General features: G+C 40.4%; 2 protein-coding genes, 1 long non-coding RNA gene and 1 pseudogene across 3 annotated transcripts; 2 read left to right on the top strand and 2 right to left on the bottom strand.

Moving 5' to 3' along the window:
* The first annotated feature begins 34,025 nt into the window (after window positions 1–34,025).
* Window positions 34,026–38,028, top strand: LOC146499664 (uncharacterized; annotated as a pseudogene).
* Window positions 38,029–69,984: 31,956 nt separating this feature from the next.
* On the bottom strand, window positions 69,985–209,017 carry dock4b (dedicator of cytokinesis 4b). The gene is given in 55 exon segments (XM_085136831.1): window positions 69,985–72,421; window positions 77,757–77,818; window positions 78,579–78,695; window positions 82,430–82,502; window positions 85,837–85,946; window positions 87,195–87,276; window positions 88,873–88,984; window positions 89,231–89,248; window positions 89,895–90,016; window positions 90,424–90,543; window positions 90,661–90,744; window positions 94,046–94,222; window positions 95,606–95,692; window positions 97,926–98,092; window positions 101,021–101,162; window positions 101,449–101,553; window positions 101,705–101,791; window positions 103,200–103,348; window positions 105,584–105,677; window positions 106,054–106,114; window positions 106,201–106,296; window positions 106,712–106,738; window positions 109,053–109,138; window positions 109,976–110,124; window positions 111,417–111,475; window positions 111,725–111,825; window positions 112,919–112,994; window positions 113,531–113,625; window positions 114,772–114,870; window positions 115,230–115,364; window positions 117,799–117,935; window positions 118,356–118,548; window positions 121,345–121,515; window positions 123,311–123,392; window positions 124,178–124,278; window positions 124,977–125,060; window positions 125,296–125,393; window positions 126,286–126,439; window positions 129,221–129,327; window positions 131,634–131,796; window positions 132,314–132,438; window positions 135,326–135,451; window positions 142,939–143,027; window positions 145,221–145,353; window positions 145,467–145,527; window positions 145,708–145,789; window positions 153,890–154,041; window positions 162,287–162,371; window positions 165,543–165,679; window positions 165,682–165,690; window positions 166,270–166,366; window positions 166,479–166,534; window positions 168,994–169,034; window positions 172,519–172,602; window positions 208,769–209,017. Coding segments are annotated over 55 exon segments (5,952 nt in total). The 5' UTR covers window positions 208,806–209,017; the 3' UTR covers window positions 69,985–71,965.
* LOC146499663 (uncharacterized) lies at window positions 180,515–208,762 on the bottom strand. Its single transcript, XR_014870041.1, has 2 exons — window positions 198,688–208,762; window positions 180,515–197,571 (listed from the first exon to the last, which is right to left on the bottom strand). It is a non-coding gene; the product is annotated as an uncharacterized LOC146499663 (long non-coding RNA).
* Window positions 209,018–256,165: 47,148 nt separating the features above from the next.
* On the top strand, window positions 256,166–262,387 carry ifrd1 (interferon-related developmental regulator 1). Its single transcript, XM_085138533.1, has 12 exons — window positions 256,166–256,391; window positions 258,028–258,132; window positions 258,242–258,323; window positions 259,369–259,493; window positions 259,617–259,774; window positions 259,916–259,966; window positions 260,189–260,367; window positions 260,480–260,588; window positions 261,208–261,342; window positions 261,515–261,643; window positions 261,751–261,846; window positions 261,968–262,387. The coding sequence occupies exons 1-12, from the start codon at window positions 256,361–256,363 to the stop codon at window positions 262,052–262,054; spliced, it is 1,287 nt and encodes a 428-aa protein (XP_084994659.1). The 5' UTR covers window positions 256,166–256,360; the 3' UTR covers window positions 262,055–262,387.
* Window positions 262,388–288,358: the final 25,971 nt, after the last annotated feature.

Below are 288,358 nucleotides of genomic sequence, written 5' to 3'. Positions count from 1 at the left end.
TTTTAAATACGCAAACCTGTAGTTATATTGACATATAACATTTATTGTTGAAATTATTACATTTATGAGTACATTACAAATATATAATCATAGAATATGCATTTCTGTTATCCATTATTCTATTATTACTAATCTAAGATACAGAAATACTGTGATATAGACCATATGTGATCCTTTCATATTTGTAGCTGTCAATGTTGAAAAACTATATTTTGATTATTTTCTTATTTGCTTTGATTTAGATGTTACATACTTTTAAAAAATTACACCATGTTTAACACTTTTGTGATAAAAACTTTTATAATTAAACAACATATGTTTTTAAAAACAAACAAATCAATGTAAAATGATAGAAATTATACTTTTACTGATCAGTTGCACTCACTGCATCAAGCTGTATGTACAGATTTCAACTATGACACTACGTATTATCACTTAATATACTGTTAAATCTGATACAGTACAATGTTGAAATGTGGCTCATCCTGTCTATGTTATAGGAACATTTAATGTAAAGTAAAAAAAAAAAAAAGAGCCCTTGTCTGAATGGCATAATTCACAAAGCAGGAACTCCAGCAACACTTGAGGGAAGATGAACAACTTTAATAATAGACCAACGCGTTTCGGCTTGTGGCCTTCATCAGGGTCATGAATGGCATCATTTAAAAATTAATGAAACCCGGTAGGTAGATTAGGCTTGTCCTGTTTTCTCCTCTACAGTGAGTTCTAAAAAAGTGACTTACTACCTAATATATCACACAGTAGCTGACCTCACAAACACATACACACACCTTCCCTGTTTTGCACACAATGCCATGCGCTAAACCCCATGGAAAATCATGACCTTAGGGGTCTTACCATTTATAGTTGATTCTCTAACCCTTCACTAACCCCCCTGCCATTTTTGGAAAGCACTGCTCCATGTTTGGCCCACTACTCTCCTCTCTCTTCCTCTAACGTTCCTCTCCCTCTATCTGCATGATGGAAACATATTTCTGGCAGTGAGCTCCTGAAACACAATTCCTCCCCTGTCGCTATCCTCCTGCCTCCTTCATACTCCATCCATCTGTCCCTTTGCTTCTCCCTGTCTATCTCCCTGCCTGCATCTTTTACCCATCTCCCCGTGCTACCTCTTGTGTCCTGTCCAACCTCTGTCCTCCTGACTGACTGTTCTGGGGCCAAGGTATTGTGCAGAGTGTAGTCCCTTCCCCATTCCTTTCCCTTAAGACCACTGTCACCACCTTAACCTTCTGCTCCATCTTCATTCTGGGCAATTTCCTTCACCCTCTGCTGGGAATGTCTCCTAATGCCGTTTGTAGTGTGAATTGTTCTCACCTCACACTGCCTTCCCGCCTCCCTCTCCTTGTTACCCATGTCCCAGTATGACCAAGCGTTCTTTCACTGTGCCTCTTGTCTTGTTTTTTGCCTCTGCATTCTGTGAGACAGGGACAATGCCTTCAAATCTCTTACAATGATGTTGTTTCCATTAGGTGTTAACACAGAACTCTAAACACAGTCACTCGTCCACACACATTCACTCACACGCGCCGTAAACTCTTGGGTGACACCACACAACACGCACCCAAAAGCTATTGACTGGTGACAATGACAATAATCACCTACACTAATCCATTTAGAGCCTTTGTCATTGGTGCTAGCATGGAAGGGGGATTGAGTGGGATTGCGCTGGCTCTCCTCAATGTGATAAATTCTCTGCAGAGCAGGCGAGATGTGTTAGAGTCAGCCTCAGAAACCTTGTTAAACAAAGATAATCTGGCTACGGATTGATCTGAAGCAAAGGAACACAAACCAAGATATAAACACAAACACCCTCTAAAACAGTAGCATGGCCTGACGATTTACTGCTAAACCAGCTGGATGTCAAGTATGACCTTCAGTTTTTCAGAAAATAAAACAGCAGTTGCCTAGCTTAACTGTTCAGGCTGATTTGAACAATACTGCAAGCTTCCAGGTAAATATATAGTAAATTGCAACAGTCTGCAAGAACATAATGGGGTTATTATGCAAAATTTGATGAGACCACAGTCGACCTTGTGCAGAAACAACTGTTCAGGAGATACCTGTGAATAACATGAAGCAGATATTCAAGTGTCATTAGTAAATCACTATGTCTCTGTAATACTAACGATAAGACATGCTGTATGGTGACCTTGAGGACCTTAGCAGAGCCAAAACAGTACCAAACAAAAGATGAGTCATTGTGCTTCACAAAGGCTTCATCAAGCTGGAGCTTTTTCACATCTCACAAACTACTGAAATCTCAGCAATCAGAGCCCAAAAAGTCCACTGCAGTGATCATGGAAAGATCTATTAAACTTGACTGTTTCGCCATGCAACTGTTAATCGGGTATAGTCATAATTCACTTGTTTTTGCAATTACTTTCTTTAAGGCTCGATTGAATTTTGAGGAGGGAAAAACTGCACATTCATGTTTCTTATCTATGTGTTTTATTTATGCTAGACACTGGAATCAGTCTGGGCCTTAATACAAGAGTGCTTCTTACAGGAATAGTCGAGTATTTCGGGAAATATGCTTTGTTGGTTTTTTTTGTCAAATTTTAGGTGAAGAGCTCCAAACCAAATTCAGGTCCCGGTAAATACAAAACTAGGGCGATCGTGGCTCAAGAGTTGGGAGTTTGCCTTGTAATCGGAAGGTTGCCTGTTCGAGCCCCGGCTTGGACAGTCTCGGTCGTTGTGTCCTTGTGCAAGACACTTCACAAGTTGCCTACTGGTGGTGGTCAGAGGGCCCGGTGGCGCCAGTGTCCGGCAGCCTCGCCTCTGTCAGTGTGCCCCAGGGTAGCTGTGGCTACATGTAGCTTGCCATCACCAGTGTGTGAATGTGTGCGTGAATGGGTGGATGACTGGATGTGTAAGGCACTTTGGGGTCCTTAGGGACTAGTAAAGCGCTATACAAATACAGGCCATTTACCATTTTAGTTCCAGCACAAGACTCAAATACTACAGGTACAATATAATATATAATATATACAGGTAACCAGATATGTCTGTCAACACCTGTAAAGGTTGGTTAAAACGTCTTGATGCATTCTCAATCATCCAGGAAAGTAAATCTCCAAAAAGTTGATTCTGTTCATCTGGACATAGCACAATTCACGGATCACATTAACTCGGTGGACCGACACATCAAATTCACCAGGGAAGATATGAAAAGTAGCAGGTTAGCCTTCTTAGACTGTGAGATTTCCATCAGTAATGGAGGACATCTAAAAGCTGATGTGTACCATAAACCTACACATACGGATCAGTATCTAAGGTTTGACTCTCATCATCCACTGGAGCACAAACTGGGTGTCATCAGGACGCTACAACACAGAGCGAACACCATCCCCACTGACACAGCGGCCAGGGAGGCAGAAGAACGGCACATCAAGAAGGCCTTGAGAAAATGTGGTTATCCCAGCTGGACTTTTGTCAAAGCTGGAAAAACACCTAAAGAAAGCTCCAGCCGATCCAGGAGAGAAGGACAACCGCTGCCCAAGCGAAAACCTGTAGTGATCCCATATATGTCAGGAGTATTGGAGCAGTTGAAATGCATTTTTCTAAACACCGGGTCTCTGTGGCTTTTAAACCCCAAAAAACGCTGCGCCAAAAACTGATCCACCCCAAAGATCGGGTCCACCGACACAAACAGAGTGACATAGTGTACGCTGTTAAGTGCCAGGAGGATTGCCAGGACTTATACATCGGGGAAACCAAACAACCTCTGGCGAAGTGGATGGCACAACACAGGAGAGCTGCCTCGTCAGGCCAGGACTCTGCAGTCTATTCACACATACAGGCCAGTGGACACTCTTTCAAGGATGAGGATGTACACATCTTGGACAGGGAGGAACGCTGGTTTGAACATGGAGTCAAGGAAGCCATTTACATGAAAAGGGAAAGACCATCTCTGAATCGAGGAGGGGGCCTAAGGGTACATCTTTCGCCATCTTACAATGCTGTGATTGCAGCCATTCCCCAACTCTCTGTGAATGGTACTAATGGCCATTGATCAGTGGTCTTTGATCAGTGGTTGTTGATCAATGGTCATGAGAATTTGCATAATTAAGATTAAGGAACTGACCTCCCAGCCCATTGTCCCTTCAGTGGGCTGGTTTCAGTCATTATGCAAATGTACTGTTGCTACGTCCAGATGAACAGAATCAACTTTTTGGAGACCTGTAAAGATTGTTTTAACTCAATAGTTAAGATGATCTCCAATGTCAAGCACGTTGGTCACTTCCTGTTTTAAAGCACTTTATAAATAAAGATGACTTGGCTTGGCAATCACTGCCATTTGTTGATTAAAGGTCCCACCTAAAACAGGTAAAACATCCCCTAAATCAACTTAATTTCAAAGTTTTACTTATTAAATTTTTTTAAAACAAGGAAGCAGAGGCAGAGCTGTCATTTCTATTTTTGGACAGAACCAGCACTATGTGAAGCTATTCTTTTATGTAGCCAGTCTCTTTTTTTAAAAAACGAAGCAAAAAAACATAACCATCAAATGTGCCCATTGTAAAATATCTCTGCGCTCACAGCGTGCTTTCAGGAAAAAAAAACAACCCACAAACAAACATACTTTTGAACTGACCTAAAATGAGATTCTGCAAAACACAATCCCATTTCACCGCTCTCGACAAGATAATGGTGAATGTTAACATAACCCAGAGCTACAAATATGATTATTATTCACTCACTTTCAGATAAGAAAATAAACAAAATGTATATAAATCACTGACTTCCTTTCATCCCATCACTAACACCTTATGTATTACTAATGTGGATTTGTTGCAGTCTACATTTTGTATACAATAAATGTATTATGTATACAACACAAAGCCAACAGGCTTAAGACTGCATTAATATTGGTCTGCAACTTTAATTTTAGAGATTAATCCCCAACTTTCCTTTTGCCCATCTCTTCGCTATGCTGCCTCTGTAAGCTTGATCAATAGACTGCCACCGGCTTTGTATCCATCATCAAATAACTATGCAAATAAAAATCAATGGTCCAACAGCAGAGAATCACTGGCTCACCAATTAAAGCCTACCATGGCCCACAGGCAGCTTTGAAAGGATGCCATGGACTGCACTGAGAAGGGTGACAAGTCCTGCACAATAGGGGAAATGATAGGTTTTGTCTTTTTGTTAGGCATATAATGACCTTTTTTTTTGTATGTCAGTGTGTTAATCATAAGATCATGTTGGTTTCAAGAGATAACATATACCTGAGTAGCATGCATAAAGAAAAAAAAATCAAGCATGATTGTCCTCTGCAGGTAATTGTGAGGCAGACGGGCATCTTCGCTTCTTTCAGGAAGCTCTTATCTGTCAGCATGATCATTATCCTTATAATCCAAACACACACAGTGATCGACCTTCTTATTCAGTGGGTTTACTGTTTGAACAAATTATACTGCTCGTACCCTTTCAAGAGGTTTTGGGCCATAGGGAAACCCTCAAATAATCATGCAGTTACAGTCGTGAAGACAGACAGTGGACAGCACTCACACACATGCACACACACAGACCGAGCACGTCTTTGATTCAACCAGTTACCCTAGCAACCACATGAAAAATGGCCACCAAGGCCTGTCATTTACAAAGCCCAGTGAAAGGTGTTATGACTGAAAGGCTGTGGTGACAAGCAGTTGCTCAGATCTACAGAAGAATCCCAGAGACAAAATGCTGTGGGAAAATAAAAGTTCATACTCGGCCTCCATTCACGTATTTCAAAAACACAGACTATCTTTCCTCAGGCATGTTAAAATATATTAATATAATATACATGCCAAATGATCCAAGTGACAAAATTAGGTAAATGGAGCACTGAACAAAGCAGTAAGAGAATTTACACCCTGCAAATTATTCACATATCTCATCATGCTTTTATTACCACTGAAAGCGCATCATAAATGAGCGCTTTGCAAGGTGGTATTTCAGTGAAGTTTTCCTGTCAAGGTATCATGGCATGCTTGCAGCTGTAGATTACTGCAACCCAGATGCAAAAAATAACAATAAAAAGACACCGAAATAGGAGATCTTTCCCTCAAGTTGAGCCCCACAGCAGGCTAGAGATTTAAAATGGCTCTCAATATGGGCTGGCAGCAGGGTCTCCTCCTCCCTCCTGCATTAATCACTGGAAGGATCGTCTCAGACAGGAGACCACAGGTTGAGACTGGGGATTGGGGGCTGAAGGTGAGGGCTGAAGGCCAAGATGATGGCAAAGAAGGTAGAATTTAGTCCCAGAAGTACCTGCTGATAAATAATGGGAAACGGGAGGATTTTTTTAAAGGGTTTGATGTGTTACTAAGAGTAGTTTTTGGGCATGATTACAAGAAAAAGGGAATAAAATGTGGATTTTTCTTGAAATACTTTCTCTGTGACCGACACACTGAAATGTTAGAATGTTAAATGCAAGTTTTTAATGGTCATTACTGTGTAAAAAATTAAAGTTTGTAAAATATATATATATATATATATATATATATATATATATATATATATATATATATATATATATTTGGGTAAATAGTGGCTCAGTGTGGGAAATGCATGCACTGGCACTTCATTCAGTACATCTGTTCAACTGCTGATTTGCGTAATATCAAATGAGCCAATTGTGTCATAGCAAGTCCATGCATTTAGACCGTGTCATGGTTGTTGGTGCTAAATGCGTTGGTCTATTTCAGAAACTGCTCATCTCCTGGAATTGGCACCACCCAAGCTTAGAATACACTGAAAACAGAATTAAAAAGAGACAGAATACCAGACTTCCATGTGCTATGTGTACAAGTCAGTAATAATTTTGCTGTATGTCTACATGCTGCAAAAAAGAAATTCAAATGTTTGCCGAGTCCACCTTGATCCACTTTATATGGTGATAACACAGCAATGCTGTGATCACAGCTATGCTTCTGCTGCCGCTATTATTTATAGATAAAACAATTACACAGATGGTAACTTTTATCTGTTGTTTGAAAGTCTTGGTGCCATCAGGCTTAATTTATAACAGCACCATGTGGGATAATGCATATCTAATACAGCATCGTAGTGCGTAGAGCATAGGAAGACCAGGGAGAATCTACAGGGAGAAACATGATGAGCAAAACCCAAATCAAAGCTACAGGCAGTCAGAAGGAAACATATCCTGAAGGTATATATATTTTTTCTTCCATATAACATTATTTAATGCTTCCCCAAGATGATATGTTTGGGAATAGAAGCCTTCAGTTTCTGTTATTCCATTATGACCATTAAAAGTAATGGCATGGAAATTTAACAGTTTTTTGAGCGCTTTCTTTTCATGTGAATTTTAGAAAACAAGCGGCACAGACAAGCAGGAAGAAATGCGCATAAACATGTCCGGCAAGTCTCAAAACTGATTATGAGTTCTCATTACTTCAAAAGCTCCGATGCAGATCTGCTGGGTTAGCCCTGTGGGCAAAACACACACACACAAACGCAAGCTTAGACACATGCCATGGGCCAGGTCGTATTTTATGGCATTAATGAATAGTCGCGACCGCCACTGACAATCCCCTCAGTGCAGGAAGAGAATAATAAGTTCTGCATAATAACTGTCCCTCATCAACGTTCACTCATCACAGCGCTGTATAGCACACTCGCTCCTTTCGCACGAGGTGGTTAGTAAAGCAGAGCGAGCCGAGCACGACGAGGTTCCCATGGGAGCTCGCTACATGGTAGAGCCATTATGAGGAAATAGGCTCACACATTTCAGGGCCAAAAGGGGGCATGGTTAAGTAAAGAACTGCCACTATTCACTTTTAAAGCAGAGGTGCATTCATGAAGAGCCACAAAGCCTTAAACAATGTCTAGCAGCAAAAAAACAAAAACACAAACACACACTCATACGGTGAACCCACTGCTATCATACTCTGCACAAATGTGGAAATTTACATGCACATCCACACGCGAACAGGACAAAATAAGACCGAAGTGCAAGTCTGTGTTTTACGGCTACCTTTATTCAAGGGCACATTTAAATTACCGTTAGGTATTCTACTACCGCCACACATTTCCCTGCTGTTTAAGGAATGAATGCATCTATTTGGTAACGGCATTTTCATCATTTGATGCTGTTGCAGGTTTTGAAAGTGCTCCTGTGAGAATATTATAATGGCATCAGTGCCGCATTCTTGCTCACAAACTGCATCACTCTCAAGGCCTGTTGCCAACATGTAAGGTTTGTTGTATTTCAAAATGAGGATCAAGACTGAATAATTTATACAAATGCCTCAACAGCTCTTTACAACAAGCTCATATGCAAGCCGCTGCAACACAGTCTCTCTATCTGGCTTTACTGTTCCACTCACTGGCTGCAATATGTGACACAAAATGAACCAAATTAATGCTCCTTTACAGTTCACTATGTTATATTGGAACCGCATATATCACGCATTTATTCTGACACGATGATCTGCAATAATAAAGTCATGATCTACTGTGAGTAATGAGGCGGTCTGAGGGTAGCCACAGTTCGCTGAGTTCATTACTAAATAACCTGATGATATGCAAGCTACATTATAGTTGAAAACATGCAGCGTATTTAATGTGATTTTGTGTTGTGAATATTGTACACGGCACACATTACAGATTAGAATTGCCCTGCTCCATATCTGAGCCACTGTAGACCTTTTAATTGGTCCACTATATAAATAATTTGCAGCCTGGTATGGTAGACCGGCAATGCCATAATCACAAATAAGTAAAGAGATAATCTAAATATATATGAAAGATTCCAGCATTGTAACACTCAGTGAAGAATATTGTATAAAAAAGAAATGCATGCATTTACTTTACTATTTCATTTTCCATTTGATTGGTGAATTTTTAAAAGCCTATGCATTGATTTTTGTATTATTTTCTGTCACGGCCCTGGAGCTATGACACAGCATTTTCTAGTTTTGAATTTTCATTTTTGTTATTTAATGTTTGGCTCTTAGTTTCTGGTGTTCAGAAGTTCTCTGACATTATAGCTTTTTAAATATATTTCCTTGTTGGTTTCTTTTATTTTCTCAGACCATGTGTAAAGTTTAGAGTTATTTTGGTTCGATTCACGGGTTATTTCCATTCTATTTCTTGTTTTATTTTATTTTACTTTTTCATGTGTTCTCCGTTTTGAGTCTGCACTTCTGTGTCCACCGTTCAGTTACTTTGTGTTTTATTTTGTTAACCCATAACACTGTGTTTAGTGTTTCATTTTACTTCTGCTATATCTCGTTATCAGATTCAGTTCAGCTGTATGTTTCTCCCCAAGTGTCTCCACTCTGCCCTAATCACCTCTGGTGATTTAAACCCTCAGTTTGCATCTGTTCTTGTGTCCTCTATCATGTGGTGTGCTTCCTCACATTCATTTCTTAATTTATTTTTAATGTGACATTTGGTGCATTCAGTGGGTTTTAATATATTTATTAAGTTGTCTATTTTCTTTAAAAATCGTTTTCAATTACGACAGTAGATGTCCCCCATATTTTGAATCCTTTACAAAAAATTTAATGAACAGCAAACTGTTGATTGCACAAACACCAGAATTAATAGAATTTCGAGCAGTCACAATTGGTACATAATACATTTTATGTTGGACAGCAGCAAAAAGAAAGCCTGTGGCATTCCCCCTCTTTGTAATACAAAAGTTTGTTGTAGTAGCAGCATAAACACCTGTACAGTGATAAGCCTTATCCCCCCTCCAAACCTCTTACATTTACATCCACGTGTATATCAAGCACAGTCTATATACATAACAGTGAGAGTGACATCTCACTGTCACACTCGACAAAATCTAGTACTGATCCGGCTGTAACCTATAGTGGTTTGGGGTGTACATTCGTACACATGGCATTGTGTGACCTAGAGACAGGCTTAGGCCATATTAATGCATGCTAGTATAGAAACAAGTTTTGAAGGACTAAATGCTCCCATCTTCATAGAGTTTCTCATTTTCAGAGAAGGGCTTGTTTATTCTAACATTATCTCGCTGGAATAACCAGGCCCCAAACCACAGTCTGCATCTATTCCAACAACATAATTCTGCAGTAAAAAAGTCTGTGTTAATTTGGCTTCCCTGCAGTCCACAGTTGCCACCTATAAGCAATATTTGATCCTTTATGAAATCAAAAGCTCAATAAATGAAGCCCTGAACTATTGAGCAGCACAAATCCTATATGATTTAATTTATCAACTGTCCTCATTTGTCATGCAGTACTATTAAAAGAAGAGGTGATAGGAAAATGGTGATAAGCATTATTGGTTCAGTTTTATTTTTAACGTTTCAGGCGTTGCGTTCAAAGTAAATGGGACACTCTCGTGAGGTTTCCTTAGTTTTACTTGGAAAAATTACTACTGTATGCTGCAGAGTAGCTGAATGGAGATCATAGCAAGAAAAAATGAGTTTTTATTAGTGTAATCCCAGTAGCTCGGATCATATTGATTTATAAGACAGAATTTTGCTCAGTTTCTCATGAGATTCAGGGTGTATAACAATAAATCCTCTGAGGTGCATATATGTATATAATGCTGCTTAAAATTTCAGTAGTTGGAATGTTTCGTTGAGGGCGTGAATGCAAGTCTGTACACTTCCACACTTGTCCCACAGTACTCAGAAACACCATCATTTTAACTGACCACAAATGGAGGTTGTGGGGTTTTTTTTATGGGGTTTTTTTTTTTTCAACCTGTATGATGGATTGTTTCCTTTATCCTCGAGTGGTTTTGGACCTTTATTTTTGGATCTGCTCTACAAAAGGGAATAGCCACCAGGGACAAAACTGCCTTCTCTAATCCACCAAGTTCTAAATCTCCAGTATGATTCCAGTCTTGAAGAACAATACACCCTGGAGCTTAGGGAAAACCAAGAGAGATATAGTAGGATGGGGATACGAGAAATGGGAATAGAGAACTACTGAAGGGAGTTGAGAAAGTGAACTAAATCCTCTGTGAGTGCAGAATACACTGTTAACAGATGGCATATTAGGGTTCAGTGGATGGGCCCTGCCCAGAAGAAGTATTTGACAATTGCAGTACTTGTACAAAACCCTTTTTATATTCTTGATGATCAGTTGCATCAGTCCTTTTTCTTCCAGCATATCTGGAGGCTATAAGGTCCCTATCAATAAGGATACCAGCCTGGCGTTTGGGGATTTGAAAATATTGCTTAATTCACCAAAGTTAAGTATTCATCAAAAAGAAGACTAAATTGCACCCTTGTGCAAGCAAACCATAGAGGGAGACACGAGAGCTGGAGAACAACAAAAAAGAAAGTAAAAGAGACGGAGCTTGAAGAAATAATTGGACAGAGTAGGGTAAAATGTGAGGGATGAGTATTTAGAGAACACATAGAGTTGGCATTAGGCTCCTCTGGAAAAGTACAGGAATCCCTTTAAACCCACCATCCTGCCTGGATCAGGGAAGAACTGTTAAACTCCCCTTGGGTTCATTGAGCAAGAAGGAAAGATAAAAATAGGCTTCCTTTCTTCTGACATGGAAAAGTGTCCTGGGTTCAGATGAACCTTCACTGAAAAGTCCTCCCTTCCGGGCAAGATTGCTAGTGGGAAACTTGCTGGCTAAAAAATATGTCCTTGATTTTTTTATTTATTTATTTTTTTTGTATCTATTCTTATCTCTGTCTCTGCCTCATTTGGAGAAATATAACCATTACATAGTATCATTTTATTGTTACTATCTGACTTAAACTAGTTATATTAAGCACAATATCACACATATAAATCTGATTTAGTTTATATTTTCCTGCTAAACCATAATTGAGGGTACACGATTTGGATCTCATTTTACCACAGTGTAAAAATATGTGAAAAGTAGTATCTCACAGAGGATTAGCTCCAAAATCTGACATCCATCCTTCTCATCATCCTTGTTTCCAGCCTCATGAAGCAGCTGTTCTAGCTAAAAGTTCTGACAGGCCCACTGTATGCTAAATGGTCAGCATCAAAGAGAGAAAATTAACAGTCCTCTGAACATAATGGAGCATTTAGCAACTAAAGAGCCAGGGGCTATATTCACAAAGTGAGAATACATGGAGCTCTGAATTCAGTCTAAGAATTTGTAACAGGCTTCTGTCTAAGGAGTGATGTAGGAAAAATTCTCAGAGCAACTATGAACAAAGAATGGAAATTTTAACCTTAATAAGGAGGTAAGGTTAAACATATTGCTGGTTGTTGCTTAATTGAGAAATGCACGGTGATAATAGGAATATGATGATAACAGGAGCCATAATAATTAATCTTGTCTCGCAAAGTCTATTCACATGCTGTTATTTTTACATAGTTGTCATATTTCTGTTGGCTTTTATGTTGCTATGCTGGTGATTTTAGTACTTAGTTTGATACTGATAGCAGGCAAATGGCTCAGTTCAGTCTCGAAACTGCCGTACAATGCAAGTCAGTGAAAACACTAATTGTTTGTGTGATCGCTTTGCTAAAGCAAGGTTGTGACAGACCGTGTCATCTGCTCCACTCTTGGATTTGGAGAATATCTTCGCGCTGTGATCACTTTAATTTCTGGCATTATTCTTTTTGGTGGGAGAAGTGAGACCGTCTCCACTGAGAGCGACCACCAACAATATTGCTTTGTGATCTAATCTGAAGCATTTCATTAACTTACTGTAGTGTCATTCAGCCTTTGGAGAATATTTCTATTACGTCTTTGTCTTTGCTAGTGGGCTTAAAAACCTACCCATCGATTTTCTTCCACTTATCCAGTTGCTCCTGTCATAGGATACACCCTGAACACGCCTAGTGACAGTTCAGGACCACCAGTAAATCTAACCCATGCTTGTTTTTGGACTGTGGGAGGAAGCCGGAGTACATGGAGAAATCTCAGGAGAAGAACATGCAGATCTCACACCTCAGAAACCCTTATCCTTCTATAAAGTTATCCTCCTTATTCCAAACAGTTTTGGGGAATTCTCCTAAGGTCCACAGTGCTTTGTGAATATCTTTTATTTTACAAGTATTTCGTCAGTCATATTTCTAGGAATTTTCTTAGAATTTCATCACTAGGAACAACTCTTTATATACCAAGAAGCTTTATGAATTTGGCACTAGCTATTATTCTTAGAGGCAGAGCATCCGGCAGAGCTTAAAAGAATGAAAGCACGTTTAGCAGAATGTTCACAAGTCAACTTTAAACCTAAAGACAGGTCAGAGTTACGTCCATCACCCTTTCTATCTTTGTGTAAACATAATCTATTCCTGGATTGAGTTATATTCAAAGCTTCAACAAGTTTTGCACTCAACAAAAAACAACCACATTTGACAAAAAAAACCCAACTGCTTTAAAGTTGTTGTGTTGTGTTTTGTTTTGGTTTACTGGTACTTTTTAGTATAAATTGTTATAGATATGCTACATATTTGCTAGATTTATATTCAAATAAATGTTGTTTATGTAAATTTGTTTTCTGACAATTTTTAAAATCAGTTTGAAGTGACTTCTCTACTGTGATTCTACTGTAAGAATGGGCTTAGGTAGAAATGAAGGCTACAATGCAACAAGCCTGAGTGCTCATCACTGCTTCAGTTAGCTGCTAAACATCAGGCTCTGGCTGCTGGGCTGGGGTTTGCATACACTTCCTGAGAATCCTTTGTTACAAAGAGTCTACATTTTGTCAGTTATTTCTGGCGCTGGTGCAGTTTGCACTTTACTATTGCACTCTTGTCCTTTAATCCAATCAAAATAAAATGAATATTCACATTACCACTCCTCAGAAGTTGTAGACCCCTCCTTTCGACCATTTCCCTCCTCCCTGAACACCAAGCAAAATCAGCTGATTTTAGTGCACAGAAAGAAGACAGGTTAGATGAGTTTTGTTTTTGTTTTGTTTTTTTGTTTTTTCATTTCTATTCTCTGATCGTGCAGATAACTGGAGTACTTTTATAATTCAAGTAGCAACATAATTGTACATGTAAATATGATTTAAAAACTTGTTACTGTATTACTGACATGCATCACTTACTGTAACACAGTAAGAAGAAAACGCTACGTCCAGATGAACAGAATTGGGTTTTTGGGATTTACAGTAAGAACTTATTTACTGCAGCCCAACCAACCAGTGTCGGCATAACCAACTAAGTTTATAACGAGCTTTTTCTCACTGAGACATCATTTTCAAGTACTCAATCAAGTTTCGATCGGTGAGACTACACACCACTTTCCATCTTAAATGAACTAGAGAGAGAAGCTGTGTTAGAAAATGGGTTATGTATGTTTTTATTGTTGTTTATTTTGTATTTCTTGTGTTACAGTTTCTACATGCATTGTTGGATGTACCAACAGTTTCTTATGACATCCAATAATTTATTATTGGATGTCTGATGTACTGATGTTTGCTAGCAGCGTGTTAGTGTTATTCACTAAAGAACTGTTTAAATTTTGAACACAGGGTGGCCTCAGGTTTTACACAATATCGCTACTTGGGTTATTTTCCTGTGTTTTGTTGCATTTTATTGTTTTAGACTGCGTAAGCAAGGGAATTAAATAAAATAGAAATTTTATGGTTTGTTCTTTTCATAAAGTAATACTCTGCTGCTTGTCTAAGTCACATTAGTTCCAGAGATCGTGAAGACTTTGCAGATATAAAATGCTATTGTAACAATACAGAAAAATATACAGCACAGACAGAGTACAAGGGAGACATAAGGAGTCTGAAAATGGTTGCTAACTAATCAGTCTCTTCATAAAAAGTCTCTTAAGCATCAAATTTATGAATAAATATTTGTCATGACATACCACCATTTTTTTTTCATTCAGCACAACCAACAATCACCTTACATATGATTCATCATCACTTCATTTTTAAGTTTTTTATTTAGGACTTCTGCTAAATACCCCAGGCTCTTTTCAACTCTGCTCAGCTGCAAATATTTAAACAGTTGCACACATCGCACCTCAAGGCTGCTTAGAGAAACCAGAGTGTCCTGTCCTGTCTCCTGCAACTAAGCAGCTTTTCTGTAGCAGTCAGGGATTAAGCACCTTGCTTAAGGCCATTTCGACATATGATTTCTTTGGTTATTACTCAGTGAGCAGGGAGCGCATTAGTCATTTACTTTACTGACTGGTCTGAGAATTTGAACTGGCAACATTCCAGTCTCCTGCTAATTCCTCTAGGCTGTTGCCACTGAACAGCACACACACTGGACAAGGGAGCTATAGTGTAGGGTGTGAAAACTCAATTTTAGCCACGCTTTGGGTAACAGATGTTGGACCAGCACTGTCGGTCTGTCAGTTGATCAGTGAGACTGTCCCAACACTTAAGTCACTATTTGACTAACCTGACATGAGGCAGAATTGTCAGGTCATTACAATTAATTTCATCTCCAACCTAAAATTACTTCCACTGTAACTCGGATTTGATTGTTCTCTAACCAGTGTGGCTTAATGTGTCATTTTAGATGTCTTTACATTCTGATTGGTTGGTGTGCGTGTGTGTGTGTGTGTGTGTGTGTGTGTGTGTGTGTGTGTGTGTGTGTGTGTGTGTGTATAAAAAGCTGATATTCCTCCATTTGCAGTTCAGTAACCATCCCTCGGGAGTGCTAAAATCAAGCCAGTGCTGGCCGTTTAAAAAAAAAAAAAAAAAAAAATCACACTAGTAATACACATTTTGATGTGGTCTGCCGTGATGATTTTCTAATTGTTAGTGCCCCTAATGTGCTCAGTGGATTTTTAAACATGAAACTGCTGTTTCATGTTTAGCCAGATGAATTCATCAACTAATTGGAGCCAAAACAACAGGAGTCATTCGACTGTTGGACTGAACGGAGTCTCAGATGGACTAAAATACATGGACTTTGGTAATTCCCTAATCCTTCTTCTCGTGGCTCCATGGTGTTGATTTAGACTACAGTGAAATATTTTGACAGCACTCAAACAGACTGTAATGACATTTGATACAAGGTGCTCAAAGGATGAGTCTGATTCAGCCTTGGCGCCTGTTTGACAATCACGATACATTTACATGGTGCTATTAGTAGGAGTTTGGGTACATTTTTGAACCTGTCCATTTCATGGTGCCATGACAGTGCTAGTTTTTAGCAGAAATCTATTAAACTATCATGGATCGAAACCACTGTAGTAGCAGAAAAGAGGTATGAAACTTTAATTACAGGTTGCTGTCATCATGTCAAAATATCAATTTCTCCTTTTAATTTATCTTACTGTTTATTTTATTCAAACCTCAGTTACATAGGCCAAGATACCGGTTGCCAAACCCCTGCCAACCTCCAGTCACTAGGAAAAAAATGCTCCATCACCTATAATCATGCAAGCATGAAAGATGGCGACATGTCTGCAAACACTCACCATTGACTCACTGAGCTGTAGTAAAAAAAAGTAAAAACCTTACACTCGTTTGCGACCAGTTTCACGCTATAGACTAACAGCAACCTCCAGCAACCAGTCATAACCGTTTGGGACGCCTAACATCACTTAAGTAAATCAGATGGTAAGAAATTAAAATATTAGAGAAATTGAAATTTTGTTTCCACACATGTAAAACTGTAACCCAACACGTAACCATACCCCTGTTCTACCAGTACACTGCAAGTGATGGATATAAAACCAGATTATTGCATTTCTGCTAAAAGTTTTGTGGCACAAATCCACAAAACTGCAAGGTCCAAAGTTAGAACCACTGACATCAGTGGCTGTGGGAGGTTCTATTATGCTGTGTTATCTGATAGTAATACTACACAAATGTACCAAAAAGGGGCTTGATCCTTAAGCAGGCATCAAGGCCGAACTGGCTCTGCAACCTTTCATTTGAAGAAAGCCACTGGCAACCGTTCAGGGAGCACACATTTTTCCCTCGCTATCGGCGGTTGCCAGATGGTCACCGACAGGTGTCTAGGTCTGTGTGACTATTAGGCCTCAACAAAAGCTGCAGCCTCACATAGCCACAACCTTAGCTGTAGCTTCTTGTTTAGACATATTGCGAGAGAATAATTCTGCTGGGATTATTTGATGTCTAAGCACAAAAAAAAAAAAGGGAAAGGCTGAATGGCCCATTTATGACACTCATTTTTAATGAACGAAGAAACACATGTCTCACACATTAAAATGCATTTTATTTCCTGTTCGCCTCTTTTTATGTGCAGTAAATCCAACCTTTCTCTTAAAGTAAATATTCCAGTAAAACCACACAAACAAACACTTTCAGACATCATCGCACACTGAGAGGAGCGCACAAATATGCAAACAAACACAGGCGAAAACCAACTTGAGGTGGCACGCACCGCACCACAGGAAACGCAAACACCATACGCAGGGGACAGTGTCATTCAAAACGGCATAAAGGAAACACAAATTCAAAGCGAACAAAGCTGCACCTCTGAAGATTCAAGCTACTCCACAGACATCACCACACCCATCATTCTTGCCGATGCACACCCACGAGCACACAAGAAAATAACCAGCGGAAGGCAGCTGACAATTTGGTTTGTAGCAGCATGGGAATGAGTAATGCATGTTGAAGGCTGTCTTTGGAAGCCCTTGGAAGGATGGATATGTGGCATCTGGAGGCCCGGTGATCCGTCTTCCACTGCTGAAATTTATAAATACCTGAAACGTGACAAGGAGGGACAGCTACTGGATGTAGACAGTGGCCATGTATGACAGAACACGCATCTGAGCTCAGCAAGGAATGAATACACCTGTGCTCACACACGCACAAAAGCCCCCCAAAAAACAGCAAAAGAAGTTTAAAAAGCACACAAAAGCACCTGCGCTCAAAGCCAGAGAGAGAAAGACACTGTGCTCGGGAGCTATTTTTATTTTAAGACCACATGCTTTGAGCCAATCTTTCAGAGGAGATAAGGTTCAGTCATTGCAAACTGACTGATCAATCTTCATAACTGCCCTTGGTACAAAAACAAATGTCTCCCCCCCCCCCCCCCTTTCCTCTTCACAAGGCAGCTTTTAAATTAGTTTTTCATTCTCTACACGGCACATTTAGAAAAATAAAACATACAAAAAAAAAAAAAAAAAAACAGCACGTCCTCATTTCTGAATACAAGTTTGGGTCAGAACAGTCAAAGTCACCATAGTCTTTTCTAATGATACAAATGCGAATTTGTCAACCACCTAAACTAATGATAACTAATGATGTGGCACAAATTAAGAGAAATAATTACCCCCCCCCCCCTCCCCCTCGTTCTTGCTCTCAATGTGTCAGAGCAGGGGCCTGGTGGTCTCATCAGTGTCGTTGTCAATGTCAATGTGATGGAAGTTGTCCTTTAGAATTTAAGCGTGTAAGTATGAGGAGGTTAGAGGGTAAGGGTGTAAAAATAAGCCTTGAAAGTTTTCTTTTCTTTTTTCTTTTCTTGTCAGCCCCTGGACAAATTTTTCCTCCCTAATATTCAGGATATGATTGAGCTGCTCTCAGGCTCCAGCTATGCAGAGAGCGATCAACATAATTGGCAGATACACTGGGGATTGACTGGTTTAGTGGTCAGATGAATGCTTTGAAAGCAAGCGAAAAGTGCTACGAAATTTATGGGGATCGACAGAACCCTTGATCATTGTTTGTTTGTTTTTAAATATTGGCAATAAAACACAATAGACAACTAAACCTGGCCAGAATTTACAGAGGTTAATGATGGCACAGAATGCATCATTAACATGCACCTCTGTTTTGTCGCCACACATTTCCACAGGCAAGTGTTTATGGTGCTTCTGCCTCCCTCTTTGTAATATTTCTGCTAAAAGCTCTTTAAATTCAAGTTGCCACGCCGTCTCCGCTTGTACTGTTGTGTACATGTTTGTTCCTGTGTCCCCGAGCTGACCTCTATACTTCTGCTGGGGGAAAAAAGTTGAAAAAATGGAAAGGAAAATAAAGAAAAGGTCTTACCAGGCTGCCTCAACAAATTATCTTTTCATGCAATTAGCTTTGAAATGTGGAATACAGAAAGGTCAAGCTTCGGGTTACGTACCTGGAGGAAAGAAGAGTTGTTTTGTAAGCAGAAGATTAGAATGCATACTGCAAAAGAGGCAAATGTATTATTGGTTTACGCCACCAACCCTCTTCTTCTTCTTTTTTTTGGCTAATTTGTTTACTAAAGCAGCACAGTGACAATTTTTAGTGATGAAAAGTTATTTTTTGCAGCTGGCCCTGTCGCATAGGAGCAATTACTGTAAATGTTTAATATATAATTAATTTTCTAAACATTTGTGGGAGGCAATAAATGTCCAAAAACCTAATTTCCACTTAACTTTGTCATCACAGTTTCTGCTAGGGTAAGAGTTTCAAACAAACTGACAAAAACTAATATTGAGGTACTATTCGATACTAAAATTGCTATTGGATTAGATATTCATTTGCAACAGTATCAATAGCAGAGGTGCTGTCTTTGCCTACTGCCTCATTACCAGCTGAAAACATGAACAGCATTTCATGCTCATGACAATGAACAACATTATTTTAGCAACATGACATAATAATAGGTTGATGGTGTTTCTCCAATCTCTTAAAAAAAAAGTAAAGTTAATTTAAAAATGCACGTATCATCCATTATAAATAGCATTAGCGATATATCATCAAATACCTAACATCAATATATCAATCAGGTCTAGTGCATCATTGATGTTGTTGTTTGTATTATTCTAAGCATTGAAATTAATGAATTTTCTGTCATTATTTTCCCTCTTGATGTCATTCACCTTGTTAAATATCAAGACGTAATTTTTCTAAACGTCTGCATCAAGTTTGAAATTCTTTTTTTTCCATCTCAGGAATAGCTGTTAATGTGACTCTGACTGAGTTTGCTATATTAATGTTTAAAATGTCCAATTAAATCTAACTATTATGCTATTCTTGTGTTATTAAAAGACATTTTGAATTTTTCTGTTTGTTCTCCCTTTCTGCTGTGTCAGATTCTTCTGTCTGATTTTAATAATACCTGCAACAACAAGTAATACGAGAAGAAAACTAATAGAGAAGTCCACTTTTGTGCACATTTGGCACTGCAACAGTAACTTTATTAACAAGACATCTCTGTGGATCTGATAAATAATGTTCCATGGTCTCCTAAACATCCATCAGATCTCGGGATTTGTTTTTAATTAAGCGGCCCTACTCTGTATAAATCCTCAGCTCTCACTCACGGCTCCCACCACCTCCCAGTCCATTTGCAGTACCCGAGTCCCAGTCACATGAAAACAGTTTCATGTGACTGGGATTCATAGCCCACTGAATTACATTACATAAACGATTTCACTCGTTTGTGTTTTTATTAAAACATTTTTTTAAATGCACACTAAGAAAAATGTCTATTTGTCTAGAAATGGTGATGAACTTTTGTTTAGAATTTGCAAACTGATGATTATTCATCTCATAAAAGATGATACACTGATCTCCTCTACATAGTCTGCCTTTATAGGCTATAAGTAATAACTTAATATCAATTCAAAGTATGGGTCCAACACAGCATGCAGTATTGTGTTCAAATATCCAGCCAGAATCACACCACCAGCCTTGCTCAGCCTTTAATATTTTGGAGCTACAACTATAACACTGTGTTATTAGTTTTGTGCTGCAGCATCCTGGAGTTGTAAAGCAAGACAAAGAACAGGGAAAAGTTCAATTTTATTATTTTCTTGCGAGTCTGGGGACATGGTCCAAACTTGTACTTCCACCGCTGATAGAGTAAATGCCTTTTGTCTGCAACAACCTGCCAGAGCTGTGAGTTTTGTGGCAAACCTGTTTAAAAAAACAGTTTGGCTTATTCACCCTGTCCCCTCCACCATTTCGCTGGCTTGTAAGTGATCTTTCTCCTCCCACTCCAAATCTCTCCATATCACACTGTCCCCTGCAGTTTATTTTCCATTCCAGCTTAGTAGGTGGTCTTTCTGTCCATTATCATTTTCTTCAGCTTCTTTATGGACAGACTTGGCTTCCTAAAATGCCTGAGTTGCCCTATTTTCTGTTGAGGAAGCATTAAATGCTCTTTTTTTTTTTTTTTTTCCATCCAGAGTTTAAGAGCATCTAAGGTGCAGAAATAATAATATATCCTAACAGTGCTGGCATCAGTCCATAACCTCAAAGATAGGTTGAAGAACCTCTTCAGGTTCCTTAAACAACACCACTACAACAATCAGGATAATTGGCTTTTTATACACCTCTATCCACCAGAAACAACTGTGGTGTGCAGTAAATTATAGTACTAAAAATGTAAAAGGTGCAGTATTCCAGATTTACAGTACACTATGATAAAATACTAAATGACTATAATTTTGTATATTTGAGGGCAGCGGTCCCCAACCCCTGGGCCTCGGATTGGTACCGGTCCGTGAGTCGTTTGGTACCGGGCCGCGAGAGTTGAGGCTCAGGTGTGAAATGTATAGTTTTCAGGGTTTTTATCGGTTTTCAGCGTTATTTTGTTATCGTTTTTATCGTTTACTCAGTTTTCCTTGGTCTTTTCACGTGTGTTATGAATAAATTTTCTTTTTTTCGGTACCGGTACTAGTTTTATTTTGTTGTATTTATCCACAACACCTTAAAGGCCGGTCCATGAAAATATTGTCGGGCATAAACCGGTCCGTGGCGCAAAAAAGGTTGGGGACCGCTGTTTGAGGGTGTTTACTGAGGTTATTTTGATTGCTTCCGATTCCCTTATTATCCATTTTTCATCTTTCCTATCGTCTACTATTCAGACAGATCTGTGCAGTTATCATTCTGTTTTCTGCATTTTAGGCTTATCTGTCACTTTGGAAAAAAAAATTGTAGTCACTTTGTATAAAAATCATACAATCCATTCTCTATTTTTAGCTCAGGCACACGCACATATAAGTTTGTATCCTCAATTAACCTTTTTATTTTAAGTTTAAAACTCTTGCCTTTGTAACCACTCAGACTGCAGTGCAACAGCACTTTAATTAAACTTGGCTACTAAATTGCTTTCTGTCTCCCTAGCCGTGCGTTCTCGTTACCCCTTGAATACTCTCCAATTTTTAATATGAAGCCTTGGTTACTCCCAAAGTATCAGATGCTGTCTCCTCAATTGAACGCTCATTTTTTCTCTAAGTTATCTAAAGTTCACATAATTCACAAGGGATAGGTGGATATATATGAATGGGTGCACAGACAAACAAACAAAAAATACAATCTGCCATCAGTCTATACACGAACGAACATTTCTAACTTTACTGTGCCATACAAAAAAAAAAATAAAAAATGTGTTGTACAGCTCTCTCCATGCCCTTTAATTAGACATATTACTCTATATGTTGTTGCATTTTTTTCCAAGGTCAACTTTGACCTTGGGTGCTAACAGTGAAAGTGAAGGTCAGACGCTTAGCCAAAGTAGGTTCTCATGTCCCCCAAGGTTTATACTGTTGTGAAGTTTGAAGATCCTTTAACATTTGCGAGTAATAAGTCTTTACTGATTTTCAGATGGTATGGCCTTGACGTGATTTTCAGCAAAATTAAATTCTGGGTTTAACTGATTGTGCAAGATATATTTTTACTGATTTTAAAAAAAAAACTGAACTTGGTGAACATGTTTGAATTTCTTTTGGCGTTTCTCTAATTCATGCAGGGTCAAAAGTATACATACAAGCTGAAATATATACATTCACCCCCATTATCTGGTCAAATATTGCTTTCCAAGTTGCACCTCAATAAGAGGCCATCGATTCCTGCCCTTAAGAACTACGAAAGAGATGCAGCAAAGACCTAAGATTTCAGCCAGTGGTGTTCGGGATTTTGTCAAAATTGATGGAATTATAAACAGAGAAAAAGTATCGTCAGACACCTGCAGGTGTGTTATTTACATGCAGACAGGGAGGAAAAGCGAACCACAGATAAACCTTGAGATGTAAGATGTTAACAGAATCATGGCAATGTCTTGGTTTTCAGCGTCCGTCATCTAAATCAGCATTGGCACACAGACACAACAGGGGCACACATATCATGCATTGTTTCAGGGTAAGAGGAAATCTGCAATCTGTGCACACAGGCCCTCGTGTACTAAATATTTAATTGACAATAAACAATGCTGTGAGTGATGTGAAGCTGGGTCAGCTGAAAAAGATGTGTGGGGGGGTGGGGGTGAATAAAAGTAAAGGGGTAAAGAGGTCAAGGAATAGAAAGACATGTACTGTAAACAAAGAGCAGCTCAAGTCAAGGAGCTGGATTCTCCTCATGTTGCTACAATAATAGAGGATAAGAGGTCAACGCATGCTTGAAGTAAGAACACTTCTTTAATTTTACACATTAGGATCTGGCCTTGTTTGTAATAAGGGTCTATAATTCATAGCGCTTGTAGTGCTAAAGAGGGGGCGGACATGACTGTGCTGAAAGTAAAGCCGGCACTCTCACTCCTCCATAGGGCAATTTAATTTGCACAATCAGTTTAAGAATTACTGAAAATGACTTCAGTTGCTCCAGAACACCACTCCACACATTAAGAAACATGACTCTGCAAAGCTTCAAGGATTCTCCTTCCCCAGTTATCATCTTAAAGCTTTTTTATATATATATATTTTTGTGTCTTCGTCTTCATTTGCTCCAAAAATGCCAAGAGATCACAACTCCTCTGAGACTAAATGGCTCAGAGATGTGGGTTTTATCCCTTTCCTGTCATCATTCTCAATCCGCTCTCACTCAGCAGTACAGTAGGAGTCATGAAAAAAAAAACACAAGGACCAACAAGAATGATAACACAAGAGGCACAGCTTATTAGCAGAACCTTCACATTCATCTGTGGCTCAGAGTTGTCCTCTTAAGATTGGCCCCAATTAAAGTTTAAATGAGTTCTTTCTGGAATAACCTCGTAGAAAACAGCCTCGGGGAAGAAACAAAAACTGGTATTAAAACAAAAAAAAAAAAACAAAAACCACCTAGCATGACAGATTAATATTTACTATATGTCAGAGAGAAGCACAATAAATGGTGCGAGAAAATAACTGGCTAGAGTTTGTACAAATTTGCTATGCCCTGAAGTTACTGGTACACAAAGACAGTCAAATGAATGATGGATTTGGCCACCGTATTTGTGCAGGCCTATTTTGAAACCTTCATCATTACACCTGTTTTAAAGTGCAGCCTTTTCTACTACATTAAGGTTTCTGTTCATGTGCATATGAAGTTTAAAGCAATAACTGTTGATGGTTATAGCAATTGTTAAATCAGTCAATCACTGCCATGTGTAGCTAGCTAACACGTATCAGTGCTTACACTGTTTTGCAGAGTGGTACTGGTTCCTGTGTTTTAGTCCAGTTTTTTTTAATAAGATAACCTCTTGATTGTCAAGATACTTAGTCAGGCAACATCAAGTAACAGGCAACAAGTAATGTAATAGTTTCAATTGCTAAAGTAGTTTCCCAAAACCAAATAAAGAGCATGCGACTAACATGTTACTCTAAACTCTCTACTAGAATCTTTGCACTGATAGCGCATATGTTAAATGTCGCTGCCATAACAGGTAGACCCTCAAAATAATTTAGTTAGCTAATGATAGTCCCCTGGATGTTGGAAACGCTAGCTAATGCTACAGTCACACTACGGAAGATAGTTGACAACCAACTAGCAGTTACACTGATTTTCAAATGGTTGTTTTAAAAATGGGACCGAGTCTGCAACTATCGATTGCTAATAGAATCATGCCAACTATCTGTAGTCAGTCATCCGCCTTATGTAAACTTATTGCATTGAGGGGGAAAAAACGGCAGTAGAACAAAGTGAGTTTGCAGTTGAGTCGGGTAAAGTTGGCCCTTACTCACTGTGATAAACTGGCTCAAACCTGTTGCTGTCCACATACACCGAAATTAATGTCAAACAGAATTTCACATCAACTACCTGCATTCAGAATCCAGCCACAACCTCACAGATTTGGAACAGAAATTCCTTCACAAATAGGCATACAACTACTGCAGGACAGCAGTTTAACTCCATAAAACAACACAACATAGATACAATACAACATAGAATACAACCAATTGGCAACCAGCTGACTTGAGTCTCCTATTGGGGGAAAAAAAAAACATGCTGACCAACTGGGCTTACTAGTGCAGACTGACTCATTTTAATACGTTGAAAATTTTTCTGCATTTCTAAATTAAATGGCAATTGTTTGATGTTGATGATGATGATGCGATTGCTTAGAGACAGGTTGTCAGCAACTAGGTGGCCTGTGCAATTGCCTTGCAATTGGTTGGTATTGTAGAGCAACCACCAATTTTCCCTATTCTTAAGGAACTGAAGACCTTATTTTTATTTTAGTGTAACTGAGACATTACATTCTCAAATAATAAACTATATAGACAGATATTTAAAATTTCTGTTTGGAGCAGATAGTGTCACGAGATGCAGGAGGGACTCAGAGGCAGTCGGGAGCTTCAGGAGGGAAACAAAATGCGCGGCCTTAGAAAAATGGTCAACAATTGTTAATATTACGGAGTTACCTGAGGAGGGTGGTAGACCCTTGTGACACTCGACCCACAGACAGACACTTTGGCGTTGTCAGTTCAAGAGTGCTTTTATTTACAAGTGTGATTTCTCTGCTGTTTCTGGCTCCTGTCCCAGAGGCCACCACTCCGTCACTCCAGTTGTCTCTCTCTCTCGCTCCTTCTCACTATAAGACATAAGAAGTCTCTCCTCATCAAACCAGTTCCATGCACCTGTTCCTCCCTGCCTCTGCGCCACCCTGTGAGCTCACTGCGTCACCCCTCCTCTGCAGCAGGCCCAAGACCACACCTCTACCACAACCTGTAATAAAGTCCAGGGTGATGTGAGACCATGGCCGGCCAGGCATTGGCAGCGTGGCTGACATGGGACATGGTGCAGACAGTTACATACGCCCTAGAGTCCTTCTCCAAAGAGGGCCACCAGAAGTAACGCTGCAAAAAGTAGATGGTGCGATGTAGTCCTCGGTGGCAGGTGAACCGAGCGGTGTGTCCCCACTGAAGAACTTGAGCTCCGACGGACGAAGGAGGAACTGCTGGCCGGGTTGGCCTGTTCCGGGATCGGGATCTGTACAATGCGTCTGGCGGATTAAAGTTTCAATCTCCCAAGTAACTGATCCAACCACACAGGTGGCGGGAGGACAGGTTCGGGGTCAGAGCGCCCCTCAGTGATGGTGAATTGTTGGCAGAGCATGTCGGGTTTGACAATGTGCGATCCTGGCCTGTAGTTAATAGAGAAATGGAATCTGGTGAAAAATAGAGCCCACGTGGCTTGTCGGGAGTTTAGGCGCTTCCCAGACCGGATGTACTCCAGGTTTTTATGGTACGTCCAAACAATGAAGGGATGCTCTGCGCCCTCCAGCCAGTGCCTTCATTCCTCAAGGGCGAGCTTAACGGCCAGCAGCTCCCAATCCCTGATTTCATAATTCCATTCTGTGGGAGAGAGACGGCAGGAAAAGAAGGCACATGGATGAAGTTTACCTTCAAACTGCTGAGACAGGACCACCCCGACCCCAGTTTCTGATGCATCTATTTCCACCACAAATGGCTGGTTGAGGTTTGGTTGGCAGAGAACGGGACCTGAGGCAAATTTCCCCTTCAGCTGGGAAAATGCCTCCTGGGCAAGTGGGTCCCACTGAAAAGAAACTTTAGGAGAGGTGAGTCTCGTGAGCGGTAGTGCAATCCTGCTGAAATCTTTAACAAAGTGTCGGTAAAGGTTAGCAAAACCTAAAAAACACTGTAGTTGTTAATGATGGGGAGGCTGGCGCCTATCCAGGACTGCTTAGACCCTCTCCAGCTCAGGTTCCAAATCCCCTTGAGAAATAATGTAACGCAGAAAAGCCACTGAGTCTACATGGAACTCGCATTTCTACCCCTTTCGCGAACACCTTATTCTCCAGAAGGCGCTGAAGAATCTGTCTCATATGAGTCTCATGCTCTGCTTGGGACTTGGAAAAAATAATCTGAAAGGCATCACCAGATATTTGAAATGCCCGAGGTGGGTATTGAATGCGGTTTTCCACTCGTCCCCCTCCCGAATCCTCACTAAATGATAGGCGTTTCGTAGGTCGAGTTTACTGAACACTGTAGCCCCCTGAAGCTGTTCAAAAGAAGAGGTTAGGAGGGGTAGAGATGTTGGCCGGACAGGGCAGATACTCGGAGCGGGTGAGGAAGAGCCCTAGTAACAATATTTGGCTTAGCAAGTAGCGAAGCGTCAATAAAGTCTTGCTCCGCCCCTGAATATATCAGCACTGAAAGCAAATGAGGCTGGTCTGGATAGTGAGCTTGGCGGCCAACAGGAGGTGTGGAAGAGGGTCTTTGCCAGCCAGGTCGGCCACAAGTACCCTCTCAACTACTGATGGGCGTGTCCTTTTGCTAATGCTGGACAGGTGGAAATAAAGTGGCCCTTACGGCTGCCGTATAGGCACTCACCCGTGGCAATGTGGCGCTAACGCTCTGCGGGTGAGAGTTGTGAGTGTCCCGGCTGAGGGGGTGCCGTAGGGGGTGAGTTCTCTGCCAACGGGGTCCATTGAGCAATGGCCTGGGTCAGAGTAGCCACCTCTCCACTGAGTCACACTTACTGGTGGCTTACTGGGCTTAAGCCCGGGTTGTTGTTTCAGAAGCCTGGGGTCTTTTGGAGTGTAATTAGTTTCATAGTTAGATGCCTGACTGACAACTGTATAAAAAAAAAATTTAAAAAACACACACAATATTCGAAGTATATAGCGCACAGTCGTAAAGTCACCCTAATTTTGGTATGATCCGAGCTTAGGCACTAGGCGACTGAGCACAGCACTTACGCATGTGAGCGAGGGGGGAGAAGCTGCTGCCTGCAAATTTGCTGTAGGAGAAGCGCAGACAGGAAGACAAAGGAGAGCTTAAGTTTGACCAGGTACCAAAGCAAATCATTTGTACTGTACAAATAATGTAAATATGACGGCGTATCACAAAAGATTGATATCAAACTGATCACTTGACCCATATTACGTTACTTGTACTTCGAGTGAATCAACAAATGGCGAAATGAAAAGCCGAACAACAATGCTGGGGGTTTTTTTTGAGAATCTATATGTGTGTTTATTTTGTATTTTCACTTGTTATCCTCCACGGCTAAATAAAGCACTCTAAATCAGTTTCAGTTATGTATCGATGTACACAGCAATGGACATAACGGGCTTCTTTCAAAGAAAAACTCAGGTAAATGTTATTTTATATACTTTAGGGAGAAAACATAAAAACATTTTTTTACTGTTAAACATCAATTTAGAGTAAACCTTTTTGTTTTAGATAAATAAATATTGAAATTCTTTTGAATTAGTTAAATGTCAGAATAAAGAGAGCGAGAGCTGTCTATTTATTATCACTTTGATCAAATTTAGGAGTATATATACACTAAGTTTATTCTGTCTTTAATTAATAAGAGAACTCCAGACGATTCCATTCTGAGCTTAAGAAGCTTCTGATAGGTTAGTAGAGTCCATTTGAGTAAATTGGTGGCACACCTTTGGATGCATATAAGTGTAGCCCTCATTTACTCAATACCATTAAATAAATGGGCTTTGGGTTCTTTTTCTAGTGTACTCTCGTACGATATTTTTAAATTACCTTCTCTTTTGTTTCTGGGATCAATGAAGCTTATTCCTTAACAGTAGCACTACACGCAAAAATGAACACTAGTGTCTATAGTGCAGTAAAACATGTCATACACCATATAAAGTAGAGCATTGCAACCCTCCTTTAATTCACCAAACAATGAAAACAAAATAATAAAGTGGCAGATTTCAGTATTCAGGCAAACCAAAAAAACCACACACAGCAATTTACCCACTGTACACAGAATCTCCACATATACAGTGTAAACCACCAGTGATAAAACAATTATAGTCCCAAACTAAACCTAAAGCCGGCAGAGATAAACCCTACGTTGCAGGCCTGTATTGCTCCAGTATAAATCCGAAACGATCTCCCAACCGGAAGTTCTTCACTCAATGAGCAATAAATAAATAAACTCAGTACCTTGTGAAACGTGCACTGCCCACCAGATTAATCCAGGCAACAAGTTGTCTTCAGCTCCTTCAGAAACACTCCGCTCTGAATGCAGTAGCACAAGGATGGGGAAGGTCTGTGATCTCCATGTGCTCCACAAGCTACCTGTTTTAGCTTCCCACGTTGCCAGAGGTACTCTGAGTGACGCGGGCACTCAGAATGACTATCTGGGGTCTGTCCGTCGTTATCCAGTTCGGTAACGATCCTCTGCAGCTTTTTACGTTCCACAACTTTAGCGAAACGGCAGTCTACAGTAGTCCTTATTAGCAAACGGCTGGGTTAGCCTCACTTTAACTTAATGCGTGCACGGCCGCAGTAAACAAAACACACAGTCCAGCAGCTTCACGCCGAAACTTTACGTGTCATGTCACTAACCTACCGACACTGTGACTTATCTTTCCGAAAAGTCAAAACACACTTACTACTAGTACATAAAAACAAGCTAACTTCTCCGGATGCTCCGTGTAACTCACGCACCACCGCCCTCTCTCCTCGCGCTCTCTTTTTTTTCTTTTTCCTTCTCCACCCTGTGTTACCTTCACAGACCATATCCCCGTAGGAAATTACAGTTCTCACAAGCAATTCACAATAAAAGAAAGATAACTTATTTTAAACAATGCAAACATGTTTTTAATCATTTTACATGAACTTTTGCCTTTTTAATATACAAGAAAATTTAAATAAATGAACTCTTTGATATTTATATTCTTAGACTTTGCTTATCTTTTACTATTTATGCATCTTTTTAACCCGGGTTACATAAGCCTTATGTAAATGCAACAAAATAAAACCAATACCCGTACCCAAAAAAGAAGATTTATTCATAACACAGGGGGAAAGACCCAGGGAAAACGATTAAAAAAAATAACGGAAAAAAAACGATGAAAACCATAAATTTCACACCCGAGCCCCAACTCTTGCGGCCCGGTACCAAACGACTCACGCATCCAGTACCGGTCCGTGGCCGGGGATTGGGGACAGCTGATATAAGGCACCCCCAAAACACAGAGCCTGTTTCTTTGACATGGGGAAAATCAAGAGATATCAACCAAGACACCAGGAAAAGAATTGTGGACCTCCATAAGTGTGGATCAATTTTGAAAAAATTTGGGTGCCATTTGCAATTAAGAAATACATAGAATTTCTCTCTTTACTCTTAAATTTAACAAATATGTTTTTTATATTTATCAATCTAAAAAAAAATAAACATTTAATCTGATGTTTTACAATTAAAAAAGTGTGTGTTTTTATCTGAAGAGTATGTAAATATCTTGTTTCAACTGTATATTTGATGATGTTGGTGTTTGGCTTGATTCGCAGCACAAAGAGGGAGAGAGAGGAACAGAGAGGGTGATGGAGAGGAGAATGAGGACAGAACAGAGATGGAACAAGAGCCTGGTGAGACAGACATGTTAGTCAAATGGTTGTTTGCCAAAACTCATCAGAACATGTATCTAGTACCTAGTGTATCCTTTTAGGTTTGTTAACCCCCCCCCCCCCCCCCCCCCCCAATCCCACATGCATATGCATACTAGCCCCGGGTGTATGTCCGGCTCCACCTCTGATAGACTTCATGAACTTATGCTCTTAAGTTTTGAGGTTTTCCAAGTTACGTTATATGAAAGTGGTTCACAAGAAATACATGAAAATATCTTATTTTTTAATGGCTTTCTTAATGCAATGGCCATGAAATCCATACAAACATAATAATCTGTTTTTACTTGCTGTAACTATTTCTTAACTTGCTTTTATGGAAATGATGCAAGACAAAATCGTCAGTCCTCCGTCTTTGTCAGAATACATTCGTAGGGGTATCTACAGCTAATGAGGCTTCAGCTGCCTGAGGTTTCTCTTCTTTTTTTTTTCTTTTTTTTTTTAAGTTTCTGTGTTTTCGAGACAAAATTTCCTCCTTTTGTTCCTGCACTCATTCTGCAGCTCAGCACATAAACACTGTTTGGGGAAAAGGGGAATTTTGTTTTAAAGTGGTCCTAAAGTTGGTGGAAATCCACTTGATCTGATTAATTCAGACACCTGGAGCCTCATTAAATTCAGATAAATCTGGGAAGTACTTTTACACAGGAGTACTGTGATTTTTCTTTTTCTTTCTGTCTTTCCTTCTTTCTTTCCTTCTTTCTTTCTTTCTTTCTTTCTTTCTTTCTTTCTTTAATGAGTGTAAAGCGAAGGAACGATTACACTAAGGGAAAAAACTGTTGCTTTAATTTAGACTTTAACAAGCACGAATCTAACTAAACAGTGGAAAGCTTCAAAGCTTTTTGCCACCAAGTAATGATGGGCCATTTTATAGTATCTTCAACTATGTTCAAGGTTAGCTGTGTCATCGGATCAAACAGCGTTTTAACCTTTCATTGAGCTAGTGCAGCACAGGAACGTACAAGCGCCTCCAGTTGAAGCATATCGACTGTTCACTGCTCCCTAATGACACCCGGTGTGGAACAGACTCCTCAAACCTTGAGGAGTGGGACTTGAATTTGGTAAAAGCTAGGAGCATCAAGTAAGCATAAAACATATTTAATACTATGACTGCATAATATATATTTGAGAAGGCTTGTCATGAATATTTTATGTTCCGCTTCAGCACAAATAAACAGATAAAACCGACGGGGATTTAACATAGCATTAGTTATTCATAAACTCATTTTGCCCACTTAAATCAAAGCCCTTTTCAAATAAGAACATATACCTGTTTTTATAAGGTTAGGTATGCAGACTTGATTGATGCTAGTCATGGATGAAGGTTAAGCAAATTATTCCAAGTACAGAAAGAAGCTGTGGTAGTGCACAAGAGCCAAGCGTATGATGGAAGATTAGGCTTGAATGTAAAGCCTAATAGTGGATCTTCTGCACCAGCATCCACCTCCATCTGTAGGAAAAATGACAAAACTAGTACAGGAGCAAAACTGGATGCGGCAATGCACTGCAGAGTACACAGATACCTTTGCTAAGCACAGTGTGTCACAGTTTGACGCTTTTTATGTTCGAGTGTATACCAGCGTGTGCAGGCAATCTTGATTTGTCCACAGGTAAGCCTGTGTTTTTCAGTGCGCGGCAAACACACACCTGACAGATGAGAAAGGCTCAGGGCCCACCGGGGACCAATTTCCCCAGTCTGTTCCGAAGGCCTGTTCATTACTGCGAGCAGGGGGGAACAATACTCCGCAGCCCGCCAACTTCATTTGCTGCCATTTTCCCTCATTCTCTCCCTCTCTCCCCTCCCGAAACGCAGCGCGCCGCCCGACTTCCCACAGTGCACCACCGCGCGCCTGTGAAGCCGAGATTGGTTGCAGCGGGCTCTCCAAGGTTTCAAAGCTGTCGCCACTGCCTAGAATGTTTTCTCTCTCCCTCTATTTTTCATCTGTCATGTTTCTGAGAGTGAAAATAAACCAGACATCTTGGTCTTAGTTTTTTTTTTTTTTTTCCTCCTTCTTCCTCGGTATTACATGTGGGCTGTGAGCTGGCACCGGGGGAGGAAAGATGGGGAGAGACAGAAGACAAAAGCCGAGATACAGCCTGCATTTGAAGGATGCTAATACACTAAGATAGCAGCGAATGGGACTTGAATGAAGAATCCTGTCTTAGTCTGGTCCTTTAAAGCTTGTTTGCTTGGTTCTCCGCTGCTCATGCATAGATATCTCCTCATACAACACGATGAATATTTTATTACAAAAGATGACACTAAACAAATAAAAAAAGTATTGAAAATAGGTCTGCGGTTGGAAGTGAGACACCGACGCAATGAAGCAGAAGATGCAATTTGTATTTCGGTAGCGAGACGTAGCTAAAATTAGACAGCTGATGTACAATAACGATACTATATCATGCCAAGGCATGTAGCATATGATGGATCCATGCGGAAAATGAGATCTCATTTCACATTTCTTGCAACACTTATTCTTAGCGTGCAGGAATACAGACAAATAGAACCATCAAAAGGAAATTGATCCTTTGCATGAATCAGTTTTACAGTCAGCTCACAGATGGGTGTGCTCACAGCAGCATGCCGAATAAATCAGGTTTATAATGGCCCCTACTGCAGGCATGACAAAAAGTCTAGGGGAGGTGCTGAATCCCGTAAGAGGCGCACGGAGCAACCAGTGACAGGGTGTTTTTCTGAGTCATGATGCCGCCTCTTGGAATGAAGGGTATTCAGTAAGTAAGCCATTTCTCAGAGGGCCCAAACGTTTCCTTGAACTATTTGCTTTCAAGGGTGAATATCAATGATGTGTGGGAATTGGACTCAAACATGTTTGAGACTGAAACCTGAATAAGACACTTCTGTAGAGAGAAACGGGAAGAAAGAAAGTTTCTCTTGTCTCAAGATTTTTGCATCTGTTTTTGTGACGAGACGATCAAATCCTCGAAGCTGTAGGTGCCGATACTCACTGTAAAACAAGTTGCAGGTTCATTTCATTAACTGCAAGCCGACGTTCAAGTATCTGGCAGCTTAAAACAAAGAGACAAGTTAGAAGCTACAACTAGGCACCAAGTGTTAAAGCTTTCCGATGTTTCTTTCTGTTTCGGTGTCTTGTTCTGATTACATGCATGCTGCTTATGCTGCAGAGGTTTGGTTCTGGTCCCAAATCTCACCTAGCACAGAACCTGAGTTAAATATCAGTTTCTGTGCCGACTTGGTGTCAGCAATCAGGCTCAGACTTGTTTTCACCTTTCTCCCGAATTACTGTCATTGTGTTGAATGGCAGACACGGGGAGCTAATACACATCAGGCGAATTAGTATGCCCCTGAAGCGCTCGGTGCACTTTGTCAGGAGAGGTGATGTAAGAGGGGATAAATATTGCAGTTTCCCCTCCTGACCTGGTGCTCAACTTCCCCCCCGCACAGCGACACACTGCCCCCTCTGGGCTGGTAATGGAGATTATATACTTTCAGCTATTCAAACAACATGTTTCAAAGTGATTTATCTACTTTGCAAAGATGTGGGAGCATCAAAGCTCCTCGGGTCGTTTAATGAAGTGAACGCACCTTCCATACATTATCTTTTGTATGGATTTCTATGCTTGAGGCAAGAAAATGCAAATGAAAGAAATGAGAATTATACTTATAAAAAAAAGACAGTTGTACTTTTAACTGCTGTAAGGATTAGTTAATCAATTAATAAATGACAGAAAAATAAAACAGAAGAATTTGTCTTGAATTTGGGTTTCTGCAGTTTTAAGATTTCATGTTTTAGAGACTCAACGATTTAGCAGAAATAACTGCATCATTAATTGAACTATTTCTAGTTGTTCACTACATATCGGATCAGTGTTTGATGGTGTGCATCAGCAAAGTCTGCTTGGCAGTTAAACACAATTGGATTCTAAATATTTTAAATTAGCTTGGACACGGTAGGGTTTTATCAACATTCAGTACCAGAAATAAAGCTGAGCAGCCTGGTTACAACTGATAAAACTAATATGAAATATTTCACATTATCGGTATGTCAGTGCCGAGGGGTTAGAGGATTTATGCTTTTGTTAGTGGCAAGTACTTTGAAGGATCATTGTGGTCACATCCATTTTTTTTTAAATTAACAGTTTATCGTAAGGTTATACAAATGAAGTTCAGAATAAGTGCCCTAGACTCCATGACTCCCAGACCTTAGACTCCATGAGGGGGAAAAAAACAAGCCTAATATTACTTTCAAATTGTGCTAAATAAAACAAGGCAACATAACAGTTAAAAATGTTGGATGCGCTTCTCACGATCAGAATAAAAGATATTTATCCCCAAAATTCTTCTTCTTTGGCTCTCGGAGGAGGCGGGTGCACTTTTTCTCCTCTCCCTTATCTTCCCTGCTTATGTCCTTGTCTAGTCTCGTGTTTTTTTGTATTACTTTCCCTGGAACACACTCTCAGTCTGTTTCTAAAACCTAAAGAGAATTATGGATTTGATCAACTGGTCTCTGAATGCTATTGACACCCTTTTCTCAACGAGAAGTCTGGGCTCGGGAGAGCCCGAGTGCCCTGGAGGGACTTTCCCTGCCGGATACACGATGGACGGGTGGCAGAAATGGAGGGCCGTGTGCCTGGCGGGACTGTCGATCGAGGACGCTGAAGATATCTACCTATTCGGAACCATGATAACAGGGTTCTTGCTGATCGGAGCTGGCTTGGCCCTGGCTTATCGGAGAATTAAGACTGCAGAACTGGCTGTTCAAACCCCCACAAGGCTGCCCGCTGGGATTGAAACGATGGGATGAGGCGCGACTTCTCAGAACGGGCTCGAAAGCAGAATGGTTAAGACCTTGGAGATGCTTACAGCTGCCTTAAATACTCAGAATAACACCTCTGAACGTATATTGGGATACATCAAGGAGAGGCCTGCTCAAAATAATACCCTTGAGCGAAAGTTGGATTGCATCGCGGAACAGCTAACTGCAGTCGTGAGTTCTCAGAATCGGCTGTTTGGGCAAAAGAAGGAAAACACCAGCAAGTTTGATACCATCATCCGAAGCTCACGGTTCTCCAACGGGAGATTGAGAGACCAGTGTCGGAGTGTTAAAGAACAGCTTTGAAATTCTCATGAGTTGTCGCAAAGAAAAATTACCATCATAATCCGGCTACCCCTTTGGCGCCAGCTGTGGGCTCAAGGCCAGAGCTGAACAAAAACTCCCTGATAACGACTGTGTTGAGTCTGTTCCTTCCCATTCTATGCAAGGCCACCTGGGTTGGCTGGAAGCTGAACTATGGACACACACACACATACATATACTGATACTGATAAGCACTCACTGACGCATCACCCTCCCTACCCCGGATCCAACGCCACCTCCAACACTTACCTCCCCTCTGATGTGGGCATCGGGTCAGTTGGAGGTGCAGTCAAAGATTGCAGCGGTCCCAGATCAGATGTACACACTGGAACACTTTCCCATGTTGCTTGTCTGTTTTTATTGTGTTATGGTGTGTTGATATCTGTGCATTCCTGTATTATCCTTCTGTGTTACACATTTCAATGTTGTTTTTTTCCTCGCTACCTAGCCTGACCTGTCTCCCCAATGTGATGTTTGTGTATTGTATGTACGGTCGGCAAGGTTTGTCGTCTCGGTTGTGGGCAAAAGACCTTCAACTGACAAATAAAGGCTATCTCATCTCATCTCTCTCATCAAAATGCTGACTTTATTTAATTTGACAAGTAAATTTTCCATGAAATTTATATTAAATTTAATGAAATCTGGTCAAATGAAATATACCTGATTGGTACAATTTAATTTACGCCAAACACATTTTCCTTAATGATTTAATCATTTGAATAAATACACATGTGATTTTATATATTTTTGTTATAATGTTTATGAGGGCAAAAAATCAGTTTTTAGGAACAGATGCATTTTTTTAAGCTTTTTTTTTTTTAATAATTCAAAGGGTGTTATAATGGCAAAATGTCCTCCGTGTAGTCCATAAAACAGTGGGTGAAGATTATTCATTTTAACAGTTGGTAGTGTAAAGCCACTCAGGACTGCAACTGGATAATGTGCCAAAAAAATCAAATACCTGTCTAGCTTCAGGACATTTCTTACGCTCCTCACATTATGTGCCAAACACACTCTCCGCATTTGGTGGTCTGTTTAATAAGTTTCACAGTTTCCCACCTGTCCCTGCTGCTGTCCTACATCAGATATTGAGCTTTCATATGTGCAGGGATTCATGAGATCAGCGCCTCTATGCCAAACTCTATTCTTATATTAACTTAAGATAAAGAGATACATTAATAATTTGTGATGTTTGATCAGCTTCGCCTTTTCAGAATTTAAGGGATTTGTAAACCAGTATTAACCTAGTAGTTGCTAGCTAGTAGATCCCTATATATTACTCAGCACAGGTTCTTATAAATTACTGTTGATGTTTACTGATGATGTAATTAAAACATGTGCATGCATTTTGTCTAATAAAGATCAAATACCATCAAGGGTTTTGTGTTCACTCATCAAAAGACTAAAGAAAAACAGGACTCGGTGCTGAAGGATCAGTGTTGAGGGTAACTGATGAGACATCTTCCTTGCATTACTTTTGGATTCTTGCCAAAACCTTTCTAACAGATATTTGCAAGCAGGGAGACCAGAAAAACAGAAGGTTATAAAGACTAGAAGCATGTATTAGCTACACTTAAATGTATTCATAAATTGTTCTTAAGACATGAACTTTTTTTTGCCACTAAGTGCTTCTCAAAGAACAGAGGTCATGAATAAAGATGAACAGAATACTGAAAACAAGAAGAAAAAAACAAGCATTTCACAAATGTGTGCTCCAGTTTCTTAACATAACCTAATGTCAGTACATTTCCTAGTTTCTTTAACTTGCCAGATAATTACAGAAATGGAATAACAATACCCTTTAATCTATATTGTAAACATGAGAATTCGGGGCCATTCAGTGTATCAGCTAAGCTGTTTGCACTTTTATAGGGTTTGACAATAAATGCTACAACTTCTATTACGGGTATATCGTTTGATAGGACCTGCAATGTTCTGAGAGCTGAGAAAACTCCAGCTGCTAATGAAGATTTCATTATTTGCCACATCAACAACTACTGGCTGTTGTGTTGAAACGCAAACTGTTCTAAATTATACAAATGAGTTTGTTCTCACACAACGTAGCAGCACAGTGGTTCGAAAGAAAGTCCCGGGTTCTTCAGTCTCTTGCAATCCACCAGTGAGCTGTGTGGGCTTTCTGTGGAAGTATGGATTCTCTCCGGGTACTCAGGCTTCCTCCCACAGTCCAGACACATGCATGCTAGGTTAATTGGTAGGAGGAGTGGCAAAATCTAGAATCTCATACATTTTGAAAATGAAGTCATGCACTCTCAGCAACACCAAAATGTCTGAAAAGGCCCACAAACATGCACTAACTGAAGGTGCCTGTTGTAAAGGCCTAGGAAAGCATCTCAAGGGTAGAACACACAGTAGTGGTGATGCCAATTAATTCTAGGCTTCAGCCAATCACAAATGATTTTCCTCCAAGAATTAAAAAAAGAAAAATCTTTGTATTTAGAACTGGTAGTTTGCCCAGTCTTGTTTGAGCGTAATTTTTGAAGTGTAATTTTTTTTAAATGACTCTAATCTCTATGAAGTTAATCCAATAGTTTGGTTCAATTAAAGTCACATTTAGATTTTTGTTTTGATCCACTGTTGTAGTGTACAGAGAGAAAATTATGAAAACTTATGTATATGTAAGTTTAGGAACTAAAGTTACCCAACTTTTTATATAATAATGTACATGTGCTTACTTTTTCCAAAACTGTCAAATACTATCACCATCATGTTTCAGTGCTTGGGGCCAGTGGCCCGTTTTCGAACACTTCATTACTGTGAAAAGGCCAGGAATGTTTCAGCTTCAGGCGCATTCTCAGTTTCATACAGAAATAAGTTTTCTTTACCTTTTTTTCCCCTCGAGACTCCAGCACTCTATTCAACACCTAAATAGTTCCCACTGGTTTAAGAGTCAAGATCTGGAAATGTTGTGCCAGGTGAGGTTAGATTAACCATGGACTGCTGGTTTTAGCGAGCTTGGAGGTGAAGCAGGTCTCTGTGGTGCTGCAAAAAAAGGTGAAAACCCAATTTTTCAAGCACCTTAAAGAAATATAAAAAATAAAATCACTTGGCCTGTGCACTGATGCATGATATGGTTTGGACAGTTTGACAGAGAGCGCTTAAGGTAATTCAACACCTTCTTGCATTCTGGCATCCATGGTATGTTAGGAACAGGTATTGGGAGTTTAGAGATGTGCCCTATATAAACATACCCTGGGTTAACCTTATCTATAAATATATGGGAATTCTGAAAGTATCGGGTTGTGTGGACATTTTATGCTTGGAACAAGAAGAAAAAGGCTCATTGGATGGATGCTCCAGGGAGAGATTAAGCCTGTTGGATGCCATTCATTTGAACAGGGAAGAAAGGACAACCACTGGCTCCGTCTTGTCTGGATAGTGAAGTCCACCAGATACCTGGATAGACTGAATATCAACAGCTTTGATACATTATTTAAATCTAGTTGGATTACAATCAGTCTCTTTGTGTTTAGATGAAAGCCAAGTACGCATACGTACTGTACACTTGATGGAATGTTCAGCAGACATATGGAGTATCTCATAACTTAAATGAGAAAATGCATAATTCAAAGACTTCCTCTGTTATATTGAAAAGTGTAAACTCTTAAGCAGTTGAAGCCAGTTGAAATGTATTAATTTATTGGATGAGTGAAAATAGTTTTTAATTTAATAACATACTCTACGCATCGTTGCATGTGAGTCTTTCATAAATACCAATGAATTTACACACCTTAACTTTACTGTTTCTTTTTTTTCCTCCTTCCTAAAAACTTAGTTTGGCAGCCTGCTCTCTCTGCATCTGTCTGTCCTTGTATTTCTTGGAACAGCTCACTCTACACTCATCCCCCATTTGAACTAGTCCTAGCTCCATATATGTATGTCAGCCTAAGGGGGCTGTTTGTGAATATGCATGCAAGTGCACATGCGCAAACTGTGTGCTTGTCCTACCTGGCACGGTGCTTCCAATCCCCGAGGACTATTGTTTGTGTAAGTGTGTGTGTGTGTGTGTGTGCGTGCTTGAATCACTGCAGCTGTCTCATCATATCTATCTGTTCTGATGACTGAACATCAGTGCATCTCTCGGAGCTCCTACCCTTTAGGGCTCCACCCTGACAGACACATGTCAAACAATGCTTGACTGGAGTCTAATAACACAATGAAAAGCCGAACTTGCACACTATTGTGAGAAACACACTGGGGACGCCGTCTTAATAGAAACCAGAACTGGATGGACAGAGTTTATCACATTATCAAGCATAACTATCAAGTATGACTGGGAACTCGTTTTACCATCACGCTCTACGAATGAGGCCTCTGCTATGAGTTTGAAACAGACGACCCTCTCAGTCCTGTTTTTGAATGTTCAGTCTCTGCTAACAACTTAGCCCCATCCCTTCTCTTTTTACGTTTTGATGGGCTTCAGTAACATTCAGCAGCTTCCCCAGAGAGTTTTTCACTTTGTGGTTAGAAAGACAGTAACTCCACCGTGCTTTTTTAATTTTTAAATTTTTATTTTTTAGTCTTTATTTTTCTCTGGAGAGTTAGAACTAACTGGAGGGCCACTCTAAACGAAACCAAGCAAAGCTGCGGAGGAGAATAAAGACTTAAAGTTTATCCAGAGGATGAGAGACTCACTAGACAGTAGGGATGGGGAAAAAATCGATACTGTGTAGTATCGTGATATTTTGTTTGCTAATAATGTATCGATACAGGGACAGCAGAAATCGATTTTTTGTTACAAAAAAGGTTTTTGTGCTCTGACTTCAGAGCATGTTGATCCTTTTTCTGAGCAAGAATCCTGACATTCCTTCACTGTCCAAATGTGACAGTTTACTTATTTTAATTTAAGACATGTTTTATTTTAATTAAGTTTAAAACTTTTTTATTTAATGTAAAATTATATTTTGTTTTAATTTACTTTCAAATTCTTCAGTTGCTGAATGGGCTGCATAGTTTTCATAAACTGCATAGTTCAGAATAGCTATAATTGTACCAGATGGTTGATTCAGTTAAGTTGGACTAGATTGTAATGCAAACCGTTCAGTTTGTCAACAATAAAACTGAAATGAGAGAAAGACTGAGTGTGAGACTTTGATATTAGATAAAATGAATATTGATAAAGTTTACCTTTATGTACAGAATCTGAATATCGCAAAATATTTTAAAAAATTGCAATAATATTGTATCGTGCGTTAAGTATTGTGATAATATCGTATCGTGGGATGTATGGTGATTCCTACCTCTACTAGACAGGCAGATGATCATATTGCTCTTTTTCTTAAAGTATTAAAAACAGATCGTGTATGTGTCTTTGTTCAGGTGTGCATACATATCCATCACAAGTTCAGTCCAAAATCTGTGAGAAGGAGGAAAGACTGCAGTTTACAAACAAGAGACAACAGTTTCTTATGTGCCATTGTTTCTCTTCTGCAGCATTTCTTGGCTTTTTCCAGAAGTGGTAGCTCCTTTTAATATCTGAAATGCTGTTCCCTACAGGTACAGACACCACATATAGGCATAATTTATTTATAGACTTTCAACGGTCACACCGCTCCCACATATAAAAGCTCTTTGGCCATTATTAATTCCACCTTCCCCCACAAAGAACCAACATGCATTCTGGCTTGCACAAACTCAAGACACATGCTTTACTTTGCAAAAACACAACTTAAAAAAATAAATAAAAATAAACTAAATAATTAACTAAAGAGATTAAAGAAAAATAATATTTGCTGTCTATTGCACAATAAACATATTTACATTTAATGATATATATAAGCTGAATCTTCAAAACCTCAATATATTATTGTGAGTATGAGACAGTAATGCTTTTTGTTCCAAAAGAAAAATCTTGGGTGCTTAAAACATTCCCATTCAAGCGGGGATCGATCACAGAGTGAGAAGCAACAGCATGCAGGCTGAAGCAGCTTAAAATGCATGCCGCATAATGACATTCACCCACAGGACAGAAAGGAGCATCAGCTGATCTGTCAGCTGATGTGGGCTGGCATCGAGATCAGCTGATCTGCCAGGACTGCTGAGCCTGATTTTGTGGCCTGTAAGAGCAATCACTGGGATCAGTTTCGGCTATCAAATCCTAATACTGATTTTAAAACTTAGAAATGCAACATTTCTAATGTATCCCCTGAAAGTTCTGGTAGTGGGATTCCAATGCGACATCTTAAAAAGAATGATAACTAAGCCATGAAATACAATCTTGTAGAAGATTGTCCACGTCAGCTACCGTATAAAAAATCTACTAATCGGCTGGTTTGTGTTGCGATCTTGGCTACTCCAGTCTGCAGGGCAAAGTATCGTGGAGCAAGATCCTGAGCTCCAATTTGCTCCTGATGCATTCATTGGAGTGTAAATGTTAGAAAGCACTTAGAAATTAAATGTAAAAGAAGTACAAAAAAACCAAAACTACTGCTCATTTTGAGGATAAAGTTGAAATGTGGAGATTAAAGTTGTCGTTTCAAGCCAAACATTTGCTATGCATGCTATACATTAGCGGCCCCCAACCTTTTTTGCGGCACGGACCGGTTTAATGTTAGACAATATTGTCATGGACCAGCCAAGACAAAAACTGTGGTATTTTGTAAATATAATAATAAACGCAAATTCACTGTGTAATTGTGTAACTTTATTAGCAGAATAAATGCGCCAACAATATTGGGAGTTGGCACATTTCAGGAGGAGCACTTCCTCTCTGCCCCTTAATGCTCTCTGGTCGCTATGGTAACGCATAAATGGTATTCCTATTTATCCCTATTATATATTCTGTATTTATATATGTGTATATATGGTATATTTATGCTTATATCCTTACTCTCATTCCCCTTTATCTGTAACATGCAATGTCTGTCAGTGCTGTGCTACTGGAAACGGAATTTCCCAGGGGAACCCACCCGAGGAATTAATAGTTTTATCTAATCTAATCTAAACATCTTTCAAAATAAGACACAAAACTGCAATACGGGAACAGACCCAGGGAAACAGAGTTAATGATAAAAACCCTGAAAACCATCATTTTCACACCCGAGCCTCAACTCTCGCGGCCTGGTATCAAACAACTCACGGACCGGTACCAGTCCGTGACCCGGGGATTGGGGACCGCTGGTCTACATAATGCGTGTTTAAAAGTTAGTGTTTCCACTTGATCAACTTTATCTTATTGTGTCTAGTTGTATTAGGTGATACAACATCCAGTCTCTTTACTATACGAGGGTGTAACCATGGATGTTCTTGCATTCTCTGCCAGGCATTTCACTTTGGACAAATCCAGCCAACTCTTCCGAGTTTGTGTGATTGTTTTTTTTCTTCTGACCAGATGCACCACCTCTTAAACATCCTAATGCTTGCTTAATACTTAAAATAGTATTTTGTATTTAATCTTGAAATTATTTTTGACTTTATTCTTAATAGAACGCTAATATGCTGTATTATTCTTAATGTAAAGCACTATAAACGCTCATGAAGTGTAGAAAAGACCTATATATGAAGCAGTCCGTTTACCGTTCAGCCACTAGAAGTCAAAGCCAACAGGATGCACACAAACGCCAATCAACTAAAGAATCCAGCGTGATTTGTGATTCTAAAGCAGGACCACAGTCACTTACCCCTCTATCTTGTGCTCATGTAGCTGAGCAGGTGTGTTGGTGAAAAGGCGTTAAGTACAGTTGTTCCACTCACACACAAGTATGCATCTGCTCTACACACGAACACAAACGTGTGAACTCGCGACTTCCCAGACCGTTTAGATTATTCCTGTAAAGGAAGTGTTGACAGGGAGCTACAAGTGGGGGATCAGAAGCGAGTTAATTAGCAGCCACATTTTCAGCTTCCCAAAGGGAGGAAAAAAAAAATCTGCAGAGGGAAGATGGGGTGTGTGAATTTGACCTAACACTTTCCAAACTGGGGAAAGCTAACTGATAATGAGTATGAATCACAGCACAATGCATTGCAAATACCACTGACTGTCAACTAATTCGCACATGTAGAACTTTCTTATGTTAAAAAAAATGCACATCACTTTCACATCATTTTTAATTTTTAACATATCTGGATCAGCGTTTGCCACAAGCATGCGCTAAGGCACTTATTAACACTTAGTGTATTAATTTTGATGCCGTCACTGATTAATTAATTTCCTACAGTTCAACCAATTGTTGCAAAACTAACTTATTACAATGCAAATGACAAGCCCCACAATAAACAGCTGCTTCGGCAGCATCTTCGCCCTTTGACACAACCTATATTTATTTATCAAACAGCACCAGAAAGCAGTTCAAAGTCTGAGGGGTTTTTAACAGATGCAAATAAATCTTTCCAGACATTTTTTCCCCCCATAATTTAACTATTTACACGCTCACTGAAACTGTATTAGTATTAATGAATCTCACGGCGCGTAAGATACTGTGTGTTGTGTCTGATTAGAACAAACAATCTGTTTCTCTGATGGGGTCAGTGTGCTGTGGCCCTGCTAGCCTGATGTCTGAGCCAAGAAAAAAAGACAAGTCTTTGGATGTGTGTTATGAACAAGAACAAGCACCGTTTCTATTTAATTGTGTTTCTCCTCAAGGCGTCAAATAATTTGACACCTAGAGGGGAGATGTGTGTTTGTATGAATATGAATTTTCTTTGACGCTGTTGCATTCTCTGTCTGAATGTGGACAATTTGTTTGAAAGCTTTCCACAGGCTGCATATAAATATATTTATTTAATATATTTATAGCCTTCCAGTCTGTTGAATTCATGTTTTGGAGGAATGGGGCAATACTAGCTCCCTCTGAAATTTGATCAGACCCCCTGGTGCACACCTACCAATGCGACTGGACTGCAGTGATGTTAACCTTACCCAACACCATCACTTATACACCATATGAGAACACTGACAAGACCAGTGGTATATCAACTAAAGTGGTTTAATATTAACATATTTAAGCTGCATATTAATATAAAGTATAAATATGCAGCAATATTATACATTTATACATGTTTGTACATATTTTATATATTTATACCTAATCCATATTTATATACATATAAATACTTTATTATAACATACTTAGACTTAATGTATAAATACAATAAAATATCATTCACGGTGAAGAAGCAGCAACTTTAAAGACTTGAATGTCTGGAGGTCTAGACAGCTGATTAATACTCTACTTTGTTTACCAGATAGTTGCTTTAGCTTGACTCTTACCAAAGCTTTGGTTCGGTGAGTATGTGACGATAACTAAAAACCATTTACATCCCATGCAGACATTGAATCAATCTTTATACTGAAACACAGTGATTAGTACAACTCAAGTCCACAGAACTCTGAGCGCTGATCTTCTTATAGTCTAAACCCTTTCATATATGTCATTTGTACAAGCTGTAAAAATCTTAACTATCTTGCTTGAAACAAGTGAAACAAGATATCTGCATGAAATGGGTGAAACAATCGTACTTGCCTGAGAGCTTTTAGAAAGGCATTTAGGACCCAATTATAGACAAAATCAATTTGATAAGACTGTAATTTTGTGTAGTGAATAGAACAGCGACCAGAGTAGAATGGAGTGACTCACAGACTTGGATTTTACTGCGAGGAATATTGTCTCTGCCTTTGCCAACAAAGAGGGTTTATGAATGGGACGCGGTACAGGATGCTACATTCAAAGCAATCAGGCGCTTTTGATGCAGCCACCATGCTAAATGATTAAGTTCCATTCTTTAAAGATTTCTGCTCTTCTGCCCAGATAACGTGACTGGGGCAATGGCTTAAACAACAAAACCAGCACTGTAATTTATTTTCAATTTCTCTGTTATTTTGTCATTCATTCAAATCAAATAGAACATAACAAAACAAAGTATCACAATTCATCACACATGAGTGGTGTTTAAGCAGGGCGCACGGGTAAGTCTGCAGCTTCGAGAAATTACCCTGCTCCTCGTGAAGTCTGGCATACTGTGAAATCAACATCATTGACGTTAACTGCTCGCTGCATGACCCGGATACAAAGACAGATTTCATCTGATATTACCTCTAGATTGCAGCTCGCAGGTCTTTAAAAGGCACGATGAGAAAGACTGTGAATAAACCAAGGGAAATATTCATTTCTGAACCCCATGTGGAGTGTGGTATGGCTTTCATTTCTCTGCTGCAATCAAATTTGAGAGTGGAAATGGCAACAAGCATCCAAAGGCCTGCTGGTAGCAGTGTGGCTCAAAGACAAAGGCGCCACTGGTGGCCTGCAAACGGCAAGCCGCCTTCAGCGGTGCTATGATGCCTTCGCTGAGTAACAGGCATAATAAATCAACTGCCAGAGGAGAGATGAAGAAACAAAGTGTTGGGAGGAGCGCTGACAGCAGATGTGAGCATTTAGAGCAAGCCTGAAATAGGATTGAGAGGCGGAAGTGTAAAAATAAAAAGATTGAGAAGCTAAAGGTGTTTTTTTTAAACATTCATTTATTCTTTCTTCTAAGGGTTCATGCCCAATTTCAGACCTAAATGTTGCACTCTACAACTCTAAGGGCAGCAACTGAAAAACGGGTAACATGTTTAAAGCCATCCACATCCTGTGGAGAAAACAAATAAATAATCATCTTTTTCAGATTATTTTTGTTACTAGTGAGCATTTCCACCAGTGTCTCTCTGCAACTTTTTTTGTTCAACACAAAGAAATAACAAAAACGAAACACTTGAGCCACCCCTTCATTGTGCCAAAGGCTTCCATTTGCAGTCCTATGGAAGGTCACAAGCAAAAACCAAGACTTGTTTGCTTTGTTGCACACTACACTATCGAGCTCTTCCTGGACAATTTTTACAACATCGCTGCCCTGAAAGTGTGCGTAGCATATTGGTGTTAGGACCCTGTGGGAAGCTGTCTTTCATGTCATCTTTATGCAACATATATTAGCCGTGTTTCACGTGAGGGAGCACGGACAGGAAGCACGGCTATATTTAGGAGTCTGGTTCTCTCCCATGATTAAACATGGAGCACAACAATTAACATTTTAAAGGTTAGCATCTTCGCAGAGAAAAATGCATGTTGTTCCTGCTGCGGTTCATGTGGCACAGTGTTTCTTCCACACTGCTGTCTGATGCCAGTGTTGTTTACTGCATATCATAAGAGTTTGACACAGTTAGGATGGAACCCAAGCTTAAGGTTCAGGCATAATCCGTCAGAGAGAGAGGGAGAGAGTAAGATTATGAGAAAATGATGAAAAACTGAGTAACATGGTGGAGGAAGACAGTGTTTCAACTCTGTTTCAACATAGGTAAAGGAGCTCAGTTCAATCAAGATATGACTAGAGTGGGTCCAATAATGAGGTGGGGGAAAACTGCGCGAGTCGGTGCCTGATCCAGCTCCGATTGTGTGTAATTGCCCTCAAACAACGAAAAATAAAAATGGCTATCCAAACATTTAAAATGATATATTTTTAAAGGCAGAAAAATGTGGGGACCATGGAAATTCCTTGTCTGGATAGATTAACATAATTAGCCACTGTTGCTCACAGAAACGGAATGGAAACGGAGGTGGATTGAAGGGAAGTGAGTGAGAAAGAGACCCGAGGTAGAACTGTTCTTTTGTTCCATTGTAGGCAAAAAGCCAGCTATTCCCACATGACATCACCTCTCCATTGCTGTACACATTGCAGAACCTGCACAGCCCACAGTTTCCCCCGCAGTTTTTCTTTACATCCCAAACATTGTTTTTTATTTGCATGTTCATGTGCCGATATAGACCAAGCTTGTCTAACAGTCAGAACAAATCCTACTTAAATATGCTGTTCACATATGTATATATGTAAGACTTGACATTTAAGTATAGATGATGTGTCTAAAACATAAACATAGATTTAGCTTTGAGAATCCACAAGTGCCTCATGGACAGTGTAATGCTGAACACACACACACGTGCACACAATTTCTATGTGTCACAGAAGTCCCAGCAAATATACACAAATCAGCATGAGAATGCTAGGAATATTTCAATCACATTATGCTGTACCGCATAAGCTCCCACTCAGCCCAGCTCCTGGGATCATGTTGCCTCACTACAGCATGAGCAGTGCCTGAGATGGTGGGCAGGACATTTTCTTTTATAAGCCTGCCAGGAGATGTCATTGTACTATCAGTATAAATTGGACCTCTGATGTTGTCACACATCGTGGTTTATTGTAGCACAACAATCAGCCCTTGAGTGCTTTACCCTAATCCATTGCTGCTGAAAACTGGAGCACAAGAGTAGAACAACAGAGTAGAAATTGAATGAATTCTGGCAGGTATATATATTTTTTTCACTTTAGCACCAAATCCATAGGTACTTGAAGTATCTCCATCTTTGCCAGGTAACTTAAAAAGTAAAATATTACATGTGAAGTAGAAATGACAGTATCCAGCTCACCAGAAGAGTGCATTGCAGTTGCTTTTACGTAAAATTCCTCACGGGATTGCTAACCTTGATGACTTTTAGCACTTGTAATTGCTAACTATTGTGTTAGCACACAGGGCGCCGTTTGTAAAGTGAAACATGCTGAAATTAATGGCAACATTTTTCCAAATTTAGCTCAAAACCTTACAAAAACATGTTTTTTCGAGTCATTTTTTACAACATTTAGTAACATATTTGTAACTTTTCATATAAAAAAAAACACAATTTCAAATGTTAAATCTAAATGTTAAATGTTAAATCTAAATGTTACAGGAAACTAAATATTTAGCTAACATGCAAATTTATTGTACGGCTCAACGGAAATACCAAAATAAAAGCTTTAGCAAGCAAGCAAGCAATTTATTTATATAACACTTTCAGATCAGCCCCCAGCTGAACACAAAGTGCTGTACACTTGACATGCCAGAAATGATACATTGAACATGTTAAAAAATAAGAAATATAATAATAATGATAATAATAATAATAATAATAATAATTATTATTATTATTATTATTATTATTATCATTATTATTATTAGATAAAATAAATAAAAAATATTTAAAAAAATAAAAAACTTAAGATGATTATTAAAATGACATTTAAAATAATAAAATTAGCACAAATAGCAAAAACAATAATAAAATAGTATAAAAATGATGATGAGAATGACATTTAAAACAATAAAAATCAGCATATTAGATTAAAACAATAAAATCAGGGTCAGACTGTGTCATAAGCCAAGGAGTAAAAATGGATTTTAAGACGTGTTTTAAAAGTGGACAGTGAAGGGGCCTCTCTAATGTGCTGGGAATGATTGTTCCACAGATTAGGAGCAGCAACAGAGAAGGCCCTGTCCCCTCTGAGCTTTCTCTTGGACCTGGGTACCTCCAGGAGCAGCTTGTCAGCTGACCTGAGAGACCTGGGAGGCGAGAAAGGATGCAGAAGCTCAGAGAGGTAAGTTGGGGCAAGACCGTTTAAACATTTAAAAACAAACATGAGAATTTTAAAATGAACTCTAAGATATACAGGCAGCCAATGGAGTGAAGGCAGGAAGGGAGTTATGTGCTCTCTTTTACGAGTTCTGATTAAAAGTCGTGCAGCAGCATTTTGGACCAGCTGCAGACGAGAGAGAAGATGCTGACTAACTCCAAAATACAGTGCATTACAGTAATCTAAACGAGATGAAATAAAAGCATGGATTACCGTTTCAAGATGCGGCCTGGATAAAATAGGTCTTATCTTTGCCAAGTGCCTTAAATTTGCAATGCAATGCATTAAAATGTTTCGCTTTTTTTCACTTTGGATTAGAACAGTAGACATGCTGAAGAACAGACCAGCACCGCTAACCCCCAAACCCCTGCTTGTGTAAAACAATTAAAAAAAAAAAAAAGCTACCATGCTTTCAAGAAAGATTATCACTAGATGACACATGGCAATACTGGAGGGTATCTAAATTGGAAAAGGGAGCTTGTATTTAGGTAGAAAGGAAATCAAAGAGTCAGATCAGTACTGTGCTAATCTCGTTGCCATTTAGACCCAAATTGATTTCCATAGGAAGGACCAATGGCCCAGTGTTTCCTTAAAGCAGTCTCCTTGTTCAGAGCCCATGGCCTTATTCAATAGGAGCTAAAGGCCACTCTGGTGTTTATAAACAAGATAATTTGCTTAGTGTCTTACCATGTTTAGTAACAGCCCCATCAAAACATCCTTACAAGGTCACTCACCTCTGAGCTTTGCATTATTTCTATAAGCAAATAGTTATGTGGTTCTTGAAACTATTAGCAGTACTTTTAGTTCATTAATCCTGGCAGGCATTAGGATCTTGTATGGCTAGGTTCTTGAGTTTTTCTGTCTTATTCAGGCAACACTGCCAGAATTACCTTATTAAAACCTCTGAAAAGGGCTAAAAGGGCACATCATCAAATCAAATCAAAATGTATTTATATAGCACATATTAAAAACAACAAAGTTGACCATAGTGTTTCACAGTCAGTAAAAGCATGAGACAATTAAAACAAAACAATAAAAATAGGACAGGAAACAATAGGTGACAACACAACAAGCCAGATTACAGCCAACTAGTTAGAATCAAAAGCCAAAGTAAAAAGACGTGATTTAAAAGACTGGATAGATATGAACGTTTTCTGTTTTCATTTTAGACTGTGGGTGCTGAGAAGTTGTCATCAAAATTCTGCAATTATGTGAACGATCAAGTACTCTTTTAATAATGGAAAGAAAAATCAATTTTATTCCAGGAAAATAGTGCAGTAGACTTTGGAGTCCTACATGTGTAAAAGTGGCATACATTTTTTGTTCTTTTCCTGTAGTAACCTTTATCTATAATAATAATTTAGATGTACCGTTGGGAATGCATTATGGAACCATATAATAGATGCTGCACAAGGCAGACTGACCCAAATAAATTTATATCACAGTAAAGCTATCGCAACGGAGATAATGGCTGGGGTGAGAACTGGAAATGAACATCTGTTAGATATGTTAGATAAAATAAAATACCCAAACTACAGTATCAAAGGTTTGTGTCTTTGTTTAGGACTGACAATAAACTGACTTCCATCCTTTCATATCTACACATATGAGAGATGTGGATAGATGTAAATGGGCATGACAGATGAATTTAAAAGGTAGAGAAAGCACTGGCTGTGGAGACGTGGAAAATCTAAGAGCATAATAGGTAACCAGAATGAAGCCACATGAGAAAAAATAAAAATCCAGGCGTTAAGAGCTGAAAGGTCCTCCAATATTACCAGGCAGCTAGCTGTACTGTAAATATGTCCCACTTGGTGGGAATCAGTGTAAAAGGCAGCTAGCAGCTGGTGCTTAGCGGGGTCCTGCTGGCCCAAGCCCACAGCCGCCCCAGCTCACTGATGAAGACAGATGGATTGGGCCACAGCCCCGATGCAGGAAACACACCCCTGAGTCGGCAGATTAGAGCCAAGCTTCTGATGGAGGCCTGATAGACCACTGAGGGAGAGACAGCAGACTGGGAAGAGGAGAAATGCTAGGTACACAGGCGGTTCTTCACATGAACTTTTGAACCAAGGAATGATGCGGAATAAGGTCGGCTGAATGTTAATGTTTGAGTGAAACGGTGCACCGAGGAACTACAAAGGGTCAAATTTTCAGAAGCACTGCGAATAAATGACCAGAATAAAGTGCATTCAGCTCATTAACAAATGACATCAGTGGCAAGGTAAGTTTAAAAAAGAGCTCCATTAAATTGATCGAGTGGGCCGGTAAGCTTTGTACTATTTTTATACCTGTATGGTAACAAACCCGCCAGGTAGTCCGCTGCTGTACAGCCATAGGTGCCGTGCCTATAAATGCATAACTGGATAACCAGGAAAATGGCAATGCCCTTTATTTTATTTTATTTTTAATCTGAACACCTCTTCTTATTTAGGGATGCTATCCAAAAAATGCTAACTTCATGCTCCTAAAGGTGAGAAGAGGATTACAGTTGGGATAAAGAATGCATCACCTTTGCTTGTTATTTCTTTGCAGATAAGAATGGAAATCCTTAAAGAAGATGCATATATAAAAAGGTGTAAAACAATTAAAAAACTGTTTTTCCTTGTAAGATTTTGTCCCATTTGGGTTGCAGCTCAGAAACAACATGCTCAAAAAATACAGTTTTTTTTGCCTGCAGTCTTATGGATATTAATGTTGAACTAAACCTTCACCTTTCTGAAATAACCTCGGGTTCATCTTTGTATGGCTAGGTTCTTGAGTTTTTCTGTCTTATTCAGGCAACACTGCCAGAATTACCTTATTAAAACCTTTGAAAAGGGCTAAAAGGGCACATCATCAAATCAAATCAAAATGTATTTATATAGCACATATTAAAAACAACAAAGTTGACCATAGTGTTTCACAGTCAGTAAAAGCATGAGACAATTAAACCAAAACAATAAAAACAGGACAGGAAACAATAGGTGACAACAAGCCAGATTACAACCAACTAGTTAGAATCAAAAGCCAAAGTAAAAAGATAGGTTTTAAAACGTGATTTAAAAGACTGGATAGACAAGGCGGGATGAATATGAACGTTTTCTGTTTTCATTTTAGACTGTGGGTGCTGAGAATTTGTCATCAAAATTCTGCAATTATGTGAACGATCAAGTACTCTTTTAATAATGGAAAGAAAAATCAATTTTATTCCACGAAAATAGTGCAGTAGACTTTGGAGTCCTACATGTGTAAAACTGGCAGGATTACAGTTGGGATAAAGAAAGCATCATCTTTGCTTGTTATTTCTTTGCAGATAAAAATGGAAAGATGCATATATAAAAAGGTGTAAAACAATTAAAAAAAACTGTTTTTCCTTGTAAGATTTTGTCCCATTTGGGTTGCAGCTCAGAAACAGCATGCTCAAAAATACAGTTTGTTTTGCCTGCAGTCTTATGGATATTAATGTTGAACTAAACCTTCACCTTTCTGAAATAACCTCGGGTTCATCTTTGTTAAATTTCACAATATAAGTAGCTTATTTTGCTGAAATAGACATCCCACATAGGTCACTGGATTTACTTACTTTTTTATGCCTACTAAGTTCACTCCTACCACTGCTCACTGTCAACATCTGTCTCCTCTGTCTTTCAGCAATGTTCAACATTGCTGTTATCAAACTAAAGGCCTCGGAAATTTCTCAACCACTTATACAAAACTGCACGAGAAGACCAGACTACATAGCACATCGCATTATGAAACTCCTGAACAAGTATTCAAGGAAAAATTGCTTATATATACTGAGGTATATACTCAGGTATACTGAGTAGTGGATCACTGACCACAAACCACTGAACTATCAGACAGCTTTACTGATCTGCATGAAAGGCTTGGAAGTAAGGCGTCAACATGCAGCAACACACAAAGTGCACATTTGGCTTTCAGATACAATGTGTACAAACATGCCTTTTAAAGCACCTCCAGCAAAAACATGGCAAGATTCCCAACCAATCTGCTGAGACTGACTGACTGAGACCCCCTGAGGTGGTGAGAGCTACAGCAGTCCCGCGAGGATAGTTTATTGATTAGTAAAGGCCGTGCTAGGTGTGTTACAGTTGGCTCAGGCACACCTCTGATTGACTTAGTGTGATGAGGGCATAATTAAGACTGCAGCACATTAACAGATGGCTGAACTATCACACAGAGCAAGCGAGAGACTAGAAGCATGCCGTGCATATTATAGTGTGCTGAACTTCTCTATCAACATGTACGGCACCCACAGATGGTAGTTGAAGTGGCTTGAGAAAAAGCAATGTCCACAACTTTTTGAAGATGGAGGTGCTATAATTATTTATGATATTTGACTCAAAGAGGTGTGGATATGGATGACTATGGAAAGTTTTACTTTATACTTCTAAAAACGGATTTGAAATCATATTTCCTTGTGTTTAAGTAATACTGGCTTGTCTATACAAATGTAAGAAAGAGTTTGAGCCATGACATGCTATAATGCAACACAGTAATGGTAAATAAAGTTTATCTCTAGTTTCCAGCATAAAAGTTGCAATTTGCTTGCATTAATGAATATTCATGCTGACTGTATAAAATTTGTGTACAATGGATGTGCATACAAAGGGTAGAGTATAGAAACTGAAGACTGGTCTATTTTTACATTAGGAGACCAGCTCTCCGTGCACATATTTTATATATATATATATATATATATATATATACACACACATACCGCCTACACATTGCTCTCTCGTCTGGAGTAGCCAGTTTCATTGTTTAGAGTGGAGGCGTAGTGTTGAAGCAGCTGCACTGCAAACACCTAGCCCCCTGAGCAACAGTTTTTATTTTACATTGAATTTGGAGGCAATAAAGCAAACTGTGTGGTGTTTTGAACAGAGACCTGACTTTCTGAACACAGGTGAGACTTTCAGTAAGGCTCCTAATGGATAAAAAAAGAAATGCACAATCCATAATAACCAGTTCTTGAAAGCCCACTTGACACTTTCTACATAAGCAAGCAAATCTCCATAAATTCCCTGGTTATACAGCAGAAATTAATCTTTAAAGCCCGATACTTCATGGTCCAGGGGTATTATCTATTGTTATCATTGTGTTCTTAGGGTTTTCTCCTTGAATAAATATATATATAATTTCTTTGGGATTAATAAAGTATTCTGATTTAATGTTTTGTGCTGCAATTTCTGGATTTGTATACCATTGCATGGATTTCGGATCATCTGCAATTATATTGCTCACCTTTAGCATTAGCTGCTGTTAACCAGCATTAATTAAACTTTCTTTGAAATGGATCTAGCCACATACAGAGCCAATGCACATATAAAATTTATAGTTACACCTTGTTAACCAAACTTACCACCCATCCATTTTCTTCCATTTATCCAATTCAGAGTCACAATGGGATTGGAACCTATCTCAGCGGCCGTGAGCTGAGAGGTGCCAGTCTGGCTAACGCACAGACACAATCACTGACACCCGTAGCAATTTTTAGAATCATCAGTTAAGCTAATATGCATCTTGTAGACTGTGGGAGGAAGCCAAAGTACCAAGACCCTACATTGAAACACCACACAAAGGCCCAAATGACCAGTGGAATTGAACCCAGGCCCATTTTGCTATGAGACAATGTTGCTAACCACTGCATCACCAGGTAAACTGGTGATAACTTCCAAAATCAACCTTTATGGTCTGTGATAGAGTAATTTAAGAGGCCTGAAATGGATCTAGAATTTTTTCCCTTGGGTTTAAAAGTAACTAGCTCATAATGACAGACTTTAGCTAATTACAGGTCTGCTCAGACCTTATCAGTAGGTTGGTATTAAATAATATAAAGAACAAAAGTTCTATAGAAAGTCAAAGGCAAAAGATTTTGACATGGAGGAGAGGTTTTCAATTTCTTTATGTGACCAAAACTCAACATTTATCTTTAATTGGCCCGCTACCATCAGGTGGGAGGAGTTTAGAAAGAGGGGAAGATACAAGAGAGGGAGATTTCTGTTCTAACTCTGGAATATTCTCATATTTTCTGCTTACTCTATCTTTAAAGAGTACAAAATAATTTCACTACTATACTTTTCATTTAGCATCCACTCACTTGCACTAACCTGCATGTACATGCAGAAAATTGCATCTCTTAAACAGCTACACTGAAGAGCAAGTGATTTTCTAGTCTAATGTTCACAACAATGGAAAAAAAGAGGTTGAGGATCAACATTCACTGAATTTCCTGAAAGTTCATTTGCCAGTGACTTACACAGCAGGTCTGCTCATTATGTTTACTTCCATTTCCCAGTTTCAGCCCAGTGTTCACTCTGCTTGTCTTTTGTGTAGTTTTCCCCCAACCAAATAGGATAAAAAGTTAATAGAGGAGAAGAACCTCAGGGAGCAGATGAGAAAATGGTAGTCACAATTCAAGCCACACACAATTTGATGACATGACCAGAAAAAATCAATAGGAATTCATTGTGAGAAACCCCTCAGAGCTCCACTGACAGAACAAAAAGAACAACTCAGTGCTGCCGAGCTGACGTGGTAATAGTCCAGTAAAGTCATTCTCCTAGAGGAATCAAACCATGCCTGCTCAAGCAGTGCATTATCCTTTCCATGGTTTACCCCCTGCTGCCAGCCCGTGTTCATCACCAGGGGCACCAGATTTTGACAGTGTCGTTTTCTGAAACACCTCTGACAAGTTCGGGGCAGTTGAAAACAAACAGCAGAATGAATAATTTGCAGAAAGATGCAGAAAAAAAAATCTGTCTGTGCTTTTCTTTGTGGCAGTCAAGTAGCTTTTTTTGTTGAAATTGCAAAGCAGTTGGAGCCACTTTGTAAATTTGAGAGCGCTTTAGCTATTGTTAGCGGATGACGCAAAACTTTGATTCAAGTGCGTGTATGTTGGTGATGCAAGTTCATGTAAAAGTTGAATGTTACTCTGGAAAAGACTGTATTTTAAACTACTGTTCTAATGGTTTATTAACGGCCTAGAGGCTTCTACAAAATGTGACTTGTGCTCTTAGGTCACCTAATACTTTACAACACCTGAAATTACTGTGGCCCTGCTATCTTCCCCTTCCTTTAAAGCTCCACTTTGCTTATACGGACATAGTTTATATTAACACCATTCAAATATTCCTCTAATATGTAGGTTTAAGGGTTCTGTTGGCTTATCCAAATATGACATGCGGTTTAGCTGCCATGGATGTAAAAGATGTTCTGTTTTTTATCCTTATTAGAAACAAATATTTTGTCAGCAACTAAAAACACTTCTCTGAAAGAAAAGTGTCTCCATAACAGACACTTTAAAGAGTTTTACCTCTGTACACCACCCCAGTGGATTTTGCATGAAATAATGAAGATGTGACTGAAGTGCAGGCTTTCAGCATTAATTCAGGGGATGTAACCAAAATATTTCATTGACTATTTAGGAATTATACATTATTTTAATGGTTTCAGCATCAAAATCAATTGCAGTCAATGACTGCCTGAAGTCTAGATAATTATTTCTATGGAAATAATTCTGTCATAATGCATTTTTGTTGTCGTCTTTTGCGGTGTTGCTGAGCCTGTTCACTGGTGGTGTAAGCCAAAAGGCCATTACACAGGGCCATTGGGCTCTTGTTGGAAGAGTTAGGACCACATCTGAGGAAACAGGGAAACAATTTCAGTTAGCCGATGTGTGTTTGTGATAAAATAGTATTATTTTACAATTTTCATATCGTTGTGTATTCAGTACAGGTGCATGTTCGGAGCTAAAAGTGCTCTTGTTGCCAAATGCAGTTATCTGATTGGTCAGATCGGTTTATTGGGATCTAAAAATCGAGCTTTGATTGCCAAAAATGAATGCCAGACATTTGTCCAGTGGAATTATGGTTGGTGTGAATAGCTGGATTAACAAGAGGTGAGTTTGAAATATTTGCACAGATTTTATGCGTCATGTGTGTAAAGGCCTTAACTGTAACGACGGATGGAGCCATCACTAACCGATTCTTGCACGACTGTTTTAATGGCTTAATGAGCATCTGCTGAATTGTTTTTTTTTTTTTTTTTTTAATGAAAAACAAAAACAAACAATTTATCTATTGCTATCTAAAATATAACCGGGCGCTGACGTAAACTCTCGACCATCTCACTCTTCTGTTTAATCAGTTTTCTGTTTGACGTTTATTCAGCTGTGTGAAAACTCCGGAGGAACCGTCCGGATGGATTAATAAAGTCAAATTTAATTTAATCTAATAACTTTAATCTCAGCCAAATCGATTTACTCACGAACAAACAAAACACTGAAAAAGCCAAACAATAACATTTTTAAGTTATCAAAGTGACTTATATATCATGTTTAACCCGAGTAGCGAAAGACCGCGGGGGGTTGAAAACGATGTGTCGATCGGCTCAGATATTTGAAGTTTACACAGCTACATTCTCACCTGAAAATATGTTAAAAGTTTTTTTGCGACGCAGAAAGAGAAATAAGAGCAATATTAAAACTAAGTCGCTGCCGCCATTGTTGGAGACTGGAATTGGCTGGCCGCGCTATGAATTCTACAATATGGTTTTTCAATTTTGTTGTCCGGGTGGAAAATCGGGAAAGATTCGGGAGTATGGTGGCTCCGGGAGATTTTCGGGAGGGGCACTGAAATTCGGGATTCTCCCGGAAAAATCGGGAGGGTTGGCATGTATGGTTGTGGCAACATCACTAACCTTGTCAAACACCTCAGAGTAAATCATATCAGAGAATATGACGAGTTGAGGCGAACTGAAGAGGAGGACAGGAACAGGTGCTGCTAGGGAGAGACAGACATCTCTCGCGGAGTCCTTTAGTGCTGCAGGAGGGCAAGGTATTCAAATAGCGCACAACTTCAGTTTTTTTATTTCGATATGATGAACTCTGCATTATTAAGTGATAAGAACAAGTAATCTGATGTCCTGTAATCATTATGACGCTATAATTTGAGATACAACAAATAAAATACATTTTTGTACAAAGTATGGGTATCGGATCAGTATCGTCGATACCACCCTGAATATTACTTGGTATCGGATCGGAAAGGAAATCAGTGGTATCACACACCACTAGTCTTCAGTATAGCCTGCTCAGTGAACACTGATTTTATTTCCTTATAGCTACAGTGGGGCAAAAAAGTATTTAGTCAGCCACCGATTGTGCAAGTTCCCCCACTTAAAATGATGACAGAGGTCAGTAATTTGCACCAGAGGTACACTTCAACTGTGAGAGACAGAATGTGAAAAAAAAAAAATCCATGAATTCACATGGTAGGATTTGTAAAGAATTTATTCGTAAATCAGGGTGGAAAATAAGTATTTGGTCAATAACAAAAATACAACTCAATACTTTGTAACATAACCTTTGTTGGCAATAACAGAGGTCAAACGTTTACTATAGGTCTTTACCAGGTTTGCACACACAGTAGCTGGTATTTTGGCCCATTCCTCCATGCAGATCTTCTCAAGAGCAGTGATGTTTTGGGGCTGTCGCCGAGCAACACGGACTTTCAACTCCCGCCACAGATTTTCTATGGGGTTGAGGTCTGGAGACTGGCTAGGCCACTCCAGGACTTTCAAATGCTTCTTACGGAGCCACTCCTTTGTTGCCCGGGCGGTGTGTTTTGGATCATTGTCATGTTGGAAGACCCAGCCTCGTTTCATCTTCAAAGTTCTCACTGATGGAAGGAGGTTTTGGCTCAAAATCTCACGATACTTGGCCCCATTCATTCTGTCCTTAACACGGATCAGTCGTCCTGTCCCCTTGGCAGAAAAACAGCCCCATAGCATGATGTTTCCACCCCCATGCTTCACAGTAGGTATGGTGTTCTTGGGATGCAACTCAGTATTCTTCTTCCTCCAAACACGACGAGTTGAGTTTATACCAAAAAGTTCTACTTTGGTTTCATCTGACCACATGACATTCTCCCAATCCTCTGCTGTAACATCCATGTGCTCTCTGGCAAACTTCAGACGGGCCTGGACATGTACTGGCTTCAGCAGCGGAACACGTCTGGCACTGCGGGATTTGATTCCCTGCCGTTGTAGTGTGTTACTGATGGTGACCTTTGTTACTTTGGTCCCAGCTCTCTGCAGGTCATTCACCAGGTCCCCCCGTGTGGTTCTGGGATCTTTGCTCACCGTTCTCATGATCATTTTGACCCCACGGGATGAGATCTTGCGTGGAGCCCCAGATCGAGGGAGATTATCAGTGGTCTTGTATGTCTTCCATTTTCTGATGATTGCTCCCACAGTTGATTTTTTCACACCAAGCTGCTTGCCTATTGTAGATTCACTCTTCCCAGTCTGGTGCAGGTCTACAATTCTTTTCCTGGTGTCCTTCGAAAGCTCTTTGGTCTTGGCCATGGCGGAGTTTGGAGTCTGACTGGTTGAGGCTGTGGACAGGTGTCTTTTATACAGATGATGAGGTCAAACAGGTGCCATTCATACAGGTAACGAGTGGGGGACAGAAAAGCTTCTTACAGAAGACGTTACAGGTCTGTGAGAGCCAGGGATTTTCCTTGTTTGAGGTGACCAAATACTTATTTTCCACCCTGATTTACGAATAAATTCTTTACAAATCCTACCATGTGAATTCATGGATTTTTTTTTCACATTCTGTCTCTCACAGTTGAAGTGTACCTCTGGTGCAAATTACTGACCTCTGTCATCATTTTAAGTGGGGGAACTTGCACAATCGGTGGCTGACTAAATACTTTTTTGCCCCACTGTACGTAAAGAAGTGTGAGTTTGTGATAAACAAAGCAGTGAAAGTAACTGAATACTGTTAAAAATGATTTTGACATAAATATAGGCAAAATGATTTGCCATTAAAGGAGTAGTTAGGTAGCTGTACAACAGGCAGCAGTAGTGGTGTGTGAGTTCTTTAGAGGCTTCAGCTTTGTTAGGGCCTGAAGCCTTGTTCCTATTACAAAACTTGTTCAATTAAGTACCTCTTCACTTGATTAACACAAGCAATCTTAATTAAGACATAATAAACCAATATGAAGAATCATCACCGGCAGGTATTTATTGTGCAATAAATCATGTAGATATTTTCATGATTAGGTCAACCTCAAGTCATGTTTCAAAATTGCATCCTAGACTTGAGCAGGGAGACTTACTTCTCACCTGTGTGCCATCCTTCCTGCCCTGATGTTAACCCCTGCGCTGGTTTTCAACTCCACAGCAAACCCTTGAGGAGTTGATGCTTCAAAATCTCACCTGACCTCATGTTTATTCATGTTTGTCGGAGAAACAAGAAAGGCCGCTTCACGGCCAAACTAGCCAGGCAGAACTAAGGCGATCACCCAAGAGATGGGAGAAGGAAAGAGCCTAACATTTAATTTAATATACGCCCCATGGAGAATGAGTGCAGGTGACAGTGAGAGGTTGGATAAGGGCAAAAGACTACCTTTTAAACATGGCTGGCCTGATGCTAGCTTTGATGCACCTGCCCTCTGGCCCTGACAGGCAGAATACTGAACCGCGTGGGCTGGAGTGGAAGCAAGGATCGAGAACCCTTGGCAGACACAAAAGCTCAGTAAACAGGGTCGCTATTTGCTCACCTTTGGAGGATGACTCATTGGAAAGGATTCAGCCGTATGCTAAGGAGAAGAGTGGAGTTGTCTGGATAAAAGAGTCTCTAGAACTAGCAAGCATAGGGGTAAGGCGAGTTAAAAAAGCTGAATAATTTCAAATATTTTGGGATTAAATACTTTCACATCTCTCTCCCTTTAAACTTGAAATTTAAGGATTGCAGCTCTGCTTCTTTGTAAGGAGCAAAGACTTCTGCTGGATCAAATACTTTCTTTTAGTGATTCATGTTTTCAAGTAGGTTTTAACCTCCAAACTTGGAAGGCCCTGCACTCTCGTTTTTCAAGCATCCGGAAGATTCCTGTGTTCATTCAACAGGAGCTGTTTCAACACACAACACAAATGCTGATTTAAGGCTTAAATAAACCACAGATACAATAAGCTTGCTGCATCAGATAGGGTAGTCACTTAAAAAATAAAATATGATGATGGCAGTGGGGGGCTAGATCACCATGGAAACTTATGCTGAAGACACAACCTGATATAAAGCACGTGTTCTGGGAGTGCCACTTTTTCACAAATTCTTCCATTTATAGTGTCCCGTAAGTATGATATAAATTTGCACCATAACATAAATATACTTATTTTAATGCTCAGTGTGCTTGTACTGACCAAATTAATTATTTTCTTCAGCATCTGGCCTACTTATTTGCAGCACACTGTTACACTTTTATGTTCTTTATAGATCTGTATCACCTGTTCCTCTGAAAAGTTCTCTGGATGAAGAAAGCAATGCTCAATTGATTCATTTTGTGCAGAAGAAGACTTGTCAGATGCCCCTTTTTATGTGAGCATGCACAGACCCTGAAGCACAAAGCCCACGCTAACAAAGAAAGTTGTCACCAGCTGCTGTGATACCAGTTCCAGTACTGTGCAATGGTCTCGAGCCTCCCCTTGTTTCTCCATGTTTTACTGAGATAAAGATGCAGAGGTTTCTTGAAACATGTGCAAACATACATGGAAAACATTATATCAGGTAAAACTTTTTATAATCTCTTTAAACAGTCTGCAGGAATTGTTCTCCTTCTTCAATGATATTCAAATATGATATTCCTTCATCAAAATTACACACAAAAATGTATAGAATATACAAAATTAAATCATGTAATGTGACCACATATTATGATGTGATAAGTAATTTCAGCTTAAACCCATTTTAGCAAAGGCACCACACCACAGAGTTTGCCATGTTAGTTGCCAGATAATGATAAAATGCACCAAAAGGCAACCCTTATACATCCAGTATGTGTTTTATACCTGTGAGTTGCAGGCCAAAACCAAGCGTAACATTTTACCAGGGTGACAAATCGTTAGTATATTACGCTTTCGGCCACCCAACACATCCTTATATTACGAGTTTGGAAAAATAAGGAAACATAAGAACCGTTTGGAATGAATGTACATGTACGTTTATTTTACTTAAATCGCTTTGGAAAACACTATCTTACACGATTAAGGTGATGATTAAGGTGGTGGTTAATGTTAGGGATAAGGTTATGTTAGGGGTAAGGTTAGGGTTAGGGCTGGAATACACAGCTGGAACGTCTGTTAACACGAGAGTGTCATTCTGTTCAATTTCGTCCATAATCCGGCAGGTAGCATAGGAATGTGGAAGGTCACCTTTTGCGTTCCCGTGGAACGGCTTGGAATGTGACAAATTGTTGGTATATTACGCATCGGGAGTGAGAACAGGCTCGCCAAAACATTTTTAGTGCTTTAAACAGGGTTCTCAGTGTTGATTTATGGGGTAATGACTCACCATTAGAGCCAGCCCCAAGTGGCTGCGAGAGGAACTGCAGTTTATGGCATTTGCACATTAGCTTAAGTTTTCAATCCTGGAATCCTGGACTTCTTTTTCCGACCACAGGTAATGCCCCATTCTGTCCGTTAGGAATAATGCACATCTCTTTTCAGACCACTTTCTTTATACAGTCTGTGGTCTTTTTCTTTTTCTTCATTTTCCCATCCTTTTATTTATTCAGTAGTGATTTCTTTTAGATGTCACTGTGGCGGGGCGTGGCCTGCGGTCCCGTGCAGAGGAGGTGGACGCACCAATCACGCCCCGCCGAATTAAATATTATTTAACCAAATAACCGGTGGTTGGGTTGTTGTTGTGATAATGTTGAGCGGGCAGCGGGAGAGCTGCAGCTCTGTGAGTATTGTGGACAGCAACCGTCAAAGCATTAATAAAAAGTATCAAAAGGCCACTGGGTCTGCCGTGTATATTTACAGTCACCTTCAGATGTTAATCCATTGCTACTCACTAGAACTACTCATATAAAGGTTTATGGAGTGGAATACTTTGGATTCAAGCTAAGTCATCTATTAAGTATCATAACTGAAGAGTATTTTGGCCATGTCCCTCTTTTATCACACATTTGAAACTCTGCACCAAACCTTCCTGCAGTAGTTTCAGAAAACCAATGCACAAATCTACTGAATATACTGTATACAGTGTGTCTTTTACAATAATACACAATCTCTCTTTCACATACACACACCTGCATTTCCCTGATCTCTTTTTTTTTGTCTCGCGCTACACTATAGTATTCAAAGCATTTGAAACTACCAGTCAACTCCCCCTTCAACTGAGGCAATAGTCTTCCGAGGAGGACAGCACAAGTTAAAAAAAAATTAACTTCACTCATCTTGCCATTAAAAACAACCTGGAGTATTTGAATCTGTCAGGTGAAAATCCCCCGTAAGCTGCCGAACACAACAGAGCAGATATAGGAGTGGAGCTGAAAGATAAAACACCCCATCTTTTCTTGCGAGCTTCTCTTTGAAACTTCCCTTCAGTGTTGCCTCTGAGATGGAGGTTCTTTGCTCCCTGCAGAGCTCCTCCAGCTTCCCCCCCTCTCCCTGGAGAGATTTGCAGAGCGAGACAAATACCTTGGCTTTCTCTGCGGCTGTGTGTTCTCCAAAACTCGCTCCAGGCAATTTTAAATTAATACCTAGCACTGCCTTTCCCCTGATAATTATGTATCATCACCCATGAATGCTATAAACGGAGGATGCTTAGTGCTTGTATAATAGGGCTAAACTGCAGCAAAAACCTCATTCTGGATATAATGAACGCTGCATCTCTTAGAAAGGTGTTGAACATCTTTACAATTACAAGGAGCTCTGCGAGTTCACAATATTTACATGCTATTACAGCCCCGTGCCTTCCAGCTATGCTTCCTTTTGTTGTAAGGAAGATATCTATGCCCATGCAAAATGTCAGTGTCTTGGATCAGCAGAAATTTGTCGCCTACTTAACTCTCTCCTGTCCTTTAAGCCGGTATAGGCTTTGTTTGCCTCTTCTACAAGCAAAAGGCAGCTCTTTTCTCAATAATGAGCAGACCGACAAGCCTGCTGAGGTTTCTAACCGACTACAATTGTCCCAGGCTCGCTGAATGGCGAAGGCACATCTCTTCCAGTTTCCGTAATACTACCCGTGCTGCGATGAGACTCCGCGATTAGCTGGAAATTCACTCCTGACATAATTGTCAAATTAGAGCGAACCACCAACAATTATGATGAGTGTTGACAAGGTGAAACTGTGAACATTTCCCAGTCACCACGCTGCACGCACAGTATCTTTATAGGCAAAAGAGAGAGGGGGTTTGCAAGTGTTCAAGGCCCCTCAGTCGGTTCTGTCAAGCAGCAACTGCTGTGCTGATTATTGGGTGAGAGCATTCCTCAACACCCTCTGAATGTGTCCCATGGCGGTGGGGCTCATGTGGGGGGTCTCTATGTCAGTCTGAACCTCACATTTTAGAGGTCTAAAACTAGGAATTTGTTCATCTCATGTCTGTGAAGGTTCTCAGTCATCCAGGTCATCGTAGTCAAAGGAGCTTGCAAAGAAAAGCGTCTGGACTTCTTTAAGTTACTTGAAGACGTTTCACCTCTCATCCGAGAGGCTTCTTCAGTTCTAAGGTCAAATGGTGGAGAGTCCCAGATATAAACCTGGTGGGAGTGTCCCCCCACAGAGGGACAAAAGGACCCCCTGATGATCCTCTAATCGCCTGAGCCAAGGTGTGGAACTGGGTGTGGGTCCCAATCAGCCAGAGTTTCTGGTGAGTTCATTGTGAAACCTGGCCCCACCTTATCATGCGAATTCCTGAGGTCAGATGGCCCAGGGTGTGAGTGGGCGTTAAGGCGTCTGGGAAGGGATCTCAAAACTGGATTATAGATGGCATATAGATTGTTCATCTCATCAAACCACAATTCTTAATCCAGTAATATTGGCTAATGTGGCACTGGTGCAAGAAACACCATATCTATGCAGACATCAGCAGTGTGCAGGAACTTTTCCATTCCATTCCATGGTCACAGATTCACACCTTCAACTAATTTAGAATCACCAATTAAACTAACATACATGTGTTTGGACTGTGGGAAAAGGGCAGACTGCCCCAGAAACAACCCTCCTCCACATAGAGGAAGCAGATTCGTGCCCAGAACCTTTTTGCTATGAGGCAATTATGCTAACCATGTTAAGACCACGTAAGAAGCAGACAAGTGTTAAGAATCTCTTGCACCCAACGGAAGGTAACATAGGTACATCTGATACCTCCTGGCTGTCATTGAAATCTTTCAGTCAGTCCATTTGTATACATAGGATGGTTTACTGACTGTGTGGTAGGGATGCAACCATACCAATTTTTTCAAACCGATACGATACCGATACTTGGATCTGAGTACTTGCCGATACAGAGTACAAAAAACGACACTTCTACCACACACACACACACACACACACACACACACACACACACACAAAAATACAATTAATTGGAAGACAGGTTTTATTATATTCCCTGCCGATAAAAAATAAAATCTTAATAAAAATGACCACAAAAAAATTTCAAGTGAAAAATAAGCACTTCTGTTAAATTATTGCAGAGTCTCCACATTGTAATTTAACAAAATATCACTGAACTATTGGCACTGTCTCGAGCTTTCAGAATAATAAATAAACACTTCTGTTTGGAATAAAATAAATACAAATTAGGTTTGCGAATAAAATAAACTTTTAAATTATTGCAGAGTGTCCATATTGTAAACAAACAAAATAATAATTATTATATAAATAATAAAATAGAAAAAATTATAAAATAAATAATAAATAAAATAATAATTGGCCCCCTAGTGGCCAATCTAACAAACTACAACAGAAATGACAAGCCACCCTCTGATTAATGAAATAAGCTGGTATCGGTTAACTTTTACGAGTATGAGTACACGCACATTTTACAGTATCGGCCACGATACCCGATACCAGTATCGGTATCGGTGCATCCCTACTGTGTGGTCTGCTAGACTGCAGATAGAGTCTTCTGCCTTCTGCTTTCTTCTTGAAAAGTGAGCCAGAGTGTGGCAGTACAACTCCTTGGGGTATATACGGTTTTTGGACCTGTCATAGTGAATTCCACGCTTTGACTTAAGGGTGATGGTATTGCACATGCTGAGCAACACCTGTGCTGTTCAATGATGAGCCAAAGGGTTTGCTGAAAAAAAGGCCTTTTATGTAATCATCAGGAACCTGCTTGTAACAACTAGTGAATTCCTTGTTCAAATAAAGCCTCATCATTTTGCGTTGAGCAACCCTAATCTGCTTTACTTTGTCCGCTTTGTCCTTTCATTTTAAATACCTCAAAATTCCATGCTACATGTTGCTGTAGTAAGGTTATTGAAAATAAGAGGCAAAGATACAAAATATTACTTCACAGCAGACTTACTCCTGTAGCATTATATAACGTGGAACTGACTCTAACCTCTTTTGGCAGCTGTCTTTCCTCATGGTTTCCCCTTTTGGGTTGCTATCCACTTCTTCTATTTACAGTTTGCGATTTCACACAAAAAGTGCACTGATGTGAACTGTTTACACTATCTGCCCAAAACCAAAGCTGTGTCCAGCGAATAGACTCTCCTAACCAGAAGCAACAACATGCTCCTAGGCTTGCCTCCCATCCACAACCACTGAAGAGGCAGATTAATCACTCACGGTAAATCAACTCAGTTCTTTGCAGAAGCAGAAGTGTTCTGCCTTGTGAATGCCCTGCACCCAACAAAATGAAACAGGCTTATAATACTGTGACTCAAGTCAAACCTTATTTCTTCATATGTTTCTTCCAAGAAGCCAGACTTTCTTAAAATTTTTAAAGTGGTCTTGAGTATCAATTCTCCTGGCTTTCTGAAGGTCTCTGAAAGTTTCTCTTTGGACATTGGCTGATTTTTCTTTCTTTTTCAGTCTAGTCCTTGTACCGGACCATGTTGTCAGTCTGTTTAACACTGACCTTTGAATCATTCTGGCATTTAAAAGATGGCATCTAACTCAAAAGACGAATCAATTTTGTGTCTACACATGACAGACAGCTTTGCAAAGAACCAATATTAAATGGTATATTTAGACACTTTAATGTTCCCATTTCTTTAGTTAACTATACAAAAAATACTAAAGATAATAGAGTCTGACAGACATAAGATAATATTTTGCAGCGTAAAGTAGCAGGCCTAAAAACCTGAAAAGTATTGAAACTCTGTAATCTAATAAAGACCTTCCACAGGACCTGAGTGATGTGTCCTGACAGTTGATCCATTTGCAGTTTGCCGAAGCGTCATCAGAAAATAGTCTCAGTGGAAGCGTGGCTGTCAAGAAGCTATTGTTAACCCTTTATAGCCAAGTGTATCATATTTGGTACATGAGCTTTTGAGACTTCTACATCATCAGTGTGATTCCCAGATTAGACATTTCTGGTTTAGATAGTTTTGTTAAGTGTGTCAGGAGAGATATACAACAGTATATGTCTACAGCTATCTGTAAAACACAGTGGAGGTTTTGTCATAGTTTGTATTTCAGCCAGTGGTGTGGTTGATCCACCATGAAGCACCATCTGTAAAGCATTTGATTGACAACGGTTTCATTTTTCAGACTAATGATGTCTCCAAACATACTGGCAATGTAATAAAAACATACCTAGATAGTGTTCTGTTGTTCTGTTGTGTTGGCTGGACCTAGAAGGCAGGAGAATAAACCAGCTGTTCTCCACAGAACCAGCAAAGGTATACTCTCAGTGGCAAGGGAACAATAAGAGAACAGCACCACCAAGGCTGGAGACGGAGCAATACTGGAAGAGCATATGGGAGAAGGACGCAACCCATAACGGCAATACTCAGTGGCTAGTGGATCTGAGGGCAGACCATAGCAACCTCCCTGAACAGGGTCCAGTAACCATCATGGTGACAGACATCCAAGCAAGGGTCTCTAGTATGAAGAGTTGGACAGCACCAGGCCCCGACATGGTTCACGCCTACTGGCTGAAGAAGCTGACTGCACTCCACGAGCGCCTGGCAGCACAAATGAACCAGCTGCTAGTTGACGAGAGACACCCGGAATGGCTAACCGAAGGGTGGACGGTCCTGATCCCCAAGGACCCCAAGAAGGGACCGGTCCCATCCAACTACCGACCAATAACCTGCCTCAGTACTACATGGAAGCTCTTGTCAGGCATCATATCGGCTAAGATGAACAGGCACATGGGTCAATACATGAGCGGGGCACAGAAAGGGATTGGCAAGAATACCAGAGGCGCAAAACACCAGCTACTGGTAGACAGAACAGTCAGCAGAGACTGCAAGACCAGGCTGACCAACCTGTGCACTGTCTGGATTGATTACAAGAAGGCATATGACTCAATGCCCCACAGCTGGTTACTGGAATGCCTAGAACTATATAAGATCAACAGGACCCTGAGAGCCTTTATCAGGAACTCAATGGGGATGTGGCGTACAACACTAGAGGCCAACTCCAAGCCCATAGCACAAGTTACCATCAAGTGCGGGATCTACCAAGGAGATGCTCTGTCCCCACTGCTGTTCTGCATAGGCCTGAACCCCCTCAGTGAGATCATTGACAAGACTGACTACGGATACTGACTACGGAACAGAGCAGTTGTCAGCCACCTCCTGTACATGGATGACATCAAGCTGTATGCCAAGAGTGAACGAGAAATCGATTCACCGATCCACACTACCAGGATATACAGCAATGACATCGGGATGTCATTCGGGCTGGAGAAGTGTAGTCGGATGATGACAAAGAGAGGGAAGGTAGTCAGAACTGAGGGGATCGAGCTACCAGAAGGCAATATTGCAGACACAGAGGACAGTTACAAGTACCTGGGGATCCTGCAGGCGAATGGGAACCATGAAGAGGCAGCTAGGAAAGCTGCAACCACCTTACCATGCATGGAGGGTTTCACCCCAAGTCCAGCACCCTGAGGCTGTACGCTAAGCGGAAGGAAGGGGGCCGGGGACTGGTGAGTGTCAGCACCGCAGTCCAGGATGAGACAACGAACATCCAAGAATACATTGGGAAGATGGCCCCAACCGACCAAGTCCTCAGTGAATACCTCAGGCAGCAGAAACCCAAGAAAGAGGAGGGAGACGAGGAACCATCATGGAAGGACAGGCCCCTGCACGGTATGTACCACCAGCAGATAGAGGAGGTGGCTGATATCCAGAAATCCTACCAGTGGCTGGACAAAGCTGGACTGAAAGACAGCACAGAGGCACTAATCATGGCAGCACAAGAACAAGCTCTGAGTACAAGATCCATAGAGGCTGGGGTCTATCACACCAGGCAAGACCCCAGGTGCAGGCTGTGTAAAGATGCCCCTGAGACAATCCAGCACATAACAGCAGGGTGCAAGATGCTAGCAGGCAGGGCACCACCTGCTAGCAACGCCATAACCAAGTGGCCGGCATAGTATAGAGGAAAATCTGTGCCGAGTATGGCTTGGAAGTTCTGAGGTCAAAATGGGAGACGCCCCCAAGGGTGATGGAGAATGACCGACCTAAGATCTTGTGGGACTTCCAGATACAGACGGACAAAATGGTGGTGGCTAACTAACCAGACATAGTGGTGGTAGACAAACAGAAGAAGAAGGCCGTAGTGATCGATGTAGCGGTTCCGAATGACAGCAACATCAGAAAGAAGGAACACGAGAAACTGGAGAAATACCAAGGGCTCAGAGAAGAGCTCGAGAGGATGTGGAGGGTGAAGGTAACGGTGGTCCCCATGGTAATCGGAGCACTAGGTGCAGTGACTCCCAAGCTAGGCGAGTGGCTCCAGCAGATCCCGGGAACAACATTGGAGATCTCTGTCCAGAACAGCTAAGATACCGCGCATGACCCTCAAGCTCCCAGGCCTCTGGTAGAGGACCCGAGCCTGAAGGACAAACCGCCCGCAGGGACGAGCTGGGTGTTATATGCATTTCTATATATGTACATGTTTTAGTAAACCCCTGCACCCATTTCCCATTTTGCTTGCAAAATATACAGAAATGATTGGTAGCTTTTGCACAGTGTTGTACATCCACAAGGTTTCATAATGTAGAAATCACTCAAATATATGACATAGGGCAGTTTATTGAACTTGTAAATGAGTTAGGAGTCATTATGCATGACCTCAGTTTTTCTACACTCACAAAACCATAAAAGTTTGAACATTTATAATAATAATTTGCTGCTTCAACATTACATTCAAAGCTGTAAATTGTTATAGCTACATTTTGTTAAAAACACAATATTTACATTAATTGTAATACACAAATTTTATATTTGGCATACTTACATTAATCTCATTTAATTTACAGGTTCTCAAGTGCTGATTAATGTGAATATTTAATCTCAAATAATTCACAACAAATCAAAAAGTAAATCAACCGTACAAAAAATGAAACATATCCAAACAATACCAAAGCTACCCACTCCCGCCCCCCAGCCAAAAACATTTTGCACAGGATTGAATTTATTAATATATTATGCCAAAAAAAATGTCTCCATTTTACAAAACAGTGTGAGATTTGCCTGCCACAGAACATTTACTTCACTGCAGCAATGCGATGTGGTTGTGCTGAGAAGTCAACTCACGTCCTCTTTTTAATTAAACAGAAAGTAGACGTCAACTGTACAAATATTTGTCAGTGATTAGCTTGGAAATATTTTCCCAACACAACATCATTCCTCATGTGTTTTAAGGTCACTGCTGACTGTGAAAATCTGCTCCAATTACTGCTTTGTCAAATAAAGACTTTAGAATAACAGTACAGGTCATAATGCGGACGACAAGCTATTGTTTGTGCTTTTCGAAAGTTTCGTCTTATCAGTAGGTTAAAGATTAATTTAGATTTTGGGGTAAATTTTATTATTTATTAGGAAAACAGGGAAAAAGAGACCCTTTTGCAGCTGAGCTTCTCCTATTTTCTTGATTCCAGGTCCCAGTTTAAAAAAAAGAAAAAAGAAAAAGGTTCTTGACAGCACATTGTTCAGTTTCCTTTGGCACATTACTCGATCCCCTCCCCCCCTCCCTGTTGTCATATACATCATGCAGGAGGAATAGGATGTGTTCACGTTAACGGCAATAGGCATTGTAAAAATTCCAGTTTGAGTTAGAAACTGCACCTACCTTTACCTATGTGTTTGGTCCAGACTCTTCTTGTCACTATGGGTAATTTTAGCAAGTCGCTGATTTAAAAATGTTCGAATTTCAGAAGAAAGAATGGCAGCAGAGGGGTTTCTTTAGATTTCAAATCACACTAAAAGTCTGCTGAGGTTTCAAATTGAATGTGACCACATGAAGTAAAACTGCTCTCATTATTGTGTCAAAGTTGCATTTGCCAGAGTTTCTGTATTACTGCATATTAATAACGAATATAAGGTCACAACTGCGGTCAAATTTGTAAAATCAACAACACAGGTATTAGATCTTTTAAATTCCATACATTTTTGTTAGTATCAGTTCAAAGTTTGAGGTTTTTGTACCATTGCTTATGTGGATATGAAAATAAGAACACACCGTTGTCTACTACACTTCAATGAAATGCATACTCGAGGTCTCTAGCACCTTTTTTTTTAGCCGTACAGTATACAAATATACTGAGCTGTTAAGGGGAAAAAAAACGTGCAAGACTCACAGATAAAAGACTCTGTTTCCAATACTTAAGGCAAAACAATTCTCATATATACCAATATACATATATTTGAGATTATTACATCTATCAAAACTGTGTTTTTCTAGAGTGTTCGGTAAACGTGTGGTGTTACAACTGACTGTGGTGAGCTATTGTATGTACTAGAGCTAAAAGTGCAGAACGACCAAGTCAAAGTCAATGCAATGTCCTCTAGTAAATACAAAAGAAACTTTATCTGCCAGCTTTTCAGTTTCTAGACTGCCTGTTAATGTGTAGGCTTGTGTATTTTATTGGAGTGTAGGTCAGGAATGCCAAATTGAATGTCTCTAAAAAAAAGTGAGTGCCATGTAGAAAAGTGCAAAATATGCCAGTTTTTTTCTTCCCACCATCTCCTTTCGTGTGCTCTGTAACCAGCACCTATAGCTGAGACACCTTCCTGGGCAGAGGCCTCGGTCTGGGGACTCGAGGGTCGGCGGTTCCATCCAACTTCATGCTGCCTGTGCGGAGCTGGTGAGGTTTGGGCGGCAGGGCCGGGGGGTCCGTCTGTGGGGGAATGGAGAGACTGTGGGGAAGCGGCACGGGCCTGCGGGGGTTGTTCCTCTCATACACGCTGTAGGGTGGCGGTGTCTTGTTCTCTCTGCGGATGGGCTCGTCCGAGCTACTGGAGACAGAGTTTGGCAAGGTGGTAGGTGGAGGCAGTTGGTGGGGCGGATGGTCACCTGTGGGGAGCTCGGTTCCTGAAGCTTCGGACACACTACAGCGACTGAGGGAGGATATGCCGCTGCTGTAGCTGCCGGACAGGACTGGAGAGTTGGAGACCAGACTGGCAGATTGGCACTCAGTGGGCGAAGGGGTGAAAGGTGGCACTGTGGTCTAGATTGAAGAATAGGAGACTTTATTTAAAAATACTGTAGTTCACTGCACAGAGAAAGAGCTTTTCCAGTACGGGACATGGATATCATCAACAACAGTGATACTACTACCAAATCAAATCAATCTTTAGTATCTGTGTTTTTGTACAAAAATAAAAATTGAAGTGGTGTAGAGATTATAGGGAAAATAGTATTACAAAAAATGCAATATGTCATTTGTTGCTATTCATCAAAAGTTTGCATTTGCCTGTCTTGATGCATACTCAATCATCCAAGTCCCAAAAAGTTCATTCTGTTCACCTGAAAACACTACACCCACATGAAAATAATCAACTTTTGGGGATTTGTATGTACCTATTTTTAAGACCTTCTAAGGCCCAGAAGAGTTTTGAATTCTGACCCGACACATAAAACACAACTTCAGTAAGGCATACTTTCTTCTCCACATGACTGTATAAGCCCTATAATGGATCCTTGAGGTACACCATAGGCAATCTGGGGAGCAGATGGGAAGTTCCCATTCCTATAACTCCTAATAAACAGAAAATCATCTTAAATGTTTGCGTACACTAAACCCACAATGACTGACGTCAGAATAGCTACAGACAGAATAAGAGGTGAAGCTGTTGTGAAACTTGTAATCAGAGTGAAAATAAGCATTATTTTACTTTTACTAGACTTTTTTAATAAGGATATCAAAATATTAGCTGTTCGCCAGATTATTAATTGCAAAGACTCGCTCTGTTTCTTTGTCTGGTGTGAAAGAACTTGGCATTTAAGCAGTTTCTAAATTAAAAAACAAAACAAAAAAACAAACAAAAAACATCCCTTTGAAAGGAAAGTCACCTCTGGAAGAAAAAAGTCACGCAAGAAAACTGATAAGATTTTGTGATATTGTGTGAAATTTCTTTTGGTAAACAATTAACTCGGCAACTAAAATATAATAACAGACAAACAGAAGATTTGTTTTCTATAAATCAAAAAAACAAAACAAAACAACAACCCAAAACTGACCACCTTCAAGTTTTTTTCTTTCTTCTTCTTTTTTTTAATTTCATTTGAATTACGGAGCCTGGAAGCAGAGTATTACTGAAGAGGAAATTAAAAAGTATAACAATAAAAAAAAAAAAAACCCTCCATTACGCTGGCTAAAACACGTGTGCTAACACAGCAGTGTGGCAACAATGAATAACCTTAAAAATGTAGTCAGTGAACAGAATGAGAGGACCAGGTTTTCTTCACTCCATCAACTGGGCCTGTGCACCGAGACGAAAAAACACAATATGCTGCACTTCCCTCCAAAAAAAATCCGATCACTCATCAAAATGTTTTTCTAAGCAATTACACCACGCTGCCATTATATCTGCTGAAAATAATTGGATCTAGTGGAGTATACAGTTGATCAGTAAGGTTGCATTGTTCCTGCCACAGGGGCATGCACAAAGAGATGTATTTGACATGCACGACTGCACAAGCCTTTTCACATTTGTCCGAGCATGATAAAATCTGTATATTTAATACAATCCTGACAAGTACTTTAAACTCCTGACCCAGTTTTCCACCTCTGGAGATGAGTAAGTGCAGCCCTGTCAGACTTGCACCATGTGTTTTCTGCAGGTTCACTGCAGTCCTGGGGTTTGTGGTCTGGTAATAAGCCTCTGGCTGCACTGACTGATGTGTGCGTTTGGCATGGGTGCGCTCATGTGCCAGATAATGGGACCTGCTGGAGGTCCACAGAGGATCCATCTCAGGCTGTGCTGTGATGGGCACTCGGTACTTCGCTACAGGCTTCCTCTATCGCCACATCGAGCACGCACGCAAACAAACGTGCCAACACACTTTGCCACACACAAATCTGATTGACAGAGCATGCTGAGCGCCAAGCTGTCACTCACACTTCGGTATCCAGTGTCTCGCTCTCTCTCTTTCTGTTTCATACACAAGTGGTGGGAAACGCACACAAACAGCCACATGCGTGGCAGTTGTCACATGTGAGGAGACATCACACCTGTGACGACGCTGGGAGCTCAGCACTCCCGCTTGTGACAAATAAGATAGCAGCTAGCAGAAGACTAGGCAGCTTTTCAAAACAACTTTTTACCCTCATTAAGAGCTCCCTCACTGCTTAGTTAACCTTCCCCAGATTTCTTCTGCATTTGCAGACTGGTATTAAGATGATCATCCATAAATCCAAGCTTAAAAACAAAGTGAGGTTTATCTTTCTTTCAAAACATTCCAGTCAAGATGTTGAGGGGAACATTCACTGCAGCACAAAGAGGTCTCGTCACTTTAATAGTAAAGGAAAAACAGACACAACAAATAGGGTTCAGGCTTTGAAATTTAAAAGGAATCCCGGCTATTAAGACATGTTTGCGCCGAAATATGTACTGTGCTTTCAATAACAATGTGGTATTAAAATACGCCAAATGTTTTCCTTTTAAGCACATTTTGAAAATAGTCAACCAGTACTTAGTTTAGATTAGGATGAAAACAATCAGTCACACAAGGATGCGAAAGTGGGGGAAAACTACTGGTGTCTATGTGGCAACTGCTTGCCAATAGCAACGGCGACGGTGATTGAGAGCGCTTGTTGTAAAGAGCTCAATTTTATAGCAGCAGCTATCCATGGTATCACATAACCGCATGCTAAAGACATTAATAGAATTTTAATTTTATTATACAGTGAAATTACAATATCGTTATTTTTACATTCTCCATGATTCACAGTGCACCAAAACTTTGAAGCTTTAGGTCTTAATCCAGATGTTCTTTGGTCCCTTGTTAGCCTCCATGAGCAGTATAGTGCGAGTTAATTAATACTATTGCTACACTGCACTAAAAACAAAACAGGTTAGCTGAACGAAAGTGCCAATACTGCTGACAACCAATACTTGTCATCGTCCCAGAATGCATTGTGTGCGCAAAAACATGGCCGCTCCCACAGCTCCAAAATAGTTTTAAACAACAAAGATTTAATGAACAACGAAAAAAATTGTAGTTATTCTCAAATATGTAGTATTTTTTATGTAGTGGAGATAATTTGATAATTTTAGAGTAACCTGTCATAATAGTCGGTGTTCCTTTTAAATTCACTGACAGATCACTCCATCTGGTTTTGCATATTTTTGACGAGCACGCAGAGTGACATCGTCCTAGAGCTTAAATTCTAACTCAGAGTATAACAGTTGGTTTCTATCAGGTGTAGAGTTACTTAATACACTGTCAGTCCCATTTTTTTGGACACTTTGGGACATGTGTGACATGAAAGCTACAAAAACTTACATGAAACTACATGAAAACCATTAACAGTGCTAGAGCTGTTAATGGTTTCACTGAACAGTAATGCAAAGCTCCCCCAGTCTCACGGCTGACACAGAGTAGAATAAAGACCCTGCAGCTGGTTAGCTAGACCAGTACAGGAAAAAGATCCCGAGGCTGCTGCTAAACGTCTGTCAGGCTGATTATGAATAGGATTTCAACTTGCCAACAGATGAAGCTCAGTCGGACCGGGTCTTTCCCAGTTGGGCTCAGTCGGTGTTTACAGTGAGCAGATTAAGGGACAGCTTTACAAACAGTCTGTGCCAGCGGGGAAAAAAATAATTTTTTAAAAAAACCTCTTGGTGTTAAAAAGCTACTGTTGGGATTTACTAAGTGTAAGCCTTGGGACTGAAAGGCATGGACACAGGTATTTTTGCAGCTAATGTTACTGCAATCGTACAGTTATGCCCCAAATGATCCATCCACCTAAAAAAACAAAAAACAAAACTAGTCTTTTTAAATTCTCTTGTACATAAAAACTCAGTTGGTGAGATTTTGCTTATGATAAAAGAATTATAGCTGAGATGGAACAATCCAGATACATTTTTATTTCACATCATTAGCATAACAATAAAAATACCAATACTTTCATTTTTACTTTTTTCTGTCCAAAATTATTCATGCCTCTCATTTCCTCAGTATCAAGGAAATTGTCGTTGACAGCACAGATATTTCCACACACCCAGACTGTGCTCCGGATTTCTCTACAGGCAAAAAAACTAAGCTGTGTCGATTTCTAGCGCATTTCTGGGAGCTATAAACTGAAGGGAGTTGGTAGAAACACTGTCAGTTCATGGTCCCGTGGTTTTTCAACAAATGGGCCTGGAAACCTTGCAAAAGTGAGTAGAATCGTGAAACAGGACCAGTACATAAAGCTTCTCAACAAAAATACGAAGGAGTTTTCAGAAAAACCTGCTCTAGGGCAGCAAGAACGAACAACCATGTTCATGCCAACAAACTCAAAAAAACATTAAAGACCTGGAGAAGGTGGTTAAAGAGAAGCTGGCTAAAACCCCTGTGGTGACAGGAACAATGTGATCATCTACAAGAAGTATTTGGAGGAATAATCGGAACTGTATACTAAGAAAGGGTATGAATAATTCTGGAGTATCAAATACTAAAAGTTATTAAGTACAATGGTTAACAAATTTCTTAGACCTTCCCTGTCATAAAAACTAAACACAAATATTTTCAAAATCTGTCAAAAACATGTTGAAAATTAAAAATGACATTTTAATTTATTGGGCAAATAACAAACTGAATTCCTATTTTTACAAATTTGAGCTATGTTCTCTAAGTTCTCCGAGGAGTCAGATATTAATCAAGCGTAACATTCAACCATTAAACTATTTTTTTTGGTTAAGGAATCTAAGTAAATAACTGCAATTTGGCATTCTAATCAAAAATTAATGCGCTTTCCTATTTTTTCTGCTTTTTTTTTGGTAAAACACTCCATTTAAAATTTGATGGATAAAAAATGTCATATTTTAGCATTCAAAGTATCATTTTGATTAAAAATGTGAATAGTGGTGGATTTAAAAACCATGAACTGGGGGTAGGTCTAATGAATTTGTTAAGCACTGAAAATTGATAATTCATGTGACTGCACTTCCTAAAACCTTATGTCACCTTCTTGTATTATTGTGCAAGAAAACATTTGTCAAAAAAAAAAAAAAAAAAAGGAAGAAATAAAATCTAAAAAAACCCAAAAAAACCCCCAAGATTGGTATTTGCGGAAATTTCCCTTTCAGAGCATTTTTTCTTAAACCCTGGACAGTCGTAAAGTGTTTTCGTCTGAATGGGTTGTTAAGTTTGTTGTATAGCGGACTGCCTCTGTTAGGTTTGTGCTCCTCTCTGACCGTCGAATACTGTAATCCGGTGTTTAGGTGTGTCTTATCCTGCCCTATTGAGTTTCAGCTACGGTAGTTGTTAACACTATGACCAGCTTAAGCAGGGTCAGGCTGTCTCAGCAAAGTAAGTAGAAACATAAAACAGAAAAGGAAAAAAAAGGAACTAACCTTTTGCGGTGATCTGGATGTGGGAACAGGAGACTGTGACCTCATGTTTTTAGCCGAGGAGCCTGGCAGATGAGAGAGAGAGAAAAGACAGGTAAAATAAAAATTAGAGAAGTGTTTTCTTCCATTCACAAGGATGACACAGCATGAGTCACGCAAACATACACACTTGGAGCAAAGAGGGGGCAGTGGCTTAAAGCGTCAATGAGTCAAAATAAGTGCTGATGTGCTGCAGGTCCTTTGGACTGCCTTAAGCTGTTTTTACATCCAACAGCTGTTACTGCACTATGCAGAGAGGGCAGAAAAAGAAAAACACTCCATCTGCTTATTATGCTGCTGGGCAGTGCAATACATCAGGAAACACCAGGGAATAAGTCAACACGGGTGCATCTTTAAATAAGTAAATAACTAAAAGAGAGTTTTAGCTGTTGGTGGGGGGAAAACTGTTGTTGAAATGTAATGACATGCATTTGTCAAGGGGATTGAAAGAAAAAAAACAACAAAAAAAAAAACAAGAAACTCGGAATTGACTGGAATTTTAATTGGCATTAACTTCAGCTATCTAGAAATTCCACAGAGAGTTCCACACTTGTTCACACGTGAACCAAACATCTTACAGAGGCAAATATCAGCAACTGAAGACAGTTAGTGAAGGAAATGCTGCTGCCACTGTAAGAGCAGAAGGACAGGAAACAGTGCCTCAGATGGGAAATGCTTTAGTAAGAAAAAGCGGTGTAAGCACCGGGTGTCAAAAGTCAGACTGGAAAATTAGTACCATTCGTCACTGGAGCACTTTCTTGGATCAGCTTTTTTTTTTCCTTTTACCTGAGTACGGTGGCCTAGGAGGTACAGGAGGGCATAGCATTCTGCCACCAGAGTCAGAGGAGTGTGGCATACCCTCTTTGACACTGTCTAGGCTCCAACTACTGGGAGCGGGCCTCACTTTAGAGTACACAAAAACACGACATATCACATGACAAGGTATGGGTTACACAGGATAACATGAGAACACAGTGAAATGTTGCACATTTTAAATGGATGGTATGATTGTTGACAACATATTGAGTGCGATCTGATGACTACCACAAGTTAAACTGCAAAGTGTTTGCTGAGTTTAGAGCACAGAGACAATTTCAACCATTTAAAGATCCTAAAAGAAGAAATTATCAGCTGCTTGTGATGAGCGATCAGATGCAACATGACTTCCATCTGCCAAAATAGAACAGTTTGGATTATTACACATGACAGAATTCACTCCTCATCATTTCTACGGGGAATGGAAAAATGTGATGCCACATACTTCAGGATTTAGCAAATCCTCCATGAGAGACTCGTGACAATTTTTTTCAGAGTTTTTGATTGGTCTAAAATGATCCAAAAAAGCTGTGTTTTGAGCTCTGATTGTTGTTTTTCTAGTGTTCTGTTTTAAGGAGCTTGTGGCCAACCAGCTTCAAAATGGCATTGTCACTTTTTTTGGGGTCTGGCCTTCTTTTGTTGCCACACTGAATTACCTCCAGCCTTTTGAAAGCTTCACTGTCTTCAATTGACCAAATGCAATCTAGTGATAATTTCTGGTGTGTCCTGTACAATTGTGATTGTGCTGATTGCACAAGTTGGCATCAAAAATGTTTGAAATCTTAGCCTAAAAAGCAAAAACCTTATCAGAATGAAATCTGCTTTAGTCACATCTTGACCGCTTGCAGGGCTCCTGTTATTTTTAGATCCTCTCCTGACCACTTGCACATGTCCATCTGTGATTTCACCATGCACCTCTAACTTGATACTTGCTGTATCAAACTGACTCAAACTTCATGTTGAAAAATCATGTCTTCAACCCAGACACCAAAGATGAAATAGTCCCCATAGCCCTAGTCTGAAAGCAGCTTGGGCAATGTTTAGAAACACAACCAGGAGCATGCTTGCTCAACATTTACTGAGTTGTGCACTCTGAATTTGTTATCTGGGGTCAGAATGCAAACAGACAGTTCTTCTTTAATGTCTGGAGGCATTTGAGTTAGATCATTCACTAACTTTGCATTAAAGGGTAACCCTGGAGCAGATTTACTAAGGCATTTTGCCAGTACAAACTGTGTTTTTGCTGTCGGTATTGACAGAGCGCAGTGAGTGAGTACTTAGGTCACAGTTTCGAAAGTTGTGGAAGGCCTCAACTCAACTCTGGACTCAACTACTGAGCAGCCCTTTAACAAAAAAATAAAGCAAAACAATATTCGTCTATCATGTTTTACAGCGAATGTTATATTATAAACAACACTTTCCAGAGTCAGAAATAAAAGGTTCATCGCAGATAATGCCACTTGTTCACTCGCAGGTTTCGTGTTAATTCTAACACCTTTTGCTAAGTTATGTGCCTGTAGGTGTCTCGACACCATATTGTGCATTTCTCGCTGCCTTATTTACAGATCACAGCTGAATCACATGGAAAGGTGTGCGTTTGTGTGCGAGTCACAAGGAAGCTACCGCATCCACGCTCTTTACTCTTTTTTTAAGGTGTCTTTTCCGCAAATCCTCAATAATTATATAAACTGAGAGTTGTTCTTTTTTGTTTTGCTGCAAGAAACGGCAATAACCGTTTAAGTATTTTGAAATTATAATTGAGGCTGTTAACATTCTGCCTCAAATGGAAGGTATACAAAGAAAATACAAGACATGTGCATCTCCCTTTATCTGTGCTGAGCTAAAACACAACGAGTGGGCCGAACTAATCCACATGCACTCGTACAGGAATGTCACATGTGTCCATCAGTACTGTAGGGATAGTACCTGCTCTTTTTTCCCCACTCTTTCAGAATGATGGATTAGAAAAAGCTATAATCTAGTCTGTGTGTATGTGAGTGTTTATGTGTGTGTTTGTATCCCGAAGCCAGAAGCAGTTGTGTGGAAACAATTAAAATTTGGTTTACATCCACTGAGGTCTCTGAGGTCAATTTAATGGTTAATTGGTTGAAAATTGACAAAAATCTTATCAATTACATCACATTTGACCTCTGCCCTCTCCTTATATTATTATATATGACCTCCCATATTATTGATCTGAAGGTCAAAGTGATAATAATGCTATATAGAGCTATTTAAAGCTATGTTTCATACTGCCATTGTTTGTATTGACAGCATACAGGCGTATAGGGAATGATATATAGGGATTCTAAATATTACATTAGTTTGGAACTCTAACCTCGTCTTCGAGGTTAAATGATAGCGGTATACAGTGTTGGGAAGGTTACTTTTAAAATGTATTCCATTACAGAATACAGAATACATGCCCCAAAATGTATTCTGTAACGTATTCCGTTACATTACTCAATGAGAGTAACGTATTCTGAATACTTTGGATTACTTAATATATTATCATGCTGTTTACAACTACATGAATGTACTATTGCTGTGTGATTTATTACTGTTACTGAAGGTCCGCGGCTCCGAACCTTAGTAAAGGGACCTCTGGCTAATACAGTGGGTTCTGTGTCGGGCTCGTAGCCGAAAACTAGCTTTACTTTGTTGTCTGGGTCAACTTTGCTTGCGAGAGACAGAGAGAGGCGTTGAACGGCTGCTCCAACGGAACTTATTGTTTCGGAGGAAAACACGAACACGGTGTACAGTCGAGTCTTAATAGCTTACTTACAGCTGGGCTCGTCAGACACTAGTCTTGGCTGCAGTGGTTATTATTATATTTACATGCTTCCAGCTCCCGTTTTTGCTCGATGACAGCTCGTACTTTTCCTTTTTCTCCCTCCCTCGCTCACAGACACATAACGTGTATGGCAGTCCATTCTCCCTGCAGCACGGACTACACTGCCTATGATGCTACATTCTTTAGCGCTATACCGGTAGCATTCTGCCTATTAGCTTAGCACAACAACAACAAAAAGGCCTCTCTCACCCAGGAAACACGCAGAGAGAGAGCGTCACCCTGTAACCATGGCAACCGTAACGCTGCCGCCTGGAACAACAGAACGTAGCTGTCAAACTAAACCCAAACAGGCCTGACCCACCACAATATGAAACAGGGAAGTACCGCCGTGTAATCCATTTATTTCAACAAAGTAACTGTATTCTAAATACCACCGTTTTAAACGGTAACTGTAACGGAATACAGTTACTCATATTTTGTATTTTAAATACGTAACGGCGGTACATGTATTCCGTTACTCCCCAACACTGGCGGTATATGAGAATTCTAAATGTCACATTATAGTTTGCATCCAAATATCATGTCACCTTTGACCTCTGACCTCACTTTCATATTTCATATCTGTCTTTCTTTCAAGTTGGCCCTAAAATCTGTCTCTTTAAAGAAGGTTTTGTTAAGAGAAAGAATGAGCTGCCTAGTTAGTTAGTTAATGGGTACATTACCCATTACCTGCTCCTGCATTATAATAAAGCTTAGTTTGAAAGGACAGAATCATAAAGCGAAGAACATTAAGCTCTTTTCAGCTGTCGTTGTGTTTTCTAAAATGCCCTGTTTTAATTTTTGTTGCGTTGCATCTCAGGGCCACCATAGAATCAGAAATAAACCATTTCTGAATCGACAATAAGAAACAGAGCATCAAAAAATGTGTTTAATGCAAAAGAGCGACTACGTGAGATAGCATCGTTTCCCTGGAAGCAGAGGGAACACTTGAAGGACATAAGAAATATGTTAAACAAAGTGATTTTACCTTTATCTGGCGCTGAGAGGTTGGGGTCACTCCTCGGTAAAGTGGTATCACCTATCTGATGAGCAGGGGCTCTCTGCACAAGGAAGAAGTTGTCCAAATTATTGTCTAGCACATACTGCACAGAATTGTATTTGTAACAGAATCACTGACCTGAAAAGCAAAAAGCATTGGGACAAATTTAACAGAACAAGATAAAAGAAGAAGAGTAACGAAGAAAGGCTGCTGTGCGTGACCTTCATAGCAGAGATTTGGATTTTGCAGAAGTGGGTGATGCCTCTCCCCCCCAAAAAAGAAAACGTATAAATAAGGTACCTTATTCTTAGTCTCTTGCTCTAATTACAGTAAATGATACAAGCGATCAATGTCTCTAATAATCAATATTCCATTAGCAGCTAATAGCGAGTCTTTCATTGCTGTCAGGTTGGAAATAATTGTTCGCCTCCCTAACATCAATACCTCCAAACTTCAAATGACTCAACACAAACAGGGGGAAGAAAAACAGGTGAACAGTGACAGGCACTGACCGCAAGAGATGAATGGCCTTGAAAGGCAAACATTATTTTTCTCTTATCGTGGCTTTGTCACTGCAGACGGAGTGTGTGATTGTGTTACAGTCTGTCCTTCATCGAGAAAAGAAGCTGCAATATCATAGCGTTCGTGTCGGCTCTTGTTGTTGTAGCATTAGTTGGCTGGATTTTTATTTATTTCATCTTTCTTGCTAACAGGAAAAAAGTGAGCTGGACTGTTTGACTTTAATAAAACATGAGTAACATCAGCAGCTCTTGAAAAACTGCACTTCTATGCTACGAATAGCCTCACGGCGTGTGCCCTCATCCGGAAGCCTTTTTTTTGACAGTCACTCATTGAAATATATTGTACATTGCAAAGGTGACCTTGTTTTCTGCCCCAGTATGCACCTTACGCGTGGCTGCAGTGCTGGACAAATATAGACCCTGCTTCTGCTTTGCCTTTTTTGTTAAAAATCAGGCAGCCACACACTTGGATGACAGGTTGTGCCATGAGCAGGACTAATAGCAAAAGAACCATCTGTAAGGGCCACAACTGAAAGAAAAATGACTATTCCTCCATTCATTACCCTCCTAAGAAAAAATAAATAAATAGCACACTCCCTTCAGCCAAAACCACCAGTTTTGAGTGCGGAGTCTATTAAGTTAGGTAGCAGTGGTCGACCCTGCAGTGCTTCACAGTGTTCGGGAATGAAAAACAGCACCATAGCTGCTGAATTCAACCAAAAAACTGGCCCAGAATTCAAGAGTGGAGTGATATAAGCTCCAGTAGATTATGTTATCGGTTTTTTCACCGCTGTAATCCTCAGCTTTTGCCCGCTGTTAGTGGCGCATGAAACGGGATTTCAAGCTCGGTGGCTGGATGCCTCTTGCCGAAAAATTCCCCCATCGGCACTGCAGCCTAGTTGTCATGTAAGTACACAGTGGCGCCGTTGACTTTATGAACCTAAACTTATTTTTTCAGATAGTTCATGCTGGATGTTCATGTTTTAAGTTCACACTGTGAGGTTGGGAACCTTCACTTTCAGACCCAAGCCTTAATCACCTCCCCTGTAACTCTGTAGCTATCTCTCGCTTACTTTTATAAATATGCCAACCTCATTACTTGATACCTACTCCAAGTTTAATATAAGTATCTACCACTGTAATAGTATATACAACAATCTGGGGTAACACTGTGATCACCTGCTCAATATTATGTTGGTCCCTGCCTTTGCCCTTACCTATTAAGGCATGGACTCCACTATATCCCTGAAGGTATGCTGTGGTATCTGCGCCGAGATGTTACAAACAGATCTTTTAAGTCAGGAGTAGGCAACTCCAGGCCTCGAGGGCTAGTGTCCTGCAAGTTTTAGATCGCACCCTGGGTTAACACACCTGAATCAAATGATTAGTTCATTACCAGGCCTCTGGAGAACTTCAAGAAATGCTGAGGAGTCATTTAGCCCTTTAAATCAGCTGTGATGGATCATGAACACATCTAAAACCTCCAGGACACCAGCACTCGAGGCCTGGAGTTGCCTACCCCTGTTTTAAGTAGTAAGTTGTGAGGTGGAGCCTCCATGGAACCGAATTGTTTGTCCAGCACATCACACAGATGCTTGATTGGACAACAAACTCATTGTGCTCCTCAAACCAATCCTCAACCATTTTTGCTTTGTGGCAATGTGCCTTATCCTACTGAAAGAGGCCACAGCAATCAGGGAATACTGCTTCCATAAAATGATCTACAGCAGGGGTGGGCAATTCCAGGCCTCGAGGGCCGGTGTCCTGCGGGTTTTAGATCTCACCTTGGGCCAACACACCTGAATCACATGATTAGTTCGTTACCAGGCCTCTGGAGAACTTCAGGATGTGTTGAGGAGCTAAATTAGCCATTTAAATCAGCTGTGTTGGTTCAAGGACACATCTAAAACCTGCAGGGACACCGGCCCTCGAGGCCTGGAGTTGCCCACCCCTGATCTACACGGTCTGTGGCAATGCTTATGGAGGTGGATGGCAGGACCCAAAGTTTCCCAGCAGAACGTTGACCAAAGCATCACACAGCCTCCACCACCTTGTCTTTTTCTCATGTTGCCTGGTGTTCCCAAGATAAGCAACACACATGCAGGCAGCCATCCAACCAGACTACCTTCTTCCATTGTTCCGTGGTCCAGTTCTAATGCTCATGTGCCCACTGTTGTGTATTCTGACACCCTTCTATCAGCTTGTCTTTTAGATCAGACCACACAGGTTATGTGTGCATCAGTGAAACTTGAGCACCCATAACCCTGTCGTGGGTTACCCACTGTTCTTTCCTTTACCATTTTTAATAGACACTCACCACTGCAGATCAGGAAGACCCAACAAGGGCTACAGTTTAGGAGATGCTCTGACCCACTCATCTAACATCACAACATGGCCTCTGTTAAACTCACTCAAACTCCCTTACACTTGCCTATTTTCCTAACAGGTGCCATGATGAGTGTTATTCACTTCACGTGCCAGTGATCAGAACGTTACGCCCTATCAGTTGATACAAAGAAGTATGGAAAAGGATACAAAAGGCACTAAATACAAAACAATGCTTTTACATAACTTTGAAAAACAAAGTTATGTAATGCATCTTCTTGTGTTACCATTTCTTTTTCTCTAAAACAACCTAATACACTGCTTATGAGAGCCAGACCCTTTGCAAAAAGGGATGGGATTAGTCATTTATTATTTTGTGCAAACAGGCTGAACTGACAAGAAGAAACCTTCATGCAATACAAAGCGGAAAACATAACACTTGAAACGCATTCTAACAGGGAACACGAGGTATTAGGACATATGCACTATAGCTATAAAAGGCATATTTGAATGCCGTATTTATAAGTGCAAATAATTGCGTGTGCTGACCTGTGCAGGATCGAGGGGGTTGGGGAAGATGGCACTGACCGGTCTCTCTCGTGGAGACAGACAGGCATTTTCTCTGGAATGCTTGTGTTTCTCTGCCATCTGAGGGGATCCTGGAATGGATGGTATGAGACATTAGAGCGGTAACAGACACACAGACGCACACACACACACAAGTAAATACACAAACGCATAAGGGACCAAACGACAGCAAGGTGTTAGGCTATTACCCGCAAACACTGGCAATCAGGAAAGGCCAATCTCTCTTTCTCCCCCCAAGCCTCTCCACCGTTCTTTCAGCCTCACTACTTCCACAACATGATAAATGGCTTGGCCACTCCTACACACACACACACTAATACACACACACCCTCCTCACTTCCTCACCTCCTCTGTTACACTGGACAATCACAACAGAGACATGTGCTAGAGTTCGACACTATAACATATGTAACACGCCAACGGAGACGAACACAAAAGCCCGCCCCCACACACATGTTGGTACGTTTCTGTTTTTTTTTCCGCAGCACTTCTCCTCAGCTGCTGGACCCATTGTGTGGATGCTGATCCATTAGTGAATGTTACAGCACTTGGAAGGCTATCATATGAGCATGAAATGCCCATCGTTGGCTCTTATTCAGATAACACCACAGCAGCAATAATTCTCAACATGCTTTATGGGTAGACAGAGGGCACTTTTATAAGGGCGTCGGCCGCTGTCAGCACCTTGCCAAAGGGGAGTGTGTACGCTTCCATAAACGTCTTCATATATTCTTACTTTTTATGACGGGGATCAAGCAGGACACATTGAGATGAGAGCAAGGGAAGGCATTAGACATTCAAAATGCACCGCAGAGGAGGCTTGGATGACATCGGCCTGGACAGGAGATTGTGCTGAAGTCCAAGAGGGATACTCAGCTATAATGATCTCTTACTCTCTCTTGCATTTTCACTAGCTCCATGTTTCTTTCAACAGCATTTCTCTCAGCTCTTTTTTTTTCTTTTCTTTCTTTCTTCCTTTCTTTCTCTCTTTCCTTTTTTTTCTGGACTCATTTTGTATTCCTTCTATGTTTCAGTCTCGCACTATCCAATGCTCCCTCCTCATTGTTCTCTTTTCTTCCCCCTGTCAACCTCCTCCGCATTTATCCCTAGCCGTCATCTAACCTCTCAAACCTCACCAGACAGGATGCTGCGGTGGATTGAGAGAACACTGTGTCAGTGAAAGGTCAAAGGTTCAGACTGTCCAGCTGAACCTCTGTCTGCTTCCTCTGTGTGGATTGAAATATCAGCTAAAAGCCTATTGTGTATCGTTTTTATACAATAAGTGTTGTACAAAAGGTGTTGCTGAGTGCCAGACTCACCTCTGGCACTGGATGGGGCTGAGCTGGTGACGTTGGGCGAGGCAGAATGGTTGGAGCTGAGGCTCGAGGTAGATGGGCTGGGCTGCAGGTGGAAAAAACAAAAATGATGAGTACATCAATACCACCATCAAACTGCAGAATATCATGAAAATTTATAATTAATACAATATACATCTACCAAAACAAAATCCCAGTTTGGTTGGCTTGTACTGGACATGCTTGGTTTCTAATCTAGTTTGTGGCAAAAAAAGCATTTCCGGCACAACTTCACCTGCTTCCAAGGTGCATGGAGAGGATAAAAGAATTCACAAAGCAGGAACTCCAGCAACACTTGATGTAGAAGAACAACTTTAATAATAGACCAACGCGTTTCGGTTTGTGGCCTTCATCAGGGTCTATTATTAAAGTTGTTCTTCTTCCTCAAGTGTTGCTGGAGTTCCTGCTTTGTGTAATCTAGTTTGTGCAAAGCTGAGCATCTATTATAAGTTTTGTCTGTAACATTTACCTTTTTCTCAGAAAGTAAAAAAAACAAAAAAAAAACAGTACTAAGCAACAGTGGAATAAAGAAGTTATCATTAAAATGCACTTCCTCAACTGCCCACTTGAGGTGGCTTTCAAAAGACACTCAGTCCCATAGATGGCGATGTTAAAATGCCCAACTTCACTTGAAAAATTTGTATAGTTGCTGTCTAGCACAGAAAAGGCTGTGGCAGTTTTGCTAACTCATCTGTTTAAATTTTATTAAGGCTTAAAAGTATGCATTACTGGAGATGTGGCCACTTTGTTTGCTCAGTATGTGATGACACAGGCTGCTTTACTGCTAGTTGTTTGCTTATCAGTAGGAAAAGCTGTAAAACTTATGAAGTCTAAAGTTTATGCCCTTTTCCCCCTTTTTCAAAGATGTCCAGTTGGTCGGATTGGAATCTCTAGCAGGTCAGCTCTGGCCTTTGGGCCTTATGTTTGAAAACCGTGCTCTGAGAACCCGTTCTTTTATTATTTATTGGTTTGTTACATAGCATTAACTTGCATTTACATGTGTGATGCTCTTTTGCAGTGTGTGGATACATGTTACTATATTTAGTTACTAACTAAATATAGTAACATCTGACTGAAACAAGATATAGTGGTGGCCATTTTCAATCAATTAAAAAACTAAAACCATATATTTCTAAATTATGATTCGTCCATTTTATAACTTTTACTAAATTCTACCTGCTCTGTAAACTTAAGAAAAAAAGAAGCACAAACTAATTCTTTGTAATAGCTTCAGTCACATCCCTGACAACATTTTTTTCCCCTCTTCCTGTTATTCCAAGCCTGCCAGGTGCGGGAGACAGCCTGCCAGGAGTTGTCGGCAGCTTTCTGAATTGGCCAAATCTAGTTTAGATTAGACTCCAGCAGGGCTCCCTGGACGGGCCCACACAAAGCACTATGTCCTTATTTGATATAATCATGACAATTTGCACGGACAGACTGCGTTTCACACGAGCAAGAGTGGAAGATAAAGAGAAAAAAGGGTCAGAGGAGAAATAGCAGTGAAATAGAGTGAGAGTGGATTAAAAAGCATTGCAAGTGAAATCTGAAGGGAGGAGGAGGGCAAATGCTGGGATATAGACTCAATCTACTAGGTTAAGTGCCTTTGTGTGGGCGTGTAGGCGTAGGCACAAAGGGAGACTACCTGCATGTTGAAGACTTCATCCGAGCTCTCCGATTGCCCTGTGATGTTACTGACTTCATTGGAGGCTTGAGATGACAGAGAGGACGAGGAGTAACGGTTCACCGCAGGGTAGCTGAAGAGGCTAAAGGCGAAAGAGAAAGGGTTATGATGGTTTACAATATAAAGGGTGAAGTTTCATACTATTATACATGATTAGATTTAAAAGTGGTTCACTCACCAAAGATTCAGCAGCAGTAAGGCCAATAAAAGGAAAAAAATAGACAAACAGAGAAACAGAAAATACCAGATTAGAAGGCAACTGATTCATCAATCACAGCATTCCATCATGCTGCCAAAAGGCACAAGAAAGAGATGTGACCTGGTTCTTCGTTGGAAACTGGAAAATAGAAAAAAAAGGAAAAAAGAAATCAGAACTCAACAAGCAAAAATACGAAATGTCACACGGAGATTGAGGTGATGTGTGCGTCTCCATCTTTCTTGTGTGTGGCTGTGCCCCGCGGGATCAGACTCTGGAGGCAGAATGTCGCAGGTAGACGAAGTGACAGGGTCACTGAACACATCAAAACACACACGCATGCACGCACACACACACTGTGTGTCTGCCTGCTGGCCCGACAGCAGCCACACAGAAAACATCCCTGTGGGTGCCAGCCAGCCACCCACACCTATTGTACTGAGCTGTGCCAGTAAAGAACTGAAGGAGGAAGAGAGAAAAGGCAGAGAGTGTGACGTTCGAGGTGAGATGGAGACACAAAAAGAAAAAGAAAGTAAGATGCGAACAAAGGTCTGCACTGAAGGGCAACGCTTATAGACCGAGTAAAGGAAGGTGAGAGAATACGAAGGAGAAATTTTATGCACTCCAGAGATGGAAGTTAAAGATCTCTTTGGGTGACTTGGCATAATAAACCAGAGAAGTAATTGGCATTGAAAAGCAATACGTTTTCCTCACTTGTTAATTTAATTAGCTGAGAAAGACAGAGACATACGCGTAAAGCTACGGAAATTAAGAAAAGAGCCGTCACCTCCGCCTGGCAACTCCTCTGCCGCCATCTGGGCTAATGATGCTGGGCACGGAGTTCCTGCACGTCCGCGGGCTTCCGTTGGTGAAGTGCACCGGGCTCGCGCGCACATACGCTGGAAACTCCTGGGGTTTTTTTTAAATTGGGAGGGGGAGAAAGTGCACATGATTAAATGCTTCTTTGTGCCAGCGTGAGGTATGTAAATAAAACACACAACATGTAGATGAGGGCAGTTTGTTTAATGAGGGGTGGTTTTCCCCTTTAGAGGAATAAAGGGATCATTTACTCAGAATTCTTAGCACTGCAGTCAGTTTCTATTGTCACATTCACTGTTTGTTTCCATTAAGGCTTAAAGACTCTGATAAGTAATTTGAAGAAAATAAAGGAACACATTTTAGACAGCTTTAATCATCCTTACACATGAATGACATTCATTAGGTAAATGAACCTCTGTTTAACATGAAATCTGAATCTATCATTGAGTTACACATGTACAGCATTTTAAAAAGCTTTCTTTAAAGTCGATGCCTACCTGTATGCCTAGACTGGACTTCATGAGATGAAACTGGTCCACTAACTTCTTGTGCAGGGGTCTCATATCTTGAGGAACAAACTTCTCGTGCACCGCGAGGCCATACTCCAATATATGTGCCTGCAGGACAAACAGAAAAAAGTGCACAATAACTGAAAGTCAAATTTAGGTGATAAAAATTATTCATCTTATCTTTGCATTTAAAAAGACATCATGAGCTCAAGTGATGTTTCCAACCTGTTCGAACATGAGCTCTCTCAGTCGCCCGATCTTCTCTCCGTCCTCGGGGTGATTCATAACGTAGTCCTTCACGAAAAAGGCCTGCACAGAGGCAAAAATGCAGAACATCTGTTATGTATGCCCTGGGAGCTGAAGCAGCGGGCTTTTTTTTCCTCTCCACAGCAGTGCTACCTGAATTGCAGCCTGCCTGACACAGCGAATTAGTGTCCACACAGCTATTTGTTGAGTACTTTCCATTTAAAATGTTCACAAAAACTGAGAAAAATTTGAGTTAAAAAAAAATTACATCCTACTAAAATGCAGGGTTGAAAAGTCCTGTCTGGCAAATTTGTGTTGCAATATTAATATCAGGTTCAGTGGGCAGAATTAAAGTACATAGTGGCTAAAAATAGAAGGCGAAAAATACAGTGCCAAATGGATGTTAGTGAAATCAAAGCATTGATTTTGCTTTGATTTAAGAGCCAATTTGGTCTGCGATTTTAAAAGCCCCCTTTATATCACTTTCATTCGTGTCATTGTGCTCTGCTAGAGATCATGTCTCTTTAGAAACATCATCCTTCTTGATTTTGGCTTGCAGACTGTGCTTTCTATTCACTTTCCCAGACACTGCCTGGAAAAAAAGAAAAAGAAAAAAAGACTCAAAGGAGAAACTGATAAGATGAAAAATGTCCCGGTCTGCTTTGAATGATGAATACTGTTTTTTTTTTTTTTTTTTTGCTTTTTTTTTTTTTGGGGGGGGGGGGGGGGGAGGGGGGGTTGTCACTTTCATACATTAAATGCAAGATCTTTCCTGTTTACAATGCCATCAACACTTGCAGTCTCTCTACAGATTATGTTAAATCCCTTTCAATCTGCATCAGAGTACACAAAGCGAGGGAGAACCGATGAAAAGACCCACCTCACAATCTGCTTATGAATCTGCCGCACACTCACACACACACACACACACACGAAAAAACGAGACTGAAAGGTAAGGAGGAGTTCACTAAAAAGATCAGCACAGCTCCTCTCTCAAGGACACCGCTGTCTATCTCCAACGAGACACTTAAGAGAAGAGAAGCTGAAGGCTGCTTCAGACATATGCACTCCCAAACACACACATAGATGTCTATCAAAGGATGCATGCGGCTTGCAGACTATGAAACTTCAATAAAATAAGGAACCTTATTATTCCAGACAGGCATCCTCAGATCTTTATCAAGATGGCATAAATTAGTATGTGGTGGATATAATATTCCCTCTTATTAAACTGTGAAACAGAAAAAAAAAATCTTATTGCATAAACATTATTACTCTATGGTGAGGTGGGACGCTCAAAGAGAGAAGTACTGAGTTTCACCAGGAAATTCTATACAAGACCCCCAAAAACAGCATCAAAAAATAATCAATCATTTTCTACAAATGATGGAAATTTCTCGTCGGGCTGCAGGGAGTGAGACCTCACCGTGGAGTGGCTCAGTTAATCATTAGAAAAGTCCAATTAGAGACGGAATGCTGAGGGGAGGGGGGAATAAATCAGACAGCATTCCCCCTCAAGGGTTTCAACTCAAACTGCAGCAATAAATCTGAATATTAATAACGACAATTTCTCCTTCATTTGGAGCCGAGCAAACCTCCACAGCTGTCAATCGGCATTACGCGGGTAAATTAATAGATTTATAGATGCAGTCTGTGGGGCACCGCATGATATATTCTGCCAAGAAAAATGAGCTGCTGATATTGGTGCCAATGTGTCTGCTGCAAAAAATAAAAAATAAAAAACAAAACAAAAAAGGTCAAATCTGTGTCAGGCTCATGTGGTATGATCACATTCTGTTATTTATGTGAAAATATAAATTACAAAAGATTTGAAGGAGACGCTGGTCAGTGTTTACCCAGAGAAACAACATCTCTATGCATATCAATATTTACCTAACCTTGTAAACAGTGTGTAAAACGGGAGGAAATATTTTGGAAGTTGCAACATTTTTTTTTGTTTTCAGCAAAATAGCGGCAGCAAAGATAAAAAGCACTTCTAAAATGCTTATTTTTGGGCTCTTATCGGCATCCTACAACCCTTAATAGGGTACTTGTACCGAGGACATGCGCTTCACTCACAAGCACACATACAGTGTATGTTCCACAGAACACACATGCATTGTCACAGCGGTTGCTATGCGACACAGAGAAGGCAGCCGAGTCCACTCAATTTGTGGAGAACAAAAAAAAAAATCTTTATTTCTTCTTTTCTAGTCTTCTTTCTTTTGAATTGAGCTCCTAATGGTTAAAGTGTCTTCACTCAAGTAGCATTTAAAATAGCAGCAGTAAATGGAGCTCTCGATGACATTGCCCATATTTCAACTTTCCATACCAATCTGTTACCACTTCATCATATAAATACTATAAGTTTGCGTGATTGGAAGATATGACTAGGAAGATTTTTGCACTTTATTAATCTGGCGCTCTGCCTCCTTAAGAATTCGGCTTGCTATATAATTAGCTAAACTTGGTGGATGTCACCAAAAGGGTTAGATACTAAGGTAAAGTTGCGAGTTGTACACCCACACTGATTGAGATTTTATAATCTTTACTAATGACTGTAGCACTATAAAGAACTGGCATTATGTCTCCGCCAAATAAAGCATTGGTGCTGTAATCTCCATGCATTAGCTAATAAGCTGTTCCGGAGCCTATGCTAGCTAAACTAGCTGTGGTTGTTACTCATTTTTTTCACAGATATAGTGAATATAGTGGCAAAAATGCTAACATTAAGCCAAGTACACCACCAATTTGGTCCTGTGTTTGGTATTACATTGACGATGTTCCCATCTAGTTTTACTTAAACACATTTTAGCATTTGTTCTCTCTGGAACACATACTTGCTTCAAAATACACAAGCGGCGTATTTATATATAACTTGTTAGAGAACATTGTGAAAATTATTTTTAGGGCATTAAAATTCAGTAATTTGCAAACATGGCAACTTCTTTCCAAGTTTTAGGACTACATTAGCCATCTAATCCCTGAAAACCTTCCATTCTTCTATCTGACATTATTTGACCTCCCGTCTCTTTTCCACCCACATCCACCTTATCATTCTATCTGACCAAAAAAATCCCCCCCGACCTATTCCTACACTACCCATCCATCTTGTTTTCCCACTTCCGCCCCCTCCAGCTTTCCACTCATCGATCTACTTGGTCAAGCCATCATCCAGCCATCAATGCATCCATCCATCCATCTGTTCATCCGCTCCACCTCTCCACAAAACACTTTCTGTCCATACATCTCTCCATTTTAAGCCACCTTCATGCATCATTAGGTAATCCATATGTCACTGCCTCCCATTCCTGCTTAGGTCTCTAAAATCCTCCAACCTTATCCTCCAGCAAGCCATTCATACCTCTTGGTAGCGGGCCAGTCCCCCGTTGACTGCGGCGTCGATGACCCCGTTGAGGCACATGGTGAGAGGGTTGATGTTCTGCATCTGCCGGCTCTGACACTGGGTGATCAATGTGCGCAGCTGCAAGTTCTTGTTCTCGATCACCTCAATCGCATTCTCCAGTGGGCTTACCTCCACCTGTACACATGAAGGATGAAGAAACATTTTGTAGCTTTTTATATGAAGCTCTAAAGGGAGCTTTACAAATAATATCTGGAAGCTAAAATATCTATAAGGTATTTGAGTAATGTGGGAATTTTAGAGGGTCTGCTAAATAATAAATGCTACTGAGGTCCTTTATAGTGAAAGGTGCAGCAGTTTAAAACATATTAGGTTCTACAAATCAGGATGTTTCAGCTTGTAATACTTTAGTTTTGAAAACTTTTTTGTTCCAGAACAGAGCTGTTTTTTCTTCTTCTATAATACAGCAAGTTGAAAAGCAGCTTAAAATACAATATTGCCAAAATCATTAGGACCTTTTAAGTTGATATGGTAAAGGTTTTAGCGCAACTTATTTACACATTATGTGGTATACTTGACATCCAAAATGAGTATTTTTAGAGGTAAACACTCGATACCAGCTTGTTGCTAAATTTGTTGGAAATGCTTTAAAGAGCCTTTTTCAGTGAAAACTGCGCTCTGACTGAGGCAGCTGCAAAGTTGGGTCAGTATCTTTAATTATATTTGTGCTATTTACCAAAAACACCTACGTGTATCAATTTATTAACCATTATTATAAAGAATTATTGTAGCAGCTTCATTTAAAACTAAGTACTATTTTTAAACATATACATTAACATATGGACACTTTGTCACATACTCGTGAAGGCACAGTGAAATATTTTTTCCTTCATCCTGATTTCTTTTTCTGTATTTTTTCCTTCTCACACAAAGCTTAATCCTTTTGCTAATTGAGCTTTTGCCAGTCTCCATTTTAAATGCTACTGCACTCCACAGCCATCATAGAGTAACACTGGCTTTACAATCCATATTTCACACCACGCTCAGCAGCTGTGAAGTAAAGAATATGCGCTTAGACCTTCTCAGACAGACACTATGTTGGACTGCACAGAGCAACATTTCGAAATCTGTGTAAATCTGACCCTTAGAGATCTGATTGAGAAGACAAAGCATTTACATGTAACAGTGTAGCAATTGTCCCGTGTCAAATTTGACAGGAATTTGCCAATTACAGGGGAAAGAAATCCCAATACAAAAATCAATTCTAAAAATTGGACAAGTTGGCAATCAAAGTAAAGCAGTTTGGCTTTTAGCGTGACATCCAATCAAACCAATTGCGGAAACTGAACATCCAATAGCCCCAAACCTATGACTTAGGTCATGATTGCTGCTCAGTCTAATGACTTGGATCAATACTTGTGTATTGGCTGTCATTACTCTAAATTCCAACCTGCAGAATAATAATAAAAAAAGGAAAGTATCACTGTGTCCCTTGTGTGAAATGGCTGTGTGCTGTGTTTATGCCTTCACTGCTATTTCATCAGACTGGGTCACACTCACCAGTTCTCTCTTTTCAACTTCAAACCAGCGGGAGATGCCTGGAAGACTCTGGATCAGAGTCAGAGTTGTCCTCTCCACCCACAGACTCTGCATTCACACAATACATTCATGAGCATTAGCTGATTGCTAAACATACAGAAAAAAAATCCATAAATACTTAGGCTTGCTGTACACATATCTTAGTGGCAGCACTGTTCAGGATTTAATTGTTGATCCACAGTTAGAGGAAAATATAAAAATGCCTACTACCCAAAAACACACTTTTACTCATATATCATATGTCTAATATCCTCTCCAACAGTAATGCTGTCAGCCAGCATGCTTGTTATATTTCCAGCCTCTCAAAAGGTCATTAAGACAGCACGCAAGCTATGAAATTTTAATATTAACAGCAGGCTCTAAATATAATAGATTTATAATACAAGTGAAACAACACTATTTTATAGACATGTTACATATAGACGGCAAACAGTTGTTTTGTTGTTTTTTTTTTGGGGGGGGGGGGTGTACTGTACTTAGCACTAGAAACTTCCCTCCTTGTCAAGATCTACAGGCTTGCTATTACTTAATAAGAACAACAGCATGTTTAAGCATCTACAGCCATGCTAGTTTTTAAAAACAGCTAGCATGCTAGTTTTTCTCGTGAACTGTAACCTCAATGCCACAGTGATGTGTCATGCCAAATGCTAGTGTTCTAATTTAATCACAATGACAATCTGATGTGTAGTGGGCATGCTACCATGTTAGTTTAACATCTTGTTATGCTAATTGGGGCTAAAGGGCAATTGCAAAGAGTTATGGATATGTGATCCATGCATTTTTACTTTGGGCGACACGGTGGTTAGCACTGTTGCCCACAGCAAGGTCCTGAGTTTAATTGTGGTTAACTGGTAACCCTAAGTTGCCCATAGTTTGTGAATGCAGGTGTGAATGGTTGTCTGTGTCTATGTGTTAGCCTTGGCGACCTGTCCAGGGTGTTCCCTGCCTCTTGCCCTAAGACAGCTGGGATCGGCTCCAGCACCCCCCCCCCCCCCCCCCCCCCCGACCCTAAAAAAGGATAGAAGGATAAAAGAGAATAGATGGATGGATGGTATTTTTACTTTGTATTTTTGTGTCACTTGCGTATTTTTACCTTTAAACCTAAGTATTGGATATATCTGTTACCTTAACCCCCACATCTTTATTTTATCCTAATTTCTTTCAAAAATCGGTAATCCTTTCACAACTTTGGGGCCGTTTTTGTTCGGCTGATCCTTCTAAAGGCCTTCTAATGATCAAGATGCTAACACAGTATAGCTTCATTTATTTAGAGACAGTATCTTGCTCAAGGACACTCCAGCAGAGCAGATGAGCGCTGACATGCACTATTGATCCAGTGTCCTCAGGTTGAAGAAAGGTCTTCCGACGCACTACACAACATTGCTGCCCTTTTATTGATTTTATGTTTTTTAAGGCCAAGAAATTGTCCTGAAGATGTCTTGAGAAAAAAAAACAAGATAGAAAAAAAAAACATGCACTGCAGTTTAAGAGCAGGAAGTTGAAAGCAGAATCTCACATAAAAAAGCAATTTCTGTCATGCAGATAGAAACTTCAAGAAAAGCTTTCTTTCCTACGTCAGTTTATTACCATATCCTTTCTGCGGCATACTCTTGTCACTATGCGAAAGTTTATTATAGATATTATTTCCATCTAAGGACCAGAAATATCCAGTCCTGATGGAAATATGATATCACGATTAAATTTGGCCAAATAGCCTTGATGGAAGTGGGATGAGAAGGCTGCATGAAGCGTGTGCATTAAAGCAGAATATTTATGACAATAATATCCGCGTCTGTGTGTCGGGTGTGCATATCTGTTTAGAGTGTGTGCATCTGCGTGACTGTTTGAGTGTGTGTAACTGCATCACGCTGTACAGGCTTCATTTGCACCAAGCAGTACACTGCTCTGACTAGTATCCGAGTTCCTGTGTATAATTACTGATACCGGAGTCACAATGAATAAAACATGCACTATACACAAAGTAATACCTGAGCACTGGTTCAAACTATCACTCCCTACATGGCCCATGATGGATGAACCGGGCAGAGAAGGAAGTAAATGAAGCAGTTTCGTATCAGTGAAAAATGTTAATGTTCAGAAATGTATGATTTTAACTTTTGAAATATTCATTAAAAAAAGACCTGTTTTCATGGCACATAACATTTTGCAGTGACTCCACATCCAGACTCATTTTTTCCCCTTTTTTCCACTCAGCACTAATCCATAATCGATGGTTTGAAGAGAAGATAACCTTAGATAAATGGAGAGAAATTTTCTTTACCTTAAACTCATTCTCCTTGTCTTTGGTGCCCTTGTGAAAGGGCCGGTCATATCTGAACCTCCAGATGTGATTAAACTTGTAGAAGCTTTTGATGTTGTCAGGCACTCCATCTCTCTGTAGCACATCCTGGCTGTCGGGGATGGGGGTTACAGCATAGATCTGCAGGTCTGAAAGCCCCTGAAGTTAAGGAAAGTGCAAGAGAGAGTGACAAGGGAAAGCACTGCAGACTTAAATGGAAAGAAATCTTCAATGACCCGAATGCATATCGGAACGTCAAACAGGACAAAGACACACATAGGCAAGAGCTTATGTGCATCTTTAATCAAGATACTGGCCACACATTTGCTTGCATAGACTAATGCAAGGGTTGGGAACGTTAGTCCTAGAGAGCCGGTGTCCTGCAGGTTTTAGATCTCACCCTGGGACACCACATCTGACTCAAATGATTAGGTCATTATCAGGCCTCTGGAGAACTTCAAGAAATGTTGAGGAGGTAATTTAGCCATTTAAAGCAGCTGTGTTGGATCAAGGACACATCTAAAACCTGCAGGACACCGGCTCTCGAGGCCTGGAGTTCCCTACCCCTGGACTAATGTATAGTCAAGCCAGACCAACGTATCAGCTAGTTAATATCATCGGACAATATCAGCGATTTGCTGATATGTGTATCAGCATTTGTAACTGCTGATAAAGGAAATTTTTAAAAGATGAGACAAAAGAAACACCTTTCGACCATGTTGTAAGCGATGATGTTGCGTAGTTTGTCCACCAGAGGGCACTCTGCAACTTCCGTGTTGACGACACGTTTTTGAAACCATAAAGTTTAGTTTTAAGCTGCATTGTCAAATTATTTCTAGAACAGACTCACTAATATCTTCACAAAATAACTGTGAGGAAAATCTTTTTATGTTTCAAAATCTGATATATATCGGTCTATATATGAGTATGAGAAATTACCAAATGTCGGCACGGCCTTAAAAATCCTATGTTAGTCAGGTTCTAATGCACAGCACATATCAAATTTTGCTCAAATTGTGTGTAATGCGTGTAATATATGTTTAAAACATGGTGAAGGTTCTGTCATTGTTTGGGAAACGTTTCAAAATTGATGCAATAAATGCAGAAAAGTACTGTGGGATTTTGAATCATCAATAACATAACAACACCTGCATGGCAACAATGTTTCAGCATGACAATGATCCCAAATACTCTGCAAATGCATTAAATGCATATCTGGATGGAAAAGTGCACAGTGGAGCACTATTAGTCATGGACTGGCCTCCCCAGATCAACATTATTAAAGCAGTGTGGGATCATCCTGACAGAATATGCAACAAAAAGCATCAAACATCCAAAGAAGATCTTTATATGTCCTTCGAGAAGCCTGGTGAACTATTCCTGAAGACTACTTAAAGAAATGACAACAAAACATGCCTAAGGGAGTTCAGGCTATGTTGAAGAATAAACGTGATCATAACGTGATCATACCACATATTGACTTCCAAGCTTCTTAGGATTATACAAGCTGTTTTTTGCTTAATATGTTGTATTGTCATGTATGTTTCCCCATGTTTCAATAAATCGCAGCACCTACTTCCCCTTTTCCTCGTGGAAAAAGGAAATGATGGGTGACTCAAAACTTTTGCCCAACACTGTAAAGCAAGAGGGAAAAATAAGTTTTTCTTTTGACTAGTATGAGAAAACATACAGTGAGACTTGACAACTTGAGCAGTGTAAAAAGGCAAGGAGTGAAAAGTGAGTTAAGTGTCTTTCAAAAATGCCCAGCCTCTCCTTTATTATGAGAAACCCTGCACTGATGAACAACTATATCAGAGACAGGGAGGAGAGCTGATGCACATGAATTCATATGCATGAGTGTTTGTATCAAGGATTTACAGATGGGTGAGCAATCACAGAGACTATTGATTGGCCTAATGTGAGAACAACACAGCCGCTACTTCATTCAGACGTCACTTTGAGTGGGGCGTGTGTATAAAAGGTAGGCACATCGCACATAAACTATTCAAAAATGAAAAGTACATCTTAACTTGAGGCTATTTTCTAATCAGTTTACATTCTGATGTCACCCGCACACCGGGAATATTTCCTAACAGCAACTTTGAGGGCTGCAACACTACTGTGTTGACAAACTCTGCCAACCTCCAGACAGGAAGACATACAAACACCTGCCAAAATACTTTAAACCTTTTTGCGATTGTTCCTGCTACACTAAGACTGCAATTTGCCGCAGTGACAAACACACACACACAGAAAGACAGACACCAGCCTCACTTTCATAGCTGGTAAACATGTCTCTCTATCTTCAGCCCTGTTCTCTCTTTTACTGTTGTTTCCTTCAGTCTTTGTGTCACTATGTCATCGAGTCTGCCTGTTTTCTTCCCTCTTCTATCTAGGCCAACAGTTGTCCCTTACATTGGTGTGAATAATTAAAAAGTCCCACATACTGTAGGAGTGAATCTGAACACTGCATGGAAATGAGAAAAATGAAGGGAGCTTGAGCTTAGGTTAGTTGATTTGTACCTGGTCCCTGGTAGGAACATGACTTAGTTGTTGTGTTTAAGGAAATGCAACACCTTAGTGCAGGGGTCCCCAATCCCAGTCCACGAGGGCTGGTGTCCCTGCAGGTTTTAGATGTGCCCTTGATCCATCACAGCTGATTTAAACGGATAAATGACCTTCTCAACATGTCTTGAAGTTCTCCAGAGGCCTGGTAATGAACTAATCATGTGATTCAGGTGTGTTGACCCAGGGTGAGATCTAAAACCTGCAGGGACACCGGCCCTCGTGGACTGGGATTGGGAACCCCTGCCTCAGTGTGTCTGATTGTGATTTGTATTACATTTTGCATACTGCATGCAATTTGCAGCACTGTATGTTTGCGTGATAGCACGTGCCTCATGTCGCCTGCAGGGCAATTGTGTACATGTATACACGAGGCTAGCTGAGCCTCCCTGGCAGCACAGTACACATGCATATGCAGTCGGTTTAGTCCCCACGTCCAAGACTGTATCTGCTTAGTTGGGGTTTCATGTTTGACCACAACTTTATTTCATGCCATGTACACTGAAGGATACACTGTGCGTCTGCCTGGTATATGGTCTGGTCGGGCTGGTTTACGTGCTGCATGGCGATGGCGTGGGGGAACTCGTTGAGCATCCGCTGCTGGAACGCCTCCAGCCTCTCGTAGTCGTGGCCTCGGCACACAAACTCCTTATTCTGCAGTGGAGGGGGGTTAGGAAAGAAGCAGCGTGGGGTTAGCTTGACATCTAGTGGGCACACACTGAAACTGCAGCACCATCTGCAAACTCCACCAAGGACAGGGCCTGTTACATCATTAAATGGCACAGAATAAGACTTGCTGAATGTCACCTTCCACTGGAAGAGTCTTATATAAGAAAACTTAATTCTTTCAGAAGCGCCGTCTCTTTTTTGAAGAGGGTGAAAGTATTATTCCCTTCAACTAGCTGTTCAAGACAAAGAGGGAATATGGTAATTTACATACCCGTAAGAAGAAAGGAAACTTCTTCCCATAGAATCCGACTCTGAAGAATTCAGGTTCTAATCTTTGCTGATCCATGATCTTGTCATAGAGAGATGCTTCCATCATCTGACAAAAAAAGACAAAACTGCTTATAAACCAACAGTGTCTAATCTGTTAGTTATATTGTGTATTTTTTTAACTGACCAGGGCATCATCCGGTTAAAAAAACACAAAGGACTCCTCAAGCAGCATCCCCACAGCTTCTGGAACAACTTACCCTCATTTTACTCAAGTTCCTGTAGTCGTAGTACGACTCATACTGGTCAGCAAGCTCTCTGCAAAGGATGATGCCATTCTCCCAACACTGAGGACACAAAAACACACACTTATTCCCTGTCACCTTCATCATGCCCAGTCTGACAGTTACAGACTAACCCGAAACCTACTTAATGCTAAGACACTTGTTCTGCAGTGCTCACACAATCGGTCTCCACTGGATGGCACTGGCGAGTCAACAACGCCAGCAGACACAAACAACCTCTCGATGCAGGTACGTGCACCACCGACCATCTCACTAATTAAATGAAAAGCTTTCCTTTCCTGCTGCTTTCCACTCTGTGATCGGGAGCACTGGAAGATGGCATAATTTGTGAATGTAAAGGATATTTGCACTACGAGTAACGAGGGGTGGCATTTTTAACGATTCAAAGAGATCCTCCCCCCAAACATCCGAGGTAGTGATGCGTTATTTTGAGAGGGTGAGCGTTGTTTTGTTTTGCCATTTCCCCCCTTCCCTTGAGAGTACACAGAAACAGCAAAGGTAGTTAGGATAACGAGATAAAAGTGGAAAAGAGAAGTGAAGTTGGGATGATGAAAGAAAGCAGCTCCTGAGAGACGAAAACAAAACTACAGCCTGGGAACCGTTTATCAAGTGAGAAACGCTGCGTCCTGAATTAGCTGAGCTCTGTTTGCGCTCACATTTCTCACTGATGAGATTATTTTAGCTAAATGCGGCACCATCAGAGCAAATCATGCTTTAACAGTCGGCGTGGTCATCATCGCCATCTGAGAGGAACGGTGTGGAATACTGTGGGACAATATGAATCCCGCTCTAATTACAGCTACCTGCAATTTCCCTGATTAAGTGGAAGAGGTGCTGCTACCTCTAGTCAACGTCACAGTTCATAACAGAGAGAAATATCTCTGTACAAGGCTTTTGGCCTTCCTCTTCATTTTACGTGAATGATGTCGTATCTACTAAACAAGCAGGAAAAGAAGTTCTCTCATCTTTCACCCCGATGCGTCTGAGCCGACTATTAATGTTTCATGAAACTGTTGGTGCTTATTATTTTGAAATATACGTATTAATGGCCAGCATATATTTACTCTAGGAGAGCCATCAATAATATGTCTGCGCCTCTATTTCGTTGCCAGGTATGAAATAGAAATGCATTTAAATTCGAAGGCTCTTGAATATGCATGAGAAGCTGACGTGCTGCTGGGTATTAGCTTGGCACAAATCCCTCTGAATAAAACTGAACATGCTGTTGCCTTACACTGGCACAGTACATTCACTGGCATTTAGCGGTGTTATAGGGAACCAGTTGTCCTGCTGGTGTTTGGGCTCAGCTTACTTCCTTCATTCTACCTTGCCAGTGTGCTAGAAACGTCACAGATTGCATCACATGACAAATGTTCTGGTTTCTGTAAAGTCAAATGCAAATGTATTGGACGGATGACTGTGGAGGAAAAACTGGCGCTTTCCAGCTTACCTTCCCCCTGTCGAAGTTCTGGATGATAGTGAGATGCAAATATTCTTTCCTTTGCCACTCGCTCTGCATAGGGTAGTTGAGAAACTCTCTGAGCGGCCTGTCTGACCATTCCAATAACTCGTCATAGAGCAGCAGGGTGTAGGATGCCTCTGTGAGGATACACAGAGGAAAACAGCATATTAATTTACATTTAACAGCTTGTTTTTTTCTTGTTTAAAGAACTTGTGAATGATTCAGTGTCTCAAATACTGATGAATACACTGAAGCAGAAGAACATGAACAGATGACAACATGAAAGCACATTTCAATAATCATCATACAGCATGTGTTCAGACCAGGGGTTAAAGTGGGACGGATCTATGTGGAACCGCAATCCCACACCTTTGATTAATGACCAATTAAATCTAATAGGCAGTGAGGTTGATTTTCATATGCTGCAGTCTGGCGGTGCTTCCAACTGATGCCACAGAAACCATTAAATCACCCCATGGTCACACCTGCATGCAGCATTTTTTACCCTCCTTCTCTCCCCTGTTGCAGCTGTGGTTAATGCGTACATGTCATATCCTGATTCACATGAGATTTACTTTTACATTTTTAATCCGAATGTGTGTAAAATGTATGATCTTCATCAGTCTAAATAATGCATATTATGCATGGGTTGTTCTTATTTCAAACATCTGCAGATATTCTGGCCCATCTCATAAGAGAAACAACAGTTTTTTGTGTCTATCCCTTTCTTTATTGGGTGACCACACTGCTAAAAATGTAAAACATTAACGTGGCCTCCAACACATTACCCATTTCTTCTTTTTATACTTTTTAGCCAATGTCTTTTAATTGAGTGTTTCTTTCATACATATAAACAAAAAAAGAAGAAAAGGATTACAGATGATCTGTGCATTTGAGGTAATTAGCCCGTGCGTTTAACGCTGTGAGAAAAGAAAAAAAAGAAAAGAAAAGAAAAAAGGGAAATAAAGAAAAAAAGAGAAGAATAAACATATGTTTAATATTTCCTCAAATAAACATAATCCCTGCAAAATAATCCATTCCCACCCAGGTCACTGCCCTAGACCTGTACACTGTATTTCCACACCTGACATAAGAAAGTTTGCTGAAAAATTGTTATAGATTTTGAAATGCATCAAGGAAAGGACCCTACATGCTTTGGAATTTCCCAGTGGAGTTCTGAGTGAATGTCTTATTTTCTCTTTTCCACACACAACATGAGGTCGTATAACCACTGTTTGTGAGTGGGAGGGGCAGCGTTACACTACCTCAGTAGGATTGACCTCCTAGCCAACAGGGAACAGAATGGAGAGGAGAGTTGGTAGGAGGGAGAGGAAGACAAGGCTACTCTTCAGAATCAAGTGAGGAAGCTTTGCCCTGTGCATGTCTGCATTTCTCTGTTGCACTTTGTTGCACGTGCCTTCTAACTCCTTATTTCTCCTCTGCGTTTCCTGAAGCGTACACTGCAGGTCTTCACGTCTTTTCTCTTGTTCTTGATTTTGCGCCTGCACTTCAGTATAAACTTCTCTGTATTTTTATCAGCATTTCATTGAACCTACACTCCATCTTTGAACATCTTTTTTCATTCTAGTTCAATGGTTTTATCCTTCATTTTTTTTAACATATACCTGCAGTTCTAGATTTCTCCTCTCAAAGTCGTAGAGAGTAGAGAATCTGGAGAAATTCAGCTTCTTTCTGATTTTCTTGCACTTTTTCTTGAAGTATTTGTGTGTAATGCTATTTCAAGCGACACTTGCAAGCCTTCATTGTATTTCTCGATGTTCTGTTCTGTTTAATCTAACTGTTAAAATTTTAATTGGTGCCCAAGGCGGGTAAATTGTGTCCAAAATGTTGCCACCAGATGGTGCATCTTTGTGGAGAAAAGCCATGAATCTGTTCATCTAAACCTGATCTATTTGTTAACATTATTGGAATGAGATCACGGATACAAGATGTGTAGACCCCAACATGTTGACAAGATTACATCTATTGGCTGGCCTAGGAAAGACTCCCCGGATAAGCTGGAGGAGGTGGCCAGAGTGAGGTCTGGGCTTCCCTGCTGGCCAACTAAGAAATTAGTGATGGCTCATGTAATATCTTCTTATTAATCGTAGAATGTAGTGGCTAAATCCACAAAGTTTAGTAAACCTCAGAACCAGCAGCAGCAAAAGCTGCACAAAGAAAAAAAAAAACCCACTGGACCTCACAATGGGAATTACGTAATGACTTATTTCTGTCCCCTTACAGCAGACCTTATGATTCCCTGCCAAATCCCAACTTAAAGCCCTGGTTATGACAAACAGTAAAACAGCAATAATGCATCACCCACGCTCAGTCACACTGTACTACAAGGCAGTATAGTCCTTTCAATGTACCTGTGTAGTTTTGTGCTTTCAGATGCAGATCATACAGTTTGTGAATGTAGCGGATGTACATCTCCTCTTTGTTCAACTCTGTTTTGTAGAAGTTCTGGCAGGAGCCGATGATTCAATGACAAAACGAGAGAAAGACGGAAAACATTAGCAGAGAGACCATCATAACCATTAGAGAGGGAATTTAAACAAGTAATTTAAACAAGTAATGAAGGCATTTAAAAGTGGTGCAACAATATAGTTCAGCTGCTGATTTGCAGGGGTCTTTTGATCTGCCTACACACTGAGGTCCTCTTGCGCATAACTCCAGTTAAATTAAAAAAAACCCCACAAGAATACTCAATTATCATCTATATATTACATATGTTTTACTTTTTTCATCATTTTGAAATAAAAAGGTAATAACTTCAGAGTGGAATAGCAACAGAAGATAAACATTGACATATTTGCCTGACACAGTTAAAGCTACTCACCAGTAAACTGACAGTACATCCGATCTTTTTGCCATCCACTTCTCCCAACTTCATGCAATCCCTGCAATAGAAACATTGAGAATTTGACTAAAAAGACCAAGCACGTGTGTCTCTGAAAGTATTTTGTGAACGTGTGCGCGCGCTCACCTGTAGTCTAGCAGTCTTTCCATTAAACGAGTGACGGTAGCGATCAGGGAGATCCCGCTCTCCCTCCAGGTCTCTCTCTCGATCTTCTTCAGCAGGCTGAAGGACAAATGAAGAGAGACAGAACAAGACAAAGATGTAAAGACCAAAAGAGACGGGGAGGGCAAATGAAGGGGGGGGGGAGGAGGAGTAGATACGAAAGCATCGGCGATGGAAGAAACAACTAAGAAAGGAAAGGAGGCGAAGCAAAATTAATAGCAGTCATACTGGTGTCACCTATGCTTGTTGGCCTGCCTACAGGAGCTCAAGAAAGAAAAAACATAAAGGTGGCTAAAAATTTTTTTACAACACCTTATTTACTGTTATGCCACCAAAACAGGTTTTTATAGAATTAAGGGCAAACACACAACAGCCAAAATACTGAAGCTGTTTATTCTTCTTTTTTTTTGTGTAATTGCTCCACATTTCCCCTCACACAAACGACACTGAGAGAACAAAAAGGAGGGTGTCTTACCTAGGGTACGGACCAAACAGAGGAATTCTACTCCAGGCGGGAAGCATAGGCGGAATAAATTAATATTAATATTAGCACACACTCACACAGGTTAGCTTAGGGATTAGTGGAGTTAGTAGGAAAAATAAATAATTATGAACTTAAAGTAGGCTTAAATCATGAAAAACAAAAGAAAATTGAAATTAAACATAAAAAACTGTTAATAATAACTTATTATGCATGATTACAATTAGGGATGGGTACCGGTATCCGGTGCCATCATGGCACCGGTTCTGACATAAACGGTAGTAACCAGACCGAAAAGCAGCGCGCATTTCGGTGCTTTATTTCGGTGCTTTTTTTTCCTGAGCTGTGATACACTTTCTTCTTCCTTACATTTCTATTGGCGGTTGGCAAACAACTGAAAGGTGCATTACCGCCACCAACTGGTATGGAATGATACACTTTAGATTCTAGCCAATCATTTTGCGTTTCGAGGATAGTAGGCGGGTCCAGGTACGTACGTTCTTTTAGAGCAGAGCTACAGATTAAAAATGCCCAAGGCAAAGCGGTCAAAAGTCTGGCTGTACTTCACAGCAAAAGATGCAAACTCAGCAGCCTGCAACAAGTGCTTTAAGCTGATACTGTCAAAGGAGGTCACACTTTAAATCCGATGAACCTAGCCCTGCCAGTGTAGCAGAAATGATGATGGCAGCAGCAGCCGTTCTTCTCTGCGTGAGTAGCTTAATGTTGTTCGTGTGTAATTTACGTTGAGTAGGCTAACCGCGTTATTAAATTAATGCATGTAACGTGAACTAGCAAACACCATCATAGCTACATGCGGCTGTCTTCTTGTTTGATGGCAGATACTCCCTTCACCCTGGCCAAAAAGGCTAAAATGACCGAAGAAAAAGTGGAAAACAGCTAAACATGAGAGGTTTTTGGACAAAGTTTGTGTTTTTTCCATTGTTTAAGCACTGCTTCCAGCCCAGAGTGATACCATATATGCCCTATACCTGCAGAAAAGACTAACATTGTTATCTTTTTACAAAAGAACAGCTGAACATGAGAGGTTTTTGGACCAATTTTGTGTTTTCCATTCTTTAAGCACCGGTTTGGGCACCGTTTAAGCACCGGCACCGTTTCAAAAGTACCGGTTTGGCACCGGTATCGGATAAAACCTAAACGATACCCATCCCTAATTACAATATAGCGCACACTATAAGTACTGAACTTTAATAAAATGCAGAGGCACTGCGGTTCATATTTTGTAATGTTTCACGTGTACAAATGGTGGGAAAGAGAATGATCGACTATGGAAGACAAAAGGATATTAGAAGTGGAGCCATACTCATAAAATAGATCACACTTTGATTTGCGGCTGTGCGAAAGCAGAAGAGTGAATCGGAAATACGACTTCATTTAATGCAACGTGGTTTTCTTTTTCTTCTTGAAGTTGAAATGCAAGATTTTTGCTTTGAAAGCTTCAAATACTAGCAGCCCAGAGAGAAGGGCGACATAAAAATATGAACAGAAAAGAAGCAGGGACCAACATACGCACACACTCAGGTGAACACACACACACATATATGAAAAGGTGTGCACAAACACTAAGCATGCAGGGGTACAAACCTGGAAACTCAAGGAAAGACAAAAGGAGCTGACCAAAGAGGAGGTGTGAGTGAAGATGAAGGCGATTAAATGCCCATCACTTACCTCTCACTGCTTGAAAAATATGCTTTACATAAGCAATTTCAAATAACAAATAATAACAAAACTACCTATTGTATATTTGTATAATAATGACATGTTTGTTCGTTTGAAAGTAAGCCTGCAGCTTTCTGTGTTGCTTCCCTCATTAGCTACATGCTCTGAAAGCAACCTAACCCATTTAATGGCTTTCTTTATTGAAGTATAAGAGGCCTTTTCAGAGCAGTAATGCTGCTATCTGTGCTCTGGGTTTTCAGGGTTAAAGGCTAATTCTCAAAAGCAGAATACTTAGACACATCCACTTCCCGATAAAATGCCCATTTAGTGAGGCAAATGACCTGCAGATTGCAGCCCACGCAGATAATTTACCTGATGAAGCCTTGTGTGGGTTGCATCATTTAGGTAATTAGACCTCCATAAACAGCTATTTTCACTGGAAGTGCCCAGGTCTCCTAAACTAGCCTTCATGCACTTTCAAGTAGGTTTTTGCTGGGATTTTACTGTTTATTGTAAAAATTAATTAATTTTTAAAATTTGCTTTCGCGGCCAAATTATTTAACAAATTTGCAGAAACTTTTCCTTCAAAAGTCTTTCTGGAAAATGTCTACTTTATTAGATTTTGTAACATTTCTTGATTCTTTTACCAACTCACATGCTGTTGAAGAGCTCCCTGTATGTCTCATCGCCTTTGCCTTCAGACATCAGGCTGTCCAGCTTGTCAATCAACTTGGCCTCCACCTGTGAGGAAAAGCATTTAAAGCTCAGAGGCTCGCAGTCTGAACAACACTGACATAACAAAGAAGAACGCAGAGCTTGATCTTAAAGTGTACAACATCAAAAAAGTAGCCTAAATTATCTGAATGAGAATGCATAATTCTCTTAAACTTGCAGTATTTGCAATGACCAGCAGAGGGACTCTGACTCTGACTGAGAAATATCTGACTGCTTATTGATCACTTGTTTTATTAACTGAATAGACATTTTACTAATGAGTTTTGAGTACTAGTTTATACAACGTGATACTTTTAGAGAATTGTTGATAATAAAGCAGGATATGCTTTAGGGAGTAAGTTTTGTGATTGACAAGACACCAATCGATCTCACCCCTCTGTCAATTTCTTTACAGTTAAATTGTTAGAATTTACAGTTATGTGAAAAACTAAAGACATGCCATGACCAAGTAGCCTGTAGAACCACCTTTAGCAACAAAAACGTAAGTAGTTGTTTTCTGTAATGCTCTGTCTGTCTCTCACATTCACATGCTTCAGTTCATATATTATACTAATTATTGTGGTTTCAGAAGTTTCAGAAATGTAAATAATATTATTATTTAGCAATGAGAAACATAACCAGCTATAAATGAATGTAAATGTTTTAGAAGAAAATTAAACATCACACACACTGCAATTATTACAAGTTATATTTCCAATTATCCAGTTATATAGATGTGGCTTATTTTTGATTATGACAAGGATTAATTTAGCTTTCATTAACCTTTGCAACTAACAGTTAAAGCCAAGATTAAATAGTTCTGAGTTGGTGGATTGATTTCAGTGAAACAGCAGCATGCAATACCTGCTTAAAATTGCCACTGCGTCTTTGCTCCCAGTCCATCATGTCGTGGAAAATGGGGATCATGACATTTCTCAGATCTGGTTGAGGCACCAGCGTCACCTCCAGGAATGGCCCAATCATTGCTGGGATGAAGTTCAACTTATGTTCACCTGGAGGAAAGATACAGATCGGCACAGAGGTCAGGCTTTCACTTTATCCCTGTACACAGCATATTGTTTATGTCAGAGACAATTTACCCCAACTCTGGAAAGGTGTCTTCCTTCAAAACCTTTGCAATAAATCCTGCTCTAGCAGTTCATGAAGTTCCCAAAAGCCCCAAAACTTTCTGTTTTGATTGTTTTCTGTTACTCCCCCATCCTAATAATTTGAACAAACATTACACCTTTAAAAAATAATGCCTCAGAAGTTTTGTTGTCTTTGACTAACACAGCTCTGAAATCAAAAGGTCAAGTGGATTTCTCTCTGTCCTCCCTTTTAGACAGATTCTGATAAAGTGCACTTCACAAATTCCTTCCAATTTGGCTGAAGTGCTAAAACGAAACAACTTAGAGTGCACAGTTTATTCCATCATTTTCAGCAGAAAGATGTAACGTTATTATTATTATCAAATAAAAAAAGAAAGGAGGGGGGGTTCCAAAGTGTACTTGAAAATGAGAAAAACCACACTTGAACAGTACGTTGGAAATTACCATAAAACAAAATTGCATCCATCCATCACAGAGTCAGAACAAAAGCATCCACATAAAGGAGACCAAGGCATCCAGTCGGTTGCCATGGTGACAAATGGTAAGAAGAAAAAAAAAAAAAGGGTTGGTTTTTTTTTTTAGATCCCATCAGCTCAAGTACAGAGAGTTGTTTGCTTTGTTGCATCACACAGATTCCAAAAGCTTTACTTTTGCACCAGAGGAGCAACAAATATGAATAAATAAAAACAGGATTTAGATAGTTTCAATATAACCACAGGACTTTAAGAGATCCAGCCATTGCTGAAATGGAAGACAGACAGTAGCACTTATAAGTACCTGCAAATATGCCATGTACGTCATAAGGTTAAAATCCCTTCACAAATTTCTTTCCAAACATTTAGGTGCTGCATCAGCAAATCTTTTACTTTTTTTTTTCTTTCTGCACACTCTCCAGCCTTTTTTTGGCCTCTTTTCCTTTATGAGCACTATGGAGGCTGTAGTGCCATTTATAAATGAAGATTTGGTCCGCATGATGGCCCACGTTGTTACACATCATGCAGATCCATCCATATAATGATCGAGACGGATCTCATGCATGGAAACATTGAGTAAGTACTCAGTAAGTATCTCTTGTGAATATGCCACATGAAGGACGATGAGCTTAACAACTTTCTCCGTCATGGGTCTAGCCCATGTTGAGGAATAAGATGTGCGACATGATGGGCACTGACACATTTTTCCCTCTATCACCTTACCTAAATTCTGCCACATGCTGAAGATCTCACAGCCCATCATCACCCTCATGTCTCCATATCTGCATGATAAAAAAAACAACAACAAAATGCTGTTAAAAATGTGTGCACATACTGATGGAAGCTGTAGAACAGCATGTTGAGCAGTCATTAGAGTGAGTGTACACTGTGTGTGTCCAGCTGTGTTGAGGTTCTTGACAGACAGGAGGAGCAAGATAGAGCGGCTTGTTGAGTAGGCGTGTGGCTCATTACAGACTGCTCTAACGCATCGAGCAAAGAATACCAAGCATTTTCAAATAATCAGCACTTACTTTTCCAGTATTTTCTTTCTCTTGGAGGGAGAGAAGGATTCAAGTTGAAGACAGGGCTGGTTGATAAATATTACAGACAGGTAGAAATACGAATCCCACACCTGCAATAAAAAAATATCACTTTGTTAATGCGCAGAACCTCCTGACTTTAACCTACAAAAGTGTCTACCTGCACGTGGGTAAACAGTAACTTACTATGAGACATAATACTGATAGGACAAACAGCCTCGCAAATCTTCAGATTACATCATTTTCATTAAGCCAATAGCAGCAGCAATCCTACAAAATTCTGCTATTAAAGGAATTCAAACTGAAAAAACAAACCATAGGATAAGCCTATATGCTGATGATGTGTTACTTTACCTTGAGAACTCACATACCTCTCTTCTTAAGATGATCACACTTATAGATCACTTGTCTATATTAGACTATTCCATCAACTAGAGTAAATCAACAGTTTCGCCTCTGAATTGAATCTTTAAGAACATCTCCACCACTGCACTACAGTCAAGTAACATCAGATATTCAGGTGTAAAAATTGTCAGACTGAATCACATTCCTCTACTAATGTAGAGGGGATTATCTCACAGAGTGCAATACTTCACCTATATCACTCATGGGGAGAGGTGCGACAATTAAAACGATGGCCTAAAATCAGCCATCAGTCTATTCATTGGTTTAAGACACTAGACTCAAACATCTCAAAATGTTTATGAAAACAACAAACCATCACGAATCAGTTTAAAAACGCTACAAAAGCCAAAATGCACTGGTGGTCTACAATTACCCTTTTTTTTCTATATGTTTCCAAATGGATCAAATCAAGCCTGTTAGATAGTCCATGACTGTACCTGGTTAAGCACCATATAGAAAAAAATACTGAAACCAGATTAAGTATTTGATGTTGGCATAAAGTATATTTATTGTTCTTTCTTCTGTTTTTTAGCTTTCAGCTCACAGCTGCACAGTCTGCCTTAAGCATCTAAATAATAGTATTAGCTCAATTTTATATCCATGTCTCAGTTTTTGTGATGTGTGATGATCCATATTATATATGTGTATGCCTGTGTGTCAGTAGTAAAGTAATGCAGCAGACTTTTTGAAGCTATTTTGACATTCAGACGTCTGAAGCACTGCAGCACTGTTCAGACAACACGCACACACACGCACACAAAGCCTGCCAACTTTCCTTACCTTGTAGTCAAACTTGTCATTGAGGAAGTTTTTCCTCAGAGCGTCAGAAAGGTAGAGGACAGTTGTGATGATGACACTAAAAGAACAAAAAGGGACGCAGAAAGCAAGAGGTGGAGAAGATTACTACTGTGTCACCTAGGAGGGGAATCTGTCATTTCCATTCTGCACTGCTAAAGGAAAATACGAGCAGAGAGGCAAAACCATAAACAGCTAAGGCATAACATTTTTAAGTTACACTTTTCTGCCTGACAAAACTTTTTTATTATGAAACAACTGTTACTTGTTTTCCTGTATGATATCATCTCTGTGTCACTTGATAGTGACCTCCATACCATAATATGGATGGATAAGCACTGCACTTACTCTCATATTAAATGAGCACACTACATTCAAATCTCTCCATCTTCTGAAGCTTTTTGTGCGATCAAACTCAAGTGTTAACTGAGAGAACCGAGGTTGAATATTTTAGCAGATGAAAGCACACAAACAGAATAAACGACCAGTTGTGAGTGAGACGCATACTGCATATCTGCATGAGCCTCTGATTTCCTGTCTGTCCTCATTCGTGTCCTCTTCCTGCTTTCCTTGATTTGTTTGCGTGTGTGTTCTTACTTGTTCGTGACCAGTCTCATGACAGTCCAGTCTTTAGGGAACATTTCTGGTCGGATTAGGATCCTGAAGACTGTAAAGATATGAAGGAGGAAATCCTGCAACACAAACACACGCAAAACAACACCAAGGTCCATTAAGTTTGTTACTCAGTAAAGAGTTATTGCACAAGAAAGATTCGGGATGGAGCTTATTTTTGACAACCATTTACTATCTTATTATATATTAGGTATAATTTAAAATATCTAAAAGAAATGTCTCTGTCCCAGTTGGCCATTTTAATATTTTCTAGCTATAAGCTACTTCTTGACTTCTCTTTATCTCTGCACGCTCCGTGGGAAAATAAACAACCTAAAACTTCACTGTAGGTCCTTTTTCCATTTGTACCTCCTCAGATAGACTTGGATCGACCGATTTTCCATTAACAAACAAGATGCTCTTATGACTCATCGAGTGACACCACTGACCAGCCAATTGGTGGCATTTTAGAACCTGCTTGGATCGCTTTGGAACCCTGGCCATACAGGTACTATGACCTAATGAAAAACCCTGAAACCTGTGGTAAGCTGTGGTGAGTTGATCCAAGTAGGTACTAATGGAAAAGGGGCTCTTTTCCAGTGTGAACCACATTAAATCTGCTCAGAGTTAGTATGAAGGTAGAACAACTTCCTCTGCATCTGTCCATGGTGCTGAATTGTTAATATCAGCTCTATTTAAGGACACTACACTGTACACAAATATCTGATCCTAACACTTCAAGTGTTAAGGCAAATGCAGATCTACTATGTAACTATGTAGTCTGTACATAGGATAGGATGTGCTGTGTTATCAACTGTAATAATATTATACACTCAAAGTCTGAGCCTCTAGAAAGATGCGCTGCACATGTGAAAGCAGTAAATCTGGTTTCATCTGCATGTTTCACCAAACCCAGCATCAGGGTTCACTTAGTAAACTCTTTTGATTACACTTTAGATGCATGTATCAAAAATAGAACTCACAAAAAGCACATTACTTCAGTTAACATTAATTCCCAATAGAGCAAACCCATGAACTTAATATCTTTCTGTCTCTTATTTTTCCTCCTGCCCAATTCTACACAATTTGTAGAAATTGTAGTAGTGCCATCAACAGGCATTAATTCTAATCTTTTACTTTTAGACTTGCAGACAGACACAATCAGGAGTAGAGACAGACAGACAGATATGGATGGAGGGATAGAGAGAAAGATCGAGTGGTCTTACCCTCAGGTCGTCTTTGCTGCTGAACGCCTGCAGCAGCTTCTGATAGTGCTTGTCACTCATCTGTCGCAGAAGCGCCAACAAACATGCCACAAATTCTCCCTGACAACACAACACATAATGAGAGGGAGAAGATGGAGCTTTAATGTTGTTGCATATTCAGGCAAACTTTTCTTTTTCTGTCCTTTTGGAGGAGAAATGAGTTTAAAAAATAAGATCTATTGTGCTTTGAAAATAATAGTGGAACTAGTAAGAATTGTACGTATGTTAACAGGATTTTTAAAAGAGTTTCCACCTTGACCTTCCTTCATCAGACAATGATGATCTCATTGTCATCCACCTCACCATTTCCACCATTCCAGAACCTCTGTTTATTAGTCTAATTACGCTTCTACATATTGTCAAGTCCTGGCATTTATAGCAGTAAACTAGCTTACAAACACACAGTAAAACACACATACAGTGACATCCTGGAACTGTAGTCTCATGGAGGTTCCAGCAGGCTGGGGCCGGTTGCTAATTTCCAAGATGGTCCTCAGTAAAACTCCCAGCAGACTTTCCACAATTAGCTCCACTTCCTCAGACACCACAAGCTCCTGGAGAGGGAAAAGAAAACACACCCATGTGAGAATGAATCACAGGTCAAAATACCACATTACCTTGAGAGAGAGAATATTAGCATTTAGAATAGAAAGAAAAAAATGTGAATCTTGAATGTAAAAGTCACTAAAATTCAAACAGACTCCATCTGTGCACTTATGTCCTCTTAAAGTTACCTGCCATTGTTCTGCTAGCACAACACTCAACCGGATTCAACAACTGACACCATTCTGCCTCCGAGCCAACGTCTACACCCCTCACCGCCCCACCACCGCTACCCTGTAATTCTATTTTCATCAGTTTTAATGAGTTTTGCACCAGAATGTGGACTAATAAGAAGTTTCAGGGCCATGCAGAACATTTTGAGACTATAACTTAAAAAAGAAAGAGGAGAATGGAAACGAATAGGAGAAGGCAGAATACAAAAGACAGAGGCAGTTAAAGATGAAAAGAAACTCAAATAGAGGGGTGAATAAACTGGTGTGTGTGTGTGTGTGTGTGTGTGTGTGTGTGTTTCTCTCTAGTCTCTACCCCTGACAAGACAGACAGGTCTTGGAAAGAGTGATAATGAGAAGTAGCCTCACTGGCACATTGACTGCCACTGCTGTCACTTCCCTTTAGATATGGTGCCAGTGGGTGCTCATGTGTGCACGCATTTGTGTATGTGTTTTTCTGGCTGCCTCTTCCACTAGCTGCCTCCTTGGCAGGGACCGGTATAAGCCCGGCAACCTGAGCAGGTACACACAGACAGGCAAATCACACAAATACACACACACAGCTCAAAGTGACTGCCGCTTTGACAGTGTCCATTGCTAAATTGATGGCTCTCATTAGTGGACTACACTGCTGCCAGTGTCCCGGTTACCAAGACTAATTGACCATAAACACGCAACAAAGCAATGCGCTATTGCAGTGTACTGGCAACAAAACTGGTGTAGGACTGATTCCTGTGGTGTTGACTTTCTTTAATTATTTTGGGAGATATAATGGGAGGGATACTGTCATGCAGATTCTTGAAAAACATCAGGAATTGAGTGCAACTGTACAAGTTTCTATGAAGCGATTACACCATATTGTTTATGATTTCAAAAAGTTATTATTCTATGACTTGGAGGAGCCAGGGATATTTGCTAACACTTTATAATAAGACATGCAACTAAGGCTGTAATTCCCGAGTGATTAAATGGTGTATTTTATTGAAATTACAATGTCTTTAAATTTACCTACAAGTACTTAACGGTGTATGCACTAGAATAAGGGGGTGACAAGTCAGATTTTTACAGGAAATAAAGAACTTGGTATACTGCAAGAACATTTCGGTAGTCTGTAAGTCATTTTAAGTAACGCATAACTTCAGGTATTTTACACGAGAGGAAATAAAAGTTATACCGCAAGTAATTTCAAGCACTGTATAAATAGTCGTCATTATTATGTAACTTCTTCATAATTTTCATGGAAAAGCACAGGTCTGCAAATTATGATGGTATTTTATTTTTTCTTGTTTGTCTTCAAAATTACCATGAAATTGTTATTATTTGTAGGCAAATATAATTTCATTGTAATTTCAAGTAATTAAAATTCCATTTAATTTCCATTGAATCAGCCCTTAGTTGTAGGAATTACACCTTTAGTTGTACACCACATTCTAAAGCGTAACCAGATCTTTATGCAACAGCACAGTCACTGCAAAGTCAGGTGAGAAGAATAAGACTGTTGTGCGTCTTTGAGGTGTGACACAATCCATCAAAAGCAACAAACTGGCAGATATCACCTTTAAGTTCCTCCCCCTGAGCTCATGGGATCTCCTTCACTCTAAGAGAAAGGCAACCTTTCATCTTGAATTTAAATTTGAGAAAGAGGATGAAATCACAAGGATCCCAATGTGGCAAACGGTGCCATCATTTGGCTCAGAAGGAGCGATCTTACACAGAAAGCCACTGTTCGATCTCTGAGTTTAATTGGACGTTTGCTCTCTGCATTACTGAAGTCTACTGAAATAGTGGGATGCAGACAGGCGCAAATGGCCAGTGGGACCTCCAGCATCCAGGGATGTAAGTGCAAGGAGTTGACTGGCCAGATTTTAAAAACTAAAAGCAAAGGCTCTAGTCAGGCCAGGCCAGGGATTTTTTTCTGGCACTAACATTTAATAAAAACCTGAAACTGTTTTTTTATTAATCAATAAAACAAAAAGAAAGAAATTCTAAAGACAGCTGTAAGCTTTTAAGAGATTACACAAATTTGGGTTTTGAGCTTGAAATATGCTTTAGATGGATTTCATTACCTGAGCTTTCTAGTCTAAGCTCAGTTAACCAGCTGTCTCAGTTTCCTCATCTGTAAGAAAGCCAGTGTATTTCCCAAAACACTGCAGTGTTTCCTTAAGGAAGCAGGGGGGCCTGACTAATGGCTCTCAGTTATGAGCGTAATACTCACCGCAGTGCCATTTTCCTCCTTCTTGATTAGAGAAAGCATGCTGGAGAGGATCTGGGCACACATGACCAGGTCTCTCTGCTCCTGCATGTGGGCCTGTAGCACTCGAAGCACCACCGGCAACAGGATGCATCGTGAATCTACAGCACAAACACATCAAAGACTTAATGAAGTAGAAATAACAGAACAGGAACAACTAAGAAAATTTTCTACACTCATTTCTCCGCGGGGCCATAATGTCTTGCTCTGCTTTCATGCTCAGTTGAAACATTATTGACTGGAACTAATGAAACTCTTGTATGACATTCATATGATTTGCATGAGGGATGTTTTTTCCCTGCTACATGCAGCCTTTGGGAGCGTGTTGCAAATAAAAAACTGACACAGTAATTCGCTTCAGTGTAAACCCTTTATTAAGAACAGTTTAATAACTTGGAATTTGGCTCACTGCAGGGTAACAATTAGCTAAGGTGTGTTCTCAAATGGGACTGCAGAGCTAAAGAGTTGTGATCACGTTCCAAATGCTGTGAATAAATGCTTTTTGTCCTACTAGTATTTACCTGGGTTTATGTAAAGCTGGCTTTCCACAGTCTTGGCAATGCACTGCAGTTTGACGGCCTCCAGGGGGCAGTCAGGATGGACGGTGGTAGGCAGGCTGCCCAGAGTCTCCCTGACGAAACCGGCCACCTCGCGCACCGTGAAGATCTTCAACAGCTCGCCGTAAATTGCCGGAAATGTTCGGAGGAACACGGCCTGCGCATAAAGAGGGAATGTTCAATAACAGGTGCAACAGGTGGAGCTCATTCTTGTTTAAATGCTTTCTCCAGGCATGGAATCACTGTGCTGAAAACCATGATGAGAGTGTTCCTATATATGTATATGCAGTCAATATTTTACCATCCATCTTTCACTAACTTTAATGATGCAAGTAGCATAATAAAGAAGCTACATCCTAATGACACTGTGAAGATGCCCTGCAGCTCAGCTCAGCCGTTAAGAACTGACTCAAGAATGAGCGACTGTACTGCTCCATTCTCTTCTTAATATTCATACTATGTTCCTAGACAGCTGTTTTATTTAGTAAACAGAGGTAAATATTTACTATTCTGCCCTGAATCACTGGCCCCACTTGGATTTAGTCAGAATTCTGGCAGGCACGGATTACGTGGATTAAGCTGAAGGACAGCTAGGATTGCTGCCCATCACTTGTTTGTAGCTGGCTGTCAGATTCTCCTTCTTCCTGTCAGGTTCTGTCAGTTTCTCATTATATAGTTGAGAAAAAAAGACTAAATATCTCCCCTTTGAGTCTCTCTTTTTTTTAACACTAACGTTCTTCTTCTCTGGGACATTCTGGCAGAAGACAAATGCTGTTTTGTTTTCCAGCAACTGTCAAAGATGTTTTCTTTAAAAAAAATTATCCATTTAAATAAGGCAACAAGGGCCGTAACTGCCCAACTGAAGTAGCTTTTCTGAGTAATCACAGTGTGTTTACTAATTTTAGAATGCAGCATATCTAATTTTTGCATTAAATAAGCATAATTATATCAAAAGATATGTTCAAATCATGTTTTGTTTTTTTGCATTTTTACTTAACAGAAATCTAAAACAGGAGTGACAATTAAAGACCAAATTGCCAATCTCAAGTTGTTCTGCACATTATAAATTCCATATGTGCAGGAAACAGTTTGCCTATCTGTATATGGGTTTGCTGCTTATGTTTTTGAGTGTGTATGTATTTGTGTATGCTGGCGCGTTACAGATTAAGTGGGATTAGTATTAGCGCGACCTGCATTCTCCCACTGCTATTGTTGTGTTGAGAATACAGATCAGAAGTCAGAGGGGACTAAAACAGAGGTTTTCAGACAGAGCATGGACAGAGCGCAGCTGGAATAGTTAAAGTTGCAACAGTACCGTAATTGTCGGGCTATAAGCCGCTACTTTTTGCACAAGCTTTGAACCCTGCGGCTTTTAGTCAGGTGCGGCTTTTCTAAGGATTGTCCATGATTTTTGTAATATCGTAAGAGGATTTGTTTTGTTTGTTCCGCTGTTCTCCGGCACTACGTTGCCTGGCGGAAGGATCGGGGTTCAAGAGTGGTATGTTGGTCACATGTCCGTCCGCCAGGCAACGTAGTGCCGTACGAAGTAGCGCGAAAAACAAACTTCAAAGTAGCGCTACGCGTTCAGCGGGAGCCGTGTATGATGAGCGGCGATAAACTTGCGAAAAGCAAGTTATGCCCAACTCCACCAGTGGATTCTGACAGCGTGGAAAAGTGAGAAAACATCCACGATCACCAACGGATTTCGAAGGGCTGGACTGCTGCATGATGGAGAGGACACCGCCACGGCCCTTCAGAGGGTGTTCGACTCTGACACTGACAACGAGGATTTGTTTGGTTTTGAAAGTGACAACGAAGGAGAGAAGCGGAGAGTGGATGACGAAGCCATCCTGAACCTGTTCGTATCTGACACTGCAGAAGAGGACTTTGGTGGTTTTAGTGCGCAGGAAGAAGAGAAAGATGGTGGTGAATGACTGACTTTTCTTCTTGTTAAAGCCGTGTCACTGCACCTGAGCTTAAAAGGTAGTCCGAATCTATTTTTCTGGTGTGCTGTAGGTTATTGTTATGTACTACATTTGTTACTCGTTTATGAAGCACAGTACATGTTTCGTACTTGTAATTACCGCTGCTTGTACATATACCTAAAAAGTTATGCAAATATGTACCCATAACTTGTTTTTCAAAATATTAATAAAAGGGTTGTGTCTCCAAACAGCCATCTCTTTCCTGACAATTCCCTTTGTGCATATTCTCTTACATATGATAAGTCAACATTGAAACACCTGCGGCTTTTAGTCAGGTGCGGCTAATGTATGTACAAAACAGGATTTTCCCCTGATTTTAGCTTGTGCGGCTAATATTCAGGTGCGCTTTGTAGTCCGGGAAATACGGTAATCTGATTCTTGAAGATTCAAAGTGAGGTTTTTGCAAACATGTGTAGTTCGTTATGGCTGCTAAAAGAAAAGACATGTTTAGATTTTGTGTGGGTGAGGTGAACGCTAAAAAATATAGGAAAATATGAGAAATTTAAATGGATTATCCCGGATAAAGAAGACATAAGATCAGATGGACACCACAGCACCAAAACATGTACCACAGGAAAGAAAATTGTTTTTTTTTCTCCACAAAAAACCAAAAGAGTGCACAAATACACCACTGCACAAGCATCTGTTTCTGGTGTGTAATTAGGATTATCTTTGGGGTCTTTAGCTTGTTTTGTTTTGGTCTTCTTTGAAATCAGTGAAGGCAGCTGCCCTGCTGTGCAGACCTCCCACTGATCAAGGAAAACCTGCCACAGAAATCCCTGTTCTGCCTCCAAACCCTCTGGCAGCATGAAATTCAATTACAGCCAATTTCTCACCTTTCACAACTGCACCAACAGGAGCCCCTGAGAAAGACAACATCAAGTGGCGCACATTTTCACATTCAGATTCACACAATCTTAAGATACGCTCATGCCTGTCACTGATTTTTCACACAAGCCCATACACACCTGTGTCTGTGCGACGGGCGTGGTGCCTTTGTTCTCCTGCGAGAGGAAGAAGCGGATGGACATGAACAACTCGTGAATGCAGACTCTGAACTCTTCCTCATTCTGGCCTCCTGTAGCGAGCGAAAAGAGCCGACGGGACTGGATGATGTACTTAAAAATGTACTCGCTGGCCTGAGAGGAAAGAGGAAAACAGGAAAAAAGAATTTGTCCTCTGCCGCCTGATGGAAAAAAGCACAAAAGTTCCTTCCAGGGAAAGTTGTCAGATAATAGAGAATTCGTACATTTTGTCCTGATAAATTATATCCAATCTCTTATTATTTTATTTATCTCAAAGTCAAAAGTACCAGACTATTCAAATAAAATTGCCAGCAATTCTGATAATGGATTCATCATTTTGAGTTTTTGAGTCAAGCATGAAGAAATTAATTGAAACAAAACAAATAAGTCACTCTGGCATTGTGATCTCAAGGGCCACTTGAGGCTGTCCAGTACTCACAGATGTTAATGTGAGGGTGCCCAATTTAAAAACAGTAGTAGACAGATTTACAGTCAGGGTGGAGATTTATGCTTCAGTGGGAGATGTACACCATAACCACAAACCCTTCTGAAACCAAATGCCATAACATACGGTGTAAGCTAACGTGCACCTCCTTAGATATAACCGATGCAATAAAGTAACGTGGCTAACTGCGCATCGCATCGAACTATTGCCAACTTATTAAAATCAATAATAATGATAGCATCAATATAGGGCTCTCATATGTCAACAAATTCATGGAGGGAGATCACTAAAGCTACTTTGGATGCCAATTTGTTCTTTCAAGGCACGTAGGAGCAAATTTTCACACACATCAGCAGTTTAAATTGCATCTTTTGTATTGTATCCAACTGTAACTGTAAGAGCTTAAAGCTCTGGATAATTAATAGAGCGGCTGCTTTGAATAACAAGTTGGTGCCTTTAGCCATCTGCTCGGAGATCCCCTCAATTAATGTAAGTCACTGAACTGGATCTCTCCGACTGTATGTCTCGTGGAAGACGTTTAATGCAATTACCTGACAAATAACATGGCTGCTTATTTAACATACTGTCAAAGACGCCCATGCTCCAGTTTCTAAAGTGAGTGAAAGTTCTATTTTATTTATAAGTTGACTTACATGGCAGCAGGTATCTGTGTCTCTCTGACAGCATAAATCATGCAAGCAGTTACATGATTTATTTTTCCAAATTAGGTCATTTGTGGGTACAAAACAAAAAACAACAACACTGAGTAAAATGCCCATCTTGAAGCTTCAAAACCAATAGCTGACATTGATGTGACTACCAACATCTTTAATATACAGTCTATGGCAAAGTCTTGAAATACATGAATTTAAATAAATAAAACAATTTTATTCACGATAACCTTTCATTTTATTTTTATTGAGCTCATTTATGATATAGCAGTTTTTTGACAGTGATCCGCTTTGCTTTTTATTAAAAAAGGAATGTGCCTTGTGCCTAAGCACCTTGACATGTTAGATACGCAATTAAACCCGTCTAAAGAGATTTTCTTATCTGCTTCTACGTGGAAAAGCCTGCAAGCACATCTGCACTGTATCGCTTATTCATTATTTACTACACTACAGATTACCATTTCACTTCTGGTGCAGAATCTATTCTGTGAATGTTAAACGAGGAGCCACAGTTTGGGTGCCGCAATGTGCTCCACTGACAGTGTGTCTGCATGAGTCATTAGAAAAATGTGATGAGGATTCCCAACACTAGAGGCACCATGCTTCTGCTCATTAAAATTGCATGCAGTGTAATAGACACAGGTGGGGGATAACGAATGGTAGAAGAACGTATGAATTAGCAGGAGTGGCAGTGGATGGCGTCGTTGTGTGCATCGGTGCATTTGTGTATCGATAAAGGCAGCTGCATTTACAGTTTGAAATACTGGCCTGGCTGTCTTTGTGCGTGCCTCACCTTGAGCACCTGCTGTATGTGATCCTGATGCTCTGCATCAACAATGCGGTCCACGTACCACTTCAGCACTTTGATCAGGTCCCTGGAGGAGACACACACACACAGTACAACTAGTTACCACTAGCTGCATGCTTCTCTCACTGGATTTGGCAAATATAGATGAGACAGTGTCATGTTTTAAAATGTAACGCTCTATCATCCATTATTTAAATGAACTCTGGTCACATTAATTCATCAATACAATACTACAGCTGTGTGTAATAATCATGAAGCTGCAGGCTGACAAGAGTAATAAAAGCTCCTTGCCACACACCCACTTGTAATCTGTTTCAGTTTTTTTTACTGCTGCTTTAAATGGTCGAACTTAATTAAACTGTTCAACTCAAGAGATCATCTTCATCCAGCGGTGCGCTTCTGACACATATGGCATTGAGTATTTATGAGAGTACTCTTTAAGTATCTTGGTTTCCTGTTTAGAGCTTCTAGAAATGTGGCAGTGGTGTGTGTGCTTACAAAAGAAAGTTTAACAAAAATATCAGAAAACAGAAATGGGTACAGACTGAAAGAAACAACTGGTGAGGTGAGAATAGCAGGTGTGTGATGGAGGAGAAATGAAATCCAGGGAGGCAAAAGTGAGCACAATTTTCTAATTCACTTTTCATCCACCAGGGGGCACCATAAGCATTTCATTCAATCTTCTATCAAAGCACAGGACTGAGCAAAGCTGCCTCTCAGCATTGACTAGGTTGGACTCTCTTGTCCTGCCTACCTCTTGTGATATCTTATTAGAATACAATGTGTGGTTCTGTGATGTAGCCTTGAAAATCTGCAGCATTTGTTACAAGTGAATGCTGGAACATCACATACCTGTAGGACAAAGCTCCAGCAAAGTGGCTTTCGATGTAGGTGTCCATGACTGGTTTAAAGTGCTGGAATTTGCTGTCCTGGAGAAGGTTGATGATATGGACCTAGAGTAAACAGAGAAGACAACTTAAAAAAATCATGTTGGCATATCGCTTAAAAAACCCTAAAGAATTCTGTGTATTTTAATAAAGTTTTATCTAAGATGCATGAATTTAAAATTGCACCTCTCATATGAGGCTACGAGATCAAAAAGAAACTAAAGGTAATTACATGCGGCACACAAATCTCTAGAAATATTTTTAAAAACCCATCGCTTCATGTCTGCAGCTTGTTGTATGATCTGAGCTTGTCCAGCCACAGAGCACGAGTCCATTCGTCCAACCTGTTTGATTGATCTCGAGCAACATAAAGAAAACCTGATGGCTACAGCGGCCCACTAGACCTTTTCATCGCTGATAACGCCACAGTGAGAGGAGAAAGTGTGCTTGTGTGTCAGTGTGAAACTGATTTGGAGAGAGAGAGAGACATGAGGAGACAGAGACAGAAAGAAAGAGAGAAAGAGAGAAAAAGATCGATCTCCGGGCTCACACTATCAGCTCAGTGCAGCATGACCAGGTTGAGATTGCTTCAGCGAGCTCTGAAGCGTTACATCACTAGATCTTTCTCTTGGAGTTTGTGTATCTGCTCTTACTGTTGACTCAAACACTATCAGATGGCTCCTGATGTGAAGAAAAACTGAGAATGCGCACACACACAAAAAAAAATCTGCGACACGACTGGGCCATTTGGACAACTGACTCACCAGTGAATCAAACACCTTAAGTCCATATCTCTGGGAGCTTTCATCCAAAATCCCGAAGAGGGTGTCCAAGGTGTCCTGGAGAAACTGTTAGAGAAATACAAAACAGGCTTTCATTTTCTCAACCTGAACTTTAAATACATTTTGACTGAAATAAAACAGTGACACTTCATTCTTAACAGTGAGCTTTACTGTACAATATAAAGCACCTTGAGGCGACTGTTGTTGTGATTTGGAGCTACATAAATAAAATTGAATTGAATTGAACAAGGCAAGAAAAAGCAGGGCCAAATCATGGACGAGGGTCTGTCTGCTGGCCTACTTTGACAATCTCCGAGCCATCGATCTCCTTCAGCTTTGATAAGCTGTCGTTGATCCTCTCAGGGTGGGCTCGCCACTTCAACAGGTCCAGCATATCACCTGAAGGAAGACAACAAGGAGGGGTAAGATGCAAAAAGACACATGACTTACAAAACAGTGACAAGATCAAGATGCTTCCCTTGTTTGCTTGAAAAAAAACCCCAACAACAACAACAACACAGGATTATGAGGATTATGAGAGCTGCATGCACCTCACATCACAAAGCATCATCAGGCCCTTCAATTATAGCCCCAAAGCCCCCAACGTATCCAAACAAATGATGACATTTTCAAGTGCAGCAGGATGAGGGAGATAAAAAGTCATTTTCCTGTGCAGGATTCCCCAGACATACGCATGAATAAAACATAAGCTTCAAGAAGAAAGTCTTTTAGCTGTCTCTGTTGAACCTGAAATGTCTTTTTGCAATTTTATACTCAATATTCTGTTTGTGTTGTTACATTACTAATTTTGGTTGTCTTAAAATGCATCTCAAAGGATAAATAAACAAAGAGTGTTGCAAGTGAATTATGCTTGTAATTTTAAAGTTTCTATTCAAACATTGACTTAGCCTTCTAGCCATGCTGAAATCCCAAACCCAAAAGCATAAGGACTTATTAGTTCATTAGTGAGTTTTGCAGATCGGAAGCCGCTCCTACCATATTGCTTATTCACTGGTTTGTTCGCACACTAGGGAGGGGAACATCAGTTCAATACTTGCACAGAACCCATCTCTTTGACTTCCCTTAACATATGGCATTTCTACATTTTCTTCAGCCTCTTTTGAAGCCCTGATTGCATTCTTTGTAACACTTGCTGATCTATAGAACCACACAGAACCAGCTAGTGAAGTGCTGCACAACTAAACTCCCAATTAAAATCTGTAAAAGTGTGGCGGCCAAAAACAGTTCAGCAGGCAAGCGACCCAAATGTCGATGCCTGAGTCTTGTTTACCGTTCTGCGTGAGCTTGGTGGAGCAGAGGAAGCTGGTGATCCAGAAAGATTCCTTGGTGCCTTTCAGCGTCTGATTGTTAGACGGCAGGTTGGGCTTGGAGAACGGCTGCTTCAGGTAGCGTGAACAGTCAGCCAAGCTGGTGTTCTCCTCGCACTGCAAGGAAACCAAGCAAAAAAATAAATAAAGCACAACTTTTTTGAGCTGCCACTGGCAAATGTTTTGGACAAGAGCAGAAGAATGCAAATGCCAGTTTGAACCCTCAGTGTGTCCGATTAAAAACAGAGAATGAGGGGAGATACAGGAAAAGGTGGATGATTTTTCCAATTGCTTTTCAAAAAGGTAATATGTGGGCATACCACATCAAAGATCTTGGGTGGAATCTACATCAGACATATTTAGCCTGAAAGGATGATTAAATTAGAGATCAGCGATGGAGGATTCACACAGGCATCTTTTCAGGCTTTAATACTCCTTCTTTGCATTCATTTTGAATTAAGTAATGACCTGTATTGCCCAATAACTGACCAGCAGATCCATCACTTTGCTTTACTTGCAATAGTAAAAAGTTTACACTTTTGTCTATTCAAAAGCTTCAGTGCTCGTTTCTGCTAGCTAGCCTAATCATGTCTGTAAATATTTTGTGAGAGGTAGGTGGTTGCTCTGTAACTTGTCATCCAACATCAAAATAAAGGAGAAGTTGATCCTCATGGTGGCTAATCATCCCGTCATATATTGAAGGTAGAAATAGGCTCGTTTCTGAACAAAGTGTTCTTAGCTTTCCTTGTAAATCTCTGAACCATCAGAAACCCCCAACTGTTGAAGCAATATGTGTGACTTCACCAACTGCCTCTGCAAGCTCCTTTGCAACCAACCTCTGAATCAGACCCTTCTTTTCATGTTGTGTCTGATTCCACTGTTATATCTGTTGTCATTAAGGCCTGGTCTGCTTGGTACCAAGAATCTTGTTGCTGCTCTCCTTCCTCACCCTCTTATGTGGGGAAATTGCTTAAACAGAGGCAAAAAAACAAAACAAAAGACAGTCTTCTTTTTACTGAAGAGGTCTTGACTGAAATTAGGCTACGTTCACACTGCAGGCGAAAGTGCATCAAATCCGATTTTTTTGACCCTATGCGACCCATATCCGATCATGGTATGACAGTGTGAACGGCACAAATCCGATATTTTCAAATCCGATCTGGGTCACTTTCGTATGTGGTACTGAATCCGATACATATCCGATGTTTTAGAAAGCGACTGCTGTTTGAATGGTCATGTCGCATTAAATCCATCTTTTACGTCACTGACACAAGACAGACGGCAATTATCAGCGCCGGAGAAGAGCCTGCGAAGACATCGTGAACGCTTCCTGGCCATCCAGTGAAGATGTCAGTGAAACTGTTGGGAAGACAACGTGAACATTTTATTTGTACTGTATAATCTGCAGATTCTGACAGAAATCTGCAACTATCCTTTGAAGCACCGCTCCTCTCTAAAACAGCAATAGGGATAATTATTTTGTTATTTACATTATTATGTAAATAACAAAATAACTTAAAGCAAAAATTGGGAAACGTAAAGTCTGAAGTCTTTATATTAAGGGCCATCAGTCAAACAATACTGTTTGCTCTGGGTCTAAACAGAGCGCGTTGTGCGTGACGTCTTCTTTTGCGCATGCGGGCCGCGTTGAGCGTTCACACTAGAGCGCGTTTGCTGTCGCATTTTATTTGCAGTGTGAACGAGCAGACAAAAAAATCGGATTTGATCAAAAAATTGGAATTGAGCATTAAGACCTGCAGTGTGAACGTAGCCTTAGATTGTCTTGTGTTATGATTTAACACGCAGTCCTACATCTGAAGCTGTTTGAGCTCCAAAGCTACCAAAGAGTTTGGACTGCTCCTGTGTGTCTATTTTAGGCCCGAGGAGAAACTAGGCCATGCAGTTTCATTGAGCTTTTCAGCAACTTTCATCTGGCATTACAATGGGCCTTTACCCCCCTCTATGGTGGAGACACACAGGAAAAAGAAAGCAGTCCACTAAAACCAGCAGGCTCAAAATCTGGGTTTTGGTAAGAGTAAATCTTGCAACCTGACATGAAAAAGTACAAAGAAAATAGCATTTTTCTTCAGTTTATATACTGTTGAACTAAACCATAGATAATCATAGAATAAATACATCATATTTTTGGACCCCTTACTGCCAATAAAATGCATGAATGCACTCATGTTTCTTTTCCTTCCACAGAACTGGACACACCCTTCGCCTGCAGCTGAGGAAAAGCATCTAGTCTGCAATTATTCCGAATTACACCCAAGACAGCATTGCAGCAGCTTTTAACTGTGGATACTGGTCATTTTGTTTCAGACCATTGATACGACAAAGCTGTGGGGCGCTTAAAACGTAGGGAGAAAAGGTGATTCTGAATAAGGAGATGCAGAATAACAAACAGAAATACAGCAACACTTACGCCTGGATAAATTCAACCTCACAGCTTGGCAATGTTATGTAAGCGGACTCACTGGCGTGCAACCCTGTAATTGAGTGATGCAAGCTGTTTGGTGGCCGGTGGCTCTTAACTGTATCACAAAAGACTCTCACAATTTGCCATTTAGAGACAATGATTCACGTAATCATATACAGGGCACAATCCCATCCAAATTATCCTTGACAGCACCTGTGAGATGCAAAACAATCAACAGGTTCAGTTAAGATCACAACTAAACTACAATCTACTGATGGACATGAGATTATATCTTTTTTTTAAAGATATCACAATCTTAGATGAACCTGCACAACACTGTGAAGGTTTCTGCAGTACAACTATATACACTATATATAAGCCAAAAACGGATATCCTGCCAAGAAGAGGTTAAAATTGATTTGGTACTCCCCCCCAGTCAAAGCCTACAGTAGATGGTGAGGGTATGCAGGTCTTACCTTATGGATAATGAGCTCATGGGTGCCATCTGGCAGAGTCCTTCCGTCCTCTTGCATCAGAGGAACAAAGGAGTAGCCAAACAGTTTCTTCTCTCCCTTGTCTTTAGCTGTCAAACAACAACACATGGACATGATATTGAGTCCAAAAATAGAACAGCCCAGACTGCGTCAAAACAAAAATGCTTTCTTTTTTAGACTTAACAGCAGCAAATTAGTATGCTGAATTATTTGTATGTTTCCAGGGAGAAGAAAAGTATTTATTCAAAGGCTCTGTGAGGAACCTTTGACTGCTGAAGGTGCCAATCAGTGGGTATACAAGTGCAAAGATGTGCAAACGAAGTGTGTGCTCCTGCTCATTTTAGTACAATCAAACATTAAGAGCCTTGGTTGATATAGGGTAAACAACAGAGGTTTCAATATATAAAACCTGAGCTTTGCATATGTAAGGCAATTAATTTTAATTTTGAAACATGATGTAATTTATTTTTTATTAACAGGAAAATCTAAAGGACACCTCTAATCTTTCCATCTGTACTCGGAAATTCACTACCCCTTTAATCACACTTGCATAACGGTAGGATGTGAGATAACTAAGCAAAAAGTTGTTGTTTTTTGGGTTTTTTTTAAGTTGATTTACTCTTTTGAGGATTTGATTAATGTGGGAAGCTTTATCTGAAAGTTCTGGGCATAATTTGCAGTATGAACACATGTAATCTGATTTATCTGCTGCTTTAGCAGTGAAATGTTAATGCGTGCACAGCGGGAAGCAAAAGCAGAGCATGGAAAGTTTCTATTTCCTTTTATTGCAACACCAGTGATTTATTTAACAGTGTCTACTAGTCTTTTGTGAGTTTGTATGTTTGTGTGTGTTGTCTTTCCCAAGAGAAATACGTTTTTAATGCATCAAACTAGAAACTGTTGTCTCATTTCTCTGTGGCTTGTTATTCAGGTTTTCTACTCACAAAGACCACTAATTACCATTGCAATAAAAATATTTTTAGTTCTATCTGCAGTTTGGATCATGGATAAGGGGAGTACAATAACAAAATTTAACAGATAGGCCATCAGTCCAGTCATATATGCCATGACAATGAGAAGTTAAAGTGGAGACGGGTTGTAAAGTGGCTTGCAGCTGTGCAGCAGTAATGGAGGCAGGCTAAACCACTGCCCAGGTACCCTATGCTAAGTTTAAGGGCATCAGCATCAGCTGATGTTGGACCTGAGCCTAACTTTGCGTCCTGAATGATTGCTGGTACCATTATGCCACTGCAGTGCCACTTCATTGGGGCAATCAAGGCAAGTAAAGCAAAGTTAAAGCAGTCACTCTTGTTATATATAAAACAGTATTTATCCACTATAAGTTACTGCTTGTTTGCAACATCCTTTAAATTACAGCCTTCTTGTGGCCGCAGTTTGTAATTATCTCAGGTTGCCTTTTTGTAAAGAGTCCAAACATGGCAGTTTTGAGGCTCTATAATGGAAGGAACTGCTTAATAATTCATATTATTAATAGAAAAAGAAGCGCAAGACCCACACGCAGTAACATGCCGTTTTACTCATAAAGGTACAGCTTCTCTTGTAAATTGATTCAACTGGTTCAGAATTGTACTGTATAAACAACCAGTTAATAAAGCATTGCACAGCTTATACTGGCAGGTCCTTATTGTTCCTATTAGCCCCATTTAGAAGCAACACTGGATAATAATGAGTTCAAAAACAAAGTAGCAGTTAAAGGCATAGTCAGAAAACCAAACCTTCCATTAAGCCTTAACTGAAAATGAGAGTGTGTGCTAATCAGAATTTTGCAGGCAGGTTGCCCCCGAATTTGGAAGCCCTTATAACATGTGTAATATGGCCTCCTCAGTTTGGTGTCACCACAGGCTTAAATTGGGCTCTTAATAGGGAGCCTTTAGGTGGGAATACTAGCACTGCCAGCAGTAATAAGGCTACTATATCTGCTGCACACAGCCACACAGCCTCACAGCTTGGCATAATAATATCGACTTGTTATGAGAGAAGAGACCTGGCCTTCTCCCCAAAGCACAGAAAGAATGTGAGAGGGAGTGAGGCATACTTTGATTATAATTAAAGTTTTGTCTCATTAGGAAATGAGAAGTTGGACAAACTAGTATCAGTACCAAAGTCGAAAAAAAGAGCTTAGACACTTGGAAAATGAATACTTCTTTCAAAGGTTTATCAGTGATGTGCCTGGAATTGCAGGGCACAGTGGAGTCAGTGCAGAATGTCTGGTCTTTATCTTCAACTTCCCAAGGTATTCAGCTGTGAAGAATGCAGCTCCTCACGCATTCACACCACAAGCCGACGGTGTATTAAAATGCGCGAAAAACTTGCCAAAAATGTGTTCGCTTAACCTTTCCTGAATAAATAAACCGACAAACCTATTTTCACTTACTGGAGCAATGTCGAAACTCAAAGCGGACGTGCGACCCCCGAAACATGTCGACCGGAATAGGGAGCTTGATCTGGTCGCCCCAGCGGGGACTGTTGTTGTGATACAACACCAAGGAATGGTACTCATCCACACTTGGTTCACCTGAGCCAGCTGCCACATAACCCTGAAAGATATAAAGAATATTATATTATATTAACGTTTCCCAAACAACAACAAAACAGTCAGAAAAGAGAATGGCCTCAAGGGCGAGGCAGACCGAAAAGGACACTGTGAATTAATATGTCAGCTAGAAATGTGTTGTAAACCTTCCAGAGCCAACAAAAGGCAATAAAGTGAGGAAGACAAGGTTTACATTTGTGTTTATGTGTTTTGGATGGGGGTTGCGTGCCATGTAGTGGCAGCAGCAGTGACAGCAGGGTTATATTTGACTCTATTTTCTGTCCAAGGCCTAGGCTGTGCAGGAAACCACAGAGGCAGACTGTCACAGTGCTGCACCAGAAATGGGCAACACACTAGAGAGACACTTAGATCCTCATCTGGGTCAGCAATGTCCAAAAAAGACGCCTTTTTTTCTTAATAGTGTGCAACTGGTTAGGGATTTAAATCTATTAGCCATAGTTGTTGTGTCTAGCAACAAAACTGTTTATATTTGCTAAGTAAGACGCAAAAGCAGTGTTCACCTTTAGGATCTGTCCATCAATATCCAGCACATACACGGTGATCTCTACATTCCTCGCCACGCTCTTCCCCCCCTTCTCAAACTCTCCTTTCTCCAGTGTGACGTAAAGGTCGTTTCTCATCTCTCCTGCAGGAAAGAGGCAACAAAGCATTGATTATGCACATGAGCTAGCATTATTAATGAGCGCGCTGCAGATTCTCTGCGTAATTCCTCCTGGCAGGGGTGGACAGCATTTACATTAGGTGGCATTTGATGATATATTTTCTGCTGACATGAAATATGACATCTGGCTGCCAGAATGTTCAACAATTAAAGACTGCTCTTTGTGTGGTGTGTGTGTGTGTGTGTGTGTGTGTGTGTGTGTGTGTGTGTGTGTGTGTGTGTGTGTGTGTGTGTGTGTGTGTGTGTGTGAGAGAGAGAGAGAGAGAGAGAGAGAGAGAGAGATGGGGGACACTGGCATTTTTAAGTAATCAAGAAAAGAAAATAGTAATTGTTATAACATTTTAACATGTCGAGTCAAACTGTCAGTGTAGTTGAGCCTGACAAAGGTCAAATCAGGGGGTAAAAGGGGGAGAATGTGGATTTTGTTTGTTAAAGCAAAGAAGTATCGACTCGTGAGGTTGAATACATGTACTGGGCTTTCAACCAGTTACACCATTTTCTTATTACTCTTATACGTCTGAACAGGTGAGCAGTATTTAATATTTTACTTGGGGGGTGAAGCCTGAAGGGGGGTTTTGTTCTTTTTTTAAAAAAATTTAATAATTGCTATTCTGTTTGCTTTTTAATGACTTCTGAGTTTTATTTATTTATTTTTTATCCTTCATGGGGGCCACACCCCCCAGGGCTCAGAAGCAAGGACAGCACCTGAAACGATTCACGAACACAAATCGCACAAATGAATAAATAATGTACGTGTATTCAAATTGCAACAGAACCCTCACTCTTTCCTATTAATCAATCTATCCCAGGACATAGGCTTACGGTAACTGTGCATATTCATACTGTTTGAGAGCATAATCATTGTTCAGTATCACTTCAAGCTAAAACATCTGACTTATAAACAACCCTGCAACAAATGCAGCCTTTTCTGGGCTTCTCATGTGCTGCAATCTGGGAAAATAATCTGAGGAAGAAATAATCTTTGTCTTTGTTATAACTGCAGCTGTTCAATGACTGCAGCCATTCATATACGGTTTCCTGTGGTGGGGGAGTATAAATGCAAAGTGTGCTGGGTGAGTAAGAAAAAAAAATGTATGTGGTTTGACAAATAACTTCGGCAGGTTTCAGTGGTCGTGTCTATTGTTAGAGTTAGCACTTATTATCTACTCTTAATCAGGCAGCTACACTCTTCTTCATGATGATTTCGACTATATACATTCACCCCAACTTTATACATACAAGTACATGTACACACTCACACACACACACACAAAGAGCACAGGAAGGTCGACAGGGATACTTTTTTTTAATGTACAATGGGAAAAGAGGAAGTGGAGACGGTGGGGGGAGCAGCTGGACGGAGAAAAGAGTGTGTTTGTGTGTGACAAAGAAAATGAGAGGAAAGATCGCACACAAAACGTGGAATGAGAAATAAGAGGAAAGGCAGTCTCCTTTGCTCCTTTGCCCATGGGCAGACTTACACAAGCAGAAAGGGTGAGAGCACTTACGTTAAGGGTTTGAAGCCAGAAAAAGACAAAGGAGATGGTGTACATAAATCTTTGTTAGTGAGGTGCTGGGGGGGCCCACAGTATGTGGTTCCTCTATATCTGTGTGACCAGACAGCATATCTAGCTTTTTTAAGACATCAGCTTTTCTGTTGAGAAAGTCCCCTTATGTTCAGCTGCCTCAGAGAGCTAATTCAGCCAGTAGTTTCCTTCCCTACTTTTCCCCGGGCGTGTGTACATATAAACATGTGGCTGTGTATTTGGTACCCAGGCGATAAGACCCAATTCAGCTAAGCCCGAGGTGCATTTCCAGAAGCAGCCAAGTGTCATCTCTCTACCTTTAACAGCATGATTCATCTTTGTGAGGGTGGAATTCAAATATCTCTCGATTCATGCAGTAGGCAGAGATGTTGGGTGTAAACACGACAACTATAATAAGAATAACTATAATAATTTTGAGACAGGCCAACGAATACAATACAAAACAGAGTACCAAAACAAAAAAAATATACTGTTAACAGCCTCAAGTCTGTCAGCTAAAACTTTATGTAACAAACACTGACGTATGATAGGACGCATTAGGTCTACCCACACCTGCTGGCTGTGCGATAGTTATTGAAACCCCGTATTTACAGACAATAAATATGTTTTTACCAATAGCAGCAGCAGTTTATGGGTGACAGAAAAAAGCATTAGGAGGCGCAGGTGCTCAGTAAACACCCCTCTGTCATAATCAGGTGGGGGCACTGTTCAAATCATCCAGCTATGGCCTGGCTGTCTGCTAAACAGCCTAATACTGTCTCATGAATCGGACATTGGTGTGTATATGACAGTCTACATATGTGTGAGCTCTGCTCTCGCTGTAATAAACTCTCGACCCCTTGCTCAATGCTAGCTTTGAGGGATTACAGCCACTCGACGCGAAAATAAAGAGTGTATGAATGGAACGACAGACGGCACCTCTATCACCCATGATCAGAAACACCGCAATGAAATGAAAGAAGAATAAAAACACAATTCTTAGTTAGTTTTGACTCAGCTGATAAGCAAAGCTACACAACAAAAGGTTCATTGCACCCTGAGGGAAATGAGCGATTAGATGAGAGACTGATGTGATGTGTCACATCACATAAGCGCTTCTACTGACCCAAAGACAACGTGAAGTGAGTAATGGACAGAGTTAGCTTGCTTTATTGAGGTAAATTGCCCCCAACTGTAGATGTGCACTTTTTAAATGACACAGCGCACTTATTTTTCCACAACACTATGACTATTAGTCCCCCGGCCCCACTTTGACAACAACTGCTTTGAGACCTACAAGGTAATGTTGGTTTGTGGTATCCTACCTGGCATGATGACATCAGAGAAGCCCAGTTTCCTGGTGATTGACACACCACGGGTGAAAAGGACCATGTACTCCCGTCTTAGTTGATCTATATCCCCATGGAGGAGCTGCAGAGCCACTGCCAGACCTAAAAATCAGAGAGTGATAACATTCATTAATGAAATATCATGTTCTCATCAATTTATCATCTCTTACCCCTCACCAAAGCTCAAAATATATAACAACCATATTCCAAACCGTACACAGTTAGCAACTTTAAGGCTGGACGAAAATGTTCACAAGAGCACATCTCAAGTTTTATTCCAGCAGACTGCCAGTGATGACACTTGCATGTATAGAAAGCAAGCAGACACCCACACATATATATAAACAAGTAATGCAAACAGTCTGCGAGTCACCCCGCAGCTCTTTTTTTATTAAGAGGAAATCCTACATGATGGCTGTCGTCTCAGTTCAATATCCTTATGCAATAACTCCAAATGTCAGCAGAGCTAAATTAAAGCGTCAGCTTGTATTTAGAGCTCAAAACGCATCGCCTTGATGTCTCTGCCTGTCCAGAGAAGCAGCTACATAAACAACCTCACAGCAAGGGAATATGCAGGAGACGAGACGACGACGACAATTATTATTGTTGTGCGTGTTTCGGGGAAAGTTGGGAGGCAGTGGTGAAATGGTTCATTAGCTGTAAGAGGTTTCAGTCAATGAGCGTCAACAAAGAGACGTGACTTGTTTGCAAACTGGGTAGAGACACACTGGACTACACTACCTTACAGAAGCAGAGAAGAAGAAGGAGAAGTACAAGAGATGAATAGCACATTGAAAGCATAAAATATGTATGTTGCGTCTGTGATAATGTTACCTGTAGAAAGTGCCTACGTGAAGCCTATTTAAACAGGTTCTAAAACGGTGTCTTCTGGGTAATTTTCAAAGGCCACATATGACAGTACAGCAAAAGCTTTTAGCGTGTAGCTGTTCTTTCGATATGTCAGTTCATCGTGCATTCTATTTTAACACAATTAAATTACTTACTATTTTCAAGTACTTACAGCTCACTCTTACCTGAACAAACTTTAAATATTAGTGTTCACCAGATTAGCATGCCTAATGGTTCAGTCACGCTAGCGTAAAAATTGGATGATAACTTCCTTGTAACTAAGAACAATCAGCGGTTGCACCACAACTGCACTGAACTCTTTTTTTTGCATTGGTAAACTGACTGTAGAGGCTGAGCATGCAACTCCTCTAACCTCCGTTGACCACTTTCAATCACAAGGTAAGTGTACAGGTCGCCTGGTGGGAAGCAACCTGCCTCCAAACAATTGCAGTCTGACACAGATTGAGTGCAATCACTCTCAGACACACTGGAAATAACTGCCCTATAAATCATACATACATACAGGTTGTTCACACATTGCAATCAATCCGAATCCCGGTGGATTTATGCTTTGGTGTTAAATCTGTGCTGCAGGTACACTATAACCACAAACCATTCTGAAACCCTCCAATGTAACATGCACGTGACACGCACCCTCCTAGAAACGTATCCAAATGTCACCATCAGTGCAGTCACAAGTGGTGTTTGCCACTTGCACAGGCTACGTCGCAGGATCTATGCAGATTCTCTTCAAAAGGTTAATTCAGGTGTCGGACTGTGTCGACGATTGCAACTCACTGCCAAGTGTCTCTTTCCAACCTTGTACTTAGCTGGTTATATTCTGGTTATACTCATAGATAAAAAGCAAACTTGTCAAGCGACATTTTTATGTTAAACTGCCGCGCTGCTGCAACTACGTCACTATTTGTGGAGAAATTTCTCAATTTGTGTTTCAAATCTCAGAAGTTTGGGTTATATCTCAGATCTGAGTTTGGTTTTTAAACCCTTAGTTAAGCATCTGCATCTCACTTTTGCTCTATTTCACTGTGGACAAGCTGCAGAGCCACTGTCAGGCCTATAAATAAGCTAATGATAGCATTCAATACAGGATTTCAGCATATTATAATATCATTGCATCATAATCCTGTTCCAAACAGTGAGCAATGTTGTATCGCTGAGATAACAGCGTAATCAAAAAGTGACAACCCATTTTATTACAGTAGACGAAACTTGTAAACCACATAACCAAAATGATACCAGAGATAAGTGACAGTTGCCTGTATGAAAACCAAACAGTCACATACACATTTAAACAGGTCATCACTTACATCCGTTACTGTATCTTACTTTTGCTTTAGCTGTCTACCAAGCGTAACAGTGAGTTGGTGAATTTGTAGACAAAACCAGTCAGTGCTGTTACTACAGACGGGTATCAATACAAATATAGATTGCAGGAGTAATGCAACTTTTTCCCTTAAAATTCGCAGCTAAGCTGTTTCACACATGAACTTCACACAACCTTATTCAAAGTTGTGTGAAGTTCATCTGTGGCGCACATCACGAAGAGTCTACTTCCGATGCATTCATGCGAGTGGAAATACGGGGTACGTTACAGGTGAAAGCACCGGAATATTAGCTGTGCTTTTTGCCCATCAGTGCAATCTACTGACTTTGTATTAGGAAGCAGTGAAATAGATAAATACTGCCTACTATTTCTGTTCCCACATGTTCCTCTGTTGACTGGCTGACTCGGGGCTGCAGAGCACATGTGAAAGGGCCTTTAGATTTTTCATTACAACTGAAAATTACTGTAATTGCTTTATTATTGTAAAACTGAACTGAACTCAGTCTTAATTTCAATTCGACCAAGCATATTGTATTTTCCGCTTTGTATGTAACAACAAACCCCCCCCCCCCCCCCAAAAAAAAACATAGACCTATGCATAAATGTACAGCCTAGGGCACAATACAAAAGTTTGACGTAGACAGACCTTCTTTTCATTTGCTGAATGGACAAATCCTAAAACCCCAGTCAGAGGTAACCACAAATGGTCAGTCAGCTTTCTTTGTTAACCTGGGCTTTTTGATTCAGGCATGTTCATAAAAAAGAGGTTGTTTGACTCTTCTTCAGCACAAAAAGAACCTACTCATTTCAAACAGAGGGAACAGGTTGGGGAGACATATGAAGGTTCTGGCAAATTACAGCACAGGTCCTGAGCAAATGTGATGAATGTAGTTCAAATATGAATCTATTGCTAATCTCTCACATTAGAGCTTCAAACTCGACATCTTTAAAAATGATGCTAAACAAGACAATCAGTTTTCATAATGAAGTTTAAAAAAAAAAAAATATATATATATATATATATATATATATATATATATATATATATGTATGTATTAACTTGCTGTAGTGTCAGCGATGTGCAGTAAGTTCCTTTTACGCATCACCAACTTAATGCATGGAAATTCCTGACAGCATGTTATTGCAACTGCACAGCCTGATTCATGATCTTACTTACAACATAGTTATGGATACACTCTGTGTTTAGACACCACTTTCCATTATATCATTACTTATTGTTAATCTCTGGCTCTCTTCCACAGTGTATCTTTTGTCCTGTCGCCCTCCCCTCATTCACAATCTGAGGGACCAGCCATCTGGTCCCAGGACCGGTATTCTTCCTGTTAAAAGGGAGTTTTTCCTTCCCGCTGTCACCAAGTGCGCACTCATCGGTGGCTGTCTGATTGTTGGGGTTTTCTCTATATTATTGTAGTGTCTATGAGGACCTATGAGACAACTGTTTTTGTGATTTGGCACTATATAAATAAAACCAGTTTGGTTTGAGAGGTATGCATAAACACACTACCCCAGAAAAGATTCTTTATAGCTGGTATATAGCTAGCTATTTTAGTTCCCATATTGTTACCGTGGTGATCTAGCCAGGTTGAAAGAGAGTGACCTTCGTGACTTTGAATGCACTGGCTTTAGGCTGTCAACCTCCCTGACCCATCAATCTCACTGCATAATACATTACTTTTTCTTCTGGTCAAAATACTAATAATACAGTCCATCAATAGCGTGTTCATTGGGGCACAATGGCTTGGTCAGAAATGAAAAGGAGAGTCCTCTTTAGTTCAGGGGAGACTTTTTTTTTTTATCTTTTTCTTTTTTATACCCTATTCTGCCAAATCTGATTCAGCCTTTCACACTTGGGCTCATATAAACACACACAGTCAGGCTTTAAAGGCTATTGCGGGGCCACAATTAGGCAAACCGAGCCAAATTACTATTCCTGAATGGTACACGTTGCTGAGTATAACAAAAACACTCTCAACCTTTGCTGCCCTCAGCCCACCGGACCTGCCTCTTCACAAACGCGACAAAAAATTAAAAAAATTAAAAAATAAAAAAATATAAAAAAGCTGCAAAAACAAAAACAGTTGAGTCGTCGCAGCCTCTTCTGTCGCTGCCTACGCTCGCAGTGTGGAGGTGGGAGCTGAATTATCTACCTGACCTGACTCACACAGAGCCAGATTCTTATGAAATCCCTCTTACAGGTTACTGGGTACACGCAAACAAAATCTTTGTTCATCAGTACCCTCTCTTGTCTTTTGAATTCAATTACCCAAAAAGCACGGCCGACCTTGAAACACGCAGGTAAAAAAAACACTCATTAGGCTCTAGGAGAACAAAATAAGTCTCCAAGTCTTCCCGTCTCTCTTCCACTTTACTGCCTGGTGTTCTTCTTATTTTTCGGGGCAGTGTATTCATCTTCCCCCTTGCTAATTGGCTGCTAATAAGAGACTTCTGGCATACTGCCAGTTCAGTTTTAAAGGAGAAAAACACAGTGAGACACAAATCATGATCCGCACACACACACACAAGCAAACATGGAATCGTGCACAAATATATAAACATGCACACAAATCCACATTATGTGTATCTCACTCTGCAGCACACTTGTTTTAATTGCCCTCCTGACACTAAGTGTAATAAACTGTAGTTCTTAAAGGGGATCTATTATGCTCATTTTCAACTCCGTGTTTTTACTGTCGTGCTTTCTAGAAGAGTAGCTTCGCATGATCCTTACACCTTAACTTACACAAGGTTCATCCTCAGTTCATCCACTGTCAGAAAAGAAGCTGTTTTCCATCCTCTGCCTTTAATAAATCCTTCTTTTGATTGGTTGCCCCACATAAACAAAATGATTTTTACAGTATTAAAGGGACACCTTGTAAATGCTACTTGTAATAATGAGATTGTATTACTATTACTTTAAATGTTGAGCATGTTTGATATAGGCATTCATCAATGTAGCAGTATACATTTGACAGAAAATATTGAAAAGAACAACGGGTCCATGATAAATACAGCGTGACATCCCATAGCTCATGTATGGATGCTTTTACAAGGACACACTAAGAAGATGAAACATTCCCTCCAGTTTTCACATTTGTTGACGCAGCCTGGCACGCAACTCTGTTCTGTTATCTATTCTGCAATGTCGCTCCGCGGCAGAATAATTGCCTTCTGGGAGGAATTGACTTTTTAGATGAGGATATGCCCCAGTGAAATCTGTTGTGAGTGATGCTCTGTATTATTCTTTGAATGTAGAAGGAGCCCAGAAAGAAAGAAATCACTGCAACTGGACTGCTTCCTGGAATATGTTGTGTTACATTCAAAGTTGTTGCTCCACACATTAATATACTAAGTATACACTCGCTGGCTACTTTATTAGGTATATCTTTTTAACTGCTGTTAAAACCTGTCACCAGAGCCATTAGTCTTAAGGGCAGGTGTGTGAGTGAAAGACATGCAATTACAGAGATAGTAGTTAAAAAGAGCACCATCTAAGCAAAGTAAATTAATAAATGACACTTAATATCCAGAGCTCATTATCTTTAATACTTTAATACTTAAATTATTACCTCTATGTTGTGATTAAAGGGTTTTTTTCCCCTCTTCTGTTTCATAAGATCAATGTCACAGTGAGTTAAGTGGCAGAAATGTAATTTTGGAACAAACAGACTTTAATTATGCATGCCAGCATAAAAAAAAAAAGAAAAAAAAAACCCTGCAGCCCTCCTCTAATACCCTTTGAAAGAAAAAACACTGAGGCTAATCAGCCGCACAGCTCCATCAGTGTCTTCATCTGACAGCAATTCAACAGCTAATACTCAAGGATTTGTGATAAACTTTGCACTGCAGCCAAAACAGGCGACTGAACTCTAAAATCATTCACTTGCACGTGCTTGTCTGAGTGCGTCTGTGTGCTTTGCATATTGCTGTCAAAAGAAAGCCTCGCGCAAACACTTACATGACGGATATGTTTTGAGAGAACGCTGCAAAGTCAGGCAACACGCTGTCTTCTGCCAGTAACAATGTGTTTACCAATGAGTGCGAATAATTGCCTCTGATTACAGAAAAAAGCAAAACGTAAAGATGAAAATGTCACATTTATCCAGCAGGCATCAAGAAGCTTGTGCCGCATCTGCAGTGATAACTGCCAAAAGGTTGTGGAAGTTGAACAGCAACAATACAGAACATTATCAGTGCGCATAATCTGTTATTAAATCTGATCTCTGTGCGTGGCTGGGAGTTATCTATGATAATATGACCAGTCAGGAGAAGCAGAAGTAGTGAGTAGAAAATAAAAGCTGTTATAGAGATCAATATGAGATTAGAAAGCCGTAGTAAGTAGCTAGAAGAATGAAATGCTTGCTCAATATTCATATTTTTGTACTAGCTCTCTAGTTTATGCTTCAAGAGAAATTAAACAGTACTCATTTTAGACGGACAACTTTTGTTGTTGGTGTTAAAAAATAAATAAAATTAAATAAAAACATGGCTCGGATCATGCAGAAGGTGTTAAGTGATTTTGTGTCACAGCATCCTCTTCTCGCCTGTACGGGATTATTCTCACCTCGAGCAATTATTGGTTATCCGAGGGCAGGTGGAATGGGGTGCTGACTCAGCAGATCGGATCTCGTTTCCATATTTCCATATATAACGTATAAGCAGGCGTTAGGAGATGGAAACACGCATAGTGTTTATTTTCACTGAGAAAGTAGCGGCCTCCTGGAGCTTCTCGGCTACATAACGGAAACTTCTGATGAGCGGTCCGTGACTGCCGAGAGCTGTTTGTACACGCTGATGCAAGCAGCTGCAGATTAGCCAGCTCTGTTTAATTTGTGCTTATGCCCTCTTGCTTCACAGTTTGCACCCCTTTTCACGCTCCCCTCACTGTAATCATTCAACAAGTTTCTTCGTCAAGCAAAATGTAACTAGCACCTTAATGACTGCATCAGTATTAATCTAGAGTCCACCAAAGTATTGATCTCATTGCAGAGCGATCATGTTTTTGAAAGACTCAACATTCTCATTCTCCACCAACTTGTTGCTATGGGAGACCGCTGATGCTGCTGATCAGCATGATGAAATTTGAGCTATTAATACAAACTATGTGAACACATAGATTCCCTGCAGACACAGAAATGTAAAGACTCCCACAGAAAAGAACTTAACTCCCACATGATAGCTACTGAGAATAACCGGAAACTGAGTAATACACGGCAAGATGTGCAACTGCGCTGCTCATTTTGTCATCGGAACATGATGAACTTCACATGCAGTGCCAAACCCCTCCCACCCCCGTTGTTTGATGGCTTAAACCACCTACATGATTGTGTAGGTGTGAGAAATTAAAAGCAATGAGTTAAGCAAATGGGGTTCTCACCAGTGTTGGATCCAGACAAGTTGTACCTAGAATTGGCCTTTTTGATGATGTTCTCATGGATCTGGGACCATTCGCTCTCAGTGTTACACCTGGGACACACACACAAAAAGAAAATTACTGCAGATTTGCACAAACGCTCCAGAAAAAGTCCTTGAAAGTGAGTCAGGATTGATGGTGCTTAGGCCGAGCAAAGCCAAAACTGCTGAATCCTACACTTCATATAACAAGAAGCATTTTTTGCATTAATTCTTCATTTGTGAAAAAGGCACACCTCTTTGAAACTCCATGAACCCACTCTGTAGAAAAAGCTTGCTGTTGGAAATTGAAAGCATCGTCACTGCTCTTCCCATCCAAGCCACAATGTTTGAAGTAACAAGTGTTTTTACCCTTGAAAAGCAGCTGAGTTTCTGTTACACTGACCAACCACTTTCTTGAAATTCACTGTATATGTGACATGTGACCAAAAGCTGCTTTTTGTTGAGTGTATTTAACATTTAACGGTGGCATGACAGAAAAAAAAATCAGCTTTTCAATGACGTCTTTTCTGGACTCAACTCACAAAACAATTAGGTCACAACTTTCATGCTAGTCCAACTAAAACCTGTTGTTGCCTCAGGTGTGAAGAAAGTGGCTGCATGTTCTTGTGAGCAAAGTACATTTGGCCGGTTACTCTGATGCTGCTATAATTTAGGTCAAACTACTGTGTCAACAGATGCCTTTTCATCCCTGAGAGAATCACATAGACTTGACTGCAGTCATCTAAAGTGTAAAAGGAAAGGTGCATAATTTTGTTGGTCAAGATTAATGTTCGTGTACTCAGACTACTACTTACCTAAAAGATTACTTGAATACGTTTCCCTTTTTGCATTTATGTCCCATATTACATAATTTTTTCCCCCCTCTTTATTTATAAAGCTTTACACATGTAATTTGACATATCAGGCCCAATACAGCAAGTACCAACCGATATAAAGACATATATCAAAACAAATTAGGCCATTAAAATTCGGATGATAACAATAAAACAGAAAAAAGAAAGAGAAAAAAAAAGGAAAAAAGGAAGAAAAACAAAAAAACAACCCACGCACAGAAAACTACACAATATTTTTTAAAGAAAATATTTTCTTAAATCCAAAGGTGTATGAATACTCTCAAGTACAGTCATAGTTAAATAAAATAAGACAAATATGCAATCTAAACTCAGACATAAAAAAATGAATCTTTTCTCTGTCTTCTTGGAAGGCTTTATGGGTTTTTGTTCTCACGTGTTTTAAGTGTGCGCTTTCAATCTGAAAGCGCACACTCAATCTGCTATAGATTGATTTTCAGCCCTGCCACTCTTTATTTTGTCCTACACTTGTCCAGTTTCCATAGATTTTTTGAGGACACGGTGCATATCATGCAAAACCTTCAACTAATAGCTCTTAGGTAATCAACTTGTTGGAGCAAAAATACCTTTTTATGCTTTTCAAATTGTGTCATCAGAATTTTTTGATTTAATTAAAGAAATGGGAGGAATTTTGTGTTTCTTTTTTTTCTTTTAAAGTAACAGTGAATAACGATCTAATTTAAAATTTGCTAAATGTGTCTTCTATGCATAGACAATACACTGATTCATCACTTGAATCAAGTGTTTGTTTGTTTGTTTGTTTTTAATGCCTGAATGATTCACAGGTAAGTATTATGTAGATTAACATACAAAAAGAAACTTTGCTCTGAAAATGGTTAGGTACAAGGACTGGACTAAAAATATGAAAAAGCAGCCAATGTCCAAAGAAAAACTTTGGAAGCCCCTCAGAAAGCCTCTCTAACAAACACTAAATTCAGTTCACTTAACTGGAAGTCTGAACCCTCTATGTAGTATTATGTGTAGTGTTATTCTTTTGGAGATATTTTAGGCAGTTATCTGACAGACTACATATCCTGCTGTTTTAACTAAAGTTAGTTCCAGAAGTACTCTGTTCCAGTTTTTCCTGTGACTGAAATGCTCGTGTTATTTAATTATATGCTAGCACTAATTAGCAGCCATGTGGTGGTGTCTGTGCAATGCATCCATTCAGTCTATACATGTAGCTTGCTAACCAGTCTTGTGAGCAGTAAGTGAGAAATTAGCACTCCATCCTCACCTGCATATGTGATCACTTCTGCTTTCCAAAAACAAAAAAGTTTTGGAAAGAAAACGAATAAGGAAACGACACATCATGCTGAACAAAACTTTAGCACTGGTTCAGCGTTTAGAAGAAAGAAGAATTCCTAAATAATAGTTCTTTACAGTCACTTACGTATAAACCTTTAGCAGGTGGTCATCCTTAGAGTCAGCAGTAAGTAGATCGGCAATGCTGACAACAGCACAGCCAAACGGCCGCCTGTACTGTACGTTGCACTGGTTCTTCTTCTCTCCTGCTCCCATCCTCCCTGCACAGACACACAAAGGTATCCACGGTAAGAACAGTATGAAAATGAAAGAGAGATTTTTAAGAACGTGAGTAGTACTCAGGAGAATAAAAAAGAAACATCACAACTCCTACCTATTCTTATGATGTGCACAACGATGTAGACATCTTTTCGTAGATCACTGCTTCCCAAATCCTGACAAACGATGCAGGAAAACATATTTAAGCGTCCGATCCAATTACTGTGAACAAGCTGAAGAGCACTGACACTGCTTTTATTTTTCAGCATAACAGTGCACGAGTTAAGTTAGCTTTATATAGCCTTAAATTGCTCCCAGTAAATCTTTTTTAACAAAATTCTGTGTTAACTACTCACCACAAATAGCGTGCATTGTCTTTCTGTCTTCTCTGGTGACTTGGGCAGCCCGCTCTTATTCAGCCTTACAAAGAACCTTTCACTGTACAAGTGGACAGACAGAGACAGGGAACACACACAGAGATAAATGTGGTCAGGAGTGATGGCTGAGTGGCACAGTAAACAACAGCATCCACGTTTTTGCTAACAGGAACAGAATAAAGATTAGACACTATGTCAAAAAAATGTCAAGTGCAGAACAGTGGGCACTGGAGAAATCACTTCAAAGTTCAAACTTCACACTGAAGCTGCGTGAAACAGAATATGAGGCGGGAAAAGGGAAAAGAAAAACAGGCAGAAAGGGTTCAGAGGCAGAGGGATAGAGGTTTAGGAGAAAGATGCTGAAGAAAATCCCCAAAACAGAATGCCTGTAAAATATCTAACAAGAACATTCACATGTGGCTGAATGAAAGCGCTTTGCTGCATATTATGGATTATCTCTGACACATTTAAAGACAGTTACTAGGCTTTCATCAAAAAAATCATAACTCAATCATAACTGCCAGACTAGATGGCATAAAACTTCTGGCTGTCACAGGGATGTGCTGAGGACCAAGAGAGAAAAAGAAAACTTTAGAATTTATACTATTTCAGGTTATAAGACTCCTGCAATGCCCTTATCTCTTATGTGCATTTGTGGTGAGGAGCTCAGTCTTTTGTACAGGGCTCAGCGTAGAGACCTATTGAAAGGAACCAGTTGATGTGGTTGGGACGCCTGAGCAGAATGCCTCCTATGTGCCTTATAGGTGAGGAGTCCAGGTCATGGCCCAGGATATGTTGGCGAGACAACACCTCTAAGTGGGCTTGGGAGAGGGCAGCTCTGCTAGTCTGCTCCCATAACCTGATAGATAGATGGATGATGTTGAAATCTGGCATACAGCCAAGAACTAAGAGGTAAAAAAAAGTGAAATTTGAAGGTCACTACGACCTTTCACGGAATTCTCATCACTGCCAAGTCTTGGGAACACCCACAGGGAATTTCATTACATCTGGCCACATACTCAAACTCAAACTCAAGAACGAACTTTTCTGCGGTCAAATGTTTCTTGGTGACCTTATGTCTATGGACATTTATACGGCATTCATGATTAAATCAAACTTTCCCAACATCTAATCATTTCAACTTTTAATCAGAGCGAAGCCTTGGGCCAAAGCTGAAGAAATCCCCTCAAGGAATCCGTGAGATAACGCTCACAGTGGAACACGAACTCTGCATAACCAAAAAATTGCCTCATAATCTGGAATGAACCGTCTCCGAGTCTTGCCTCAAATGCCCCTCACGCCCGTTTCTGTTCAGGCGGGAAATTAAGTGAATGTCGCGCAAAAAGACAGAAAGGACAGACACTGATCGCCTTTTCGTTCTCTTTGTACTTTGTCCTTTATATCTCGCATACACTGTGTAAAAGAGGCAGCGGAGGCATCCTACTGGGCCCCTCTCATCCTGGCAGGCGAGCTGAGGGCTAATCCAGTTAGGTGACTTTCACAGTCCTCCGATAAGCAGAGAGAAAACCTTGTAATGCACCCACGCCTGACAATGAGCCAAGTCATTGGCACGGCTAGCAGAGCACGCTACAGTAGGCTCATTCAAACGAGAGCAGAACACACCACAAAAGATCACATATAGCTTGACCGCAGTGCATACAAATACGATCGATTGGGATGTTTTGTAACTGTCAGAGGTATTAAAAGCTCCTGCTACAAGCTCAAAATTGTTTGGGCTCTGCAGTGATGTAAATAAGAGGCAGCTTCTCTTACTGTAATTCTGTGTTTTGTATATGTAGGGCAGTGGGTGCTCTTGTTTGAGTTAATTAGGCTTCTGATTATTAATTATACAAATGCTTATGATTTTTTATAAATGTATTCCTTCAGTAAAGTTTTCCTTTTCTCAGCCATACTGGAAGGAACCAGTTGAGGCCCAATTTGATTTGAATGCAGTTGTTCCTCATTAGCTGCCCTCTGTAACTTTCCAGGCCATTTATCCGGCCATATGGAGACAGATTCCTATGCATTAGACATGAGACTTTGCGCCCGCTTTTCCTAATTAGTGCTCTATTGTTGAAACCCCAAATGCCAATTAACAGCTACTCCTGCAAACACAGACTCAAACAAGGTCTCCCTTCTTTTCAACACCCTTCCCTCGCCACCAGCTCACAGCCTCGCAGCTGCAGCGTGTTGATCGCCCGAGCCGAGGGGACCAACATCCCCCAGTGGGACCTTATCTCCCTCTATCACCACTCGCATTAACATAACGTAAATGGCCGATTTCCCGCCCCTCTGGGCTCTTGCTGTTCCCCCTCCTAATATCGATGATGGCATAAGGAGCTGTGCGCTCTTCCAATGAGCGGACGGCTGGAGGGGCAGGGGGGTGTTCCAACTGAGGTGTTAACTGCTAAATAAATGAACTGTCACCACCTTGTAAGTTGGTACTAAATAAATAAATACATCAAAATATACGTCTAAAAAGGCCCACAACAAAGCAGAAGAGGAAAGCTTAGACCTTAAGTAATCTAAACACTGAATAGCCAGTGGCGCTGAGAGATCATGAAAGGGCGCATAGAGAACACTCAAGAGCAAATAATATTATTGCGATTTTTAGCATTTTGCGACGTGCCGGAATGACATAAATTGTGATTTATCGCGGATTAAACTTTGTCAGTATAGGTTTTATCCAAAAGGATAAACCTATCTCACTTGATCATACCAGCACTGTCCCTAAAACCTGCCATAAATGTTGACATAAGACAGAGTCAGTCTGATATCAGTCTGCGATTAAATGAAGTCAACTTGGCAGTTGCATGCAGTCTGTTTCAGGCAATTAATTGTTGCCGCAAATAACTGTGTGAAATCTAAAAATCACATATCTGTTGCTTTTACATTACATTTGCATTCAACAACATCCTGTTCTATAGGAATATAACCAGAGTACAACCGGCCAGCTGAGTCAAGTCCCCTCATGCTCATTCACAAAGACTGATTCAGACTGATGGCAACATGTTGGCGATCTGTCAGTTCTAAATTAGAGAGGAATCTCTTTGAGAGTGATTGCAATCAGTCCAGGTCCAGATGACTGCTTACAGAAAGGCTGCCTCCGATCAGCTGACCTTTGCAACTGCTTTGTAATCAAAAGTGGTTGTAAGTGTGCAACATCCTCAAGCTCTGGGCAACCATTTAATCACCACAAGTTAGAATTGGCCCTATTTTTACAGCAACTGAGCCACCAGCTTGCTCTGAATTAGGGGGTAGCTTTGTCAAGCTAAGTGTGTCCAGTGTCGGATGTTTTCAGCTGAGCTGATTTAATAAATTTTGTTCTGCTAACATTGTCTCAGGCCGGGAACAACAACGGAGATCTCTGTCCAGAAGAGCGCAGTCCTAGGAACAGCTAAGATACTGCACAGGACCCTCAAGCTCCCAGGCCTCTGGTAGAGGACCCAAGCTTGAAGGATTAACCGCCCACAGGGGCGAGCGGGGAATTTTTATATATATATATATATATATATGTATTAGGGGTGCAACGATACACAAAATTCACGGTTCGGTTCGATACTTTGGTGTCACGGTTTGATATTTTTTCGATACAAAAAAAATGTTCATGCCTTTTTAATTTGTCATTTATTAAAATTATAAATATATATTTTAACTCAAAAGTACAGTTTTTAAATTTAATGTTGCTGAAACAACAAAGTAATAACAAAAATTAATATCTGATTGAGGAATCACTCATCTTTGGAAAAGAGAGTTTATTACAGAGAAATGGCTCTTTCCAAAATAAAAGCTATACTATATGCTTCTTCTGGGCTATATTCTCAGCAGCATATTAAACATATCAGGTCCCCATAAGGAGAATCATGTGCTAACGGCTGTCTAAATGACTCAGGTAAAGTTTGTAGCATGCGTGCTTGTTGTTTTTGTCTTCTTCCACTTGTCTTTGCACTAGGAGGATGTTGGAGTAAATGTGCAGTCATATTCGTTGTGTTCCCACTAGTGCTGTCAGCGTTAATCTGAAATGACGTTAACGCCACAACACGGCAAATCTCTGTTAACGAGCTACCGCGGATTGCCCTGTGCGTGGGGCTGGACGGCCAACACGTTAACGAGCTAACTGCGCTAACGCACTAGTTCCCACCAATGTAATTGAGCATTGCCTGGCACATCCAACATACTGTTTTACTTTAGTCCATGACGCGCTTACCTTCAGGGTCACACGTCACATGAAAACCAAAATAGTTCCAAACGCCACATCTGAATGAGGGTGGGGGAGGTTCAATTTGCCATGTTGCAACAAGCTTAACTTCTGTCTCGCTAGCTTGCCCTGCGCTCAGTGAATCTGCGTTCGACTACTCCGCCTAGGCTGCACTGTCGAGCGCAGATCCACTGAGCGCTCAACAGAGACAGCATCGTCAGAAGAAAAGTTGATAAAATAAATTAAAAATTTTGTATTGTTCGATACATATGCGTACCGAACCGAAAGCACTGTATCGAACGGTTCAATATCCACACAAGTCAAGGACCTTTGCAAGAAGTAAAATTAAACCTCTGAGGAGGGAAATATGAGCGTGTAAGTCGGTTTGTGATGTGCGATCTTGGTGTCGAACAGCATCAGAACCCACAGCATGGGCCATGAGCGCAGTACAGCAGTGTGTGTGTGTGTGTGTGTCCTTCTGGAAAGCCTGACAAGGAGTCTGTACTGAACACAAAGAAGCTGCCATGGTGCACAGGGGATGATGGTGTTGGCGCGGTATTGAGACAACGGGTCAGACCCCCCATCTGGTCTCGCGTGCGCACACACACAGATAAACCACCAGCACAGAGGGAAGCAGCAAAATGGCTCTCTGCCAGCCAGATTGTGTAAATGAGTGCGTCTCTGTTTATGCATGTGACCAGACAGTGAGAGACACGTTGGCGAGCTGCCACTGCGAGATTTTCCTAAAAGACAACTGATGCAAGCAAACGCACTTGCAGACGCAGAAAATTAGAAGCATAAAGGCACTGTGGTTGAAGCCTCTGACTGCCTTTATCCCTCAAAATTGCAAGAAAACCCAAATTGTTGATTTAGGCAACAACATAAGTGGTTATGAGAAAAATATAGCTTTGTCTGTGTTCTCTCTTGCTGAATTGTGTTTGGATAAATTCACATTTCATTTGTGATGCATCATGAATTCCGAAGCTGCTGTTAAGTATATAATTTCAGCATTACTGAAGTGGACTTTACTCTACTCCAGAAAATGGATTTTTAATCCACTTCAAATATATATTTAAGCTTAGTGAGTGTAATTACTCATGCTCAGCTAAGGCACTCAATCTTTCAAAAAAGCAAGAAGACTGAAAGAAAAGAGGGAAAAAATGATGACATAAAAAGAGTGACAGTTTAAAAGAAAGAACAAAAGGGCTTCAAGTGGAACATGATACGATGGCGCTGAAGACTAATTACCCACTTCACGACAAAAAAGTACCCACTTTCACTCTGGAAAAAAAAAACCTTAATTATTACTAAGCCATATATCTTACAGGGACACTAAAATTTTAAGAAATACAAGCGGTAGTAAAGTAAAATTAATTTAAAGCTATATTTTACCTAGATACAGATTTTAAGCTGGACCCTTCCTGAACCAACCCTCACATTTATCCAGCACTAGGAATGCGCTACCTTGTGAAACCCTGAGGGGGAATCGAACCAGGGATCTTTCACATGTAAGCTTAACATGTTAACCAGTATCAAAGCTTATATTTTGCAATAGTGAATTTTGATGTCCAGCAACCTGGAAAGAGGAGAACAAGAATGTGTTCTTCCATATTCATTTGAGGAACATTTCTTGGTAGTAATGGTCCTTATGCTTTCAGTGAGTAACATGTCTGGACTGCAGGCAGCCCACTTTAGCACACAGAGACATTTACCTTCTGTTGTAATACACAAGTGCAGAACGTGTCTTAGCATTATCTTACTGAAATAAGCAAGGGTTTATCCCTGAAAAACATGCCAACTGGAGCATATACACTGCTCCAAAACATGTATGTGTTTTTCAGCATTAATGTTGCCTTCACAGATGCACGCGTCACTTTGTTAAATCCCCCCTCATCTTGCTAAAGTTGTTGACTTTAAAAGTGTGTGCTGATAACAAACCACATGACATTACAGCTGTTTAGCCCACTGGTCAGACCACATCACAGGTTTTCACTTTTCCTTTGAGACAAGTCCACAGAAGGTGGTCAGTTTCATGGGTCTTGTTTATTTTATTTTTTTTATTTTGACTCGCTTTTGTGGATGCAGTGACAAACTGTGTTCACTGACAATGGCTTTCAGACAATGGCTCTTCCCGAGCCCATTCCACTACAAACTCTGATCTGATATTGGGTTTTGGCCTTGTCCCTTGCACACCGATTTCTCTGGATACTCTCTGGATACTGAACTGATGCAAGCTTGGTTTGCCCTTGCCCAGTTATTATGAATCAAAGTTTCAGCCAGTATTTTTTTTTTAAGAATTTAATTTGTCCATCCTTTTGTTGCTCCTAGAAACTAGTTGAAAATGTGTATTCTCTATACAAACACAACATCATCTTTCAGTTCAAAGTTTCAATGGTTTACTCAGCATCCCAGCCTGTGACAGACTGATGACCTGTCCAGGGTGTACCACGAGCTGTAACTCTATGACAGTTATAGCCCTATTTTTCTCTCAGATTAATAACATCATTGCAACCAAACAAAATGGCAAACTTGTAAAAAAGAAAAGATAGCGCCTTCCTTCTTTTGTGCTATAATTCTTCAGGAACGGTGGAAACCGCAGCTATTTTCATGTAAAGTTTAAAGAAAGTTGCCAGCAATATGGATGAATCATAAATTGGATTACAATAGAAACTGAAGTAGGGCTACTGGATAATAATAGAGAGTAATAATTTTTTTTTAAAAGAAGAGTCCCATCAACACCATTCTAATTCCTCTGATGTGACCCTGCGGGGCGGAGAGTATTCTCACACAAGCACGACTTATCAAAAGAAGTTTCAGTGCTGCTGTGCTCATTTTTCAACCCACTCGCTTTTCTTTTGCCTGACAAATTCGCTCGTTTGTGACATGAAACAAAATTTCTTCGCTTTGAACTTTGAAACCAGGGAGTTTCAACACAGTCTTCCATTTGGGCAACACCCTGTCAGGAGAACAGTGTGGTATCTGCTGGTGTGTAAGCATGTATGCAAGTAACACATGCAACCTCCCAGGGCACCAGGACCAGCTTTCACATGGACATTTTTTTCCTAAAAATAAATAAAGAAATAAAATAACATGGCCTTGTCCAATTTTGTGTGTTCAAGTGCACTTTAATAACCTGCTTCATTTAATAAATCTTCATGAATATAATTAAGAGCAGTCTAAGGGGAGCCATTTGGCACAGGGCGTTCACAATCAACAGAGCAGCTCATTTGCATTTCGCTCTCCCACAGGATTTAATGCCATAAACCATACAACCTTATGAACAAGCAAGGAACTGTTTTCCTGCGGCCTACAATCCAAGAAAACAACATACAAGCTGATAAATCAAGCTGCTTGGTCTAAAAACACACTGTAAGGACCAAAAATAAATAAATCATAACATGTCACAGTGATGGAAACCATCACTTCATCACATCACTCAGAAAGTTTTGGTTTGAGTTCAAATATACAAGTATCCAATTTCCACCGATACAGTGGCGTTAAATGAAACTGGCATTCTAGTTCTCAACATGCTAAAACAACAAAAAAGAGAAAGAAAAAATGTTAAATAAATAAATTAAATAAAAATTAAATAATGTCTCTTTGACTTGTGGTTAGGCAACAACCTAAATTTAGCTAATGAGCTAACAGTTTAGCTAATGAGCTAACAGTTTGGCTAATGGCTCGACGTACATCCTGTAATGCTGATGCTAGTATGGGCATCTCGTCATGGTAAGAATGACACTTTTCCCTTTACACTTAGTTCAGCCACTAAACAAGTGCCATTCAGTTCCACTATATTAAAGGTAATGCAACCATCTCTGAACTTCATTGTTCCAAAACTGGGCAACTTGTACCAAAACAATCTAGCTACACAAACAGCACTACAGGCTAGATGGAAAAATATTTGATTTTTGAAAAGGCCCAATTAGAATCATAAAGGCGTGTTGCCTATAAAGTCTCTACCTGAGTGGCCGGTTCTCCCGTCCATCATAAATGTGAAAGAAGACTTCCAGCTCCTCCCCCAGATTAGCGCTCATTAGACTCTTTACGTGGACAAACAGATGATGGGTGCTAGCAGGGGTGGATGTCTCCTTCTTACGATGTCGGTGTTCCATCTGCGGGCGAGAGAAGAAAATAAGCACAAGCAGATTTCTCTATATAAAGGAAACCGTTATATATTACGGTTTAGCTGTAATTATGCAAACTGGGAAAAATTCAAATAAACAAGAAAACAACTTGAAACAAGAACAGCCGCAATTGAAATACAGAGTTATAGAGGTGGATTCAAAGAAGGTTAAAAACTCATAACCTCTCAAATCGAAGCTGCTGTATTAGTGATGAATTCAATAACAGGTAATATTCCCCTGAGGCTTCTCACTGTAGGCAGAAGGACTGATTTGAATTTGCATATATGTGAAGAGCAGAACGATATAGATGTTGATATACATCAGGCTAATATAAGATGTAATACTGCTGGCTGGCAGCTCAGAGGCTAAAATGTGGGAGTTGAAGCTGCACTGTCTGGCTCTTTCTTTGTTGCAGCCTTTATGCCAATACATCAACTCAGACTGGTGTTTAAGCAGCACACTTGCCGAGCATTTAGAGTGATGTGCAAGACTTCTGAGCCACCCCTCATTACGTTACATTTTCCTTTTAAAGAACCACACTCATTTCTTGTGATGTATGGTACTTTAGTTGATTCATCTACTGTTCGCTGAAGCTTCATCAGGAATGACCTCTTGGCTTCTCAGTGGAAGGCTGGCTGTCAAGAAGCCATTCTTAAAGAAGGCAATATGTATAGAAAAGGTCAGGAGGGAGCCTCTACAGGCATCTGTAAAACACAGTGGAAGCTATGTCAAGGTTTGGGGCTGATTTTCAGCCAGTGCTGTTAGGTTTTTGTCAAAATTGATGGAATTATGATTGCAAAAAAGTACTCTCAGATTTAGTTCCACCATGCTGTATCATCTGGAAGGCGTTTGAACTTTGTAATGTCCTCTCCAGGTAAGAAATCTTGAGAACTATACCTGAAGACTACTTTAATTACAAAAGCAGACTGAGAATTCAAAATATTGACTTTCAAGCTTGTTAAAGTCTATAAATTTGGATTTTCCCTTATATGTTGTGCTTCTATGCATGTCTGCCTGTTTCAATAAATGGCAACAACATGGGCAAGACATCCGCACAGGCATCTTTAAGGAGGCCAAATCGGGGGGTTTTGACCGAAAGAAGCAGAAAGCAACATCTTAAACATTGCAATTCACACAAAGGTTTAAAAAAAATAAAAAGTCAAATAGTTCAGCACAATTACAGATCTCAGTGCTTTAGTGGTGGATGATATTGCTTGCCCTATTACATCAATCTGTACCAAAAAGATCAATAAGGCCTCATACAGGATGGTGTGGTGTGTGTACACACATTAGAGCTCTGTTTATAAAAGGTTCATCATGATCTGCTGTCAACAGCCAAAAATACACACGCGCACAACACACATATACACACAACTATACACAAAGCACCAGATGGCCACTAGAGCCACTGCCAAATTTGGCCTCGCATCCACTTCTGTTGTAAAACATAAAAAAATCGGAAGGAGGGGAGCAAGAGACGGGGATCAGGACAGAAGAAAGGGAAACGGATAAAGACAATGCAAGAACTGAGTGTAGTAAAGCTTCACCACAAAACAACACACACACAGTATATTAATAGTGGATATAATATATTTAACAGGATTATAATGATGGTTTGGTTGTCAAATTTAAATAGTGTTGCATTGTACAACATAGCTGACTGAAATGCACTTGTCGGAAGCAGAGATGGGCCGTAATCCGATTACTTTTTTCAAGTAACGAGTAAAGTAAGGGATTACTATTGCAAAAACGGTAATTAGATTACCGTTGCTTTCCCGTAGGAACGCTGCGTTACTGCGTTACTAAAACCGTGATTTTTTGCGAGAATGTCTCATGATAGTGACGTAAGCAAGTGCGACGTTCGTGACAACAGCTGTGTGCAGATCAACAACGGACTATATATCGAGTGCGGGAGAGAATGTGAGCGTGCAGCATTTAAAGCGTGGAAGTACTGACCTTACTTTGAGTTTGATTCCATAAAAAGTGACAAAAACATTAGTGTCCGTTGTGCGTGGGAAGAAAACTTATTTTTACAGTGAAAAAAACCCCTAAACTTCCAAGCAAGCACCGAGTGCTCTACGAGGTAATGGGAAACTCACAGAGAAACTCGCAGATTCTTCCACTGATCGCTGCGGCACACCTGCACCAGGGTAAACCTCTGCCTACCCTACTCCTGCTTTACAGGTGAAAATAGAGCAAAAGGACTGCTAGCCTTTGATTTTATTTATTTTCTGCTGTGTTTTACTTGCATCTATTTGAAAGAGTGAGTGTAACACACACAAAAAAATTATTTTATGTGCTGGAATGTGCAGAAAATAGGTTTAAATATTAAACTAATTTCTTCCAGTCAGAGAATGGTGCATATAATTAAATTTTTGCTTGATGCATAAAGTTAAAAGATTAAAACTAATAAAACAAGTTTTAAAAAGGGACTTTTCCATTTGATTACATTTTGTATTATGGATGGAGGTGGCACGGTGGTTAGCACTGTTGCCGCACAGCAAGAAGGTCCTGAGTTCAATTCCAACATCAGGCCGGGGTCTTTCTGTGTGGAGTTTGCATGTTCTCCCCGTGTTTGTGTGGGTTCCCTCCGGGTACTCCGGCTTCCTCCCACCGTCCAAAGACATACAGCTTGTGGGGATAGGTTAATTGGATAATCCAAATTGCCATTAGGTGTGAATGTGCGAGTGAATGTGAGCGCGAATGGTTGTCTGTCCCTGTGTGTTGGCCCTGTGACAGACTGGCGACCTGTCCAGGGTGTACCCCGCCTCTCGCCCTATGACATCTGGGATAGGCTCAGCGCCCCCCGCGACCCTGAAAAGGAGAAGCGGAAGCGAATGGATGGATGGATGGATGATGGATTATGCAGAAAAAGTAGAATTGGGCTGAAAGATCTATCGCTTTATCACCTATTCAGGTTGTAAATCGTGTTTTTAAAAAGTAACTAAGTAATTAATTACTTTTGAAAATAAGTAATCAGTAAAGTAACTGGATTACTTTTTTTGGGGAAGTAATCAGTAATTAGTTACTGATTACTTTTTTCAAGTAACTTGACCAACACTGGTCGGAAGCAACATTTCAAGCTCAAGGAATTATGAAGCTGCGTACCAGGCAACAAATAATCTTACTAAAACTAAAACACACTTGTCATGTCTTAATTCAAGGTATTAACGGATTCTGTCACATTCACAGTTAGTTACCCTATGTGCATATGTAGTCAGAAGTTCCATTTAAGGCTTCAGTCACCCACCCACACGAATAATCATGTTCTCTGTGGCCGAGAGACAGGTCAGTGACCTCCTGGCAACTCTGGTTGCTAGGGTAAAACGTGTGTTGCTCGCAGTTGCTACAGGGGGTGAGATTGGTCACAAAGAGGATGCTGTACCAAAAACCTCCTCATGATTGCTTCAGTTTCTAGCAGATTGCTAAAGTAGCCATTAGTTTGCATGGAAGACACTGACCCGTCAGAACACCCTCCTCAGCTATTAGCAAAGCGGCTATGAAACTGAAAAAGTTCAAAAGCTAACAAACCAAAGTTAAAAAGAGAACGTGTCACTCCAGCCACCACGTGTCAAGATTCACTCAAGTTTCGCTACCACTTCGCATTACAGGTCACAAGACCTGTAATGTTTTTCCCTGCAGCCAGACAGATTAGCTCAACTTTACAAATCTGTCTGCGGAGATGATGATTTGCATGCTAAAGTGAAAAATTGTGAGATTAAGAAATAAGTTCTTTAAATGTGCTGAAAAACCATGCTACAAATCCTTTTACCTTTGCAGTTTCTGTCAAAACTATAAAAACACTTTGTTTTTGTGTGAGATCCCCAAAAAGAAACAGAGAAACAGAATTATCTAACAGCAAGACTAACTACTCCCAGCAGGGCTGAACTCCTGGTTCTGACGTAAAATTACTAGGTCTGAGGAAGGCCTAATTTATACTGTGGGATTTTATTACGAGGTTATTTTCAGTGTGTCATTTCAGCCAGCAGCCCGGCGGGAACAGTGTGTGGTTTTGTGACAGCTTCAGCATGACTAGACACAAAGCATACACATGACAGGCTGGCAGCCTGACTGGCAACACACAATGGTGTGGTCAACAAGGAGAGGCCGAGAGGTAGCTGAACAGAGAACGAGAACATGACCGTGTGTGTGCCAGCCAAACTGCCCCACAGACTGTCAAACGACAAGGAAATTCTAAAGGAGACAGGTCAAACTGAGGCCACAAATTTGTAGCTGTTCTTTCTGTCCCTTTCTACATTAATGTTTAAGCCTCCTTTCATCCCTCTTTTAAATTTGAGGATTAACGTCATGCAGGAAGTTAAAGATCTGTATGAAGGCTTGTCTCTCTTTAGTGATAAGCTGAACCATAAGAAGAAATATTATAACCACATGTCCAGGGCAAAGAGCTGAGCTATGATCTATTACTACAGAGTGAGCTTCCGCTGTTAATGAAGTCATCACTGGGGGATCTAAACCCGGGTCTTCTCTGCTCACGCTCTGAGCTCAGTCCCAGAGGAAAACAATGGAAAGCCTAAAGCTGATTAGCCTTTGCTCTACACATGACTCGCATGAGCTAATTAGACATAAAGGGTTTTTTTTTTCTCACTTTAAAGCTACAACCAAATATAATGCTTCAACAAGTGTCTGTTTAAAGGATTTAAGTCCAATAAAAATCTGGTCCTCCATCTCCACAAATATTTAGTTTTAATGCATTTTTGTCGTATGGTATTACAAAGTAGGGGTTTTTCTTTCCCCTAATCTGACAAAAAGAGAAAATTGTTGATTCACTATGCTGTTCTTCACCAATTCTTCAGGGAAGCATATGTTTTCAGGCTGCTTTTCCAGACAGTCACTAATACAGGGTTTCTCCTGGCACACACTAAAGTAGCTGTGAATGTACCCCAGAGGAAAATCATCAGGAAATTATTTAGTCAAGGATATAACGCTTTTGAATACTTTTTCAAATGGCCAGCAATAAGAAGAAAATGTATGTATTTCTGTTATGTGCAGTAACACAGACTGAAGTATCAAATAATGCTTATAGGCACAGCTACCCAACCCCAAAAGGCCCATTATGAGCATGGAAAACTACTACCTGAGGTACTGCTGCCTGTGAATAATCACTATTACCATATGTAGATGTTGTACCTTCTTTGTTCAAGGGAAAAATGGGAAAAAAGAATATTACATTTGGGGTTTTTTCCTTGTAGATGTATTATTTTATTATCAGAAAATACAGAGCTGGGGTTTTTCTCATAAATCCACAAGCTTGGAATTTTTGCTAGGAATACCACCACCTTCTATGACCCTGTAATTACTTTTCCTTTCTTTTTTTAAATAGACTTAAATTGGCATGCATATACCATGTTTACATTTACAGTGTTGTTTCTCATTATATAGAATGAGAAGGGTTTATGAGATAGCATTAAGGCATTTACAAGCGTACATAAAATCTCTTTTTAATTCACTGTCGTTGCTTGTTTTCATTCTCACTCAGCAGATATCACACAATTCCTTGAAACAATGCACCAGTTAAGCCACATTTTCCTACAGTAATACTGCACTGGCACTTCAGCACACACACACAGGCAAACACACACACAAGTACACACAGAGACACCGCATAATCCCCATGTCAATTTAATTAAGCCACGCCGCAGAAGCACCGACAGAAACAAAGACGCGGTTCTCACACACAAAGATCTCACGGGGAAATATTGATGTAATTTGGGCTCATTGAGATATTGCATCTTGGTGTGAGGGTTCCTTGCGTATTTTCGTAAGTGGATGGCGGCGGTGAATGCCTGCCCCTTTATCTCAACCCAGTATGGAGAAATGGTAGTCGCTTGTTTATTTTATACAGCGTTTAATAGAGGTGGAGAAAGCTTTCTTTGTGCTTTTCCTGCTTTTGTTTTGACAACAACAACAACAACAAAAAAAAAACAGATGGATTAAGAGCTTCAATTACCCTTGCGAAGAAAGAGCCGACACAGAGTGTGTGCGTGTGTGTGTGATACAATTCCCCCCACACCATATGAGGGCAGAGAAGTGGTTGCCATGGTAGCAGCGATTGGGGCTTGGAGAAAGTGGGAAGGAGAGGCAGGGAGCAAACAGTAGGGAAAGGAAGGAGAGAAATACAGAAGCAGATGGATGAGGGGGGAAAAGAAAAAAAAATCGGTCCATCAAGTGTACCTCATGCGAGGATGAGAGTGGTATCAGTAACTCGCTGAGCTTACTCTAAATTTGTTTTGCCAAATGCTGGTTCTAAGGGTCATGCATGGACTTCCAATCCCAAAGCTTTAGCCCACACCGAGACGTGTTCAAGGTTCTCGGAGAAAGCGGATATGTTAACAGCTCAGAAAAATGCAGAGAAACATGTGGAAAAAAGCTAAAAAATGCTATGAGCGAAATCCTTCAGCATCCTTTACAGCAGTCCTATAACTGTTAGTGATCAGTGCCATAGATTTTTATATAAGCTGCTCTTCAATTTCAAACTGGACCATGGCCCTGTTGTGCCTTTCCTTCTTCTCTCTCACACACATACACTTTCCCAGTGGTGTATGCTCATATTAACTGTGCTAAAGTCAAAGAAATGTTGCTCTACTTCCAACCATTTATAACCTGCAGCATAGACATGATGGAGAGATCCAGCTCTGTGACTCCAATTAGCATCAAACTACCTTTGTTGGGACACCTCTCAGTCAAAGCAGACATGAACCTAACTCCAGTACTGAGATGGAGTTATTAAGAGTGTTTAAAAAAAACAAACTTCAGTAGAGCTGTTACAAAGGAAGAACTTACCCAGGGAGATAATTGCTGTTTTCTGTACCAGACTAAAAACATGTATTTCAGTGTTGTAACATCACCCATTTTAACTCTCTAGTCGATGCTGACTGACTCGCTTATGGTGCAAACCTTGAGTGGCCACTGGGGGAATTGCAGACTTGTCACTTAAGCGTTTACTTAATTATTCAGCTCCGGATGTTGCCACTTAGTACCAGCTTGAGACTCCATAATCAGCTCCAGCAGTTGCATCATAGTCAGATGGTAATGCAGCCAACCCTGATGAGACTCTCTCTGTGCTACCTTTGGTATTTCATAGCAGCAAGAGTTTTGTACTTTTATCAATTTCTAGCACATTTCCGTCATGTATTTTGTACAGGTACAAATACGGGTTCACACAGACTGAAACACTAGTCCACTGTTGGGTCCCACAGTAAGATGGTACTTTTAACAGATCATCCTGCATCTTCATCATTTTCTGCCAATTTCTGTCCCAAAAACTCAGACTCTGGCATCTACATGTACAAGGAGTGGTAGAATATGCTGCTTCTCAGCCTGGTGTTTTCAGAAACTGCACATAAGTGAAGTGAGAAGCAGTACCCACGAGCACCAATTTCTGTTTGAGGAAGCTAGGCGAGCCAATCAGAACCCCATCATCCTTTTTTTTTTGAAGCGGGGGCTTAAAGACACGGATGCGAAAGCAGCTACTTTTACACAATGAACTGAAAAGTTCCACAGAAAATTGAGGTGTCAATTTTGTAAAGTCAAAGAGTAAAAAAAATATGAAACTGGAAGTGAGTATAGCAGGTCCATAATGTCTGCTGTGCCAAGGTAGCAAGGTATTATGCGGGCAGCTAGTTCATACACGGCCTCTGCTATCTATCTGACAACATCTGTCAGCTTTGAGAAAGAAGCTGACAGATGTTGTCAGTGATAGACAGTTCCTTAAATCCACTTAGAGGTTGGCAAGATCAAACCAAGTACAATATATTCAGAGGTCAGACATGTTTTGGTTGTTTGCCATCTGTTGTATAAAGTTACCCTTGGCATCAAATGACAGTTCCTATTAGAAAGTGGATAGATTGTGTACAATACAACAGTAACCCTAAATAGATCTGTATCATCGTCTACATCCTGTATCCAGCCTAAGCCACTGGCTCTAAATTGTAAATACACTGGACATTAAAAGGAAAATAACACAGGAACTCTAAGGCCACCAATCCAAATTCCCCATCGATGTCACTGTCATTCAGTATCACTGTCCACTCTGCAGGGCAACAACCTCCCAGCAGAGCATTGCTTTCTTTACTTGTGTGTCTTGTGAGCTGTGTTGAATATAGAGATTTTATTGTACTCTTTCTAGAATCTAGAAGAGACCGGCTCCTTTACGCATCTGCACTCTGGATGGGATCTTAATCTGAGAACAGAGAAGAACTGTGAGGACACTTACCAGTCTGTAAAGCTCTGTGACACTGATTTCATCGGGGTCCACCATACTAAACTCTCGCCTCGGGACCAGGTCCAAGCCAAGCTGTCTGAAACACAAAGTCGCAGAGAGTATTAATACACTGAAGCTGCAAAATACATACAGATAACACAGCACATGGATTGCAATTGAGTGATAATTAAGATGCTACTTTATAGCTGCACTGAGCATCAACAACAAAGCGAACAGACCCACAAACACTCAAAGCACAGCTGTCACATCACCCGTCAGTCGCCTAAATGCATTTGACAGCTCCTCTGTGGAGCAGATGAAAGAAAGAATCCGCTCTCTTTAGCCCCCTGCTATGCCTACTGTCCTCTTTATCCTCTTTCCTGTCCTCCATCATTTAACCTTGCCTGTTCCTCTACATTCTTGTTGTACCATAAACACCAACTCTTACATGCTCCCATCCTCCTGGTCGGTGGTATTGGTGGACCAAAACAGCACACTTGAGTGTGTCTCCTTTTCGGCAATAAGAGAGACAGGCCAGGTCAACCATACAGCAGCGAGGGATGCTCATCGCTGGGGAGGGATGTGAAGCATGTGCGTGTGTTTGAAGAAGGCCCACAGCAGGGAAATGAAGGGGAGCGAAGGGTAAAGGACAGACAGAAAGAGAGGGGGACACGAGTTGTGAGGATTTCTTTTTTTTGTCCCTCTCTCTCTCTCTCTATTGCACCCCCACAGCACAGACAGGCTGGGAAGAAGAAAGCAAAGTGAAAGGAAGGATGGAGAGAGTGCTGTCTGTGTGCGGGAAAGAGTACTGAGTGAAGAGTATGCCTACAGGGAGGGTAGGTGACAACAAAAGGCAGAAGAGAAAGGAAAGTTGAAAAGAAGAGTGAGAGGCTGAGGAAGAAGGAGGGATGTTAGAAAGCTGCAAGAAGCTCCAGGAAAGAAGCAGAGAAAGAAATGAGAGATGAAACTCTTATTTCCAAATGCAGTTTCCTTCAAGTGTTAGATGAGTAGCACTGCTTATAATGGAAGAGCCAGCTTGTCATGGTGGCTTCACAGATTTTACTGTGTGTCAGTAACTAAAAATACTCCTCATAATTCTCAAAGTATAATGAGGTGTTTTTTTTTAGACTGATTACACAACCTTGCCTGCAGTAAAAAAAAAACCCAAAACAAAACAACAAAAAAACTTTCTTTAAAACTTTAAACTCTGCAGGTTCTCCCTCACAGTCCACATAAAGTTTGATTTATCTCGTTCATTTATTTTGTGGAAGACTGTCATACTGCACTGCAGTTATGCAACCGAGAGCAGAGGTTGGAAAGAATTATATTCAAAGAAGTGCCAAGCTTTTCAAGTCAGCTGCTAAAAAGGATTTCTGTGCTGATGGAACATCAAGCAAACTGAACTATGAACGCACTGACTGGATTTGCCAGATCTGTCTCATTACAATATTAAGTACTAGAATATTGGCCACTGCAAGAGCAATCCTCGTTAAAGTTAAAATTCAGTGTTTTTTCTATCAGTCTGAGAACTAACAGTTTTCGGCATCACAAGAATCAGTGGCAAGCTCAAAAAGGGAGAGAAAAAAAAATCATCTTCACTCTTGATAGGTGATTTACAGGAAATCTACGCTGTAACCTCTCATTTAACCTTCCTTCCTTTTACTTTCCTGGGTCCCCACTCTTTGTTGTCGTCAGTTTTGGATCTATTTTCATTTCTATTTATTTCCATTTAAATATTCAATGATATGTCACTCAGGCTTTTCCACTTCTTCGTACATTCCCTCAGCCCATTTTGGTAGTTTCAGCCATCTCCCTTCAGGAATCGCTGACATTTGTGAATCCTTGTATTTATCATATTGAAACAGGGATTGTTTATTGATTATTTAGAAACTGGCAAAAAAAAGTTGCCAGAAAGGCACAGAAGTAGCAGTACTGAACTGGCCAGTGACAACAGTGCTTTTTACTACAGGATGGCATTGCATATGAAACATCAGGACACGACCACATGGTAATTAATGCCTCAATTACGCTAATTATAATTATAATAATTATGCAGCTGGAAACGCTGTAACCTTTCACATAACCTGACGTGCACCTCCAGTGAAACATATCTACACGCCAGGTCGACACAACACGACGCAACGGCTTGATTGGTGTGGAAGTTTGTGGTGTGGGATTCCTATTAAGTCATAAGTTAGGATGTCAATTTCCCTTCTAACTCCGGTTTAAAACGTAACCAAACACAAGCATAAATGCGGGCTACGACCTAGGTTACGCTGTAGACTTCTAAGCTACCCTCAGAAGTTCAAATCCGGCTCAAGGAGACAGCTGTTCATTCTTTATAGCAAGTTCATAGTTTTTAGCCTGTTAAATCCAGTTTAAATGGGTGTCATATTTGATCTTTAATATCCTCACTTCATTGATGCACTTTGCTATCCAAGCTAACAGGCATTAGCTGAGTTTAAATATGGTCACATCCACCTTCAAGATAAGATAACAGCCAAAATGTCAAACTTAAGGCTTAAACTTAACTTAATTATTTTCTACTGTGGATCTAGTCATTTTACAAATGGGAAAAAGAACACCCACTGATGCTGGATTTATATCAGTATTGAAATATATCCAGTGAGTTACTCATATCTGTATTGGATTAGGGCATCCTTATCAGAAAGTATGCCCAACAACCTCATTTAGGCCAAAAAAAACCCTTGCCATTTTTTTTGCTTCACATCCTTAACACAGATAAGGCTGCTGAGTTAATAAAATAAGCTCCCTGTTCCCTCTGTGGAAATTTGTACTTTGAACTATTAGAGAGGAGCTTTTTTCCTTTAATTCTGCTGATGCTTCTATTAAATGTGACCTATGCTATAAATAATGAGGTCATCATATGTATAAGTAACCCTGTAAACCAAAAATTCACTCTTGGACGTCAGAAGCCCCATCCATTTGCTCTCCAAACCTTCTGTTTGTGAGAGGCAGCCAATCAGGAGAAAGCTGAGTTTCAGGAAGGGCTAAAGGAGCTAAACTGGATTGTTTCAGACACAGAGTGACCCAGGGAGCAAAAGCCCACTATAAGATGAATAAGGATACAATAAGGTAAGCTGGAAATGAGCATAGCAAGCCCCTTTAAATCACCTAAAATCAAAATCATCAGTGGTAGAAGCAGTTTAAATAATGAATTATTGGTTCTTGAAAAGGAACATTGCAAACATGTCTGAAAGCCACATGTGAACATTGTAAACCTTTTCACTGCCCTTATTCTACTCACTCGTTGCCCCAATCCAATCTTGCTGTGATGTGCTGCTTGACGTCCCTCAAACGGTCATGAGTGAGGTGGCCAACCAGCACCTGCCTCCTCAGGTCCAAGATTTCATTCATCACGTGCCAAAGCCGGTGGAACAAATCCCCTCATTTTTCTGTAGGTTTGGAATAGGGGAGAAAAGAAGAGGGGGGTGGAAAAGAAATGAGAAGAATAGCAGTCAAAGGCAACGAATAAAAGGAAAAATTCATAATCAGCTGAAGACAGAATGAGGATGACAGCAGGAAAGGCACGGATAAGGAGATCAAAATATACAGTTGTGCCAACGCTGCCACCCAAAAACATAAGTGAAAACATGAAAAGTGACGGAGCGCACATTAGAGAACCAAATCGACACTGAGAAGAAGACAGCGACCCAGAGAGAGAAGACAAGAAGAGCTTAAAATGGATTTGTGCAAATTAGCTTCAGTGTCCTGCTGCTTTTTGCTGCAAATGCATGCACTTTGATCTAGACGTATTCATCAGCTCAATTTAATCAGCACCCCAGATAGTTTAATAGGCCACAAACACAACCAATCCGACTAATGAATGCATATAAAAAAAAAAGCTTTGACTGTTTGTGGCTTTCCGAATTACCCAGGGCCAAATGAACTCAAAAATTGCAGTTTCAGTTAAGCAGCAGTGACGACAAATCAATGCAAAGTGTGCACGTGCGGTTATGTGTAAGAGTTCTTACCACATAGAGCTGCTTCCACATGGCACCCCAGTCTCGCAGAGTTGATGTCATCTCTGTGATGACAGAGTCTTCATCAGGGATGACTGTCTCGAATTGCCTACAAACAAACATCAGCACATGAACGAGAATTAAATAAAGTAACCTTAAATATAAAACCACAATATGAACAAACAGGGAAAGAAAACCAAAGGAAAGACATGTAACATTACCCTTTGTTCTTGACGTGGGCATTCTTTAAGTGGATGTAGCTGGATGGAAAAATCCCCTTTAGTCAAGAAGATAAACAGGTTAATGAGAATGCTCCGAGAGTCATTTGCTTCCCGTTGTAATTAGCATTTAACGGCGGCGGATGTGAAAACGACGCACATAATCAATACAGGGTTAAGAGTGTTTGTGAAAAAACAGATCAAAGTAGTATTGCAGTATTGCAAAACACAAACACAGTTGGCTCTTATTATAATATATTATTCTGCACATGAGTTTTTAAAAGTCGTAAAAATATCAGACTGACTGCACGCACTACTCTTTTTTTGTTGGGAAGTTGGGATGTCATCGCCCCCAGTGGTATAGTTTGAGTATATCTCAAGTTGGGTTTTGACTTTTTGGGAAGTGGTGGTAATAAAAAAATGAATCATTATGACTTATGGATCTAATTTCCACAATCTGCGCACAGGTGGTTTTATGGTAGATCATTCATGCGATTGGTGGTGGCTGAAAGTTATTTAACATCTTGTCAGATTTGGATTCATTTATATTCAATTGCACTTAATAATTTAAAAAAGTAGATTAAATTAAAATAGAGAAACAAAGGTCTGGGTTATCTTGATATCATCTCTTGGCATGTATTAAAAACAACTATATATTCCTCTTTCTCTAGGTTTGCTTCAGCCCAGTTCCTGAAAAAAAGTCTTGCCAGAGTCAGCACTCATCCTAAAACACCTCCAGGTACTTAACCGGGCAGTTATTTTCAAGTATTACCTAAATTAACTTAATTTAACAGTTAGCAGGGCAGTAAAACATGATGTATAAAAATCAACCCCCCACCTTTTTTCTTTTCTTTTCTTTTTTTAAATGCTTACAAAGTTTGCTGACTTTGCTCATTTCAGGATTATTTGACTGTTACCTTTGTCATTGTATCTAATCAGTGCAACGGATAGGTTTACACAGAGAACTTTTTGGGGGATAGTTGGGACATTTATCCTACAACCACGGGATGTTGGGATTTGTACTAGAGTTTCTCTCTCATACATTACTGTGCAAAAGTCTTGAGCCACCCCTGATTTCTTTATATATTGCTAGGAAAATGGGTAACAGGTACAGCGATTTATTGTAAAATGTCCAAATATATATGGAAATACAGCATATACGCAAAAATCAAAAAGCTTTTTGTTTCAAAATATTTAAAATCAATATTTGGTATGGCCACCTTTAGTCTTCAACACGGCCTAAACTCTCTTAGTCAAGCTTTCTTTTCATTTCTTTAAGTAGTCTTCAGGAATAGTTCTCCAAGCTTCCTGATGGACATTGAGGGGATGCTGTTGGATGTTGGCTTCATTTTGTTTAATTTTCTGTCAACATGATCCCACACTCTGGGATCTCTGAGGAGTTCAATCCATGACTAATGATGTTCCATTGTGTGTTTTTACTGCATTACTACATGCATTTACTGTATACTGCATTCCACTGAGATTGTTTCTGATTAGGCTTCAGCAAAGAGTAGCTGGATCAATTGATCTCTCAGGTCCTGTGTCAGATCTTTGCTGGAATTCTTCCTCGTTCTTAGAGACGTGACTTTCAGTTCTGTTCATCTGCTGTAGCCTTTTTTAGGCCTGTTACTTCTTCTTTTTTCCAGTTTCCTCAAATTCTTTAAGAACACCTGACCATGTCAAGAAATGCCAAGTATGCAGGTAACAGTTCTATAGTAATCAAATGGGCTTTTTCTTCAACTAAAGAAACAGCAACAACCTAGACAGGCTGTGTTTTTACTACAGCCTGTTAGCAACCAAGTGACTAAAGATAGTTTTGTTGCTAAGTTGTTTGTTATTTGCAGACTCAACACTGATTCATCCCTTGGGTTAGGTGCCTTTTTTATGTTTCAGTGATTCATAGATTAGTGACGAGTGGCTCAACAAAAAACGATTCCTCTGAAGATGGTTAGGTACAAGGACTGGAAGGTAAAAAAATCTGTGAAAAAGCAGCATCTTCAGAAATCCTGGAGAACTATTGCTTAAGTCCACCTTTAAAATTATTTTTATAGCTCAAGACTTTTGCACACTTCTAGACATTTCCTGGCTAACATCAGTGTACTTGTGTATCAGCAGCATGTCTGTTCGTAGTGAAAGAGAAACCTCTCCTCCGCTGTTGTTTAAGTGTGCACACAAACAGGTGTTTCCACTTGTCTGAGTAGATCTGGCTGATTATAACTCTGACGTTGGGTGGAGCACTAGAGAAAATCACATAGTGTCACCAAACTATATGCAGGGCTGCTAAGAGCAATTTTCAAAGTAGGGAACCTGACAAGTCATATGATGAAAAGACAGGTGTTCCTGCAACATCTGTCATCTCAGCTAGTGAACGTGCTAGTTTTCGCTAACAATGACAGTTCCAAGAGAGTCTTTCAATTCAATGCATGACACCAGCTAATACACCGAGAGGGAATCAGGTTTACTGAGAGCATAAGTACGCAAGATGAGAAAAAAACATATCATGGAAAGGTTTGCTCACCTTCACATTTGGGTTCTTCAGGATGAATCCTCTGTACCATCCTGTAGAGAGAGAGAGAGAGAGAGAGAGAGAGAGAGAGAGAGAGAGAGAGAGAGAGAGAGAGAGAGAGAGAGAGAGAGAGAGAGAGAGAGAACACTACTTTAATTTTACAGCCGTTACTGTGAATATTACACATTTATATTTTTATGTCTTTCCTGGAGTGCAGCGTGAAAGTGGAAAAGAAAATGAATTACTGTATATCTATTAAGAGCAGAGCAAAGAGATGTATGTGCAAGAAGGAAGTTGTATAGTCCCCTTCCCTTTTACAATATCTCACAACAAAGCCATTAAGCCTGTGGTTTACTATGTTTCATGTGAAAATGCATGCTTGGGTTATCAGTATAGTTATGACAATATTATTGTCAATGGAACGACGTCCTCATAAACTTGTTATTATAGGCAAAGCAACAAAACTTCTCTTCTTCCTATTCTGTGACTGGAATCTAAAGCAACCAGAGCACCATTTGGTAAAATGTTTTGAATTCTTACACAGCGACTGGGGACAGAACCCTGAATATTGAAACCATTTTTCTGTATCACTCCAGTACAAATAATGGGCTGAAGGTGAACTAGCATTTTCCATATACTTTGTTAGGCACTGGATTCTTTGGTTCTATCTGGGCTCAAAGCGCTCTGCAACACCGTTTTTTCAATACTTATCACAGACGCCCTCTTTTCTAATCTTTACCAAAACTGGCATGCATGATATTAATGTCTCTTAAAAGCCAAATAAGCCCTTTAAAAGCCAGTCACCATCACTGCCAGTCAAAATTGAGAGTGACCACGTTCTTAAGAAATTTCATCTATATTTCGCCACACAAAAAGCAAACACATGTTTTTCCTATCAGCGCTTACGCTCGTGGTTTTGACGTTTCTGACTATGATCTGACACACTGCTCGGCTTCCTTGTTACTTTGCAGGTATAGATTTTGAGATATGTGTTAAGGCACACCACTCAAAAGCAATGAGGTACAGAGGAATGTATTTCTTAGCAACCCGTGTTTGCAGTGACCACAGGTTAATGCACAGCCGAATACAGGAGGAAACCTGCAACACACAAAGCCGCTGAAAAGCACTATAAATATCAGTTTGCCTTGTCATAACAAAGGTTGAAGAAAAAAAATACAAAGCAAAGACAGGAAAAAAAAACTGTGGTTTAGCATTTACTCACACTCTTCTCTCAGCTCAAGCCAAATTAGTACATACTTGATGCTTTTGCAAATCCCAACACCGATAGAAACAATCTAATACATTCAAATTTGCAGAAGCTTTGAGCTGATGGTCTTTTCCAGACTGACAATTTAAGCTCATTCCAACCATTGTAAGTCCTGCCAGATAAGAGCATTAACTAAATAGTTCAGATGTAAATGTATTAGATTATTATAATCATATTATATTATTTGGTTTTGCCAAAGCATCTGTAACCTAGACAGTATTTTCTACCTCATTTGTTACAGGAATTCATAGAGTTGTATTTATCTTTTTTTTATTAGCAAAGGTTAGGCTGTGTTCTTTGCAAGGCTTAATATCAACAAATCAGGAAATACATCTGCAACAGATTAGTATGTATTAAGTGGTTAATGTTTTTAATCTGTAATACTAACATACAACATAGCATTATTTCAGGGTGGGCACATAAAGACAAGGAATTAACCAAGCTAACATTTTTTTAAAAATTACAAATGCTACCACTCAGTAATTTTAGTAATTGCTTGTATCACAACAATTAATACTATAAGCAGACTGTACAGTGCTAATTCTGTAGCAGTGTTAAAACCACAACAACCATGTGTTGTTAACATCAGTGTTCCAGTCACCTATTTTGCTAAGTTAGCAAAAAGCTAAAAGAGTAAAAAGCTAAAAACAGCAGAGATTCAAGCAGGGGTGATTAAAATAATAGCTTAACATAAAGGTTAACCCTTTAGATTGTCATAATAGCTATAGAAAAATGATATGTCTGAAGATAGAGGATAATGTTTACTGCACTTTAAAATAGTTTGTAATTAACAGTTAGCGCAAGAAAAAAATAGGATGAAAAATATAGCTAATGATAGCCCAACTAAAGCTAACCGAAATCTTATGCTAAACGGTTTCTATTTCCTATCTAAAAGTAACATTAAAAGCAGTAAAATAGACAAAAAAAGAAATTAACGACATTTCACATCAATATTCACTTTTATTTGAACAGAGTAACAAAAAAATGTTCAAATTGAGCTGAAATGAAAAGCTAGGGACATGCTAAGTAGCAAAGTCTAGGAAGGTGCACTTGAGCTTATCTGACAAGGTTGTGGGGGAACGTCTGAAAGAGCAGTGTGGAAAACCATCATTTAAAATCATAGTTTATATAGTGTGCGCTCACTGCTGTCAGTAACTTACAAAATAAAGAACCGTCGAAGGACAAAGTCAAAAATCAATTACTGAGGCGGAGAATTTTCAGACAGGAGCCACATTTCAGTAAAGACACGTCTAGCATGTAAGCTCCTGTGTTTTGAAGTGTCAACAGTATCACCATGAGGCAGGGCCATTAGTCTGCCTCCTCTGCTGTCAGCAGTCTGCCTCTCAGCCTCTGTGCTGCTGGCTGGATTTTGATTTAGTTCTTCCCTTCTGGGCCAAGCATTCCACTGGCTGTGCTATTGTCTACTTCCTTTGGGTCTCTTACCACAATATCACATCCCTCTGGCTGGCAAGTTTCAAGACAGACTGACTTGCTGTCTCTCAGTATGTGTGTGTGTGTTTGCGTGTGTGTCCACCAAACAGGAAGTGTGACAGTTTGTGTCAAGTGCACGCTCCGGAAGAAACATATTTGTGTACGGTTGCTTATTGGTGTTAATGAAAGCGTAGCATTGCTGTGAAATGACTCGACATTGTTCTGGGATTTGAAATGGGGATAGGACAGAAAGGAACGTGCTGAAAGAAAAAAAACAACTAAAAACATATTAGCATCCACAGAAAGAGAGAGAGAGAGTACAAAAAAATCATGTAGAGGAGAAAAGCAGACAGTGTGGGCAGGAAGGCAGGAAGAGCAGCCAGCTTGCAGGAAACAGCAGCAAACATGAATTTCCACAGGTCCTCTTCACAGACAACTTGGTGCTCATTTTGTGCACATACCACATCACAACACCCCTCAAGAGGACATGCAACAAGTGTAATGTTGCCCCCATGGGAGCTTTCAGTGTAGGCACATACTGAAACGCCCACATGCATGTAGGTTTTTATGCCAAACAATGTGCATGTATCCGGACAGCTTTGTGGTTGCATTTATAAATATTCGGATGACAGTCTGTGCGTGACTCTACTAACTGTTTATGGTTGATTTGGTAAAGGGCTGCTTTTATTTTTCTGTTGAATGAAAAAACAGAAGTGTTCCTAACGACTCAAGTTTCAAATTCAGGAAAGGAAATCCGTTTCCTTTCTAAATTTTCTCAGAGCGAGCAGCTAATTTGAATGTAGCCTCCACATAGGAAGTGTATAAAACGAGCACCATACCTTCACATTTCTCCAGGATTTGCACCGTGTCTCCAATTTCCAGCGGGAGGCCATGCTGGACGGTCCCTCTGAAACTGACCAGCACTGCAGCAAAAGAGGCACAAACATCCACTTTAGTGTTTTTACATTTTTTTTCCAATACTTAACTCTATTATGTAGAGTTAGAAAGAGAGTGTAGGAAACAAACAGACAAAAAAATAATGGGACAACTAAAAAAAAAAAAAATGAAAATAACAGAGAGAGAGAGAGAAGATACGATCAATAATCTGTGTAGGTGAAATAAAATCAAAGCTTATGAAATACCTCTCCATTTCTGCACAAACTCATAACACAAACACTCAAAACAGAGTTACATAAATCCATTCTGTTCCACAGAGGACATCAGGCTGTTTTTTTATTTTTATTTTCAATGACTCGAATTTTAAGGAAAAAAAAACTTTCCACACACAATAGCAGAAACAGAAAAGACTTTTGTACAGAAATGCACCGTTTGCATTTACAGTGCATTTACACTTTTAACACTTTAAATGGCAACGCCTTTGAGGAGAAAAGCCTTACTCTGTTTCTGCCAGTAGCTCATAAGATGAATGGAATGTCAACTAGACAAAGTGTTTTGGTGTTTTTCAAGTGGTTTTTGGATATTAACAATGATAACAGGCATTATACTGTAAAGCTTGCATTCTATGAAGCAATGTAATTTTTCAATAAGAAGCTGCTGTTGTATAATACTGTAGCTGTACTTGCCTTGTTTGGTATCATTATTTTCAGCACAACCTCATATCTGAAATTGGAGTTGTTTTTTTCCTTTTGACATACTATATTAGCACAATTTATCTAAATTCAGACAAAAAACGTAAAATCTGAGTAGAAAAAGTTAAATTTGTTTCTGTAAAAACCACAAACATGTTTAACGAATCATTTTCATGACTTGAAATGCAAACAGAAATTGTACATTTCTAAAAAAATTGTGCACGTTTTACAAACAATAAAGTTATATGGTACTATTTACCTAAAAATGCAGCCAAGGCCTTAGGTGTCTTTTTTTATATAACCATTTAAAACAATTTACAGAACAATCAGGTATGTTTGCTAGCGCTGTCCGTAGAAAATGCAGTTTTTACCGTTTCTTCCCGCTGTAACACTGTTTTGTTCAGGAAAAAAAAAACGTTGTGTGTATTTTTTTTTTATAACTCTGGTTTTACGTGGCCTATCCACACAATTTAAAAACTGGTATATAGCTTGAAGTCCGCACTTTCGACCCAAGTTGAAATGGAGACTCTGGTCTGCTGCATCTTGTTTCTGTGTCGTTTTAAATTGGTCATGTGATTTTGACGCGCCGGCGCGTCCGTCGACCCCAGAGACTTAACAAGGAAATGCTTCGTAAGAACAGGCAGAAGAATGTACAGACTGCGTCTTATTATTTAATCCTAAACAGTCGTGATTAATCCAACCTCTTGCACATACAGCACAGGTGCTAAAATAACCTACATTCAGGGTGACAGATGGCACTTTTCACCTTCTTTGGTATGTTTCTCTAGCAACTATATTCCATTTTTTGGGTGTTCTCACTAGCCCAAATTAGCATCACAACTGACAGTAAATGATGACAGCACCTTTCTAACCTAATAACATAGCAGGCATGAGCATTAGCTGATCTCTGCCTTTTCTAAATATGGTCTTGATAAAAATTTAACACATTATCTGCCAAAATGCCAAACTTGAGGGTTTAATGGGGGTTTAGATACAGTCTATGACAGACATGTCACCAGAACTGATCCTTACAATACCATTCGAGACCAAAATTCTAAAAATGCCATAGTACTTGGCCTCGTCTGTGCCAAAGCTACAATCCTTCTGGACCTGACTATAATTATTCTTACATGCTGAAAAAGAAAGATCCCCACAAGCACAGTGAAAACTACAGATGGAAGGTGGTAACTAGTGCAGCTGCAGAATAGCTTCACCCTCTCTTGTTGACTGAACAGCAGTAAGTTTCAGGCTTTTTCCCTCCCTTTTCTTTTGGTAAACGGTGGTATCAAACTACGCATCAACGATTGCATAATTCTGCTGTTTTTGGTACCAATAACTTAGCTTCTGGTATGATGACATCCCTAGTCAATCATAGTTGAAGTAAAGTCAATTTAAGAGCCATATGACAAATTTTACACATGAAAGGCACAACCTGTCTACGCCCGTGTGCCTGCATGTAGGAAATAGGAATTACCCTTAAATTGGCAGCGTGTGGAAAATGACATTTCAACATCAAACACTGGAGAGATGTCTGATAGAGAGTGGATACAGCTTTGAGATTAATACAGGTTTTGAGAAAATGTCATGAGAAAGCCTGCCATCTAAAAGGATAGCAGGTTAAGTAGGTACGGACAGAGTGATGCTGAAGGTCTATTAGCACTAAGCGCTGCTTTGTAACTGTGAGTGTTTCAGCAAAATGTCTCAGCTGACAATACTGCAATCATCTCTTAAAAATAGCACAGAGTCCTGCTGACTCGCTCACTGAAACCAAACACACACACACGCACAATGAATTAACCCGCACTCTTAAACCTGCATGTACCCAAAAATATGTCAGCCGCTTCACACTGATATTCATGCAAACACAGACTTGCAAATGTTGCCAGATCCACCAGGGTGCAAGCTTAATGCTGCAAAGTCACAGCCAGCAAATTTACACAACCGGCCTATTCAAACAGCAATGTATGCATGTAGACATAGGCTCACAGAGACACCCATTCATACAAGGTCACGCACATGTATAACTGGGATATCCAATGGAAACATAACAAGAGTCCTTGCCATGTAGAAAGGCTTCCGCCTTGAGCTCAAGCGAGGACGAGAATTTCATTTCTTCTGGCTGCAGGGCTCTTTCGGTATACCTGAACGCAGCATCCAAACAGCGCAGAGAGAATTCCCTTAGTTGTAGAGGGATTATATTTAATCCAAGACAATTTAAAGAAACAAGCACTTGTACAGGAGTACAAAGACGCAGTGGTCACAGTTCATGGACTGCAAACCACACAGGGATGCTGCAGCTAAGGATAAATTCAATTGCCGTTCAGTAAAATTCAAGCTGGCTTCCCGCTGGTTATGGCCCAATAATTTCATTTTACGTCCCCACCCCCAGTAGTGCATTAATAAGCATGCAAAGCAAACCGACTGTGGTGTAACTGTTTATGATATTCTGATTTTTTTTTTTGAAAAGATGCACTAATAGCCCTCTTGCAGTGGGAGACAAAAATCTATTAAAACCTCCTTATTCCTTGCAGCTGTAAGGATATTTTCATGATCAGAAAAAATGCATCATGAACTTTACTAATAATTAAGCTACAAATCAGAGGCTGTCAGAGGTGTTATAATTTTTTTTTCCTTTTTATGGGTGGAGTGTTTTTTTTCCTCCTCTTTCTCTAGGAGAATAGCCTACTGCTGAAGAGAGGATTCAGCAGATTACTCATCCACCCACTCTCTCACGTTGACACTGAGACCAAGTCTGCAGTCGAAATTAAAATTCTGGGCCGTCTGTAACTCTGTTCACGTGTGTGCTTCTGCGTGTCCTTCGTATTTTATGTTGAAGCATCGCCAACTCTTTGTTATTCCCCAAGCCGCAGAAAGGCTCTTTACATGGGATTTGTCACAAGTGCACATCTGACTTTGTTATTCGTTCAAAGCACACGAACACACACGCATGCACACACACACACACACACGTGAAGAGATGCCTGATAGTTTCTACTTTTTGTAATTCATTCAAAGCCCAATCACTCAGGCGCACACACACAAGCACACACAGACGAATCACAGCAAACACACTTACACTCACAAAGTGCGCCCAATACATGAATTATCCAAGTGAATTTCCCAGCTGCATTAAGCTAAATTATTCAGTTTCAAGTCACCACTTTTTCTCTTTTTTTCCTGCTGTGAAATGAAAGCTTCCCACCTGCCGATCCACAAGCCAGCTGCTTGTCTGTCCGTTCATCTCTAACTGCCTGCCGTCAGTCCGACTACCTGTCTGTCAGCCGTCCAGGCTGGCTAACTGCCAAATGATGAGATGAGACAGGGAAGGTGTTCACTCTGGAGGGAATTGATTTTGTTGTTGTTTTTATCCCATGTGCTGGGATTGCGGGACATGTTCCATTATGCCAGAGGAAGAGAACAGTAAGTACAAATGGGGGAAAGATGCCATTCATGGCTGTTCCACCACACTGCTGCCACAAAGCACAAAAACACTCAAAGCAAGGGGAAAACTCGATAAACTGTCCAATGTACGCACACGCCACACACGCGTCCAAGCGGATGCCACTGGTCCACGAATATCCTATTGCATAAACGGAACAAAAAACAGACCTGCAGATGCTCAGATTTGGCATCAACACACACACACACACACATTTTCTGTTAACTGAACCTGTTAGATCCAGTTTCCAGATGGCCTGCAATGACTAGCTTTTCAGCCACAAAAAGGCAAAGTCTTAAACTTTCTGACACACGCACACATACTCTGTTTGATTCTCTGTGACACCGGTCCACCGGGTCATGGTGGGGACACTGCTATTTTTGCAAAGACTGTCTTTCTTAAACCAGACATTACAATAGGATGGCAGCCTGGAAGAGCCATTTACCCATGAAAAACAAGTTTATTGTCAGTTTACACCAGAGACAGAAAAAGACTGGCTGACAGACAGGTAGTCGGACTGATGGAGACACACAAGGGGAAAGAGAGCAGATATAGAAACCGAAGTAAGAGCAGCCAGTGTGTTATTTGGTCCTAACAGAGCTAGCATACAGCTAACAGTATGCCCACCTGCCTAATACTGTGTTAGCCTTCCTTTTGCTGCTAAAACAGCCCTGATCTTTTGAGGTGTAGACTCCACTAGACCCCTGTGGCCACTTTAATTGACAGGTGCGCTAACATGAAAAACTATTGCCAGCAGCTGTCAACTATATCGTGCCCCTATGCCCCCAGTCATAAAGGCCTAGAGAACAGGCGACCTTGGCAGAGAGCAACTTTCAGCATTTTGCCCAAGGATACTTTCCTATGCAGACTGGAGCAGCCAAGGATCGAAGCACCAATCACAAGGAAATATTTGGTGCAGCACCATGTAATCCTTTGTAATCAGTTTCACCTAGAGACAATAAGCCTCTAGGAACCACTCAGAGAATACTCTGACCAGTTAGAATATTTTCCTTTGTGACTGACTGGTGGTTTCCAGGTCATTTGGATATAACCTTGGAACAAGGTCAAAGTCCAGGTTTGCTAAAGTCAAAACTTAGAAAGTGCTTTATAAAAGCAGAGTTTAAACAGGGGCAGCATGATGCTCAGCACCATCACCTTATATAACTGGTGGCCCTCTGCATGCTCTCCCTCTAGCTGCGTGGGTCCTCTCAGGCTACTCCGGCTTCCTCCCACAGTCCAAAACCATGTGTATGGTGATTCTGAATGTGTGAATGTGAGCATGAACAGCTGCTGTTTGTCTCTCAGTTAGCCCTAGTCAAAAAAAGGTGTAACCCACCTCCAACCGACCAAAGTCAAAACCTCATCTTTGATTTATTGAAATACCTTTGAGCCTTTTTAACTCTCCAAGTAATGTTTTGTTTTTTTTTTTATTGTACGCTAATACAAGTTATCCTAGGGTGACAGTGATCCTGTCCATAGGGCAACGAGACTCACTAATAGATTTGAAGAGTAAGAAAATGAAGTGAGCTTTCGGACCAGGAAGACAACGCTCTCCAACATCATCAAAAACCTAAATGAAGGAACTTCTGGTAGAATGATGCTTAATCCTGCAGGGACCAGCTGGATTCAGTGCCAGTGCACTTTGCAGCTGTTCTTGTCACACCTTTGTGAACCGTCACCTTGCCCTTTCATATCCGTTTCCATTTCTAGTTTGCAAGTGCATTCTGCTGAGTAAGTTGAGATCCCTGGAAAGCCTACTGACTTGGATTAAGCTTACACGTGTTTCAGGCTGCCACTTGGAGTCGAGGCCTGTCAAAGCATATTACATTTGGTTCTCCTGTCGCTCTGTTTAAGCTCCTTAGAAGAACAAATACCACCACGGGCCTCAAGCAGAAACTCCAGCACTCAAGTTACAAGTTACACAAGTTACACAAGTTACACGTTTGTTTGTTTTTTTTAAAAAGCAACACTTTAATTAAAATGTATTCTGTCTGCAATAAAGTGTGATGCTCCAATACAGAGATTTTACCATTAAAGTAGAAAAACAGTTATTTCCTGTCTCGGAGCCCACAGCTTTTACAGGCTGTTTACACTAAATCTCATGGCAAATTTCACTCAAAGCACCCGTTAATGTGCTTTTTAACCTAATTAGCCTGACCCTTTCTTCTCTCTGACTGATCTGACAACGATTCACATGCATAATCCACTCCCACATGTTAATTATACAGCATTTATATCATTAATATGCTAATTTGACAACACACAAACTGGTGGCAGTCAATCGGTCTCCACCACTGCCAAATGTAATGTCATGAATATTAAATTTTTCGTGTGGGAATATATGTGAGTGTTGTGAATCCCGCACAGACACACATGCAACGGCATATTTGTGAGGAAATACTATGATTCTTTTTTTTGTTTTGTTAATTAGGTTAATGGGTTGATGCTGAAGAAGGGGAGAAAAGCCTTATCACAAATGGGGAAGCGCTGCTTGTTTTCATCCTGTTTCTTACACGTCAAATACGTTTAGAAAAGCACAGAACTGAAAGCCAGCTGCATCAATAAACGCCTATAGTTCCTCATGATGCAAGCTCGCCATTTTGCATGTCCACTCTCCAACAATTTAAGACATCCAGAAGTGCGTTTGCCAAACCAAAAGTAATCTTTATTTCCAGCAATGTGACTAAAACATTCCAATTCAGACCAGAACCAGCTCAGTTATGTTTCGCCTTCGCCAAATCCTTGCACACTGCGTTCCAACTCATAGACCTCATGCATTTATCTTTCTATGTGGTCAATTAAAAAAACAACATCATTTTTCAAAAGCTACAAATGCATCCCCTTCTTGCTGTGCTTGTCCAACACATCAAGGATTAAAAGCAGCGTAAGAGAAACCATGGTTAGCAACGCTCAAGGAGACTCCAACACACGGCGACGGGATTATACGAAGTGTAGTCGCGGTCACAACTCGCTCCGGTGTGACAGTAAAAGTGGTGCCAGACAGGTTTAGTGGGAGACCGGGAGAAAAGGCAGTGGATGTGCACAGTCTGCAAAAAAAAAAAAAAAAAAGATGTCTTCAAATTCTGAGAAGTGGCACTGTGCATTTTAAAGGAGGGGGAATCAACAACAGAAAGTATCAGCATTGAGAAGACCTTGAATGGGATTCAACTTGGCAGCTGTGCACCCACGGACAACACACACACACACACGAATGCACGCAGACGTAGAGGTCTGATAGGCAGCACAGACAAAAACCAGGGCAGCAGAATCACCCAGGAGGAACGGCTTTCATTCAGCCTCACCTCATTGCCGGACGCCAGTTTCCTTTCGCTGCCATTGTGCATTTGGAGATAGCGACCTAACCGCTGTCACAATACTGCTCACTAGCAACAATAACCCTTTGCTCAGATCACGCTGCTGGAGCCAGAGCTTTCAAAGCGCACTCGTTTGAGGAATGCTATTACGTTTTTTGTTGGGGGGTTTTAAAAGCCAGTGCAGCTCGCAGCTCGATGACGTGGAGTAAATGCACAATGTTGCATTTACAGTATCTGATGCATGCAGGAAAGAACTCAAAAATAAAGCTGGGCAGAAAAGAGATACAGCCATTTCTTAAAAATAGAAGGTGTCTGTAAACTTGTAAGAGCTCCTGCTGCTTTGCTTCTGCATTGCTTCAAGCATGATTAGCAAAGAACAGCCTCGTGTAAACACACCATCACAGAGACACGCACACACATCGTTTGGAAATTTACACATATTAAAACAGGCATATTTAACAAGGAAAAAGCTGAAAACACTTCTTTGTGTGTGTTTTTCCCCCCATCAGTGTGATCATCACCTTAGGTAATGCCAGTTTTTGCCCCAGACATGAAAGCAGGGAGCAACCATAGTGACATTCAATCTCTCCTGAGCAGGAGAAATCACAAATGACTCAGATTAAAATGAAATGGGTCAGTACGCTAAAACCTCACCTCATTCCCAGGCATTAATCTGACTCTGTGTGTGTGTGTGTGTCTGTGTCTCTGCATCTGTGTGTGAGGCTTCAAAGCTGGCTAAGAGCATGCATTGGATAGCCCACTGATGCCAAAGTGGAAATGAGATGATCATTAAAATCCTTTAGGAAAGCTTTATCTCAGCTGCACAAATGTGTGATTTCCCCTCACTTTTCTACCATTTACCATTGGATGATGACATAATTAGTCTTGTTTCTAGTCACTCTGATGCCTAAATATCACTTCTCTGTATACAGTACTGTGCAAAAAAATGCAATTTTGCTTGGAAGATGTGAAATAGAAACAGCAATTTATTGAAACATCCAAAAATACATAGAAATGCTAGATTTTTCTGAATACCAGTGAATATCACATCCTGCCTAATATTGTGTTGGTCTTCTTTTTGCTGCTAAAACAGCCCTGACCCATCATGAACATCATTAGACCAGTGAAGGTGTGCTGTGGCATCTGCACTGAGACATTAGCAACAGATCCATCAAATCCTGTAAGTTGCAAGTTGGAGCCTTCATAGACTGGACATGTTTGTCCAGTACATCCCACAGATTCAGTTTCAGTTTTCAGTTTTATTTGTCATATGCAAGTTAGCACAGGGTCAACATTGCAATGAAATGTGTTTGACAAGCAGCAGTCACTCAGCAGCATGATACAGTAGAGAAAATATAATAAAATATAATAAAATAAAATAAAATATAAAAATAGTAAGGAGCTAAATATTAGAGAGACATGGTAAAAGAGAAAAGATGACTAATTATATATGTATCTATAAATATAAATATATGTACACTAGTGATTAAATAAGAAAAACTTGAAAAGAAATATGACGGGAGGGCAGATGGGATATTGCACAGGAATGAGCAGCAGAAAATTACAGTATTGCACTTTTAAATATAAATAAATAATCAATGACAATAAAGTGAAGTGACCAGTGCAGATTAAACAGAGTACTTGTGAAGCTGCAGGGTAGCTTCTGAGTGCTGTGTTGTGTGTGTTTAAGTGTTGTGGTTGAGGTGTCGTATGGCTTGGTGGTAAAAACTGTTTTTAAGTCTTGTTTTAAGATTCTCGACTAAACTGAGGTCTGGGGAATTTGGCAGTCAAGTCAACACTTCAAACTCGCTGTGATCCCGAAACCATCCTATACGATTTTTACTGTGTGGCATCCTGCTAATAGGGGCCACAGCCATCAGGGGATACAGATTCCATTGAAGGGTGTACAGGGTTTACAGCAGGGTGGAGGAACTCCAGGCCTCACGGACTGGTGTCCTGCAGGTTTTAGATGTGTCCTTGAGCCAACACAGCTGATTTAAATGGCTAAATTACCTTCTTAACATGTCTTCACATCCTCCAGAGGCCTGGTAATGAACCTATCATTTGATTCCTGTTGAACCAGGGTGATATTAAAACCTGCAGGACACCGGCCCTTGAGACCTGGAGTTTCCCACCCGTGGTCTATTGCAATGCTTAGGTATGTGGTACGTGTTAAAGTATCATGCACATAGATGGCAGGACCCATGGTTTCCCAGCAGAGCATTGCCCAAAGCATCCCACTGCCTCACCTTTTTCCCCATATTCCATCCTGGTGCCATGTGTTCCCCAGATTGGCAACACAACACACCCGATCATCCATGATCCCCTTCTTCCATTGTTCCATGGTCCAGTTCTAATGCTCAGCATGGGCACTGTGACTGGTCTGCAGCTATGCAGCCCCAAATACAGACAAACTGTGATGCCCTGTGTTTTCTGACACCTTTCGATCAGAACCAGCATTACATTTTTCAGCCCTTTGAGCTACAGAGGGTCATCTATTAAATTGGAACACACAAGCCAGCTTTCGCTCCTCCACGTCTATCAGCCTTGGCTGCCCACGAGCCTGTCGCTGGTTCACCACTGTTCCTTTCTTGGACCACTTTTGATAGATCCTGACTACTTCAGACCAGGAACACCCCACAAAAGCTGCAGCTTTGGAGATTCTCTGGCCCAGTCGTCTAACATCACAATTTAGTCCTTGTCAAACGTAAGCTTGCCCACTTTTCTAGCTTTTCTAGGAGGACAAATGTTCACTGCTATATCATATCCACTACAGGTGCCAAGATGAAGACATAATCAGTGTTATTTACTTCACCTTTCAGTGATCATAATACCATGCCTGATCAGCACATCAAAACCAAACCAGGTTATCACAAGGATATCTTGCTGCCACACTACAGTACTATACAACCAACATTTACTTTTGCTGTAGCGTCATACTATAGAATGAGCTTTCCAATTGGTCGACTAGCTAGTTGCTCACTTGGTCTGCAGCACATCAATGGCAGAAAATATTTTCTAGATTTCTTTAAGAACTTTTTCTGCTGCAGGGCTGTTAAAAATATTTAAAATATCTCCTTAAAGCTCAGAGGAAAAGTGTAGTTTGGCCATAATTATATGTGTACAAGCAACAGTCCTCGCAATATGCAGAGTAATTTCTTCCACTGTTAAAATAAATTTACTGAGCGTCACGACTTCGAAGAATTAGTCCGCTTAATTGCAACTTGGGTCACGGATTTGGCTACAGTTGGTGCCACTTAACATAACAAGTCCACAATTCAGCCTTATTATTTTAACCACACTGGGGAGCAGAATATTAGTTATCCCAAAGGAAAACTGGCAACGCAGCTCAGGCGAGGACAGCGGGTTCGACGCTTAACGACAAAGTTGTAAAATGTGATTCTTTACAACAGGCAGTAAACTGTCATAACCTCTCTTTTCATTTGTCTTCAAGCTGTCTTTGTCACTAAATTGAAATTTAAAAAAAAACACCCTCTACAAATATAGAATTGCTAAATTATCATTTAACCCACATGAAACCACACATGCAAATAAAAGCATCTACTCTCTCCAAACAGCCTGCGTGTAAATATGCATGAAGCCACAGCTTTAGAGGAGAATTTTCAGCAGCAGGTGAAGCCTCCCGACGCCACAGCCTACACGGCGATTCGCCCCGCAGAGAGAAAGATGGAAAAGGGGAAAGAAGAGCTAAAATGTGCTCGGGGATCACAGGGAAATTAAGTTTGTGCGGAAAGGCTGATGGGAGAAGTAAGATGAAAACGATGAAGCAAGACAAAGACACTGCGGGGGAACGACAGAGAGGAGGGATTGCGCGAGGAACAGAGATAGATGAGTCAAGTCTCTGCTGCAGCTACCACTAACAAAATTCAATTCAGCTTTATTTATATAGCCCCAATTCACAACAACATTACTAAAAGGCAGTCTGGATGGGGGCACTTCACGTTGTAAGGTACTGCAGGGAGAACCCCAACAATTACCCGTGAGCAAGCACTCAGCAAGCAGACAGGGTAGGAAAAAGGAAGAGAGCAGCATCCGCTTTCTTTCTTCAGGTGTGACCGTTAAAAGTGGGAGTGCCAAATGAAACCTACTGCGTCAACCACCCTCTCCCTTTTTGACTCAACTGCAACCTCTCCACTTCCTTTCTGCCTCTCCCCACCTTCACTGCTCTCTTTCAAGGAAGAGGAGGCGTGGCTGACCTCTATCTGCATTTCAGGCTCTCTTGAATCAAATTACAGCAAATTATGCACTCCTGATGCAGTGGCAAACGCATGTTTAAACACACATACACACACACACCCACACACACACAGGACGGCAACGTGAGCATAAGAGTTGGCAGACCCCGCACAGCACATGCCAGTTTTTGACCTTAACAGACAATCTTCACACAGGTACAAATGTAACATATTTGGCAGGTTATGGGTTTAGCATCTGACATCACATCTTGATGACGTGACATCAGCAAAAATACCCTTAGCTCACGCTCAGAAAATAAAATTTAAATTAAAATTAAAATAAAAAACACACCCACAGCCTGCTTTCGTTTGCTCTGGGCCATGGCAACCCAGAGAGCAGTCAGGTCCACACTGAGGATGATGAAACGATGATGAAAACGTGATGAAACAAAGTCCACCCAAAACAGCATCTGTGGTGTTATCCTGCCGTGTGAGTGAGTTGTCCGCCCCCAAAAAACATCAACCAAAAAAAACAAAAAAAAAACAAAAATGAAGGTGTGGCTTTTATATATATATAAAAAAAAAAAGGAAAGTGCTGCCTCAAGGTGATTTGAAATCAAATTGATGTGAGAAGCGGAGCTGCTACAACCACCAGCTTGGCTTAGTTTAGATTTTTTTGTGTGTGTGTGTTATCTGTCTGTCAAGAGATTTAAAATGAGAGAGTTGCCTGAAGCCACAGCCCTCAAGCCCGATGATGTGCAGACACTGGTGGGATTTGTGCTGACTGGGAAGCAAAAAAATAATAAATAAAGATGCAGTTTCTACAAAAGCAGACAGAAAGGGAGAGAAGGTGAAGGACGGCGTGGCTGACGAACAGAACGGCTTAAAGAGAAACAAAACAATGAAGAGACTGGATGAGAAGGAGAAACTAAAAGAGGGAGGGTGAGTGAATCGAAGAGGGAGGCTGAGGAGATAAGCAGCCAGTTAGACTTTATAGTGGATCTCACTTAGCATTGTTTGCCCGTGTGTCCGCTTGAGGGGAAAGGAGACCTTCCTGTCGGTTCTCAAACACTTACACGCTGACCATGGAGCCCGGGGAGGAAAGAAGGGGGGACTAAAGCAAGGTTAAATCAATCACAGAGAGGCAGAAAAAGAAAAAAAAGCACTTGAGAACTTTTAAGAATGTTTTCAGATTATATCTCACTACTATGCACATTTCTGCATTTGAGTGCGGAAACAAATTAGCACAAAGAACCTGTCAAAATGAATGAAACACACTAACAAAAAATGGATTCCAACGTTATATATAATATTAGCCGTAATAAGGAGATGGCGAGGACCCATACAGGTGGTGACTCTAAACTGACAGTAGAGTAGAAGAGTGAGGTTCTTTAAATGTTACTCCTGTGATGGCCTGGTAACCCACTCCCTCAGTTTCTTAATAAGACGCCTCTATGTTCTCTCCAAGCTTGATAAACCGATTGTGCAAATCCATTTAAAGGCAACTGTCACTTTTGTGGTCATTTAAAATACACCGTCAGGTAAGACGGGCACCTTCCCAGTCTTAAAGGGTTTTACTCTACAAACCACATTCATCCACTGGCACACAGATATTCATCCACAGATTCTTTATATGAAACACTTTGTTTATCAAATGCTGAGAGCAGCTTAGGATTCAGTGTCTTGCTCAAGGACACATCAACATGCAGACTTAGCCACGGCTTAAGAACATGGAAAGCAAGGAGATCGTCAGACTGTAAAGTCAAAGTCAACTTTAGGAAAGAGAGAATTGCAGTTCCCCCAACAGACAGTGTGCAACTGAAACAAAAACAAACCAAAGAAATGTAATAAAGTAAAATAAAACAGAACAATATGGAAATATGAATGTGAAAATAAACAACAGGCAACTGTAGAGATACAAATTATACATGGTATATTAAAGCCTATATACAATTATTGGTGTGTATAAAAGTTGTGACTTATAACAAGGTTATTATCTTCCACAACTAGAACTTATGAACAAACGTAACTGTAGATTAATCATCCAGCACCTTGTTGCTAATTTGACCAAAAAGAAAAATTTGCCCTGCACACTAATGTACATCCATTTTTTCTTTTTGTGAAGTTAGTGATTAAGGCTTTGACTATACTCCACTGCAGTCATGCACAGTTTTTTGTACATATCACACATCTTCTACAAACTTATGAGGCACGGTTTGACTAATGCCTCCCATTTGTAGACTCAGCATGCATCAAAGTGTTAAAGTGCTGGTATCATACCATTTGATACTGCCTTTTCATAGTGGACAGCTGGTGCTTGTCACCTCATTAGAAAATATTTCCCCACACTGCCCCGATGAAAAGCATGTTGTTCTTAATACGCGTAACATCTCGGCATGTACACATGCATGAGATTGCACAGATAGGACTGGTGATAAGCACAACAATATGAGCATACGTATCCGCAAAGGCATGTTGTTAGCTTGGTGAGAGGGGATAACCCGGAGTCTTTGAATCTTTAGTGAGCCATGAGCAACCATATGGAGGTTTTCTTCTTAGTTAAACCTGCTGGTTTGTTTCACGACAGTAGCCCGGGAACAACTTTTTATTGCACGCAGATGCGTCTTGTTTTGAACTGCGATTTGTTGTTAAGGAAGCATGCCGCCACAACATCGCCACCAGCAAGACAAAATTGTAGGTTGAAAGCCATGACACAAAAGCTCTCAGACAACGAATGAACTTCCAGCTGCTCGACAACACACACAAACACCACCTCTGAGCTAAAATTAAAGTTACTGTTACTGCTATTCCTCTCGGTAGTATGGCTCTATCCCTACGTCCCGGCACTAAATAGTGGCAGATTCCCGTCAAATGACCTGATGACCTTTTCAAAGAATCACTGACCCAAAAACCCACTGCACTCTTGGAGTCACAGCTCTAATATTCAAAATGAAGATAAATAAAGCACTTTGTGAACTGCATTCAGAACCACTCCAAGACAGTAACATTTTATCTGCCACACCCATTCTAGACACTAAAATAACTCAAATCTAACACATGTACAGTATTGTGCAAAAGTCTTGAGCCACAGCTTTTCTTTATATTTTGATAGGAAAATGGGAAATACATGGAGCAATATTTAAACAAGCAAATATACAGAGATATACAGTATATAAGGGGAAAACAGAGCAGTCTTCAGAAGTAGTTCTTCAGGCTTCTTGACAGAGTTTAGTTCTGTTCTCTGTCAAATACTACTTCAATAATGTGTGCCAGATGGCTGATAGTGTTTCATTGTGTTTTCCTATACAGGTATATTTTTACTGTATTTGTGATCATGTTATAAAATGAAGCTGTTGCTAATCAGGTGTTTTCCAGATGGTGTTGCATGGTGAGTGTCTGTCAAACTGTTTGACAGACAGTATGTTCTGTGCTAGTAGCGAAGTGACTAAAAATACCTTTTGAAATTACCAGAAAGTCTATGTCCTTGGTAGCTACCACTGTATATATAAGAGAGGCTGTAATCAATACTGTAATCACTGATAAATGTACTAAAAATGTGGGAAGAATATGAGCAAGTAATGTTCTCAAGTTCACTAGAGCTATAACAACAAGGGCAGCCAGGAACTAAAAACAGATTTCACCGTTTCATTTCTGTGAAAAACCACAGCCTGACCTTTTCACAGACATATACCCTTGTATATGTGTGGCATCTGAAATGCACCTAAAATGTGTATCTGTACAGATGGAGGCAGGTGTTAAGGTTACGCTTACGCTTAAGGTCAACAGAATCAAGAAATTACTATGGACAGGAAGGGTTCTCCTTCATCTGATTAACAAAGCTCAGCTCACACACACAAACACGCACACACACACACACACATGCAGAGAAATCAAAGATTGAGAAGGAAGGAGGACCCTGAAGACAAATGTCAGTGGGGTTAATATTGGCTTTAACTTTTGAAGCCATTTTTTTTAATCTCATTACCGTTCGTAAGTTTCCCATTAGTGTTCAGGCTGACCATGCACATCCTTTGGAAGCAGAATATCAGTCAGTCATGGAGAAATTACCCCATGCTGCTACCACTGAATGCTAAGCCTTCTAGAAGATGCACTAACTGGCATGCAAAGAAAAACAGACAGACAAACGATGTTAGACGGAGGGAAAGATGAGAATGTTGATGATAGGGCTGCAGCTAATCATAGAGTTGGAGACAATTCAAGCAATTATGGTACTTGTTTCCATGTCTACCCAACCGCCAAGAGTTTTATTTAGTCTAGTTCACTGCAAACATGATTTTAAAAATGCGCACACACAAATAAAACAAAGAGAAAAACACAGAACAGAAATTTAGAGACAGACTAGCATTTCAATTCTGTGTAGTCATTACTCTATACGTTCACTTCACATCCTGGCCCAGCAGTCCTCATTCAGCTCTCCTCACGAGACATAAAACAAAGAGCTCAGTGACAAGTATAGACAGAGAAACTGTATAAGAGAGGGGGGAGAGAGGACTGAAGCATCAGTGAGAGATCTGAGACAGTGGGGAGTGTGTGAAAAGCACGGGAGTGGATGAAAAGACCACAGTGTCGGTCTCATGCGTTAAAGTGATGGGGCCACAGGGTGCAGGTTTTGAAAGACGTGTGCTCAGATTCACTGCGTGCGGTCAAGACATGGGAAGAAGTGCTGACTGCACAGTCACACGGGCAAAATGCGTGCGTGCGTGCGTGCGTGCGTGCGTGCGTGCGTGCGTGCGTGCATACGGCGTGCTGGCTCAAACGCACCCATGCAGTGACAGACGGTCATAGCCTCAGAACACAGCCAGGGCATTTGAAGACACTTCACAGGAAGTGGCAGCGTGGTATAACTCTGAAACACACACACGCGCGCGCTTGGAGGATCCACTCAAGGACACACAGATGGCAGGTGCTACACAAATACAAGCCACTGGAGCATGCCTTATTATCAGCTAAGCCAGCCAGCCAGCTATCCAGTCACTGCTTCTCAATAAGAGCTCTGAATATGTCAGCTTCCCTTAATACGGGCAAAAGAGGAGCTAAGCTAACAACTTTAAGGAAATCCTGTGAAGCACGACGTGCAGCCAAATCAAATGGAGACGAGGGAAATGAAGGAAAAGCAGGGGATGCGTGAAGGATGGGTGGTTTAATGATAGGGGTGGTAGAAAGCAGGTATGAGCATGAACAATCAGTGTTCAGACTAGTGTGACACTGGACAGACAGCATGTCTCTGCCTTATGCCATTAAAAATATTGAGTTTTAGACTCTTACTTTGAATTTGAATTTTGAAGACGTGAACTACGATCACTAAAATTGTAATGTGAATTATATTACCCACCAAAACTATGCCTATGCAAATAGTGATTCCAGTGCTATAAAAATGTGCTAATATCAAGTGTTTTTCCAACAAAAATGATGCTGCAGGTGAAGTAAGATGAAACCCACCCCCGTGATGTGTCATACCAATCCAGGCTCATCCCAGGATTAAAAAAAAAAATGAGGAAGTGATGCTTATAAATAAACTTCTGATGCCTTCAACATAGTTGATCATATCCTTTATGCATACATCTAGACACAAAATTATTTTTTTTATTCAGCAGTGCAGCAATGTCAGATTCTTCGAAAAGATCGAAGTCAGTAAACATGATGGATGGATTTATTCTTTCTGCCTTCGATGTTGCACATTATTTACCAAGAAGTAAGAAAGAAAATAAAAGGGCTGAAAATGAAATATCCTATATATGCTTTAGGCCAGGTTGGGATTGCTTCTGTTTCTAAGGTGGGCAAGGTTGGAAAGGTTTGGACTTCTCTGCTTAGACTGCTGGCCCCATGACCTGGACTCAGATGAATGAATGGATTAAAAATTGTGAAATCAAAAACCTTTCAAAAGGGGAGGGAAAAAATCCAATATGAAACTAGAAATCTCTTTGAACTAGCTGCTCCTCCCCCTAGACTTAAAATTTTCACGGGTTCACTGCTTCTTAAACTTTTCTTTTAACATATTTTACACAATAATTATGTATTTTTATGCAAATATTCATACAACCAAAACAAATCATCTGTGGCATTAGTTCATATATCAAACAAAAAGGATCAATCCAAAAGTTCATGTGACTGTAAGAGAACATGCCATTTAACAGAGCAAAGCATGGCGATGTTTTGCCAACTACCTGCACAGTAAGGGGAATATGCAACCTACGTTACTAATGGCTATCAAGTGTGCACTGGTCACGCTGGTAAAACGTGGACGAGACGAGGAAGGTTTATTAATGGCTAATGGTGGATTAGAAAGGGAGTGTGATCAGTCATAAGTAGAAAATGTCTCAGACTCAAGGCCACAGTAAATGGTGTGAGATTTGTGTAGTTCTTTTACTTCCTTTGGTTAACATCCTTCTCACTCACAGCACGCAGTAATCACACTGTTTACACAATTATTCAAAATTTAGGAACTCTGTGGCTGGATTTAGACCCTTTTAGAGCCTTTCAACACCCACTCCCCCAAAATAGAAACAACTACAGCTGCTAATTTGTGACCAGAACTCACATCTGTCCCTCTCGTTCCACCTGTACCATAGGCCAAGTTAGCGCCCAGGATATGTGTTGTGTGAGACCTAATTTCCTCCATCTGATCATTTTAATCATAAATATGGCCCAAAAAAAATCGCGACAGCCAGATGCCAGTGACCGAAGCCTTGAATATTCATTACTGAAGGAGCTCCGGAGCACAAACCCTAATACACTTATTAATGTCAAAATATATCACATCCATCGCAGCAACACAGCACAAGCAATTTAAAACGATCAACAAATATTTCATTCAAAAGGGAACCACGAGGAACAATAGGGATTATGGGGAAGTCATAACTGCTGATCAAATAAAACAATATCTAATCTGCTGTATGGGAAGTATGTTACTGCCAAAAGTTGAGAACTATTTCTCTGACAGAGTAACAGTCTCCAAAAAGCTGTTACAGTTTACAACCCCAAAGGCCTCTACACAAAGAGGCATTCAACAGTTGCACTTGTAAGTACAGTGCGCTCTACGGGGAACTGCCAATTCCTAGCAGCAGCGAAAGTTTAGAAGCTTTGCCACAAGACCCCGTAAAGCTCAGCGGGGTAGAAAAAGAGCCGAGGCAGCCATTTGAGGTGGCGAGACTACAATGGAGCTGAACTAACAATGACAAGATAGCGACAGCGGTGAGGAGCAACTGAACCAAGAAATATGACGAGCGAGGAATCTGTCATCCAGCCCCGCGCATCAGAGTAAAAATAAAGTGTTTTCATGTGATGTGCATTCTGCTTTTCCGTGAGCCACACAATACGGGGAATGAATGACTTGACTCTGTCCATTTCTATATTAGCCCCGACTGTCATTTTTTCCAACGAAGAGAGGCTCACGCTGAAAACTGCAAGATGAGGGCTGGATTCTGCAGCTTGCTGGGACGACAGTCCTGACATCTGCAACAACTTAGATCGATAACACGCACACACAAGCGCGCGCACAAGCAAATAGACACGCCAGCAAAAAGAAATATGGGGCAGAGCGATAAATAGAAGATCTTATATGTTTACTATAACACTTTCTTGTGAGGAGAGTTTATAAAATTACAGAAGGGAATCTGTATGTTTGTCAAATGGCGTTTTATAGGAAATGGGTTTCCTTCCCTTTTTTTCTGCTTTAGTCGCCTCACATGGTGCTTTCAGGAAGTATAGACCTCATGAAACTAGTTCCTCAAATTTGTCTTCACCTTCATTCGGAGCTGAGAACCGAAAAAACAAAATTGCTATTGAAGATGGAGAGACGCTCTGTTTGGCTCTGCACTGTGATTCAACGTTGAATGTATGGCCTATGTGTATGGTGAGCTTATGTGTGTGTCTGTGCGGCCGCACGTGGTCAAACATTCCTGCGGGGCTAAGAGGTTCAGCTGTCGTCAGGACTATTTTCCTGTGCGCTGCATGCCATTGGTGGATCAAGGAGGATTATTCCTGGAGGTTGGGAAACTTTGGCCTCGGTTAGATTGGAAAGAAAGAAAGAAAAACACAGAGAAAAGGGACAAAACCGCCACAGTATGGAGTGATTTCTTTAATGAATCCAACTTGCAGTAACGAGACTGAATCGGTGCTGTTGTTTGTCAAAGCAAGCCACGTAGGAAATCACACAAGCCGAGAGCTACGGCGACCGAGAGGCACAGGAGGAGGGCTGCGGAGAGAGTCTCGAGCCACCTTGCGCTGTTCGAAATAATTAACCAATACTCAACTGTCTCACAAGAAAATCCCTTGTGCCTGCTTTGAATTTTTTCGCTTTAACTCGAGGAGCCGCTTCACACTTTGCCCTAATCTTGTCCATTACTGCGACGACATCGGCGCGAACAAAAGAGGCCGCTCTCCAATTTCTCTCATCCTGTCAGGGACCCCAAAAATGGATGAGAATCCCAATTCCCCTACACATCCTCCAGAATAAATTGGTAGTAGAGGGAAGTCTGACCATGGAAGCCAGCTAATTCAGAAGCAGCGGTAAAGACAGAGACAAGCTGAGGGACAGAGAGAGTGAGGGTGTCAAACTGATGGCTGTGCTCAGCCAATTTGCTTGTGCATGCGGTCCACGCAGGCAAAAAATCAATAGAGTAGAGTAAGAAAGTTGGAGGGGGCAATGGGGGAAAAATATGTCCCACTTTTCTGATTTAGGTCAACAGCAGTCGTGTGCGCCCTCCAAAGCTGTCGGTAATTAAATGAAACTAGTTAAAAAGTCGGCAGGAGCCCTGAAATGGAAGGCAGATGAGGGATGAGAGAACGGGGAGGGACGAGGCTACAGTGATTAATCTCATCTTTGTTTTTCTCCTCCCATAGTTGTGGTTGAACACAATTATACAAAGTAGAAAGGTAGCCTCATTTGTGCGCCCATTCGGCGCCTGGCACTCCTCAGGGGGAGAAAGTATAAAGATTCTAATGAGCTACAGAGAGAGTTCCTTAAACACAAAGGGGCAGATAGGGACACACTGGGACCGTGCTCCGCCAGCCTTGGCAGCTCAACTCTGAGGAAGAACTCCATGCGGACCGAAAACTGACAGCCCATCAACCATCGCATTCTCCGTCTTATTTTCTGTGCCTCACTCTCCACAGTTTACCCGTATCTGCCTTTCGCCTCGCATTCTCCTGGTGCCTGGTAAAGTCTGGCAGATCATACATGGGACATATAAAAAAAACAAACAGTTTAGAGCAGTAGTTTCCAAAACACGGTTCATTCCCCATAGCCAAGAGTTATGCAAAGCAACTTAGTATAAATTGTAAAACTGAGCTCTAATATCAAAAAGTACATGCACACAGACTTTTTTTTTTTTTTACAAGCTGCTTACTATCTGATCTACTGGACATTTACATTCTCACAAGCATATTTGTCTGTGACATCTAGAAAAGTTCAGAGTTGTGGGCTGCATTTGAATATGTGGTTTATGATTTCCAACTCCACCCACTGCTGCATGCTCAAGCATGAAGAGCACCTGGTGTAAGGCCCGGGTGAGACTCAAGTGGTTATACGTAGTGTGATCAATGACAAAAGCTGACTAATCGATCTACAGTATAATCACATTACCACAGCTGAATTCCCATATGCATTATTTGCTTGCTCCTAGGCTTTGTCAAATTCCCCCTTTGCATTTGTCTTGGTTGCTTCGCTAGCAGATTACTGCAGTTTGCATGAAAGACACTGACTTATCTGCAAACACCTGCCAACTACTTGCTAATAGCTAGTCACACTAGAGACCACTTGCCTTCAAAAATAAAGGCTGTCCCTTTTGAAACACGTAGGTTTCAGCATTAAGGCCCAGCTTTTACTTTCAAGGTGAATGGTTTCCATTTATGTGTCATGCTTTTTCATGGTTCACAACCACTAAGTGGTTAGTTACTAAGTATTTTCAGACAAATGAGCATCTTTCATGCAAATTGCCTGCTAATCTTACGAAGAACGCAATCGGTACATCACCTTCCTTTTGACTGATCTCACATGGTGACAGCCAGCAACCCTTCAGCACCTACTCACCAAATAGATGAGGAAAACACATTTTTCCCCAAGTGGCCGGAGGTTTCCAGGGGGGTGCCAACTGGTCTGTGGCCTATGTGACTGAGGCCTGAAGATTTATCTTCATATTCCATCCCTACTGTAAGCAAACACGAAATCACAGATACCAGCAAAACAAATTTAACATTTTTAAAGCCTAAAGCCTAAATTTGGGAATGACATCTCCAAAGAGAAACTAAATTATCCAACAAATTGATTTATTGTTATATGCCTACATTATTTTTACATCTATGGCTGCTGTTGTGCGTTTACCGTTTCAACCACAGTCACAGCCAGCCACTGCTGCCCAGCTCCTAGTACTAGGAGGTAGGGATGGTAAGGTTGCTGCTACATTAGGACAGCCTGTGCAAAGAGGATTATGGCTGCAGTCCAGATGAGGGTCCGGGGCGGGGGTGTGACACTTCACCACTGATGATGCCTGGAAACATTCCCCTACAAATCAATGGCTTGGCCTCAGCCCATTCAGTCAGCACCATTAGCAGAGAAACCTCTGGACTGAAAACAAGCTGAAGTAGATGCAGCTGCACTGTGTTGCAAAATATCCAATTGGGTGCACTCCTGTACCTGTAAACACCGGAGCTTAACCTGAGCTGAATTTTGAATGGGTTATGATTTATTTATGCGTGTCTCGCTGGTTGCCGTCCACTGATCAAAAGACTGTTCAAAAGGAAACAGCTGAACATTTGATCACGATCACAAGCCACAAGCTTCAGGAGACAGCATCGGCAGCCATATTACAACATATGTTGTGTGCAGCGCAACACGCTCCATTTGTGCGCCGGTATTTTTAGCATTCCTATACTCATTATGTCAGCAGCAAAAGCACAGCAGAATGCCCAGGCCGGTATGAGTGAAGTGAGAAAGGCAGGAAGACAATGCTCAGTCCTGCTTCGGGCATCTGCTCAGCTACGCACATGTATTGTGGCTGTGAAGAATGTGCTTTGGTCCGCACTGCTCCGATTAAGTTTATTTTTTGATGCCGTTGGAAAACAAATACACCTCGCTCCTCTGCTGTAGCCGTGCATCAGCGAGCTCCTGAGGTGCCGAGAGGTGTGTAAACAAAGAGGATAGGATTCATGTTTCAAAGACGAGAGACATAACTCACTGATGTCAAGATTATCCTTTTTTTTTTTTACTACTCTTTCAAGTTTGACTAATGAAACAACATGAAAGCATCTTTCTTCAAAATAAGCTCAAAGCTCTCAAAGAGTGGAAGATGATACTGAGTCCTGTGATGACCATTCTGCTCAAATTTGGACCACTGACAGCTCATTCGGGTCTGGATAAATAGGGTAGGGATGCATAGCCCAAAAGACACCTCCATTATTGAGCCATTAGGAGCAGAGGGGTAAGGACTACAGGAGTAAGAGAACACCACAACTGACATAACCAGCAATAAAGACACCAGCAAAACAATTTATAGTAATTATGATTTTTACCAATAAATACCTGCGTAAATATCACATCTATCTGCACCATTTCCATGGCTTCAAAGCCTGGTTTGAACAAAAACTGCTTGCCAGCAAGAACACCCAGGGGCTTCACAAAAGGAGGTGCTGTAGGGTCGCAATTTGTGCTCGTGTTGTGTACATTGCCAGTGTACATACAAACAATTACTCTTTCTGTCATGTCACCTCCTGTGCTCCGCACTGAGCCAGCTGCCTGAGGTGTCCATCCGGCGCCGTCATCCTTTCTGAGTCCGACTCACAAAGGCTCCCACAGTGGGGGGGGGGGGTTTCCTTTGCGCCCCCCACCCACCCCCGCATCACACCCACACAATAGGGGATCCATTTCAACCGCTTTTAGCAGGGTCACTTGCTACTTTTAGTTCTCAGCCCTCCCTCCCCTGAGGGTGCAAGTGGTGGAAGGAGGAAAATAAAGATGCCAGGTGGATGCTTGGGAGTGAGGTCAGGCTTGTGGCACACAGGGGCCCTTCGAGCCAGCCCCGTCGTGGCTGGATGTCTTTTTTTGGTAAAGCTTTGCGGAAGGAAAAGAAGCTGATACCACAGCCTGGAGCGACCATGATGCCTGGTTTCAGTGCTATATTGCAGAGAGGTTTGGCTTGTGACCTTGATCAAGGTAAAACACATTACAAAGGATATTCTACTCTGGGCCTGTTGGGAACCAATCATATACATCTTAATACACTTAATGGGCAAAAACACTCGGCCACACCTTTTAATCTCTGAATTAATGTGTTTTCAGTCCCATGGCTGCAATGAATAAAAATGAAACACCTAGTGCCTCTACAAGCATTTATGAAAGAATGGGACATAGTGCATTAAAGTCGCAAAGCCTCTGACATTAACATCAGCTAAAATTGTGCTTCAGGAGCTTCATGGCATGGGTTTCCATGGCTGGGTAGCTCCTGTAGGTGTGAGGTGTAGGTCGCCCAGCACTTCTACTCATACAGTGTATGCAGGGGTTGGCGATTCAGTCACAAGATCATATGAACAATCTTTTGGGGATGAATCACGACTTACAATCTGAATCACAAACACTTCTCTAACCCAAGCCCATATAAGCTAATCTTGTTACTCAGCAGTAACTACTTCCTTATTTTATTTTGCGATAACCCAGACAAGTCCCTATTGAAATGAATTAGAAGAGCACAACAGCTGCAAGTTCAGTGTCCTTTGGGATGTTGAAAACAAAATGTTAAAAAAAATTTAAAAATTAAAAAAAAAAAAAAAATCACCAGTTAAATCTGTTGAAAACAATTGTTTAGAAAGGTGTCTTTTTGAGTGTTTTGCCTAACCTAGCATACACATTGTGTCATGACACAAAAAGCTTACATCACGCAGGTGCAAAATGCGATTGTGTAAGTCGAACAAGACAACAGGCTTAAAGTTTCCCAGTGTTACAGTTACGACCATTAGAAAACAGAAGATTGGATTCTGTGTGCTGGGAACATGGATATTCAGGATTCTTTCAGCTCACAGATCTCTGCATGCTGTTTTTACCAGAGGGGCTCTAACTGAACGTGGAGATGTGTTACTTTAGGAAATTACAAAAGAGGAATTTATCAACTTACGAAAAATAAGGCTTTAAGAAGGGAATTCACATGATTGCATCTTTGGCTGGACTTAATCTCACAATAATGATTGAGAGCAAGAGGAAACAACATGTGAGCTATTCCTTACAAAGCTTTAGATCTGCTGGTGGGCAGATTTTGGTACCTTTCCTGTCTTTATGCCAAGCTAAGTCAATATATTAGAATGGCATCAATCCTATTAACCGACTAAATGATTACTAACACTAGGGCTGGGTATCGTCACTGATTTCTAGAATCGATTCAATTCCGATTCACAAGGTCCCGAATCGATTCGATCCATGATTCGATTTAATTCGATTCGATTCGATTCACTTCGATTTGAATCTGGGAAATTTTGACAGTCAGAAACATTAGAATTCAGATCAGTACATTTACATATTTTTGTATCTATAAAAAGGAAGCTGACACACGCAAGACTTTATCAAAGGTGTAAGTGTCACAGCAGATGCCTTTGTGTCAAAGTAGCTGAAGATAAAACACAGAAAAACATGAAGGCGATTTTCCTGGCCTGGGACTTTATAAAAAATATTCTGCAGTACATCAAAAACAAAAGAAAACCATTAATCCACACATGAACATTATCTTTGAGGTTACAGCGGTTTTATTACAGACACAGCTAAGCGTTTTGCATTTTGCATAATTCTAAAAAGTTTAAATTTGTTCAGTATTGAACGGCAGAAATTAGGTTTTCTTTTCGGAAGAATATAAAACGAAAAAAAAAAACCCATCGGCCGACAGCGCTGTAAACAACGGTAGACTTGTGCGTAACAAGCAAGCGAATAATGCAGAAAACAGTACAGAGAGAGAGAGAGAGAGAGAGAGCGCTGTGCATCCTGGTTGAAGCAAAACAGTAAAAGTCAGAGTGAATACATGATGATGTTTATGTAAAGGGTAGTTTGGATCTTCTTTTGCTGCTGGTTCAGTCAATATTGTTTGGAGAGACATCAAACTAACAGCTTTAGAATCAGCGCATAAAGGGCGTGAACACAAAGCGCGGACTGCCGACAGATCAGAATCAGCGAGCTGTCGGCTTTCAGCCCCGACCTGAGAAAGGCGACATCTAACTGATTCTGATCCGCGGGTTGCGCTGTGTGTTTAAGTCTTTGTGCAGAATCCATGTTCCTGCTCTCATTTACTGTCTTAGCTGTTTGGTGGTTGTTGAAATTTTGTGAGATTTCACCAGAGATTCTGGCATTTCAGGCAAAATAAATTTATATTAAAAAATCGATTCAGGATTTTAATGAATCGATTTTACGTTATCCAAGCCAGAATCGATTTTAATCGATAAATCGATTATAAAAACCCACCCCTAACTAACACGTCACACTTTCTTCTTTAATATGACTCAAAATGAAAACACTATTAGAAGAATTAGTCTGTATCCATCTTCTCTGCTTCCAGCAAGCCAATTTCAAAACTACTAACTTAACATAAAAAAGGACATCAAATGCCCCCTTCAGGTCTTTATAGAATTCGCTTAAATAACGGGAGAAGAAAAACTCAGCCGAATGAATCAAGAGAAGGAATCCTCTATGTAACTTCCAGAAAAGGAACACAAGGAAAGCAGATCGATCCTACAATGCACCGCAATGCCAATCTTCAGTGTTGCTGGAGGAATACTGAAAAGGCCTCATTCAATCAATGATGAGAGGCAGGAAGAATGAAGACTCTTGGTCTTCTCCCCTCGGACTGAAAAAAAAAACTTCAAATGATCCAGTAGTTCTGATGTTTTTGGGGGTTTGTTTGTTTTTGGTTTTTTGGCTGTTTGGGTTTTTTTTTTTTTAGGGGGAGGGGTTTATTAATTCAAGACGAGTCTTTAACCTAAAACACAGTTTCTCCTTCAGCGTGGTTTGAAGGCTTTCCTCTTAGCTGGATAAACACTCCAAATAGTATCAGTCCCTGAAGAGGACTGAAAAGAAGAGACAGAAAAGAAAAGTGAACTGGGTCGCAGTCGGTAGTTTAGTCAACCTGATGAATTAAACAGACCCTCTGAGGCAATAACACTCTACAACACCCACACAATTCATTTTGGAATTCAAAAGAACTAGTCACTTCTGAAATAATCTTGTTTTTTGGTAGCTTTGTCACCGAGGGCTGGAGTTTATCTCATTTCAAACTCGCAACCCCTCCGAGAGTAAAGAGTTTTCTTCTTTGACATCTTTCTGGCTGAAAAACCATTCCCGAAATACAATATCCACCTTCTGCTTTGATAGAATGAAGTTATTTCAATCAGCTAAGCAGAACTGTGCTGGAAAATGAAGGAAAAAAATCAATTGCAATCAACTCAAACACTTGAGTCTTCAAACTGACAAAGTGGGTAAATGAGCGTCGATGGGCTGCAATGAAAAGCCCTTTAGAAAGTTAACCTGACATTAAAAGTGGCTTTTCTGTGTGCGAGCAGAGGGGGAGGAAGTGAGCTGACAGAGTAGAGGTGATGAGGACGGGCGGCCAGCCAGCGCGTCGCATGCAGCAGGTTGACATGCATAGGCGAGCCGGGCCGTCATCTTGACGGCGCACCCAAAGCAAGAAACAGACTGCTTGCACGCACACACACACACACACACACACACCACCTTCAAAGGGGACAAAGAGCAAACGTAGAATCTGTACATGCACTGATTCAACCTGAGAAGGGTGTGCGCACACACCCAACACCAGCACAAACAGATACATTGAGCAGGTTAATGAGACATCTAACAGAAAGTGAAGTCGGAGAGGGCTGGCCAGAAATCAGTGTCGGCAGCAGCTGATCCTCCCAGTGAGATCTTTACAAAGATAGAGGAGGGAACGGCGATGAGGGGAAAGCAGTTCAATCTCACAGAGGACACAGAGGGCTCTACACCGATCAATGCCACTGCCACAGCTCTTGACCCCACAGCCAATATGCACTGCTGGTATGACATTACTTGGGAGTAGGTGTACATTTTCATGGCCAACCATGAAACTGAAGCATGTACACTAAATATAAGTCCCCCCCCCCCCCCCCCGCCAAAAAAAAAGAAAAACAAACAAACAAACAAAGAAAACAAAAACAGGAACAGGTAGCAAGGACATAAAGAGAACAGGCTTAATGGGACAGAAACCAAAGCCAGGGAAACATGAATTTACCATCTGTCTACCTGCTACTGTAAATACATTACACTCAGAATGAACTCGGGCAGAGATTCATCCTGAATCTGGTGGGTATGCAACATGCGTATTAAATAAACTCACTTTTTTTTTTGCTACGTCCTCTGAGAAAAGCTCATGTCAGATGTTTATTAATGTCTGTATATTTGTGCTACCAACATAAAAGGTCTACAGAAGAAGTTTGGGTTAGAGTTTCATTACACATGAATGTGTCTTCCTGTGTGTCTAGAATCGGGCCTCTTTGATTAGCACTTTCATACTGAACTGTGAATTCTGTAACACATTTAGATGGAGCTGCTGAACTATAAAGTTCCCCGAGATCCATTGCCGACATATTATTTTTTTAAACTGTTGCCCTTTTGTAAAGACAAGACATAAAAAAAGCCACCCACTGAACTATTAAGTTACATGTTAAAGCAATCCAAAGATTGACAGGTCTGCTGTGCCTAGCTACAGTTGCTATGTTAGGGCAACCGCTGATGAGGTGAGGGATTTAGCGAGCAGTCACCTGATAAGTTTATATGCACAGCAGCAGCCATCAATCGGGGTAATGTCCTTTGATCTCTCTACAAGTGCATAAAGATTTGTACATTTTGCCTTGACAACTTCAAAAAGAGCAGTTTGCAGCCTTTTAATGCTTTTCTTTTTACGCTTCCATGAACGGGGAACATGTTTAAGAGGATTTGATGGAGAGACAAGCATGTAGCACCACAAAAGATGTGTAGCATCCGCCGAAGCACCCGCTCTGCTGCAAAGCCGGAGGGACACTCATACTGATTTATCATATTCAGAGTTCCAGTCCACAGAGGCGGCTGCTGCAACCATGCACCAACAAACACAAAGCTCCATACGAAAAATTACACACATAAGCCCACAAATATGTATGTAACACCAAATGTACAAGACACAGAGGAGCACAGAGGAGCACACAGTAGCTGGCGATATCTGGGACAGGCGAGAGCGGATTCATATGAAAGAGAGATAAAGGTGGAATAGACATAGGGAAGTGAGAAAAAAAGGAAGCCAGACTGCAAAGGAATGAGTGAGCAAGTTAAAGAAAAAAAAAAAGAAGCAGAAAATGAGATAAGGGTCATCGCGGCGCAATCTGCTGTCTCTGAAAACAACTCACTCTGCAGGAATGAGCAGGAGACTGCAGGGATGGCAACAGAGAAATAGATACAAAGAGGGAAAATGGGGATTGAAACGACTTCAATTCAATACAGACAGACACCCAGAAGCACTTCCATTTAATTAAGGCAATACAAGAAAATGGTAAGAGGAGCGAGAGAGGGGACAGATAAACCCAGCGAGGTTTGGGAAGTGAGCATGAACGCCCGGTCAAGGTCATGTAATGACGTTCAACAGCTTTCAGTCTGAAGACCTTTCACCTCCCCGTCACTGTCTCACTCCACGACACTAATCCTGACGGACGCTCTGCTGATAAACTCCTAATAGTGTCCTTGACAACCTGAACTGGACTGTTCGTCAGTCCTTGTGTTATTCCATCTGTAATATACTGTAGCTCAATAGTAATACAAAATAGCTCTTTATAAACCATTTAATTTCATTATTTTATCAAAGTGATGATAGCAACTCGCAGGTCCAAAAACAACTCTGCCAGACGCCATTCCAAAGTAAAGCAAATAGAGAAAAAAGGGGCAGACTTGGGAAAATGAGTACTGGACCAAAAAACTCTGTGTGACCCTCCTGTGGCTGTACACCTACAACACACACCCACCCACTGGATAATTAACAGGGTATAACTAAAGACAGCAACCCACACTCATTAGCTCTGTTTTTCTAAAGTCCTTGACACTTTATTAGGGATCAGTAACACATTTAAAGATATGAGATTTAACCTGGGCAGACCGCGACTGCAATTTTATTAACGCATTAATAATAAAGCGAGTGGTTTTTAGTAACTTAAGGGGCAGCACAAGCAGCTACCAGTTACCCAAGGTTTATTTGAAAACGGAAGCCTTGTGGGCATTATAATGCGTCGGGGCGGCCACACAAACACTCACAAATCAATGTACGCTTCCTTTACAGTCAATACATGCAAGCCTGGATTACAGCCACAGGACACAGATTGCTCATGCTAGTCAAGTCCAGGCGATGCTTTTTCTGCAGCAAATGAGCATAAAAAACCCCCCAAAAAAACACAAGTGTCTTTTGATGCATAAACAGCTCTTCTCACCTGCCAATCACTATGATTGTCACAAGCCGACACCCTTCGTTTATGAAAATGGTATGTCAGTCTCTTTTTTTTTTCCGCTTCCAGCCCACACAGATGATACAAACACACACACACCCTCCCCATGTTGCCTCTCCTGCAGGAGGGCTGCTGATCAGTTAGGCTGCTGAATTTCTAATAGGACATATCCTATTAACCTCACTCACACAGGGATCACGGATTGATATCAAGGAAGGAGAACCGCATCAGGCCTGCTGGAAAGGCACAGAGTATTTCCCAGCCAACCGTGATGCTTTTATCTCAATACAAATAATAATAATAATAATAATAATAATAATAATAATAATAATAATAATAGCTTCTTCTAAAACAAAGAAAAACTATTAGCAGATGTTGTTTTTACTTGACAGCTGTCTGATTTTTTTGCATTTCAAATCACACAAATAGTCAAAGACAAGCCCTGTTACCATATATCTAAATGGGGTGAAGAAAACAGTCAACATAAATCAATTGTAAGAGAAAGATGTAGACAATTTTACATTATTATTACATTATTTGGACTGTATAAAGAATATTAGTCCACAGACAAGTTGATGAATTAAGTGCCAGTATAAGTAACAGCCATTATGATGACCATGTGTGCTCTGGTTAAAAAGAAATCACTTGACCACCTCTAAGCAAAAGCATCATCTCTTTAGAAGCATCATCTCTTTAAGTATCCCAGACTGTCAGTGGAGTAGAAATCCATGAGAGCTACCCCCCACCTCCTTCAGCTACCTCTCTCGTCACTGTACATGGATATGGACAATTACAGCACACTGGTTTGTCACCCACACCAGTGGGATTCGCAAGAGTATCTCCCCCACTCTGTGTATGAGATGAAGAAAAGCCAAAAGGAGGTAAAATCTTGTCACTTCTACAACACAGAACAGAGATCAAAGAAACGTCTCTGTTTCCCGTGTTCGGCGTTGCAGAGTAGAAACAAAAAGACTGCTTTGTGGTTTAATGGGGACTCCATTACAAATACAGCGAGGTTTAATTGAAAAATACACAGGAAGAATCAGTGGTGGCATTTCTCACATCCTGGTCTATGTTTGTGTTACAGTGGCTATTATCTAGGTAAATAGGTGAGGATTTTTTTTTCCGTCTCTGTATGCATAAATCTGCATTCAAATATGTGCAATCTGCTGGTATAGGAGATGATTTTGTTACCGGAAGCTGTCTGGTATCTGTCTGCAGTGTGAACAGTACTGATCAGTCACATTTTAGCAACTTCTGACCACAGTATGGTGAAAGTCATGGCCTAGATATCTGTTAACCGTAAATGTCCTCGCTACACTGGAAGCCCTGAAACGCTGGCGGTTGTCCCCAGAGGCTAACTCATTAGACGATAGCCGATGGGCTCCCAGATTGGTGATGAATAAAAAGCTCATTGATTCCGTCATGCGTCACATGTCCATGTAGATTTATTTACCCTTTGCATCGTGCACACCAGGGAACAGATTGTGCCTGAATTTTTAACTCTTTTTGTTTTATTTTGTACATATGTTCAAATCACTAGGGAGCCTCCCATGGTCTCCTCGTGTGCTAAATGATTGTCTTGGACGAGTACGTGTGCAAATTTGTGTGTTTACAGGGGAAGGGGTGCTATCTCTGCAGATGGAGGCGAGGCAGCGGGCAAGCAAGCAATTACAAGCTGGTCGGCTTACACCTCCCCCCACCGTCGCCCATACATCGCCCTGGGGCTTGCTTGCATTAAGAAATCATGGGTATAATGGTGGAATGGGCCTCAGGGCCCCCTCCAAAACAACCTGCTAATCCCCTTGTGGTGATGGGAGGGTGTTGAATCTGGGGGTAACAGGGCATCCCGGCCGCTCTGACAATGAGTCCACCCCTGACACGCGCCAGCGCCCTCAACCACCCATCGCTTCACACCGCACCTCCTCCAACCACCCCAATCAACTACAGCAACATCCTCCCGAGGGAGGAAACAAGCGATGTCAGCCACGGGAGAGGAAAACCCCGCAGGCCCAGCGTCGTCCCTCCATCTCAGCTGGGCCTCGAGCAGAAACATTCAATCAGATCACTGCGCCTTTCTCTCTGCATCTCCTGGCTGTTTTTGTGCCACAGCACTCAAACAAAGGATGCACACTAAATCGAGCTTCGCCAATCAACCTCTGGTAGAGAATTCAACTCGCGCAAACAGATCCGAAGCAGCTCGTTAAAATGGTTTAATTATGTATCCAAATTGTGATGAGCAATGACACGCTTGATTGGTTGTATCAGAGGGCCTTAATGAGGAGAAAGGCCTCACTCTGTCTGAGAATTAACGTGACGTCTGCTCTCACTAAACATGACACAATGCAGCCTCCAGTGCTCTCTCTTTCCCTCGCTCTGTCTATTCAGCGACTGAGTCAAAGTGTGTTTGTCCTGGGCGGCATTCGTGACCGATTACTCTTCATCTGCTTATGGAGCGTCGGACAGACTTCCTCGGGTATGTCTGTCATCAAATATTCGGTTTAGCTTAAATCAAGGCTATAATGTCACACTGCCTCTTATTTCTTTCAACCACAATCTCATCCTGTTTACCAGAAACCTGTGCCATCTCTGTGCTGAGATCTATGACTTCCATATATAAAAAGATTTTTCCTCTTTGTTCAGCTTAGTGTTTCCCCATCCCAGCCCCAGCAAGTCCATTTAGAAATCATACATTAACATCGTCTCATCAATCTTCCAACCTTCCAACCTTCTAGCTTCAGGTTAAAAACCAGTAATCATCCCGCTGGTGGGCTAATGGGCACCTTAACATCAACTCGCCGAGAGTCCATTCATATTTTATGAACGGCAGTGCCCCCCCAATCTTCCTGGGCCCCGCTCAGCTCGTAAGGCAAATCGACATCAAAAGCGGCAACCTTCCAATTAGATGGCGAGACATTCTGATCTCATCTCAATTTGGCCCGAGATCAAATCTTCCCGCAAAGATCCAAGGAATTCCGAGCCCTTTTAGTTAGCCAGCCTACCCTGTCAAATGGGGAGAAAATGTTCACTGAAAGCACCTGGAGGAGGAGGTCGCATTTAAGAATGCCTAACGCGGGGACTTTCCTGTTCCAATATTTAGATATCGAGATATCGCAGCAATTCCAACAGCAACAGCGTTCAAGAAAGGTGCAAGGGGAGTGTGGTTGAAAACAAAGACCAGATGTGAAAACATGACGTTAATCCTAGTGAGGTGCGACTTAGAGCAATGGCACTTCAGGCAGTGTTTTGGGAAGACCTGTGTAAAACACCAGATGTTCCTCCTGGCATGAATAATTTAGACAGTGAGTCCAGGTGGGCATCAATGGCCACTTCACAAGTGAGGCTATTTTGCCGTAAGATAAGCATTAAATTATCCTTTTGCCCCACAAAATAAGTGATCGATGTGAAGACCAGCTGATTTCATATATTCTCTGTTATTTGTAAAAACAATGCAGCAAAGACACTAAGCTACAAGAAGTATATATAGTCTAAAAGCCTTAGAAATGCCTCATTTCCTCAGCTCCTCAGACAATTTTTTTTCACTCTTTTCTCTATATGAGGTCAACGAGAGAGGATTTCCCTAATATGGTCGCGTCACCCACGCAGCTCTGTTAGCACAAAAGCCCCACCCACCTGTTGTTAAAACACTTGTTTTTACAGAAGGAAACCAATCAGAAGAATGCTGGTTTAACAGGAGGGAGAAGGGAGCTTTTTTACCCAGGCAATGGATTCACTGCAGCAAGGCCCAGAGGAAAGTAAATAAGAATTACTCTGAATTGTCAGTCACAAAAGGCTTCTCCAGTAGACTCCAAGAATAAAAATACGGAGCTGGAAATAAAAGAAAAAAGCCGCCCTTCTTCTTTCACTCCTCTAAGGGTCACTATATGTTACAGAAAGTGAAATTCTCATAGTGTGGCAACCCTATCTAACACCCCCAACATTCACACCCAGTATGCGCCTGTAAGCAAGGTTCTTTCTTCTATACCTTTCTCTTTTGTTACACAGCTATTCCTGTCACCATCCCTATAAAAGGTCAGCCTTCCATCCCACCTTTGACTGTGACAGTTGTGAACCAATATAAACACATATTTCCTTCCAACAATGCAAGGAAAAAACCTCTTTTAAACCCCCTCTTTGTTGCTCAATAGTTTCTCTGTCAGTGTCTGGAGGGGATATCACTCATTCTGTTAGTTCGAGCGGATCAATAGAGAGACTAAAAACAAATCAACCTGCCCGAATCTCCGACTGCGACCGCTCAACCTGCTGAAGCTGCAATTATCATAACTAAAAGCAATCTGTGTCAACCTTTCTTGTGTGCGTGTGTGTCTGGCTCTTCAAACCTGAATTTCACAACAGGAAATCTGCACAGTTCCTTCCTTGAAAAGGATCAGGCCACACAGAAGAGTGCCTCTGCCAAAACAAGTCTTAAAAAATAAATCTCAGCCAATTAATGGGGTCTTATTGGGAGTTATCGAGAAAGAGGGTGTGTGTGTGGGGTGGGGGGGTGGGGGATCAAAAACCTTAATCCAATTAACAGGATGCCCTCTAGCAGCGGAGGGACAATACAATAGTGAGTATTTAGCTTTCAAAATAAATGCCCTCCATTTATCCAGCCAAGTGAACTTTGACAGCATGGAATGGGTTTAAGTAGCTAAATGGAATAAATCTATTATGTCGTATAAAAAAAATTAAAAAAATAAATTGATGCAGGCTAATGGTTCTGCACTGATTAAACACATTACAATATAACTGCAGAGTGAGGAAGGTCGGATATTTATCACTTATGAGGGCAGGGAAGGGAAACTAGTAGAGCACTCAGGTGACCAGATCACAAACATGTGACATGCAGAGGTCAAAGGCCAGTTTCTGGTTCGCTGTGCTTCACTGATTTCAAGTCAAGGTGGCAAAAAGCACCCACAGCACCCACAGTGGGATTTCTGGACACCTCAGACAACATTGAGAACCAAGGAAAGAAGGCATGATATGAACACACTGAGTACCTGTGCTTAACAGATCGCAGTTTTATTACTTTGAATGGGTTGGCTGGCTTTAGTTGCAAAAAAAAAAAGCTCAAATGATCGTTGGCTCGTTTTTACACAGACTCAACCAGAGCAACACACACACAGAGGACAGTACAATAACTCTAGGGAATATTATTATGAGACATTTAAGCCGCCTCTCAACGGCCGCATCTCAATAAGATGCCCCACCACCACCCTCACCCTGTGGATTTTTTTTTTCTTTTTGCGTTTGAATCCAGGCACAAGACGAAAATTCCTGCCACACCAACAGGGAAAAGTCTGTGTGGGGTTTTCTTTCCTTTGCCACATTTGGCTTCGTTTGCGTTGCCGTCGCTTGTTTGTCTCACTTCACTGTGTTTGATCCAAGAGCCCCCCTTCCGACAGTCTGAACAATGCGCACTGTACGACAGGCTGCACACATTTCCAGGACTTCTCAAGGTCTGGGACAATCTCCGTTGTAGAAAAAGCAACAACAACAATAATAACAATAATTTTAAACCTCCCCCCGTTCGGCTTTCTTTCGAAGAATTTCTAGATGCTGGGCAAAGCACACACAGACAGACATATAGCGACTGGCTGTGAAGCAGCTGATTCCCCCCCACCACCACCACTGAAACAGACAGAGCCTGAGCGAACACACAGCAGTAGTGAAGTCAAAATAGCTCGCCAGTTCACATCCTCATAATGAAAATGGGAAAATAGGGCAAAGCGCGAGCAAGACTTAAAAATATCAAAAATGTGGCATTTGGCAAATCAGGAGGAGAAGGAGGAGGAGGGAGAAGAGGAGGGGGTGAAGCGGGCAACCTTATGCTTTGCAATGTGGCAGTGAGATGAAATCCAAGCTCCCATCACTGGGTTGTTTGAAAGAGAGCGCTTGCCTCGTGATAAAAACACAGTCACTCGGTCTCTAACTGCGCCGGGAATCAGCATCCAAGTACAGCCACTTCACCACCTCCCGTGCGCACATTAACACATGCCCTTACAGCTGAACGCGAGTGAAAGCAGTTTATTTTTTAGAGGAATATGAAGGCAAATTAAACTTACCGACGCCGTATTTCTCGTGTTCTGTAGGTATCCACATGTTTACTGTCGGTAAGTTTAAGTGAGTGGTCGGAATAGCAGCGAAAAGCAAGGTTTGGGCTCCGTGTAACGCATTCTACTGGCGTGCTTTCCTCCGCTCTGTAGTAGGAGTCATTGTTTAGGTTACAGCAAGAGAAAGCGCCTCAGCCGCCGCTGCTGCTGCTGCCGCTGCTGCTCGTAGTGGTACGGAGACGCGTTGCCTTTAGGTTCTGTGGGAAATGTGACACCCGGAGAGGTCAGAGCACTTTGGAGCCCCTTGCGAAATTATTGTTTGTTATGGTCGGAAAATTTGGAGAAAATGAACGCTGTTCGTATTTAAATACCAGCATTTTCCTACTTTTTAGATTAAGCTTTAGCAGGCTGTATTTGTAGCCCAATGCCCTGTTCAAAACTGTCACGGGAATGGGTTCAATCGGGGTTGGAGCTAGTCAATCCTACTAACAGAGCAATAACACATCCATTGCTAAGTATGTGACACTGTTAACTTGTTTCAACATTAGCTTGTTTTATAGTTAAAAAATGACGACCCAACGAGCTACGGTTACCAGCTAGCATAAAACGCAGTAGGAGTGATGTTAGCTTATTTTTCATAGACAATACAAACTGTTAGTTTTTTTTTTTTTTTTTTTACTTCAGGGCTATTAGCCTACACATAATATCATTTAAATATGTTAGCCTGAGCCCCCACTACACACACACACACACACACACACACACACACTAAGTTGAGGATTTATTCCATCTACTAGTTATTGTGTGGGGACTGAGATTTATATGTCTAACGAGAAAACCCCCGAGTAGTACCTGAACGCAACAACATCGCCAGCAAAGCGAAAAAGCCGAGTGACGCATTGTGGGACTTGTAGTAGGTACCCAGCGACGTCAGTGAAGGTCCCTTTATCTACAGCATCTTCGACACATGACGGTATTGTTCTGTTTTTGGGACTTTCTGGTGAGTATTAGCTGGTAAGATGTAGGTTTAGTTTTATGTCTAAACACCCAAAACATGTAAGCACTGATTTACAGTCATCCTTACATCCATACATTACAGACCAATAATATCAGGATATTGGTGTAGAACATGACCTTGCAACAGTGGAGAGCCCTCCCGGACACACAAGGCTTCTACTGCATGAAAAATACATGAAACTCTTTGAGGAGGAAGCGCAAAACTGGAGGGAGTTCCACTGCCAAAAAGAAAGAGTTCAACATGCATGAGAGAGAAAGGGAGTGTGTGTATGTGTCAGTCAGTGTGAGTGTCTGTTTTTATGAGACCCATGCTCATCTCACACACTGTTTCCCTTTTCTTTTATTCTGGACTAATCACCTGCCTGTGTTGTGTCAGCTTGCGTTGTGTTCGAGTACAAAGGACTTTTTTTAAAAGCCATTCTAATGCACGTTCATTTCTCATGCTGCAAACGGTGCATTAAAATGCTTTGAAGTGTCAAATGTGCTTCTCTCCCCTCCTTGTCTCACCACTACTTTGCACGTCCACGTACCCATCCACCTTTGTAGGTTATATGGTGAATTATGAATGGATGTGCCATGGAAAAGCAAGCAACCTGAGGCTCGGTGCTGGCTTTGGAGGTGAAATTCGGCTACTGTTTTTACCATGATCCTGTGCACTCCCTTTTTTTGCTTGGCCGTTTGCTCTAACATACAGCATCTAACATAAATATCAATAAACCTGGATTAATTTTCCATATTGCAGTGCTTTATGCCTATACTCTAGTATATTTCTGAATGGAGAGGTGGGGGGCTGTGGGTATAAGAAAGGTTTTGTAGGGAGACTGTTGGAATGTTATTCCATATATGAATAAATCATAAGCCGTGGAGGACCCATTGGATTCACCCCCCTGAGAGGACAGGACACTGGAGCTAGTGTGTGCTTTTTTATGTAGTGGAAAATGGACTATATTCTACATCACTGAAGCAATACTCAAATTCGTGCACCTTTGCCAATGTTATGATAACAGTTAAAAATATGACAAGACAAGAGGGAAAACATAACGTGGACAACAAGCAACCAAATAGGAACTGATTGAAATTTTAAAAAAAGAAAAAAGACTTTTATTAGTCAGTGTTTCTGTAAAACATACCTTTCTCTTTTTGCCAACCATTTGCAACTTGACATTAATAGGACTGAAGCCCCCCTTCATTCCTCAATATTTTACTTCCAAGCAGCCAGACTTTTAATTTTTAAAGCGGTTTTGACCAATTGGTATCCAGGATTTGTGGATGTGTTCCAAGGTTTTTCTTTGGACATTGGCTGCTTTTTCACTCATTTTCAGTCCTTCCTTGACAATTTTCAGAGTAATGAGGGTTTTTGGTAACTTAAAAGGATAAGCAGAAGAAAATGGGTGGATGGAAAGGCATTAACCAGTGTTGTTTTACACATAACGGACTACATAACAAACAAAACAAAGAGGCAATTTTAAATTGTAACTTTAAAATCACAAAAAAACGTATATTTTTTTTCTAATTTCTATAGCTGAAGCTATAAAAATGCCAAAGACAACACAGTTATATGCTGTTATACAGGCATGATATAGCATTTTTGTACCAACAAGGAAATTCCCAAAGAGCTATAAGCTAGAAATGTATGTCTTGTGCAGCGCTGGGGAAAAAAATGGAGGAAACTGGACAAAAAGAGAACAAAAGAAGAAGTGGCAGGTCTAAAAAAAAAAGATCTATCTGAAAGTCACGTCTTTAAGAAATAGAGAGAAAAAAAATCAAGCAAAGGCCTGAAAGAGGAACTGAAAGATGGCTCTGGCCCTTCAGCTTACACATCAACTGTTCAGTGAAACCTCATCAGAATGTCCTGTGTAGTAGGGTGGCTGCCAAGAAGTCATTCTTAAGGAAGGTAAACAAGAAGTGATAGAATGATGAATCCAAATTTGAAATCGTTGGCTCAGATTGTAGGGGCACACGGTGTGTGTCTACAGCCAAGTTTAAAACATGGTGGAGGCGCTGTCATTGTTTAGGGCTCATCTCAGCCAATAATGTTGCAGATCTTGTCAAAATGGGTGGAACAGAATATATTTTGATCCACCATGCAATACCATCTGAAAAGCATTTGATTTCCAGCAGCTTCAGCTTTCAGCAGGACAATGATGTTTGGTTTTTTAGCTTGTTGTTGGGTGTTGTTGGTGATTATGATGACATCATAATATATCATGCGCTAATATGTAATTCACGTTTTATTGATAAAATATTACTGTCATGAAGTGAAAATTATATGATGTTGTACTAAGGTGTTATAGGTGTGAAAACCAAACAAATTGGTCATTTTATTAGATTTGTATTGGGTTGTTAGGCAACATGATCACTTCATAGCATATGATATGGATAAGAACCTTCAGGGGCCTTTGATGCACCTGTGTGATTTTGTGTATTATTATAATGAAAATGAATTTGCTGTGCCTTTAATGTCTGCAGTGTCAACCCATATGACACTGTGAGCCCACAGACAAAGGTAACAGCTGGAGGAAGATGGCAAAACATGGAGAGAAGGATTACAAGTAGAATATCTGTTCAATGACCGAACTCTAAAAGGATTATTTCGGTGGACTGAGGACAGGTCGAGTTACCCGAGCAGTCTGCTCAGGTGCTCGTTTTGCCTCCTCTCCTCTTCCCGATCCACTTTCCCCATGTTTCTTCCTAAGATAATGACATTTCTTCCTGTTTTCTCTGACTTTCATCTCATTGGGACCCACATGTTCTGGACAGAGCACGGGAGTACATATGACTGGAGATGACAGATGGAAGACCAAGTCAGCCATTGCCACAGACAGTTCTACAAGCCCAGATGGGTTCTGAAAATTGCTCAGCATTTCCGCCACTCAACCACCATCACTTTTCATCTCTGGCCCATGACCCCAAATAAACTTAGCATCTGTGACACATAAATCAAAGTAAATGCTTGAAGAGAAGAGAAGAGAAGAGAAGAGAAGAGAAGAGAAGAGAAGAGAAGAGAAGAGAAGAGAAGAGAAGAGAAGAGAGATCAGCCAAGACTTCTTTGCTTTTGGAACACAAACAAGTTGTAGTAAACAAAGGGGATAAAAGATGATGTGCTCAGCAATGCATTTTAAAACTATACTATAGAGCTTCTATGTTTCATTTGGGGACAGCCCTGGATTATTTAAGTTTCCACTTATTTTTTCCCTTCTAACCTCCTTTGTGCTTCAGACCACCGGGTAACTACAACTGCTTTATATCAAAAAGTGACACTACACAAGGCCAGTTTTCTTTGCAGGACAGCTGAAGCAAAAATGACACTAGCTTATCTCAAGAGACCACTGCCTATCAAGTTTTCTCAGCACTCCTTACCTTTGATTTAATTCACACCAGGAAGTGTAGGTCAGGTGGTGGTGTTCATTTTGGGGAGGGGTGGAGGGGGTGACATATGCCTCCTTCAGCTTGTGAACAGCGGGCAATATCCTCATCTCCAATAGAAACAGGCCTCTAAATATAGCAACGAAAATAGGCTAGAAAAATCCCCCTCTTTGTACATTGTACCATATGAAGTCTGGATTTCACAACCTAATACTTCTGACGAAGGATCTATATATAGAAATATTGGCCTTAATTCATTTGCTTACACAGCACATTTGCTGTATGGGAACATTTACAGTAGCTCTCATTTGCTCTTCCCATACTGTCTGTGCAATAATGTCTTAGGTTATTGTCAATGGAAAATTGTACTTAGTAGTCAGTATAATCTTTTAATGATATAAGTTTGTATATGGTAGAATACTACATGTAACCATTTGTGTTTATTGAAAGGATGTCTCATCCTAGGAAGTCTGTAACATTCCAGGGTGTTCTGGCTTTCACCCCCACATCCTAGGAGCATGAGAAAGTTCGTACCTTGTTTTATTGTTTTACGGTAGGATTAACGTAGTTATATCTGTTTCCAGTCTAAGTGGTTTTGGTTTGATGAACTGCTGGACTTTCCAGACCAGCAGTTTTAGGGAAGTCTTTATGGGGTCACACTCTGACCCCCCCTCACACACACACACCACACACACACCAAACAAGCACCCACTGAAGTGTATAAATAAAGGACCAGGGCAAGTCCTCAGGGCGAGTCTCTGAGTCTCACTCTAGGCTGCCCTTGCTAGCAAGTAAATCTGTGTGTTTCTCCTCTCTGATTCTCTACTGAAGAAGTGTTTTAGAATATATCTCTTAACATTATTTGGTCCTTCGAGCCGGAGCAGAAAATATCAGAACTGTTATCTGTGACTCTGTTCCAAGATCCAGCACTGATTCCTGACGCCGTGGGGAACCAGCACTGAAGCCTGTGCACAGCCCTCTTAGACGAGGAGAGAGCCCCAGGACTTGAATTCGGGTCTGGGCCGGTGGCCTGGTCCACGGCGCTGGGATTCAGTCTGATGATTCGAATCACCAGTGAGATGTCGGAGGGTGAGAAACACTATTTTGGTATATAAAACGGCCGCAAAGGTTTAAAAAAGTCACGTGATAAAATAGGTTGAGTTGGCCAAAAGGAACTGTGTTTAGACTAGTTTTAGAGGTAGCTGAAATTACTTCGTGACAAATTAGGTTTAAGTTCGCCAAAAGGAACTGTGTTTAGACTGGGTTTAGAGGTAGCCGTGAAATACTTCGTGACAAATTAGCGCGCAAATGTCTATATGTGTGTGTGTCTGGAAGTAAGTTGATTTTACAGCACAATAAGCTGCTGAATTACTTCCATTTTTGTTTTCTTTGCTGAGGCTCAAGTACTGGTGACAAAGGAGAACGGTTGAGTTTCATCTCATAAAACTGATACCGCTTCACCGTTAGGGTGAAGTCGAAGGCCGTATCAGTAAACCACTCTGAAGTCAAGCGTGCCAGCGACGGCCCAGCAAAATCTTTGAAAATGGAGAATAAACAAGCGAAATTAACACCTGATGAGAAATGTTTAGAAAAACAACAAGCCGGAGCAGGACTAATCCAAAAGAAAGGGAGAGGAATGCATAGTGGAAGAGCAAGAGGTAGAGGCAGAGCTACACACACACACCAAACAGTGGCTTTAGCACTACATGCTGGAGGTGTGGAAAAGAGGGACATTTTGTACGTGACTGTAAGAAACAAAGAAGACAGTAACTCAGAATCAGATAGCAGCTCAGGTGAAGAGAGCAGTTCAGACTAGGAAGAACGTACTAATCCCTCACCAAGTGAAAATTAGAGATCAAAGTAGTAGTAGTTTAAAAAGGGTTGGAAACAGACCCGACTGAATAGATATAAATACAAGAGAAATAAAGTAAAACAAACAAAAGGCTAAATTACAACTTATCTTTAATGTATTCATACTAATAATAGCAAGGATAACAACCTGTAAACTGGTGTTAATGATGAAATAATATTAATATGAAGAGGCACCTCAGTCAGTCATGATGTGAGGTGGATAATTGTTGAAAGTAATCTGCATTAAGCTTAGGGTTGCTCAAATTCAGTACAATGACATATGAAGTAAAATAGGTAAATACTTTAACTAATTACGTGCATAGAGGCACTTGACCTGTTTGAAAAACTGTCATCCTAATATGAAACCACTGTGTGAGGTTGCGTTGTGGTCTCTTCTGAGCTGATGAGCAAGCTACACATTATCAGATTGAGATCTGGCTGAGAACTCTTCAAAGAGAGGGAAACGAAACTATGATAACTGTGATAACTGGAGTGTGCAGAGTTTCCGTGAGCAGTTTTCCTGCATCTTGACTCATGTGTGTAGCGTGTTCATAGCATCAGCATTATGTTTTTGTTTATTTGTTTTGTTGGGTTGAAAATAATTCAATATATTTGTGATCATATTTATGGATCACAATGGCACATGCCATTGGCCAAATGATTTATTTACGCAGATGAAAAAAGTGAGTGTGAATGTGTCTGACGTCACAGTGTTTTTGTGCGCTGTGTAAAAGTAATTGCCTCTGATTGTGAGAGCGGTGATTCTGCAGGTCACCAGCTATTGTAAAAAAAAAAAAAAAAAAAAAAAGAGTGAAGAAGAGACAAAATTTACATTGTAGATGAAAAATAACCATAGGAAAAAGGTTTTGTGTTGATCAGCCAAGAACAACTACAATCTCATTTTCTGCTTTTAAGAAAGGACTGTTCACAAAAACAGAGAGAGAGATGTGTGTTGATTAAGCAGTGATAATAATAATGAAAATGTCTTAGTTTGTCACTTTCAGATGAAAAGCAGACCTGAATCAATTTTCCACATGCAGCGGTCGGAAGAAAGTTATAGTTTAACATCATTAGAAACATTCAGGCCAAGTTTCTGGCTAACTTATTTACAGCTCCATGTGTCTCTCAAACTCACAAGCGAGCTCTCACTCCTCCCTGAAGACAAGGAATGCAGCTCCAAAGAGCAATAACATGGCAGATAAAGAGACAGCAGCAAAGTCCTGGGCAAAGAGTCGCAGCAAGCAGCAGCAGTGTGGACAAACAGCATCAGAGAAGAAGAGCAAACCCATCATCCTGCCTGATTGGATGAATGGCACTGTGTTCCCAACAAGCTGCAAATTCACTGTGCTGTGACAAGAACATTTCAGGAGAACTGAGGAGACTGTTGGAGTTTGACATTTGCCACCTTTGGAGTAAAATGGCAAGAAAAGACAGTGAAACACAGGACAAAGCTGAAAGAGAACTGCCTGCTATTGGACTGTTGAAGTGGGAGAGGACAACAGAGTGAGAGGAGTGGTGAGAACACATAGGAATTTTGTTTAATCTGGGAAATCAAAATTTGGGTTAGCAAACCTGGGGAAAAGAAAACTGACTGCTTAAGTGGGAAGATTGTGAAAGAGTCTGAAACACTGCAAAAAGAAACATACAAAATCACACACACAAGCAGAACATGCATTAACCCTACTAACACAAACACAAGAGAGCTCATGAAGATTAGACAACATCTTGAGCATGTGAGTCTGTTTATCATCTTGTCCAAGTCACTTAGTGTGACGAGAAGTGATGCAAAGATCAATGGACTCATAGCACATCTGTTACAAAATGATTAAATAATCGCAGAGAAATGTGTAGGAAAGGCAGTTTTAAGAACATGTTCTGCTGGATATGCAGCTCCACAGACATGCATTAAACCTGCCTAATAACACAAACACACATGCAATGAAGATCAGCTTGTTATCTCTCATCAGTGTTAAAATAGTGTGAATTTAACAGACACTTGTTATCAAATGCTGAATTTATCCAATGCAAAAATTGACTCTCTAGGTTGCAGGACAACAGTTTAACTTTTGTGGGAAAAAAGATTCTGGTTTGACTAACCAGAAATCAGACAATAAATTTAGTTGTTAATACAGTAAATTGGGAGATGCTTCCTGCTTGATTGATGCAGCATAAGTAATTTACTGTATGAGGGAAATTCTATTTTTGTGATAACATTTTGAACATGCATTTCTGTTGTCCTGTCATCTTAGTGGGTTAATAGCTGATATGCAAATTAGTTGATCGTTTTTAGATTAATGAAAGGTGACTGAATTCTAGCACGAGTGAATGAGATGTGTTGGAGTTTGTTAGAGTGGAGACTCTAAAACACTGAGTTTCCTGTTTTGATGTGCGAGTGAATCCTGCACCCAGATACACAACTCTGAATACGTAAGAACAAACGTCTTTTGTGAAATAGCTGATGACATGTCTCACGTTTTATGATGACGGGAAAAAATGAATACTGGATAATATGGATCTGTGGCCCAAATGAGTGAAAGGCACAGACTTGGGGATTAAACTCATAACATATTAGGGTTATGTTGTGTGTTGTGCAGCTGATGGTTGGTTTGGAGTGAATCTAGCTGATGATTTTTCTTTTGTTGTGAAGTTGAGCCTGCCAATTAGTATGATGGTATGATAAACCATGCTAATGGTATGATTTACCCTCCTGAGATGAGGAGCTTGTGTCATGACTTAACAAGGCCTTTTTATTTTGTTACTTTCACAGTGCACTGAAAGTTTTGTTTGATAATCTCTGTTTGAGCAGATCTGCATGATTAGAAGCGCTATACGACACGTCGTCAAGAAAATTGTTACAAGTGAGTTTCTCCACATTGAAATGGGCTCAGGAGAAAGCCACTTATCTGGGACAATTAGAAAATGAGAGTCCCTGCCTAAAAAGGATTCAGCGAGGTAATCCGATCTAAAATTCTCCTTTTTCTTTGAAATGACATCATTTTGCTGAGGGTGGAAATCAAATGCGGCGATAGTTTCCACTATCAGCAAAGAAAGAAAGAATGGATGAATGAATGAATGAATGAGTGAAATGGAAATGAAAACAAACTGACTGACTGGTAAAACCTGACAAGACTTGACCACGATTCAAAGTTAACCTCCACCTAGACAGGCCAAAAGGGTGGATGAATTTACGTGTTTCTTTTTACAGGAGCAGAAAGATGACAGCAACATCCGAGGTTGCATACTGATTTAACCTTTTAAATGCCACTTTCTGTGTCTGTGCATCTACCAGGGGTGTTATTCACTACCTTGTGTTGCTCACAGAGGAAACTGTGAGAAAGAGTGTATACACCCGCGCAGCGCTAACATTTACATTTCTTTTCTACAGCATTACAATTCTTCTTGTGATTTGATGATGTGATTTATACCAGAACAACTAGTTAATGTTTTTTTACTACAGGATTTCTGAGTTTATGTGTGAAGAAACTGTGTTTATAGGTTATGAGTTGGTGATGCTGTTACACTGTGTTTCCTGTGTTGAAAACTAGTGTCACTTCTTTCCACAGCTATGGATGGCTAACTTTATGGTCATTTTATGGCACCTCTGGAAACTGTCGACCTGTGTCTGACCATCGGGATGGTCAATGTGTATTGCTAATGTTTGTTTTTCTAAGAGTACATGTAGAGAATTCAGCAGAAGCGGACAAGTAACATGAGAAAAACAAATAAGAGATGCAGTGTTTATGGAATAATTTAATATGGGGCTCATTAGCTAACCACCATTGAGCTCATAGTGATTGATGAGTGGAGTGACTTTGCTTAAGAGAAGTCACCGATTACATTAATGTTGACTGAGTACATGGGATGATCCATGTCTGAGGCAAATTATGGAACTAATTGTAGTTTACTGATTTGAAAAAACCTGCACATGATACTTGTCTTGCTGATGTTGAATGCTTTATTACCCTTATGATATAATTGTTTACAAGTGTGAAGTTTGATTTCACTTCCAGACCTTGTTTTCCAGGCCATTATGGTGTGTATGCAGGCTCCTGGCGGAGCCAGGTGTTAAGCAAACTTAATATGCAAAACACACTAACATATTTTATTGCAGGATTATAGGTCCGGGGTGGTGCTGCTCCAGAGGAGGAGACGCCCTGATGTTGCCAGGGACATGATCTAGCTAACCTTTTTCTTTAAGACAGGAATCTGGTTTTGATGAGTTGACTCATGGGAGTGTCCATGCGTCAAGAGGAGGGGTCCAGGATTAACATGAAACAATGAATTAACATTAAACTATGTTTTATGTGATTTTTGTAGCGATTTGTGTGATTAACAGTTCATTCAACGGGTATTAAACCTATACAAGTGGTGCATCCATGCTCAGATGAGGCTTTGATGGCCTATAAGTGAAGTTCACTGAACTAAAGAATGTGGTTTGATGATTGTTGACATGCTCTCCAAATAGAAGTTTTTCCTCCTAGCAAGGAAATACAGGTGCAGCAGTCATCTCCTGAGAAATCTTCAGAGGTCCAGTGAGAAGCGAGAACCATTCCAGGCATAGCTGACAGCCCAGGCAGTGGTTGAGGTCATAGGTCAAGCTGGTTGGGGCCCATCATGAGATTAGACTTTGGAGCCACAGCAAGGACCACGAAACTGCGTTGGAATGAGAGCTGTGCCAAGGGGGATTTCCAGAGGCCAACAGAGGAGATTTTGGACAACAGACAGGCACCTGAAGGATGAGGGGAGCGTGCCAAGCTCCATCGACAGTGCAGGGGGAGTCCGAGGATGACATCATGATTCTGTGAAAAGCACATGAACCAGAAGCTATGGTGGTGATGACAGCAGTTTCCTATGAACATCACCTAATGCTGTGTCACTGTACTGTGCATATGATGACACTCTGAAGACTACTGGGATCATAACAGCAGTAAGATAACTGGACCCAGTACCCTTTCCACAGAGGGGTTTTTCTGCAGAGGATGGACAATAGAAGAGTCATAAATATTCCTATCGCAGGACGAAGGCCTAAAGCAAGGTAATGGTGGTTGATAGAGGCCATTTCAAGTGCTTCTGACCACTCCAACTGCCTGCAAAATAGCGGAGAGACCCTCCTGGATACATCAGAGCAACTGCAAAAAGGTTGAGGTCCCAGAGGACTCCACTTCCTTCACAGAAATCAACTAGTAGAGGAAAGTTTCACCCTCACTTGGTTGCTTCAGTGGCGAGGGGGAAGTGCTGATTGGGCGCCCGTAGGGAATTGCTCGCACTTCAACCTCCAGCCATTGGCCAACTCTAGAGTAACCAAGTAGTAGGGTGTGACGGACCTGTACGTAGCCATGGGAAGGTGGACCCTCCTGGTTACCTTGACTACGATGCTCACCTTTACAGGACAAAGACAGAATCGGCAAATACAGACTATTATGTCTGTTCCCATATGCCCAGCACGCCTTTGAGACAAATCCAGCAGGCCCAAAATCAGGACTATGTAAGCGATACAAGTGACTGGTTTTCTTGGCTTTACACTGGCTCCTGGTTACAGGTGCTAAAAGGACTACTCATCGGAGTTGGGATATTTCTACTTTTATTTTGTGTCTTTGTAACATGTATACTGCCGTGTTTAAAACTTTTGATTAACCGCATAATATTTTCCACTGTTGCTGCATACATAGACGTGACAAGTGATGATAATGACTCCGACCTGTTGGAACATGAAGACTTTGTGTGACCAATGACGATGTGACAGAAAATGTACAACAAGATGTTACATACTGATATCTCATTTAAATGTATACTGACAACAGGAGGGAATGTCAATGGAAAATTGTACTTAGTAGTCAGTATAATCTTTTAATGATATAAGTTTGTATATGGTAGAATACTACATGTAACCATTTGTGTTTATTGAAAGGATGTCTCATCCTAGGAAGTCTGTAACATTCCAGGGTGTTCTGGCTTTCACCCCCACATCCTAGGAGCATGAGAAAGTTCGTACCTTGTTTTATTGTTTTACGGTAGGATTAACGTAGTTATATCTGTTTCCAGTCTAAGTGGTTTTGGTTTGATGAACTGCTGGACTTTCCAGACCAGCAGTTTTAGGGAAGTCTTTATGGGGTCACACTCTGACCCCCCCTCACACACACACACCACACACACACCAAACAAGCACCCACTGAAGTGTATAAATAAAGGACCAGGGCAAGTCCTCAGGGCGAGTCTCTGAGTCTCACTCTAGGCTGCCCTTGCTAGCAAGTAAATCTGTGTGTTTCTCCTCTCTGATTCTCTACTGAAGAAGTGTTTTAGAATATATCTCTTAACAGTTATAATTTGTCCATAACAGCTCAGTAATATTCACTTAAATACATAAACATCTGATGCATATGTACATGCATGTACACACAGATATGCACTGTCTGAAACACTGTACGCACCCCACATATGAAACACATTTCACCCTTGAGATATAACATAAACCTTTGGCGTTAAATGTTAATAAGCAGAAGTGTCAGTGGTGAGAAAAATGGTGTAGAAGCAGAAGAAGAAGATTAGCCCTTTATTGTCATTGCACAACAAAATTGTGGGTGCTCCACAGCAACTGTGGCAGAATAAAACATAAATAGTAGACAGCAGGAATAAATAGCCTTCATTATAACACAAACCATGATTTTTTTCCTGATTATTGCCAAGTTGTTTAGGTACCTAAACCAACCAATCATTGAAAATAAAGTAAAAAAAACCACAAAGTTCCTTAATTGGGCATGAAAAGCCCATTGCTAGTGAACACTTTGTGATTTAGGACTTATCTATATGGCGTCAACTCACAACAGCAGTCGTCTCAAAGTACTTTATGCTATAAGGTAAAGGCACCACTGTAATACAAAGAAGACCCCCAACAATCAAACTGCCCCCTTTGAGCAAGCACTTGGCGACAGTGGAATAAAAAAACTTTCCTGTTTCCTGTTAATTTTCCTAAACGTTTCCTGTTAAGCCTCTAGCACAGTGGTTCTTAACCTTGTTGGAGGTACCGAACCCCACCAGTTTCATATGTGCAGTCACTGAACCCCTCTTTAGTGAAAAATAAAATATGATTATTTTTTTTTCAAATTCAAGACATGGATGTGTTTTTTACTGGTGCACAAAATGAGCCGTGCATGTCAAGGCGGAGGCTCTGCCGAACCCCTGAGACTGACTCACCGAACCCCTAGGGTTCGATCGAACCCAGGTTAAGAACACTGCTCTAGCAGAACCAGGCTTAGGAAGGGGCAGCTGTCTGCAATGACCAGATGTGGGCGATAGGAGGAAGACAGGACTCAAGCCACAGTAGCAATTTTGTGATGAACATTAGCATGCTAACGTGATACTGGTGATATAATAAATGCAAACAATGCTAACATGCTAACATTTAGCTGATATATTTGGTGTTCAGCTTAAATAAATTAAAACCTGATGATTGGATTTGGTGGAAAGGTTTGGGCACATGTCTGCAAAATAATTAAATAACTAAATTAATCCAATTGCTAATTTCAATCAGTAGTTGGGCCATTTAATTAAATTTCATAAACATTAGCCGTATAGTGATAGTAGATGAAGCATCAGTAAAACCGAGTATTACTTAAGATAGTGGTATTCCTGCTCTCAGGACCATGGCAGTCTATTAAAAAATGCCATGACAAACTATCCAGTAGTTGCTGACAAGTGGTGGAACAGCCTCATTTGAGCCAAGACCCTCACTAAAAGAAGAGTTTTCCATATAACTGACACCATTCTTGAGTCTCAATCTGAACAACATGAGTGATAAAACAACATCTCCAGCCCCACATGTCTTTGGATGACAGCAGCACATCAGTGCAGCTTTTTTACCACTCCTCTCCGCTGGGCCTTCACTTCAAACCGTGTTTTGGCTGGATGTAAAAATAGACCTCCTCCGTCTTTCTCCTTAGCATCAACAGGGAAAGCACCATAGACGATTTGTCATGGGTTTGATATGCAAAACCGCACTCAAAGGCGATGAAACATAATCTGTTAAACAGGATAGGATCCTGTCACCTGCAAGTGTTCACCGTGGGAATCAAAAGACTCAGAAGTGCAGTGCTTCCCTCCACGTCTCGCTTATCAACTTTAACTGCTTCTCTGATACACCCAACGCATTTACTATCAAAAAGCTCATGAAGCACTACATAAGAGCACAATCCAATTATTTTTTATATTCCACTAATGCCTGATTTCACCCTTGAAAGGAAATCTTTGCTTTCTTACTCACCAAAGTGCTTCTGTTTTCAACTTATTCTCAAAGCAGAGAGATCTTTCATGCCTTTGGGATCTGATCTTGTTTCAAGAAAGCAACAAGTGGAGTTAAAAAGGAGCAACTCAGACCTCCTTAACCAAACGTCATCTGTTATCTTCTTTAGCCTTCAGTATATGATCTTTTTAGTCACTGCCTGCGAAACCCACTGAAAAGACAAGTCATTTCAGCCACCCACAAAATGTATCATGTGATAGCTGCCAACAAACAAAGCAGGCTTATATAAAAGCTTGTAAATATTTTAAATATCTGTAGTGATAGCTAAATGTTCTAAAGTTCAATCAGATATGTATTTGTTTTAATTATGATATATTTTACAAGGTTATATTTTAAACAGTTTATAGGTTATAACCCTAAAAGATTGTATATCACATTTCCTTAGGTTACAGTTAGCAGCAGGGCATCAGTGTCTGTGTTTTTATGACTAATGCTGTGCTGGGCTCCAACATCCCCCATGCTGTTGCACACTGTGGGCACAATATTACAGTATACAGCCACCTGGACCCCAAACACCCACAAGCGAAAACATAATTGTGCCTGGAAGTGCACACGCACACATCCACACACACACAGACACACATAGTTTCATGTTGGACAGATGGCTGTCATAAATGGCTGTATCTTTTAGCAAGTTGAAAGCAATCCTTGGCAATGTGTCCCCTTCCCACACCCACCGACCCACATACATCATGCATTTCATCTCACTGGCTGATGGCATATTTGCACACGTGTACGCACTTCACTGAGTGAGAGAAAAATGTATTTCATTACAGATCCAGAAATGACTAGATAAAGAACACAAGAGAAAAGAGAAAAGAATCAGCTAAAGTGTTATCACTACACAAAGCTGTAGTGTTCTCAGAAGACTTGTGGTCTCTAAGTCATTTATCACAATGAAATGGTTCAGTGCTAAGATGGGCTAACAGCATTTCAGAGTGGACAGCATCAACATTATGTATTATTGGCACATGAACAGTCACTAAACACTAAACACAGCCTAGAGATTTCTTTGCATCCACGAGAGTCTGGAGAGCAGTATAGCTTTGTTAGCCGTTCATTTCAACTGTATCTGTCTGCTTCAAAGAAGGTGCAAATGTTAGCATTAAATAGCCGCATAGCTTACTAAATACAATGATAAGGGGTATACCCATGTTGTAGGAGCAGTGTTGGGAAGGTTACTTTTAAAATGTATTCCATTACAGAATACAGAATACATGCCCCAAAATGTATTCTGTAACGTATTCCGTTACGTTACTCAATGAGAGTAACGTATTCTGAATACTTTGGATTACTTAATATATTATCATGCTGTTTACAACTACATGAATGTACTATTGCTGTGATTTATTACTGTTACTGAAGGTCCGCGGCTCTTAACCGTAGTAACGGGACCTCTGGCTAATATGTCAGGTTCGTGGCAACTAGCTTTACTTTGTTGTCTGGGTCAACTTTGCTAGCGAGAGACAGAGAGAGGAGTTGAACGGCTGCTCCAACGGAACTTATTGTTTCGGAGGAAAACACGAACACGGTGTACAGTCGAGTCTTAATAGCTTACTTACAACTGGGCTCGTCAGGCACTCTTCTTAGCTGCAGTGGTTATTATTATATTTACATGCTTCCAGCTCCCGTTTTTGCTGGATGACAGCTTGTACTTTTCCTTTTTCTCCCTCCTTCGCTCACAGACACATAACAGGTATGGCAGTCCATTCTCCCTGCAGCAGGGACTACACTGCCCATGATGCTACATTCTTTAGAGGTATACTGGTAGCATTCTGCCTATTAGCTTAGCACAACAACAACAGGCGCTCTCTCACCCAGGAAACACGCAGACTGAGAGCGTTGCCCTGTAACCATGGCAACCGTAACGCTGCCGCCTGGAACAACAGAACGTAGCTGTCAAACAAAACCCAAACAGTCCTGACCCGCCACAATATGAAACAGGGAAGTACCGCTGTGTAATCCATTTATTTCAACAAAGTAACTGTATTCTAAATACCACCTTTTTAAACCGTAACTGTAACGGAATACAGTTACTCATATTTTGTATTTTAAATACGTAACGGCGGTACATGTATTCCGTTACTCCCCAACACTGTGTAGGGGTATATTTTTTAGAAACTAGATGTTAGGCTAATGCTAGCACCTCTGCCCTGCTCTTTATTGATTTTGAGAAAGTAGAAATTCAAAGCAAAATTTGCTGGCTAAAACAGCAAAATTTCACCAAATGCATTTTAGAACTGACACTTTACTCTTGTATCATTAAAATTAAAAGACATTTTGATAGATGACCAACAGGATTATAGGGCAGTGCAGTGGTTAGCACTGTTGCCTCACACCACAAAGGTCCAGAGCTCGACTCCACCATCTGGCTGAGGACTAGGGCTGGGTATCGTCACTGATTTCTAGAATCGATTCAATTCCGATTCACAAGGTCCCGATTCGATTCACTTCGATTTGAATCTGGGAAATTTTGACAGTCAGAAATATTATAATTCAGATCAGTACATTTACATATTTTTGTATCTATAAAAAGGAAGCTGACACACGCAAGACTTTATCAAAGGTATCACAGCAGATGCCTTTGTGTCAAAGTAGCTGAGGATAAAACACAGAAAAACATGAAGGTGATTTTCCTGGCCTGTGATTTTATAAAAATATTCTGCAGTACATCAAAAACGAAAGAAAACCATTAATCAACACATGAACATCACCTCTGAAGTTACAGCGGTTTTATTAGAGACATGGCTGAGCGTTTTGCATTTTGCATAATTTTAAAAAGTTTAAATTTGTTCAGTATTGAACGGCAGAAATTAGGTTTTCTTTTCAGAAGTATATAAAACGGAAAAAAACCCCGTCTGCCGACAGCGCTGTAAACAACGGTAGACTTGTGCGTAACAAGCAAGCAAATAATGCAGAAAACAGTACAGAGAGAGGGGGGGGGGGGGAGAGAGAGGGGGGGAGAGAGCGCGAGCACGCGCGCACGCGCAAGAGAGCTGTGCATCCTGGTGGAAGCAAAACAGTAAAAGTCAGAGTGAATACATGATGATGTTTATGTGAAGCGTAGTCTGGATCTTCTTTTGCTGCTGGTTCGGTCAATATTGTTTGGAGAGACATCAAACTAACAGCTTTAGAATCAGCGCATAAAGGGCGTGAACACAAAGCGCGGACCCGCCGACAGATCAGAATCAGCGAGCTGTCGGCTTTCAGCCCCGACTGTGAGAAAGGCGACATCTAACTGATTCTGATCTGCGGGTTGCGCTGTGTGTTTACGTCTTTGTGCAGAATCCGTGTTCCTGCTCTCATTTACTGTTTTAGCTGTTTGGTGGTTGTTGAAATTTTGTGAGGTTTAACCTGAGATTCTGGCGTTTCGGGCAAAATAAATTTATATTAAAAAATCGATTCAGGATTTTAATGAATCGATTTTACGTTATCCAAGCCAGAATCGATTTTAATCGATAAATCGATTATAAAAACCCACCCCTACTGAGGACTTTCTGCGCAGTCTGCATGTTCTCCCAGTATTTGTGTGGGTTCTCTCTGGCTTGCTCCCGCAGTCCGGAGACATGTAGTTAGTGGGGTTAGGTTAACTCATGATTCTAAATTTTCATTAGATGTGAGTGCAGATGATTGTCTCTCTCTGTTAGCTGAGAGATAGACGGGCTATCACACTGCCTCTTGTCTTATGACAGCTGGGATAGGCTTCTACAATCCTGATAAGGATAAGCAGAATGGACAATAAAACAGATGTATACCAGTGTCAAGGCAAACATTGCAGATGAGGGAAAAACGAAAAATAAAGAAAATGTATGCAAATGATATCACAGAGTGTATAAAAAAGCACGACTTCAAAGAGTTCAAATGCAATCTGACTGGGCAGTGCTTTACAGGAGGTATATATAGAGGAGTAGCTAATTGAAAGAGATTTTGGAGAAAATTGGAAGGAAGAGAATAAAGGCAGAAGTAAAACTAGGCTACATGACAACTAAGGATTACAAAATAAAACTTCAAAATGAAAATTCTGCATTACCATCCACAACTTTTTTCTTTTTTGTGTGTGTTTGTTATTCAGGAAAGAGCAGCGGACTTTCCAATGAAATGTGAACTGCTACACAGATGACATTATAGCAACTAAAATTGGATTATTAGGAATATAGAAAGCAGAAGTGAATAGTTAACACCCAATTAAAGCAATGACAGCATAAAAACACCCTAAAACAGACAGCTAAACTACTGACAGAAAATCACGCTCTGAGAAACCGAAACTGTTTTCATTCTCTTGTTTTCACAGTTGTTCAAATTAAAGATTTGTCACGATATTTAAAAAAAAAAAAAAAAAACATGTTAAAAGTACTTATTTCGTAAGGCAAATACTTTTTAATCTTTTGTTTCTTTGCTTAGTCATCAATCTTAGTCATATCTAAAACAACAGGCTGGCGACAGACTGAGCATCTTCTGGGCTAAGTGCTGTTTGCTCTTTTGTGGTTGGTGTTAAGCTGTTCTAACAGCCGGTTGGTCCGTGGGTGTTGGCGTGAGGAGCAGTCCGTGCTGTACTGAGCGTAACCGCAAAACACCTACGTCCTATGATCTGCATAAAGAGACGGTGTATAAGATTCACTCGCGTGTGAGCTGATAATTCCTGCTTTTCTCGTGCACTTGGCCCTCAGGGCATAAAAATGTCACGAGAGGTGTGATTAGTAAGAGCTGCTTATTTACAAGGATTAATAACATAAAAGTCTGCTGACACATTTAAATGTAGCCCCTGACACCTACATTTAGTGCGTTCAGCCCTATGGCCGGGAATTATACAGTGGAACTGCCAGTGCTTAAATGGAGTTAAAAATAAGCAGTCAGGTCATCACTGGCTAAAAAACAAAACAAAACAAACCCCAAATCATTGCTACACGAAGAACGAGCTGGGGTCCATAAATAAATAAAGTGGAAGTTGAAAATTGCTTTGCATATCACTCTGCGTACATTTTGGAGATTATCAAACCACATGTGATCACAGTGAATATGTAGAGCGCAAAGGGTGTCAAAAGCAATGTGAGAACATGGCTGAATATGTCCATGTGGCAGAGAAAGGAGCGAAGATTATGCGTGATAAATATCGAGCTGATTTATCTATCTAAATAACATGCATATATATATATATATATATATATATATATATATATATATATATATATATATATATATATATATATATAAAGCGCATGATTTTTCATTTGGTGGCAAGAGAATCTGAGGTCAAGGGATCAGTTAATTATATTATGGTGGCAAGAAAGATCTGTGATTTCCGTTGCTATATGATTATCTTATTAGAATTGTGAGCTCATGTGGCAGACTGTGGAGACTGGCTGCTTCATATGGCACTAAAGATAACAGGGTAGAGCCTCACACACTGACAATTTTGTAAAGAGCAATACTTGTAGTGTTTTGTTTTTGAACCCAAGTGTTAAATTGCCTCAGCGACTTAACATTTAGGTCATCCTGATGCTGCGGTGTGTGAGCATGAGTCAGTATTACAGAGCGGCTTTGGGCTCATCACCAAAACCAGAAGCAGGAAGACTGATCTGGAAAGATAAGTCAACAGAATTACAAATGACAGCAGGACATGATACAGCAAAGATTTAATGCCTTTGGGAAGCATTATCAGGCACATGCTGTATGCATAAGTCATCATTTACAGGTCCATGGAGATAATGAAATTAACACAGCATAAAGCATGCTCTTATCTTGGTTTTAATTCATGCAGAATGTTGCACATGTTGTACACATGTGGATTTTTTTGCTTTGTTCTCATTTTGCTGTACCATTTTATGTTAAATAAGGGGAAAACCACTAAAACTATAAAACAAAATCAACAATGTATGATCACCATTATTTCTGCATCATAAAAGAGTTTTCTTTGTATAATCCACACTGTGGAATGAAGAATCTCAAGGCGCCCCTCATTTTGCATCTTTCATGCATTATTATAAAGTATTCTCTAGCAATAGTTCTCCAGGCTTTCTGAAGGTCTTTTAAAAGTTTTGCCTTGGATGTTTGCTAATTTTTCACTCATATTGGTAAATGGACTGGTTCTTATATAGCGCTTTTCTACTCTGTCCGAGCACTCAAAGCGCTTTATACAGCTAATTCATTCACCCAATCACACCCATTCACACAAGCACTTCTAAGCTTAAGTGCGCAGTATCTAACATTCATACACATTCACACTCCGATGGATGCATCGGAGAGCAACATGGGGTTAGTATCTTGCCCAAGGATATTTGGCATGCAGACTGGAGCAACCTGGGATTGAACCACCGACCTTCCGGTTAGTGGCTGATCCGCTCTGCCACCTGAGCTACAGCCACCCCGATTCAGTCCAGCAATTGGTTTAAAAGGACTGGAAACTCTTTTTAAAAAAAAAACTATTATTTTTGTGTGTTAAGTGACTTGAAATGAATCCATGAATCATTCAAGCGTACAAGAGGCACCTAACTCAGCCAGTGCTGTACACATAGCAGAAAACAGCTAACTCTGCTTTAACACCCATAATAGCCAAATGCTTTGAGAAACTTATCATGTTACACATCAAAGCTGTCATTCCTGCAGACCTTGATCCATACCTGTTTGCATACAAGGCAAACAGGCCAGCAGAGGATGTCATAATAACAGCTCTTCACACAACCCTCACACATCTGGACAAGGGTGACACTTATGTGAGAATGCTGTTTGTGGACTTGAGCTCTCTCTTTAACACAGTTCAACTCCGCAAACTGGTTAAAAAACATAAGCAACTTAGCACTCAGCTGATCATTGTGCACCTGGATATTAGACTTCCTGAGTGATAGACCCCAGAAAATCAAGATGGGAGAAAACACCTCCTCCACCCTCATTCTGAACACAGGTGTTCCACAGGGGTGTGTCCTCAGTCCACTCTTATTCTCATGTTTTACCCATGATTGTTCTCCAATTCACAACAGCAACCCCATTATAAAATTTGCTGACAACATTACCATCATAGGACTGATCGACAACAACAGTAATCTGAAGTGATGGTGTGACAACAACAACCTACATCTGAACACAGCCAAGACCAAGGAGATGGTAATCGAATTCAGGAGAACAAAGCAATCTGAGAACTCCACCCTCTACATTGATGGAGAGGAAGTAGAAATTAACTTCTACCGATCCACCATCGAGAGCCTTCTAACCTACCGCTGTACACTCTGGTTCAACTGCTGTACTGTGGAGGACAAAAGAAAACAGCAATGGGTGGTGGGGCGGCAGAGCGGGCAACGGGCACTTCACTAACTGTGTAGGTACCTCTTAAACTTAAGTCTATTTTATCTTCTTCTCTTATCCTAAAATATAAATATCTACATGCTGCCAACGGAGAGATGCCTGAACTGTGTTTCACTTTTCTTGTAACAGTGACAATAAAGATCTATTCTATTCTATTCTATTCTAAAAAACCCTTGAAAATGTCTTCTTCAGACACTTACTGGCAGCCTGGAGTGCAGTCTGCCCTTAAAAAAAGTTGAGGAAACTGGACCAGTGGAGGACAAAAGGAGAAGCGTCAGAACCTAAAATAACATATTCAGCAGATGAACAGCATCTGAAAGTCATGGTCTTAACAAAAAAATCCACCAAAGACCTGACACTGGACCTGAAACATGCATCTGGCCCTTCAGTTGATCCATCTACTGTTTGCCTCAGCAGAAATAGTCTCACTGGAAGGGTGACTGTCAAGAGAAATTTCTAAGGAAAGGAAAAAAAGGAAAAAAAAAGACTGAGGTAGGGCAAAAAAATAAGTCAGCAGAGACGTACAACGGTAAGTAAATTATGAACACAGAAAAGCCGTCAGATTTTGACCCACCATGCAATACCATCTGAATGGCAACAACTTCCTTTTTCAGCATGACAATGATCCTAAACACTATGCCAATGTAGTAAAAGCATACCTAGAAAAAACACACACAGTGGAACACTATCAGTCTTGTTTTCTTAATAAAATATAAAGAAACGAGGCGTGCCACAACACTTTTGCACAATACTGTATATATTTTCCAGCATTCTGAGCAAATATCATCTGACTCAGGACTCATTAATACCATAGAAGATTACTTAAATGTCAATATTCATTAAGATTTGCTGTTCATTCGTTTTCTTGACAACATTTTGAGCATCAAACAGGAAACCAAGGTTATAAGTAGAAGAGAGTAGGGATGCGCAATTAGGGTGGCACAGTCAAAGAACCCTGGCAAATGATATGTGTGTGCATGTGTGCGTCTCGGTGTGTGGATATCTGCTTTCAGTGCTGTTGCATTAAGGCACAGATGAAAGCTGGTGGTGGAAAGGTCTGCGCCTTCTGGCACAGTGGGAGACACACCAGGCTTTACTCTGATAACAGTCTGACAGTGAGGTGATGGTGGTGGTTTGGGAGGGGGGCTTGTGAACTGCTGCTCCATTCACTGCAAAGAGCCCTGCATTTTAGAGATATGCACATGCATGCAACTGCAACACAGAGCATTTCAAGCATTGAGAGGCATATGAAAAGCAAGGATAAGAAGGGTAAGTAAAACAAGAAAAAGGCAGCGAGAGAAAATGATGACAAAGTGAAGAGAGACGTGCAGTGAGAGGCAGTAAGAGAAAGAGCCCAATGAACAGATTTGCAGCAATGCAGAGGCAGAAAAACAACAAACATGGCTCAGCTCCGCATCCCACATCAAAAAGCCTTCCAAATGTCAGGGCAGCTGGATATCAGGTTTGCCCGGGCTTCCGACTCTGCGCCTGTGTGCCCTCGTGGTTTGATTTGCGGCCCTTTAACCTTGACTGTCAGATGTCTTCTGCAGCCAGAGCATGCACTGCAGTGTTTTACGCTTCACATGCTCACTGCTGCGCCTACTAGACAAGGTAAAACCAGGAACGATAGCAGTTTCTCGGTGGATCATTGATGTATTAGAGATTAGGTGAGTGACAGAAAGACAAGCTGGCAGCTTGAGAAGTGTACAGTGGCAAAGAAACAGCGGCTGTGTTCCCTTGGATATAATTTATCGCTTCCTGTAGTGTACATTTAATCCAAACAGAGCAATCATGTTCTGTTCTCGCCATTGCCCATCCCTTGGAGGGAGAAGGAAAGAGATTGTGTCCAACAAGCTCCACTACAGTGTTGTTTGGAGAGCGAGCTTTCGATTTATATCTCGGGTGTTTGTGTTATTTTTTTATTATTTATATAAAGCATAACATTTTTCCCCTCTGGACTTAAACTCACTTGTTCAAACACTGTTGACAGTCCAACCTTTATTCCAAGAGATAAAAAACAAAACAATAAACAAGTCCTTTTATGCCTGCAATCAATGCTTTTATTAGACCTTATTTCACTCCAACACAGTCACCTCGCTTTCTTTGTGTCTCTCTATCTCCCTTCATCATCTCTGGCCTGTCAGACAGAGCTGAGTCCCTGTGGATATTCTTTTTCTTCTCCGACTGTCACAAATGATGGCATAACCTTTAAAAGCCCTTTGGCTTGGTCTCTCGAATCAGTCTGCTGCATGTCTCAACAGCACGCCTTAAATGATTGCCACAATTTCTCAGTGACTGGTCAGCTCACTTTATTATTAACCAAACAAGGCATGTAGAGCTGTAATGTGATCAATAAAAAGAGTGCGGTGCAACTGTGTTTCAGGTAATGGTACAGTGAGTCATAATGGGACCTTGGTATTAAACCATCAGCAGTAATAAGAGTTTGATTTAGGCAATCAAAGTAAAGCCATAGATGCATTTGTATAACAATGTGCATACACTGACAATTACAGCTACAAGGGGCTCAGAGTAGAGCTGCTACTCCTTCACGCTGAAAGCAGCCAAATGAGGTGGTTCGAGCATCTAACTAGGATACCACTTGAATCCCTCCTAGGGGACGTTTTGGGCATACCCAGCTTGAAGCAAACCCTTCTCTCTTCTCAGACCTTTCAAGTTTTTCAAGCCACTAACTGTGTGCTAGGATTCAATTTAGCTAATTTGAATCACCAAAACTGATCCTTTCAACCATATTTGAGGTGGTGCTGCCTTGCAGAGCATGCTATGGTTTGCTGTGCAGTTAAACTGTGCTAACAGCCCTTCCAACCCATCCAGGAAGACTGTGCAGTGAAATGAGCTCATTGTACTTGTGAAATTAATTGGATTGCAAATAAATAGTCACTGTTAACCAAGCTTGCTAGTGTTAGCTTATAATTTGGCACAAACCCTCTCACCTAATTAGTTTTGGCTCCAAAAAAATATATCATTTGCCATAAAGTTAAAATGCAAGTGCTTCGAAATGCAAACCCACACTCCAATTGATTGTCATCCATCTTTTATGGATATTCATTAAATACAGGACAGAGTACTAGTAGATTGAACCTAGTTTTCATATAATCTATAACATACAGTAACATTTTCATTGTGCAGACACGCCCTCCCCCCATGACAAAGATTTGACCCTGACAACCCCCCCTCACAGTGTGCTAACAGTACTATGCAGAATTGTATTTATTTATGGTAAGAACCCACAAACTGACAGCTTTAAGGCATCACATTCAGCGATTCACCTTCATGCTATGCACCCATTATGTGAAGGCGGCACACACTGCGGAGGTATCTGACATCAGGACCTGTATTCCATGCCCTCAAGCCTCAGGTGCTTTTGAAGTTACATGCCTGTTAGCAGCTAACGCGCACTCGTATATATGAAACACACCAAAAGATGATCTATGCAACTTTGATCTCTTCGCTGGCTGCATATATTACTGGTGTGGAATTGTGGTAAAAGCTCCTTGGAGGAAGAGAAAGCTGGCAAATTATGAATTCCCTGGCAAATTCCCAGGAGAGTGTTAAGGCTTTATTATACATGAGGCAGGGCGAAGGGTGGATTGGACTGATCGCTTTCTGCAAAAGATGCATTTTTACAGTGAGCGCAAAATGTTACAATGTTAACATTTAGATTCAATGTAATTTAAATGACAAATGTCTTTACTAAAATGATTTATCAACAGTTTATAGGGGGAATTCAATTGTATCTTTTTAGAGTTCAGACTAGTTTACAATGTGCCACCTCACTATAATGTCAACAAGCTACAAGCATTGATATTTTGTCTTTTTCTATTGCATAAGTAGGGCCGCAGAGGGGCTTGCTGACAGATAAACAAACACCTAGCTGCCACACCAGGAAGCAACACTGAAATCAGAATCAATACTATAAGAACAGGAAGGAAAACACAACACAGACAGACAGATCGTGTGAGACCAAGACAGAAAAGCAGCACCTTGGATCTGAGCATGCAGATAAAGGCAGAAATAGACTGCACAGTTCCAGGGGAGTCATGCTGACTCTGTGCCAGTGCTGTTTTATGGAGTTTCCTTTATCTGATAGCAGCCTGGCATCCAACAAAGTATCCAGGTGAGAAAAGACAGAGCCGCCTGTTTACTCCTAACAGAAACAAGTCTAAAGCCTAAAAGCACCCTGAGTATTAGCCTGTGGGCCACACAGAACGAGTCCATGAGCTGGTGTCTCTTTGAATCATGTTCCTGACTTAGAAGCAAGAGAAGAGCAATAATAAGTTTAACTGAAGGATAATTTTATCAACAGAATTGTACAACAATTGTGTTAGACAACCAACACAATCTGCAACCAACACATTTAAGGAGGTGCAACTTGATGGGGTGATTATAGCTCAAGAGTTGGGAGTTCGCCTTGTAATCGGAAGGTTTCCGGTTCGAGCCCTGGCTTGAACAGTCTTGGTCGTTGTGTCCTTGGGCAAGACACTTCACCTGTTGCCTACAGAGTCAGAGGGCGGTCAGGGGGCCCGGTGGCGCCAGTGTCCAGCGGCGCCAGTGTCTGGCAGCCTCGCCTCTGTCAGTGCGCCCCAGGGTGGCTGTGGCTACAATGTAGCTTGCCATCACCAGTGTGTGAATGGGTGGATGACTGGTTGTGTAAAGCGCTTTGGAGTCCTTAGGGACTAGAAAAGAAAATACAGGCCATTTACCATAAAGGTGAATGGTCTCTGTTGCACTTTTCACAGTTTTACCACCACTTGGTTAGTAGTGTAAGAGTGTCTGCAGACAAGTCGGTGTCTTCTAAAAGGCAACCTTGCAATCACGATTAATTTTACACTAGCAACTGTTAGCAACTTCTAGCAATTGCTTGCCAACTGCTTGCATAATCCACAGACTTCCTTAGTGACCAGAGGTTGCCAAGGGGTTACTGATCGATCTCTAGGTCAGAGTGAATGGTGTTTTAGTGATCGATTTCACAGTGACTCCCACCGACCTCCAGCAACTACAGACTAACTGGTCAGGGAATACAAACTTTTCTCTCACACCAGCGGTTGCCAGGTTAGCAACCAGTCTCTAGGGCTGTATAACTGAGGTCTTAGCTCTGTGACCTGTCCACAGTGGTGCTGCCTCTCAACCTATGACATAGGGCTCAAGAGGCTCCAGCCACTTCTGTCACGCTGAATTTGAATAAGCGGAAGAAAACTGATGGATTAAAAAAAATATGTGTATATTTAATAAACAATGTCACATTTTTAGATACACCAGGCATTACACTGATAACAGTAAACAAGTAGACACACTATTGGATGCTGTCTGAATTCTGAAAGTGTGTTTGTAGCTGAGGCCAGCGACGCTGGTGATGGTGTTACGACACAAGAGGCCCTGTGCCCTGCTTCTGCCCACAGCCTTACTCATCTGCTCTGCTAGAGATCTAAACCACACGTACACACGCACAGGAAAAACACAACATCTCTCTGTGTGGCTTAGGAAGCCATTCTGAAAGAGAGAGGCAGTTCTGTAAGAAATGCTGCAAAGTAAAAGCGATGGATAATGACACGCTTAGATATTTTCATTAGCTTTATTCGGTTACTGTTAAAATAATCTCTTTTAGTTTGCAGCCTTTGTACAAGTCTCGCCCATTGAGACACTACATGATTCTCTGCTATTAAATGTGACTACACAGTGTCCATCAAAGGAGTAGTAAGTTACAATTCATTAACTTTACAAAAATGATAATATATAATTTAAAGTCATACTTCTGCACCTTTTAGTGTTTTCTCCCTTTTTTCTTTGTTTCTGTCTCTCTCAATTACAGAGTGCCCATTGGCCTATCAGCTTCAGTGAGCACAGAGTGGTAATAATTCAGAGTCAATCCGTGCATTGCACCGCCGCACAGACTCATTTAAATTCTGCACACAACCATTACTATATTTCTATATTTCTATCATTATCCAAATCCCCACCCACAGCTTGACTCACTTGACCCCCAAATCCTTCCCCCATAACTGTTCTTTTGGCTCTGTCTCTCATTTGTGTATTCAGTGCACTAGTCCTTCACCTTCGGATAAATACACTTTAACCCTCTTTATCTGTGCACCCAGTCCTCAGAGCGCAGGATGCCAGAAAGCTCTGATTTACTTATCTTTTTTTGGAGTGGAGGGGTGTTTACAATCTATCTGAACTTTAGAATTCAGATAGAGAGCCCAGCTATGTCAGCACACATCTGTGCTATGCCATCAAGATTTTTGGATAGACACACTCACCGAATACTGAATAAACGAACAGCGAGTGACATGTATAATAAATGTGCAGCTTTTTCTATGCTTTGCAGCCCGGCAATGCGCTCTGCTGTTTTCACACCGTCCATCAGTATATGCCAATATCATATTGAAATATTCTACACATAAAGCATTAGAATGTATTCGTTTTGGTGTGTTTTTCACACTGGCTAAAATTCACAAGTTATTTTCAGCATGCTCGCTGGGCATGATGTGGATCTTGCAAATTTAAAGGTTTTGCATGAAAAAAACAAACAAACAAACACTTTTTAAAAAAGATCCACTGCTGCTCATATTTTATTTCCCCCCGGCTGATGAAAGTCGTGGATATTTATGCCTTTTTTAGCCATCACCACCTAAAGAAATTACGGCTAAGTTGTTAGGAAATAATGTCCATCACATAGAATCACTAGCAGACACTGAGGAGTATCAGTGCTGCCTTGTGCCTAACTATCATTCCTTTCTTAGGTCATTTTTCAGTTGACATGCAATCCTGAAGAACCATCTGACTCTTTCACAGCTCTAGGCTCGACTACTTTACACAGAATTTGGGGGTTCAGTATTGCTCAAGGACATTCGGAGATGCAGTCTAGCGAAGCCAGGGATCAAACAACCTTCTGATTATTGAACAACTTGCTCTAAACCTTCAGCATTAATTCTCCTAATGTTTTGGCAAGAAAAAATCTGCTTCTGCGTGTATAAACAATTGAAGATGACCACCCACACCCAACTAGAGCATATTTTATTGCTATACAACATACAATATTGAGGTGAAACCTGTGAATCAACAGATTTACAAACTACTTTAATTATTGGATTCAAGGCAGTTTAGTGCTTCTGTAGAAACTGTGGTGACCAACTTGACTGAGGAGGACGCTGAGTGGATGAGCATATACAGGTCAGACTTTGGGAAGTACCCCTCATGAAACCTCTCTGAAACCAAATATAGGTCATTCATCAGGTTGTGCAGCTATTTTAAAGCAGGCCCTTCTCGAAAATTGTAAAACAAATAGAAATGCGTTGAGTCTATTGTGCGCTCTCAGTCAGCTGCACTAGTGTGTTTGGTACTTCATTGATCCACTTCTGCACCTGGAGAAAATGAATGTCCTTCCTCTTTGTCCTTTTTGTCTTCTGCTTTCATTAGAATTTACTACTAAACAATGTCTGAATAGTTTAATTATTGTAGAAAAGGAATTAAGAAGAACATGACGATTGTTTTAATCTTTGTGACATGATGAAATATGATGATAGGCTTTTAATTTAATTGACCTACGTGATTTTTGAAATACCAATTCTGGTTTTAGTGTCATTGCAGTTACCAGAGAAATCATATGACTTTCTATGTGGGAACAGCCTGCCCAAGAAGTCTGTGCATCAGTTTTAATGAAGGTAATATTCCAAAAGTAATTGATAGTTATTTAGTTAGGTTCATTTGGATATGTCTCGCCAACCAAGTTCACCAGTTTTGGTCATGGCTGTGGCAGCAGTCGTGTGGTCTAAAGAAGGACCCAAGACTCAGACCAAGGCAGTGATGCGAGTGAGTTTTATTTACAGTGAATGATGAGAAACAGAAGCGGGGATGGCGAGAACGTAACTTAGAAATACACAAAATTGAGAAAACTAGAAACCAAACTTGAAACCATAGTATACGGGGAAAAAGACGGACTGAGGATGTTGGGCAAAGAGACACTGAGATACACAGACGAACCGACGACAAGCAGAGGTAGACACACACTATAAATACACAAGGTAATCAGGAATAGACACACAGGAGGGACGCACAGCTGGACCTAATTAGACACGAGAGACACATACCTTCAAAGTAAAACAGGAAATACACAAACACAAACTCAGGGACATGAACAGAGCACTGGGGGAGGACACAGGTAGGTATAGAAAACACTAAATATAAAACCCTAAAAACAAGAATTAACCTGAAACATAAGATGATACTAATATTAAAAACAAAACGCTGGGTCTAACGACGCAGAACCATGACAGTATTAGCTGATAACTTAGCACTCTATCCTCTAGTCCAAACACTGTCTTGCCTTCTTCTAAAAAAACAAAACAAAACATGACAGCAACAGCTAAAATGCTAAAACCGATGCTACAAAAAGGCATAGTCCACAACTGTATAATATAGTCCAGAACATGACATCTTTTATGTAAGTTTTTGACTGGTATGCTACATTTAAGCTCTAGTAAAAACTAAGAAAAGGGGTAATTATTGCTCCATTACTTTTTACAACTTACTTTCATCAGATAGCTTTTCTTAACTGACTTGTTTTGTAATTATTCCATTTGCGCTCATGACATTGCAATCATGACACAGAGCTTGTGTGTTTAAGGCCATTGGAAGCTGAGCGTGTTGTGAAAAAAAAATCTTATTCAGATCCAAAGTTGTTGTGAAAAAAAATAACAACAAAAAAAAAATGCAGTGTGAAAAAATAAATTTGACATCAAGTGAAGATGAACTGGTCCTGATGTTTCTAAACAAGATAAGGAAGAAAGGGAGATTCATGCAATTCTCAGGAGAAGGCAGCAGCAGGGAGAATTTCATGGTTTGCCCCAGACTCCACATATTTCAGGATGTTAGCAGGCCAGTTTGAGCTCTTGTTCTGGATCACATCTGAGGAGACAGTGAAATAATTTAATAGAGACAATTAACCCTGGAGGATCATCTAGCGGTCCATCTGAGTTTATGTGGTATTATTTTACTATTTGTATATTCAGGACGGGAGCACGTTTTGAGCTACTGGGCAGTTGTTACCAAATGCAGTGATCTGATTGGTGAGCTCTGTTTATTCAAATCAGAAAAATCTGAAAAATTGAGATTGGTTTTAAAAAATAAATGCCTGCAAAATTAAGCCGTCTGTGTGGACAGCCGCATTAAGAATAGGTGAGTCAGAAAAACATTTTTAACAGATTAAATATTTATACACAGGTTGTATTAGGTCACAGGTGTCGAACTCCAGGCCTCGAGGGCCGGTGTCCTGCAGGTTATAGATGTGTCCTTGATCCAACACAGCTGATTTAAATGGCTAAATGACCTCCTCAACATGTCTTGAAGTTCTCCAGAGGCCTGGTAATGAACTCAGGTGTGTTGACCCAGGGTGGATTCAGGTGTGTTGACCCAGGGTGAGAGCTAAAACCTGCAGGACACCGGCCCTCGAGGCCTGGAGTTCGACACCCCTGTCTTAGGTTGTAATTTTTCAACAACAAAAAAAAGTACTACCATACAGAACATAAATATCTCATAGTGCAACACGCTTAATATCTTTTCATTTCTGCTCAATCACTCACTATTTAGATATAAGGAGCTATGCTAATTTCAGTTCATCACAGGTGTCCATCTGCAGAGGTTAAAGTGAGTGAAGGAATTGGAGCACGGCTGAGGGATGTGACCTGGGAGCAGTAATCACCTCCAGCTGCTGCCCACCATCTCTTCCCATTCTCTCACTTTTCGCTCATCCTGCTAATATTCCCACACGTTTGTCTTTCTCTTCTACCCCATAGTTGTAATCTTTCACACAGCTGCCTGGAAATGTAGCTCAGATTATCCAGAGGCTGTGTTTACCCTAGGTTTCAGGCTCTTGACGCAGGTAGGTGGGGGAGAGAAGAATCTCCCGACCACAGGTTCACCGGAGGTTCTTGTGGCTTCGCTGCGTGTCGTCCTGCAGTGCACAGTCGGTCCTGACCTACAGAATAGAAAACATCAATAATAGTAAAGGATAGTTTACCTATATAGAGGATGTGAAGATATATCATTTGTGGAAACAGTGAGTGTATAAAGCAAGATCTATTATAGTTTTTGGTTAGCAGTGCTTCAGTAAATGGCAAATGCAGGCACAAAGCATACAATTCAGCATTTTTTAACAGACTAAGTTTCTTAGCAGTATTTTCCGAGGTACTATAAGAAGAAGTTGTGGGAATGAATTCTTTCATTCTTTATCCTCAAACACTCATCCCTGTGGTTACATAAAGTGTCATAACTAGCACCACACTTCCCTCTTCTTTGTGGCTACAGGGTTGCCAGGCAACTCCGAGAACATCTGCCTGACTGCATCCTTGCAACCTTTTGTGGCTCACATACACACACAGTCACACAGCACAGGTTTTTGGGTTTTTTTTCTTATCTGTAAGGGCCTCTGCCTCAGACGTAGATGAGAATGCTCGGGACTATTATCTGTGTGTATCCAAGTTAATAATGCTGCCAAAAGGAGAAGTCTGAAATGAGAACAGAAACTTCACTACTGGACACCAGATGACAGAGCAAAGTTTCCCAACCAACTTCCTGGACACAGAACAGCCAAAGGAACTTGGCCCCATACTGAGGCTGGGTCCCCGTCTGGTCCCTTTTTGAAGTGTTGTCTCTTTGTGTCCTTAACTCTGCCAACATTTTTGTATGCAGTTACTGATTAAAGTTAACTTCTGGCCTGAAATACAATGTTTCTGTTTCAGGTTCCGTAGAAGAAGTATATATAGATTGTGATTTTTAATCCCTAACTTGTGCCAATCTTCAACAACCCTAAATTCTTCAAGGCAAAGCCTATCTGGCTTGCAGATGACCACATCTTTGAAGCTCCATGCTTACAATTAAATGCTAAGAGCACCGAGAATCTAGGTTATTTACATTATAGTTAAGTACATCAAAGTGGATTCAATTTTTCAATTCAATTCAATTCAATTTTATTTATATAGCGCCAAATCACAACAAAAGTCGCCTCAAGGCGCTTCATAGATACAGAGAAAAACCCAACAATCATATGACCCCCTATGAGCAGCACTTTGGCGACAGTGGGAAGGAAAAACTCCCTTTTAACAGGAAGAAACCTCCAGCAGAACCAGGCTCAGGGAGGGGCGGCCATCTGCTGCGACCGGTTGGGGTGAGAGAATTGTATAAAGTATATTGTATAAAGTGACCTGTGAAATCTGTTATTAACAAGAACATATAGTGTAGCTGAGGCAGGACTGGTACGATATATAACTTCCCAAACCATCATTTTGTGCAGCCATTTAGTCCTTATTTTGTTGTGTTTGTGATATTCTAGGGAAGTTGCAGAGTGTCATCTAGTAGACAAATTATGTAACATCTACACTCATAACATGTTTGGAGGGTGTTTCTCCTTGTTCTTTACTTTTAAAATTTTCATTTATCTGCTATCGTTTATAAATACTGCAATCACTATATTAGGAAATTGCTAATATCGGCCAATATATTGGTCGAGCTTTCGACAGGACACTCAGATAAGTATTTAAGAGCTACAATATATCTTCATTATGTTATTTTATTGTTTTTTCATGACAGAAATCTTATATTGATATATCTCAGTGATACAAACATATGAACACACAAACATAAACTGTAGTTATATGTTTATATATATATATATGATGAAATGGATGTGCTGGGTCTTTGTGCTGATTTAACAGAAAGGATTTCTTTCTGCCTACTTACAGTTTACCACTTTTTAAAATTTTTGCACAAAATATAGATCCAAGAGGGCTTTGAGAGCTTTGATATTTTCCAGCTCTAAAGGTGCAGAAAGTGCAATATGGGTCAATATCAGTCTAGATATTGCAGGGTCTTCGCAATCCCACAGGTGCATAGTTGGGAATACCAAAACGAAGACAGTGCAAATACAGAAAGAGAGGAAGTGAAGAGAGACGAGAGATGTGCATGGAAGATGTTTTTGTGTATGTATGAATATCAGAGTGAAAAGAATGGATGCACAAGATAGAGAGATACAGGAGGGAAATGTAACAATGCAGCGGACTCACCCACTGTGGCAAGGCAGAGAGAGAAATCCCCAAACAGATTTGCCAGCTTTGACAGCCCCTGGGTATAATGTCCTCTTGTTCCACTGTCTGGAAAGCTGCTCTCTGCCCAGACACATACAGAATCTAGCTGCCTGTAGTATATGTCTTATGAATAAATAATATATCTATTTAATTAATAGTTAATTTTTTTTATCCCTTTGGCACTTAATTGCTGGCAATCACAATTCAAGTGAGAATTAACACGAGACATATAGAATAGGTAGCTGGGGAAGATTTTTTATTTAAGCTTGTTATAGCAGCTTCCAGCTCATCACCGAACATTCTCCTGACACAATGCTGAACGGAATCTCTAGAAAAGCCCAATCCTCCCAGCTTTTTCCATAATCGCTCTCACAGCTAAGGAAGAGAGAGAATAGTGGAAATTCCCAAAACAAGACTGGGGCTTTTCAGAGGAAATAGAATTGAACAAGTTGTCTATGGCTTTTTAGTTTGTGGAAACTGAAAATGGATCTCATATCCACTGGCTATTCAGTTTCATTCTAGCAATCTGATAATATAGCATAAATATAGGATTTATTCAAAGAACAGGGTTTACAACAGGTAAAAATATATCTGAATGTCCACGATCGAGGACACAACTGCAAGTATTAAAATGGTATCTACTGCCACAGAAGGTTGCGTTTAGTGAGGACAAACCAAAGAGCGAGGGCGAGTCACAACCAGCCTAAATGTGTTTTTAATCTACTTAGTCAGATGGCCAGATGACAATGACATTACCTTATCAGCTTTGTGTACGTGTGCATGCTCAAACAAGTGCTTGTGCTGGGGGACCTTAATGGATTTCTTCCAGGACTCAGATAAGCCATATGTGAACTGCAAAATGCTTTCACTGCAGATTTTTATTCAGATTAAATAGCAAATTGAATATATCGTAGTTTCAGCAAGAAGTAACCTAAAGCTCAACACTTAGTTTGAAGTACACTGGGAACTCGAATGGATATCCTGGCTTTTGCATGGGCTAAGGACCTCTAAGCATTGGTAGTGGAACTCTGTGGGCTGCAGAACGAGGCCTTGGTGTGAGGCTGAATCTGGGTGGGTTGGAGGCCTTTCTGCCTTGTTCTGACAGATACAATGTCTGGGACTGAAAAGGAAAGCTAATGTGGAAGTACTTGCAGAGGACATGCCAGTGAAAAAAACATTTTCTTTGCTTTGACTTCAGTAAACATTGAAGTTTCAGTTGTGAGTTTCAAGTCTTACTGAATAAAATAAAATGAAATCATGATCACCTACAAAAAGGAGAATAAAACAGGTTTTGCCTTTTGATTGACAAGTTACCTGTTAGCAATTGTCATCACTTTCTCAGTCAGATCTGCCCCTTGCATGTCATATTTGGTTAGAAAACACAGAGATGGAGGCTTCGCAACAGAACTTGCCCATCATTTACATACACTGATCAGGCATGACATCATGAGTACCTGTCTAATATGGTGACCCATCGATGCATGGATGCCACTAGACCCCTGAAGGTGTGCTGTAGTACTGAGATGTTTGTAACATATTCCTAAGTCCTTTAAGTTGTGAAGTGGGGTCTCCATGGATCCCACAGAAGCATGGAGTGGAATTTGGAGGCCAAGTCAACACCTTAAACCATTCCTAAACCATTCTTGCTCTGTGGCACAGCACATTATACTGCTCAAAGATACCGCAGCCATCAGGGAATATCGTTTCCATGAAAAGGTGTACATGTACATACATCGCCTTCTTACTGGAACTAGAAAATTTGACCCTATTACTCCGGCTCTTGTTGATCTACAGTGGTTACCAATCAAATATCGCATTGAGTTTAAAATCGTGCTACTCACTTTTTCTTTTTTTTTTTTTGCCTGCCCCGTTTGGTTCTTTTAATAATAATAATAATACATTTTATTTGAGGGCGCCTTTCAGAAACCCAAGGTCACCTTACAAAAAACACAATTAATAAAAGGAACAATAGTCATAAAATACATAAAATAAGTTAAAATTACAAAACAGAGCGTGACAACAGATAAAATCAGCATTAAAGCGAATAAGCCAGTCTAAACAGGTGTGTTTTGAGCTGTGTCTTAAATACGGAAAGGGTGTCAATATTTCTTAGTGCAGGAGGAAGAGAGTTCCAGAGCCGGGGAGCAGAGCAACTGAAAGCTCTGCTTCCCATAGTGATAAGGCGTGAGGGCGGAACGGTAAGATGAGTAGCAGATGATGATCTGAGAGGGCGGGAAACAGTGGCGATATGGAGCAGGTCACACAAATATGCAGGAGCAGATTTATGGATACATATAAACGTGAGAAGTAAGATTTTAAAGTTTATCCTGGCTTCAATGGGCAACCAGTGAAGCTGCTGGAGAACTGGGGTGATATGAGCACTTAACGGAGTACGGGTTATGATCCGAGCTGCAGAATTTTGAAGAAGTTGAAGTTTATGAAGGGACTTTTTAGGGAGACCAAATAGGAGGGAATTACAGTAATCAATACGGGATGTAATAAGACTATGGACAAGGATGGCAGCAGCATGGGGAGTAAGGAAGGGGCGGAGTCGGTTAATATTACGTAAGTGGAAGTAAGCAGACCGGGTTATGTAATTAATGTGAGACTGGACTTTTTCCATCAGAATTATTGTCTAAAGGCGAAGAAAGATGCCCAACAGATTTACTTTACCAAATTGACCATCCCAGCCTTGCTGTAATGGTCTATTTATTCACCTTTTATTGTTTATTTTATTTATTTTTTATTTTCACTTGCTAGATACGGGACAGACTTGAATGAGGAAAAGAAAAGGGAGAAAGGAAGAGGGGGAAAAACAGCAGAGAAGAGGGATGGGAATAAAGGGCAAAAAAACAAAAAACAACTAAATAAGCAGACAAAAAAAATACATATATCAATCACCTGGATCACCTGTTGAGAAAGAAAAAAGAAAACAAGCAGAAGAAAACGAGAGCAATACAATAAACAACATCACAATGATCTATGGGAATATAACAGTAAATACTAAATATTAAACATTATTGTGCAGCACGTAATATCGACAGCGCACAGTGTGCTTTGAGGTAGGAGCCAAAAAGGGTGTAGTTTGTGTGTGTGAGCACCCGTGTGTACACCTGTGAGCATGAACGCGCTTGTTTTTAAAAGGTTCCTTCATGTAATGATCTGCTACAGGGTGTGGGGGGCCACAGCCCCGTCCTCCAGGGCATGAAGCAGGTATGGAGGAGATCAAGACTCCAGACATCCAGAGGCCCCCCCGTGCTACTCACTTTTAAAATCCTGAATAACATTGCGCCCAGCTACCTCACTGACCTCCTCATCTGTACACTCCTTGTCGCGCATTAAGATCATCAGGTCAATTACTCCTGGCCCAACCTAAGTTTAGACTGAAGACCAGAGGCGATCGTGCCTTTGCTTCAGCTGCACCCAACCTTTGGAACAGCCTCCCTGCTTCTATTCGAGCCTTGGACTCTATCCAATCCTTTAAATCAAGATTGAAAGCATATCTATTTGACTTGGCTTTCCTGACCAGTTAACACCCGTTTAAATCTTTTAAATTTTAAACTTTTAAATCTTTACATTTTAATCTTACATTTTATTAAATTTATTATTTTATTATTAATTTTACTGCTGTTTTTGTCTTCTTAGCGGATTTTGTATTTATCTAACTCTTCTGGTCTGTTAGTGCCTCTATCCTGTCTGTGCTAGTGTCCGATTTGTACTCTGTTATTGACTTATGCTGACTCTCCATATTACTGTGAAGCACTTTGGTGTGCCTTCGGGTTTTTAAATGTGCTATATAAATAAAACTGTATTGTATTGTATTGTATGTTCTGCAACAATGCTAAGGTTGGCCGTACATGTCAAAGTAACATCCACATGGATGGCGAGATGCAATGTTTCCGAGCACAATATTGCCCAAAGTATCACACTGCCTCCATAGAGCATCCTGGCGCCAGGCCTTCCCCAGGTAAGTGACACGACTCATCAGACCAAGTCATTTCCTTACATTGCCCCATATTCCAGTTCTGTTGCTGACGTCTCCATCGTTGGAGCTTTTTGGCAGTGGACATGGGTCAGCATGGGTGTCTTGACCGGTCTGCAGTTGTATAGCCCCACACACAACAAACTTTGATGCACTGTGTATTCTGACATCTTCCTATCAGAACCAAAATGAACTTTGGCAATTTGAGCGACAGCAGCTCGTTTGTTGAATCGGACCACGCGGACCAGGCTTCACTCCCCACATGTATGAATGATCCTTGATCGCTCATGACTCTGAGTATTAATTAGACTGTGGTATGTATCAATATACTTCTGCACAGGGTTTCCCATTAGAACTCTGTGCGGCATTAAGATGATCAGTGTTATTTATGTCACCTGTCAGTGACAGTGATGTTACATTGTGGATTTGTTTATCTATAAGGATTTCATTACTAGGCTAATGATTGAGCCATGTTACACATTTCTATTAAAAGACAGGCAGAGCAAAGTTTAGCATACAGGTGTTTCTGGCCGACCCTTGCCCCAACTGCTTCTGTTTTGCTCTCTTTGATCAATTAAAAATCCATGTTAGGGATTCTGCTGTGGGTGCGGCACACCTCAGCTTCAGAACAAAGACCCTGCCCACACCGCCTCTTTCTCTCTGCGTGTCTGTCTCTCTCTATCTCTCCTTCCATATCTCTGGAGACCTCTTAAAAAGGTAATGGATTTAGATTGAAGTCGCCGAATACGAGCCAGTAACACACATGTGCACGGTTGGTGGGGTTAATCGCAATGACAGAAGCGTGGCCTTGCTGTCATAGTAAGCTGTCTGATAAGGTGGAAAATCCTCTTAAAATAAGAAAATGAGGGGAAATAATATGGGCTTGAGCCAATGACTAACATTCTGTAATTAGGAGTTGGATGCTCTACTTTGAGGATTCTCCGGCTCTCTGTCAACAAAGCAGTTGTTTTCACTCCCGAACGGTGGCTGGATATTTGATAACTCATACGAATTTGAATCATGGCAAGTGGCGTCCAGTGCCATTTTTCAGACAGGATACACCAAGTTTCATTGCTTTATCATTTCAACCACTCAAACATGCAGTAAGTCGGTTATGGTAAATTAAATGTAGCACGATCCCTGCACAGAATAATGAAAAAAAATGCAAAGGAACACATGCAGAATTAACAAATTTATCTAAAATTCAATTAGCAACTTCAATTCAGGAAAATATATATATTATTAGAGGTGGGAATCACCATACATCCCACAATACGATATTATCACAATACTTAACGCACGATACGATATTATTGCAATTTTTTAAAATATTTTGCGATATTCAGATTCTGTATATAAAGGTAAACTTTATCAATATTCATTTTATCTAATATCAAAAGTCTCGCTCTCAGTCTTTCTCTCATTTCAGTTTTATTGTTGACAAACTTGAATCGTTTGTATTACAGTCTAGTCCAACTTAACTGAATGCAACCATCTGGTACAATTATAGCTATTCTGAACTATGCAATTTATGAAAACTATGCAGCCCATTCAGCAACTGAAGAATTTGAAAGTAAATTAAAACAAAATATAATTTTACATTAAATAAAAAAAGTTTTAAACTTAATGAAAATAAAATATGTCTTAAATTAAAATAAGTAAACTGTCATGTTTATTGCTGCCAAAAAAAAAACAGTTAAACACATTTGGACAGTGAAGGAATGGATTCTTGGATGGAATGGAATTTGGAATGGATTCAGGATTCTTGCTCAGAAAAAGGAGCTGATCAACATGCTCTGAAGTCAGAGCATGTTCCAGTCCACAAAAACTTTTTTTGTAACAAAATATCAATTTCTGCTGTTGTATCGATACATTATTAGCAAACAAAATATCACGATACTACACAGTATCGATTTTTTCCCCCACCCCTATATATTATAGTGTACACAATTAGAAATTCAAAATAAAGTAGTGTTTGACATTTTCTGGCTTGGTAATAACTCACGTGTTGTCAGAGCTTGAGGAAGTATAACCACCAAGAGCCAATTTAACACAATGCCACTTGTTTCTGGTTATAGCACATTTTTTTACAATAAATGACCAGTACAGGAAGCGAAAGCACGCTGCTACATTTCAAAGGAAATTGCTCGCAGTCTTTGAAACATCACCTCTGCTTAGCTGTTGACAGTGTGCTTTCATCAACTTAGAAAGCTGAGATCATTTCCCAACTTGCTTCTCTCCCCATCAGACTTTAACCCATGCGGCCTCAGCTCGACGCTCCAGGCTATAACTTTCATGAATTATTTAAAAAAAAAAAAAGATGGATTGCCATTGAAATTAATATTCAGACTTTTTTTTTCACTTCTATTATCTACATGAATTAGCTGTCTCCCTCTGCTGCTCCCTGCTATCTGTTATTTTGGTCAGGATTTGTATTCCTGTGGCATTAGCTTGGTCAGGGCTTGTGCCCATTGATGCTACATGCCAGGCATGCTGAGTGGGGTTGGACTGGGCTGCTCTGTTATTTTTTTCTCTCTCTCCCTTCCTGCTACACTTAGCTTCTGGCAGGTGATTTTTATCTCTTTCCTATGTCCACTTCTTTGGCTTTCCTAAGCCATTTCCAACTTTCCAAACAACATCTGTTTTTTTTCATTTCTCCCAACAGAGGACTAATGTGAGAGGCAAGTTTTTCCCACCACTATAACTGGATATTTAACATTATCGTTGCACACTCCAGCATGTTAAGCATTTAAAGCAATACACAGCTCAGCAGCAAATGCTTTTTCAATGTCTATAAATTATGTATTTGAAAAAAAACAACAACAACAACAACTCTGGGAATATCAGATGCTAAGTTGGAGTGAGTAGCTTTTGAATTTCAAACAGTGTGGCTCCCCCTAGTGCCAAAGTCTGTTATCATTACAGGGAACCTTTACTTTCAATGCATCTGTTTTAACTGAGCGATGCAACTGTAATAATTCAAAACACTCATTTTTTATTTATTTATTTTATTTTTTGCTTAATCAGAAAGAATACACTAATTATATGTTATTACCAGTTTTCTCTGTCAATACTTTTGGCTTGGGTGGTTTAATGTATTTTTTTTTAAGAGGCAATGAGCTTTTTTTTTTTTTTAAAGCATTTTCTACTAGCTTTTACTGAAATAACACAAATAGAAATGAATAAATAAACAGATAAAAGATTCACCTGAACAATAAGACGAGCTTATAGACATTCTATATAGCTGGTCCTGCAAAAGCAGAAAGTTTTTGGCACCACACTGAATTTAGATTCACAATTCTGATTGCAAAAGCTGACAGAGAGGACAGAATTTAAAAAAAAAAAAGGCAGATGGCCTGTGTTTCCTATTTAACTTTGCATTCTGTGTTACTGTGTCCACTTAGCACACCCCAGCAACACTCATCAATTATTCAAGCTTGATGCTGCAAACAGAAAAGCAATGGTGTTTTTACACCAGGGCCTAAGGGCTACATGGAAGGGAGTGCATTTTATTCTGGGCCAATTTAAGGATAAAACGTGTCTGCCGCCTTAAATATTCAAAACCTCACTCACATTACTCCATGCATAAACTGACATATAAAGTAAGAGAGCATTTTGTTGAACATACAGTGTCTTCAAAAGGCCCCTGCTTGGTCCCTTCGCAATACACTGTAAATGACCTGTCCTACTTAAACACATTATTAAAATCGAAAGACTAAATGTTTCATACAGATTATGATGTATGAAGGCAGCCATTACCTTGTCTGAACTGTGCACTCTGGGTCACATCAGAGCACTATCATTACAAAGTACTTGTATAGAAAGTGTGAAAAAATGCTTTAAAGTTGAAAGGAAAAAGTGAAGTGATATATGTCTCGAATTTTTTCCTGATGTTAAGAAACAACTTAGAAAATGCTTGTGGACAAACATAACTTCCAAATGATTGGGAGCTTTGTTCTTTTCTCTCTAATTGCATTTGATGCAGCTGCAAACTACAACCAATGACAAATGCTGTGCCAGACAAATTTTCTCCCACATATGGCATCATCAGAAGACTAAAAAACTGCTTTTAGGAAGATGTGGAAGATGAAATATATTAGGTGCACTCCTGCTAGGCAGTAAAACATCCATGACATTAGTTTAGTTGGCTCAGCAATCTGTGAGTGTTTAGTGTTGTCCATCTAAAATGCAGGTTCTCACACACACACATAGACATGTCAGGTTCAGCCATACAATGTCCAGCTAATTAATAACCCACTTTACGACTGCGATTATGAAGCTTAAATGAATAAAAAGTATAGGAAAGTATACAAAGTATAGTATTATGGCAGTGGATGCTAATCTCTCTTATTACTCTTAGTGGATTTGATCCATATGCTTACAAAGAAGAGCTGATCACAGAGCAGTAGCTCTCAAACTGTGGGGTAAGCCCCACTGGAGGCATTGCATATGTAGGGGAAAAACATAAAATGAAGCTAAGTTGAATTAGTAATGATTTTTTTTAAAGATTGTGAACTTTTTTTTTGACTTCTGAAGTGGAGCATTAGCACACAGACATCAATGATATTGCCCTAGTCTCGCTTGCTTGCCTCTTTGATTGTGCTCATTTTGATTTTACATAATGTTTTCCTCCGTGTTTGCATTATGTTCAGACTCAAAATATATAAATATAAAGTTAGAATAGAAAACATGTTTACGTGGGTCGCATTGCAATGTAAACAGCAAAACCTGTAAAAATTCTAGAGTACAACCTGACTGTTTTCATAGTAAGTAAGAATGGGAAGCAGCAACCAAGTGCTGCTAATCAAATGCACATAAATAATAACTCGACAGCATTCAGTTAGCACGTCAAATGTAAAACTTCACGACAGTCCTATTTCAAATGTGGAATGGCTACCAGGAGATTTACAAAACTGCATCTGGGCAAACCACAAAACATCTGGAACAATGTTTTTTGGACAGATCAAAGTGAAGATGTTTGGCCATAATGTGCAGTGCTACATTTGGAGTAAACCAAACACAGCATATCAGCATAAACACATCATAACAACTGGTGAAGGGGTAATGGTTTCGGCTTGTTTGCTATCCACAGGACCTGGGAATCTTGCAGTCACTGAGTCATCCACAAGCTCCTCTGTATATAAAGGTACTCTAGAGTCAATTGTGAAGCTATGTGTCTGACAGATAAAGCATGACTGAAATTGGGTCATGGAGCAGGACAATGATCCTAAGCACAGCAGCAAATCTATAACAGAATGCCTGAAAAAGAAAAGACAGAACTCTGACTGTTGAAATAGAGTCAACTGGATTGAAATGCTGTGGCAGGACCTTAAGAGAGCTGTGCCTGCAAACCTGCAAAAGAAGGGAAAGCCAAAATTCCTTCACAATGATGTTAGAGACTTGTAAGGTTATACAGAAAATGATTACTTGAAGTTGTTGCTGCTAAAGATGTTTCTGCGAGATATGGACACAGCTGTATTCTATACATGTTTGTGTCATGGTCCTGGGTCATTTGACCCAGCGCCTTGAATTTGAATATATTTTGATGGTTTATGATTTATGTTTAAGATCATTTAGTTATCTTAAGCTCATTCTGGTTTGCCTAGATCACCCTGTTATAGTTCATTGTTTATTAGGTTCCCCTTGTGTCTTTACCCCTTCTATGTCATCAGGCTCGCGTTGCCATGTCTGAGTCCCGTTATGTTTCCTGTTTTATTTTGAAGAGGTCTGGTGTCCCATTGTGTTCAGTTTCACTTCCCCTGTGGCGTGATTATGTTCATTCGTATCAGTGTTTCCACTTCCCCTGATCACCTCCTGTGTGTATTTAGTCTCTGTGTTTTCATTCATTCCTTGTCCGGTCGTCTGTTTGGCCTGCTTGTTGCTATGTTCATGTCATGTTTCCAGGGATTTCATATATTCATGTCAAGGCTTCCAATGCCAGGTTTCCATGTTCATGTTCCAGGTTTTTTATGTTGGCGTTAGATCACCCAGTTTAGGTTATAGCTTAATTTCACCCTTGCCCTTTTGTTTTGTACTGTTTCACTGGCCTTGATTAACAGCTTGTTTTTTGTTAAGCTTAAGTTTTGTTCTTTTTTGTGTCAGCACGTGGGTCCTCCTCACTCCACGCAGTCTGGTTCCACACACTGTGACAGTTTGTATGTTGTTTTTCTCATGTGTCTTTTTGGAAGATGTTGAGAAAAGCAATCCAAATAGTTGTTTAGTCATTAAAAGGTGTAAATGCCATAAAAACCCTTGGCACGAAGCTCCTGGGGCACAGTTTTTGTGCTGACGGGGAAGCTCCAAGTAAACCTCCAGGGAGGGGGTTGTCTCCTTTGCAGGTATTCTCAAAAGTTGTTAACCCACTATTGATCGTGTGAGTCATTGCATGAACTGAGGTGTGAAAACCTTTTTGGATTGTGATGACTGTTTGGGAGGGGAGTAAAGGAGGCTATCCATGACCACTGTGAACGACCATTGTTAAACAGAGGTGCTGATTTACATCACTGCTTATCAGCCACCTACAGTGCAGTGTTGTGTTCCCTTCTTTGGAGTTTCAAGTCAAGCACACATGATAGTGAGGCATTGTCTCACAGAGGTTTCACCCGTTGGTCCCTGTGATGTTAATGACCAACACCTTTTTTTTGACGAGTTCTTTAGAATTCATTTAGAACAACCCATTCACATGCAACTGTTTGTAAAGGCAGACTACATGGCTAGGAATTTGTTACACACCTATGGGACTGAAAACAGGAGAATTCAAAGATTAAAAGACACCACAAGAGGTGTTCTTTCTTTTTTAAGAGTCTTTCTATACATAATGTGCCTACCTTGCATGTACATATTTAAAGTTGTTCCATTTTAAGCACACTAAAAATATGTTAAATACACTGTAACTTCGACTTTTACACAAATGCTTATCACAACTACAAAATTAGAAAATGACAACATTCAACAGTAAACACGACAACACTCTACACACCCCAAACCTATCCCCATTCATCATCAGGCAGCAACATTATGAACAGTCAGCTTATTAATGAACTGAAAAAGGAAATAAATGAGGATTATGACCAGTGTGTAAGAGTGCGTATGTTAGGGAAGCCGCTCTGGAAGCCTTCCAATAGTCAAACACCAGGCGCATGAAAATTCAAAGTCTGCAGGTTTGTATTCAAACATAACAAACATAAAAATAAAACGCTGCTAACAACAGCACGGTGGGAACAGCAAGAAGGGTGCAGCTGTGAGATTTTCCACTTGTGTAAGAAATATCTATTTCTGTCCTTTCAAGGTAAAGCTAGAGAATTCAATAATGAAAAGAAGGAAAGCTGTCAACCTAAGCTCACGGTTATGTAATTTGAAAGACATTTATTAAGATATTAGGCATTATAACACAACATGCCTAATAGCCTAACAGCCTAATATTATTAGGCTTTTAGGCATGTTGCAATTGCCTGTGGTTCTCAGTGTATTGGATACACTAAAAACCGCAAGCTATTACATTGTATCCAATACCCTGTGTACGGTTTTTGAAATTTGACTAGCTAAAAATACAACACAGTGCAAGTCTTGAGTCACCCTTCATTTCTTTATAATTTGCTGGGGAAATAGAAAAAAAGGTTTAGCGATTTATTGAACATACATGTAAATACATGCGTACTGCAGTGTATAACGCCAAAACATGAACTCTAACAAGCTTAAAGGTCAATATTTGGTACTATCACCTTTATTCTAACTTAACACAGTCTGAACTCTCTTAGGTAAGATTTTTTTTAATTTCTTTAAGTAGTTCTCCAGTCTTCTTGAAAGACATTCAAAGCTGCTTTTTAGATGTTGGCTGCCTTTGGTTCTGTTCTGGATTTGGGGAGGCCGATCCATGACTGATAGTGTTACAGGCATGCTTTTACTCCACTGTCAGTGTGTTTGGGACCATGTCCTCCTGAAAACTGAAGTTTTAATTTATTTCTTAAGAACACGACTTTCAAATACTCTTCATCGACTTAATGTGTTTTTTAGATCCTCCCACTTCTATTTTTTCCCTCCACTTGTTCAGTTTTCTCAGATTTTTGAAGGTCAGACTGGACACTGTGCCAAGATATGCAAAGTTTTCAGCTAATAGCACTTTGGGTATCACCTTGTTGGTGCAAAGATACTATTTGCTATTTGGTTCAATAAACAAACTAAAAACTGGAAGCACGACATAAAGAAATAACGGGTGGTCAAGACTTTTGCACAGTGCTATAAAAGTACAAGCGGCACCTGTCTGAATAATTTGACAGCTTAAAAAAGATAGGCATTTTATGTTGAACAAATCCTGCGCAACAAATATTAACAAATCTGCATACATAAAGCTCCAGAAGGAGTCAATAGCAGGAACAACTAATAGCCCTACACTGTGATTTGACTAGGAGTAAAATGCTGATTGCTGGATTTGGAAAGTAGTTATTGCATTATTATTGTGTTTGTGCTTTTAGAGGCAAAGATGTAAAATAAATAAAGTTAATGTTTGGCATGTGAGTGTGACATGAAACAAAATCCCAAGTTATATTTGTCAAAGAGGCAAGTGAGTGCAAGATTTAGGAATGGTTCATATTTGGCTGAATAAGCATTTTAACTTTTAACTGCAGAAAGTTGACAATGTGCAGTCTTTCTTTAGACATCTATTGCAACTGCCACTAAACGCAGTAGCCGTGTAAAACTAGCTAGAATTAATTGGCTCTAGCAGTGTTACTTCGTGCACTTTTAAAACAAATGCAACAATATTGAAACAGTGCTCGGTTTCTAGAAGTATCTCCGATGTCCCTGTCTACTAAAAGGGGAAAAGCCAAGATAGTCTCTTTCACATCCCTGTCAAGTAGACGATAACTGTTCAACTTTCTAGACAGGCACAGTTTCAAATCCACTTTATATAAAAAAAAAACATGAATGCATCCGAGTGAAACATTTTGCATCACAATTCTCTAATGACAATATTTGTCTCATCACAGATACATAACATGATCTCATCAACAGCACAGAGCTCTATAATAATGTGATCAACTGCAAGACACGCACACTTGCAGTCTCACCGTGGAACATTATCACTGTCTTGTGTGATAACATGTTTTATGTCAGACAATAGTGTTTTTTCTTGCAGTGGAATTTATTCACTATTATTTAGCTTGTACGATGGGCTATTGTGGGTCCCAATCAACCAGAGCTGAAAGCCATCTCCACCTCCTCCTCCTCCCTTGCGACTTTAAAACTTACGTAACCAGTCTAATGTGGTGTTATCACACTTTGTGTAAACGTAAACGCCGTTTGATTTCGTGGTTTGTCTTGGAGAATGTATCAAATTTGTATACACAGACATTGTTTTCCCCCAAAATAACAGAACAGGACTCACAGTTCCCCTCTTTCTGTCACTGTATCACGCGCGAACACACGCGACAGTCTTTCCTGTTCCAGGATTGGCCAGCGAAGCCGGGAAAACTCCTCGTGACATGTCCGCCGGTATAAATACTGAGAACCGCGCTGTACTCGCGCAGCCCTGGTTTATGAGGGAAAATGTATCGTCTCGGCCCACAGTCTATCTCCAAGATCGCTTTCGATTTCTTTTTATCCACTGTGCCAAGGGAATATTTTCATTTTACAAGACAATACAATAAAGGCTGGTCGTGTATTGGCTGATTTTTGGTTAAATTTTTCTGGTTATCTGCACGAAAATGCCGAGGAACAAGAAAAAGAATAGCAGGGGTAAGTAAACTAGCGGCTGCTGTGCTACGGCCTTGTGTATTTGTTGATGGTAATTGTAGTTCTTTCAGTGTTCTTTGTTCATCGAATGGAGCTGAACGTGTTTACAGTACGGACTACAAAAGGTAGAGGCTGGCCTAGGTCAAAACACAAAACGTAGCTAGCTGTACTCACACAAAGCAACACTGCTAATGAAAAAGTATACTATCATAGTATTGATACTGTCATACGAAAGCTACTGTAAAGGGCTTTTAAAGCATAACATTATAGTATAACATGAGCTACTCAACAAAAGCCCTTAATAATTGTTATACTTCACAAGCTAACGAGGGCTAGCTTCATGCCCACTCCCTTTCAACGCGAGACACATGTGGTTGCTTAGTAAAAATAAACGTTTGAAGGAGTAAAACACCCAAGCATTTTCTTCCTTGAATTCGATTATTACCATCATAAATGTTATAAAGCAATACGTTGGATTTTTGTGAAAGTGTATGTAACGCAAACCACACGAAACTAGAATTCTTTGACCTCGATTGATCTTTAGCCGTATGTGGGACAAATGATATTGATACCCGATTAGGTAAGCAGTTTTGAAGCCTGAGTATCATATTGTGTCACTGAGGAAGGATCATTTTCTTTTTTAAAACATCTTGCATATATTTGTTTTTGAGGCACAAGTCCGACATTTTGGACTCGGAGGAAGGAGGCGGCACCCGGTTTTCAGAAATCAGCTGTCGTGTGAGGAAAACAGTCCACGTCAACACTTAAATAGCTAGTTTTAATCAATTTAAAGACGGCTATTTTATTTTCAGCTAAATTTTTTTTAGGGCTGCTTGTTATGAATAACTGAAGTATTTTTCACATTGTGTTCTAAAAGCGGCGGGTTCCTGCCGTCTTACGCTCACCTAAACATGTCTACCAGAGGTAAATTCAGGTCACGGCAGAGAAGCCTGTTGAGTCTGGGCGGGGTTGGAAGTTTGTCCAGTTTTTGCAGTAGCAGAGTTAACCTTAAGTGGGATTAAATTAAACCCTTGTTTGTTTATAAGGTTTCGTAAAGATCTCACCCAAGATTTTAGCAGCCTCTTTTAGCTGTGAATTTTTTGCCCATCCCACCCTCTAGAGCTATTATAGTAACCAGAACATTGTGTTTCGCTCTGTTCCGTTTCAGCCACGTTGTCCCTACTACGTGGATAATAAATTGTCTGATAGTAACTTGTCTGATGTGGACTTTGCTTAGTGAAACGATCTACTTCCTCCTATGCCTCAGTGACATAATACTAGACATGATACTCCTGTATTTTGCAGCTGTACCCTACTGTGTTTGCCTCTTGCTGGACAGTTTCTGGGACATACCGGTTACCCATACAATGTTGTTTCAGGTCGTTTTTGATGTGCCTGTGCCCCTCCAACCTGAACATTTTGTTGACACAGGCAGCACACTTTGACAACGTGGTACATATTTATTTTTGGATGAGATAACGAAAAGGCCAATAGCAACGGACAGGCAGCTGATTAGATAAGTACAGTGTATGCTGCCTTACCTGCCTGACGCTTGGATTACACAATTGACTCACAATGACCTACGGCTCTGTGTTATATTTGATTGCCCGTGCTTATGTGTCTTTGTTTTGTTTTTCAGGGGGCCAGCATGGGGCTGTGCAGCCTTTCAGTGATGAGGATGCCTCCATTGAGACCCTCAGTCATTGCAGCAGCTTCAGTGACGCCACCAGTGTAGCAGATGAAGGTAGGTTTGTGTGTACCCCTGACTGTACTCTGTTTGAACGTGTGTGTGTTCTTCAAACACATCAAACAAGTCTGTTTACAACCTCCTTAAATGCTTTTTTGTTTTTAAGGTGGCGAGACCAATGAGGATTCAGCCCAGGAGGATTTCCAGTATAAACTGAAGGGGTTCATAGATAGCACAGTAGATAAGAGGTAAAATTACCAAAATGTTATCTGATCTATATTGCCTCTGTCTTGGATCCAGTTTTACAAGAGATCTCAACAATGTAGTTACTTAATCCTGTCAGAGCAAGAGTTTTAGGTAACACTTGCACCATTTAGAAATGCTTTCCCCTTTTATGCAGCGTTGCTATGTTGTCTTGCCAGTTTAACAAATGTACAGGGTTGGTGTTTCAAATATACCCCAAAAAGTACTTCACTCTGAAGTGACAAAACATTTCTCCCACTGGAAATGCTATGTGGGACACTTGGGATTTCTTTACCTGGATGATGAGCATGTATCCAGAAATTTCAAATGTAGTTTTAAAAACGCTGGGTAACTTGAGTTGTATGCAACAGTGAGTCCAGTGCAGGAAGTTTTTATTGGAGTTTGCAGGCTTGTCAATTTTAAAAATAGACTTCATCCCAAAAAGGCCCTGTCACCATTGGCTTCCTCAATGGGGTGATTATTATAGAAGGGGTTCCCCAGAAGTGCCAGAAGCTACTAAATCTGTTATATCTATTCAGCTGATATTCTTTTCACTTGTCAAACATCATTTTTGTATAAAAGTAAATGGGTGAAGTCACATTCTTAACTTTTTGTGTATTTATTTTACAAATATTTTTGTTATTACCTTAAGATTATATATTTAAACATAAATAAAAAATGTAAATCAACAAACTAATTGACCTCAACTTGTTTACCTGAAAGGGCAACGTCTTTGAGAAACTGCTGTGTGATGGCTGGTTGAATACATCTGCTGAAACTGACCGCATGCATCCTGAAAAAACCTGCTATAGACTCATAACTTATAGTTATTACCCTCGACTTTGATGTCAGAGTTTTAAAAATCTTGTAACTCTGATAACTCAAGAACAGGGTTTTGTAGGATTTTGAAATTGATATCATAGTTGTGTCTACTAGGAGGTTGAGGGGTAATACTGAGGGTTGCCAGTATTTTCTGATAAATGGCTTCATGGTATAGTGGTTATCACTTTTACGGGGATTGATTTATATATATATATATTTTTTCCTCAGTGCTAAGACGAGACAGGGGGCACTAGATGGGCTTAAGACGGCAATGGCTACACGCATCCTGTATGAGTTCATCTCAGAGAGAAGGATGACCATCACAGACAGTATTGAACGCTGCCTCAAGAAAGGTACTAAAAATGTGTTGCTGTCAATGACATGGCAGGTGTTCCAGTGCTTTAAACTAGGCGCATTTTTGTATTTGTGCTCATAAATCATTTGGCTTTTTCTTTTTTCCTTCTTCCTCGTGTTAGGCAAAGGTGAGGAGCAGCGGGCAGCAGCTTCTTTAGCCTGTTTGCTGTGCATCCAGCTGGGCTCAGGAATTGAGAGCGAGGAGGTGTTCAAGACGCTGAAACCGATCTTCAAAAACATCCTGGCAGATGGATCAGCCAACATACAAGCCAGACAGGCTGTGAGTGTCTTTTATTGTACTGATCTCCTTGAATAAATGCACCCCCCCCCCTTAATTAAAAAAAAAAAAAGATTACCTCATTTTTGGATTTTTCCATGAAATATCAACTGATATGGTTTTGTTTATTTTGTTTCTTAATAGGTAGCAACAAGTCTGGGCCTCTGCACATTAGTTGCTGAGGATGACATTTTGGTAAGTTTCTGATCATGTCTTGACTTGAGTGCAAACCAGTGGCATGTCTGACATCCAGTTGTCATATATTACTCATCAGTTCTAACATAATGCTGTATCGATGAGTGGCACTCATGCAAACATGTGCTGCTGAAATCAAACATGCCTCAAGTAATTTTTCAGTAAGTCGGAAACATGTTATTTGTGGTAATAAGTAGAGCTTACTGATGCTTGCTTCTTTAGGATGTGCAAGCGACCATGGGGTGTTTTGAGAACCTGTTCACCCGGTCCTATGCAAAGGCGGATGGCACTTGTCCTTCGATCAGTCCTCAAATGAGCCAGCTCCACACAAACTCTCTGCGGTCCTGGGCACTGCTGCTGACAATCTGCAGTTCCAGCCAGCTCAAAGACATCCTGCAGAAGTAAGCTCCTTTATGCTGACCCTTAAGATTTTTAATTACAAGTTCTGCTGCTTCTAGTTTATTGCTCTCCAACCAAGTTAAGTGGAGTAAGAATTGCTTATGTGTTGTGCAGACACCTGCCTAAACTGCAGAGGTTGCTCGAGAGTGATGACGTGAACATGAGGATTGCAGCTGGAGAGACTATTGCTCTGCTTTTTGAGCTGGCCAGGGACATCGATTCTGTAAGTTTGCAATTGCTGTTTAATTTCCCCAACACCAGATTATCAAGTTCATTTCTTTTGTTAATTCAAATGTTAACATGTGGCACATGTCCTGTCTGTGCTTTTTTTTTTTTTTCTTTAAATATTTTTGTTAGGATTTTTTTTTTTTTCCATAGTAGCAGACAATGACTAAAGAAAAAGTACACAAGACCCAGAACTGAACTTAGCTCAGGCAATACAAGATTATGAGGCACATACAAGGCAGTTGAGGTAAACCACAACCCCACCAGGAATCAAAACAAGTCACGGTAAGATCAATAGTCAGGCAAATTAATTCAGTTTGGGAAAGCCCCGCAACAAGGAGGATGACAGTACAGGTCCAATGTATTCCAGATATGGGTCCCAGGTTCTGTGGAAAGAGTCCAAGGTGGAGTTGAGCATACAAGTTATATATTTATTGGGAATACAGTCCATAACAATGCTATGCCAGGATTTCTTAGTTGAGATTGCTGGCCTGCCCCAGAGGAGCAGGATAGTCTATCTGTGCTGTGTTTTTTTTTTTTTTTTTTTAAATTTATTTTTATTTTTTAAACGGATAAGCTGCATATTTATTTATTTCCCCCCCACTGCATTTATTTAGGATTTTGAATTTGATGGCCGGGATGAACTTTGTGATAAACTGAACGCATTGGCCACAGACTGCAACAAGCACAGAGCCAAGACTGACAAGAGGAAGCAGCGCTCGGTGTTCAGGGACGTTCTCAAAGCTGTTGAGGTAAGCGCTACATGTCAGCTGAACCACGTTCCTTTTGCCGGTTGGATGTTAATTTCCTGCTTTTAAGCAACAGAATTGAACAGAGGCAAAACTTAACAGCAGCTCCTTGGAGGTGGAGACAGTGAATGATGGTGTCTGACCGTGGACTTATTTATATTGCTTTCTCTTCCAGGAGGGGGCCTTCCAATCTGAGACCATTCGCTTTGGCACAGAGCGAATGAACATTGACAGCTGGGTCAGAAAGAGGACATACGATGCCTTCCGAGAATTCGTGGGCTCTGGAATGAACTACCACCTACAGGTATCTTATTAGAAACACTTTATGTACAATAGGAGTTTGCAATAAACTAGTATCTTTCTTTTGCGCTAGTGACTGGACTTGAAGTTTTGTTAACTTTTTCCAACTAGGCGAATGAATTCATCAGAGACGTGTTTGAACTGGGACCACCTATGCTGGTTGATTCAGCCACCATGAAGGCCATGAAAATCTCTCGCTTTGAAAGGGTAGGTGTGCAAGGAAGGCTCATTTAAACCCTTGTGGTGTTCTTGTAAGCTTAAAAGTATCAATGCTTTCAAAGTTTTGTGGCATTTTATTAATGAACGCTTGAAATTCTTTCTGTTCCAGCATCTGCACAACTCTGCTGCATTCAAGGCTCGGACCAAGGCCAGAAGCAAGTTCAGAGACAAGAGGGTGGACGTGGGAGAGTTTTAATAATTTCTTTTGACTCTAATAAGCTATTTATCAAGCTTTCCTGCTTTTAGATGAATTGTCACAAGCCTAAGTTAATGCAGTTGTCCCAAGATCTCTTTGTGTATCAAATGCTCACTTTCTGTAGGCTTATATCTTTTTAATAACAGCTATTGCTTTTTATTGGGGGGAAAAACATCTTTCTGTCATCTACAGCAAGTGAGTATTTGATAATTAAACAGATTCTAGGTGGACTACAACTTGAATACAGTTTGTTCACAGAAAGGTGGTGTACATTTGTTAGGTATCGTGCGCATTTCCTTTTTTTTTTTTTTTTTTTTTTTTTTTTTTTTTTTTTTTAAATTTTATTAAATGAAATACACAGGTATTAACATTTTTGATGGATCTGTCCCTTGTACCACTAAGTAGTAACATCAAGACATGTGACCGTCCCTAACTCTCAGATTTGTAATAAGTTTATCTAATTACTTCACACTTAGTGTTATTTATGTGCAAGCTAAAATAGTGTATTCAGTGTTGTGTATGTAATGTAAAGGTTGAGGATGGTGCAATAAATGCTGAAAAGCTGCAACAACTGTTCTTATATTTTTTCCAGCTCCTGTATTCAATATACAATGCTATGAATTGGCTATAATTGGATTCATTGATCTGATACGGTATCTTGGGACAGTGCCAGCAGAGCTTGCAAAAGAAACGGCTGGAAAAGTTCCTTGAGTAGTAGCTTTGAGAACTGGAACTGTTGGCAGATATATGAAGGTCATTCTGATTGAAAGGGCAATAGAAATTTTACTCAGCACTACTTCCACATATCAAAGTGAAGGATCTTGCAGCCAAGGTAACAGTGGTGTTGCAGGGAAAGCGAGTAAGGCGGTGGAGCAGTTTGTCACAGGTGAAACTGTTGGAACACAAGACATTGATATAATGGAGGTCTAGCAGCCGCAAAGCTCACAACATATTAACTCTCCCCAAAGGTGAACCTCAGCGGGCTGCTTCTTTTGGAGCCATAAAAATAGACTGTCACATGGTCAAGGCAGGCCTATCACCAGTCAGCATCCTCATATTTCAGGTGGAACAATATTACTGACAGTAGAAAGACGAAACAGAGCTGCTTCTTTTTGTGTCTACTCGGGGAAAACCGGTCCTTGAATTTGGGTGGAGTGGATGATGTAGCTGTAGGCTAAAACTAAGATAAGATGACCTTTAGTCCCATATGTGGGAAATTTGTTTCGTTACAATGGAAAGTTAGATAGCAAAAAATAAAACGCTGGAATCGGATAAGAATGGGATACTGTACATAAATGTACACAATCGAATAAAATACTATATACAATAGAATAAAAAGAATACAAATACTATATAACTGAGTAAGATACAATGTTGTCAGATCTAGCTTAAAAGGAAGGGAGCCTTTTTTTCTCACTGACTTTGGACTTCATGCTTCTTTTGAAACATGCTATCATATGGGCCCACTCTAAAGACTAATTTGCTTTATTCTTGACTCTAATCGGAACCTTTTTAGTTTTTTTTATCTTTAAAAAAAATTAAGTCACATTGTAATAAGGCTTAAAACTAATTTGACACCATGAACTCACCAGGAAGGTGTTTACAGTAGATAAACCAGAGAAACTGGCCCTGCTGGCCAGAAGAATGCAGTTTAACATGATTTCTAGACTCTTTGTCCATCTGTTTTATACAGTATGTGTATCTAAGTAGTATTTTGTTTAGCAGACTTATTTTAGAATAGAATAGCATGACTTTATTGTCACTATACAGTTTTACAATGAGATACAGAGCATCTCCAACTCAGTGCAAACATGAAGGGGGGGGCTGCACAGTTCTGCAGCACTATATACATATGAACAGTATTAACAGAAAAAAATGTACAAATATACAATCCGATGTAAGAAGAAAAAAGTAAATATGTAAATGAAAAGTGTTCAGGTTATTGCACATAGTATTAGTTTTTGTTCATATCTTAAATTTACAGTATTGACTTGCATTTTCTATCACTTTATTCTATAGGCTGCCTGCTTTAGTTTTCTTCTTAAAAACCTGATTCATGCATCTAATTGGTTTATGCATATTCATTCTCTGTTTAAGAAAACTTTCTGACACATAGCAATCTGCATCATTCATATCCTGGCCCTTTAAAATCAACAGAGAAGCAGAGGCAGAGAAAATTTGTCTGTGTTAAGGGTGACTGAGCCAGTATTAAATCAAGAAGTCGTGGGCTACTTCATACTAGCATTAAGCTGCCCATCTTCATGTGGCATGACAGGACGATTGAGGCATTGTCTCCTCAGCAAACATTTACGTCTCATTCTTGTACTGTTGTGACTTCAGGAAGGAAAGTTTCACTTATTTTCCAACAGCAGCTCAATTAGGGAGAGGTAATTGCTCATGTTACACAAATTTCCTCAAAATGTGCATCCCTGTGGGCTTGTTCTGTTCAAGAGGAAAATGAAAGAAAATTGAAGTTGCAGGTAATTAACTCACGAGACCTTTGCCTCTTAAATATGTTAGTCAAATGCTTTGGGACTGAAAAAATAAGTATTTGAGTAGAAGCTGTGATTCCCCTTCAAACCTCCAATTATAATATAATCATTTAAATAACCTCTATTTTCATGGCATGTTTTACTTCTTGATAAAGCTTGATTCATAGCTCCACGCTATAAATTGCTACTGGTAAACACGATTATGCCATTAAAATAAAGATATTTAATTATTGTTTTTAATTTAGAAAACAGTGCTACTGAGGTTTCGGTTTTAAAATGCTGGAGAGTGATGTCTACAGTCACGGTAAAAGGAAAGTGCACCCTCCTTCGATTTTAAGGTTTCAAATAAAGACATCAAAATGATCTAGTTCTTACCCTTTATTAAAATAAGGTCAATAAACCTTAAATGAACAACAACATATGTTCATATAACAAAAGGTCATTGTTTCCCATGGAACCAGTAAGGATGCATTTAGTTTTTATTGCACTACTTGTGCAGTTTGGCTTAGTTTTTGTTAAATATTAACAATAACTAATGAATTTTAACCGTGTATCTACAACAGACTGTACATAAGTGATGGACATAACAAAATCATGTTGTCACCCACTGGGTTTTAAATGAGCGCTTTAAACTTCAGAGTTTATTATTTGAGTTGTGATCTGTTTTTTTTTTAACTCATAGTAACCATATTTCGACAAGAGAGTTGATAGAGAAGGCCCCAGCCAGTGAAAAAAATACTTATTTTCAGGTAAGCTGTTGCCCTGGTGACCGCTGAAATCAAAGTTAATTTGGATAATGCTAAAAAGAAAAAAGCCCTGACTTCTAGCTAACTATCTTGGTTAGCAAGATGCATCTGTTGTTCATTAGGATATTAATTAGACTATTTTATTTTTAAAATACATCCCATATCAGAAAAATGACAAAATCTAAATAAAAAAAGTTGAAAAAAGGGTTAATAAAGAAAAACTGACACTGAACACTGAACAAACAAGGGCTCCATTGAGTAGTAACTTGTCAACCATGATATAGCCAGGCCCTAAAGTATAGTAATTTATTGCCTGTTTTACTCTAAATGAGACCTTAACTTGTAAAATTAACATCATGCTGCAGTGTCAGAAGCCAGAATAATTTTTGCAACCAGACTAACCATCTGCTGGTTACTGGAAAGTGTGTTAAAGTCTCTTCTGTCTTAGCCTCACTTTTAAGATTTGTGTCCATTTTTCTCTGTTACTCCATTCTGTTAGATCCTTCTGGAGCCACAAAACAAAGTATATAACCTTTTAACACATTTAACAGCATTCTGTGTTGTTTTTGTAATGTGAAATATTCTATTAATAGATGCTTTGCCTTGTGGGCGAAGAAGAAAGATTTTCTGTCGCTCTGTCTCTGGCCACCTGATAAAGTTTCTCTTCATATTCACAGTGACAATCAATCAAATTTAATACATCTTTTACCTTTGACTATGGCATTTTTAAAAATCTGATTAACAAACACATATTCTTTAAAACCATATTAGTTTCAGAGTTGATTATTTAAGATCAAAGCTTCTTTGCAGATAAACACAATCATTTGATTAGATCGTTTTCATCATGATAGCTACAGGCATTCAGGTGGAAAGGGAGTGTTAATGGACCATTGTTATTATACAGATTTCATCACAGTTGAGTTGCATAGAAAGGAATAAAAACATCAATATGTAATTAGGAGGGATAAATGAGGATCAGACGCGTAAGAGACTTGATAAGGTATCTTCAGTTCAATCAATAATTGGTTTCATTTATGTGTCATTATATCACTCGCCCCAATTTAAAAGACTGTTCCTCATACTCGATTAAGCACTTCTGTCTGTGTTGTTTTGCTGTGTGCGAGTTGAGAAAAAAAATCTGTGGAAAGTGCAGAGAGACTGAGGAGGTGTGGAACAAAACAGAATATGTTACTGTGAGTGGGATTTGACCGTTGCGTGTTTGGAAGAGCAAAACAACGAGCTCAAAGGTACATGTAAGAGGAAGATGTATTTTTTTTACATTTTTATTCCTCTTTTGCATCCTGCTGTTGCCGCAGCAGTGTGATACGGAAATGTGTATCCCACTCAAGCCAGCTGAACTTTCAGTGCAATTGGCTTAACTGCCTTGATATAGCAGAAGTTAATGCGCAGTAATGTGGCATTGTGCTCGATCAATTGCGACACACAGCCACAGCGTGCCAGTCGTTGCCATGGCTGGTTAAGCGCTTCTTCTTCAGCTTAGTTTGCCATTCATCGTGCCACACGTTGGCAGTACAAAAGGGCTCAAAGCCAAACTGTTGATCTCGTGTAGCAGCCTCGCTCACGCAGGCAGATACGGGCCTGCTTACACATACAAACACCCCTCCCTCCAGATGGATGCTTTTCAATAGTTAACCAGGTTAACGTATTTATTCCGCTTGTGAATCCCTGTCATATAAGCAGCTGTTACTGTGTCACCTCCTATAAATCAACCTGCTTCTTAGCAAATATTTTTTGTTGACAATAGTACACCACCCACATGTACCTACTGTACTTACCTCTCTCCCTCCACCCCCTCTTTCTTTCCAGCATCTCCTTCTCCCTGGCCACGCTCCCTGAAGCGACGTGTGCGCAGTAGCTTTCACAATGAAAAATGAACAGAGAGATTAGCAGCACTTTGTTACTGAATGGAAGTTGTGTGTTCTTCATCCCGAGATGCTAAAGGCCTTGTTGGGACTGATAAAGCGGCTGCTGCCTCTGGTAACTACAGTTATCCTGCAATACATATCATCAGGAGGATGATTTATCCCATGCTCTGTCACCTTCTGGGGCGTCGGTGTACCACACGGTGACTGCGGTGCAAATGGAAATTCCTCAAAATGATTTGTGCCCTACAATTTAGACAGTGAAAACTCATTGGTTGGGTGACCTAACTCTTCAAGAAAATTCATCGAGCATCTCTCGCTCTCCTGCCCGCCAGCCTGGTCTCGAGGGTAAACATCATCCTGCGTTAGATCAGCTGTAATTAGGTAGCCGTGGAGGTTTAGATGGCACACTTAAATGCATACTCTGAGGGCAACCACTGCCTTAGCAGGAACCCTGGAGACAGACGATGTATGTTTTTATTTAAACTTTCCCAATGCGCTTTATTTCAGCTGGAGTTTGTTAGTGCTGCATATTATTTATGACAGCACGTGCATTGCAAAATTATCACGAGAAGCAATCACTGTATCAGTCACTCGTTTACATGTCTGCGCAAACATAAAGCGAATGATAGTGTATGTGCAAACTTCCAGGAAAAAAGATGTTTTTCAAAGTGCACCATATTAAGCATCAATCCTTGGGCACACAGTGAGTGTATATATACCGTTTCTTATTTTCACTGCTTATATCAACATCTCTGTTAAATGCAAACTGACTTGGGTTGCTCCAAAGAGTCACACTCGTGGCCTATAGGGCCTGGCTTCTTTCATCTAGATCATCCTACATCTTGTGCATTCAGGCTCAGAAAAGGCAACAGAGGAAAGCACGCAAAGATTTTACTTTTTGCCTGTTGCTTGCAAGAGAATATTAAATCCTCTCCTGATAAGGAGTATATGTATATTACTGTGCAAAAGTCTTCAGACACCCTTCATTTCTTTATATTCTGCAAGGGAAATGGGTGCCGCGAACTACTAAAACATGCAAAGATACATAGAAATGCAGTATATAAGGCAAAAAGTGAGTCTGTACACTCCTAACAAGCCTTAAAGTCAATATTTGGTGTGGCCACCTTTATTCTTCAACACAGCCTGAATTCGACACGTTGAACTTGTTTTATTGTCATTTTTTTTTAGGTAGTGTTCAGGAACAGTTCTCCAGGCTTCCTGAAGGACACTCAAAGATCTCTTTGGATATTGTTTTTCATTCTCTGTCCCGATGATCCCACGCTTATTTAATAATGTTGACATCCGGGTTCTTGGGAAGCCTATCCACGACCGTGAGTGAGTTTTTTAATCCAGTTATGCTTTTACTGCATTGGCAGTGTGTTTGGAATCATTGTCATTGAATCACTGAATATTTCAGAAATAGACTGCTGGTGTCAAAGGCTATCCCTGTTTTATTCCGTTCTCATTTGGATTAGTGTGGTCTTTATAAAGAAATTGTTTTAACAAATCAGCGTTGGATTTTAAAGCACTTTGCATTTTTCTTTTACTGTGAAAAGTGCTTTATAAATAAATTTTACTTACTTGTGTGATGGATCAAAATTTGACAGTACTTCTTTGCATTTATAATTGCATCACTTTTGACAAGATCCCCAACACCACTGGCTGAAAAGCAGCCCCAAACCATTACAGAGCCTCCACCATGTTTTAAAGATGGCTGTAGAAACACTTTCTTGACCTCCTCATTTGAACCAAACATTTCAAATATGGATTCATCCCTCCATCAGTCCGGTTGCTAGTGATTTTCAGTCCACCTCTTGTGTAATTTTGTATTCCTCAGTTTTTTCTCCCTGTATAACTTCTTTAAGAATGCCTTCATGACCACGATGAGGCAAACAGGAGATGGATAAACTGAAGGGCCAGAAGCATCTCTCAGGTTCTGTGTCAGGTCTTTGCTGCATCTTTTTCCTGTTTCATAAGGTCATGACTTTGAGATACTGTTCATCTGCTGGGAGATTTTTTTTTTTTTTTTTTTTTAGACCTGCCACTTCTTCTTTTATCCACCACTTGTCCAGTTTATTCAGATTTTTTAAGCCCACACTGTATACCATGCAAACATAGGCCAAATTCTTGCGTGGAAGTTCTGTAAGTCGCCTTGTTGGTCCAAAAATATTACTTTTATGTGTGTCAAACTGTGATATCTTTGGCATTTATCATAGATTCAGACAAAGAAATTGAAATAAATTACATTTCCTGACAGGCTGCTAGTAATAAAGTGCCTAAAGAGAATATTTAAAATGGGTTCTTTGCTAACACTGATTCATCCCTTGCGTCAGGTGGCTTTTTTATGCTTGAATGATTCATAGGTCAGTGTTAAATGGTCAGCGTTAACCCCCCCCCCCCCCCCAATACTAGACTGAAAATGAATGACAAAATATGAAGAAATGTGGGGTGTCTTGATACTTTTTCACAGCAACATATTTCTGGTGTTTCAACTAAGCTCATCTGCAATATAACACATTGTGGCATGAGGAAGTTTCAAAGCACACAGGTGCTAAAGCAGCATTATTTCCACTTGACAAGAGGGAAACTAGCGAGAATTACAAATTGTGTTTACTCTACTGCAAGCGATTTGTCAAATATAATTACTATTTGATAGCACAATTTTAAAAATGTCTTATGGGTCTCTGTTATGTTTAATTTAGAATCTCCTTGAAAGCAGAGCCTGAACAACAATAGCTAACTAGAAATCTTACCATGCTGTTAATAATATTATTATTAATAATTTAATTATATAACTTTTGCCAAAGAAAAACACTTAAGGGTTAATGCTGCTGCTTCACTGCTGCTGCACTGAAATTGTTTTCAGCTGAAGCCAGTGGAGTTTATTTACATCGCACCTCTCTGAAACATGAAAGAGAACAGACGAGCTATGAATAGGCTCAACGGCAACACTGATACAATTATGCTATGTGTTAATTTTGCTTACATTGCACTCGGTTGGCCCTCGATTAAAAAAAACGTCCCCGCTGTCGGAGTAAAGATGCCAAGGCGTGCAATTTTAAACTTGGCCAGGTGGTGGCAGTTGTTCACCATCAACCCGTCCGCCATAGCAACACTTGAGTAGACAGTAATCACCTCTGCAACTTGCAACTGAGCATAACTGATGATACCGAGTATGAATTGTGAGGAATAAACTTGAAGGATTTCACTCAGGGAGATAATCAAATGAGTTCTTTTACATTTTTATATTTACACCCACCTGTTCTTAATATCGCATGCCTCCTGATTTACCGCAACCCCCCCCCCCCAACCCCCCCACCTCCACACAATCCCACCTCCACCCCCCACCCCCTTCTTTTGTAAGCTGAGTCATTTAGACAGCATTTTTTTTTTGTTGTTGTTTTATTTCCACTCTGGAATCATCTGAATGGTTTTCCGGATTCACCGGTCACACTAAGAGTAAAATATCCAGTGACTGGATTTCTAACGTCTCATTCATCATTCAGCAAAACAGTGCGAGCTCTATATCATACTGTGCCGCGCTGACACCATATGGAATGTGGTTGTAGACTTGAAAAAGAGTCAAGCGGTACACATTTGTCGTGCTGGGCGCAGATGCATTGTAGCCCCCACACTGTGTGACTCATAGCTACTGTACACTCACACACGCGCATGCATGAGTGCACGTGCGCTGACAAACGCTTTTACACTTTCCTCCTCCCTCATGGACACTCCTCTCCCTCCCTCTCTCTCTCCCTCTATGTCTCTCTCACTAACTCCCTCTGCCTTTCTCTTGCTGAGGCCAGTGGCGAGCGCAGACCCCCGTCAGGGCTGACAACTGTTCGCCGGATGATGCCACAGAGAGGAGGCAAGAGGCCATAGTTAAGAGGACGACACCTTCCTCTGTGTGCTGCAGCATCAGTCCCACGAACACAGGCGCAGAAATGCAGAAGCCACTATATGAAAACAAATGGGAGAAAAAAAACATGTTAGTTAATTTGTGCACAGATGTTTGATTAGGTGGTAAGCTACCAGCTTCATCTACTCATTCACACAAGTCCTTTTTTCTGATAGATGCATCTGGGGGAACTCATAGCTCAGTATCTTCTTGAGGGTACTTCAACAAACAGACATTAGGCTAGGTGAGTCCAGTTTGCTTAACTGTCTATGAAACACAGACATGTGCACTGAAGGATACAGATCTCATTTTTTCTTCAGCTATAAAGTATCCTAAATCCATAACACTACTCTCTGCTATTAGACTATTAGGCTAAGAAACAGTGAGCTGTAGCAGTTAATACTGTAGCTATGGCACTGTCCATGGTGCTGAAGTAGCACTGCTGCTGCCTAAAGTCCATCATTCATTCCTATATCTTTCATATACTTCAATCAAAACATTTTCAGTAAAGTCTATCTATCTATCTATCTATCTATCTATCTATCTATCTATCTATCTATCTATCTATCTATCTATCTATCTATCTATCTATCTATCTATCTATCTATCTATCTATCTATCCACCCAAAAAACAACAGGAAAGCAGGTTAATACAGAAATGAACCTGAAGCAGGCAGCATGTTGTTCAGTAGAGGGGAAAGAGATTCTCGGTAAATATGAGGATGTGGTTAGCTTAGCATTAAGAAGTTTTGAATTTCACCCTTTTTTTAAAAAAAAACAAACTTTTTTTGGCCATTACAGTTTTTCTCAGTTGCTTTGGTGCATTTCTCACAACAGAATTAAACTTTGCACCACTACTAAGGCTCTTCTCAAAACAATTAGTGCAAACTGCAAAACATGGTGGATAACTTGCAAAAGTGAGTCACTTCATCAAAAAGAAAAGTCAGTTGTTCAAAATAAGTAGTCAATGCTTCAAAAGCAAGTCCCTTAATCAAAACAGATAATATATTCATCAAAAGCAAGTACTTATATCAATCAAAGTGTCAGGGCTGTCACAATTACAAGTCATAACACCAGCACCTTTGGTCACAAAATCAAATGGTTTGAACATGTTCTCATTGTGACGGATTTGTTTGTAGGTGCTTCCCAATGACATGTCAAGTCTGGACAGCATGCATGGCATGTTGAAAACCATAAATTGTAAAGGAAAATCAAGACACTTCATATGCACTCTTGATAATATTCAATTGAAACTGTTCACAGCATTGTGCAACTGGGGAAATACAGTAAATCAAACATTTTACAGCAAACATAAACTCACTTCGACAGTAAACCTTACTGCAGTAGTTATGAAACAAAAAACAAACAAACTGAAAAACAGACACTGCTGCATATCAATCATTGTTATCTAGACGCTCCCGTCTGTCTGCCCACATATTTGCATCAACATCACAGCGAATGTCAGCTCTATCGATGCATCGGGGAAAGTATCTTCTGGAGTGTCGAATCCACCCTCTGCAGGACTCTGCTGTGATGTCATCACAAGCTGCATCCATAGCTGCTAGCAGGGTCATTTGGGTATGTGGATGCCTGTCATATACCTTCCACCTCCAGGAAGAGAAAAACTCCTCAATTGGATTTAGGAATGGAGTGTAAGGAGGAAGAAACTCCATAAGCATCTTGTCGTGTGCTGCAAACCACTGCCTGACTACAGCAGAGTGATGGAAGCTAACATTATCCCAAACCACTACATACATTGTCCGATTGGTTCACCAAGGTTCACCTGAGAAAAGTAATTTATGGAGATTTTCATGGAAACTCCTTAAAAATAGGGTTTTCAAAATGGGTGTACAAATTGTTTGACAAGATGTTCAACAATTTTGAGTGCACTGACACAAGCAATGAAATGAAGACTATTAGTTGTAAGGACAATGACTAGTCAGCCGGTACAAGTATAAATAATTGTGACATTCATGATAAAAGCAAGGAGATAGCGATGAATAGCAAGTCAAAAGTGACCATTCGTTAGATATTTGCACTTACTCAACTGCTTCATGTCCAAAGGCATTTGCCATTGGACGAAATGAACATGAAACCGCCACAAGGTTGTGCCAAAACGACTACATGTTGTGGAGGTTGAACTAACTATTGTGCAAAGTTTAATTCTGTTGTGAGAAATGCACCAAAGCAACTGAGAAAAACTGTAATCAAGCAAAATAGCATGGCAATCAGTGAGCTTAAGGAATTCTGATTTTTGTTATTTTGGACAAAGCAAGGTTAGAGAATGTGACATTACTACAAATCCATCCATCCATCAGCCTAACTTAGCATATCCAAATCCTATAAGATCATTGCCTACATTTAAAATGTAAATTAGTAGATTAGTTTACCTAGTTGTAATTTATGGCAATTTTTTAGTTGGTGTAACTTCTATTTCTTGTAATTCTGTAATCCAAAGGTACATTTATGTTTATATTTCATATGCACGTTCCAGGCTGTGAGCATGATTTACAACTCACGATTAAAGTGCATTTAATTTCAATAAAGAGTCAACCAACTGACTCATGAAGTACTGAAAAGGATTTAAAACATGCATGATGCCTTAACCGCTGTGAGAACTGCAGCAGCTGCTCGCTTATCTTTGTAGCTGATTTGAGTATCCATCCTGATTTTGTGGTATTGCTTGCAGCATCTGTATCACAGCTTCTATTTCTGCTTTGTTCATGGCCACCATGTCTACAGTATATCTTCCAACTTACACAGCAAAGCAGCTTTTTACTGCTGTCATCTCACAGACAGAGGAATGTCTGTCCTGGCTAAATAAAAACAAACAAACAAACAAACAAACAAGCAAAAAAACTACCTCACATTGATCATTCTCCACTCAGAAAAAGCCAAAGTTCCCTTTAGCCCTTTGCTGGATTTTATATTGGTTTCACTGTTGCCAGAGGGGGATCTCTATCTGCACATCAGCTGTTCTACAATCAATTTCTGCCTGATCCAACTTGGGCAAATTTTCTGCTGGATTGTATTTATGCAGACACACCTGTGTCTGTACTGTGCTGCGCGAGCAGCGTGTTTATAGAAGACTGTAATAATGCATTCATGAGGTCATCAATTAATCTGTCACTCATGGAATGAAAACAGCCAGCCGTAATGATCAGTGTACACAGCAGATCGGAACAGACACACCAGCTCCCACACGAGATCTGAATATAGAAGAGGCGAGGCAGGCTTTGTAGGTGACAATCTACGACAATCTTACACACACACACGCACGTGCACGCTCTCACACTTCACACTACTGTTTCGCTTTTCCTGGGAGGTTGTTGCCAAGGCTCAGAATGAGCGTGTTGATTGGCCGCTCCTGCTCCTCACCGTAGGAATTCACCAGTTGGATTGGCTGGTTCCATAGAGGAAGCTTTTCTTGATGTTAAGTTGTCTCTTTCTTCACCATCTGCTGGATCTTTCATTACGCTCATTATCTCCATACACTGCCCCTCAGTTTGATTTGCTCAGCTTCACACTAGTGTGTCCCCCCCCCCCCCCCCCCCCAATCTGAATAGTTTTATTTGCAGCAGGTAGGGTATTCCAAGGCGAATAAAGGAAGCTGGCTAGCAGTTGCTTTTCTTTGTCCACATTATCATATGAATCACGAGTCTATTAAGAAATGTTCAGAGCAATTTCTCGATTCCCTCTAGTCTTTGACTGGCTGAGATGAGGAGCACACACAGTGCGCTGTGGTAATATACTGTATACACAACACAAGGACATAATCACGAACCAGATAGAAAAAAGAAATCCTCTGTAGACGTGCAGCCCACACAGACACTTTACCCGTCTGTGGTTTATATCTGTTGATGGGCACCAATGACAAAATATGTCCTCGGCCTCAGGGTTAGCGTGATTGTGTGTGTGTGTGTTTGCCTGTCCATGATGTGTGTCTGTTGCATGACTGCAAGCATGTGTGTGTGTGACTGTGTGTTTGTATGCCTCGTGCCTCTGGCTGTGTGTGGCTGTGTGAGCGCTCTGCGTTGGATGCACTGAATTAAACAAGGTCGCTCAGTGCAAGGCTGACTGCTCCCTCGAACACACATGCAGCTAGGAACCATCCGCATGTACAGAGACGGTATAGCTCTTTAAATCCCTGCCACTCCAACATGACCAAAGGGATGAAATGACATATCCTCAAAATGGCCAGTGTCTCTGTACACGGATGATCATTTTACATTTTTTCCAACTTTTCTTTTGTCTGTCGCTCTTACTTACCCAGAGCTAGATAAGTGAATTCACCTCTCATGTCTGTGTGGTAAACATGAGGACAACAAAGACATGATCAGCTTAGTTTAGGATAAATATTAAAATGATAACAGTTACACTTACCAACACCTCTGCAGTAAAGATATTAAACTTTTTTGGCAGCACTGTCACACTAGAGAGAGAGTTACTGAATATATCTTGCCATTTATAGATAGAGAGCTTTTTTTTTTTTTTAGAATATCTTAGTTTCGAATATAAAAAGATAGTTGAAGCCATTTTTGTGTTTTTTTGATTTAAAGGCCTGAATGCATCCAGTCTTAAGCCCCTGGATGCTGCTTATCATTTTGCCCTTATAGGCTTATTATTGGTGACATTTATAGATTGGATGATTGGATCCTAAATGAAAGATTTGGGTGATTTTCTGTGTCTAAAAAATGTGACAGGCATAATATCATTGTTTATCTGAGGCTCTCAGTGGGAAGCTGCCATTCTTACATCACTTCTATACTAGACTAGCACTCCAGGCCAGTTCAAGTGTCAGTCCAATGTCAAATGACTGGCTATCACAGCAAGTTCAAGTCTGTACTGAGACTGAAAAAAAAGAAAAGCTTTTAGTTTGTATGCTCCAGTCATCTGAAACCCTTTTTAAATAAACCCTTCAAAAATAAATGCTCTGGTAACTTTGCTGAATTTCAATTTTGTATCTGGAGCATGTATTAATAACTGGCTGTATTTTATCCGTACCAGGCCCATTTCTTTAGTTGAATGCTATGTCAAAGATAACACAGTTGGTCAGGTATAAAATAGTAATTTCACACTAACAAGGTGATTCTCAAAGAGCTGTTAGTGGAAAACGTGACATATCTTAGGATGGCATGTAGTGTGTCCTTAATAAAATTGAGGAAATTGGACAACTGGACATACATATATAGCGAAACTCAACCTGGGAATGTCAACAAGAACACAGGAGTGGATTAATGAATGTGTGAATGGCAGTAAGATATATATTTTATGAAGAACTATGAAAGCTAAAATATAGACCGCATTATACTTAAAAAGGTATGATGAAAAATCTCTAAATAAGAAAAACATAAATAAAAATAAAGTTTAATTTATTTTTTTAAAATTGGAACGATTTGCATCAATAACTGACCATGGTGATTACTGCTCCATGTACACAGCTATACAGGATTCAGGAATTGAACCATCAGCATTCTATACTAAACATGCCTCCAAGTAACAATTATAACTCCCACCTTGAGCTGAAGTTGAACCCTGACCCACAGAGTTCAAAAGTAAATGGTCAACAAGGTGAGCTAATCAGCAAGTAAAGTTATAATACTTATATCACAGCTAAAAACAATCTGATTGGTTCTCTGCCACTGAAAGCGTGGGAGGTGTAAAGAACTATCTACAGGAGATCAACAGTGTCTGAAAATTAAATCCTTAAGAAATGGGAAAGAAATCCAGCAAAGACCTGACATAGGACCTGGCATCAGATTTGCATTCACCTGGAAAACAAGCGATTAGCAACAGGTTCTCCTTTAGCATGATAATGATTCCAAATGCACCGTCAATACAGTAAAAGCATAAATAGATAGAAATACACACTATCAGTCATGGATTGGCCTCCCCAGAGCCCGGACCTCAACATTGCTGAAGCAGCGTGGGCTCATCTTGACAGAGAACAGAACAAAAGGCAGCCAAAATCCAAAGAAGAGCTTTGAATGTTCTTCAGGAAGCCTGGAGAACTATTCCTAAAGACTACTTAAAGAAATTACAAGTAAACCTGTTTAAGAGAACTCAGGCTGTGTTGACGAATAATGGTGGTCACACCAAATACCGACTTTCAGCTATCTTAGAATTATATGAACTGTTTTGGTTTTTTGGGCTTTTTTTTTTTAGCCTTGTAAGCGCTACATCCATGTATGTTTGCACTTGTTTCAATAAATAACTGCACCTATTTCCCAACTTCTGCAAATGTTCAACATCAATGTAAATGAAACACAGGCCTCTATGAATGTTTTAGTTTAAATAAATAAAATACATTTTGCGACCCCTCTAGACGCCCCAGCAGGTGAAAAGCTGCTTGATCATATGTGCGTTATTTTACATTTCCTGAGAATGAGCGTGCAGGAAATGTAATTAAACTTTCAAGCAGGATGTCTTCTCACCAAAACTACACAGACTGGCATACCGCCTGTGCAGAGTGCAGCTGTGAGATGCACGTGGCCGCCAACAACCATCATTCTCCGCCCCTCTCAAACAGGCAACCTTATCTTTATCACTCTTTCCCGTAAAAAACGAACTGTAGAGCACAACGTGAGAAGAAGCCAATTATTATCGGTTAGCGGTACGCCATATATCTGCCACTCCTTTCACTTGGCATTCAGGGTTCAAATCCATTCTATCATCATTTTTTACAAGGGCCGGTGAATCCGCTGATGTTATTTATAGGCAGCTGTTTTCCTTTCCATCAGTGCTGTCACCCTTCGCGTATTTGCTGCTCCTCCTTGCTCACCTCTCCGGTGACAGGAAGCTGGGTTTAATAATAGGAATGATTCCACTTATTTATTTATTTATTTATTTATTTATTTATTTATTTATTTATTTATTTATTTATTTATTAACTTTAAGTGCTTGTATTGTGGAGTATGTGTCTGTACCAGAATATGCAATGAAATGCTTTATGTTGCACCTATACATCTTAAAATGCTGTACAGGAAATAAAACTTTTAAGATGCTTGGTTTATGAATATAATGTCCTCATAAATCCTACACATATGGAAATAAATAGCCTAACATAAAAAAAACCCCCAGAAGCAACCTGTCATCTGTCAGATATAGCACAGGATCAATGAACGTACATCTGACAGCTAAGATATTCAGTTAAACATGTTAATAAAGGATTGCGTTTCTTCTCATTTTTCACGCCTCCTTTCCTCCGTGATTGTGGAAATCTAAGCAGCATGTCACCTGAATATTTTGCCTTGTTAGGAAAAGATACTTCTGATGTGAATTTGGCTCATGCTGCATCCTCGCTATGTGCATTAATATCAAAGGATCTGATAACGTACATTATCTACTCATTATGTTTTTTTTCTACGGGGGGTAGAGTCCTCCGTTAACACACTAATGATCTGCCAGAGTCAGAGCTTTCCCAGTAATATCACTGGAGAATGCTTTTTTTTTTTTTTTGATGTATTTTTATCTGTTAATAGGTTTAAAGAGGCAGTAGCTTGCTGGGCCCTAACGGGCGACCATGGTTCAGGGGGTTGGGAAGCGCATCTGTAACCGGAAGGTCGCTGGTTCGATCCCCAGGCTCTCTGTCCGTCCTGGTCGTTGTGTCATTGGGCACTTTACCCTACTGGTGTTGGCCAGAAGGTCAATGGCAGCCTCTTTTCTGTCAGTCTGCCCCAGGGCAGCTGCGGCTACAACCGTAGCTTGCCTCCACCAGTGTGTGAATGCGAGAGTGAATGAATTGCATTGTAAAGTGCTTTGGATGCCTTGAAAAGCGCTATATAAATCCAATCCCTTATTATTATATGTAGCATATATATTTGTACCGATCAGGGTTTAGCAACGTTTTATAAGATTATATAAGTTAGATAAGAGCCAGACAGATTGATCTGCACTCACACATTCCTTCATAACGAGATTGTTTAGTTTTAGCTGAGATTAGTTTACAGTTTTAAGTAATAAATTCTGGCATGAGGTGAGTGATTAAAAAAAACAGATAAAATATTAAATGATCACAAAACCCTTTCATAGAAAGCTTGTCATACTGCGGGGCTGTCATGAGTGGCTGTTAAAGCTACACTGGCCATGATGCCACAGCCCTGACACTACATATTGCCCTCTTGCACCTGGAGAAGAGAGACACGTATGTGAGAATGCTGTTTGTAGATTACAGCTCAGCATTCAATACCATCGTTCCCTCGAAGCTGGACAGGAAACTGCAGGATCTGAGCAGCTCCCTCTGCAGCTGGATCCTTAGCTTCCTGTCTGACAGACGCCAAGTGGTCAGACTGGGCAGCATCACCTCATCCCCCGTCACACTGAACACTGGTGCTCCACAGGGGTGTGTACTGATCCCTCTCCTGTACTCACTCTACACCTACGACTGCACGGCCACTAGCAACTCCAACATCATTGTGAAGTTTGTGGACGACACTACAGTGGTGGGTCTTATCACCAAAAGGTGATGAGACGGCCTACAGGGAGGTGGTCAGCGCCCTGACCCACTGGTGTCAAGACAACCATCTTACCCTCAACGTCGCAAAGACAAAGGAGTTGATAGTGGACTTCCGGAGGTGCAGAGAAGTACACACCCATCACCATCAACGGTGCTGTTGTGGAGAGAGTGAGCAGCTTCCGGTTCCTTGGTGTACATCTGGCTGAGGATCTTACATGGTCAGGACACATAAACAAAACAGTAGCGTCTCTTCTTTCTCAGGAGACTGAAACGATTCGGCATGAGCTCCCGCATCCTTAGGAACTTCTATCGCTGTGCCATTGAGAGCATCCTCACTGGATGCATCACCACCTGGTATGGCAAGAGCACTGCTTACAACCGCAAAGCTCTCCAGAGAGTAGTGCGGTGTTCTGAACGGATAATTGGAGGTAAGCTTCCCTTCCTTCAGGACATCTACAGGAAGCGGTGCCTGAGAAAAGCGGGAAGGATCATCAAGGACTCCAGTCACCCCAGCCATTAACTGTTCAGACTACTTCAATCAGGAAGGAGGTTCTGCAGTATCCCGTCCTGTACCAGCAGACTGAGAGACAGCTTTTTCCATCAGGCCATCAGTCTGCTGAACACTTCATAGACACCTCACCTTCACTTACCAGAACTTCAACATTAATTGCTCCATACTGTATATAAATGCCACTTGTTTTGTACATTTCCAACTGCCAACCTCTGTATATTTTATTTTATTGTTTATTCTATTTAATTTTTAAAATACGTATATATATATATATATATATATATATACACACACACGTAGATATACATATTTCGTATACACATTCAGTAATGCTTATGCACTCTTATATTGTACATATATTTATTCATATAATTCTCAGATTCTCAGATTTATCCATTCTTATATTTTGCTTGTTCTTATGTTATTGTATTTTTACACACCTCTGTTGCTTGTGAAGCTCGCACACAAGAATTTCACTCGCATGTACTGTACCAGTGTACCTGCACATTTGATGTGACAATAAAAGTGATTTGATTTGATTTGGTGGTTGGTCAGATAAGTAGGGTATGGTAGTGAAAATAACTTGCCTACCCAGGCTAAGGATTGGTGTTAATATATGCTCAACATCCCCTTGCTGTTACCAGGTTTGCTGGCCTTTAGCTTCAGAACGACCTCAATTCTTCATTCTTAGATGCAGAAAGGTGCTGACATGATTTGAGCTTTGTGACCTGGCATCTTCTGCTTGCATGCTGTTTACACCAAAATTCTTACCCTTACATCTGAACGTGCCAGAAGAAACGGTGACTCATCAGACTTGGGAATGTTTGCAGTCTTCTGTCCAATTCTGGTGATCCTGTGTGAATTACAGTCTAATTTTTTTAAATTTTTTTTTTTAGCTTGCAGCAGCTGACAGGTGAGGCACCCAGTGTGGTCTTCTGCTGGTGGAGCCCATATGCTTCAAAGGTTTGACACCAACAACCATGCTACATTCAAAGTCACTTAAATCACATTTCTTCCCTTTAGATCACCTTTCTTGAACTTGAGCGGGTCGTCTACATGCCTAACCGTATTGGTTCCTGCCATGTGATTGGCTAATATAATATTTGTGTTAATGGGTAGTTGAACATGTGTACTTAGTATAGTATAGTGAATGTATGTGAATAAGGGCTAAAGTTTTCTTGGATAAGGATAGTAGTAACTTTTAGGGATACTCAGTTACACAGTGTCATATAGGTTAAAATGACAATTAATCCAATTAGCCTGGCTAATGTAAGTCAATCCTAATCAGATAAAAAGTGAGTACATTCTCCATTTAATGCTGTGTATGAGAGGAAATACTAGCATAAATGTTTAATACTGTTCTGTGCAAAAAACCAAAACAAAAACTTGCATTTTTTTGTTGCTACAGATCACTTCTATCAATGCTTTGTGACACATCTGAGCTGTGAGCAAAAATGCTGCACTAAGGATGACTGTGACAGGCAAAATCGATTGTTTCATAAGATGTTTAGAAGTTCTGTGCCTTGAAAAAAACAAGGCAGTTCATACTTAGCTGATGAAACCACGGTCCTTCAGTGTTTGTCTTCAAAAAGAATAATCTGATTGGTATAACAGCTCAGGATAGAGGTGCTATTCTTGCCAAGAACAAACACAAATGTTGACACTTGTAGTTAAAGGGGATTTTCATGGAGGCATAGAGGTCACTGATTGTTCTGGGTTAACTCGGTTTTGCTGTCCATCACTTTCAATTTCTGGTAAAGCCAGTGAGCATGTCTCTTGGCTGTCTTAGTGTGGCCGAGCATCAGAGGACACTGTTTTCATCCTTAAGTATATACTTAAATTCATAATTTCCTCATTAGAAGAACAAAAGCAATTAAAATACCCCGAGGTGTACTCAAATCTTTGTCATGATAAAAGTTGGTAGCAATTCAATGAAAATGACTCATCCAGTTTTGTTTTTTTTGTTCCTAGCCTTGTGTTTCATGTTTTTGTCCCCTTCGCATTCCCAAGAGAAGTTGTATTAAAAATAAATCTGGCTGTTTTTCCCTTTCAGCGGCACTACTCATTGCCAAAAGCAGAAACTGTCCAAATTACAAAATGTGGCACTTCATTTCCAGTCATGTTTGCTATGGTAAGATGTGATGAGTTCACGTCAGGGCAAGCGATCCTCCTCCAGCATGGCTGCACAAAAGCATGACAACCAAAACGTGGTAACCAGGAATAATACTGTGCTGCAGACAAAAGTCACATGGCTCTTAAAGCTATTTAGCCACTCAAAGAATAACAGACAAAAATGAAAACTATTTGTATTTCATGGCAACAAGTTTGCTTTGGCTGTCTACGGTGTTATTTTTTCCCCCTAACAGACATGAATATGTGTTTTTGATATAAACCAATGAATGTGCCCCTCATGCAGGATTCATGCCTGGCTTATTGGGGACGGTTGCACGAGTCTGTATAAAATACTGCCACACAACACTATTCTATGACGTTTTTGAATTTTGCCCTTGCTTGTTTAAATAAAATGCCAGTGATGGATATGGACAGCACTTTAAGTGATCCACTCAGAGTGAAACAGGAACTGTGGCGATAGAACAGCAGAATCGACAAAACCTACTTGCTAACTGAAAGGTTTCGTCTCTTTGGGATCTTTCTTATCTTGCTTTACACGTGCATGTAGATTTACAGCTTGAGGCACAGCACTCTGCCCGCAGATGGACCAGATAACCTCATATCAGACTTTACAGCTCCACAGTCATCTGTTTAGAGTCAGAGGAAACAAAGCCTTGTTTGTACACTGTGGAAATATGCTCCACAGACACAGTAAAAGACTGAGGCAGTAAATACATGCATTTCTGTCTATTTCTTGTCTGTTCTAAGTCTTTACTCCTCAGCTTTACTCCTCTTTGTTTCTTTTTTAAAGTAAGTGATGGGTAATTGGCTCAGCTGAAATGCCTCTTTGTTTAAACACACCATGATAATGTTCCAAGACTGGCATGTTTAGAATCATGTTTATGATTTGAGTAAACAATCTGCCATTATTAATGTCCAGTTAAATTGGTAAAAAAGCTTTGCTAAAAGCCATAATGGCTCAGCTCAGCTCAAATTACTTCACTATTATCTAAGTGAATTTATTCCTAATCTACATCTAGTTTTGATGTGTTTGTGTTGCTTCGCAGTCTCATCCATCATAGAATCGACATTGTTTTAATATGTGTTTCCTAGATAGATGCTTTTGGTATCACTGAGCGCTGGGTTTCATATTTGTGATGGGATATTTTACTCAATCTGTTTTTCGATACTGATGCAGTGCATCAAGTAGTTTAAACAAAACTGCTCTCGTGCAGTAGTTCTCCAGGCTCACTCATTCACTCATATTCGGTAGTCTTTTTGCACCCGACCATTTTCTGAGGAATGTTTTTTTTGGGTTTATTGAACCACTTAACAGCCAGACACTTTGTTATTAGAAGCCTGTTGCAAAAACACAATTTCTTAAAAAGTCTGACATACATAAAATAATATTTTTGTACCAAAAAAGCATTCATCAAAACGTCTGAAGCCATTGTAAAAGTTGAGGAAAAAGGAAGAAGTGGGAGGTCAGCAAAGACCTGACACAGGACCTGAGAGATTTATCTGGTCTTTCAGTTGATCCATTACTAATCAGAAATAGTCTTAATGGAAAGATGGCTATCAAGATGCCATTCTTAAGGAAGGGAAACATGGAGAACCACCAGAACCACACACTGTACTATAAATATCCTCCTTATTCAATATCATTATATAGCTTGGCAGTTATATGATAAAGTACCATGTATGTAACAAGCAGTTACTTTTTTATTGGGATTAAATAAGTAGTCACTAATGTGTTATATATTAAATCCTTAAGTAACAACCCCAACACAGGTTTCTTTGGGAGAGGTGTTGAGCTCATTTATACCTTTATTCCCTTTAAAGAGGACCAGAATTATAAGTTTCCGCTGAATCTGATGTGAAGAAAAGCAGCCTGTTAATATCAGCTGGAGGTTCGGGCAGCAGGTAAACTAGCACTAATGCAAGAATAAACCTTGCATGTTCTCTTTTTGCCTTTTCTCTAAATGATGCAGCTGAAAGAAGTCAGACCTTCTCAGCTGTGTTCAGCCCCAACAATGTATAGCACAATGTTTATTTAAAAGAAATGGCGATTTCTTTCATATCCCGTTATTTTATTCAAGCCATACATCTTTGGCAGCTGATCCACTAGGCATACAGATTCACCAGAAGTGAATTGCTTTTCTGTTTTAATTTGAAACAGTTTGTTTGCAGGCACAATTCCTAGAGAAAATGGTGTCTGGTGAACAATAACTTGTGCTTAAAAAACAGCTGGATGGAGAAATAAAAGATGCTAATAGACAACAGCTCACATTTGCCGTAGAAAGGAGGAAAATAATCATTATCACAACTCATTAGACAATGAAGTACGCAAATTCATAGGACACTTTCAACTAATGCCACTGCTAATAAGCAGTGGAATAAGTATGACTTGAGCTCCAGTCTATTGAGTACTAACTACAACTATAAATCAAATAATGATGGTATAATGACTGGACCAAACATGCAGTGGGGTTATTTTTTGCAATGCTAATGACAACATTTAAATACAGCCAGGCTGAAAGAAAAATAAAAATAGCAGATGAAGCATCTAGAGTATTTTTTCTAAAAAACATTATTTAGTCCAGTGCACTTTTATTGATGAGTTGGTGTAAAGTTCTCAAGGTGATGCATTAAAGGAAAAAGAAGACAAATATTAAAATATCAAAAAACAAAAGGCTGTTTCAGCTAAAAGACATAAAATCAGGCATGGTGATAAAATTAGTATCAGTCCTGCAAAGTTTAATGTGTATCAGGTTCAATTGTCAGGAAAGGTGAAGAACAGACAGACAGACGGAGGCATTTGTCCAATCTGCACACAGAAAGCAAGGGAAGCTTTTCCAGAAGAACCGTGCAATAGGAAGACATACAATGAATAGAAAGTCTCTTGCCTGAAAGACTGGCAGTTTGAGGCTGGGCAGACAGTTTTTGCTTCATTACCACAGACACTGCAAATGTGGTCAGACCCATCAATCACTGACCACAGATGCAGGGTTTTGGTCTGTATCTGTGAAGACTTTCACAACAGCAGGGTCCTACACCTTGAAAACCTATAAATGGGAATAAACGGTTATTCATGCTATCAGTTACACCTGGTATAGCATATTTACATGTCTGCTGTAAAGAAACAAAAAAATAAATAGAAACAACTACGATGACTGTTTACCCATTTTAAACTTTGCTAACAAAAGAAAATATTTCAGAATCTATGTGGCATTACTTTTTCTTTGCCTGTCTCTGTCTGTACTGACGTATTAAAATGTTTGTGAAATGACGTCCAGATAGGGATGACCATGTGTATCGCTGGGTTTTTGAGCACTGCTTCATCATTTTCAGTCAAGGAATAGCTCCAGCAGCACCTTCCGACACGAGTGTACATGCACAATTCTCCATCTTAAAGTGAAATTCCTCCTTGTTCGGACAATTTTTGACACTGTGATAGGGATCAAACACTGGTATGCTTCTAATGAGCAAAATCATGCTCAAGATTTGAGTAAACAATCTGTCAAATTAATGTCAAATTAAATTGGTAAAAAGCTCTGCTGAAAGCGATAAATCTCTTCTCAGATCAAATTACTTCATTATTATCTGAGCCGATTTCCAATTTATTCCTAATGGAGTTCTATTTTTGTTGTTTGCCTCGACCGAGCGGCTCATCTGTTCTGAGATCTACACACGTTTAATATCTTCCTGGACAGATATACCTTGGTTATCACCAAATCCCCCATTTGATGTAAATGATGTCATCTCTGCTCACGGGGTATTCTATCCCTCATGCAACACATCAAGAAACATGATGAAGCTAACTTATTTTTTTTCACATTCAAATTCCTTCTCACTCTTCTGCGATTTTTCCACATCTTGAGAAGACAAGATGTGGAAGAAAAAAAGACTACAAATGCCACAAAATACTTTTAAGACTTTAAAAAAGATGTGAATGATTTCACCAGTAGAGTACTGAGGCAAAATGCAAAATGCTAACCAGAATGCCAGGGCATGAATAATCTGCACCACAGAGACCAGGCATGTCAAAAGGTAAGGCTAGGTTTAAAAAAACAAAACAAAACTAAAATCTTGTCCTCACCATCACAAAGCCTGTTTGAAGAACTGCATTCAGAAAATATGCATTCAGAAACGCAAACAAAGGGAAAAAGCATGAAATGAATAAGTGATTGATCCACAGTGGGTTACAGCTAGCAGGAGAGGCTCTAGATTAGATGAGATCTAAGAGTAACCTGAATTTGTAGAGTTCACTTTTAGCCCATGTTTTAGAAATTATTAAATAGCGTAAAAATCCACGTGTTTTTCTTTTGAAGATCATATTACTTACCCCAGTCTGCTTAGTTGGAAGTTATAGGGCAGGGAAATAAACAACTTATAATAAGGATAAAACCATGCCGAATGTAATAAAGATACGTCTCTGTCAGCGCGCCCCAGGGTGGCTGTGGCTACAATGTAGCTTGCCATCACCAGTGTGTGAATGTGTGTGTGAATGGGTGGATGACTGAACGTGTAAAGCACTTTGGGGTCCTTAGGGACTGAGTAAAGCGCTATACAAATACAGGCCATTTACCATTTACGTCTGTTTCCTTGAATCTACACTTATACACAAGACTTGTATGCTAGTTAATATATATAATCATTTATAGTATAATAACATATGTCCTTTTCTGACAATTCAGTTTTTCAAGGGCAAACTCGAAGCGAAAAAACAAACAGTATGTCAAAACACTCAGCAAACAAAAGGTACCAGAGTCAGCACTGTGTCAGTCTTAAAGACGCAAAGCAAAGAGTTTCTGTAATGTACAGTTTGCAGGCGAGAAAATACCCAAGAAGGATTTCAGGTGTGCCCCCCCACCCAAAAAAACGAATTAAACAGATTAATGTAAGCTCAATGTTTCAAAAAACAATCCTATGTAAATATCTGAGTTTGCCTCCTTCACAGTCGTTTGATAAAAGCCAGTTCTTCAAAAATGTCTCCTCTCCAGTGTTGAGATTTTAAACGTTTGAGATAATTACAGATAAAAAAATGTTGTCTCAATTCGTGAGACTAACAGGAAGTTAAAATGCTGCACAGATCCACATAAAGTAGGACTCCTGTCATCTCAGTTTACAGCTATTAAAGATTTAAAAAGTATAAACATGATGTGATGCATTAAACTCCCTTACAAGAGTCAAAATCTAAGGATCAAGAAATCAGTAGCATACTTATAAAGAAAATGTTGTCTCAGACTTGACAAACTTAAACCAGTGGCAATGTAAAAAAGTTTACAATAACAATAGGTAAGACTGGACCTGCCTGAAGCCCTGATTATACTTTTCACATCTGTCTGCTGGGGTCAGCTCTGGTCCATGTGATGTAAATTTCATCATCAGACGGGGCGTACAAAAGTCTGTGTGAATGCCTGGAAGAGTGCCAATTTTTTGTGTCTGCGTGGATTCATCCGTAGAGAATTTACTTTACAATACACTAACTATGGATGCGCTCCAGGCGGCAGACTTCAAAGAAGCACGAGTACTGAGCTGTCGTGTCTTCAGCCGTCTGTGTTCGTGTCCGCAAGAGTACAATCAAGGCTTAAGAAGCGCCAACCTGACTTCATTCCTGTGCATGATTCTTTTTCAACAAACCAAATAGCAGCAATGACAATAATTTAGCGAACATGAAGAGGAGTTAACCTCCTGTGAGTGAAAAAAGAAATTGCAGGAGAAAAAACTAAGTTTACTAACTACATGCTGCCAGTCCAACCTTAACTGTCGGGAAAGTATTATAAATATTTCACCCGAAATAGTTCACCAATAGTTCACCCGAAAGACAAAACGCCAAAACACAGACTTAACAATGTGGTGTATGCCGTACAGTGCAGCGAGGAATGCCCAGACCTCTACATTGGAGAGACCAAACAGCTACTTCACAAGTGCATGGCACAACACAGAAGAGCCACCTCCACAGGACAAGATTCAGCTGTCCATCTGCATCTTAAGGATAAAGGACACTCTTTCGAGGATGCCAATGTTCACATTTTGGACAGAGAGGACAGATGGTTTGAAAGAGGAGTGAAAGAAGCCATCTATGTCCACTGTGAGCGACCATCTTTGAACAGAGGCGGTGGTTTACGACACCAACTCTCTGCCATCTATAATCCAGTTTTGAGATCCCTTCCCAGACGCCTTAACGCCCACTCACACCCT

The sequence above is a fragment of the Neolamprologus multifasciatus genome, chromosome 17, assembly GCF_963576455.1.
Source record: "Neolamprologus multifasciatus chromosome 17, fNeoMul1.2, whole genome shotgun sequence".
Lineage (NCBI taxonomy): Eukaryota > Metazoa > Chordata > Actinopteri > Cichliformes > Cichlidae > Neolamprologus > Neolamprologus multifasciatus.
The sequence above is the reverse complement of the archived record's forward strand: the minus strand, read 5'-3'. Positions and strand labels throughout refer to the sequence as shown.

Bases quoted from the DNA above. Each gene is read 5' to 3' on its own strand.
- ifrd1 (XM_085138533.1), top strand. From the start codon at position 256,361: ATGCCGAGGAACAAGAAAAAGAATAGCAGGG. The intron at 261,644-261,750 runs GTATCTTATTAG...TTTTCCAACTAG, and splicing joins GAATGAACTACCACCTACAG to GCGAATGAATTCATCAGAGA. The intron at 261,847-261,967 runs GTAGGTGTGCAA...TTTCTGTTCCAG, and splicing joins AAATCTCTCGCTTTGAAAGG to CATCTGCACAACTCTGCTGC.